This window comes from Patagioenas fasciata, chromosome 1 (genome assembly GCF_037038585.1).
Source record: "Patagioenas fasciata isolate bPatFas1 chromosome 1, bPatFas1.hap1, whole genome shotgun sequence".
NCBI classification, from domain to species: Eukaryota; Metazoa; Chordata; class Aves; order Columbiformes; family Columbidae; genus Patagioenas; species Patagioenas fasciata.
In genome coordinates this window covers 45,877,831-46,166,188 of record NC_092520.1, presented here as the reverse complement: position 1 = coordinate 46,166,188, position 288,358 = coordinate 45,877,831, and the positions used below count along the sequence as shown (strand labels likewise).

Here is a 288,358-nt window from a genome sequence, read left to right as displayed (position 1 = left end):
GTACACCCATCCAAGCCATGAGTTTCTCCAGGAGAATGCTGTAGGAAACGGTGTCAAAAGCTTTACTAAAATTCAGGTAGACAACATCCACAGCCTTTCCTTCAACCACTAAGTGGGTCATCTTTTCATAGAAGAAGGTTAGGTTGGTCAACTAGGACCTGACTTTCATAAACCTGTGCTGAATGGGCCTAATTGCTTGGTTTTCTTGTATGTGCTGTGTGATGGCACTCAGGATGATCTATTCCATAACTTTCTTTGGCACTGCGGTCAGACTGACAGGCCTGTAGTTCCCTGGATTCTCCTTCTGGCCCTTCTTGTGGATGGGTATCACATTTCCTAACCAACTAGTCAACATTTCCTAACCTCCAGACAATCTCACTTGTTAGCCAGGACTGCTGATAAATTATGGATAGTGGTTTGGTGAGCACTTCCACCAGCTCCCTCAGAAATCTTAGGTTGATTCCATTTGGCCACATATACCTGTGTGTGTCTAAGTGCTGTAACTGGTCACTAACCATTCCTCCTTGGATTACGGGGTCTTCATTCTGCTCCCTGTCCCTGTGTTCCAGCTGAGGGGTCTGGGTACCCAGAGAACAGCAGGTCTTACTATTAAAGACTGAAGCAAAGAAGACATTAAATACCTCAGCCTTTTTCTCATCCTTTGTCACCGTTTGCCTCCACATCCAATAAAGGATGGAGATTCTCCTTCGCCCTCCTTGTTACATTGTTAATGTACTTACAGAAACATTTTTTATTGTCTTTTATTACAATAGCCAGATGGAGTCAGGTGTTTCACAGCAATGTCTGGTGGGAAGATGAGAGGTAGCAGACAGAAATTGAAACAAGAGTCATTCAGGCAGGATATGAGGAAAACCTTTCCCCCTCAAGAGGGCAGTCAAGTAGTGGAGCAGGTGGTCCAGAGAGGTTGTGCTGTCTCCATTCATGAAGGAGATGACTGGATAAAGCCCTGAACATCCTGGTCTGACCTCAGAGCTGGCCATGCTTTGAGCAGAAGATTGGACTAGAGACCTCTGAGGTACTTCCCACCTGAATTATACTGTAATTGTATTGTTACAAAGATCATTCACAGAGTAGCATTAAATATCACATAATACCATTCCCACAGATCCTCTTATTAAAATTTTTCAGATTCACCATTAACCTGGTTAGCACAAAGATTAAATTTCATCTTTTGCAATAGTAGTAGTAATAGCTGATGATGAGATCTGTAGCTCTGGCTCATTTCATATACTCTTTGCTATTGTATAGAGACACTAGAGCACATTCATGCTCTTGTTCCTTGCCTTCTGTCTCCTAGCAACTCCATCTGCTGCCTTATTTTGTATGGTGGAAGTACAAGTCAGATTTTTATTTTTTTTTAGTTAAGGAAAAGCTGTTCCTTCCCTGCTTCCAATCAGCTTAACACACAGTTTTATATTTAAGATGCTGGAATCCCTTTTGCACAAGTAAAGTTCATTTCATCCTACATTTTGTCATGCCCAGACCCTCTTTTCCACAGATCTAGGCCAATCCTTTACCCATAGGTCCTTGGCCACACAGGAATTTCAGTGACTGTTAATATTGTCAATTCTCTCAAAGTCTCATTAATCCACCTTTGGTTTGAGGGAATGTTTTTGTTGATTTTTACCCCCATTGTTTGTTCTTTCATGAGCTATATTTGGGCATTCTCTGGCATCCATAATTCACACAAATCTCGATTACTCATTCCCTGGCACATGGCATATTTCCTTGCCAATATTTGTGGAGCACACTGTGAACTGAGTGGCACTGAGAAGTACGTAATAAAAAGTGCTTATCCTGTACATGCCTGTCAGTTACACACCCATAAAATTTAACTCATCCAGCTCCACGGTGATATTTGTATCCTTGACTATAAGCAATTAACCATCACAGCAACATAATTTCTTACCTATACAATATATAAAACATCATAGTATTGGGTGATGGATAGAAAAAAGGAGGGAAAAATCAGTCTGCACTCGGAGGATGTGAGAGTGCCTCAAGAGAGTACCAAAATACTATGAAACATTTCACCTTTCTTAAAACATTTGATTATTTATATACAGAAGGGTGACTTTTATCTACAAAGTAACAGACTGAAACCTAAGCCTTCTTTGTAGCCTACAGAAAAATCATGATGACTTTCATGTATTTTGGACAGAATTGGAACTGAACCTTTTTTTAAGAGGTCACTAGTTCCTTAGTCTGTGTATTTCACCCTTCAATATCATCAGTCCTTTTCACAGCATGTAATTTTTATATAATTTAGTCATCTATCCAAAGCTCCCTCGTTGATCTCTAACCACTTCAGGCATTGTCCTTTCTGACATCTGCAAAAAATTATTGCTGGACTGCTCATTTCTGGAGTGGAGATTGTGCCTAAAATTTGAAAAGATTAATTGAGAAGGAAAAATAGTCTGTCTTTATTGCATGCAGGTTAGATTGTACCCTAAAACAGAATCTGAAACAGGAAGGCAGCAAGTGCAACAGCTAGAAATAATTTTTTTCATGAACATTTCTGAATTTTCAGTTGTATAAATCATTATTCCTAGGGCTCTCTCTTTTGAGCTAGAGTACTGAGTTGTGACACTGAAGGTAAATTGATTTGTGGATTATAGAAGTTTTAGGAGAATAAATGAAAAGAAAATGTAAACATCAAAATGCATAAAAATATGGGAAGCTTCCCTTATACAACATACTGAGAGTTTAGCTCTAGCCCAGTCAAAATACTTATTTTGACTCTTTCATATATGACACCTTACAAGGAAGGGCGAGTTTCAAGGAAACCCACATCCTAGTGGTGTCCAGGAATTTTATTTTTAAAACATTCTTAAGCAATGTCTAATGGCAAATGGTTAACAGTACAGGTGATTACCAGATTCATATATAGGTGATGTAGTCAACTATAAAACCTCACCTCATTCCAAAATTCCACATGGAGTCAAGCTCTAATACAGCAAATTGGCCCAAATGTCTTCTTAGGGTCCATTGAGACTGTCACGAATAAAACAAATAATCCTCTAATTTAACAGAGCAAAATTATGACAATCAGTTAATCCTCCCAAGTGCTTTGCCCATGACACAGTAACAACTAGAAAACACGCGTGGAATACACTGGCTGTTTGTGTTTACTCCTTTTGTAGTTGCTACTGGCAACAAGAAAATTAACATGTAAAAAAAATTTACAAAAATATATATTGATTTTAATTGTCAATGAATATATCATTTTGAAAATAAAAAAACCTAGCAGGAAAAAAATGTAATGAAAAAGATTACCTTTTTAAGATTTTTTTTTTAATTTGCACAGCTGCAGTCCTCTATCATAGTGAACTAAAAGAACAGTAAATGCTAGGCAGCTGACACTTAAATCATTATATATCTTCTAGTTTCCAGCTCAGCATCTGCTGCATCATTTCTCAGACTTCAAAGTGTCTGGGAAGAGAGACCAAAGACACGAAAAATGGATCTTTTCAACTGAAAACATATATTTTTCAATGACAAAGGACTACAGGCCATATTCCATTACTATTATACAACAGAAAGGCACTTTGAAACTCCCATTTTAATTTAAAGAAAAAACTACCTTTACAACAGCAATTTGGAGGGAGGGGATGGTTACAGGAAAAAGAAACTTGACTAAGATGTGTCAAGTTTTCGTGTTCAGTGAAAATGAACATGTTCATTTTTCCAAAAGCGGTAACGTTGTAGTGCAGACAAGCTGTTCCTGAATGGGGTAACACTCTCAGATGCCTCCAGAAACCAGTTCAGGGAAGCGGTTCCCTCTCCTGTGCTGCACTGATTTTCAGTGCTAGAGGAGACTTCTGATCTCAAGAATTTCCACCTTAAAATGAAAGGGCCTTATTCTTCTCTTACATCTATGGAAATCAGGGGAGAAAGACAATAGAGTAATACCAGTATTAAAGCAAAGAGAGGATAAGACACAAGAGCTTGAATATTGCTTTATTTATCATCCCTTTCATTAAAAGGAATTAATTAGCCCAGCTTGTGGAGACATTAAGATATTCCATGTATATCCTATTTAATTTTTCCATTATCTTTTTTCTAGGTTTTCTCTGTGTTTGTCAGAGCTTCTATTAAGGAGCGTATGAGATTACTTTATCCCACATCATTAGAAAAATCAATACGTTTTAGTTCAGAATCAGATCAAAACACTGTAGCTTCAAAGAAATAGGAACTGTAAAGCCTTATTTAAAGCCTTCCCTCTGCTAGGAGAAGTTATGCAACTTCTGAAGCCCTTTAGAAGCCTGAGTACCATATTTTTAAAAGGATGAAAAATCCTATTGAAGACACATTGCTAACCATGGCTGTCTGCGCTGCCTAAGCAGTGCCCACTCCCTGCCTCTATTCTGAATGGTTTTCACCAAAAACATTTTGCCATAGAGAGCTAACGCAAAGCAGCATGGATTTCAGCCAATCTGAGCCATTTGGCCTCAAGGCCAGCAATAAATCCCCAAATTCCCAGTAAACATTTCTTCACAAAACAGACATATTAAAAGAGTCTAGAACTTAGAGAATGGGACTCAGTCCCCAAATGGGATGAAGTGTTGTGATCTGTTCCCTTCCTGCACAAGTCACCATTCCTGGAAGCGTTTAAAAGACATATAGATTAGGATCTTAGGGACATGGTTTAGTGCTAGAGTTATGGCTGGACTCCATGATCCTGAGGGTCTCTTTCGATCTAAATGATTCTATGATTCTAAGCGCTCACAAGCTAACCACGGGCATGCTGTCCTAACTAGTCCAACATGGTCAGAGTACCAGTTTTCATGTAGTTGTAGGAAAAACCGAGGAAGCTACTGAGGCAAAAGCATGGAGATGTTTTTCTTCCCCAAACTGCCCATCAAAGAAGGAGGGTGATCCTCTTGTTTGGTTTTCTTCCAGACAGACAAGGAGGGACCCAGTCACAGCTGGAGCAGGTCCCTCTCTCCAGTCAGAATTCATCACCAGGAAGCATTTACTAATTCCTACAAATTAAAAGCATGTCTCAAAAGTCATTCCTGTTTCTTAGACTATAGCTGGAGGGTAATGAAGACATATTAGGTGATTTTGGCTGCATTTTCCACATTCCTCAAAACCATTTCCATTTTTTAGACACTAAGAAGGCTGTCCTGGAAAGAAGGAACACCCTTAGTCCTTCCTGCTTATTTTTTCTTTTTTTTACCTTGAATAAAACAATTAAATTGTGACAGGGAGTGCTAGACAGCACAAGAATGATGTCTGGTCTCCAATTACACCAATTACTCTGGATCCTAGTTTAATGCAAGTACTTCATGCAAACAAGGGTTAAATTACTGTCTTTTTTTTTAAAGATACCTTTCCTCCCTTATTTCTTATTGACAAGCTGCAGTAGCTCTTTATGTGACTTGCTGGGGTTTTATGCTCCCCATTCATAAGCTCTAATTCTGCACAAAAATGCACAAAACACATACACACATAAATACCTCTGCTGCTGTGCATGATACTCTCATCCTGTGGTGCTACGGAGGGGTTTCATGAGGCAGCAAGGTCCTTGCAAGGCACATGTTGTAACAGCACATTTTTTCTGTGAACCTAGCCCTGGCGTAGGAAGCTAGTTTAGGTGTTTTCAAAATGTTAGCCATGTTGCTTGGTTACAACACACAATATTTAAGGACTTGGACACAATACACCTAAGTAACCTGGCGCAAGAAATAACCTAAAAAGGAAGTCCAGTCCAGTCTGCTACAGACACCCTGATCTGCACCAATACAGACTAAATTCTACAGATGATGGTATTTTTGCCATTGACTTCAATAAAACAAGGTTTTCATGTTATACCCTTGCTGACAATTCATCCAGTTTGAAAAGGAAACACGAAAGCACATTTCTGAAAATAGTTAATTTGCACGTCAATTTGAAAATTGTGAAGCATGAAGTCCTTTCCAAAAACATCTAAGGGTTTTTGCTCCCAGTGTGGCAGGACTTACTGCTCCTTTTCTCTTGACCTGTCTTCTGCCATTAAAAAGGATGCCTGGGAATCAGAATTGATTCTTGCAGTGCTGAATAAATACCAACAATAAGGAATCTAAGATCCCCAGTTTTGACAGCTGTCTTATATAGCATGAGTCTACTAGGTTTTCCTTGTGAAATATCGAAATACTATGCACTTAACAAGGATGTTCATAATCATTCAAATATTGATACAAACCTCTCTCTGTTGCTATGATACTGCACTCATTTTATATTCCCATTTAGGTTATAAAAACATTTGTTCTGTTGCTTGCTACAGAAAAGGCAAGACAAAAAAAGGCTAGTTTTATTTCCACTAGCATTTAAGGAGAACTTAAACTGACTCATTATAGCCCTCACCCTGCCTTTTGTTAGAATTGCAGGGCTGAGACACCATGTTGGAAATCATCATTGGGCATGCCAGGTTATTGTCTTTAATCTAGTTACTATAATATCGAAAATTAATGAAAAAAATTACATGTAGGCTCATATGATGACATATATATGTCTGATAGGGCAACAGTGCAGAAATGGTTAATGATGGTTCTAATTTCTTCCTCCACCAGTGCCTAACCTGACAATTTAAAGCAGCTGGTAGAGGAGAAAGTCATGTGGATGGCAAGTGTGTAGTTTGCCTTGGAGATATTTTGTTGGTCTTGTAGATTAAGAGGGAAAAATAATACGAAGAAAATGACCGAGCAGGGAAGCTAAATAAGGATCAGATAAAATATTGCTTTTTAATTTTTTTTTCTCCTTTTTTTTTGCATCTTATTTTGTTTTGAGTTCTTGCCCTCTGATTTTAAGTAGGTTCTGGCACTGGCTCTCCTATATTTTATCCTTTAGTTATTTTAAGGCAAGATGGACTGTTTCACCTGTTTCTGAGCTGGCGATGGAGCGGTTTTAGCCTGTAAAAAGTGTCTCTGCCCATACAATTTTCTGTTCCTCCTGAGGAAGAAATGTGTAGAGGACCATCTACAAGTATATGATGCATCTCTGGCTTTTCTGTGTTTTACCTCTTTTCCTTCTTCAGTAGGGTACCCTTGTCTCTTTTGCTCTCTTTTTTTGCAATTCAAAAAACTCTGAAGGGTAAAAAGTAATCAGCAAAATGGTTGTCCAGATTGCCACATGGATGAGAAAGTTCTGAAAGAGAGAGTTCTGCCTTTCCACAGCATCTCAAACCCCTTTTTTCTTGGTATCTATTGGCCCTATCTGTAGTTTCCTTAGAACCCTACAGATCTTCCCTCCACCCTCTCTTACCTCTGTGGGATCTCACCAGCTTCCTAAAAACCTGCTTCTCCACAAAAATTGTCTGCACTGCCAAAAAGTTTTGATTTAGTTCTGATCCTTAGTCAGAAGGGATGTGGTGGCTTTGGAGATAAGGGGACAAAGGGCTAACAAGCATCACAGTGGGGAGGTCAAGGCTGACCATATAATTGCCCAGATTTTATAGGGTGAGCATATGCAGCTCCAAATTCCCTGTTGGATGGGGATTAAGCCCTGAATTATATTGACAGGAGGCATTATGGGTGCCTGTGATAAACCTGTCTAGAGGAGATCTTGTGGAGGTTGTTGGATCTCTTTGTGTAAATATAAAATCATTTCTTCAAGGACAGCACCAATCAGTATGCAGGACGACATTTAAACTACACAGGAAATAATATTGAGCAGTGAGGACTCCTGGAGGTGTAGAAGTGGAGCCACCTGTCATATGATCATACTTTCGAAACAAAGGTACCATCTAAACTGGAAAAATTTGTGGTGTAAGTATTCTGGCACAACCGCATTAGTAATGGGTTGTTACATTGGTCTGATTATATGCTACTATAAATGCACTAGTGATTTTTCCTGTGCAAACAAGCCTTATAGAGGAAAGTGCACTTTTACTGTTCCCTGATGAAAGCCTTAAATGTGAAAAGAACAGCGTGTGTGATTTGTCCTTGGAAAGGAAAAATGGTAGTTCTGAGCGTCCTTCTTCCTCTCAGGCAGACAAAAAGGACTTGAAGGCAAGCCTGTTGTACAACTGCTCAGTGCTCTCTGCCCCTGATTTTAATTAATGCATAGCACTGAGCAGAAACCAAATCCTGCTTGTTTTACTCAAGCAAGTGATCCCATTGACTTGAATTAAGCTACCTGCAGGATTAAGAGTAGAAGGATTAAGACCTCAGTGTAGCAAATTCATTTCACTCTTTTTCAAATGCAAATAGTCATCTCTCAACTGTCAGCTTGATTCTTCTGTTGGTTGTTATGCACAATGGGGCCACCGATTGTGTCTCCAAGGCTGCTCTGTATCACAAACATACTCAGCCTTCACAGAATAATTGCGATAGAAGTGGAACAATAGGTGCTGTAACCTTTTTTAAAATATGTATATATATGACGTAAAAATGTATCTCAAAGAAGACAGAAAAAAATTCTCATAGGGAGTGTGTTACATTACTTAGTTCTATACATGATTTGCAATGTGGTTTTATACCTATTTTCCCTTTTATGTGGAAAAGCTTTTCTCACCTCTTTTCGACACTGTGTTGTTGAGAGAGAGATACTGATACTTGATACGAGGCATGAGAAGTCTCTCCTTATTTCACAACTGATACAACTATCTTGTGAAACCACTTTATAGCTGCTTTAATGAGAATATCTCCACATAAATAAATTACCCAATTTTACCTTGGCTATTTTGATCCATATTTTGATCTGAAATGTCATTTTAATCTGAAACCTATCATTTTAACATAGGTAATGGTTATTTTAGGTGAGGACAGCATTGCCAGTTGTTTTTATTTAAATTATTTGAAAAATTTAGTAAAAAATACAGTTACTGTTTATCAGAAGCCTCATAGTGTCTTGAAACTCTGCCAAATTATTCCTAATTGTATGATGTGTATCATTTCTTTACCTCTACAGCAAGTCTAAACCTTTCTGGAACTTCTCTTTGATCATTTATTTGCTCTGCTACTAAAGCTAAATTGTGCCTTCTTGCTGGGAAAAAAAAAATAAAGCAGTGTATTCAGACTTCTTACAAGGTTAATGTTATAACTTCTTTAATTGTGTAAAAAAATATTTTAAATTGACATTATGTGTCACCGAAAATTGCTATGAAAGGAAAACAGCGATATGTTGCAAGGTTATAGATCATACCAAGTGGTTGAGTTCCAAAGAAAAACTGAAAAAAAAAAAAGAGAAAAACAAGAAAAAAAAATCATAGAATAGTATGGGTTGGAAAGGACCTTCAAAGTTCATCAAGTCCAACCCCCTGCAATGAGCAGGGACATCTTCAACTAGTTCAGGTTGCTCAGAGCCCCGTCCAGCCTGGCCTGGAATGTCTCCAGGGATGGGGCATCTACCACCTCTCTGGGCAACCTGGGCCTGTGTTTCACCACTCTCACTGGAAAAAATTTTTTCCTCATGTCTAACCTGAATCTCCCCTCTTTTAATTTAAAACCATTACCCTTTGTCCTGTTGTAACAGGGCCTGCTAAAAGGTCTGTCCCCATCCTTTTCATAGGCTCCTTTTAAGTACTGACTAATGCAACACAGCAGATCACAAATAAGTATTGAAACTGTTCTTAAGAAAATTTAATCTGTTGATCATCATTTAGAGTGTCTCAAAATTACATTTTTAAGTAACATGCTCTATTTTGAGCATTTCTGGCTTTGTAGCTAGGATCACTGGATGAGTGTCTACTGCCTATATTAAAAGCCTTCTGAATCTATAAACAATTTGAAAAATTGAGCTCATTAGAAGAAGCATATTTTGTGTAACTCTCAGAAACTGTAGGTACTATACTGAGTGTCTGGATGGCAGGCTTACAGCTATGTTTGCCTACTGTGATACTCCAAAAGTCAGTACCCCTGCACAATTCTGATCAAAGAGTAAGAATTCAAAATTTGGCATGCTTGCCTGAATCAAGACTTCAGCTCTTCTTTCTTGAAGCTTCAATGTTGTTGGGTTTTTTAATGTCCTGCCAGTACAACTATCCTGGCTTTGGGATTCCCATTGTTTTGTCCTGATTTGGCAGCAAGAGTCCTTTGAGGGAACAGAGCCAGTGCAGCCCTTAGAAGAAAGGAATCTAGGAGCCCAAATCCTCATCAAGTTTAATGAAAGAATAGGAAAGAACAAATAAATTATCTGTCAACTCTAACTTTGCAGCAAGGAAGATCCTGGGAGAAAAAAAATGGGTCAAGTTTGAAACTGAAAATATGATCTAGTTTAAAAGAGTCAGAAGCTCCTGTAAGGACACATAACAAATACGATGAAATCTGGGACTGAATGGTGTATTTACCATATCAACCTTTAGAAAGATGTTTGACATAGTAATATAGCAGATTAATAAATAGTCAGGTACAAATTAGACACTTGATTTCATTCTTCAAAGAATTGCTTGGAGTGAGGACAGACAGCAGTTAACCATGGTTGTTACAAGGTCACGGTACAGAAAAAGACTTGCAAATGGAGTAATACAGTTAAATGAAAAATAAAATATTATCCTGTTGATATTTCACCAAGAACACCGCAATGTCACAAATTGATTGCTAAAACAATGACATCCTTCCTAGTAACTCTGTAAGATACTCAAGCAACTCTTTAGTGTATCGCAATGAACATTTTACAGGTAAAATGCACTGTAAATTAAACATTATATTAAATGCATTGGTTATATAATAATAGAATTGCTAGAGATCTGGCATGGGTCAGAGGATTAAAAAAGGTTCTGGGCTTAAACAATACTCAGTATTGGCTCAGCCAATTGCCTTTACAAATCTATCATCAACCGGCATTGCATTTGATAGTAACTAAAATTCTCTCCATTAGCTGAGTGGCCAACATAAAGCACATCTGACAGAGTTGTGGAGGACATGTTTGCCATGTTCTCATACTCTTAATGAGTATCATAAGCTCAGAAAACAAATATTTATGAATAATGGGGTAGAGCTTCCCCTGCTCATAAGTGTCTTTTCAGTAGAGATCAGAGCAGGAATAGGATTCATTACTGAATTCCTTCAATGATTTATCACCATGTCTGACAGTAGTGTGACTGCACCTCTGTTCAGCACAGGTTCTGTTGCCTTATAATGCAGCATACATGTACGTTTTCAGTAAGAGCTGGGTTTTTTTGCTTCAACTGCCTGTCAAATATAATGACAAACTTGAAATATAATGGCAAAAAGCAATATTGTTCCTTCAGAATGATGCTTAACTTTCATTTGGCATAAAATCATTTACATAAAAAAGTCAGAAAATATTAACTTAAGATTAATACAGAGAAAGGAGTTAGATGTCTAAGAGTTATGTAAATAATAGAACGTCTCCTAAGAGTGATCTGCATTGTCACTGTGCATGGAGATGCTTCAGGATGGAATTCAAAACAGCCAGCATGCTAAGCAGACAAATGTCTAGACTTAACCAAAAGATGTCTGAAGTCCCACAGCTCTCTAGAGCTCAGGGCCTTTCAATCTGCATAATGTGCTCTTGAAAATATAGGTTCACATTCATTCTTTCAAATAACTTTGTAGGACTGCAAGTGACTTTTAAAAAGCTAGTAGATTATGTCATTGCTCAAGAAGACTCATACTTATCTGACTACTAAAAGTAAAATCAAGTCAGTCTTAGAGCACAGTAGTCAAATTTTGCTTTTGGTGATTCTTCTGACCATTTCTATGTTGTAATGTGCCTTTCTCCGCTATCCTCTTGCATCCCAGTGCTTTGAACTGCTTTTGGGTTTGACATGGGGAGGGATAGAGCCTGCTGTTAAGACCTGGCCCTGAAAATCATAGATTTAAACTACTTCAGGGACAGCATTGAATCAGGACCACACAGGTTGGGTTGATGGTATCCCTTCTGGGTTATTGCAAAAAGGACCATTCCTTCTAACTCTCTTCTAGAGGAAGAGACATTTTCAGTTAAATTTTCCAAGAGCCTGATTCATTACATGTGTTGCAACTGCTCCAAAAGCTCCTTTGGGATTTGAGTTCCTCAAAAGACAAATCAACTAACAGGATTTCAGCTGTAGTTATTCCAGAACAAGGCATCATGAATGTGATGATACACAAGAAAATTTGATGTAAATGAAGAAAAAGGCAAGCAGACAAATGTGCTTATAATGTAAGGTTTATTCTGTGTAGGGCTTACTTGTAATTATGCTGCCCTTGTATTTGTTTAAATTAGTTACATTAAAAAAATATATAAACATAACATATTTGTACTTATATGTACTTTTTCAGTTCATACCAAGAAAATATTCAATACTCAATTTTGCTGCACTTCATGTTTTCTCATATTAGAGTATAAATACAAAGGAAGAGGAAATTAGAGTTTGATAGGAGACTATCAAGGTCAGATGGTTTAAAGTGTTCGTGTGGCTGATCATTATTTCCTTCCTTGTGTTCACAGTAGTACATGGACAATGTCATGGTTGTCAGCACTAACCAGCTGTGGGAAAAAATCATCAAATATCTAGATAATTATTTATTATAATTGTAATTTGTAATGATCTCTGGAATATTTGCATTTCAGAAATCTTACTCCAGATTTCTGGTTCTTGTGACATGAAATAAGCCTATCAATCATATTATTTATATACCACTTTTCTGGAAGAATGTCTTGGGAGTGTAATATTATTAACATTTATAAAAATTGCCATTCATAACAATTTCTGTGACAGATAAATATGAACACAACCTGAGAAAATGACTGAGGCTTTCATAGTTCAAGTCTAAAGTGTCTTTTCCTATCCTGCTAATGTCAATAACCATTGACATTTTTTTTTTGCATGGATTAGCATTTATAATATTTTATGGGTATTCTCGGTGGTTTTGTGCTCATTTTTGCTTGAAACTACACACTGGTACTTAATGTAGGCACCTGCTATGATTCATCATTTTACTCTATTAAGAAAAGAATAAAGGCTAAGTAATCTGTATTACTTTAAAAATATATATGCTATAACAAACAAAACATAGGCAAAAAGCTTCATGTGATACTCCCTAAGAAATTATCTGCATTTTAAAATAACTTCAAGACCTTCTAATTTAATTTCGCTGATTTGCAAACAGTCTTTCAGCACTGTGTTACATCCTACACATTAATTTGGTCTTTTAAAATATTCATAGGTCTAAATTAAGTATTTGAAATAATTTCCATTTTAAGTCTAAATATGAATATTAAAATCCCAAGGCAACTCAGAACCTGCATATTTAAAACATTTTTTAAATTTACTGATAACTTCTTAAAAGTATGGTAATCTGTTGAGTTAGAGCTTGGAACTTAAAACATAAACAAGCTGTTTAATAACATGACCTATATTTTAGTAGAAAAATTATGGATAGATGGCTGGTTGGCTTACAGATTAATCCTATGAAAGTCCTTCTCTCCCAGTTGCAAAGAAATTCTGCAACTGTCTTACCCACTGTCTGCATTTAATTTAAAAAAAAAATAAATAAAAGAAAAAAAAAGAAAAAAATTGGTTGTTTTTAACAGAAGTTTTAAATTCCTATTGAAAGCTGAAAACGAGGAGGAATCACGATGTGGGCTTCATGAAGGCCCACTGAAAACAGGAGAGGTCAAGCTCCATGGATCAGTTATGGGACCAAATGCAAGTACACAACAGACCACTTTTGTAAGAATGTCTACTTTAACTCCCTAGTTCCAAATGATCTCACAGCCCAAGCAGCATTTTAATTCTGTACAGAACACATTACCTTAGGTTCAAAACTAGTTTTGGCAATCTCAGCATGAAAATATTTCAAATGGGACATTCAAATGACTCTGTAGGACAGAATGCAGAGCACTGAGAGAAAGGTGGCTGCAAGTTTTGAAAAATATGCTGAAAATAATAAGTTATTATTTATGTGTACCTTACCCACACTCCAAGGTGATCTTGTTGGATACACATCATTTCAGAACTTCCCAGGAACATCTACTGTGCAGCATTAGTTTTGTTGCTATTGCTGGAAAACTTTGTAAAAAACCCACAGGGCAAATTCTGACAAACTACATGAGAAGAAGGTGACAATTCATTTCCCTGAGTGATGGGCAGATGAGTTTTTAGACTGCGATACCTTTCATGAACACGGATGAGAACAACATGTGGCAATTATCTACCTATTAAACCTAGCAAATATGCATATCCATGACTTCTGAAATTTATTTCAGCCTTTTCAGTTTGTTCCATATTTTTACAGCTATTTGTTGTGAGTCTAAAAGGTTAAAGTTGACTTCGGCCTAGAGAAATACATTATACTATAGTTTTGCTGACTTCCACCTACAGTTACAGAAATGCTGAGGACGAGACATATTTTTTTATGAGCATAACTGAGTGCTGTTCTAGACCTGAAATCCTGGGTGGAAAAATAGCATGCAGTATAGAGAGAGAGCTTCAAGTTTGGCACCTTTTGTCCTAACCATCCTCCAATGCTACTCAAGTAGGTTTTGAACCATTTTCTTCACCTTTGCTGACCTTCAGGACTCACAATGCCTACCTTAATGTCACTCCAATGTCCTTAATGACTCCAATGTCCAATCATGCTGTTGGGCATCACAGTCTTCCCATCTTCTCAGACACTTTCAATCAGAGTTGGATGCATTTGGCAGTACAGATGTGGTCATGAAGTCCAGCCTTGCAAATACAATGTGGCAATGGAGGTCAAGAAGAGGGAAAGCAACGGAATTATAACAAGTCCTACTTCACATCTCCTTTCTCTACAACAGTTGCAATGTGGTCATCCTCTGCCCCTCTCTCACCTGTCGTTTTCTGACCCCCTCCAGCAACACTGGGATAATTCAGTCTTCCCTGCAGATGAGGGTTTGGAAAAATGGAGAGTCTACCTCTTGCTTAATGCTGTAATTTTGTTCCTGCACGCAGGCAGCCTTCTGCTGTAGGAACAGACAGCTTTGAGGAACAACTCGCCTGCAAATCAATGTTTTCTTAGACCAAGTCAGAACTTCTTTTGGTCTTCCAGTAAAACAAATGTCTGGATATTTTGTCCTTCCAGAAGCTAGATATCCCAGGATGGATTCAACAAAAATATGTCCTTTGTTTTACTTTTTATCCAAAGATCTCATTCCTTTCATTCTGTTAAGTTTCTATTAGTCAGAATGAAAGGAGGGTTTTTTGAAACATCTTACAAATGTTTTGTAATAAATCTGAGTGTGATGCTTTGTGAGCATTTGCTTGTGAGCAAATCATGCAAGATGCTTTTTCATTATGTCAGAATTACAGACTTTGTTACCTTCACACTTTTTCTCTCAGCTCCATCTAAGGTAATTAACGGGGTGGCCTATAGTTGCAAGTTTGAATAAAGCACAGATATAGCATGTGCTTATTTACTTGTGTTCTAAACCTGAAAGGACTAGCAATGAAGTAATTGCTGACAAATTACCTCAGTCTATAGGGATGTGGCCATGCTCTTTCAGCTAATGTGGTCCACATTACGTGGTCTCAAATAGCAGGGATTAATCATGCTTGCAAATCACACTTCTCACTCTGGCTGGGACAAGGAATCTTGCAGCAATAGTGCCTTCCCAGAGAAAACCATTGATGCTGCAATTTGTATCTACTTGTTTCCAGGATCCTTTCAGTAAGCTCCAAGGGAATCATTAACAGACTGCAGAAATCAGCTGTCACTTTAAATGGTCCTTCCTCTTTTTCTCCTCCATAGGGACCAATACAGTGATTTCCATTAAAGAAGACCGGCTTTTAGCTTCACTTTATACAAAATTCTCACTAAAAATAAATGGACAGAAATAAAATTCATGAACATAAGTTACCATTTGTTTCCTTTCCATTTTTCCATTGGATCAGGGCATGCCAATGAAGCAAGTTTTATTTCAATAACATGATTCAGCTTCTCTATTGAAACTTGGCATCAGATTTTCAGAGATTTGAAACATAAAATCTAAAAAGGTACCATCATATGTATGTAATTTCTGCATATTCTGCATTATTAATTTGTTTCCTAGAGGAAGGTACAAGCTACCCTGCTGCTAAGTCATTAATGAAGTTCTGCTATCTAATTAATCAGAGGAAGTAGCTATGGGAATGGTGTCTTGTGAAGTTACAAGGGTATACTCTGAAACATGCTCTGTTCCTAAACTTTGGTGTTGGCATGAAACTCTTAATTCAAGTGCAAATCCTTATCCAGCAAGGCAATTTTGACCTAGTATCAGAGGTTAGATAGCTATGATGGGATACAGATCTGATCAGGTTCTTCTATACGGGTCTTATGAGTCTTATCATAAGAGGGGAGATGAGGGTTTGAGCTCCCTGAGAGACCCCACAAATCTCCTACCTCAGCACTTCAACACTTTCTCACTCCAGCTGGCTACCTAAGAGCTGCCTCCCACAGATTCTGTTTCTAAATGCTGATGCAGTGACTATACCAGGAGATTTATTTATGTTCTGTCTTAACTGCTGGTGTTCTTAGCTGAGCAAGAATATGCCTGTATGTGGAAGAAGGAAAAACACATACCTTGAGGAATTATATTGAGTAACTGTATTCACCTATTCAATCACAATATGTTATTGGATTCTAGTTTTCTTTAAAACCTCCTGGTAGCTAGGACTTCTAGAAATAAAAGGTGAAAGGGAATTATTTAACAATATTTAGTACAACAAATTGTTATGTATTTAGGACCAGTCCCATATCTAACATGAAAAGAGTAGAGAGAGAGCACACCTCCAGCTGATTAGACACACATTTTATAATTTGAGACTTTCACAGGTGAACAATAACTCATGGGAAAAATTGTATAGAACAAAAATTGACCCAAGTTCTGACTTCACTCAGATCCCCAAAGAGATAGGTCTGTCTAGTCAATTCACTTTAATTGACTACTGAAGAACTGTCTCCTTGTGAGCTTATTAAACTGTGACTTTATTTACATTTTACAAGATTTCTTGCAAATTAGATCTAGCAATGGGTACTTGGTTCAGTCAAACGTTCTTCGAGTACCTAGAAGGTGCTTGTCAACAGATGTTTTGCTCAGTCAAGCTTGCATCTCATGATTCAATGTTCATGATGTTTTCCATGAGAGATTACTTTTTAGAATGGATATTTGTATGTAAGACACGTTCTCTAATTACAAGTGCAGTAAAGCATGTGTGAGCAAACTAATTTGTGGGCAGCAACTACTTGTTACTTCTAATTTATAGATGTCTGAGATATTTAATTATGAAAGAAAAATGACATCTTATGATTTGAGTTGCCAATATAACAGACATGTATGAATAACAAGTCAGAAAATTTGGCAGTAGCTTGGGTAACCTTGACTGATACACATATGTAAATTACGATACTTATAAATAAGCAAAAGAAGAAATTATTCAGTTCATCCAAAATTTATTTGCTAAATGATGGTTTAGATAAATCTCATCCTAATCAATAAAAATCAAGTATATCTTAATAAAATAAAACAATCAGAAATAAAAATGTTCTTTTGTTATGCAACAAAAATATTTAACTGAACACACAAACCTTTATTTATAGCAAACAGAAATATCAACTAATTTCACAGTGCAATATTTGGATCATCGTCAGATGTTAATCTGATATCAACATGGCACCTTTCTCCTAACAAACTTTACAAAGCACATATCACACCAAGAATGTGTAAAACATTTTATGCCAAGAACACCCTAATCTGCCATGTCCCTTCTCACAAAACCTTTGTGGAAATTATTCTGTGAGTACTGTGTGAGAGGATTCAAAGGAACTCAGTCTCTACAGAGACAGAATTACTGTAAGTATCAGCATATTTCTATGCATACAATTTTACAGTCTTTTACTTGCCATAGTCTCCAAAGGATGTTAAAAAATTCCACCTGCTTTGATCAGATTACAAGAGCAAATCATGCCTCCTTTGCACTACATTCCAGTTAGAGTAATTCAATCTCTCATCAACAGAATGTTTCATTTAAACTGATTAAAACCCATAAGAAAACATGATTCATTTTAGAGGAAAGAAAACAATGCAACTTCTAGACCACATTAACCATGACTATTTGGTATTACTGAATGAATCCACAAAAAGTTACCTTATATTAACTAAAGATAAATTTCCTCTTTTGAAACTGCGGAGGGGAGAATCACAGGAAGACTTATAATGATAGAAGATGGCAACATGCCATTATTCTATTGTTGTCATTGGCAAGAAAACAATCATGTGCCCTTTAATCTTTGTTATTCAGCCTGCTGCTCATATGGATAACACAATCAACCACTTCTTCCAATCAAAGGAATAGGAACAGAATTGTCTGCACTGAGAGAGACGCCAGGACTACACTGGATTTATGAAATTCAACTACTATGTGTCCCAGACTAACACGCAGTTCTGAGCTGCAGAGATAAGAATATTCTCTACTTTGCTGTACACTTAATATCTTCTAGCACATCAAAATTTTTATGAATATGTTGAAAACAGTGAACCAATAGATTAACATTTAGAGAGAGAAAAGATTTCTTCATGTGACTGCTCAATTTAAAAGATATCTGTAGTGTGGCACAAATTAATTTCCTAAGCTACACCTTATTAAAATATTTTATTTCATACCTTGCAAACACAGTGCACACATACAGCATTATTAATAGTAACATTATTACTAGAAATAGCAATATACCTAAAAAATTCTATTTACTCAACTTGGAAGAATTTTTTTTCTTTGTATTTTTCCTAATACTCAGTCCCATTTATGCCTGATGTCTATTTCAAGAGAGCTAAAACCATTTTTACATGTAAATTCTAGTAAATGTTTTAAGATTCTTTGTTCCTTTTTTAACTCATCTGATATTTTTTTAAAACAGTAATATCTGAGCAGTTGATAATTGCCAATGTAAATTCTTGTCAACATTTAAAAGACAGAAATAGTTTCAGGCAGTGGAGTGGCCTTCCTGATTCTGCGTTTTTACTATTTCTTTTTAATGTATTAATATATCAGAAAAGGAGGATTAGGGCTAGGTGCAGAGAATGGACTTTGGTGCAGCAAGGCACCATTAAATAGAAAAGAGCCCCAGAGCTCCATGCAGAGTGCATTACAGGATCCCTGAATTTAGAGCAGTGAGTAGGCTATTCTGAAGTAAGTTGCATGTTTTGAACTCTATTTTTTTATGCATTAAATCCCGTGCACTTACATCGATTCACAATCCAGATCCTTACACTAACAATGTGTATCTCTATATATTAGCTTCACATATGGAGCCTTTGCCTGTCATACGGAAGACCCACGTTTCCTTCACTTCTGTGCCTGACATCACATATGCTTCGGCATGACAACATCTAATAATTAAGCACCTTGATCTGCTGGAGTTACTGGGGTGTCAGGGTGTGATGGGTGCTATGCAGCCAGTGAGGAGGTCTACGTGCTTCTGGAGAGCAACCTAAACACTGAATAAGTAACCATCCTGCAAGAAAAGTAAAAAGACACTCATATAAGGACACACAAAAAAGGACCTCTTTCACACTGCTCTTTACATAGCTGTAGCCACTAAGGACCTAGAACATCTGACTCTTCTTACAAAGTAGGCAACTAATTAGGTAGGTTTTACTCTTGAAGTATGCCAGTGCAACTCTTTTTCTTAAGAAGTGAACGAAAACATCTGATAAGCCAAATCATTGGTTTACTGAATTGTCAATTTCTATAACTCCATTTTGCTTTTTTGTCTCCAATGTACGCTGATTTCAAGAACAAGGATGGAGAGAGACACCACTCCCCAGACAAACTGAGATACATTTATAGTGATGAAGGTGTTCTTATGAAATGAGATCTGCATATGTGAATCACTTCAGGCTACAGAAGAAACGAACACAGGTTTCCCATGTTGCAGTAATGAGGTTATGGTGGGAAAAAAAAAAAAAAAGCCACTGTTTTGCCCATCCTGGTTTTTGGGAATGAAAATATGAGCTTCATGCACACCTCTGTGCAATTGTCATGGGTGATGTCTGACTAAAACGCTTGGATAATTAGGTCCCTCTAAAGGTCTTAGGTAGAGTTTAGCCACCTTACCATCTAGTATCTTGATTAAATAGTTAGAGAGCTTAAAGGCAGAGACATCTTTTAAATTCTAGATATCATGATCGTTAAAGAGCTCTTGGATCATCTCTTGATGTAAAGACCCTAATTTCACCTGATTCTTGTCGGGAGCTGGGCAAGTCATGGGACAACACACAGTCCTGACTGTTCCTGGTACTGGTTATTACTTGAAAGAATTATATCTATGTACATAATAGTTCTGTTTCTATTTAGAATGTTTTCCTTGTAAGGAAACCAAACTTATCTTCTCTTCAGGCCTTTCACAATATGCAGTGACAGAAAGTTAATAAACAACAAACAAAACAGTCAATGGATCATAATTTTCTGTACATGTCGTATTCTAAAAATCAGAAGAGTCACTGATCTGTCAAATGTAGAACTCATGCTTCAGAGACTTCACTAATGAAAGTAGTCTGTAGGTTATTTGTCAGTTTTCTTAATTTACCTTACTAACTTCAACTTTATAGGCAAGTATCAGGCAATGCAGAAAAAAATATTAGTAGATGTAGATAGATTTAGGTATAAAAAAAAGCAGAATTAAGAGATTACCATGTTGTGCATGTGACCCTACTTCACAGTATCACAGTATCACAGTATGTTTGGGATTGGAAGGGACCTCAAAAGATCATCTAGTCCAATCCCCCTGCTGGAGCAGGAACGCCTAGGTGAGGTCGCACAGGAATGTGTCCAGGCGGGCTTTGAATGTCTCCAGGGAAGGAGACTCCACAACCTCCCTGGGTAGCCTGTTCCAGTGCTCTGTTACCCTCACTGAGAAGAAGTTCTTTCTCAAATTTAAGTGGAACCTCTTGTGTTCCAGCTTGATCCCATTGCCCCTTGTCCTATCATTGTTTGCCACTGAGAAGACCCTGACTCCATCCTCGTGGCACTCACCCTTTATATATTTATAAACATTAATAAGGTCACCCCTCAGTCTCCTCTTCTCCAAACTAAAGAGCCCCAGCTCCCTCAGCCTTTCTTCATAAGGGAGATGCTCCACTCCCTTAATCATCTTTGTTGCCCTACGCTGGACCCTCTCCAGCAGTTCCCTGTCCTTCTTGAACTGAGGGGCCCAGAACTGGACACAATATTCCAGATGGGGTCTCACCAGGGTGGAGTAGAGGGGAAGGAGGACCTCTCTCGATCTACTGACCACCCCCCTTGTAATACACCCAAGGATGCCATTAGCCTTCCTGGCCACAAGGGCACAGTGCTGGCTCATGGTCATCCTGTTGTCCACCAGGACCCCCAGGTCCCTTTCCCCTACACTGCTCTCTAATAGGTCATTCCCCAACCTATACTGGAACTTGGGATTGTTCCTGCCTACTTATGATGCCATTATTTAGGCAAAGGTCATTTTAGTTTAAAAATCTGTCATTGGTAATTAAGCTAAGACAGGTTTTCAAAGAAAATCAATTGGACATGCCATTCAATCATAGTTACAAATGCAAATAGTTTACAAAATCACAATTCAGTATTGTTCCATTTGGATTAAATGCAGATATGAAATCAACAAATAGTTCATTATTTAGATAGGTCAGTGCAGTGATCTTCATAATCTAACAGACTCAATAAAAGCTAGAGCAAAATGTAGTGCATTTCACTAAATCCTTGTCTAGGTTATACTTTGTTTGGATATCTCCACATTGTCTACTATGTCTCTCAACACTAAGGCAATGCAACCGTTTCTGAAAAGTGTTCAGTAGAATTTCCCAGAGCTTTGTATGAACATTCTTCATCAAGACGAATTATGTAAATACAATCTTTACCCTAATTAAGAAAATGTGAATACCTCATACCTACCTAAACACAACTTGAATAATTTGTGTGCAGAACACCTTCATATTAATGTCATTGTATACTGAGCTAATCATTGTCATACTATGTATTTTACACTCCTCAGGCTCTTGTGTGACTCACAGGGGAGTAATCTAATTCTTCCAGAAAGAAATCCCACAAGAACATCAACTCAAGGAGTAAAAATGCTAGTAAAGACCTTACATTTAAATACATGGGTGCATTCATAAGGCCAGGCTTTTATTTTCAGAAATATATTAAAATATAGTTTAATTTTAAGTCCAGTCATCTGAGATCATAGGCACTCAGTCTTCTGTGAAAACTTGTCTATAGCACAAACTCACTTTAATTCCTTTCATGGCAGCTAGGTAACTTCACAGGTCCCTCGTACTGTCTCACTAAAGAGTTTTGCCTTACATCTTTATGTGTTACAGACTTAAAGCTGATACTTTCAGCACTTCATTAAAACGCGTTTATTAATACTCCATCTAGTCTAACTTAAGAATGTCCACAATCTCTACAGTGCAACAGATCTCAAACCCTAGGCATTTTTCTGGATAATCTTCTTGAATTTCATTAATTTACTTAGCATTGCTAAATAACTCTATAGATTTCAATCAGTTCAGATACTTAGATATGCCTAAATCCTCCATTTTGATCACTGCATATGCCACATAAATACTTGTATTCCAGAAAATGTACAAGTTTATAAAGCATATGAATAATTACTTTGATATACAGATATTTATATGTACAAAATTATTTTTAAGGGGGGTGATCTGGAACTTTATATAGGGCTGGGCCTTGGAGCCAACCTCAAGCAACTGCTTGATCCTTTCACGTATCCCAAAAAATGATCAGCTAAGCCTACTTTATTCCACTACATCTCTGACAAGGGAGTGGCCCTACTATCCTGGAGATAGAAAGTGGTAATAATCACAGCAGTGCTTCAGAATTATCATCAGTTAAGCAGCCTGAGGATCAGGTAAACATGGTAGCCATCAACAGGAATTAAAGAGGGAGTTTAAACATGCTGTTGTTCTTGGATGCTGAAGAAGGGCCACCCAAAACTAAAAGACTTCACCTCATAGCTTTGCAGGAAAGAGAGCTGAAGCTTAAGGTACCCATCAGATGATAAATGCACAGATGGACCATCCACTATTAAATGACAAAAACGGTGCAAAGAGATATCTCTGACTAAAACCTTGGGCACAGGAAGATACCTTCCTCCAACTATTAATATAATCCATCTAGCATGATAGCCTTAAAAATTAATGAACAGATAAAATATGATTTTAAGTCATGTTTGGTTCGTAATCAGGAAACCAGTTCGTTCATAGAAAACTTAAGGCTAAGCCAGCCTTCCCCATCTTCCACATTTTATTTTTTCTACTGATGTGTAAAACCTTCCGCATATTAGTAACAAAAGAAGTGCTGAGGAGAATCTCCATACTTTATTGGATGTGGAGGGAAACAGTGACAAAGGATGAGAAAAAGGTTGAGGTATTTAATGCCTTCTTTGCCTCAGCCTTTAACAGTAAGTTCAGCTGTTCTCCAGGTTCCCAGCCCCCTGAGTTGGAACAGAAGGACGGAGAACAGAAAGAAGACTCCATAATCCAAACGGAAATGGTTAGTAACCAGCTACAGTACTTAGACACACACAGGTCCATGGGGCTAGATGGGATCCATCCAAGGGTTCTGAGGAAGCTCTCAAAGTGCTCACCAAGCAACTTTCCGTCATTTATTGGCAGTTCTGGCTCATTGAGGAGATCCCAGTTGACTGGAGGTTAGCAAATGTGATGCCCATCTATAAGAAGGGCCAGAAGGAGGATCAAGGAACTGCAGGCCTATCAGTCTGACCTCAGTGTCAAAGAAAGTTAAGGAACAGATCATCCTGAGTGCCATCACACAGCACATACAAGAAAACCAAGCAATCAGGCCCAGTCAGCACAGGTTTATGAAAGTCAGGTCCTAGTTGACCAACCTGATCTTCTTCTATGACAAGGTGACCCACTTGGTGGATGAGGGAAAGGCTGTGCATGTTGTCTACCTGAGTTCAGTATTGGGGACAGTCCTGTTTAATATCTTTATTAATGATCTGAATGAGAGGATTGAGTGCACCCTCAGTAAGTCTGCAGATGACATCAAGGTGGGCGGGAGCATTGATCTGCTTGAGGGTAGGAGGGCTCTTCAAAGGGATCTGAACTGGTTGAGAACAATTGTATGAGGTTCAACAAGGTCAAGTGCCAGGTCCTGCACTTGGGTCACAACAATCACAGGCAGTGCTACAGGCTCGGGGAAGAGTGGCTGGAAAGTTGCTTGGCGGAAAAGGATCTGGGAGTGTTGATGGATAGCTGGCTGAACATGAGCCAGCAGTGTGCTCAGGTGGCCAAAAAGGCCAACAGCATCCTGGCTTGTATCAGGAATAGTGTGGCCAGCAGGACTAGGAAAGTGATTGTGCCACTGTACTCAGCACTGGTGAGGCCGCACCTCAAATACTGTGTACAGTTTGGGGCCACTCACTACAGGAAAGACCCTGAGGTGCTGGAGAGAGTTCAGAGAAGGGCAATGAAGCTGCTGAAGGGTCTGAAGCACAAGCCTAATGAGGAGCAGCTGAGGGAACTGGGACTGTTTAGCCTGGAGAAGAGGAGGCTGAGGTTATCCCTCTCTACGACTACCTGAAAGGAGATTGTAGCCAGGTGGGTGTTGGTCTCTTCTGCCAAGTAACAAGCAAAAGGACAAGAGGACATTACCTCAAGTAGCACCAGGGGAAGTTTAAATTGAATATTAGGAAAAATTTCTTCACTGAAAGGGCTGTGAAGCATTGGAACAGGCTTCCCAGGGAAGTGATTGAATCGCCATCCTGGAGGTGTTCGAAAGATGCACAAATGAGGTTCTTAGGGACACAGTTTAGTGGTGGACTTGGCAGTGTTAGGTTAATGGTTGGACTCAATGATCTTCAAGGTCTTTTCCAACCTAAACAATTCTATGATTCTATACAATTCAAACATAACTATTTCAGTCTGCCTGAATCCTATCAGTCAAGATCACTTTGAATTCGAATCCTTCCATCCTTAGTGCTTGTAGCCAGATTGATATTGCTTGCAAATGAAGTAAACATCCTTTCTGCTATTGATGCAAGACACTAATTGTAGCATTAAGTAGTGTCCAGCCTAAGATAGGCCCTTGTGCAACCCTTCTTGCTATATTCCTACAGTTTGACAGAAAGCCATTGAAAACATTCTTCTGAGCTTTATTTTTGCACCTAGCTGTGCAGCCACCTTACAGTGGGATCATCTAGATCTCTAGCTTCTGCGTGAAACTGTCATGTGAAATGGTGCCTGAAGCCTTTCAGTAGTCAAAATAAATCATATCTGCTGCTGCTTCTTTATCCATCAGCCTGTTGTCCTGTCATAAAGAGAAATAATTTGATTTGACAAGATCTGTAATGGGCAAATTGATGAAGGCTGCTATTTTTCATTTTGTTTTCAATGAGTTTATTTGTTACAGTACTTTTACAGGAATTTAGGTTAGGCTGAATTGTATATAGTTCCTGGTCTACTTCCTTCTCTCTTGTTTAGACATTAGTGCTATTTTTGCTCTTTTACAGTCTTTTGGAACTTCATCCATTCTGCATGAGGTCTCACATATAAATGTTAACAGCTTTGAGATGGTCTCATTCAGTTTGCTGAATCTCCTACTGTGAATTTTACTTGGCTGAGCAGATTTGAAAATGACTCATGAATGTCTTCCCTCTTCTTATACTACAATGATTCTTACCTCTGTTTCAATATGTGTTAATTGTGTTAACCAATTAGGCTTTTTAGTGAAGAATAAAAAATAAAAAAGACATTAAACAGTTCAGAGTTCTCAAGATATTCTGCTATTGGATATCCTTTCCTTTTCTGCAGAGATCTTTCTTTGCTCTTCTAAATATCACTATGCTTACAGAATATTTTATGCTTCCTGATTACTGTTTCTAATTTTATACTTTCATGATTTTGTCTCCACAATTTCATGCTATTCTTTTATATTAATTCTTAATAATTTCTGAGAAATTCCTTCTGTGTTTTTGAGCTTGTTGAAGTGTTTGTATCCCAGTTAAAGCCCTTGTTTAGCACACTTTCTAGCCTTTCTTTGTACTGAGTTTCACATTTGTGACCTGAATATGGCTTTTAAGAATGTATCAGACTTTGTGGTCTTCCTTTAAATCCACTTTCCGTGGGTTCTCAGCCCTCAGTTCTCTAAGTCCATTGAAGTTTGCTTTCCTTAAATAAATTTACATTAATTGTTTTCTCCATCTTAAGAGTAAAGAACTTTAAAACTCATTATTTCATATTAACCCATATCTATCTACTTTCACTTTCTCAGTAAGGTCTTCCCAACTGGCCATAACCAAATCCAAAATAGTCTTACACTCCATCATCTTACCTTAACCCATCTGCTCTATTTCTTTGCAAGATGCTGGATGAAGAGCTGCAGGTTTTCCACTGACTCAATCTCCTGTTTTAAATTTATATTTCCCCTTAAAAAGCCACAATATCTGACACAGTTTTATTTTCTGCAGAAGACCCTGACCACAACAGTAAATAATCTTTTGTCATTAGTCAAATAAGATCAATGTGTCCGTGTATGACCTTTTTGGGGGCTTGAATGCCTTTCTACATATAATTTTATATGACAGTCAACATCATCTTTCTTTTCTGCTAACAATTAAACTGTACTTTCCTATAGTAATATTCTAATCCTGTGAACTAAGTTTATGTAACACATTAAAGAATCATTTCACTTGTGTAGTAAGACATCAAGCCAAATCATTTGCACTACTCATCTAAATCTAATCTACTGTATTAGATTGTACACCTAAAATGTTTACTATACAGTTTTATTCTTTCTATCACCATTATGGCATAGAAACTTCCGTCTTTTTAGTCTTAGGCCTTTAGTGGTAACTTATGAACTTATGCTGCCATCATTTGCTAATCTAATCTACAAGTTTCCCTTCCAACAGTACAGAGAATGTTCTTTCATCTTTGATATTATCTGATTGAAAACCTCAGTGGAAGAAATGAACCCTATCTCTTCTCAGTTGTCCTACTTGGAACATCACCCATGGGCAATGAAACCACCTTGTTTACAAGTCTGCAGACATATGATTTTATTTAACTATACTCTTATCAATAGCTAGGGACACTGCAGGGAACATCAGCTTAGGTTTCACCTCCGCTCTAAGAGCTGTGTAGCCACTTACCTGCCTAAGATCACTCCTGGCAGCATACTTACAACCTATGACCCATGGTAATCACAGTCACACGGGTGTCATAACCTTTTTTTTAGCTTCACAGGTTCTGTCTCCTGGGAGGCAACAAACTTCACAGCTGTTAAGTCAACTGAGCAAATGGATAACATCAGTATCTTCAAAAGTGTGTCACTGAATATGCCCAATATTTTTCCTCTTGAAAGTGGTAATCGTTACCTTTTAAACCTTTTGGACATGCAGTTACTCAGCATTCATGACTGAGGATAGTTCCTCACTCCTTCACAGGGAAGCGGATCAGATTTTGATTTAGGAAAATGCCCAAGAGGTTGCAGGGCAATGCAGAGAAAACCAGCAGACAGCTTACATCCCACCGTCATCTCAGCTCACCTCTCTTTGTCCTTCTATTCCTCTCTGTATTCTCCGTGATTGGATGTTTCTATGTCTATTCCATTGATTAAGGCTTCACAATAGTAGATGCACCTTCATCTGCTTCCTAGAAGGGGCTGCAAGGAGATACATCCACCCTGGCTGCAAGTTTCACAAATCAAGGCCAGGGCCTCGGATAAATGAATTAACTTGCTTTCCCACCACTATTATTCTGTGGTTCCCGCACATTATCTTCTCCCTCCCCCCCTGCAAAAGCATTATTTCCTACTTAATTTTAAAAATTTTACCTACCTGACTACTCCATCCCACTCTTAATCACATTTAATTCTCTTCATTTTATCTGATATGCATAAATGTGCTCAACATCCCAAATGGGATCTAATTTCCCTGTTCTGTTATAATTGTAACCACTCATAGTGGTTACTTATTCAAGAACTCTTACCTCAAGATCTTGCCTCTTTTTCTCAGCTGGACAAAACTAGCCCTTTATTTTTTGTGACTTTTTTCCTCAGAATTACAGGAGTGACAGGTATGCTTGATCAGATTTTCAGCTGGTGTTAACTGCTCTGGTTTCTTTAAGATCTTTATTTTCAGAGTGCTGTCTTGTTAGTATCATTAGCAAAGCCACAAAAAGCTCTCAGGATGACCACATAAATACTCAGTCCAAAGACCGTCATGGTTGGATTTTTGCATTATATATGTCCACGGCATTTTCTTTTCCAAATGCAGTTCTACAGATTAAATGCATTCATACAATGGTGATAGAAATGAATGAAAAAAACATGCATTTAAAAAAATTGGTGTTTATTTCTTACCAGAATGGAAACATATTTTTATGGAGTCAGTTGTCCCAATCCTTTAAAAATATGTGTTTTTACAGAGTTTATTTGTCCAGTTCCTTTCATTAGCTTTCTCTGTTAGCAACCAAATTCAAAGCATGCTTTTTCCCTTAATGTATTTATTAAATAGCTTACTTCTCTTATGGTCACAGCCATCCATGATCTTTTCACAAATTCAAGTCACTCTTAGAAATTATTTGGTGCTATTCCATAATTATTTTACTTGGGTTTATACCTCTTCCTATGACATCCAGTTGCAGGTTCCCAAAGCTGTTGAGGTCAATATAGGTATCGAACATAAATTGCAGATCAGTGGCCTTATTATAATATTATTCTTGTCTCTCTACTGCTGCAAGATACTGTCATCTGTAAATGTTGTTGAGAAAGTGAGCAAAGAAGAATATACAAAATACAATGGTTCTAGGGGAGGCACAAAAAGAAAACTAGATAGAAAATGAAGGATGAATGTGTGAGAAATAAAAATGTTAAAGAAACAGGTTTCCTTTCTCACATGGCTCAAATCATATTGAGTACATTCACAGTAATATACCTATGCAGTCACAGCTTCTAAGCTGTAGGCACATGAGCAATATTGACACCAAAAAGCAATCAAATACTTCTTGATAGCATGTTAAGAATTATTAAGAAAAGGAAAATTAGAAAAAAAAAAAAATGAAGGGATAGAAACAAAGAAAGTGAATAATTTCAAAGCCAGTAACTTTTGTGTATTCATGTTTTATATAGTTCCCTGGGAGATAACAGTAAACCCTCCTAGAAGGTCATGCAAACTCAAAAGGTGCCTAAATAATTTTTTTGTGTTAAGGACAAATCCCACTAAGTGGTAACAAATTGAGTATATCTTCATTTGGGAGCATAATTAAGAAAAACAATTGAAATTGAAGAGTAGCAATGACAGTGAATGTCATTAAAAACTCCTTGTTAGCAAATACATGTTGTCCTGTTAGTTTCATATGGTATTGGATGTGTAAACAAAACGAGCAGTAGTAGGCCCAAGGAACTCTCTTAGACTATGAAATAATCTCCCAAGGGAGCCAGGTATAAGCTCCTTCACTTAACACACTAAAATCCTGCAACATAAAATACTAAAAAACTGTTCTCATGGACAGCAAATTATACTAGATGATTCACGATGAAAGGTCCTTTCCATCTCTAATTTCTATGAGTCAAGGATCTATAAAAATTATTAATTTCCAGGGGCTGTCACCCCCATTTCATTCACCAGTAACTTCTGTTAACACTGCAAAAACAAAGTGACTAATAAAGACACCAGTGACATTTTGCTAGCTATCTGTAACTATTTTTTTTTATTCTAATGCAGCTATGACACACAACATTTTCTGGAAAACACTGATTTGCATGTAATTTTGTCTAAGTAAAAATCTGTTGCAATCAACTTCTGTGTTTGTCTGTAGAAATAAAAATAGAATTGAAAGTTCATATACTTTTATTAGTTTATGTTCTCATCTTAATCTAGTATAAGAATACGGACCTCATGCAATTCTATCACATAATAAGATGATATAAGATCAAAAGTCTTCTGTTGTATTATTAAAAAACCCTAGGGAATAGGTTAACTATCAATGGTTTAATATGTCACATTCCTGTGAATGTGTGTATACAGTAATTCACAATTTGAAAGTAAAGAATTTGCAGTTGAAAAAAATGAAAACATTGAATGTAAGCATTTTTCAGGCACTTTAGGTTCTCACAATTTTATCTAGTCTATCATACTTATCTAATTTAGAGGGGTTTCTTTAGAGTTCACCTTGAATTCTGCACATCAACTTTCTTTTTCTATTATCCATGAAAACAACAAAAATACAATAGTATATCTGCTTCCCAGAAATTGTGAGGAAACAAAACTGTTAACTTTAAAATAAACCAAATCTTTAAAGTTGCAGGACCGAGATATTTAAGTCTTATATTATAACTTAGTTCCACTCAGAACACGGGTATTCAAATAAAAAATAAGTGGGAACATCTATTATATTCCATACACAAAATAACTATTTGTTTATTTGAATTTATCAACATGTTCACAAGATTCGGTGGGGCTTACTGGGAATGTGAGAAAATATAAAGAATAAGATGAAACTGATGAAAACAGAGGCAACGGAAATGAAAAACTAATTTCCATGTGAAAGTTCAAAAATATATGCTAATAATAAAACACTCATTTTAGGCAGCATTCCAATCAGAACTAACATGTTGTAGAATATCTGATATTAGAAATACACAATCGAAAAATACGTATTAAAGAGAGGGAAATATCCTTTGTTACATAACATTAAGGTTAGCTAAGGTTTCTCATAAGTCTCACAAATGGAAATTCTTTCAAGCAGGTGAATTTTTTATCCAACATGACAAACTTTCTAATTAACTTTATAGCTGTATATTAAAAGCATAAAATATTCAAGTCTCTAAGTATGTCTAGGAATTACAAAAATGTAACAATTTTTTTTAAGTACTGAACAATATTTCTTTTCTGTATTGAAATTGCTGTTCTCAAATTCTCACAGACACATTTTCTTCTAATTCTTTCTTCTGATTTTCCTTGATGCACTAAACACCTTTTTTTTTAATATATCCCACTGACTTAAAGAATGAGAAATGCATATTTCACCTTCTGTATTGTTTTGAACTTCTTTTTTTCCTTCCACCCTTTCTTACCAGTGCTCCTGACCACATTCATTCATTGCTGTTCTCAGCCAGAAGTTTTATTCTGTACTTTTGCAGTGTCCTAGCTTGCCTGTGCTATTGTTTATATTTTTAATTGTAGGAACTGACCTTGCACACACCAAGGTCATTGGGAGTTTGGAACTGAACTGAGTAAGAATTGAGTCAGGACTTAGAAAACTGGGCAACACTCTCACATTAAACAGTTGAAATTACACTAAAAGGTACAATCATAAATTCATTTGGAGTTGGGAAGCTGTCAGGAAGACATATATGGTCAAAAATAGACTCTGAATGGGGAAATGAGACAAGTCAGAAACAGTGATAATGAGAAAAAGAAAAAATCACAAAGGAAGGAAAGAAAAAAAAGTAAATAAAATTGCAGGAAGAAGCAGAAAAGGGGATATAAAATATTCTATTAAATAAGTTAAAGCTAAAATTAAGCAAGTTGTTTTATTTATAACCAATGTATTTTTAATCTTTACATAATTAGGCTTAATTAAAATGTAGGAATCTTAACCCAGCAGCCTTAATCTGTTCTGATCGAGGAAGGAATTATGAGAAAGAATTTTTTTGTTTCCTTTTTTTTTTTTTTAATCTGAAATACTGATATGGATTGTATAAAATATTCTGATTCAATAATGCTCAGAACCCAAAATTTAGTACCACTGAATTTAACACTGACCTTTAAACATATTTTATAATGAAGGCAAAGTTTCTTATCATAAGGAATCTATGATTTTTGGTATTTTTCTTTTGCTTTACCATGTGTATTATTTATCTCTTTGTGACCCACGAAGAACTTACTAAGAACTTGTTAATATTTTTATTCTGGAAAGTATACTGATATTATTACACAGTGTTGCCAAGGTAGCCAAGTTATCTGTAGTTAATTAATCAATCACATTAAACAAAAATTGATGAAGGTAATTTTTCCAAATGAAAAAACCATAATTTGCCCAGTACAGGGTGCAAGTCTATAACCAAAGAAAAAGATCACTTTCCAATATCTGGATTATGAGAGATGTTTTGAATAATTCTTTGATATTAACTGTCATAAATATTTCTTTGATAATAATGATGCAATAAAAGCTGACTGACTGTCAGATGGAATCCTACAGGAAAAAATCCAATGATTTAAGAAGTTACCACCTTCATTTGTTAGTTTAAGGCTATATGAACATACACTTGAATTATAGTTTCTTGATTACTTGACCTAGCCCACCTTAGTTCACTTCAAGAAATCTTAGAACATATTGCTGCTAACATGGCTCAATGTTAATTTTTTAAACTGCTTGAGTTCAATTCACCATAGGTTGTCTCTCCATAACTCTACCTTCCATCTGAAAAAGTGAATAAAACAATGCTTTCTTCTAAGACGTACCATTTCCCATCTCCCAAGACTATTGGTCATCCATAAACACCAAGGAACAGCCCATGCCTATTTAATACCCATAAGCAATTCAGTAACTGGAATACCAATCTCTGCCCACTGAGGTCCTGACCAGTCTACTATGTCTAAAATCCCTCTTTTATTTATTTACCAGCAGCATAATAAATTCTGAATTATTTTCTGTCAAGTAGCGCACCTTTGAAATAAATCTTTTTGCCACCATCCTCTTCAGACCCTGACAGTGAGGTCACCCTTCAGAAATAGGAGCTCTTGGTTTGAACCAGTGAGTCAGTGAACATGAAATCTGAGACACCAGTAGCAGCTAAGATGGTGAAATCTGATGATGATTCTTTACGACATACACGCCTATAACTTTTGCTCAGATGTGATAACATTAGCTTCTGAATGACTCACCTTCCTATCTGGTGGTAGATATATATATATATATATATAGTCTCCCATTATATAAACATATATTTACAATAGAATATATTTCAAGTATTTCTTGGTCAAGATATTTATTCTCGAAGTAGAAAACTGAAAAATATCAATGTAATGTACCATAAGCAAATATAATAATTTTCTCTTTATGACACTACATTAGATGTACAGTAGGGCCTTTTAGTAAGATTCAGTCCCATTTCAATTCCCACCTATCTTTAATTAAGGTAAATAAGTTGTCCATTCTCCACATAAAATTCATCTTGGCTTTCTTATCTCATCTAGCTTGGTTTCTAGCTTAAAATATAGATGGTTTTCCACAGATTCCTTAGCAGTTCACTTTCATATGACTGCAAAGAAGCTTTGTTTTGCTGTAAGGTCAGTCCTCGTTACCATTTCCACATAAGCCAGGAGATGATAGCTTCTGATGACTGCAACCATTCATAGTATTCAGTACCTTCTATTTCAAAATGAGTGACTAACGAACAGTTCCTTTAACATAATTATTTTTTCCCCCGAATGGTAAAGTATACTAGATAATGAGCTTTTGCAGCCGCACTGACAACAGGAGGAGCCTGCCACCCATCTCTTCTTTGCAACACCTAGTGGTTTATGTTTGCAAGTAGTTTATTTACCTTTCAGATTCCTGAACAGGTATTTTACTCTTGTTCATGTTCCGACAGCATCCTGAATTTGAAGATGACTGCAGATTCAGACAGCTCCCAGAAAAGCGTATCAGTAATTTGTCTTACTGACACTGGATTAACACTAGGGCCATCAGAAGCTGTACAAATTAGATGTATTCTACACTCATCTGAAATGGTATATTCACACTCCTTCTTTGATTAGCCTCTTAGACATGACATCTATGCTCAAAACTACAATGAAATAGTATAAATTTCAAACAAAAACAACAAAAAACCCAGCATCTTGTAAGCAAGAACACGAATGGCTATTCATGGATTATAGAAACTGTGCAACTGTGCCAGCAAAACTGGTACTGTCACATTGCGTTTTCATTTAGGTAGCCATTTCAAAAGCCATGTAGTTTTACCATATATTAAAAGGCATCTACTTAAACTGCAAAGGTAAATCCATCCAACTTAAATTTTTCTGTTTCAGCTGGCGTTGGATATCATCCCAAAACATAGTTTAAAAGACAATAGAGTGAAGTAAGTCAGTCTACGCCTCTCTTTTTAAATACGACATGACTTTTACTTGCATGTCAGAAAAAATTAAGATGTACATACAGACTTCTACACTGAATTCAAGCTTCTAGCATAAGAAGACATTTCTGTGCAGCCTGTGCAGGGCACCAAAGCTTCAGAGAGAAGCAGAATTCAGATAAGTTTCTGAATGGTAATTTCTAAATGCCTGCTACTCCTGTAGCTGCTTACTCCATGAAGTCAGATACACTGGCTCCCATTCTGAAGATCCAAATTATTTCCTTTCAAAGTACAAGTCACTAGCTCAGCTTTCTTGTACACCACTCATAGCTACAGACACCTAAAAGCATCTAAGGCCCCTAACTTTAAACAACTAAGTTGTTTATTGCCTACAGCCTTTGTCTATAACAGCATTTCCTTTCAAAGCCTGTAGAGCCTTAACATTGTAAACTGTTTTGTGGACTTCACGTACTGCAGTAATCCTGTTTTCCCATTTACTCCTTCAGGAACAGTGCCAAAACACATCCCTTTCTGGAAACCCACTTGTCTAAGGAAATGCGTGTTTTTATTTATATCTTATGTGTTGACACTGATAATTAATAGGCTAAGGCTGGTCCTTTCATGCTCTCAGGGATTACAGAAAGTACATTAAATCTTGGAAGCCTGTAGAAGTTAGCAGATCTGTCTCCTCTTACTGTCAGATCTGTTCATCCCAGAAATCAATAAAGGTTTGAAGAATGTGTTTACCCTGAACACACACGTGAAGGTTTATGAATGAGAAAACAGTTCTAATTTAAAACTGCGCCTGCAAACAGATGCCATGAATTATTTTTAGTAGTTACGATTACATCTTGGGCAGAGGCCCGAAAAGCACTTTCATATATATTCATATGTATAAGTCCAAAACTGAGATCCTCAAAATCTTCCCTCAGCTTCTGCAAAACTGTATAAACTCTGCAGGTTCCTCACATGTTTTGAGTTTATATATATGCCTAGAAGCCTTAAAGACCTAAGTGATTTGGCCCAAGCCAGACTGTGATCAGTGATTAAGTGCTCCTCTGCCCTCATCCATGACAGGCTCAGTCTCACAGGCAGTGAAAGCTGGGTGCAGGCACTGCACAAAATGCAAGGTGTGGCAATTCCTGTCTTTTGAAATAGGTCAGTAGAAGTGGCAGGCTATCAAATGTTACATCAGGGAATAGCTAATTGACAAAAATACCTGCCCAGTGATAAATGATGGGATCAGGTTCCTCACAAAATGGAATGACATTTCTTGTAAAACAATCTGATGGTCACATGGTTCTCTCAGGAAGAAACTCAATTACCTTTTTATGGTGCAATAAACTTTGAAGTTCTTGATGCAATAGCTGGCACCTCTTTGGGAAATGAGATGGAAAGCATCTGCTTTCAAAATAGACCATGCGCTGTTCAGGCTGACTCTCTAGAGATACAGATTTGAACCCCTCAAGGAAAGGATGACATAGAACTAAACCATCTATTTCTTTCACAAATTCTACAACACCTACAGCAGTGCGTGAAAGGGTAATTCCACGTGGCATGCTCTGCCAAAACAGTAAGGAGAGGCATCACTAACAACTATCTGTCTCATTAAGGTCCTTCCGTCACACTTTGAGAAGGGGTTGATTCTGCTCCTGTGTGTTAAGCTTGCTCAGGGCAATAGTAATTGATCAGGCCAATGGGGACATTTAACATAAACATGCCTGATATGCACAGGCATATGCCCAAGTCTACGTTTCTATAATGTAGATGGTCTACATGTAAGAGAAATTTGAGAGCTTCTGTTACTTTAGCAAAGAGATAATTGGTCCAGTTAACAAACTCTAGAATGTTATTAATGTCAACCTGGGATGGACACCTACATTTCATCATCTGAATATCTTTCCAGCTCTGGACAGCTATTATTACACATTATATCTAGCTCTAGATACAATGTAATGAGAATCAAGACACCTAGTTCACATACAAACAGCCTTAAGACTGGCTGTATCCTGCCCTATCTGCATAAAAAAAAAAAAAATTGGTGGAAAAGAGACAACCATATCCACGAGACTAGAGTCGCATGGCAGCAGGTTCAACATTTCCAGTTGAAAGATAGCCTTAGCAGGTGTATAGGTCTATAATGACAGAGGCAGAGTAAAGAAGTCAGGGGAAATATCGTACCTATTGAGCCGGCTCTCTACCTATAGATCCTAGAATGGAGAATCTTTCACTTCACAGAATTATACAAGTTATGAGTCTGGCCCTGTTACATCTGTTAAACAATTAGCTTTTTGGCTTGGAGAATGGCCCCAAATTAAAGACCAGTCTCTGATCCACCTCATACTGAATTTACTCTGGAGTCAGATAAACCCAGAGCTGTTCATTGGCTTTACATCAACACTTTCCAGTTCTCACTCTCTGTCTGTGAGAAAAAGGTTTTCAAGTTTTCCAGAAGAATGCTGACAACCCTTTTAAGACTTGACATACCAGTCAGTGAGTCAAGTTTGGTGTAATGCTAATTAGTAATGACAATTAGTGCTTTATATTGTCTTTTATCTTCAAAGTACTTAAGAAATGCTGACTTGGCATTAATTCTCACAATGTCTTCTCTAACTTTCCTGAGTATACTAACAATTGAGCAGCTAATTTAAATAAAAAAATAAAATAAAAAGTGAGAGAGAACACCTCAGTTTCCAGTTTCTACCTGTGCTCTGTAATATTTACATAGGCCCACAGCTCCTGGAACAGGTTTCTACAGGTTTCTACTATGAACAGAACTGTCCATATCAGAAGTTCAGACAAAGATGGATAAATTCCCTAAACTTAAATACTGATGTACCTGTCATGTACACATTTACGTTGTATATACATTTCATAGCATGCTTCCACACACTGATTTTTGTGACTCCCTTTCTTTGGTGCCTGAATATTCCAAAACTCCAGACAAAACATAGGTATTTTATTTACAGACGTAAATTCCAGTATTTTTCAAGGAACCCAACAGGTAGATGCTGTGAAATGCCATTTATTTTTTATAGATATAGCCTTAAAAGATTAATAGAAGTGAAGCTCTGGAAAGATCCTTGAAGAAGTCTATTGTGTTCCTAGGGAAGATCAGGTTTTATTTTTTAAACTAAAAATGTATTGACCAATTTGTCCTTCCAGAAGCTTTAACAGCAATGCAAATTTCAAAGGTAGATCAGTTTGGAGAAAATTCTAAGGATGGAAATTTCATTACCTCTCTAGGTAATCTGTTCCAGTGCTTAACAATTTTCACCCTGAAATTTTCTTCCTTAGATTCAATCACAATTTTCGTTATTGCAGCCTGTGCAATTACGCCAATGCCTCTTGTCCTTTTACTGTGCACCTCCTACAAGAGTCTGACTCTATAAGGCCTGTTTAGGTCACTGAAGACAGCAACTTGATCCTCTTTTAACGTTCTCTACTCCAGACTAAGCAAATCCAGTTTACTCAGCCTCATACATTATATGCTTCAGCAACTCAGTCCTCTTAATGATGCTTTGGTGAACTAACTTTCTCTAGTACTGGAATGCTGGACACAATACACCAGATGAGGCCTTCAGAGTGCCAAGTAAAGGGGAATAAAGACTTTCTTTGACCTGCTGGCTACACTCTTATTAAAGTACCTTGGTATGAGATGGGCCTTCATGACCACCAGGGCACACTGGTGTTTAGCATTCAGTTTGTTGTCCACCAGCACCGCAAGGTCCTTTTCTGCACTGCTGCTGTCTCAGCAGCCTGTATTGCAGCATGCGGTGGTTCAGCCTCAGATGCAGGACTTCCTATTTGCCTTTGCTAAAGTCTGTGAGGTTCCTGCCAGTCTATTTCTCCAGGATGTCAAGGCGGCTGCAAATGTAAAGCTTTTCCCCCCACAGTATTGACCAGTTTTGCCCCCCTCCCTCACTGCCCTTCCCACGCCCTGACATTTTGGTGTCATTCATAAACTTGTGCCATTAAAGGTTTCATCATCCAGGTCACCGATTAAAATATTAGGTAGAATCAACCCAAATACTGGCATCTGAGCAATATCACGGCTACTTAGACTTTGAGCTGTTGACCAGTGCCCATTAAGTCCATTAAGCCAGTTTTACATCCAGTTTGTAGTCTGCTTAGTCTGTATTTCCTCTTCTAGGCTACACCTGCTTGTTACTGGAGACTATGTCAAATGCCCTGCTTAATTCAAGGCAAATGAGACACAGCACTCCATCCACCCAATACGAAAAACCAGTAATATCATAGAAGGCAATAAGTCAAGCATACTTGCTGCCTGTTTCCAAACATACTCTTGCTCTTCACAGGCTTGAAAATGGCTTCCATGAGGTCTTTCTCTGTAATCTTCTGAGAGACTGGAACCTGACTGACCTACAGTTCACTGTATCATTCTTCCTGCCCTTTTTGAAATTGTTATAATATTTGCTTTTTCTCAGTCATGAGGGATCTCTTTCAGTCATCATGGCCATTCAATGATAGTGACCTCACACATTAAGTTCTTCAACCTTTCCTTATACATAAGCTTTTCTGACCCTCTTACCATTCATTTAATTTCCTCCAAATATTTTACAGTTCATCCAGAGCTTTAGAAAAACATAGTGACCAAAACAGCTCCTAGCGTTCCCACTATTGCATGCCAGTACACTCTAAAATGAAAAGCAACGTAGCATTGTTGACAAATGCTCCATCTTTGATTCATGATAGCTCCCACACTAGGTAATTGAAAACCGCACTGAAGTCTGGTAAGGCAAGACAAAGATGTTCCTGATTCATAATACAGCACTCAGATTACCAGGCAATGCCCTTCTCTCAGGAGAGATTCAGGTTTCTAAGATATTGAGGTCCGTGAGATTTTATGATTTATAACATCTATCATGATCAAAATGATAAGATTCCATGTCCTTGACCAAGAATTTTGTGACTCAGAATTACTACAGATAAGCTAATAAAAATAATTCACTTGTTATATTAGACTCATTATGTATGTCTGCCCTACCATAAAATGTGAAAATGTTCTATTTCTTCCTCAAATTAGGTCACAAAAGTTTTTTTAGCAGCTCTTAGTTAATTTTCCATCTAATGTTAAACACTTATTCTGAACTCCAGAGTCTCTCCGTTTAATAAATATAAGTTTTAAATGCTAAACACAAACCAAAACCCTACCAATTAATTAATAATAATGATCCTTGGACAATAAAACAGAGAACACCCCTAGCACTGACCATCATAACGGTTACTGAAACATGCATTTTTAAATCATTTATTTTGATTTGAAATGTTGTGGTGGGTTAAACTTAGCTAAGGGCCAAACATCCTCCCAGTTGCTTGTTCAGTCCTCATCCTCAGTGGGGCAAGGGGAGAAAGTGGGATGTGAGAACTTGTGGGTCAAGATAGAGACAGGGAGATCACTTACTGGTCACTGTCATGGGTAAACCAGACTCAACCTGGGAAAAATTACTTAAATTTATTGGTAAGTAAAATAGATTCAGATACAAAACAAGATGAACATTAAAGCTAAGCCTTTCCTCCTCCCTTTCTCAGGCCCAAATTCATTCCCAATACCTACACCTCATCCCACCCTGAGCAGTGCAGGGCACATGGTGGGATGGTCAGTACACGGTGGTTTCTTTCTGCTGCTCTTTCACCCTCTCACACATTTCTCCTAATCCATTGTGGACTCTCCAAGGGCTTCAGTCCCTCAGGAATATCCATCTGCTCCATCACAGCCCCCTCCATGGCTGAAGGGGAACTGTGCTCTGGTGCCTGGAGTACTTCTGACCATTCTCTGATCTTGGTGTTCCCTCTGTTGTTTCTCACTCTGTCTTGGGGTTTGTTGTTGTTGTTTTGGAGGTGTTTTGTTTGGTTGGTTTCCCATCACCTGCTTCATGTAGATTGCAATAATTGCTAGGAGGACTAATTCCATTATTTTCCTAGGGATGGAAGTAAGACTAATGGGCCTGTTGTTTTCTGGGTTTTCTCTTGACCTCTTCTTGTAAATGGGTATGACAATGCACTTTAAAATGCCTACACTAAAATCAAACTCATACTGACAAACTATAAAGTTTGATTTATCTTACACTTTATAATATTATTGATTCTTCCCTGATTATGGCTACTGATAAGTGCTTCTTCATTGAATTCTTCTCTTCTTGCCCACTTCAAAAGCTAAATTTGAGGAATTAGGTATTGACTGTATTTATTAGTTGGAAATTGGTTTGGGAGCATTTATGAAGAAATTTCAGTGTTTTGACAGTTATGTTTAGCATGATCTATGTTGTATTATAATGTATTTCATGCTAATGTCAGATGTTAATACTTCCATGAATTTGTAAATGTACTGCCAGCTGTAAACAAAAATGAAATTCAAACAGATCCTCATATTCAATAAAGAGATCCTTAGAAAACCTCACAATTTAAGACGTAGAAGCGAAGTCTACAATGGTTTATTCTTCCAACATTCTACTCTCATGCAGTTTCTAAGGGAATCATATCAGAAATAATCTGTATCATATTTTGTATGATATTGAAGGAGACTGATATTAGATCACCACTTTCAATCCATTCTCCCTCTTGCGGATGAGATAAACTGGATAAAGAGCTGCCCTCTGAATGGTTGTCTGCATATTTGGAATATCCTGCATCTATATCCTCCATAATAATATAAAAGCCCACCCAGAATTTCCAAAATGGTCTAAACAGTTAAAATGCTTTGAAAAATCTCAAACTTTAATTCTAATGCCATAAATTAGCAAGAACCGGAAGAGTTTTTTTCTCTCTCTATATTCAACAGCAAACTGGCAAATCCTTTCACATATCCACAACATAAGGTTGGAATCTCTACACTACAGGTAGATTAGTTTCTGAGGCAACTTAGTTCAATTAAAACCGGTAAGCTTTCAAAAACATAGCTTGCTTGTTTGCTTGCTTGTGTTTTTTTTGTAGGGCGCTCTTCATTTCTACTATACTATTTTTCAGCCACAGGCTTACGGTAGAAAGGTTCAGGAGCAGAAATCCCATCTCTATATCCACTGAGTTGACGAATTACACATTCCCTCTCCTGCAGAGCACTGAAGTGTCTCTCTGGATTCACCAAAGCTGAGAAATATTTAAAAAGATGTTGCCATGCAGCTGCCAAGAACAAATTTGATGCATACACACATACCTGTGTCTTCTCTGTATCGTAGGGTTGTTTCATTAGTTTGATACAACACAGAAACATGACTGATGAAGAAAGGGGAGAGTAGCAGAGTTCCCATTTATACAATGGACACCTCTGCCCAGCTACATTGGTCTTTTTTAAAGCCATTTTCTCCTGAGCTCCAAATGAACTATCTTTCTCAGTAAAACGATTTTTTTTTCTAATAAATGAGTCACAGTGGAGCCTGAAAAACTAAGTGATATTTTGTACTGCTTCATTATTCATGGCTATGCTTGGCCTTAATATTTAGAATAGTAATACTGTTTTGTTTCTAATGTAACTTCTACTATATTGAAAATAAATGTATTATTATTACTATTACTGAAAGCCTTTGCTGGCAGGGACTGATGACATCAGTCACAGGTAGATAACAAAAACCACATCTTTTTCAGACATAGGAAGGATTCCATTTCTTTGCTCTGTGAGAAAAAGTCAATACATTATCACCATGGCAATGCTCACTCTGAGCTTAACAGTTTCTGTGAGGAGAGGAAATATATGGAGTGGTTCATTATGGACAAAAAATTATTTCAAATGGGTCACCTAAGCAATAGAGCATCCTATGCTACATCTTTTCTTGTTTCCTACGATATTAACAAGACAATAGAAGATCTTTGAAATTGCCAGGGTGCTAAAATTCACTGAAGTATTGTGCATTATTTAAATAACTAAATAAAATAGTACAGATGACAACTTCTTTCTCTCTTCATATATTTAGTTTCTTCTTTAACATGGATAGAGAAAAAATATCCCCCAGACAATGAGTTCACTGAAGAACCTGTTCTTTCAGAATTTCTGTGTTCTTTTGTACTGAATGGGAATGAAATGGAGGTTATTTTAGCAAAGACAGCTATTTCCTTCTTTCCACTACTGTTCTCCAGTTCCAAAAGGGCAAAGACCTGATATTTTACCTAAGAAAAAGTTCGCATTTTGTTCTCTTGGAACTATGGAAAGAGAAACCCTTTCCAAAAGCAGCATCCCTTCATGAAATTTTATGAAAAACACTCAGTGCAATATTTAGATGTTCTGTTCAATTAAAACTCACTGGAATCTAGGGCATATAGTGCATGTGAATGAAACTGGACTGTAATTAAGCAATATTTGCAACAAACACTCCATTCCCATTGTTCAGGATTATATGGATCACAAAAATACTTTGAAAACATGTTCCTGTTAGCTGTTACCATTGTAGCATCGTCAGTATCATCTTTTCTAGTTATCAGACAATTTTCTTTATAACTATTTGTAAGTAGTACAGGATAGATATTACTCACTGATAAAGCCAGTCTCTTAGCTATTTTGGACCCAAGTTACTGAGTTCTGGACACAGTCTGCAGCTTCAGTGGTGAAAAGGTTACGATATTAGGTGACACTGTAATAGTGAATTTTAGGTGCAGAAAGACCAGATGATTTGGGTCTTTGAGGCTGTGGGTTGACTTCCCACAGGGACTGCAATACATCAAGGTCCTCATCATTTTCTACCCAAGTCATGAGACAAAGAGAAAAAAAAAAATCAAGAGATTATCATAGCAAGAGAAATTAAACATCATGGGATTTTGAGGCCTAGGCAATATGTGCAAAACTCAAAGACTAAATTTTTAGTTATCTAAACTCTTTCTATAGGTTCCATATCTTCTAGGAATAATTTAGAAAAAAAATCCACAAACTTCCCATTCTCTTAAAAGAGACATAGAATCAGCGAAATCCTCATTAAAGAAAGTACAGAGACTCACCTGTGACTTGGACTGTGGCATTCTGCCTTAGACCCTAGGCTTCAAAATTAAATATCTTTCTGCTATTTTTACATGGCCTTTAAGAAAGATAAAGCTTTTTCTCTGTAATTTTGCAGAGTATCCCCATATCCAGTCTTTTGATATATTCTCTGGAGAAGTTTTGGGTTACAGCCCTTTCAGCTAGAGCAGGCCATAGGATATAAGTCTTTCATTTCCTTGGCAACGGTGCTAACCATTACGTTATTCTATGAAAGAAAAGAGTGAGCCCAGCTGAGTTCTCTAAGGAAGAGACTGTTGGTGTTTACTGTCAGGTAAAAGCTTTCTCAGGCACTCTGCACTGCTCTGTAAGCTGTCAGTCTGCTAAATACCTTTTGATGCAAGTTGATGAAATGACAAGATAATGGAAACCATAAAAGAAGCCACAAAATATGTATAATGTCTTTGGCCTGGTCACTAGCAAAAGAGCATTTAACATTGCTGCTAATAGCATTTAAATAAATATATTTAAACAATAACTTGGCCTATACTGTTAACCTACATAAAGGGCCAGGAAGCCAAGAGCAAATGGCATTAACCACCTCGAAATCTGCACTGCTCAGGCCTGGCCCCTTGATGAGCAGAAGTGTCTCGGGTGGAGGTAATCCAATACAGATAGCAACTAAGCTGCTAAATAGCATACTCAACATCACTCTGTGGCCCTCTTTTATTCCAACACAGGTGTACAAGAACAGACACAAGTTAGTGCTTATGTTTTCTCAAAGTTTTCAAAATCTCAGAAAGGTTTCAAAAATAATTGGTTGAGAGTTAAAGCTTGAAATTTCTTGGATTTTACTTTAATGCTTGCAAGTCCATTAGATGTCTTTGTTTGTTTGTTTGGTTTGGTTTTTGATTTTTGTTTTTTGAAACCAACAGCCCTACCCGGAATAGACTCAGAGAATTCTAGTTCATAAAAGGGCTTCATAGTCAAAGGATGATCACCTAATTGAACACAGCTACACTGAGGACAGTATCAGTTCAAATGTTCCCACGATAAGCTACTGTACTAGAGATGTGCTGTTCAAGCTTTTCTACCTCTGGAACCTTAGCCATTTTTCAGGACTATATAGAACAATTTAAGCTCACTTAATCATCTTACCTTTGTTAATTATCTGGGGTACTTTATTCTTCAGAAGGGGTTTACAGTCCCCAGGCGTCTAAGTCAATCGCAGGTTACAACCCATTATGCTGGACAAACCTCTCTACATTTCATCCTGCAGTCCCTTCTCATGCACAATTTTCACTTGCCTTTCTTTTTGATTTAAATGAGACTTCTGCTTGGTGGGACTTCGGGTTCAACTGGCCTCCTGTTTCCTTTTTTTTAATGGAGAAGGTGTCTCCTCACAGCTTGTTTCCAGATGGTGGCTGGATTTGTCTCTTTTTTCCAAGGCAAAAACTTTGCTGAAATCCTTAGGAGGAAAGTCAACTGACAGATGTAAGATAAAAGCACCTTCTCTCACAAACATAACAAATTAGAATTATACAGGAACCTATATTTACCTAGGTTCACCCCACCTACAAAATACCCTATTTCACACTTGATTTGCTCTCATAGTAACATAAAATTGCATTTATGTTCAAAATAAACTGAATAAGTTAATGTGAACTACACTGAACTACCCCTTTATATTTATTCCATCATTTTTGCTAGTTTTAAATCTAATACAGTCTTCAGCATAGCAGTTTCTTCCCAGTCTCCTTTTAAGAACAAAAGCTGTGATTTTTCTATGGCTAAAGGGTGTCACTTTCATGGGAAAAAAAATGTAATAGGCATAATAGAATATGAAATCTACCTGACAGTGCTTTTCAGGAACAAAGCTGTAGAGAAATTTTATAAATATGATCTGTTCTTAAAAAAAAACAACCAAAAAAAAGTGACAGTGGTTGTTTATTTATCTTTCTGCGAGATATTACCAGGGAATCCAGTCATGAGGGAGATATGTTCAGCAGCAGTGAGTTAATGAATCCCAAAGGGAAACAGGGAAAGGGCAAACTCCAAAAAACTTACCACCCTGAGAAACTTGTCCTAAAGAAGTTTCTCTTCCAATGAACATGAGAAACTTTTTTTAGAGAATTTTTCTTAGCCTGTACATGTAGGACATTTTTGGTGTCCTTTTTGAGCATGCACAGACTTTTAAAAAATTTATTTATTACAAAGTATTGACTTGTAAAAGTCCTTGAAATGTTATTTGATTTCTGGAGTCTAGACCAAATAGGAAGCACAGAGTCAACATTTGACAACTACAAAAAGAAGAGCCACCTACTAGGCTTTGACCTATAGTGTATGCATATTGACTAAATTATATCTCCAAGTTTAGGATCTGAATAGAGCTGAAGCCAAGCTAGACTGACAAAGACTGAACTCAAAAGGTGCATGCTTTCACAGACATTGACATCAACCATGCTGGTGGTTCTTCTTATGAAGAAATTGCTATTTGCTCCCAGCTTGCTTCCAGCTATCTAGCATTAATTCTGCCTTCCAAGTTGGGCACAGAGCATAAGTGTATTGCACAGCAGTAGTTTTAGTAGTTGCCTGTAGTCTCTCTGCTCTTTAGGTTACTTGCAGAGCCCAAACCATTCCTTGCCCTCTTGTGTGAAATACCCACATAGTCTGACACCTGTCTCCAACTCTATGTGCAACTGTATGTCCAATACTTGGTATGCTTCCAGTCACAGTCCTAATGTCACCTAATAATCTGGTCATTAATGTCATTATTGCATTTGATCATTTCAGGAAAGGGAGAGGTTATTTTGGATGAGACTTCACATCTTGTTCAGTAAAAAAAAAATAAATCATTACCAATTTTGTTCCCATTTAATGGTGAAACAGTCCTTCAGCAAATATTCTCCCATGGGAACAGTCTCTGACTCACAAATAGGTCAGGTGTCCTCCATTGACCTTCTGGGATAACGTGCGCTGTTTCCTAATTCTGAAGTGACTGTGAGACAAATTAATTTGGAAAGCTATATACAGACGTGGCAGGACAGTGCTTCAAATGTTTTTAAGGCTTTGTGGTAGACCCCCTTCTGTATTACTTTACTGAAACCACCAAGGTCAGTCAAAGAAGCAACAAGGATATAAGTACAATCATTCACTTTATTAAGAGGTTAGTGATATACTTTTCAAGTCCTTCAGTGGGATCTCCCTTATGATCGGAGTAGAAATAAAAGTCCAGGGGAATTGTTTGAACTGCATCCCTGAGCTGAGTTCCATGGTGTTTGTCTGGGTTGGAGAGCAAAGCAGATGATTGCCAAGTCAGGAACAGTTGGATTGCAGCTATTGGAAGACGCATGACTTGCCACTGAGTGTCCTGTCACAGCAGGCAAAGTAGACGTGGAACATGCATCCACATGACCAAACTCAGCCTGGGGTTTTGTGGGGATGCGGAGTGAAAAGTCAGTGGTTCCCTTTCTTCTTTGCATTCCTGCACAGCTGTTGCACAAGTTGAGCTGTGGTGAAATTATCAGATTGACCTTTTCACCCTGCTAAGGTATTGCGTAAACTGTTTTCAGACAACTAAATCCCACCACTGAGCAGCCCTGAGACAACTAGTTTCAGAAGCTCCAAGCAGAGTTTCAGAAATTCTGTGTTAAACTTGCATGGGACTAGAGAGTTTCCCCACAAAGGACTGTCATGAGATCATTAGTATCCGACTACTCTAACCTTTCAATTTTTAACTGACCAAAATCCATTAAAGCCGTCCGCTCTGGGACTTCACAGGCAACTTGAGTTTTCCTCTTACCTGCGGAGGATATAGGTTCATAAGTCAAATTACATTATTAAAGCTTCTTGTCTCACAGTCTGCTCTCATCCTTGGGATGGCAGCTACAGAGAGAATCACCTGAAGCATAGTTATCCCAAGTTCACCCATTCAGCCAGATTTCAGGTTTTCCACCTCTGACATATGCTGAATGATCTGCTGGGTTAAGAAAGCATTTCAAGAGATTATTTCTGTTTATGACAGAAATCTGCTGTGTCAGCCCACTGATTTCAGATCCATCCTGAATGTGTACTTACATCCATGCTCACCATGGGTCTGATTCAGTTGCCTAAACAAAAGCACCGAGGATACCTCCATGTGTCTAAGCTGTCATTGAAGAAAGGTGCAGGTATCTCACAGGACTTGTGTCATACCTGCTGGTCCTCTGTATAGGATATCAAAGGCATCCTGAATTCTCTAGGGCATCTCAAATGACACTTATCAGTTGTATTTGGGCAACAACTCAGTGTTCCTGCTATGAAACCAGAACGAGATAATCTCAATCCTAGCAAAGGCTATCAGTTCTTTCACTACTTTTGCATCAGAAGGCCTGATCACCAGCCAGATCTTGATCGAGTAGCATCTCAGGTTGCAATTTTAAACATCTAAATTGATATTGAAGCTGAAACCATGACAAAATCCTGAAGAACATGTTATGAACAGAATTCAGGAAACTATGTGGAGCTAAACACATTAATTGTTTCATGATTCTGCTGTTTCCTCTGATGTTTATTACAGAGGTGACACAGATGAACTCATCCTCTCCAGATGGAGCATTAGGCACAAAAAAACAGTGCTGGGGAGAATCTGGTCTTTCCATCTCTCGACTACGAAGCCCAGATCACAGGACTCTTTAGTGATGTAGCTGAATCCACTTTACATAAGGTGTGAGGGGCTGTATCCAGTTGCAACAATTATTGTGCATTTCATCAAGAATTCTCCATGTGTAGAACCACTTTTGAAAAATAGATTCATCATGCAGATTTCTTCAACTCCGATTTGAAAGACAGGAAGAAAACTTCTTTCATGGGAAGATGATTTTTCTTGTGGTACTAATTGAAAAGCCTCTCTTACCAGACTAAGATTTTATCTTTCTACTGTTGAAATCTAAGAAACACTATAGTACTTTTAGAAGATCCTGTAGTCTGAGTGACACCAGAAAAAGTCCGTGGATTTACCTTATCTAATACCAGGCTTGTAATTAAGGTCATCATAGCCTCAATTTAAAAACATGAGAGAAGAGATAAAAGACTCATGCATGTGCTCATGTACTCTCAATAGCACCCCCAGATGGCAAACTAGCCCACCTGTCATCTGAGCCACCCACTGACTGTTGAAAGTCAAAGGCAATTACATTGCCAATATCGGACCTCTGGTTATTTGCCTAAAATTAGTTTGCAAAAATCTGGACTCTCAAATGTTTCAACATGCTGGCTGGTTAAGCTACTGTTGACTCTTACAGAATGAACTGCAATCTGTAGAGCAGAAAGCAGAATTGGAAAAAGCAGGAATATCTCTATTTCTCCTGTATAAGGAAACCAAATAGTCAGATGAAGGACTGTTTCAAGTTCAGCACTCCTAAAAGTTTCCCATTCCTGTCATCAGTCTTACAGTAGTATCTTAATTGGGATCTCTCTTTTTTTTTTTTTTTTTTTTAAAAAAATTGCCGTAAGTTTTGCTCAAAGCAGTTGAGTTAATCTAGTTTGCAACTATATTTCTTTGGTTAATTTTACCAGACTGGCTGATGTCTCTTTAATTTGCTAATATTCTTAACATTTTACTAATGTGTTTCTCTGTCTCTTCTTAATCATTGTTTCTTATTGAGTGTCCTTGTTTCTTATCATCTCCTGATAAATTATCTTGCAAGGCATGTTTTCACAGTGTCTAAAAAAAATTCCGACATCTCAGTATTTGTGAGCACTAGCAAATAAGTCATTTCCTGTTCCCTACGTTTTCACAAACAAACAAGAGGGGGAAGGGATGGTGATGAGGACTTTTTGTCCATCTGACATGAAGCTGGAACGCAGCTGGAGTTGGAGCTGAACCCAGACATTGGGACAGGCCCCCATGTTCTACGTGCCCCTACAGTTTAGATCTTCTTAAGTGCTATTACTACAGCAAAAAGGAAGTCAAGTAAGAAAATAAAGAGCAGAAATCTGTTTTTCTTATGATGCTTCCTGTGACCTACCTTTCCAGAGAGTAGTAATGGCTGATCCATCTCTTTCCCAGAACCGATGTTGAAAGCTCTAAAATTTGGCTGTAAGCTCAGATTTTGTCTACATGTATATGGCCTACAGCATCAGCACAAACATGTTAACTGAGGACCAGACAAGAAAAAATCAAATCCCAGTTTTCTCTTTTTCTCAGAACATAGCAGAAGTAAAATACTGGAAATTCATGAGGTGAAAAATATCTAGCAAAACCAAAATTATATTTAGAAGATAAGGGAACTTGTTGCAGAACCTGCAGGGTTAGGTTAAGAATATCAGCTGATCCAGCAACCTAAAGCAGCAACCAAAAGCAGTTCTTACATATGAAAAAAAATAAGATGAGCTGCAGCTAGGAGTTTTCTAATAATTAAGGTTTGAAAACTATATTGGGATATGCCTTCAGCTAAAGATGAACTGGTGTGGAAAAAACATGGCAGTAAGTAGCTGGTTAGCAAGATTCTTGAGCTTTGAAATACAACTTCTTCTATTGCAGGGGTCAAGGAATGAGGTTGGTAGGGCTTGCTGGAAGACTTGGAGTGAAAATGACTAAGAGTTTAAGGACTATGAAGAATGAATATATTTTGATTTTATGTGCTCTTAAAATAGAGGAGAGCTATAGCCGAAGGTACAATTGCATTCAGTGCACACCCATAATCAAAGTAAAACAGCCTTCTAACAGCAGAAGTCAAAAGCATGGTTTCATCACCACATTCTAGACAGACTTGCACCATGAGCCATATCTGCCTTCGTATTTTGCTACTTTGCATTGCATCAAGATGAGTTAAGAAACTGGAAAAGCATCATAACTGCCTGATTAAAACACATCTAACGCTTTTATGTACTATTTATCTGTTTCAAGCTCTAATTAAAATATGGTGGGCACCTCTGGAGGGCAATTTGTTCCACCATAAAAACAGATGCCTAAGGTGGGATGAATTGCTCTTTGGAGATATTTGCCTTTTTTTCATTTACTATGGAAAGAACTTTCTAGTGCAGGCAACACAGCTAATACATAAACAGGTGGTTAAAATGAGCGAGTTCTGCCTGGAGGATATTGATTATTAGCTGCTAGTGGTAGACTGAGGTATGTTATATACTTGGTTAAATTTCAAGCCAGATTGGTCTGAGATACTTAACCTTTAGATGACCAAAATTAGATAAAATTAGCCCTCTCTTTTTGTGACAAGAACAACTACCCTGGGGAAAGGTTTGTAAGTCAGCTTCCAGCTTATTCCCAGTGTGAACGTTTAGAGCAGGAAATACTTGAAAACTTCATCAAAATGTAGCCAAATAAATTTGTATTATGCTTCATTGCTTTAAAAATATTATTCCAATAATTCTTTTGAATGGAGGGAGGTGCTAAGAGGCGCTTCAGATTATTCTAAATGTAACAGTTACACATGGTGCTTCCAGGTTATCACTGAGCACTCTGTTGCAAACAGTCCCAGTCTCACATCACCCGCAAGTGGCTCTTGAACAAAGCAGTGGAGGAAGTCCATCTGTGTATCACTCATTATTTTGTGTGTTGCTCCAAATGCCTTTATATAGACATAAGGGTAAAACTTTACTAATATCATTCTTGCACTTTTGTTCTTTGAAGGTGTTATTTTTGGGGGTAGTTTTTTTGTTTGTTTTGGGAGGTTTTTTTGTTTGTTTGTTTTGTGGTTGGGTTTTTTTTTGTCTGTTTGTTTTTTAGATTTGGTTTGGTTTGGTTTGGTTAAGAAATGTGCTACATCAGTTTTTAAAAGGAGACCATTCAAAATCCAAAATTAAACTAATTGGCTAGTAATTCATCTGCTCTACAGCTACTCAGTAGTCAATAGATGATAAAATAAGAAGTTTGTTACAAAATATAGAAGAGAAATATATCAAGATTAAACTTCCTAAGTTAATTTTACTCTTTTCAGCTTATAAAAATACAGGGTGTGTAAACAGATACAGACATAACTCAAATAGATAAGTTTGTACTTAAAAAGCATGGCTGCTCCTTCATCTGATGTCTAATGATTTCTACAACATAGAATATTAACCTGACATTAAATTAATACAACAAGAATGCAATTTAGTTATCACTCCTTTTCATAGAATATCTGAGAAGTCATCATCTCTGATCACTAATCGTATTAATGCAACAAACATTATTACGTAGGTTACACAGTTGTTACTTTAAAAGTTGTTATTTTTAAAACCTTAAATTTTTTGACCAGAGCTAATAGTTGCTAATATTGCTGCTTGCTGTTGAATAATTTGTTTCCAAATACTCATTTAAGTAAGTAATATATACATGAATAATGGCTTTCATACACTGATAAATTATAAGATCGTGTAAGCCTTACATTGGGGGCACAGAAAAAGGATGGGATCACACATATTCCTTGTTCCAGTTCTGCACCTTTCTATTCCAACCTGAGGGATGTTTCTGTCTTGTTAGCAGGTGTCCAAGCTGTTTTCTGGCAATTTAAACTCAGTAAGGAGTCCTTCGATCAAGCACAGTGGCAGGAGGAACAGGTATAACTCAACAACCTGTTATACAGAGATAGAATCACTTCTCTTCCTCTTCACTCCACCATTCTATAATCAAAGATTACATTAAGTCCTTTTTGATACAACAGTGTGCTTAGAGGTTATAGTAACAAAGTATGGATACTTTAAGGACTTAAGAAAATATCCTGCCTCTCTTTGTGAAAGAATAGCACACAGCTGTGATTCAGCTAAGGTATATGATTCCTAGCTGATAACCTTAAAGGCAGTCCAAGCTCAGAGATAATAATGTTATTGGGGGTGAGAAGAGGAAGGAAGAGAAGGTGAGAGACAGTACATGAACTGAAGGCTAGCAGAAGGTTTTTATCTGCTTGATAAACTGAAAAACATTTTCTTTTTGAGTTTGTAAAATGAAACATGTCTGTTCAATTGCAGCAGTTGTACAGGGCTGGAAGCTATCACAACTCCACTAATTTTGTAGTCTTGTTTCTCTGTGGGCTTTTTTTGGTGATTTTTTTTTTGTAATTTGTGTGTGTTTGTTTGTTTTGTTGGAAGTTTTTTAGGAAAAAAACATAACAGAGGTTTGTTTGGGTTTTTTTTTGTGTGTGTGTGTGTTTGTGGGGTTTTTTTAATATTGGTATTAAAAAGCATAGTCTTTTGGGGAAAAGCCTAGTAAATAACTTGATTGCAAACTGAAATCATTACATGGCCTGTGGGAGTTTTTTGGGTGATTTCTGTGTGTGTGTGTACAGCATTAATTTTTCAGTTACTATCTAGTAGACGAGTGAAATTGGAATCTGGTCAATGGTAGAACCATTCTTTGCAGTAGAAGGAAATTCTATTCAAGGATAAAACACATATACTGATACGTCTTAAGAAGTACTTGTTAATAATTTATTTTATGGTCCGTATGATGTTAATGTCTGAGTTGGAATATTGTGTAGTACTAACCTGGAAACCTATACCTGTAGTTCTGTCAAAGAGAGAAAGATTTCTTTAATGAGGCCTACTTTTATATAACAGCATAACTAATGCTATTTCATCTTTGTTTGTCTAGCACTGCAGTTCCTTCTGTTACCTAAGAAATGACATTAAAACAATTGCAGAGTAATTAATGTTATCATTCTGTTTGTATTTCTGATGCTAGCACAAATTTAGTGTTCTGATTCTCTTCTGCTAAAAGAGATTTAAGTACCAGGCCAGTTCTAGGGGTGAGGGGCAGAAAATACTCTTTGAATCTTGAGCCAGGGCTTTTAGAGTTCTTCTTGTGGCTTGTCTCTATGATCAGGTAATTTTAAAAAGCTTAGTCCTGTAGATCTTTCTAACATCTGTCTTAAGTGTTAATGGAATGAAACGTCTGGTTGCTTCAAAGTAATGTAAGTACTCCAGTAAAATAACTTTATGTGGGTGGGCCAGTGGCATTTGAGGCATAAGTAAGAAATGTTGATAGATGCAGTCGTTTTTTGAGTGCATATACATGTATACCATCGTGCTCTGGTTCAACCTTATTTTTTTCTAGTTTGTCATAGTTCTGTCTACTATTATTTATTCCTTGTGATTTTTATCCATTTGTAGGAATTTTAGGTTTTCCTTTCCTATGTCATCTATCTCTTGGTAGTCTTGATTTTTCTACTTTCAGGTGTTTCTCCCTCTGAAACAGAAGCTATTTTAAAAGGGATAGCAAAACCAACGACAGTTTAATAGTTTGCAACTGGTGTTAGGGCACTTTGTCAAGAAGTTTTATTTAGTTCTTAGAAGTCCAAATTAGGATAATTCTTTCCAAAGACTGATCATGTCACCTCTTTGCTTTCATGATTATTCTTTATCTTAAAATGCTTCACGACATTTGAAATGAATGTTAAAATATCCATTGGAATTACACACGTGTTCCATTCACATTCAGAGTTGCATTTCAGTCACTGACTACAGCTTTTTCTTGAAAAAGCCACTTATTTTGTGCTATAGCTACAGCTCAGATCCAAAGAGGATCTTAATATGTTCTAAGAAGATACACGGTTTGGTTAGGGTATTGTCTAAATTTCTTCAATGTAGCTTTGGTTTTCCCAAGTACAGAAGTTATGTTCAAATGTAGAACAGTGTTTAGATCGGCTTCTTCTCACACTATATGCTCTACTGCTTGAAAGGTGTTTGTCTATGTATTTTTCACTCTTGGTTTATGAATTTCACTTAAACTCTGCTTATATCTTTGTAGTTTGCTAGCTCAATCTGCTGTGACATATCACTTTATTTTCTTGTCAAAGCTAGTAATGTAAGATATAGATGTGCTTGGATAACTGAAGTCAACTCTTTTCCTAAGCCTGATGGAGAATCCTGAGAGTTTTCTTCTCTGTTTTGTTGGCTTCTGAGGCATATTACAATTGGGTCCCAAATTAGAGATTTCGTGGTCCTCCAAAAGCATCTCCGACTGAACTCCTTATTTCTTTAATAAATGCTTAAAAAAAACCAACAACAACAAACTCGCTTAGGTTTCTCAGATGAATCTATTAACTTCCAAAAGCATTTTTGCTTAAAGCAGGACATTCTTCAAATAGATTATCCTGTTCTTCCTCATGAGAAACTGAAGTCGAATGCTTTGGATCATACAATTTTATATCAAAACCAAAAAAATCCAACTATTTGATTATTGGAGTTTGGGATATTTTTTTGTCTGGGTTGGGCGCTTTTAGTGCTTTTTCTTGTTATGTTATTAGCGTGATACCTGTATGAAGGTGAATGGAACTAGCTTTTTGTTTGAATCTATCCTATTGTAGCTAGACTGGAATCCTGAAATACTGTCTTCTCATCCCTCTTTGTTTTTATCCTCCTCATCATAATACACACCCTTTGCATTTTTGTGTTTCTTCCTCTTCTTATATTAGCATAGAGAACTTTCTTTGAAAGAACTGATGAGACAGATGTTTGGCAGGTTTTGGGGGTAGGGAGGGGAAAGTGGTTTCTTTGCTTGCTCATCTGTTGTTCTAAACTCCTGTGGGGTTAAAAGGAGAGAAACACATCTTGATCTGTTAACTCTACCCCTGATAATGACTTCACCAGTCACACTACAACATGCTGAAATATGGTCTGCCCCACACTAGCTCAGTGTAGATGTCACTTCAGTAGGGATCCTCTAGCTTGGTGATCATAGCATTCTTCCAAATATGAAACACTGAAGGACACTGAAATTCACTCTGATTCAAATCCTCAATTTTATATAAGTGCTTGTATTTCTTGTACTTCTTCATACAGATGAATAAAGACGCTCTGGAGGTTTGGGGGGTTTTTTGGTTGTTGTTGTTGTTGTTGTTGTTGTTGTTTTTTAATTATTATTTCTTTTAGTCTCCTGCCCTCTCACATCTCAAGCATTGCTATACATTTAAATAGTCCATGTTAAAAAATGGAACAAATTCAGCAGGAAATTAGAGGAAAAGGCAAACAAATAAACATGAAGATAGCCTTTCTTTTAAGGTGACAAGAACAGTTTCCTGGGAAGTGGAGAATGTGGTGGAGGATGCAGACGATCTGTTCCCAAGTTCATCACAGGCAGCATGAGCATTAAGCTAATCCTGTGAAGCTATGCCAGTTTCTTTGTATGCTGCTAGAAATAACTGGCTAACAAAACACTACTTTTGAGAACACAGGGGTTTTTTTCCCTGTAAAGGTGAGAGAACTTTTAAAATTATCTCCACCTAATGTGAGTGAACTTCATTCTTGCACAGTTTTTAAGCTACAGAGCCACATAGCTACAGAGCACTTTGACCCCTGTGCATTGAATGTGATGGAGGGAAGTAAGAGAAAAATCGTATCTATTTCACTCAGCCCCTTGATTGGGCCTAATAAGTCACAGAGGCCAATTTAGTTGTATTACCTAGGACTGGCTTCCCAGTGGAGAGAATTTTTTCTTCTCCAGCCTAAGCTGGCAGTAAAGAGAGAGAAGACACTTTCTTAGTGTGAACTCTAAAGTTAATGTGTTATTAAATGTGACAGCAGTTTTATCAGGGAGGATCTGTGCCCTGTTTGCTTTGTAAAAAGGTTAGCAACGAAGATGAATTAGGAATGGTAGAGTTATGCTCCATGTCAGAGACAAAGAAATACAAGAAAACTCTGATTCAATGAAACAAAGATGCAAGAAAGCAGCTATTCTGTTGCTGTGCACTCAGACTGCTGGCTTTGAAATGCACCTCTTGCAGAAGGAAGGTTACTTCGCAGAGGCTTTCCTAATAACCTTTGAGAGATCACGTACCACACTGTGAGAATACCCACATTTTTTCCCCCTAATTTTTTAACCAAAGGAAGAGATCTTGATAATCCACAGCAGATTTTACATGTTATAAACTGTTCACGGATCCTGTACCTGTAGAAGTCAAATTACATTAAACCATAATATCTGAGATTTCAGAGTCTCCAGAAGTCATGCCTCTATATAAATCATGCTAAAGCTTTATGAAGAAGCAAATAAAACGAAACAAGGTAAAATGTACAACAGCAACAGGACTTGGATTAATTTATAGCAGATGGTGATCTGAAGGAAATGCTTCAAAACAAAGCCTTCAAAACTGCTGTAGGCAAATCATCTGATGCAAAGCCACTTGGAGCAACAGTATTTTGGGGAGTAGTAGATGAGAATTAAATGGACTCCTAATTCTGAGGTAGAAGAATGGTAGCAGAAGGGAGAGTAAGGATTGAGGAAGCCAGTTGGGTAAGATCCATTCCCTGTTTTATCAGGTCAGTCAAAAGCTTCCAGACAAAGACCCAACTCCCAATGTACCATAAGCATGTTACTAAACTATATGAGAAACTGTAGTACCCCATAGCAAAACAGGCAAAATCGACACCTTCAGACGTAGAGTCTAGCATGGGAAGCAGTAGGGATAGAGAATGTCCCACAAATAATGGCCAAATAGGCTTTGTCCATATGCTTTGAGGGGTGTTAAAATCTAAGTAGAACAATAAATTGTGGGTTGCATGCTTGTCTCTTTGTTTATCTGTTTACTATATGCTTCTAGAAATATCAGAAATAGTGCATGTTCTCGGGAATAGTTGAAATGGGAAGTTCCTTACAGCTGCCCTACTGATACATGTCAGTAAGAACACCATGTCAAGTGATCAATGTAGTAGTCCTTAGTAATTATAAGCCTACAGGACAAAAAATAATCCCTCAAGGAATGACGTGGCTAGTGCAGCAACAGGTACATGCGTAGCCCTCAGAGTTGAGTAAATGCAATGTGATGATTCATGTGTAGAAAGTCTCTGTGTGTTTGAACTTAGAGCTGAGAAAGCTCACTGAGCTATTAGTTTAACTGAACCCTGTGACTCTGCGTTTTAAAAACAACACAAAGCCTGAAAGGACTTAATGCAATTCAGAGTTTCTCAAGAAAACTGTTTTAAGTAACTTACAGTTACTAAAAATATGTCCATGGATAACTGTGTGGGTTTGTAAGCAGTTGCACCTTAGACTGCTTTTTTTTTTCTCCTGTGATCACAGCACAATTCCTTCAGTTTTCTAGCTAGACTTCCAAAGCTTTCACTCACAATTCAGCCATCCTATATCCCTGGCATCCTGCTCTGACTCTGGAATTTGGATAAAACAGGTCAATTTTAAATTAATCGGAGAAGTCTCAATCATGTAATTTCAGTCTTGTGTGAAAACACAGTAGAAATGGAAATATAACCTCATCCCGTTTTTCTTTTTGGGATACACAAGATTATTGCTTGCAGATCAGCATGTCTGAACTGATAGGGGTTTGTTTGTTTGTTTGTTTGTTTGTTTGTTTGTTTGTGCCAAGTCAATTTAGTTTCCAATACAGATCAGGTTTTTCACATCCTGTAAAGGATGCAGGATTTACAGTTGTCATGTGTGTTGCATCATTTCTGGCAGAAGACTGGTCTTGATGGCCCAAGTGGATTTTTCCCATCCAATGTTTCTATAGCAGGACTCTTCAATGGGATTGCATCCTAATCTGCATTTTATTTCTTCATCCTGTGTGAACAATCCAATAAACATTATTCCACATGTTATATTGGAAAAGACTTGAGGTTTCCAAGTTTCAGTCCAGTTTCAGTCCAAGGTCTGATTTCAAGGCTTACTGGCATAGGTAGATTTCGATATCAAACTGCACTATATCTTTAAACTAATACAATCTTTTAAAAGTAATAGTATCTTATAAAACGTTGCTAATATGTTGTCTTTGTGGGTTTCTAATACTTCTTTTTTTGGTTCTTAGAACATTTTCCACTTTGTTTGCACACTACAGTGCTGTTGGTTAAAATGTTCTGATAATTCTTCTTGCTCTTTGAGGTGATTGCAGATTATGCCCCGGTAATATTTCTTCAGCTGTGTTTGTCTTCATGTAATGTATAGATGGTTTAGACAAATACATATAGAAAAAAGTCTAAATTTCTATGTAAGGGGAAAACTGTTGGAATACTGTTAAATAATTAATTGCTACAGTCTTGAAAGGAAAAAAGTTACTCATGAATACTACATTTCCTTGAACATCTACCAATTTTTATTTATTCTAATGCCAGTCACATCAACATGGCAGAAGTTGTTGGGGTTTTCTTGATTTCCCCAGCTAAAAGCAGCTCATTACCTTCAGAGCTGATACATGTGGTTCAGCATCGTGAAACGCTAGTGCTGTAAGCTTTTACTTCGCACACTTTTTGTGTGTGTACAAAGTGAGTTTTAAAGAAAGAAATTAAAAGAGAAGACAGCAGTTTGGTTGAGGTTGAATTAAAGCCTAAACATTAGCGCAACTGAAAGTATAAAGACACAAGTGGGTGAAGGGATGCACAGAGGGACCTTTTGGTTAGCAAGCTCTTTGGGATTTGTGACAGCTGGCATAAAAAATAAAATGGTTGGTTGGTTTTTTTTATTATTTTTTAAATTTATTTTCCTCTAGCATGTCTCTGCAATTAAGACTAGGAAAACCTGCCTTGCAAAAAGCACAACAAAGCAAATACATTTGGGGGTAAGTTGTTCCTTTTATTAAAAAATCATATACATTTTGTGAATATGTGAGCCTTGTTTTCCTTCATTTGTGCTGTGTATTGAAACTAAACATGAATAAGCGTAAGTTGTTGTCACTATTTCACCTGGAAAAAAACTGCATCGAGAGAAACAAGCGTCTCCATTGTAGGAATGGAGAACATGGCCTTGTCTCTAACATGGAGGCAGTACATGCCTGGCCTGTGCTTTTTGCCATTGAAAAACTCATTATTATATATAAGCACAGGGCAAGAATTATGTTACAAAGTTTTGTGGTTTTACTCCCTGCCCACCATAACAATGAAGTCCCAAAATAAATGTTGTCAACTTAAAATAAGGATAGATGCACATTATGGACTCAGAATGCCAAAACAGATTTTAGCTTTGTTGGAATTATGTGATGAAAAATGGTCCCTTTGATTAATCTATTAATAGCCTCACAACACATCTTGACAGTGACACAAGCTTAGTGACAAAGAGATTCAATTTTTTTCCCCCTCATTATTACTGGTTTAAGTCCTATTAGAAAATTGTGATGGTAAGAGCTAATTGCTTCAGGTGAACAAAGAACTCTAACATCACCTGATTGTAGTAAATGGCAAGTTTTATTGCAGAAATACTGAATTATGTAGTTCATAACTCCCTGGAAATATAATTGAGAAGTATGAAGGTTAGATTATGAAATCATGGAACTTTCTCCTTTACATCCAGTCATGCCGGACATGAGAGCTTTCAAATTACCTGGTGGAAATTCTTGTTCTGCTGTGTTGAAACTCACACTCAAACAGTGCTGATCCATGTGAGCAGTGACAGTGAGCAAGACAGACTGTCAGAGTCTAATTCTGGATGACTTCTGAACAATTTGTTCTACTAAAACTTATTTATAAAGGTGCCAAATGAATGAACGCAACTGCTGAAAACCCCACCTCATAGTAAAAGGGAGAGGCTGACTGTCAAAGTGGTTCATTCTGTAACAGCACGTAGATGTTAGCAAATGGGAAAAGGGTTGAGTATTGTCAGGAGTAAGACACATTCTGGTTGCAAAGCACTTAATGGTAGCTTTCAGTTGACTTTGTTTCGATGGTTTAATAAATTTGTCTTTCAAACATGTACTGGTAGACCAAAAGCTCTGCAGTTACACAAATCAAAGGGCTAATCTGGTGCAAACAGAGTCTCCAACAATATATAACTACTTTTTTTTTTTTTTTTAAATAAAACAAAATGTCAAATTTGAACCTGTAATACTTTTAATAATTTTTTGATAACTGAAGGAGTGTAGTCAATACGAGCTCTAGCATAAGGCTGGTTTGGTTGAAATTTGTATTCCTGAATGTTCTTACATGGCACAGTACTGGTATTTTTGCTCAGAACCACTCTCGGAGAAGGACTATGAAATACAGGTATCACGGTCATACTAAAGAAAAGAAAGAAAAAAAAGATGGCTTCTCCTGAGGAACAAACAAGATGTGAAAATATGCCTGTGAATGAGGAATGAACACCCAGATCCCAGTTAGTGCCATTAACAGCTTGGCAAGTAAAGAGAGCTTGGAGGTGGACTATAAGATGGTCCAGAGTTATTCTTGTTTGGCAAATCCTAATTATGTTGTGAAACTCTATTATTCACCCCAGGCTGAAGCTTATGGAAGGTGGACTCTCAGCAAGATTCCCTCTGAAAGTAAAAAGACTTGAGATAATAAGAGATGTGGAGTAGCAGTTGCAGCTTGCAAACAGTAATGCTCACCACACTGCGTGTGGCTCTGTGCAACACAAGCCCAGACAAATTCTCGAGTTTGGAGCAATATGCAAGAATTGCAATAAATTGCATCACTTTCATAAAAGTTTGCCAGCACTTAGCTTTTAGGGTATGCACGTTAAGATGGCTAAAACAGTATTAGCGAAGAAGAAGAATTTTGGGATGTGACAAGTGTTACACCAGAAGATAGTCCCTTTGTCAAGCATCTTGTGTTCGGTAAAAGAAAAATTACCCTTGGATATAAAGCAGCAGCTTACAACAAAACACAAAAATGAGCTAAAAGGTGTTGTGTGGTGTCTTTGGGTTTGTTTGTTGTTCCTCCTTGTAGGAATGATTTTAAGTAATCCCAAAAGAGGAGTTAGAAAGGCTTATTACTCTGATTCCCAGAGGGAATGCCATTTGGTGGTGCTTAGCACCATAAGACATGGTGCTTGTTTTACTGTAGCTCCTCTTACCACTGCTGGATTTTTTTTTCCCATATCCACTACATTGTAAGAATTATAATGGAAAGCTTTTTATATAGCTAGTATTTTAAGTACTTCTTGGATGGCCTCTGGTGCCTCTGTGTTCAGAAAGTTGCTTTTTCTTCAGTGATGGCACTAATCTGGCTGTCTTTCTGCTACCTGGACAGCTACGTTTGAGAAAAACAGTATTAACTTATTGGTTTTGACATACTCAGTTCTCTGTAAAAAAAAGTACTTGAAATCTGGCACGAATGCTCAAGTGTCAGTGGATGATAGGTTTAGGATGACAGTCGCATAGTTCTCTTATATGTGCTGTGACGCAGAAAATAATTGTTTGCAAAAAATACTTATCTGTATGCAGAATCAGAAAAATTCCAGCCTTTATTTAGGCCCTCTTTCAGTGGGGTGGAGAAAAAAAAATAAGGAAATATGACACCATGCACCATCCATTCTTTGGATGATGCTTTTCTGCAGACTGGGATCCAAGCCACATTTGGCTTGCAGGCTTGTTTTTGTTTGTTTTTTATATGTACTCTGGCCTGTACACTTGAAGTTATCATCTGCATAAAGTAGCAGAAAGTGTGGCAAAACTGTAGGCCTACAGTTCTAACAGATAAAGTAATAGTGTAAGAGACATGAAGATAAAAAAGTAATCTGTGTGACAGGAGGTAATACAAGATGCACTGTAGGAGTGTCTACTGCTATACCTCCTTTCTCTTCTGAAAGCAGGTACGGCATCCTGGAACCAGGGAAGAAAACTTACAATCCTGGCCTAATGTGATTGCATTTAGGAACTCCAGCATTAAGTAAGATGAAGAGAGGCTCTTGCTCCTATAAAAGCTCCTGCCTTGCTAGCGTTACAAACCAAATTAACAGGGTGCAAGGAACCGGTGCATCAGGGCTCAGATGCTGCATTGGTCACACCAGACTTCTTGCACCCAGGCCATAAGCTGATGCTCTGGTGCAGGGGCTCCTGGCGACGCAACATGGCTGCAAGGGCTGTCCCCACCGAAACCAGGAGTTCCTGAGCCTTACCTAACTACAGCTGGACACCTAAATACAACTGTCAGGCCGACAGACAGACAGACACCCTCAACAGGGCGAAGGATAAGCTCCCTGCGACGACCTACAGGCCCCAGGAGGCCCGAGCCCAAGCATGAATGACTTCAGGGCCCTCCACGGACGCCCGCGGGCTGCGGGACCCGTCCGGTGAGTCCCGGCCCCGCGCAGCAGGTGCGAGCTCCGGCCAGCCCCGGATTTCCCGGGGGCCGCGCAGGGGGCGGGGCGGCGCATGCGCCCGCCGGCCGGGCTGGCGGCGGGAGGGAGGTGGGGCCGGGGCGGCTGCGCGGAGAGGGCGGCGGCGCCGCCGAGGAGGAACTCCGGTGGAGAAGCGGCAGCCGCCGGCCTCCGCCCCCACCCCTGCCCCTGTAGCGGGAAGGGGGAAAAGAGTGGCTGGGCCCTCCTCCCCTCTCCCCGCTGTTCCGGAGGCACACGGTCTTGCCTAGAGCCCGGCGCGCCCGCCGGTGGGAGGGAGCGGCGGCCGGCGCTGCGCCCAGGGCGGAGGGCGAGTGGGCGGGCAGCCGGGATCCTGAGCCGCCGCTTGAGGGGAGGAGAGGGGTGTTCCCGCACCCCCGGCCCGGACCGAGTGGATGAGCAGCCTCCAGGGCGACGGCGGCGGCTTTTGCGGCCTCTCCATGGCTGGGCCCCGGCGGTGAAGGCAGCGAGAGCCGCCTGTGCCCGCCTCGCGCCGGGAGGCAGCGCAGCCACCAGGGGGCGGACGGGGAGGGGGATGAGCGCCGCAGCCGCCTCTGCGGGAGCCGCCGTCGCCGCCTGCACCGGGGCCGAGGGCGGCTTCTTCTTTTCTAGTGGCGCTGGTCCGGCGGGGCCCATGGGGCCCGAGGAGTGCTCAGCCGGCGGGCTGGGAGCCCTGCCAGGCGCCTTGGCGCCGCCGTCGCTGGGCTGCCGAAGCCGCTACCAGCTGCTGCTCTCTGGGAAGGCCCTGGCCGACAGATACCGGAAGATTTACACGGCGGCGCTGAGCGACCGGGAGCTGGGGAGCCACCCGGGCAGGTAACGCACGCCGAGTTCTCTCCCGGGCGCGACGGGCAGCCCCGGCGGCCGCCGCCACCCCCTCCCATCGTTGGCTGGGAGCGGCCCTCCCCGCGGCCCCGTGCATGCACGGCAGCGGCACGCTGCTCCGCTCCCGGCCGCCGCCCTCCTCATCCTCCTTCCTCGCCCCCTTATCAGACAGCGCGGTTGCCCCCGTTGCCTCTGATATGTGGCCCCCGCCGGGCCCCGGGAGACAGACGGGGGTGGTGATGTAACCCGGTGACTGCCCAGGTGCCACCCCCTGCCCGCCACCCGGGCCCTGCCGCTCGCTTGGCCGGCGTTACGGTGCAGATGGCGCTGCCACCCCCTTCCCGCGGCCCGGGCGGGGGGAGCAGTTACCTGTGCCCTCTCCCCTCCCCCAGCGCGGAGGCCAGGGGCTCCGTCACGCCCTTGCAGAGGATAGTGGTGTTAAGTCCCGCTCCGCCCGGCCTTCTGCGGCCGCCTGGGGGGATAGAGCGTTTCCTCACGGTGTCCATGTTGAGACCTCGGGCAGAGCTCGCTCCGGCCGGGGCCTGTCGTGTCACAGGGACGGGCTGAACCCTGTGGTCTCTACCGAGACGCGCCGCTGCCCTCGGGGCAGGGCACCGGCGGATCCCGCTAGCGGGACGTTGGTGGTTTGCCGTGTGTCGGAGCAGCCTTCAGGTGCCCTGCCTTATTTTACCTCCTTTTTCGGTGATCTCTCCCTCTGCCGCCTTGTCGGCGGCCCCGGTGTCTGGAGAGAGGCTGCGTCCAGGGGGAGCCGGGGGGGGGCTGGGGAGGAGTGCGCCGCACCCACCTCGTTCCCGAGTTCCTCCCGGAGGATCGCAGAATCACAGAATGTCAGGGATTGGAAGGGATCTCTAAAGATGATCTAGTCCATTCCCCTGGCCTGAGCAGGAACACCTAGATGAGGCTACCCAGGAAGGCGTCCAGGAGGGGATCGTGCCCCTCGGGGCTTCCATTCCGCCGGCAGCTGCTCGTCCTGCCAGCCAGCTCTCGGGCTCCGTCCCCGGGCCGCAGCAGGGTTGCCTGTTGCTCCTGCCGCGTTTCGCTCCCCTCGACCTGAGTGCTTGACAGAGGGACCGGGCCGGGAGGCGCCGTACGGTGCCGAGTGGCGGCGGGGAGGAGGCTGCGGGCTGGGGCGATGAGGGGCCGCGGCGGCAAAGCGCGACGCCCGTCGCCCCTCCCGCCGCGGACCCCAGCCCGGCCGGCCCCTCCCGGCGGCGGAGGAGAGGGTGGGGTGCCCGACCGGAGCCCCCTGCCTGGCGGCTGCTCGGTGTGAGCAGGGACGAGGGGCGGGTTTCCCCCCTTGGTGCCTGGGCGCTCCCCATTGTTTCTCTCCGGAGGTCGCTGAGGATGCGGATGACACGAAAACAGGCACCTTCCTGTGTTCTCAGCCTCTGCTGGCCTTAAGCTGTGGTGTGGGTGGCCCAATCGTAAGGAGAGCTTTGAGTCACCCTTGTTTTAAGTTTGTAAACGGTTGCAAAGCACTAGGTAGTTGGCCTTTTCGGTTTTGGGGTTGTATTTCTCAGTCTGACTGGAACAGCAGGGCTTATCTTCCCTGCACAGAAAGGCTGTGTCTGGGAGCAGGATGAACATAAGGAACTAAAAGAATAACATAACTTTCCCAATTTGCTTATGGCAAATCCTGGAAACATGGACTCTTAACATTGGCATTTGACATCTTTGCAATTACTGAGTTATTTTCACAGTGTATGACAGGGTAGCTATAGCTTTTTGTTGGTGTTTTGTTTGTTTGTTTTGTTTTTTCCTTATATAGACCTGTGTTTTCTTACCCCATATATTCCTTAGTTTAGAGCTCACGCTTCCCCCTTTAGATCTTCTCTTCCTACTTTTGAGCTTCATATCATATAATCCTGGGACTGCAAGTGCTAAGTGTAAGCAGATCAGCCATGCAGCTTCCCCATAGTGTTCAGATATTTGTCTGAGTTTTGCCTCAATGCGTCTGTATTTTTTTAAAGCTGTACTTTTGAATTTGTCGTGTTCTCCATGTTTTTTAATTTCAGAATAATTCAGCTGGCATCTCTAGTACTTAGAGTTGTATAAAATAATCGCTTTCGGTGGGTGTAAATATAAATGTTTGTTGTTCTTAATTACTGTTAACTACAAGGTACCATAGGTTGCATTATTTTGGGTTCTGTTTCTTATTACCAGGTTCTTATGAAAATACCAGTTAAAAGAACAGGTGGCATTTGTGGTTACGCTATGTTTTTATTCTTGAAAGCTACTTTTAGTCATATATCTGGGCTACCTTGTGTCATTTCACAGTAAATCAAAAGACCCAGATTCCTGGTGCAGAGGAAACAGGTTATATTAAGCTATTGGCAAGTAAATGGCAGTTAATACTGGTAGATACAGCGAACATGTATTGCAGGATGTTTGAGAGGAGTAATTTCAATAATCAGCTAGTTGCCTGCTCTGTCTCTTGGTACTCACTTTCAACATCTTTTGTATCAGGCTGATGGCAGCCAGTATACTGCTTGTGGTCTCCACACTTCAATTTGTGGTTTGAGGACTTCAGTCACCTGGTAGTCTTAAACAGAATGGTCAAAAATGCTTTTTACAAAAATGGTAAAAATCCCAAACATTTTCTGAAGAGATGCTGTGAAGTAATTTGTGACTGCATCTAGTTGCGGCAGTAGATAACAGTGCCAGATAAAGTTATTGGAGGTTACGATAATATAGTTGATAGTGGTTTTTATCTGTATGGAAAATCTGAAGCCTATTAATCTGCCACTAAGAGTGTGACTAGAAAAATATCTTGAAGTAGCTTAAAAAAACTAAATGAATTGGTTTATTAACATTAACAAAATTCTTCCTGTGCTCAGAGAAGACTCTCATTTGAAGAATGATGGCACAGCCTGCTTGTAATGTTTTGACACAGAATATTTGCTTCAATTCGTGCTTCCTGTGGTGTGACCAGCACCTGCCTCAGCAAGGGCTTTTATTCCAAACCTAACTTGATGAAGAACTAGAAAGCAGTATGAAAATGTAGGCAAGAAAATTAAACATTGTGGATATTATCTGAAAGTCACGAGTGAGATTAATTTCACATTTGCAAGGTGTTTGTGCTGGCTGTCATCTGAAAGTGATGAATATCATGTGTTGGGTAGGATGCGGTAATTGGCTTTGAAACAGAAGGAATGGTGCTTTGCATTCCCTTATGTGATACTGGCTACTGTGTTGCAAACACTTTGATCTCCGAAGGAGGTGGTTTGGCCGCTGCGCTTGTTCCCCCTGCCACGTTGACATAATTATTTATATAGTCTCTTACAGTCACAGATTAGAGACTCGCTCTGGGTTAAAATTAACTTGGCAAAAATGACTCGTGGTAATCCAGACTAATTCCCTGATCTGGCTCACCTTGTGATTTTGCTTGTGACACCACGAGGTGAAGGGCCACGCAAAGATCTGCGTGCAGAGAGATAGGAGCAGAGAAGCTGCTTTCTTGCTTTTGCCAGTCTAATGATTTCATGAAAGGAAGCAGAAAAAAATAGCTAATCCTGCAATGTAACATAAAACTGTCTTTGCTCAAATAACAGTGTTAAGAATCACACTACTGTTAGCAGTGGGAAATCGAGATTGGTTTGGAAGATGAATCTACTCTGAGTGTGTTTCATTTGTAGTCTCTGTTTTGTGGCTACTGAAAGATACAAAAATGACTAAGTAATGGCATAATGGCTAGTGTAGCCATGAAAATGTAAAACAGTACTAGGAAGTATGAGCCTCTTGAGAGGGCAGGTAAAAACTCTGTGCTGTTGGAGTGTGGTCTCATGTGCTGGGTTAACTGGAAGTCTGCTCTTTGTTACTAAAGTAATCTAAGTTGTTAACTCCTTTCAGTCCTGAAGCTTTGGATTTGCAAAGTAAGGCAGTAAACTGCTATTGCTGATTTTTCACATTTTTGCTGTCTTCAAATACACACTTTTTTTGCTATATTACTTAACTAACATCCTCACCTAGCTGAATTACTGCTGTTATCTATTATGCATCTCAGGGTTTTCCCTGAACTGTCAGTCCATTTATTCTTTTTCCTATGTATATACTACCAGAAGTACCAGTTAGTCTCTGTGTGTTCTTTGAGACTCTTTGTCAAGAATGGAGAATTACACAAATTTGTAATGGCTTTAGTGTAGCCTCTTTTGTAATGAAGATGTTCACTACATAACTTTGACTAACTTAAAATTTCAATATTACAATGACAATATACTCTAAAATGTTAGTAACATCATCACCAGGTCAAAGTGGCTTCATCTGTTTTACAACTTATCAAGTGATCTTTACCAAAAAGTTTTGTGTTTTTTTTTTTCCTTTTTTTTTTTTTTTTTTCTGTAGCACATCAATTCAGGTACTGTAAAAGTAACATCATGCAGATCCAAGAATTATTTCTGAATAGAATCTTCTTTGGTTCCATTTGCACTTTAAATTACTCGAGAGAACTGTGTCTGGATTTCTGTAGTAACATTAAGTATCAGAGATTCAGCAGTATTTATTGAATAATGTACAATATTGAAAATTTCTAATGCTCCTTTCTAGAGGGAGACATTATTTTTGAACTTGTCAGATGCTTAAATTTCGGTAGAAACATTCTATCATTCAAGTCAAAACCATCAGTCATTTGAAAATACAAATGCTTTTTGGAGGTTACTTTTTTGTCCATTACTTCATTGCTAAAGTTGCTTCATTTAACTTAGATCCTTCAGAGGAGAGAAGCTTCTATTTTTGTTGTGGGGATAAAACCCCCAAACAAATCTCATGTTGTGAAGTGGCTTGATTGAGATTAAGGAAAGTTTCAGTCATGACTGGAATGCAAGATTTCTGCTATTAACCAGAAATCGGATGGATGTTTTTCTACCCATTTTGGCTGAAGAAGAGGCAGACAACTTACTTTCATTTTGTGATAATTCTTTCTAGTAGATGATATACATCCTCTGCAGCAAATTGATCCATAGGTTAGTCTTCAGGCTTTTTGAAGTTAACACCAAGTCTTCCCATATGCCCCTTCTAATGCCCAGTAATGCAATTTTTATTTGGCCCTGTGAGATTTTAAGTATATATTTTTCCAATTTTATTGAAGAAATGCTACTGAAACACTTCATCTTTGCACTGCCAAGTTATTAAAGAATTTGCAGAAACCATGTTTAGAAAATTTAGATATGTGAGATTTGTGTTAATTTGATTGTTGGTGCACTAGAAAGCCTTGGTTTCTTCAGATCTAAAGCCTTTACAAAAGCTGGAAGCTGATTTTTGTTTGGAACTTTATAGTTTTTGTTTTTTTTAAAAAAGCATCATTGCAGAAAGTTTGGAAGCATTCATTTGATTGAAAAAATAAAGATTAAATACATAAACACTAACAAAATGGTAGAGATGTTCCTTGTGAAGTATTGTGCATTCCATATTCTGTTTTCCTGTTTATTCCTGTTTGCTGTGTAACTCCCTTCCAACTGGAATATTCTAGTCCATTCTATTCTTCTGGTTTGTTTTTTTTTTTCCAATTCTTATTTTTGTAAATGTCGTTTCTACCAAAAAAAAAAAAAGTTAAACAAGTTAAATAAGTCCTTATGTAAACTTAAAACTTCATTCAATTGGAAAATTTGTTGTGCTGTTGAGTCTTACGTTAAGCACACCTGTGTATTAGAAAAACTGATAAGAGTTGCTGTGTGCTGTAGGCTTTAGCTGCAGTATAGTGAAATATTGTGCTGTTGGTTAATAGGGATTAACTAGTGACTAAACTGTATTTTTAATTTATATTTTGATAAGGAAAACTGTTTTACATAGTAGTTCTAAAAATGTTGTAGTGATTGCTTTGTCTAACACTGTATTTGTGTTAGTGTAGAAAGCATAATAATGGAAGCTGGAAAGAAGCTAATAATGTTGAGAGGCTTAAGATGTTTATTTTATTAGTGTGTGTGTATATATATATACACACACATATATGTACATATATATACACCATAATTTATATACAATATTTGAAAAACTATAAAACCTGGAATCCAGGAGAATATTCAGGTTTTGTGGGTTGATAGAAATGTGTCCTTTTCACAAAAATAGAGACTGAGACAGCCTTAGAAGTCTACTGATGCTAGCAGACAACTTTGTCTTTTGTAGTTGTGCACCCTTTGGCTCCTTCCTTTGGAAGGAGAGTGCACAGTTTGCAAAGGAGTTGGTGCATGTGATTTAATCACTTTGTGTGATTTTGTGTGTGTGGTGTGTTTTGTGTTTTTTTTTTTTTTCCCTTTATTTGTTTTGGGTTACAAAATAACACTGTGTGGAACTTTTTGCTCTTCAGTCAAAAGTTCAGTTGTACGCCAAACTGGAATTGAACTGAAGCTATAAAAAACTGTTAAACTATTTTTTTACTTTTTTTTTTTTTTTAGCATTGGGAATGTGCTTGTGTGAGAGCGTGTCAGGTATTAATAGTAGAAGCTACAGTGCTTGTGCTGTTAAATAGTGACATTCTGAATGCTCACCTGTGGAGAGATTGATGTGTTCTCTTCCTAGTCAATTTGTTACTGAATCCTGTGTATTCGGTACCTAACTATTTAGCCGTAATATTTTGGTCATTATTGGTTGAGCGTTTTTAGTGTTCACATGCTAATTATCTCAGGAAGTGTTTTTTTTTTTTTTTTACTAAGGTAGTACTAATGACAGCAGGTCATTGGCTCTTTTTCAGTTTCCATTACCCGCTCTTAGGTTTTGGCATCCTTGTAGATGCTTTTCAAGTGTAGGGAAGGCCTTACATTGTTTTCCTTTATTGCTAGGTTAATTCTTGATGTTTGATGATCTCTTGATATTGTTACTGCTTTTGAGGATCTTGGCTGCTCAGGTGTGCTCCAAAATAACGTATTTCATGTGTTTAAAACTTTTAAAATAATTTATCCTTTCTGATTGTCGGATTTGGGATTACAGATTAGAATATTTGTGGGAATAAGGTTGTAGGTGTTGGTGTCTGTACAATGGCAAAATTCCTAAGAGTGGAAGCTCTTATGGCTGAAATATTAGCATTATAGTTTTGGTAATTAAATCCATGTGAGGTCATGGCATGTTTTTTTTTATTCCTGTGGACAATAAATTCTCTTCCACTTTAATCCAGCAAACATTGCTTGAACATTCTGCTGACATACGCAAGAATTAGGGATTTTATTATGCAAACATAAGTAAATGTAATTCCTAAGTGGAATCAGCATATTAGATTTTCAGTGATTGTGGTTTTTTCTGCTTAATATTTTAACCATCTACTGTTTATATTTTCTTTCTAATTTATTTCAAAATGGCTACAGCTGACAATTTAAGCAATAATGAAGGAATTATTTTTGCTTAAGTGAAATTGGACTTGGCTTCCATTTTTTCAAAGGCCTTCAAGTTCTCTTGGCCGTTTTCATATTAAATCTGATTTCCTGTGCTCAGCTATCTTCTGACTTTCTAATCTGTGTGTCCCTGGGATTCTTACACCTAGTTATTTGAAACCATTTGAATGTTCTATTTTTTATTTTTCCTTTTATGTTGTTGGTTTGTGATGGGTTTTTTGCATGTTCTCTTTATTTTGTTTTTAAACAGGGAGGAAATGCCAGTTCAAGTTTCAGTTTCAATTACGCTGTCTGCTTGGGCATGCTGGTGGTCTGGTTGGTGGCAAAGATAAGCAGTTAAAGTTAGGCTGGAGCTGGTGCAGTTTAAGAAGTGATTCCTGCATACTTAAAAGCTTAATGTTGATTTTGCGTTTCTGCTATGTTAACCACCAGTTGTAGGGGTTTGGTTTTGTTTTTCCTCTCGTGTTATGATCTTCCTCCTGGTCAAAATATTCTGAAGATGTTTCTTTAGTGAATTCTTTTCCTGCCATATGACTGTGTATGTTTCATCCAACCCACAATTTAAAGACTATTGATGTCTTTATAGAAGGCACATGTGACTTATCTGTAATACAGTCTTTGGTGCTGAAGTTCTTAGTGCAAACTCTTTTCCACGTCGTTTGTTTACTTTGGAAACTATCACTTGCAGCATTTCTTAAATACATGGTTGCATTTTTGTCTTTTTCTTTCTTACTTTGTTTGCCGTAAACACTGCTTCACACTGAGGTGTTGGTTGAAATAGTAGTATTATGATTAACTGAAGTTTTTATATTGTAAATATACTCTTCCACAGCTAATATTTCCCAGGGGTCTTTCACAGCCAATTCCTACCATTGTGCCCCTCCCAAGGATGAATACTAGAAATTTGCACAGGTGAATGGCCTCCCTGTGCTGTAAGTGACTGCATTAAGGTATATGGTTTCTGTACATTTAGATTTAATGTTTCATATGTTATGGAGCATATTACTATGCTTAACATGTTTTTTTCTTAGTAGCAAGTATATAATAGTAAATAGCATGTTATAGCCCACTGCCTCCATTCAGGCTGATGAATGTGTTGATGGACTTAATTAGTTTTTATTGTTGTAACTGATTTAAACTTCTTTGCATCTGGTATATCTATGACTACTTTGGTCTGAAAATACTGTGAGGATTTTTCTTTTGTTATTTATTTGATGAATCTAAATCTATACCACTTGTACACCATAGAAAAGAAACAAAACTTTAGCTTCCTTGTCCCTACATATCACTGGAGACCTGTAGTTAGTTTAGTGCTGTTCTCTATTTTCATTTTCTTACCTTAATTTTCCTTAACTTGTATTCCCACACATAGTTGTCTAAGGCAGTGGTTTTGAACTGAGGCTTTTGAACTCTTGGAGAATACTTTATAGATTCCATGAAAGGGCGTTGTGGTTTAACCCCAGTAGGCAGCTCAGCACCACAAGCTGCTTGGTCACTCTCCCTGCAGTGGGATGGGAGAGACAGTTGGAGGAATAAAAGTGCAAAAACTTGTGAGTGGAGATAAATATTAATAGGTAGAGCAAAAGCTGTGTGCAAAATAAGGAATTCATTCACATCAGCAGGCTGGTTTTTAGCCAGCTCCAGGAAAAGCAGGGTGCTATCATGCATTATGGTTACTTGGGAAGACAAGCCCCATAACTGTGAATATTCCCTCCTTCCTCTTCCTTCCCTCAGCTTTATATACTGAGCATGATGTCATATGGTATGGAATATGCCTTTGGTCAGTTGGGGTCAGCTGTCCCAGTTGTGTCCTCTCCCAACTTCTTGTGCTCCCGCCAGCCCACTTGCTGGTGGGGAGGTGTGAGAAGCAGAAAGAAAGGGCCTTGACTCTGTGTGAGCCCTGCTCAGCAACAGCTAAAGCACAGGTGTGTTATCAGCTCTGTTTCCATCACAAATCCAGAACACACAAGCACCATGCAAACTTCTCTGAAGAAAATTAACTCTCTCCTAGCCAAAGCCAATACAGAGAAAGAAAGATAAGGTCAGAAAGTATAAGACTGTTGTTTGTAGTTTAAATTCATGGGAATGATCCAAACCGCTTCTGAAAAATTCTGTAAGTTTGAAAATGAAAATAATTGGAAGTCTCTTCGCTAACTTGTGCTGCAGTGCCATAGTGTTTAGATGTTTTTGGTTGTGATCTCTATCAGTCTGGAAGAATGTCTAGCTAAGAGTTTTAGCCTTAACAAGGTCAAAGCCTGAATTCTTCCTTTTACTTCTGCAGTGTTGTCCATGTTGCAGTTGATAACATCACTCTTCTATTGCTGAGCCTTTAAGCCAACGAATGTCTTTATGCAAATCTGCAGCCAGTCATTTACATTACATTGAGATGAGCTTGTTCTTACAGAAATATCCTGTTTTTTATTATTTCAGCCTCTTATTTTGACTGTTTTATGAGTTAAGTGTGTAGTTATTTATGACTCACTTCTTATCTGGTTTTGCCTTTCCTTTCTCTTCTACTAGCCAATGCACTATGCTTTTTAACGAATGTGCTCATACGTCTTCATTATGCTAGTATGTTTTCAGACTAGTCATGTCTCTATTCCATTTCTCTTCAAACCAGTCAATTATCTATCCCATTTTATTTCTAGCATATAGTATTCTACAAGGTTGAACATTGACAGCTGTAAACTGTCATTAACTACTCGTAATGTGCTTTTTCTTAATAAGTACAATTCTTCCTAAACTTAATGGAGCATTTTCACTCAATTAAAATTTTGCTGACATAATTCTATGTAAGATAGCTCTGTATGCACTTTGGTTTTGGTAGTTGCATTTAGATAGGAAAGTGGCCAAAAGCGTGGACATTGTCATCTTTTTTATGGTTGAATGTCATTTTTATTAAAACAAAAAAAATTAGAGACCTAAAAATGTGAAGGTTAAGAGATCTAGAAATAGTTTACACTGAAAAAACTTGAGGTAGAATATTTTCCTTGCATGTGTTCTTACAGATCTAATTTCATAGATGATATTATAGTGAATAAAGAAAAATGAGATTATTACAGAAAAGAAATTACAACTGTCAGTGGTTGTACTGAGAGACCATTCTCTGTGTGGAGAACACTTTGTAGGGCTGCTTTCTTGTGTGTTTTCTTTGTTTAGGTGAGATAGATTTATGCTGTTTTGGAAACCTTTTCAGTTATAAAACATATCCAGATACTGTTTTGTACTTTTGTCATGGTTAAATGAAAATCAGATGCATTTTACCTGTCTAGTTGGCTTTTAATTTCATTTGTAGAGCCTGCTGTATTTATGTTCCAGATTGTATTGGAGAGACCTTAGAAAGAATATTCAAGAAGCTGGAATAATTCCTTTCTTTCTTAAGCCTTCAAAATTTCAGCTTTGAGGGGAAAAAAAAAAAAGCTAGTTGTTTTACAAAGTTAATGTGATAGTAAAGATGATACAGATTGATGTCATAGTCTTGAAAAATAGTTCCAAGTTACAAAACTAAACTCATTACCAAAAAGATATGCAATTTCAGCTCACAAGCGGTAGCACATTGAAATCCCGCCTGAATGATCGAGTAGCAAGATGGGCTTTTTCTTCTTGATCGGAGTGGGCAGGGGGAAGTTCCAGAACATGGTCATGGGGCTGTTGGTCTTACCCATCTTCCAGGTATTTATGTCTTAACTGTATGTAACTCTGTGTTCCACCCCAGGCAGTGTTCTCTCGAATCTGTCAGTTTCCTTCTGTTTTGAGTTTTCTTAACCTTTTCAGATGCCTTAGAAGCCCAGTATAGCCTGTCATACTATACTGTCTCTATTTTCCTCTAAGCGTGTCTTAATTGGATTGCAGTTGATGTTCCTTACCCTGATTTATGGTTTTAGGTGACAGGATTTTGATGATTTTTCCATTTGTAGATACACTGCTTAAGTCCTGACTTATCTTTATATTGCATGGGTGAAAAGTCAGGTCAGAATGCTTGATTAATAATGCAAAGAAGATAGTGCATGAGTTGGTAGTGGTTTGGAGTGTGTGCACATGGCTGTTGGAATGACAGTTGAGCTACTGCCCACTTTACTGAAAATCTGGGTTCCTCAAGTGTTAGATCTCGGGCTTACTAAATGAAGATGATATCAATAATTTTAAATATTTGAGGTCATCTGAGGATAATATTATTGTTATCAATCAAAAAATACCAAGCTTTTATTAATTGGGGAAAAAGTTGATTGTGTTCTCTCGTGTTTTGAGATCTGCCTTTCCAGATGAGCAGTTTTCCTCTTCAGTGATTCTCACTGCTGAGTTCCTTAAAAAAATCTGTAGCCCTTGATGAAAAATAATAGTACTCCCAGTAGTTTTCAGTAGCAGTAGGTAATCTACCTTAGGGGCAGGGAGAGCAGTGGATGTTCGCAACCTCAGCTTGATTAAGGATTTTGACACTGTCTAGAATAGAATAGAATCCCAGAGCTAATGAAGTACAGATTGGGTAAGTGGACAGTGAAGAAGATGGAGAACTGGCCAAATGAGTGGGCCTGGAGGTTTGTGATCAGTGACCTGAAGTCCAGCTGGAGGCAAGTCATAGGTAGTGAACCCTAGGAGCTGGTACTAGGACCAGTCTTTGTTTTATGACCTGGATGCTGGGACAGAGTGCACCCCTAGTGAGTTCATAGGTAGTACAAAACTGAGAAGAGTTGCTCCTTCATCCCGTGGTTGTGTTTCCATCCGCAGGGACAGGCTGGAGAATTGGGCTAAGAGGAGTTTCATTAAATGCAACAAGTAGAAATGCAGAATCCTGCACCAGAGGAGGAATAACCCCGGGGGGGCTGACCAGCTGGAAGGCAGCTCTGCAGAGAAGAGGCTTTGCATACTGGTGGACAACAAGTTGACCATGGGTCAGCAGGTTGGGCAAGGTGTTCTCTCCTCAGCACTAGTGAGGCTGCATCTAGAGTGTTGAGCTCTGGGCTTCCCAGTACAAGAGCAAGAGAGACATACTGGAGAGAGTGCAGTGCAGGGTCACAAAGGTAATTAAGGGTCTGGAATGTGTATCTTGTGAGGAAGGGCTGAGAGCTGGGACTGTTCAGCCTGGAAAAGAGAAGGATCAGACTGGATCTTATCAATGTAGGGAGAGAATGAAGAAGAGGGAGCCAGACTCTTCTCAGTAGTGCCATCAACAGGACAAAAGGCAATGGGCACAAATTACAAATAATGAATTTCTACCTGAACACATGAAAGCACTTTTTTACTGTAGGGGTGGTCAAGCACTGGAACAGCTTGTACAGGGGAAGTTGTGAGGTCTCTATCCTTGGACATCTTAAAATCCATCTTCACATGGTACTGGACAACCTACTGTGACTGGCCCTGCTTGAGCAGAGAGGTTCGTGGAATTGGCCACAGAATTACAAAATTGTTGAGGTTGGAAGGGACCTCTGGAAGCCATCTGGTCCACCCTCTTCTGCTCAAGCAGGCCCACCCAGCACCATGTCCAGGTGGCTTTTGAATATCATAAAGGATGGGAGGTCCACAACCACTCTGGGCAACCCTCACAGTGAAAAAAGTGTTATGCTAAGAGTTTCCTTTTAACCTGAATGATTCTGTGATTTTTGTAATTCCTAGGAAAACACACAACAAAGAGAAGGGATCTGTATGAAGTTTACTTGTCTGCCTTCTGACAGGAGGTGTCACAGGGAGCAAATACATGGAATGCTGAACAATTAGTTCTTGCAGCAGAGCTGTGTTGCAAGATGTGGTCATCATGTTACTGGAAACTTTTATTGGACCTCCATTGCTATAGCTCAGTGGAAGTGGATATGGGGGGAACTGAAAAGGTAGCAACAGCTGTACATTTAAATAAGTTAAATCTACGTGTTTGTGCTAACACTCTTGTAGGTAGAACTGCATGGTAACAAGATCCAAATGTAAGTAATTTATTACTTAGAGTATTTTTAAGCTATATTAAGGTCTTTTGTGTATCAGTCTTGCTGACGTTGGTGGGTATCTAGTGGCAATTTGTCACTTTTTTGGAGATATTACTCCATAAACCGTAGCTTTCCTCTTCTGCAACTTGTCTTCCACTTTTGTTTTGTTTTGTTTTGCTAGCAGATATCATATTCAAAATTCTAATGCATCACAGCAGGCAAAAATATGGTCTGTGAGCCAACTGCTGTACAAGTGAGCTACTTTGGCTGCGATTTTGGCAGCAGCAGTAACTTATTTTTCCTACCCTGCCCGCAGCTGTGCAAAGAGGAAGGGAAGGTCAAGCTACTGCTTCATGGAGGTATTTTTCATGAAGTACTTCACAGAGCAAGTGTTGCCTCGACAGAGATGTTCTAACACCCAGGGATACTAAGCAGTGGCTACAAAATTTTGTTTGCAAAAGGTGTTCCATCTGAAGAGTTCTGTAGATTTTTGTTGCCAAGTTACAGTGAAAGGATTTAGATGAGTTTATTTCTTCAGAAATGTACATTCTTGGATTTTTTTCTACTTGTGGTAAAGTAACATTTTGAATCAGTTTGTGATAGAACTATATGGTGTAATATATACTCTGTGTGCATGTATATTTCATAAAGCTTGTTAATACTTAGTTTTGCACTACACTGAGAGGCTTTATGTTTTTATGTATAACGCACATTTGTGTGCCAGGTTTCAGTTTGTATATGTGTATTTTGTTGCCTGTTAACTATATTATGGCAAGTCATTTTGGAAACTTGATAAGTATTATTGTAGGTGATATGAAAAATGAAGCATTAAAAAGCTTTTGGAACTATGGCTTGTAAGCAGACGTTTATCATAACAAGAGCAGATTGGGTTTTTTGGGTGGTATTTATTTCCCTCCTTCTTGCAGTCTATTGACACTGTCCCCTTGGTTGAAAGCGTGTTGGATATTTCAGTGACAGAAGGAATGATTAGTTGTGGCTACTTAGTCATAAGTATCTGCAAAGGCAAAAGTGAAGCAAGAAAAGCCTGAGGACAGTTCAGTAGGGTACTTTACAGAATCACAGAATGTTAGGGATTGGAAGGGACCTCAAAAGATCATCTAGTCCAATCCCCCTGCCAGAGCAGGAACACCTAGATGAGGTTGCAAAGGAAGGCGTCCAGATGGGTTTTGAATGTCTCCAGAGAAGGAGACTCCACAACCTCCATGGGCAGCCTCTTCCAGTGTTCTGTTGCCCTCACTGAGAAGAAGTTATTTCTCAAATTTAAATGGAACCTCCTGTGTTCCAGTTTATACTCATTGCCCCATCTCTTATCATTGGTTGTCACCGAGAAGAGCCTGGCTCCATCCTCATGACACTTTACATATTTATAAACATTAATGAGGCCACCCCTCAGTCTCCTCCAAGCTAAGGAGACCCAGCTCCCTCAGCCTTTCCTCATGCAGTAGATGCTCCGTTCTCTTAATCACCTTCGTGGCTCCATGCTGGACTCTCTCCAGCAGTTCCCTGTCCTTGCTGAACTGAAGGGCCCAGAACTGAACACAATATTCCAGGTGCGGTCTCACCAGGGCAGAGCAGAGGGGAAGGAGAACCTCTCTCAACCTACGAACCACCCCCTTCTAATACACCCCCGGATGCCATTGATCTTCTTGTCCACAAGGGCACAGTGCTGGCCCATGGTCATCCTGCTGTCTACCTGGACTGCCAGGTCCCTTTCCCCTACGCTGCTCTCTAATAGGTCATTCCTCCACTTATACTGGAACCTGGGGTTGTTCCTACCAAGATGCAAGACTCTACACTTGCCCTTGTTAAATTTTTCCCCGCTCAACTCTCCAGCCTGTCCAGGTCCCGCTGGATGGCAGCACAGCCTTCTGGTGTGTCAGCCACTCCTCCCAGCTTGGTGTCATCAGCAACCTGCTGACAGTGCACTCTATTCCCTCATCCAAGTCATTGATGAATATATTGAATGGTACTGGTTCCAGTACTGACCCTTGAGGCACTCCACTAGATACAGGCCTCCAACTGGACTCTGCCCCATTGACCATGACACTCTGGCTTTTTTTTTTTTCAACCAGTTCACAGTCCATCTCACTACTCAATAATCCAGTACACACTTCCTCAGTTTAACTGTGAGGATGCTGTGGAACACAGTGCGAAATGCTTTACTGAAATCAAGATAGACCACATCCACCGCTTTGCCATCATCTAGCCAACTGGTTATGTCCTCATAAAAGTCTGAGGTTGGTCAAGCATGACTTCCCCTTGGTTGAAGCCATGTTGACTGCCCCCTTTAGGGCAACATCTAAACATGGTGAACAGTTGCTGTGTCCAGTTGACTTGAACCCCTTTCACACTAATTGGTAGATTTGTGTTGGAGGGAGTTTAATGGAATAACCCAGAAGTGAACCAGGGACAGAAACTAGGAGTTAAGTAGTACAGATTTGACCTAGTACTTGAGCCATTTTCTGAGCATCTCTCATTTAACAGTTTTCAATGAAGTCTTATGGCACCTACTCTTAAGTGACACATTCTGTATGCCAGCTTTGTAGAAAGTATATAGCATTTTGATTATGCGAGTTGTTTACTTTGAGTTGCTCTTTGGTGCATGTTGTAAGGCAATTTCTTGTTGCAGATACTTAGGATTCTTGGCAGCTGAAGTAACAGTGGTGCAGAGATCGCATTGAGGTTGGGGAAATCAAAGGAGATTTTCATTGGAATGACACTTAATGCATAGCTGAATATCGGAGTTTTTATACAGGGAGGCTTGTAGGAGAAAATAATTGCTTTCAGGTGGAAGTAAGGCTGCTGAAGGTTGTAACTTCTGTAAATGTGGTGATGTACCAAAATGGGGAGTATGCGAAGACAAGCAGCAACTTCGTTTTACAACGATATTCAGTGTTTGCATTTTGTCACTGGTACATCTTCATCTCCTTGCCAACATCCAGAATCCACATATTTCCTTTGCTATTTAGTTCCTTGGTCATAAAACCTCTTCATCTATCGATTACGCCATTAAAGGTCTGCCCTCTTCCTTTGTTTTGTTTCTTATCGTTGTCAACTCCCTCATGTGAGCCATTGCTTATTTGTCCCAGACTGATGTTGAACCTTTTCTTTCCTTTGTTTTCCTTTGGCTTTATGTTTGCCAGGTGCTTTTCAGTTGTTAACAGCAAATCTGGATGCCAGTAAAATACAATTAAAAACCAATTTATTTATTGCAATAAGGGAGGGAATATGGTCCCACAATTTTGAGATCTCGCCAGATCTTCTGATCAGTGTTGATAACCATTTTTCTTTAGTATTCCCTTTCCTATATTTTGGAACCTGTATAGTTGAGCCTCTGTAGCAATGAAACAGTGAATAGTAAGTTTCTTGCTGACAAGTGTGCTGGTGTTTATCAGCTGCGGTTCTTCATTGTTTTATTTCGTATTAAGATGCCTTGAAGCTAGAATACAAATTAACAGCTGTTTGGGAGCACTTTGGAGGATGGAGTAAATGGCATGGGAGACAGGCAAGCCCAGCAGAGGCTGTGGATTGCTTTGATGTCTCTCAATGGCTCTGCCCTTTATTTGTGTGATCTCATGTCAGATTAACTGCTTACAGGAGGAAAAAAAAATCCTCAAAATATATGTTGTAGTTCATCAGAAGAGAACCTCCACAGTTGAAAACTCTGATGCAGATCTGATGGAAAAAATAGCTTTGCCTTATAGTGAGTTAAAACAGTTGCAATTGGTGATGAAGGCAACAGAAAGAAGAGGCTAGGAAGCAGTTGGCTATTTTCATAAGTATGATGAAATTCCCCCTTAGAGTGGCTGGAAAAACTGGCTGGGGCAATTTCAGAGCTATTAGGAATTACTTTGGAGAATTCACAGAGAATATATAGGGTTCTAGAAGACTAGTATAAAGCAAATTATTGAAGAGTGCCTCACTAAAAAAATGGGTAAAGAAGGACTCCAGGTACTCTAGAACAGTTTTTGTTGACTACGTTTCTAAAAGTACTGGAAAAATTTTGTTATATAAATGGTAGTGATAAATTAGGCACAAAATTGGTTTATGATGAGCCCTAGATTGGAAATTTAGTATTTAGCCACTATTAACAGTTGTTTAAAACTATGTTTTCAAAAAATATAGAAAATAATTAGCATTTCACTGAAAGAAATCTTAATTTTAAATGCTAAGCTTTTTCTAAAATAAGATGATTGAGTTTGGACCCAGTGCCATGTAGTCTATATTTCAATTCAGAGCTTGCTCTGAACTGAACCAGACCTTAGAATATCTTGTTACAGCAGATCAGCTGGGAGTATACCAGAGCTGTACTTCTAGCCTTCAGGAAGAAGCCTGTGCTCATCTTCAAGCCAATGTGAGAAAAGCTGCTGTTGCTCTTGTTGTCTCATTGGCCAGACTGTAGCTTTCCTCAAGAGGAATTTCTGGGTGTGTCTATTTGGCTGCTCCTCTTCTAGATGGAACTACTCTAAGGTGGGTTTAGAAGTACCCAGGAAACCACCGTGGAGAGCTGCTGTGGAACGCTGGACATTAGGAAAAGGTTCTTCACCCAGAGGGTGGTGGAGCACTGAAACAGGCTCCCCAGGGAGGTGTCACAGCCCCAAGTCTGAAAGTGTTCAAGAAGAAACTGGACAACACCCTCAGACACATGGTGTGAACTGTGGAGTTGTCACATGCAGGGACAGGAGTTGGACTTGATGATCCTTATGGGTCCCTCCCAACTGAGGACGTTCTATGATTCCAAGGGGTGGCTGTTGGGGGAAGCGTGTGAGAAGAGGTGGCAGCTCCTGTGCTGCCTCTGGATCTGTCCGAGGTCCTGAAATGTGCAGTCTCATCAGACACAATTTCAGTGTTGGAATTGAGATTGTCGATGAAAAAGTTCATTGAGGATGCAAAGATGGGAAAGGTTGCAGGTACTCTGAAGATAATAACCTCCACAAATGATTAGCGTTAAGAAAAAAATCAGTAAGCACAAATGTAAAATAAAAAGTGAATAAAATGTAAGGTAGAAGTTCCTCATGACGTTCTACACATCGTTTAGAATTATAAAGTGGATGTGAGTCAGTGGTGTCATGCTGTTGGAGTGTTTTGTTGTGTTGGGGTTTGTTTGTTTTTCAAAATGCATGAGAGACATGTTTTTGTGTAGGAAACCTGAAGTACTTCTTGAGCTTTGTTGCACTTCAAGATTGTGTGGCTTATTTTGTCTTTTTTTTGTGTGTGTTTTTTTTTGTTTGTTGTTTGTTTTCTTAACAAGAAGGACTAGTTATGAGTATGAGAGAACAGGGAAATTAGATGTCAGTGATGTAAATGATTTGTGGTTTATGCTGAAGGAACTGAGACTGCTTCATTGACTGAAGACTTAATTCTTGTCAGACTTGAAATCAATTCAAGTAAACTGTTGAAAAAGAGGAAAATTAACTGACTTTTCTACAATAAAGACATAAAAAATGGCTTTTATTTGCCATAAGGGTGATTTAGAAAAGATTTCACAAAGAGCTTTCTAGTAGGATTATTTAGGACATGGTGGAAGTGTGGTCATTGGCAGTGTTTAATATCTCCACAGGGAAAACACCTGTCAGGAATAAAGTAGAATTTGACTATTCCTGTGCTGGACCTCAGAATGGAATGACTGACCTTTTGAGGACCTTTCCAGACACTGTTCTTAGTGTTTCTAGAGTACCTTCCACTTGTCTAACTTCATTTTAGATTGCCTAGGGACATGCACCAGTTTTCTGTACCACTGAAGTTTAGAAAAGTCTTGTACACAGTATCCACATTGACCCATCTGCACAGATAAACTCTTGTTGCATGTAGGCGTGTTCTTTTTCACGCACTTCTTGGTATACCCTTCAGAATTGGTTATATCCAAGAAGGTGTTCATTGATTCACATGACTGGCTTGTCTTAAAGCAGCCATATATTTTAAGTGTGATAAAGTAGTTTTCATCCCTTGTTCTCTTGTTAGCTTTGCATAGTATGGTAGGCTTGATTATGCTGACTAATTCCCATAGAAGTCTGCTCTTATGCGTGAATTTGCTGTATGTTTGCTGGTCCAGACGGTGAAAAGATGAAAAGCTCAGTATATTCTTGGAAGCATAATCAGACATGTGGCATAGCACCAGGAAAAATGCTAAACTCAGAATAAGAAAAAAATATGTTCTCTTTCTACAATATATAAGCACATTTGTTGTGCAGTCACGTTTTACTTTAGTATGTGAGCAAACAATGAGGATCACAGAATAGTTGAGATTGGAAGGTATCTCTGGAGACTGTCTAGTTCAGCCTTCCTGCTTAAAGTAGAATCAATCGGAGCAGCTTGCTCTGGACATTGTCCAGTTGGATTTTGATATCTTCAGGGATGGAGAATCTTTAGCTTCTCAGGGCAACCTGTTCCAGTGTTTGACCATTCTAACAGTTCTTATGGTTAAATGGAACTTCCTGTATTTCACTTTTTTTCCCATTGTCTGTTGGCCTGTAACTAGATATTACTCAGAAGAGTCTGACTCCATTGTCTATACTCTTTCCCATCAGGTATTTATCAACACTGAGAAAATTCCACTCCCCTCCCCCAAGTTTTCTCTTTTCCTAGCTTCAGCTCTTCTTGCTGTGTTTCTTCTCATATGACAAGTGCTCCAGTGCCTTAGCTTTGTAATGACCGTTCTCAGGACTTGTTCTGGTAAGGAATTTTCCCTTGTACTGGGGACCCCAAAACTTGTCACGGTACCCCAGAGGTGGTGTTGCCAGTGCTGTGTAGAGCATGAAAGCTAAGTCCCTCAACCTGCCAGCTTTTCCTAACTCAGCCCTGAAGGCTGTGTGCTTTCTTTGCTTCAGGGATGGTATTAGTGGTTCATGTTCAATATACCCACTGTGAGGACTTGTAGGTCTTTTTCTCTAAAACTACTTTTCAGTCAGTTGGCTGTCAGTTTGTACAGGTGCCTGAGGTTACTCCTCCCCACATGCAGGACTTTGCATTTCATCATTTGTTAAACTCGATGAGCTTACTGGTAGCCCATTTCTTCAGTCTGTTGAGGTCCCTCTGTTTTATCAACCGCACCTCCAAGTTTTGTAATACCTGCAAACTGTTTTTAATCTGCATTCTGTCCCATCATTCACAGCTCTTTGACTCTAGCAATTTGGCCTGGTTTTAGTCCATGTTTATGTAGCTTGTACTTCACCAGTTTGTGTATGGGGATGTTGTGACTGATGGTGTCAAAAGTCTTACTGAAGTTGAAGTAAACAAAATCCTCTGTTCTCCAGTTACACACTAAGCCAGCCTTCTCATTGTAGAAGACTACCAGGTTTCCTTTTCATAAATCCAAGCTGACTATTCATTTTCACTTTCTTGTCCTTGTATGTTTGGATCCCCTGATCTTCCCTCTTGCCTTTCTTGAAAGTAGGAGTGACATTTGTTTTCTTCTAGTTCTCAGGAGCTGTGACCTTTCAAAGACTGAGGGTGGCCTTGAAGTTTCATCAGCCACCTCAGCACTTGTGGGTGCAATCTGTCATGTCCTGTTGACTTATTTAAATGTTCCCTGACCTGAACTTCCTTCATTGAGGGCAAGTCGTGATTACTGAGGGTGAGTAATGATTACTCAGACTTTCTCTCTGTTTTCAGGGACATAGCATTGCTGGAGACTAGTTTTACCAGTAAACATGTAGGTGACCAGTGTCCCTTGTGATCAGGATTTTACTCATTCAGCATTGGGCTCAACATTTTTTCTTAGTTTTCATTTTCCTATTGATATACCTGTAGAAGTCAGTCTTGTCCCTCAGGTCCCTTGCCAGATTGAACTGCAGGTGGGCTTTGGCTTTTCTGAACTGATCCCTGAAGACTCAGTTCTTTTCTTTCTCCTGGGTGACATGACCCTTCTTCTACCTCTTGTACGCTTCCTTTTTATGGTTGAGTTTTGTCAGGCATTCCTTTCTCATCTGTGCAGACCTGTCTCTTTTGCTTCACTTCCTGCATGTGTGAACACTTTTGAGCATGGAAGTGATCCTTAAAAATCAGCCCGCTCTCCTGCACTCCTTCAGGCGACTACATCCCATGAGACTCTTCAAAGTAGGTCACTGAACAGGCCAAATTCTGTTCATCTGAAGTCTAAGGTTGTGATCCTGCTTTTGCCTTGTTCCTTTCTTTCAGGTTCCTGAACTTCACGTACATTGTCATTGCATCCATGACTACTCCCAGCCTTCATGCACCTGACTGATTCTTCCTTGTTTAAGTGCCAAGGCCAGCAAAGTGCCTTCCTTCATTGACTCCTCAGTCACCCGTGTTATGGAATTATCATCCGTGTGCTCCAGAAACCTCTTGCATTGCTTGTGCCCTGCTGTGTTCCCTTCCAGCAGAAACTGAGATAGTTAACATCCCCCATAAGGAAAAGGGCCTGTGAATGTGAGGTTTCTTGCAGGCCTCATGTACTTTTTCCTGGTCAGGCTGTGTGTAGCAGACACCCAAAATGATATTGGTCATATTGGTCTGCTCTCTATTCCTAATACTTAAGATCTCAATTGGCTTATCATTAGTTGTTTCATGTTCTGTCTGGATCACAGACAGGACAATCCAGTTGGTGTTCTGCAACAACTGTGGTAAATGTTCTGGTGAAGCCTGGATGTGGGAAGGTAAAGGAAAACCATCAAACTAAATGATAGAAAGTGTTTGCTACTTTCTTTGAAGTATAATTTGTACCTCACAGAGAGTAATGAAATCATCGCATTTTCTCTGCAGTCATACTATGTTGATAGAGCTTTGTTTACTCAAAATAGTCTTTTCTTTCCCATTTCCCTTTGGTAAATAAGTCTGTAGTACTGTCCTTCTCCAGTGGTTACTTAGGAGTAATGGTGCTTCTTTGGGTGTGCCATTGGGTGACTGTAAAGAAAGGTCTTTGAAAAAGTTGTGGCAATCAGATATTATGTTGCACTTATTCAAAAAGAAAATCACAAAGGCATGTGGACTTTTCCAGACCAGATACTACTTTGACAGTTTTTTGGGCAGAACAGAAGATAGATAAGATGGTGCACTGTGGCTGATGTCTTAACTGCCATGGACCGATTATTCTTACTGTAGTCCCACTGCCTGTATGGCAAACATGGTATTCCATCATGTAGTCACAGCCTCTGGATAATGTGTTTCATAATTCCTAGGTCCATTATGGCATTAATATACCTGTATGAAGAAAGCTGACAAATAGCACTGAGTATTATGTGATTTCTGCACATAAAACACGTGTATTGCTGATCTTGCACTGTTAATCAGTATGAGGCAGCTGAGGAACACAGTGGAGGAAGGATCCATTCATTACTTTTTGATCAGTATGTACATTTCACTGCCCTTGAGTAAAGTGTGTTGATAGATTTAGAGCTTTTAAGGAACTCAATGCTGTGATGAAAGACCCAGAGACATGATGATGGCTGCAAGAGTGATAATAGCTTGCATTTGGTGGGCTATTTGACCATTTCATTTTGGGATTTCACTTTGGGCTGTTCAGAAGCAAATGCTTGCTCCTGCGTGTTCAACCAAATTGACCATCAGCAGCAACAGTAAGTAGAGGAAACAAAATAATTATTTGATATCACAAATATGACATTGCTTCATTTCAGTGTCACTGAGTGGTGATTGCCTTTTAAGAACATTTAGACTAGCCTTTGAATGCTTAAACTAACTGTGCAGAGTAAGCACCTATGGAAACAAATTGATGCAGCATATTTGTCATTTGTGTGGACACAGCATGACTTCGATACACCTCTCTTGTCAGCATTATATATCTTTCCAAAGATGCTTAGCCATCGATCAAACCAGAGCAAGCAAGTTCAGGCAGATACGCAGAGTCCAAATCAGTTGTGAGATTTAGAAGTTTTAGCATATGCCATCATGCAGCTTAACACACTCATTTTTAAGAAAATGTACTCAAAGATTTAATCAACAGTAGAATGACTGGGTCTCGTGCTGTACTAGGTACTGTGACCTTTGCTAACACATTTCAGATAGAAGTAAAGGTTTTAGGTCAGATAAAATGTGAGTAACACTTTTGTTCCTTCTATTCTGCTTCAGCAGAGGGGACAGAATATTATTTTTTTCTTTCACTCATCAGTGACACCTTCGGTGTCACATACAGCCTACGGGAGTTTATGCAGGTATGACTCTTAACATAAAGTTAACACAATGTTAAACCATCTTGAGTAATTCAGTAGCAACATTGAGTGGGGGGGACACTTGACACACAAAGCTTCCTTCTCAAATTTAAGCTTATGAATTGCAATTCGAACCTATTGTGACTTTGAAGGAAGGTTGTGCTGTTTGCATTTCCTCAGCTCTTTTGAACCAAGTAAGAGCAATGGTGTTGAGACAACTGAGGAGCATCCTCCTAGTAAAGCAGCACGTATTCTTAAGTTCTAGCTAATGCTGCCTCTGGTTTGAAAACAAATGAACTAAGCATGCTTTTATTTCCTTGCCAGGGAGCTGAGTAGAATTTGCAATCATGTCATGTAACAGCTATTTTATGTATTTTAAATTTTCTAGCAACTGGTTGTTTCCCACCCACCCTTTCCCCCTCTTGGTTTGAGACACTTGTTCTGTATTCCAGGGTTGAACATTTCAGGTCTTGGCTTTTATTCTCAACAGATCTTCCTGTGAAGGCAGTAATAGCACTGTTTGCTCTTTCTTTGGGTCCATCTGCCACAGGTATTTCCTTGTCAAGGTATCTTCGCTCATTTGGCTTGTACTTCCTTTGTGGTCCGATTCAAAACTGCTTACTTAGTCTCAAATGTTACAATGGTTTGAAGCGTTTTGCAGAAAACCTGCCCAAGTTTTGCTGATAATCAGTATTTGGTTTGTGTGAACTAAACAGAATCAACAGCTGAGTTAAAAGTTAAAGGCTAAAGGCTTTCTGCTACTGGGAGCAGTCAGCAGAGTTTCAGTACCTTTACAAATGACATCTTATAGCAATTTATGATTATTAACCAAAAGCATAATTAATAATTTCACTAACAAGTCCAACCGAGCTGTATCAGGTCTTGTTGATCTTCAGGCAGTAGAAGAATCAGGCTTATAATTAACACATGTGGTTTCCAACAGGAAATTACTCATCTGCTTAACGTTGTTTTTCATGAATATACTTGCCCATATTTTATCCTTTCTATCTGAATATTAAAACGTATTACTATAATGATCTATAACAGTAGAACTGTGGATAGTCTTATATATCTTTATATATTATAGGCAGATGCATTATAAATATATTAGTATTAGAATTATGCATAGCAATGATAGGTTGCTCAGAACTGTTTATAAAATTAGTTTGGTGTGGTTTTTTTTTTTTAATTTTAATCACTTAGTTCTGAAGTTTCTTATGGTTACAGATGGAAAGTATACCTCCCAACAAAAATGTTGGGATTTTGGTATCCTTGAGATTTTATTTTAAGAAAAAATAGGGAGATAAATGTGGATTCTCAGCATTGCATTTGTATATGCAAGTTGTTTCCATGTAAAAAATTGTTCATGCCTAAACTTGTTTTAGATAGTGACTGCTACAGCAGAGTGACTGGGAAAAGTTTATACTTGCAGCATCTTGAATGGTCGTTGCATGAATGAAGGAGATCATAGCACCACCACTTGGGAATCTGAAAGAGACCTTAAGCCCATTGCTGAGCTTTCCTGTTTGCTAATTAAAGAAAACATTATCTAGGTATCATTGACAAATGAAGTTAGTCTGTAAAATGTTGGGGGTTTTGTTGCTTTGGAAGTGAGTCCAATCTTAGCAGAGGGAGGGGAAAGGCTTAATTTGGGGAGTTTCTACATGTGTACCTACACATAGAAATACATACCAAAATATGGGGACTGATCCTCTGAAATATTTACAAGATGGAAAAGTGCTTATAGTGTGTGCAGACTGTAACAAATTTAGAGAGCTTCCAAGGGTTTTGGCAGGCAGGATTAAATTTGAAATGTCTTGGCAACTTGAGTGTCATTTTTTTTTTTTAAAGAAAAAAAAATAAAACAAAACAATGCTTATTGAGTTGTCTCTGGTAGGAGCAAATTGTCCTGTGTTTAAAAGGCATAATTACCAGCAAAACTAGATAAAGAGTATTGGAAACTCAGTTTGGAGGTTTGCAGGAAAATGATTTCAAGTTACTCTGGATTACACAGATGTGCTGTGCCATATTGCTGTGAAGTTGCCAAACAATACCTGGAATACAGTTAAAAGTCTGACCTTGGAGGCATATAAGGCAATTATTTTTACTCTTTTCAACAGCAAATAATGAATACTGTTTTCAGTTTTGGTCAATGCGGTTTACTTCTGGGCTCTCTCAGTCCATACCACAAGTCCAAAATAAATCAGGACTTTTACACTTAAAGTTCGAGCAAGAGTTTCATAAAAGGTTATTTGATCCGGAGAAGAAGATCGAATGGCTACAGAATGGAAAGGACTGTGCTGTTCTTGATGTTTGACAGCAGGATAAGAATTGATTGCATTAAATTCTTAATAACGAAGGAAAACTTGCCCAATGTAACAACAATTAAATAGTGAAATGGCCTCAGATGTTTGATTATAACAATTTGGACATTAAAGGTTGTATGAAATTTCTTCCCACCCCACTTTTTAAAGAGATTGTATACTGTTATATATTGAAACTTTATTGTTGAAGGAACCTTAGGCCATCTAGCTTCTCTTTATAAGCTTTAATTTATTAGGGAAGTTCCCCCTCACTGAGTCACTTCTCTTACCTCCAGGATAATGGTAGTGGTTCCTAATAAGAGAAGTGGTGAGCTGATTTGTTTCTGCAGGGCGTGTCTTGATGAAGAATGTGCCTTCTTTGTTAACAGGTGAAGATTGGAAGGGTGATGAAATTTCTAGCAGGAAGCTTTCTTGGGATACTTTGCGTGGGTTCTTTGTTTGAGCTTGTTTTTTGACTGGTGGCCAATGGTCAGATTTTAGTTTCCAGGTTTTGACTGCTGCACCATGAGATGTGCATACTATTGCAGTCTGAATGCTGTACAGGAGCTGTTTTCAGTCTCTCAAAAATTTTATTTATAACGAAGTTGTTTGAATAAAATACTAGGATTCTCCTGATTCTCAATGTGTTTCTAGTTTGGTACTTGGAAGCGCAACTTCTTACTGCCTGGGATTTTCAGATTTCATAGTTTTATTTTCCAACTAATCTGAACTGTAAAGTATTTGAGTAATGTTTAAGTGGCACAGAGGAATGTTAGTAGCTGTTGCTTGAAGTCCTGTGTAGGACAACCTGTATGCTGCACAGATAACATCAGCCTTTTGTTTTTGTGGAGGGCTTGTAATCTGAACAGACCAGAGAAACATAGAGTAGGTTAAAAGCATTCATCTCAGAGTAATCTCAGTGATGGTGAAAAAACAAACGTGTGTGTGTGTGTAGTGTCTTTTTTTCGTATGGTGTGTTACTTTTTTTAACTGGGTAGTAAAATGGAGAGAAAGAATGTGATAGGAATGAGGTGTGGGCAGAAGAGGGTTAGAGGAGGGTGTGTTTCCTAGAACTGTAATGTAGAAGGGTGGAAATTAGAAGTCTGTAAACTGAGGATGGCAAAAATCCAGGTGACAATTAAAAAGGCTGCGTGCAAAAGATGCAGTTTCTTCCACCAACTGAGTTTTCTGCCAAATGATACATTTTGAGAGCTTCTTTTTTGTCTTGGAAGGCTCTGAATATTTGTTTGGTAAAGACTTAACAAAATTTATGTGTTCTCCACTAACAGGTTATGTTACTGAGGATCATCAATAAGTTTTGCTTCTAACATTGATACGGCACTAACGGACTTGTAATAGGAACAATAGAGTAAAACATTATAAAATGTAGGGTTGTTTTTTTTTTTTTTGTCATGGCATATATTCTGCTTAAATTAATGAGAGTAGAGGCCCTTAATTCAGTGGAACATTAGGAAAATATCATTTTAAGTACTTTATATTCTGATTTATACTCTGAAATTCTGCCTGTGTTGGTTCCCTTTGCTTAGGAGAAAAAAATTGGGGACTTCTGCCATTTTTTCCTCTGCTTTTCCTGCTGCTTACCGCGGGATGTGGAAGGGAGTTTAATTCCTTTGTTCTCATGGCTTTTCTGGTCTTTTTCAGAAGTAAGAAACTTTTTAGCAAGAAAAAATTGAAAAGGAAACAGAAGACTAAATTGAAAGTAAAAACACGCAACAAGGTGAGTGGTAAAGTTTTGACTCAAAAATTAAATTACTTTCAATTGAGAGAAATCCAAGAAAAAAATAGTTTAACTAACAGTCTATTTCATAAGAAAAAATAATAATAGACCAGTATGGTTTGTCTGTTCATTGTATTCTGCATGACTGTGATACCAATGTTAACCTTATTCAACTGTGTTTGCTACTAACATTCGGCATGAAAAAAATATGAACAGCATTTTTGGTTCTCCAGTTTCTTACTGTAAATGTAGCTAAACATGTTGGTCCTATAGTTAAATTTTAAGAGATTAACGTCTAGCCAACAGTTAGAGATTACTGCTGCAAAGAGTTCTGTCCATATTGGCTAAAGGAGAAAGGGAACATTCAATGTCTAAGGATTCCAAAGTTATCTCTGAAAATGTATCCAAAATGGAATAGGTGATACTTATCTGTCTCTCTTAATATTTTCTCACTATGTAACCCCTACCCTCATTACTTGAAATGCATGGGAGCAGTACAGTGAACTTCATAAAAATGTTTACGTGTTTACTTGTTGCAGAGATGAAATGTAGGCAGAAGTAACAGTATTGTAAAATGCTACTCTGCTGCATTCTTTCTGTATTAGTGAGCTATTATTTCTCTGTTTAAAGTAGAGTCTTCGAGGGATTTTCATGAAGGCTCACTGCAAGCACAGATGCTTCTTCCCATGTTCCCTTTGTAGTCAGCAAAGTGAAAGTAGCTCGTTTCTGGAATGGCTTTGAAGGACAGAACCACTGAAATATATCCAGTGAAAACACTTTATAGTCAGTTAAATGCCCTTATAATACAAATGCACTGTAGATCAAATTGGCCATCTTATCCCAGTTTGCCAAAGCTCATGTAGTTACTCTATCTCAAGACAGATGACTTTGGGAGGGTGAAGCAAGCCCCGTATCTATTCACTTGGTGTTGCCTTTTTGGATACTTACCAGATTGTTCTGCTTATCTCAAGTAGTGCAGCTTCCCACTATGATATAGAAGGGACTTATCTTCCCTTCTGTTCTCAGTACTCTACAGTGAAATATTTCTGGTCCAAACTGAACTTTTCAGCTCTTTGTTTCAATTGCTGTGATATTTTAAGTTTTACCCCTGTTCCCTTCATGATTTTATCAGAGCCACTGTCAACACAGAAAACCAAGTTAGGAATTGGAAGAAACTTTGCAGAATGTAGTTAGTCTTTCTGTGTTCTGTCTGGCAACATAAACTTGTGCTTTTAAAATAAGATAACTCTTGTGCTTTGATCGTTGTTACTATATAAGAAGAACCTTTTATCTTTCCAGATAGTGGTGCCCTAGTTGAATTGCCAGGTAGGAAGCTAAATCCAGACCTGCTGTTCTTCACAGGGCTGACAATCAAATGTGCTGCTTTGGATAAATGGATTGGCAGGATCCCTTCTGAATGTCCAAAGGCAACATGAGCATATTAAAGGCTGGGTCTTGTCAGTAGTTGTAGATTTGTCATTAACTGATCATCCCTGCACCTCATGCCTACAAAGGCTTATTTTCAAGATTTTTCTTGAATTTAACATAAGTTCTACTTGAAGTGTTAAGTGATATTTATCTGCCTTTGAAAGACATAATGGGTTTTTGCCTGTCTTTTACTGATGCCTCTATCCTAGACAGTCTTTGAGGCAGACCAGGGCTAGCTAGGTGATCATTGGTGTTTGGCGCAAATGTAGCTGAAAAAGTAAAGATAAAATCAGCTTCATATCTTTAGGTTATCAAACTTTGTTTACTGACAAAGTGGAGTGGGCTTTTTGTTGTTGTTGCGGTGTTGCCTTTTTTCAGTTGTTTACTTTTTTTTTTTCCCCTGCCGTGTGATTTTTTCAATGCATCCCTGTGCTTAGTAGTGCAGAATAAACACAGTGATCATCTTTGCACTGGAGTGTCTGAAAACAAGGTGTGTGTATTGTTAGGAAAAATGTGAGTTTCCATTTGATGCTTTATAATGGGGCAGATTGAAAAGCCCATCACTACTGGGCATTCTGGGCTTATGTTCATCAATTTTTTAACTACTAGGGTCTTTTAGTCTGAACAGAGATGAGAGCTTTCTCTTAATATGCTTGGTAGAGGCAGGAAGGGCCTTAAATTAAGAATAAACTGATGGAACCTAAAAATTTGTTATTGATATGCTGCATTTCCTAGAAATGATAATTGAGTAATTGAAGAGGAGAGAACATTAGAAAAAAATCATTGAGCAGCTGGAGGAAAAATATTTCTACCATTTAAGGATTAAATATTAGAACATTTTAAGTATAAAACATTAATTGGTGTTTAGTGCAGCCCAGTAGTTTGAGCCTTATTCTGTTTCTAAGCTGGAGTCATGTTGTGATCACTTGTATGTAAACTACTTTTAACTTTTGGTTGTGTGGTTTAGTATCCTTATATGAAGTATAGACATTTTCTATGTGGGTGCAGTGTGTTTTGGATTTAGAAATAAATTGCTGAATGGAGTGACTTTTACATAGAAATGAAACGTGTAATTATTAGACGTGGCTCTAGCACCTTGGATTCCTGCTCCTGTCCCACCCCCTCCCTTTTATTTTTGACAACAATTATCACTAGATAATTGTAGACAGTTTAACTTAACCCTATGAATATTGCTGCTTCCCTCCCTCCTTTCCACCCCTTGGAGTTTTCCCACTTTACTGTTAACTCACAAGAGTGTTGCTTAGCACACTTAGCTGAGAGGCTGGGTGGAAAACCATCATTTACCATCTTCTGTGCTCATCAAGTTATTTGAAGAATACTGAAAAATTTGAGTCACTGGAGAATGTACTTCCAGTGATTGGCATCCCCCTGTTTAGTTTATCCAGAAACTTTAAACTACTACTTTTTTAGCTTTTTACAAATGGAAGGGAAGAGCTTTGGGAAAGGTCGTCTCGTGCAGTAGACAAATATATTGTAAGCCATTGATTAGATGTGTAAGGTGAATCAGCTGGAATAAATATTTGTCTCATCAAAACCACACGTAGCTTCTCAAATAGTTTGTCAGTGTTTTCAATGGCTTTTGTATTATTTGGTGTTTCAACCTCAAGAGGGCATCCCTTTCTAAGAGATATTTGAACTCTTCAAAGAAGAATTTGGTGAGGTTCTGTGCTCCATGTTACGCATGGGTTAGATCAGCATTACCTGTCCTTAACAACAGATTAATTTTATAAAGTTATAGTCTAGTTCCATCACATCTGAGAACAAACCATTACTGGAGTCATCTGGTTCAAGAGGAAGGAAGTAGATTGGTCAGAAAATAAGCTATGTATGGATTTAATCTTTTGGGAAAACAGATGGAAAAAAGCTTAAGTGTGAGACAAGTCTAAAGGAGAACAGAGGGTTTTGTTTTTCCCACTTCTTTCCTTGTGTGTACTGGAACATTACAAAAGGCTGACTGATAAGAGCAATTGTGAGTCTGGTTGCTATCTTTTATGAACCAAACCTCTGCCATTTAACCTCTCATACGTAATGCCTCCTTCCATAAAGCGGGGACAAGGGCGAGTCACGCATGAGGGTATGGGCATCTGCACTTCATTCTCTCTATTAAGATAGCATCTTATATTTAGAAAAAACACACATGAAATAAAACTTTACCTTATGTTAAAATTATGTTAATGATTCTTACATTGGCATTGCAATTTCTCAGACTTGCATTTCGATTTCATTACTCAGTAGTTCAGAATTGAATTATTGTTCTTCTTTTGTGAGGGATTTAATTAGGTTTATTGCCTTTACAGATTCTCAGGGTTTTTTCTTGAAATAATGTGTCCCATAATACAAGAGCAGTCTGATTGCCTTATTAATAATCCTAAATCTGTGCAAAATGAATAAGTTGCTTCACTGAGTTCTGAGAAGTTGATTAGAATTTTGACTTAATGTTTCACTGTTTTCCTTGGCAGTGTAGAAGTATTTTGTGTCAACATGAAATGCAGTATCATTAAGAGAATTATTGTGTCTTAAAGTAGACTCTATTAGTTTGATATAAGAGTTACTAAGTGGTGTTCTGTAGGCACAGTTAGTGGCTAGATTTTTCATAGGGATCTGGTTTACTTCAAAATCCTTGAGCCAGTAACAAGATTGTGCAGGTGGTAGCATGAATCTCAAACTATTGGAAGTTTGTGTGGCTGTGTAGAAGAGTGACTCATAGTTGCAGGAAAGGAAACTTCCAGTTGTTGATGGAATGAACTTAAATCCCAGTTTCCAAACTTGATCAGTGCATCTGACCTCAGTGAAGTTAGGAATCTGTTGTAATTGGGAAAGGTAAAAACTTGCCTCATATGGAAAAAGCTTCTGATACCTGTTTTGAATACTTTCCACTATCCCTGTTGAAGAAAAGAAAGGAGGAAAAAAAAAACAAAAACAACCTGCTCACTGAATGAACCATTTGCATTAGAAAGGCAGAAAGTCCTCCTCTGCCTTTTCCTCCTCTGCCTTTTCCTCCTCTGCCTTTTCCTCCTCTGCCTTTTCCTCCTCTGCCTTTTCCTCCTCTGCCTTTTCCTCCTCTGCCTTTTCCTCCTCTGCCTTTTCCTCCTCTGCCTTTTCCTCCTCTGCCTTTTCCTCCTCTGCCTTTTCCTCCTCTGCCACCAGAAATGTGTCTTGTCATTCAGCACCTTTCTTTTGCCTTGAGACGTGCTAAGTATTTGTGTATTTATACATTTAATGTTAACTCAATTGAGGTGGATTTTTTCCTTCAACAGAAAGACAGTAAACAGTGAAAGTCATAATTATCCTTAAGTTTTAACCTATTTTTACAACCCATCAACTTATTAGTCATAAATAGATTCATTTAGTAGTCATAAGGCCAGTGGTTTTAAACTGACAAAACCAGATAGTGAATTTCAAAATTATTCTCAAGGGACTCTATATGGATTGTTACTACATTTGTAAAGTGTTTAAAAGAATGGAGTATAAGATACTTTTAGTTTCAAAGAATTTACAGTTCTCAGAGACAAGGTGTTGTGAAGGGAAAGTAAAGGTATGAACTAAGAAATTTAAACAGTGGGTTAACATCACAGCTAGGAATTAAACTCTAGTTCTGAACTCTATAATAGATTCTAGTGCTATACTGTTCAGGTAAAGCAGAGATTCAGGAGAATGTTGTGCTATATTGAAGTCTGGTTAGGAGATTATTCTATATAACTTTAGTTTGTGCACTGTTGTAGACAATTGAGACACTAAACACAGAAAGACAGAATGGTTAAAGTACTTACTGTTTAAAAGCTAAAGGATTAGGTTAGGGACTCTTTCAATAGTTTTAAATTATTGAGAATGAGGAAGGAGTTTATTTCTGAAAATTAGTCAGCTTATTATTAATAGATAAGAAAGCATACTTTTATATTTTACCTAGCACAGTAATGTCTAAAATTATCTGTGCTGATAAAACTATTTGGCTAACCTCTTTCAAAAGAGGCTACATGAGCTACAGAACTTAGAATATTCTGGAACAAAGACTAAGCTGAACTCCTGACAAGAGAGAACTGGAATGGAAGCTCTTTACAGAAGTTATAGTTACAATACATTATTTTAATAACTGAACTTCAGATGGCAATATTTCAGACAATCCATATATTTTTCTTCTCCTGTAACTGTCAGTAAATTAGGAAACGCATAGTAAACTTACTACATTTTTTTTTAATGTGTGCGGTTCAACTGAGCTGGCTTTAAATCTGGAAACTGATATTGTGTGTTTGCCTTAACAGCAGCTGCAAAAACTCTTGGGGTATGTGTGTGGGTATTTGACATACAGATGAGTCATATGTTATAACCGTTTAGTTTTCTGGTGCCAAATAAATTTTGAAGTATGTAGTAGTTCATTATCACTAGTATGAGTCCAGATCTATCTTGATGCAATTTGATACTGGAGTAACATATGAAGTTGTATCTTGGGTTCTTGCACTGATTAACATTGTGAGTTTTTAACAGCAGCTCTGTTTTTTTGAAGATATTCGTGTTGAACAAGAACTAAACTTATGTTGTCTTTCAATCCCTAATGGCAGAAGTTCTGTTGTGCTAACAAAAAAAAAAAAACACTAAAAGGAAAAAGAAACAACCAAACTGACGTGGGTTAGAAAAATTAACACACTTTCTGTGGTGGATAAAATAGGCTACAGAATAAACCATTCCTTCTTAATGGTTTAGCCTGCAATAATTTTGTAGCAAGAATGGAAATGAAGGATATGCAAATATGTACCAGTACAGTTAGAATGATACTATAGTTAAAATTAAAAAGAGATGTGTAAATTATTAAATATTTTGAAGTTACTTTGAATTTTTTAAGTTTTGTAACATATGGTGTTAAATGGTCTAACTTAGCCCATGTTTTTTCTGGTAATAATAAAAAGATAAGTGCAGCTAAAAATGTGTTGTGAACCATTGCTGTGTTTTGATATACAAAGTTGTGGCTAACACATTGTAGAAGAATAGATCACCCCATTAAAACATTATCCAGTTCACTGGTTCTCAAATTAAACTAGCAGAAAAGAGGGGAAAAGTAAAGTCTTCTTTCCCATCGCTGCTCTCATATATGTGAGTACTTCCACTCTGGTCTGTTCCAGAACACTGTAATATAGTTCATTCCTGTCAAATGAACACGGTCATTCACAATATCTCTCTCCCTTAAATAAAAAGGAGGAAAAAAAAAAAAAGACCAAAAACCTCCCCCATCACTGCCCCCCAGGAATACAAGATGCAAACCAAAATAGCTTTGAAGTTGTTCATGTCCCTGACTCAGTCTAGTCTGCAAATTTTGCCTTGCATGTTCAAGCAAATTTGTCCTCCACTCTTCACCCACCTGGGCCTTCTCTGCTTATGTAGCCTCTGTGCCCTCTGTCTACACTGAGGTATTATAGGGAATTGTATAACCTTGGCCTGGGTTGTGATGTTTTGTGTGTGTTGGGTTTTTTTTTGTTGTTGTCCATTTTTTGGTTGGTGGGGTGGGGTTTCTTTGTTTATTTCTGTTGGGGGGTTGTTTGTTGGTTCGTGTTTTTAACTCAGTCATCCTCCTGTCCCATCTTATTGTTGCAGAAAGGGAAGAGAGTATGGGGCAGAATTGAAAATGTTTTTCCAAAAATTTTTTTCTTAATATTTTTTCGAGTCTAATAACAGCCTCCTGAAGGTTCTTCTGTGTCACAGCAGTGGCTGACACTAATATAGCAGTAGCAGATGCCAAGGAAAGGGTGGGGCAGGATAGCAGTGGGGTAAAGGCTTGGGTAGTGCTTGCTTCTCAGAACAACTCCCAACTTTGACATTGTGGCTCAGGGCTTCTGAAAACAGGATGGTGTCCTGTTATTTTGTAGGTCTTCATAGAAAGTGTGGTTTTTGTTGTTGTTGTGTGTGTTTTTTTTTATTCAGTAGTTTCTTCGTTAGGTTTTTATTACCCGCAAAATTATTATCCACAGCATCCTGCTGGGAGAGTTTTTTGAACTTGCCATCTGTTTTCATTTAATGAAAAAAAACCAACTAATGGTATTTTTAATTTCTCATATGCATTTAGCAAACAGCTTAAATTTTTATTATTTACCAATAGATTTAAATTAACAACTAGAATAATTAACGATGCATTTAAAAACTCAATAATAACAGTATAAAAAACCCACAATTGACCCCTATTAAGAAGATAAATCCTCAATTCTGCTAGTCTTCTGACTGTGGCTGGTTTGTACCATTCTGTAGCCTGAGCTGCTTTCATTTTCCGTCCCAGTGTCCTCATCAAGTTGTGAGAGGTAGAGACTGAAGACAGATGGAATATATTGAAATTTCTTCCTCCTCTTCCTTTCCTCACTGCCTGAAATATAACTAGTACTTCAACAAGAAAGTTCAGTCTCCAATTAGGGAATCATTTGGTTGGCCAAAACTACTGAGACTGTTGAATTGAGTTGTATTTAGCAAAGCTTGAAACTTCTGATAACCTTAAAACTAATCTTGTTTTTCAGACTGAAAACCTAGAGAGTACAATAACCATACCAGATATCAGATTACATAGCAACCCTTCAGCTTTTAATGTTTACTGCAATGTCCGCCACTGTGTGTTGGAGTGGCAGAAAAAGGAAGCATCTGTATCTTTGGCTTCAAAGAACAGTGTACAAAGTGGGGATTCGGACAGTGATGAAGAAGAGGAATCCAAAGAGCCACCTATTAAACTTCCAAAGGCAAGTAACTGGATACTGTTTAAAATGTTTCACATACGTGATCTGAAGTTGGTTTGTTCTTTCTGGGGAATAAAGAACAGCATTTTAAGCTGGTTGCTCAGAAAATAGCTACAGTTTTATATCTGTAGTTCATCTAGTCCAGAATCGTCTGATTTGACGAATTAGGAAGATCTATGTACCTGCCCAATAATTAATTTTGAAGTCAATGAAATGTCAGGTAAACATTCAGCTTGTGCTCCTTTATAAGTACTGGTACGTGAAAATAACCTACAGCCTCTTAATTATTTTAATTTGCTGATTCACTTGTTTTGTACTATGTAACTACTGTGCATTCAGTTTTGTTAATTGCTAGCTTATTAATGGTACTAATTCTCCTTCCTTTTGTTATTCTTTTGAGTCTAAAAAGCATATTCAGAGTAGCTTGTTTATATTTGGTCTAAAACCAGTACAAATACTGAATTTAAAAGGTTGTTGCAGCAGTGATTATGTAGAATGTTCTAGTTGCTGTGAAAATTAGAATTTTACAGATCATTGCATTTAGATAGCATTATCTGAAGGGCAAAGTTGTCACTCTGAAAATAATGGTGGAGAATTGCAGAGGAACATAACCAAGTCCAGTAACTGCAACTTGGTAACTGAAGTTTCATGGTTGATAGTTACAAAATATAGTGCAGTCAGTAGAAATAAAGTTAGCATTGTTCATGACCTGCATCTGACTCCTTGTGGATTATATTAAATGAATCAGCAAGTGCCTGTTAGGTGCTTAATTTGAAATTTTAAATAAAAGGAACTGTAGCTATTAGTATGTACAAAGAATAGAATGGTGCTTTAAATATATTTTGGAATTAAAAGAGGCTCAGAAAAGGATGAGATTTACTAGTGTTAGGGACAGAACACTTGCATGTAGAAACTAAAACACTGATATTATTAAAGGTGTTGGAGAGATTATCAAAAAGAGACTTGGAAAATGGTGCAGTTTTAAAAAGATGATGGCTTAGAAAAAATTGTATGGAAACCCCAGATAGGAAACTTCACTTTTCCTTTCTCAATTTAAAAAATGGGTGAGCTATTCTGTTAATACAGCAGATAGAAAATTGATGAAAATTAGTATGTTTTCAAACTATCCATTTTTAGCAAACAATCTAGAAAATATCAGAGAGTTCAAGATTTTTTTACTGATTCAACAATGGCTTAGATGCTTGGTGCAACCTCAGTATTTTTAATAACTATCTAGCTAATATTGGATTCTTAAGTCTCACTAAGATAAGAAACCTTTTATTATTAATTTTACTTGCATCCATACATTGAGAAAGGCATCCATCTGGAGCTGTCTCACAGGTAGTAAAAATTTTGGCAACAACTATGTAAACGTCTTCGTGTCCTGAATATCTGTGTCTGTCTCATGCTTTGTTTATATGGTGATCTGGTTCATATGTATGATGAGTTATGTTGGGTTGGGCTTAGTTTGTTAAATATAAAGTTATTGAAATTTCTAAGGCTTATAATATTTTCTAGACCAGTTTCTGAAAGTAGTCATTAGCTTATTAAAAAAATACTGATGTCTTTTGAGTTTGACAGTGAGGTGAAAGTCTGATCCATAAAAAGTTGTAATTGGGATTCGTGCTTTTCCAGATTCTCCAGAGTTAAAGTGGTGAAGTTAGTCCTTGATATGTTTTTTCTTGTTTGTGAAAATTCTTCATCTAATTGAGAATAAGGTGAAAACATTCTAATTTTTATGCAGTTTAAATGTCACATTGAAGTATTCTTGTTCAAAAAACTTAAAGTCGTCAGGTTTGTTAGAGCTTTTATTTAGAACACATTTCAGAAATAAAAGTTGTTCTGTGCAATTTCTGTATTAAGATTGAGAACAATTGTTTTTAGCAATTGGTAAAAGAGACACAAAGACAGAACTTCCTCATGTTCAGATATTAGCCCAATGAAGTTTGTATTTTGACTGCATCTAGACAGTTTAGTAACTTGCTGTGGGACAGAGACTGAGGCTACAGCAGGGCTTGTATTGGCTAAGAGACCCTTCAGAAAGCAGCTACAAGCTTAAGATGTCTTGAAAAGAACTGCTTGCTTATTCTGTTCTTCAGTGCACAGTCTGGAGCAGCTGAGAGACAGAGAGATACACGCTTCTATATTGACAGCTGGCTGAATGTGAGCCAGCGGTGTGCCCAGGTGGCCAAAAAGGCCAAGAGCATCCTCACTTGTATCAGAAATAGTGAGACCAGCAGGTCCAGGGAAGTGATTGTCCCCCTGTACTCAGCACTGGTGAGGCTGCACCTTGAATCCTGTGTTCAGTTTTGGGCCCCTCACTACAAGAAACACATTGAGGTGCTGGAGTGAGTTCAGAGAAGAGCAACATCTGGTGAAGGGTCTGGAGCACAAGTCTGATGAGGAGCAACTGAGGGAACTGGGGCTGTTTAGCCTGGAAAAAAGAAGGCTGAGGGGAGACCTTATCACTGTCTGCAACTACCTGAAAGGAAGTTGTAACATGGATGGTGTTGGTCTCTTCTGTCAAGTAATGAGCAATAGGACAAGAGGAAATGGCCTCAAGTTGAACCAGGGGAGCTTTAGATGGGCTATTAGGAAAAAATTTCCAATGGAAAAGGTTGTCGGGCATTGAACAGGCTGCCCAGGGCAGTGGTGGAGCCACCATCCCTGGAGGTGTTTGAAAGACATTTAGATTAAGTTCTTAGGGACGTGGTTTAGTGGTGGACTTGGCAGTGCTCGGTTAACAGTTGGACTTGAAAATCTTAAAGGTCTTTTCCAACTAAAATTCTTCTATGATTCTGTATATATGTGTATATATAATATACATACATAAACAGTAAGGCTTAAATTTCTTGTGTGATCTACTGTAGGTGAACCTGCCTTAGTAGGTGGGTTGGACTAGGTGTTCTCCAGAGGTCCCTTCCAACACCAACCATTCTGAGATTCTGTGAAGGTGAAGAGACCTGTTTTAAGAAGTTTACTCAGTCTGTTGATCTCAGATACTAAAAAGAAACCCAAACTAAAACCTGTGCAGAAAAATTCCTAGCAGAACTATCCATTGTTGATTCCTGCTGTAGCAGAAGTTCACCAAATTATTTTCTCCACTGTGTTAGGTCCTGTGCTTTCTCCAGATGCTTCTGTCAACTCCTAGATTTTTTGTCTCAAGATTGGGAAAAATTACCTTCTCAGTTTCTGTCAGGAATACCATCACTGAAAATAAAGAGTATTTCTAAAAATGTACTGCAGTGTATTTTGTTCTTTAAGCCTACAAGATGATGTTGAGTTATGGATCCTGGAAAAATTATCTGTACTGTTATTTTGTTGATGGGTTTTTTCCCCTGTAGAATGCATGAATGCGATCCCCTGCATTCCACTGAAGGTATGAAATGGAACGTGCAATTTGCAGGAAAGTTGCTGTTGCACTTCGAAGATTTTATTTGATTATGTATCTATGCTTCCTCCAAAGATCAAACTGGCAGCAGAATAACTTCTGAAAGACAGGAATCAAAATAATTGAATGACAGCAAAGACAGTTACAAAGCATCCAGTAGAACTTATAGCTGACTGTCAAAATAGATCTGTTCTAAGCATGAGCAGTTCCATTAACAATTCTATTTATTTTCACATTTTAGTCTTTTTCGTTATGTTTTACTCAGGGGTGAATCTATATTAAACAAAGTAAACTTTGGGACTCTGCTTCTGACAGAAACACATAGTAAAGTTTTTAAAGATATGATTACCTATTTGTAATGAGTTAACTCTATTCATTTTTCTTTCATCCTCATCATTATTACATTCTGAGTTTGAGAAGGATGCGAAAGGAACAGTCAGTGTAGAGAAGCATAATTACCATCTCAGAATATTCAGGAATGCTAAAAGTTAGGAGTGGCTGTGGCTCTTACAGTTGTTGTATTAGTTGGCATAATGCATGTCTGATGAGCATGTATGCAGTTTTAGTAACAAGTAATTAATTTTATTTTTTTTAATACAATCTTTGAGACTTTGGAGGGGAAAGTACTAGTGCTGCCAGTATCAGCTGTCATATGCATCATTAATCCAGTTGGAAAGTCATGTTGCAAGCCAATTCTAGCTTGCTGGTTTGCATTGATGAGCAAGGAAAAAGAGGTCTGAACTTGATAGAAATTACAAGGGCTGAGCAGTAGTTTGTCTTACACTGTCCAAAAATTTTTAAGTTTCTTTATTTGTTTCAGGGACCTATTACTCTGCGTAAATATAGTCTTTCGTATAATGACATTACTTCTGTGCAATATTTGCTGGTACAGTTGTGTAGGTGGGTTCTTGATTTTGATTCTTTTTTGAATTAATATTCTGTATAATGTTTCTGTTATTCAAATAACTGTCTTGTTTTGTGAACACTGGCGTATACCTTTGATGAAGATCCCGAAGTGTTATATTAACAGTTTTTCTTAAATGTCTGTACTTCTTTAGATCATTGAAGTTGGATTATGTGAAGTCTTTGAACTGATTAAGGAGACAAGATTTTCCCATCCATCCTTGTGCCTCAGGAGCCTACAAGCCCTTCTTAATGTGCTCCAGGGCCAGCAACCAGAAGGCCTGCAGTCGGAGCCTCCTGAAGTCCTAGGTAATCTCCCATCTGTTACTATATTTGTATTAATATACATCTGTTATTGTATTGAACAGAAGAAAATGGTTCCTAGCAGGTATTTGCAAGATAGTGTGAAATGCTTGTTCTCAACAGACTGACTTTATTCTGGAATGTAAACTCTGTATGGTATATGTTATCAGTACTTTCTCAGCATTAATCTTTTGTAGAACAAGAATGTTGTCATGGAAAGGTGTGTTTATATATATAGAAAAGTAATTTTTTTGTTGCTGTGTAATGCAGCGTTTCACTGAAACAGAGTACACCTTTCAAATTGTGATTCATTTGCCTCACTGAAACTATCAAATACTTGTTCTTATTGGAAAAGTGAAATTTTCTTGTGATCTGCTGTTGTAATCTACAGCTTAGATATTTAATGTTATAATTTATATAAAGCTGCTAAATGAATTGTCAGAATTCTTGCTTTTACTTCTTCTAGGGATCCAAAAGTTTGCCTGAAAACTCATTTTGCTTGTAGTGATACTGAAAATAAAATCCTGATGTCTTAGAGTGTATGATGACTTACATCCTTTAATTTAAAATACAGTTATCTTTCATTAATTCATGTTTTTTAGTGATTCATAGAGCTGCAAGGAAGGCTAAACTGCAGCATCTGTTGCTTAAGATATATCTTAAGACTTTCTATGTATGTTTTCCTATGTTATGGCTTAACAGGATTCTATTTCCAAATATGATAGTAATTAGCTACAGAAAGCTTTTATTTTGTATTGATGCATAGAGTATTAAAAAGCTACAAAAGTGGCTTTGTTGTGGTTTAGTGCCTCAGTGATTCTTTATATATATATCAGGAGTAGTGACATTTATACAGTCCTAAAATTACATTTGGCCGTTTGAAGGCAACAGTGAGGCTGATGTGACTCTGGTGAAAATGAGTTTGACACCCCGGTATATACTATTAAAAAAAAAAAAAAAAGGAGGTGGATTTTTGTTCACATTGTGGATGCTACAGATGTTCAGCTGTAAACAGTGCTTGAAAAGGGGCATACGATCAAAATAATTTTCAAGCTTTTTTTTTTTTTTTTTTTTTTTTTTTTTTTGGTGAGAGGTGCTTCGGCATGGGTAATGGTCACAAAGATTAGGCAAGGTTGATTAAGACCTACACATCATCTCAGTGATGAGGCAAACTGAATAGGCAGATCAAGTAACTCCTGGCCCATTTCTTATTAATGTGTTCCACTGTAACAGAAGGACTTAGTTTTTCTTGTTCTCTGACCATTGTGATACTCAAGACTCGATGTTTTCTGGCTGAAAAAGAATGAGAAGTTAAGGATGTCGTAGGCCTATTTAAATGGGATGCTTTTCTGTCTGGAAATAGGGCTAAACTTCCTGGCTGAAAAAAGATATGTCATTTTTTTTTTTGTGAGTTTAATTTTGCATTGACTGGCAAATTGCTTGCTATGATTTTGTGACTTTTCCGTGTGATTGCTGTGTTTTATCTGCAGAATCCCTCTTCCAGCTTCTTCTGGAAATAACTGTCCGTAGCACGGGAATGAACGACAGTACTGGACAGTCCTTGACAGCACTTTCCTGCGCTTGCCTCTTCAGTTTGGTAGCTGCATGGGGAGAGACGGGAAGAACGTTGCAAGCGGTCTCTGCAATCCTCACCAATAACGGCAGCCATGCTTGTCAGACTATTCAGGTCTCGCACTAAAACTTCTCTCTATCTGGGAATTTGTCTAAATGATGTGTACATGAGTTCTGAGATCTGTTATATAAATTCAGTTAGCTGTATTCCCCTCACTATTTTTGACGTAAGGGCAGGTATTTTTTTGTCGCTCTTGAAGAAAGAACAGAAAATACAGCATTTAAAAAATAATCATGTTTTTCACTCTCTATTTTACTGTTTAGGTGCCAACCATTTTAAACTCTCTTCAGCGGAGTGTACAGGCAGTTCTGGTGGGCAAAATCCAAATCCAGGACTGGTTCAGTAATGGGATAAAGAAGGCAGCCTTGATGCACAAATGGCCATTGAAAGAAATATCTGTAGATGAAGATGACCAGTGCCTACTTCAGAGTGATGGTTTTTTCCTCTATCTCTTATGTAAAGATGGACTTTACAAAATCGGCTCTGGATATAGTGGGACAGTGAGGGTAAGGTGATTTCTTGTCTGATGAATGACAGTTAAAATTTTAACTTTTACAAAGTCCTGTTTCAACTGAGAATCTTTTGTAGCTTACTAATGATCAGCTCTTTTGCACTTTGTCTAAATTTTTCTGATTATTTCTGTGAGAATTTTACAGCATTTTTTCACAATTTTCTCAATATGACTGAAGATGTCATTTAGCTGGTAAATGATTATGTGTAAAATGGGTATTTGTTAAATGATTGGAGCTTTTTGCTTTTCAGGGCCATATATATAATTCTACATCCCGCATCAAAAACAGAAAGGAAAAGAAGTCTTGGTTAGGCTATGCTCAGGTAAGTGAATAATTAAAATATAAAATGTGCACCCTACACAGCATATCTTGTGATTAATTTAAGTAGGCCTTGTCTTAGAGCAAGCTTACACAGATACTGTTTTGTTCCTTTGGCTTTAGTTATAAAATCAGTTTTTTGGTACTGACTTTTAAATTCTGGAAGATGAGGAACAGATGATGGTACTGGCATATGGAAAGGAGTAATGAAAAGTGTCAATGATTGGTGTTGTCGCTGTAAGACTTTTTCAATATGATGGTTTAACATGTAAATTTATGAATTGTACAGTCAATTGATGTGTGCTTCTTAATGAAGCTGGTGAATATAAAAATGTGCTGTTGCAACAAAATAGTGTAAAAAACACTTGAAATATTTATTTATGAAAATGATTTTGAATCACTTGCAATAAAATAAGGAAGTACTGGTTTGGTTGTGGTAGGATTGAGAATGTGTAAACCATAAGTAAAGAGAATTGTTCATGTTTCTACTGCAGAGAGAACTATATTTGGATGTTTTCTTGTTTTCTTAGGGTTAGTCAGTTTCTGGGATATCAACCCCCTTTTCGTATACCTTTGCTGTTATAAAAATAGTGTGTTTTTGAGAATCCTGTTATTACTCCTGAGTGCTCTCTCTCAAAAAAACAAACAAACAAACAAGAACAAAACAAAACAAAAACCAAAACAAAAAAACCAAAGACCAAACAAACAAACAAAAACAGCAAAAAAACCCCACCAAAACAAAACGAACCTCTGAAAGTTAAATTTCGGAGAAGAATGAATTTGCTTCACTTTTTAACTACTGAGCAATTTTTATATTATATTTCCAGTTATTAATAATTAAGTGATCTTATTCTCTGTGTGACATTAAGTGTAATATGTATTCTGTTATTACAGTTATCATATATATACACAAAATCTACACTAAAAGCTGTACTGGCACAATACAAATGTATGCAGATGCATTCATTCAGGAGCCTGTTTTATCAGTTTGGAAAGGAACAGGATCCATACAGTTTACTGTACAGAGTTACACGTTTGCATGTTCTGTACATAGATATAGATATAAATATATTTGATGTTCTTTGAGGCTTGTACAGGTGTATGTAATCACACAGTGCCTGTATCCAAAGGTACTGCTAGTTGGAAAAATGTCACTCTGGGGCTATATTTATAGGGAGATGTTTAAGTTGCGTTTATTGCTAAGTGTATGTCTGTAAAAGAGGTAAGATATGCCCTCAGTCTCATTTCATTTCAAGTGCTTGCTTAAGTCAGCTCAAAATCAGATAATTTTTCTTCATTATGCAAGTTATTTTAGATTGAAGCTTTTCTGTGTACTTTAGTGGTCTTTACTTATTCTTCCAAGTTTACATGGGTTTGTTTTTCCTGATTTCATAGAGGTTGATTTATCCAGGTAAATGTAGATAGTTTAGATGGAAGGCAAAGGCTTGATTGGATTTGTCTGTTATTGTTAAATGATTGTAATTAGGGTTTCTGACTCTTGGACAAATGACAGTATTCTGAGGTTAAGTCTTAGTGACCTCCCCATGAAATGCAGCCGTCCTTAGACGTGTAGAATCTCCACCTGAGGCCAATTGTGCTTCAAGCAATTAGAAACTATTGTTGTATCTCCTGCGATGGCACTGCTCTTGTCAGAAACGTTACTGAGCCATTATTCATATTGACCTCTGCAACCTCCCGTAGGTGAATACTACTTTGCTTGGCCTCAGTCACCTTGAATGAGTATGTTAACAAGGGCCCTTAAGGAATCTTTCCTTTCCTGTACCTTTGAAGCAGACATGCTTTCTAAATGTAAATCCCCCAACTGAGTTTCTACCCTGCTCCCTCAAAACCTGTGAAGGGTTCACAATTATTGTAGGATTGAAAAAGAGACAAGAGCGAAGTTGGCATATTGCATCTATTCTGGATCTGTGCACATTATGCAAACATGGGGCCTTATGCAACCTATCTAGTTTAAGGTAAAGCAAAACTTGATTCACCGTGTTTGTTTAAAAGTACACTCAGTTATAGAATAAACCTCAAATGTGAGTTTCAGGTAGGTAAATCTTTTTACTGAGAAACATTCTAAACTAGGGGCTGAATCACACCTTTCAAAAATACATATGTATGAACAGAGAGAAGAGACTATTTTGGTATACCAAAGGTGACTTCTTGAATGTGGGCTTCTGATCAAAATAGATGATTTTGAGGATATGAAGATATTCTGCATGTGGAGAAACAGAAAGAAGAAATAATTAGTCCTGAGTATCAGCCTTTCCCCTATATCTGGTGAGGGGTTAGGAGGTGAGCAGTGTAAGGACTCATTGTATGTAGCATTGTGTCATGGCTGCTCTCACCAAAATCACCATGTACTTTGCAAGAATTTCTTTGATGAAGAGCTCAGAAAGAATAAATACATGGAATTTTGTTAGTGTGGGAGTCAAAGTAGTTAATTAACATTTTTAAAAAAACTTCTCTAGTTTTTAATGCCCGTATTAGTGTTCATTAATGATCACTCTTTTATATGGGGCAATATATCTATCTCCTTTCTGGATCTTTTGTTGATTTGGAAAGTGGGGACAGAAACATGGTTTTTGCTGTGGCTTTTAACTGTAATGGTATATGCATATGAAGAACAGAATTACTATGTGTGGCTTCAAAAGCTGTATATGAGCATCAGCATGCTGATCTGCAACGTGTATAAAGTGTGGAGGAAGGGGCTCAAATTTTGAGTTTTTATTGCAGAATTTGAGTAGTGAAAGAAAAGGTGATTATCAAAATGAGGCAAATTTGATGTAAAAGGTTTCCAGAACTTCTAAACAATAACTAAAAAAATGATTGCATATTTTTCACTTTTAACAATAACCTTTGATGTATTTCAGAGTATTTTCATACAAATATGTATTCTTATTCTTACCAGGGTTATTTATTATATAGAGATGCGAATAGTCACAGTATGACAGCCATAAGAATAAACCCTGAAACTTTGGAACAAGACGGTACAGTTGCTTTGCCAGGTATGAACCTCCAGATATGAGAAGATGGTTATAGTTTACTGTTTACATGCTATGTATTTTCAGGTAAGGAGAAGAGAAACTGAGAGAGATTTTTGAGATCACAAAGAGACTTTTTTTTTTTATGAGTTTGGTCTGCCGCATTAGATCAGCTGCAGTATTTCATTCAGAGGTCTTGCATCTTACTCCAAGTGTTAGAAGAGGAAGAGTATTGCAACATTTTAGAATGTAGAATCATCTTAATTTAAATACTCCCAAGAGCTTAACTTCCTTCTTAAACAATCTTTTTCATTTGAACTTTGAGCATTTGGCTCAGATATGACTTTCCTTTCAGTATGTTTTACGTGTAGATAGTTACAAACTGTGACTAAAACCACTTGGTTTTTAATATAGATTGATGAACCATGGTTCTGATGTTTAAATTTGTGGGGGCTGTTGTTAATTTGTTTTGCTATTTATTTGTAGATTTGTTTGTATTGGGGAGGTTGGGAGTGTGTGTGTTTCTGTGTTTGTGGCTTTTTTTTTTTGTTTGGCAGAAGTGCATTATAACTTGCCTGTCTCTTTAGAAAATGAGGGTATTCCTGGAACACGCTTTAATGGCCTCCTGGTGAAACACATCTATGCTTAGCCAGTCACATAAACAAATGAAGGGCACAGAATATCTTTTGACTAAACAATGATGGGCTTATTCTATATATCAAAAGAAAGATTTTGTGTTGCATCCTGACATAAATAAGGCGGCACTGACTTGAAACATCAGAAGAATTCTCTAGGCTTTCTGTATTTCAAACATAAAGAGGAGATTTTAAACAAACTACGAATGTAGAATTTAGTCTATGCAACTGTCTGCAAGTCCTTAAAATGTGGATGTCTGTTCAAGGTGTTTGATCTTTGTGGGGCTGTATGAGAAATTTGAGTGAGAGCCCATTCAAGGACCTGACAAATTGCCCTGTAGGATTGGTTTTTTCTACTTCTTTCACCTCAAGGCAGCTTCTTCAACCAGTAGGGTCCTTTGAGATCCTTAATTATGTTACCATTACTAAACAAATCAGTGTTCTTCCTGCAAATCCTGAGAGACACTTGAGCAGTTTGAAGCCTACACTTCTGAGCTGCTGTGGCTTTCTTTTGAAAATCTCAGTGACGAATGTGATTCTCCAAGACAGCCTTATGTTTATACTATAAAAAGACACAAATTAAACAAGAGCATGCCTTTTAATCAAAAACGTATTAAGCGTTCCATGCAAAAGCAAATATTTTTCACTGTGGGAATACCCATTCAGAAACCCCTCAAACTGTTTCACACTATTGCGTTTCATATGGTTTGTGATGGTGTCAAAGCAGATGCTAGGTTTATTATCTTCTGTATTTGGATCCCTGTTTTATTTTCTGCACTCCTACACATTTATCTCTATTATATTGTGAGCAAATAAGGTTTTAGTCAAAGGGGTCCACTTCTGGTTATTTCTCTTTCTCATTAGAAGGAAAGAAATGAAGGTGAGGGGAGGGTATGTGACTTATCCTGAGGAAACCTGAGTAGGTACATAACTGTAAATAGTAGTGGCTTCATCACTGTAATTTTAATAATAACTTGCAGCATGTTGTAGGTCTGAAAAACCACACCGGATAGAACTAGAGGGCAGTAACCTTGCTAACAGCTGAACACCATGACTCCAACTGTTTCTTCCTAGTTGGTGTGGTTTTCAGACAGACCTCTGTCTGGAGTTAACATCTTCCAAATGCTTGGCTTGGTGATATGTTTAAATAAGATATTTGTATTTATTCATAGAGGGATGCATACGAGTTTAGGAGTTGATCCTAGCCAGAAGTCATGCGACCTTAGAAAACTCGGTGAACTATGGAATATTATCTTCTCCTTTCTCAGACAGTAGGATCCCCCACTTTCTTGAAACCATAAACTTCTATTGCAAAGGGCAGTCTTTCTGTTCTGGCAGATAATGTAGCAAATCTGACAGTGTATCTGCAACTACCAGACTGTGTCAGCATTCTGGTATCTCATGTCTTTGCCAAGCTTCATACACTGTCCTTGAGCTGTAGATCTGTCTTCTCAGTCCAAGTATCATAAAGGAATCCCTGAATTCTATGAGGTTTTCTAGGTGATTTGATCTGAGTTCACAGAAGTGGTTTTCATCTTGACTGTTTCTTTAAAAGTAATGCTGGCTACATGTTATACCTTAAAAAAGGTTGCTGTGTTCAGCTGAAGAGGTTGAAGTCACATGGTATATGGTTTCATTGCCCTTCGAAATTATATGTGAATATCTTGGAGCTCAGGACTGTTTGTTTAATCTGAAAAGTACTGTTGAGGATACCTAGATGAGCTCAAGTAGTCACCAGCAAGCAGAGGATGCACTATATTAAAACAGATGGTGTTTAAAGTCATCATCTCTTGAAGCCTCTAAGGCGGTAGTAATTAACAGGTGTCTGTAGTTTGTAAGCTCTTTCTGCTACAGTAATCTCCAGACATAAACCTTGGATACCTTTGTCCCCAGAACAATTTGCAAAATCAGATTGAGTAAGACTGTAGTTGATCCCAAGAGCTCCTTGCTAGCTGAGACACTAAAATCCTGCTTTTTGCAGGTGTTCCATTTGCCTTCCATTTTCTACACTCGCCATTAATTTGATATTTCATGCTGGGCCTGAATGTTATATAATCAAGTGTTAATTTTTAGGAATTTTTCTGAAGAATGAATATTGAAAAGAAAGGCATCCCTGTTTGAGATTTCCTCTATGAACACACCTAGCAAACATAAAACCAACCCCCAAAAATGTTACTGAGAGACTTACCTCTTCTTGAAATGACTGAAGAAATAGGCCAAAAAGCATAATATGGACCCAATGGTGGCAAGAATATCCTGTTTCCTTGATAGCTATGCTCATGTGAACATGTAATTTTCAGCTGTTCAAGGGATCTCAAGTTCCTGTAACCTTTCAGAAATGTCATTTAGATGATTTTTGTGACTGTTCTTCAAGTTATTGACAACTCTCGTTTTGATCGCTAATATAACTTTGCAGCATAGAGAATTAGTAAGGTGAACTGACTTTGGTCATTAAATCCAAGGTTATTTTTGAGAGAACAATATTTCAAACTTCAGTTTGTCTGCCATTCTCCACCCTGCTTGCTGCTCACCCTCTTTGTGATTTATACCTGTATGTGCTCAAAGTGGGAGGTTGTCAACTTCAGGTCTGTTGATTCAAGATCTGAGAACTGAAGAAGACCACCTAATGCATATTCTGTTCCTCGTAAGATACCTCATTGGACTGGGCAGTATAGTCGGAAAAAGTAAACAAGTTTATGGGTTTGTGAATAATGTGTGTTTTTATCAGCTGCATTATTTTTTTAACAAAACACTCCACCTAGCTAGCAAAAAATAACAAACTTGCTGGTTATTCTGGAAGGATATTATATGTGCTTCATTTAGCATTAAAATTCTTAGATAAAATGACTGATACTGGATCTTTGTTCAGGTTATGAAGCAGATATTGAGAGTGTAAAGTAGCTGTCCTGTAGTATTTTTGGAAAGGTCTCTTTCCTGTGTGTAATCAATGAAACAAGCACCTTTCAAACCATATAATATCAGTTTCTGTGTTAGTAGCTCCATCAGCAGAGCAGGAAGAGAAGAAGAAATGGTGTAGGGACATACTTGTAAAGTGATATTTTTTTTTTTTCCCCTAAAATGGGCAGAATTCTTTCCCTAACTTTTTTTTGCTTGGAAAAAGCTGACCTGTTTTCAATAAATGTGTGATGCAATGTAGTATATGCTTTATACTTTCCCCAAAACCTGGATTTTCAGGCAATAGTTTGGCAAAATTTATAAACAATGAAAAAAATGAGATGAACAATGAAAAGTGTGTTTCTGTTTCATTCATTTCTGTATGTTTATATGCTGGACTGAGAAAAATTTTCTTTAAAGATAGTGGCCTTTTTTTTCTTATTAAAGTCTTTGGGAAAGGAGAAAGACTGACACTCTCAGAAAATTAAAGTTTAGTTGTGTGGTAATAGTTTAAAATACTCCTCACAGGTGAATACTAAATGCTTTTGTAGTTAAATATTGGAGTAACCCCTTACATTTCATTCAGTGGAAAGGGCTGTAATAACTCTTAAAGGGACAGAGGAGTATCATATGCTTTTGGAGAGAGAAGGACCTAACATAATGTGTTATCAGAACAGTGTGACCTATCTTTAGATAGACTACAATTCTCATAGTGTGATTGTAGTGAGAACGAATTAGATAGAAACAGCGAATAGTGTATGTATGTTAATATAAACTGATGCAGTGCACTTCATCTTTCACAGATTGTCATACTGAAGGGCAAAATATCCTCTTCACTGATGGAGAATATATTAATCAAATAGCAGCATCTAGAGATGTAAGTGTTACATGTGATAGCTAAAATATTTTTCTCTCAACTAAATTGTTTTATTTTACAGTGTTTATAGGTTCCTTTTTGCTTCATGTTTGGCTTTTTCTTCAGTAACACAACTAAGGAAGAAATTAATATAACTAGAGATAATGAGAAACTGCAACCTTTGTGCATAAAGCAGCAATATTTTGGTATTTATTCACACAATTTTGATTTGTGATGGGGTTTGATTTTTTTTTTTTTGAGTCAAGTTTTAAGACAAACTTATTCTGAGGAAAATAAATCTTATGCATGGAATAATGGCTTTTTAACATGTTATTTTACAGGATCTCTGGGGGATAAGATTCTTAGAGCTTGATTATAATTTATTTTTTCTAATTTAATTTCATGTAATTGCTTTAGTACTTGGGGAATTTCAAGCAGATTTAATAGAAGAGGTGTGAAAGGTACTACATTCCAATAGATTTATATAGGAAAATGGCCTATTGGCCAAAGCTGTGTAAACTTTTACGAGGGGCAAAACAGTTCTAGCTCTTCTGTGTTTTGTTCAACAGGCAGTTATTAAATTCTTAGTTCTGGGCCGGTCGCTGTTTTTTGACAGTGAGAAAGCTGTAAAACAAGGATGGTGCAGGAGTGGGGGTGAGACGGGGTTGACAAGAGATGCCAGATCCATTTTCCTGATAATGGAACAGCTTTTTTTTTTTAATGTGGCCAGATGAAGATACTTCATCTATGCTTGTAAACAGAAACTGATTTTAGCTGCTCTTCAAAGCAGTCACTCTTAAACTGCGTGCAGAATTTTAGGGTTTCAATCAGAAGTTGTTGAGGGCTTAAAAAATAGATGTAAATAGTTAAAAAAAGCAAGATTTCTATAGTGAATTTCAGAATTAATTATTTCTATGGCAATGAACTATTTTCATAGTGTTTTCATAGAATTTATTGAATATTTAAGGTCTATCAGATGCTTATCTTTAGCTCATCCTGTTTGGCACTTTCGTCTTTCTTCCTCTGTAAAAAATGTTAATTTATTAATGTGTCTTCTGATACTTTACTCCAAAATAGTGTTACATGAATGCACACAGACTATGAAAAGAAAATTATTGCATTTATTATACAGTGTAAAGATTTTTTTAAAATTTATTTCAGGATGGCTTTGTAGTACGAATATTTGCAACAAGTACTGAACCAGTACTGCAACAAGAGCTGCAGCTTAAACTTGCAAGAAAATGCTTACATGCCTGTGGCATCTCATTGTTTGATCTGGAGAAAGACTTGCACATTATCAGTAAGTCCTCTTCTTTGAAGGTTAATAACAAGCTAGTAATTCAAATAGTAATACTGAAACACTACCCTTCCCTTTGTTTGTCTTTATTATGTGCAGGAATGTATAGCTTCAGTATTAACACATGGAGAAGTACAAGGGTTTTGAACTGCTTAAGCATAATCCATACACTAATTTTGAACCATCTTGCTGTCTGTAGCACTGTCCATGGTTTTCCATTATTTTCCTCTAGGTATATAATAAATATATAATTGTTTGAAGCTTTAACTTCATAATAGTGATTGTGTTACATGTAGTTAAGTTATAGAATTCCTTGCTATGAGTGAAAGTTAAAAGAACTGCTGGCTGGATTAATGGAAAATAAATATATTGAAAAATACAAAATACTTGACAAGGACCTTTGCATCAGAATTTGAGATGCAAAATTGTTGGTGTCTGCAAAGGCATTTTGGAGAAATTTGACATTTGCTTTGGGGTGTTTTTTGCATGTTTAGATGTCTGCTTTTGGCACTATCAGAACAAAAGCATATTTGACTACATGTACCTTTTGTCTGACCAAGTGCAGTTGTTCTTATCCTAGTGCCTTTTTCTTCTTTGAACAACTCTGCCAGGTGTAGCCCACTAATCCTCGTTAGGACATCAAAACTGTGTTGCAGTTTTAACTTTCTAAGAACCTTTGATATGACAAACTCTCCCTGGCAGAGTTGGGTCTGTAAACTGGTCTGTGAAACTGCCTGGTTAAACTGTCCAGTTAACACAGTCTTGCTCACACAGGTACAGGGTTTGATGAGGAATCGGCTGTGCTTGGTGCTGGAAGAGAGTTTGCACTAATGAAAACTGCTAGTGGAAAGGTACTGAAAGTGTTCTGTAATAAATAGCAAATTGCATCAATATATTTCTGCGTGTTTTTAAATTTAATTATTATTTTCCACAGTTGTTTTTTGTCTTTTTATTATGAATGAATTTAGATGACAGTATTTAGATACATTTTCAGAGCCCGCTTTCAAGGGAAAAAAGGAAATGGTTATTTGAAAACATAAGCAGATGGTGTTGGAACCATTGAGAAATCTGTGACTTGAGGTTATAGGCATTTCTGGTCTCATTCTTACTTAGAGACCGCGTGGGTCTTCATTTTAGATTTGAGGGACAAAATTACCTTTTGTTTACAAATGATGCGTTAGCACACTTATGAAATTTTTTGCCTCGTAACTTTCCGTAACAGTCTGACCATAGTAATTTATTTCAATCCCTACTTGATTTTTCTGATCCTTCAGAGAACTATTGACTTCCCCTATGCAAAGTTTTCAACTGATTTCTTCAAACCTATTCTTAATTTTTTGGTATGTTGTTTCTGCTCAGTGGAGACTTTTTCAGAGGCATTGACATCCTCACTGAAATTAAGAAGTATTTTTTCTTAGTATCACTCTGACTTTTTTACATTATTTATCGTGCTTCTATTTCAACCTGTGAAACTAATGTTACTTTATTTGTATAAGCATAGATTTTGTTTTCATGTGTTCAGAATTATATTGCTTTCTTGGAATGAAGGCCTTGCTTTGCTTCTAACAAAACAGTGAGATTGGTCAAAATGTTAATAAGCTTAACTTTTTTCTTAATAAAATCTAATAGTGTGAAACAGAATTTAGAGGTTAATTTGACCTTCAGATTAAATGCCTCTTCAATATAAAATTCACAAATTTCCCAGTTTTGATATCTCAACTTGTGGTTTTAGGTTGAAATACACCTTATAAGATGGTGAAAGATGGCTTTAGTGGCCCATATAGGTTAACACACCCAATTCATAGTACTGTCGAGTTGCTACTCAACAGTAGTATGGTTCTAGAGGAGACTTCTTAGTCTGTATCAGTAGTTTTGTGTTTGTTCATGTGCAGCATATTTATCTGTTACTGTTTACCTGTTATGTGGCCATTGTACATTTACTGAAAATAAGTTTTTAAAATGTGTCAAAGCATATTAAAATTTGCAGTAATTTGGTATTTTTAGTTTTTTTTATTGCTATAATACAATCGTGTTTTTACATAGACCAGACATTTCTCTTAAGTGTTTTAAATGCTTAGTTTCATCTGAATAGTTTCTTCTGAAGAGTTCTTTCTTGTGTGTTCAATTCATCTAGCCAAACAATTATATATGAAAACTGGTGGCACAGTAGAAATCATATTTCAAAACAAGCAGAATCTAATCAGAATGTTTCCCCCATTAAGTGAAAGCTAATGGGTTTAGGACAGAGATACAGAAACGGTGTAAAGAGTGTCAGGAAAATTTCTATGTGGTTTGAAATTACAGGATTTAAAAACAATGCAGCTGTAAAAATTAAGCAAGTTTAAAGTGTCGTGGCATAACTGAAAATGATAAACTGCTTTATTCTAGATTTATTACACTGGCAAATATCAGAGCCTTGGAATCAAACAAGGTGGTCCTTCAGCAGGAAAATGGGTTGAACTCCCAATCACAAAATCTCCAAAGATTATTCAGTTCTCTGTTGGACATGATGGCTCACATGCCTTACTTGTTGCTGAGGATGGAAGCATATTCTTCACAGGCTCTGCGAGTAAAGGAGAGGATGGTGAATCAAGTATGTATTATGCTTGTTTGATCAGTGATTGATAAAAGCCTAGTAACTATTTTAATTTGAAAAGTAGAGTTTTAACATTTTCCAAGAACACGTAAGCATGGCATTGGGTTTAAATATTATGCCAGCCACGGGTCCTGATAACCAGTCAGTTGTCAGCCTCGTGATGTGTACATTTTAATAGGATAATGTATATTTCACAGATAAAATTTTCATACAGTGTTGAAGCATAACTCAGATTCAAATTAATCTCTCAATAATGTTCTAATATTGTCGTTTAATGTTACCATTAAAATTAATATATTTTTCACAAAGCAGGTTTGTGGAAAAGCTCGGTCTGCTAGCTATAGAATTTGAAGACATTTAATTAGACTGACATTTTTGTGCCTCAGTGCAGTTAGAAATATGATAAATACCATAGATAAATACCAGTTAGAAATATGATATGTAACACTCAACTGTTTGTATGAAAATCAAGTCTATCGGTAGTAGTAGATGATTAGAATTTCAAAATTTATTTAAAATAGAATTTCAAAATCCATTTAAAATCTCGATAGCAGCCGTAGAGGCCAGATTTGTCTTGATCAACTGCTTAGGAATTTCACCTCTCAAGAGAGTTGTTAACAAAAACTCAGTAGGCTGCTTATGTGAGGCATAGCATAGCTCAAGCAGAAACAAAGCATATTTAACTTATTGTTCCTGTGAAAGATCAACTACACTGACAGTATTCCTCAAGAATCTGTGGATTTTCCCATGTAATATAACTAAAATACAAGCAAGAATTTATTTTAAGGTTTGCTAATGCAAACAGAGTGGATTCTTGAATGTGTTCAGGGGAGAAGTTAATAGTAGTACTCCTGTATAAAAGTCTGGATGACGAACTTGGTATGTGCTATAGTAACTTTGTAGAGTTTTCATAAATTCAAATCTGCTGAAAACTCTTTAGGACAAAATCATACTAGTCCAGTAAATGTAGAGTAAATTTAAGAGATTAAATCAAAAATATTTCGGGCAATAGTTTTAAAAGCACAAATTTCAAGATTTGTTTGCCCAGTTGTTGGGAAATTATCCAAAATACGATTAAACTGATTCTTTTTGTTGTATATTCGTCAGGGAATCCACGGACCCACCATAGTCCCCCACAATATATTCATTATCTACACCGTAGTCCCCCACATATATTCAATTAATCTACAATTTCAGGTGAAACAGAAGTTTAGCATTTTGAAGTAAATCGCTGTTGCTTCTGTAGTTTAAACAAGCAAAATTTAGGTGAGAAAATTCAGTGCTTATGGGATCTTCTTTCTGAAGAATTTGCTGACTGGGGTCTTTCTGAGTTTTTATAAGTTCACCCTCTTCTGACTCATGTGGTTCTTTGACATTGCTTAATTTGGCTCAGAGTGGATGTGCATGGGTTGTGGGGTTTGTGGGGTTTTTTGTGTGTTTTTTTGTTTGGTTGGTTGTTTTTTTTGTTGTTGTTGGTTTGGTTTGGTTTGGTTTTTTTTTTTGCTTGATCTCTTTTTAAACCTGGGCAGAGAGACTGGGTTTCTGTCAACAGGGTATATGTGTGTGTTCTGTGTAGAAAGATGGTAATTGTCAACAAATCAAAGTACCTGGAAGTTCTCTGACTTGGATGAAAATTCACAGACAGTAATAGTAGCTGTTAGTTGTTTTATCCAGTCTTTAGCTAGGTTGTTACTGTTTTGTTTGAGGACAGACTGCAAACAATGGTTTTGGTTTTGTTTTGGTTTGGTTTTGGTTTTGGTTTTGTTTGGTTTTTAAGTATTTTTTCTGCCCTTTTTCCCCCTTTGGGAATTTGTTGCGACTTAAAGGCTTTCTAAACATGGTTTTAATAAATAGAGAATTTAGTAGTTTTCTCTGTGAACTTATTTTGCATGCATATGTATTCTTCTCAGATAACAATGAGGACTTTTTTTACCATGTCCTTCTTTGTAAAGTTCATAAAGTTAGTTCAACATATATGTAGAAGAAAAACTTGAAGAATCATTACTGAAAGATACATACCTAATCATGACTTTGTTTACTGCTGAATTTTTGAAAGAATCCAGTGTAATCCAATTAAAATTAGACCAGATCATACAGATTATTTTTTTCAGTAGGGGTCTGAAAACTAACCCCTTATTATAAAACAAATGTTATTGTGCCTTTGAACGTTTTTTGATAGAATGGCTTACAATTTATTTATTTATTTACAGCTAAAAGCAGACGGCAATCAAAACCGTATAAGCCTAAAAAAATTATAAAAATGGAAGGAAAGATCATCATATCTACAGCGTGCAATAATGGAAGCAGCTCCGTAATTTCAAAAGATGGAGAACTCTACATGTTTGGAAAAGATGCCATTTACTCTGATAGTACAAGTAAGTTAATGTTTGTCTTTTAAGTGATTTCTCAACCAGGCTAATTGTAATTAGTCTGTAAGTATTTTAGCCTGTGGAAGTAATGTTTGTGTTTTTTCTTACTCTTCTAATAGCTTTCTGAATTTCTGCTAATTCAGACAAATATGACAGAAGGATAGAGAAGACAAATTTCCTTAAATTCTGTAAAAGTGTATTGCAGCACTGGTAACAAGTACCTGAATGAATGCTTTCACTTAGAAAAAGAAAAACAAAATCATTTGTTATATTAATCTGACACTAGAAGGCCAAGCAGGGAATAGTCACAGAAATTAGACAAGTTTTTTTATGAACAAAGGCTGCAGGAAACCAGACCTTATATGTTTCTTTGCTCACAAGACAGCCTGTTTTGAGTTTGCATGTGATTCAGTACATCTCAATTTCAATAAAATATGAAAGAAATAAACCCCAGTGTCATTATGACTCCTTTAGAATTGTTTTTCAGGACAAGTGATTTGCAGCAGTGTTTGACTTGGTTTTGGGTTTCCTTTCTTTACAGGATGAACAGCCTTGGCCTAATTCTTCTTTCACTTCTTATTCTAACACTTCTTTTAATATCTGCTGTTTTTCTCACTTGCCATTAACCTAAAAATTGTCACTCTTCAGTAGCAGTTCTGTTATATTGCTGTCAGGTAGAAGGTGCAATTTACCACTCAACTGTTTTATGTTTTATAGGTTTAGTAACAGATTTGAAGGGCCATTTTGTGACTCAAGTAGCCATGGGCAAAGCTCACACCTGTGTGTTGATGAAAAATGGAGAAGTTTGGACGTTTGGTGTAAATAATAAAGGACAGTGTGGACGAGACACAGGCTCCATGAGCCAGGGAGGAAAAGGTGAGTGACCTACATTTTTTTTCCTTTTGTGTGCTGGGAAATATCACAAGCGAAAGCATAACTAAGCATTTTATCGTAAAATATAATTACAATACTAAAACTTGTGTGCATAAAACACGCTTTAAAAGAACAACAAAGTACGGATACTTTCATTTTCTTCAAAATGAATAAAACTCTGATCTGTGAGTATTCTTCAGAGCTTCCTCAGTAGCCACTGTTGGCCTCAGAAAACAGCTGTTTCTTGTTTCAATATCCTGATTAGGTTTTGGAGTTGAGAACATGGCAACAGCAATGGATGAAGACCTGGAAGAGGAACTGGATGAAAAAGATGAGAAGTCCATGATGTGTCCTCCAGGCATGCATAAATGGAAGCTGGAGCAGTGTATGGTGTGCACCGTATGCGGAGATTGCACAGGCTATGGAGCGAGCTGTGTCAGCAGTGGGCGTCCTGACAGAGTACCTGGGGGGTAAGGAAACATCTGGAAATGCACTTGCTACAGGGTGGTGAATGGCTAAAGCATACGTTGAATGTAAACTGGTTTTGATACGTTCTTAAACTTCAGTCTAAGATAATATTCCATCTAAAAAGAGTCTGTGCTTATAAAATTGAAGTAGGTTAAAATTTTTGTAAATAGCTTGTGGTGGTTGCAGATGATTTAGTTATAAATGCCTTTTTTTTTTTTCCATTTCTTTAGCGTATAGTTCTTTATTAGATAGAAACTGTTGAATATGAACACTAATCTGTCTCCTGAGAGAGCTGCTGGCTCTGGGAAAACCTTTCTTCTTACTGTGATGGAAGTTTTTTATCTTGCTGTTCCAGTTGCTTTTATCTAATACTTCACGGTTCAGCTGCACAAAGGGCCACCGCTTTCTTTACATATTGCTGTTACTATTTCTCCAGCGTTGCACGTGCTCATCGTTCTCTTGTTCATGTTTTCATGTGGTTTATGTTCAATTAAATGAAGAAAAGTTAATGCTTAGAAGTCAGTTCAGATACGTATGGTCAGCGTATGCTCCCTGGCACCACACAACAGCAGCTAGGATTTAAACTAGCTATACTTTTTCTTAGGAAAAAATTACGTCTGTAGACAGAAAAAGCTAACAGTGTATATTTTAATTACCAAGGCATTGGTAACACATGAAAATAAAAGGTAGTGATAAAGCAACTCTGTTTGCTGCAGAATCTGTGGCTGTGGCTCAGGTGAGTCGGGCTGCGCTGTATGTGGCTGCTGCAAGGCGTGTGCTAGAGAACTGGATGGCCAGGAGGCAAGGCAAAGAGGAATCCTCGATGCTGTAAAAGAGATGATACCTTTAGATCTCTTGCTGGGTAAGTGGTATCCAATTAGCAGGTTGGCTTGTAATTTTCTTGTTTACTGCACTTTTTTGTTTTCCTCAGTACATCTATTTATACTCTTGAATAAACTCAATCCTGCAGTTGACTTTTGAAACTTGAATTGACATAACATATTAGTTTAGAAATAGGTTTGTTCTTTTCAGTTAATATTTCAGTTAGTATTTGGATTCTTCTGTGTGGTAAAACTTTGTATCTTAAGTAATGCAGTTTTTTCTTTCTAATCAAATTACTGAACTTTTAGACTTAAAGGACAATTTTAGTATACTACTGTTAAAATTGATAAAATGTTGCATAGCAGGCACATTTGTGTATTGGTGATATAGCAAAGTGAAATTCATTCTGGTAAGTGAAATATTTTAAACTTGCCTTTACTGTGGACATGTGTGCCATTTTGACCTATATTGTTACTACACTAATGCTGATACTACAAAATTGATCTTGTCCTTTTTTGATAGCCTGAATATTTTTCTATAATCTTTTTATCAGCAGGGATTTTGCAGTCACATAAAAGACATGGAATACTGTTTCTTGAAAACTTTTTTTTCTTCTCAGAAATCATCAGAAAGAAAGAGCTGCCAGGAATGTGGAAATTATTTATTAAAAAAAAAAACCAAACAAAAAAACCACCTTCCACCCCTACACCCCATGAAAAATACCCACTTTAGGGGAAACATACCAACTGGTGTGTTTATTGGAAAATATGTTTTGGGATCTTGCCTTGTAAGATCTTTTATCACAGCATTTTTAATATTGTATTCTCTGTTCTTAGAGCTGGGAAATTACAGGTTTTGGGGGATCAGACTTGCATTTTTTTCAATATTTAGGTTTACATAGAGAACTTAACCCTGCGTGTATAAAGTATCTGATATAGAAAAGTACCATAAAATAATCAGATGCATGACTTTGAAATATTTATACATCTCACCATTTGGGAGAGAGGTAATAATAATAATAATAAAATATATTCTATATATGTGTGTGTGGCATTTTTTTCCACCAACCAAAAGTTAAATAAAAGCTAGTAGGTTCTCTTGATAAATTAACACTAAGGACTCCAAATAATTTCACTGTGCAGTCCTGATACTTCCATATAGATATTTCTAAATGTAATTTGCTTATATATGGCTATCACAGAAGTAGGTTTATACTGATGGTAACCATGGCATTAGCAGCTCAGCCTCATAGCTCTATTCTTATGAGTGACCAGGGAGGAGTTCTGGTTTTTGTGCTAACATCTGCTTTGCTAACTCCTCTCCTAGCAGGACAGACAACAGCTCTTGGCCCTGTGTTGGGCTTGGCAGTGTGAGGTGAGGGCATTGCCTACATTTGTCTACATAAAAGTGACAGTGCCTCCAGGTGGAGTTTTTATTTTATACTGGAGGCGAGGTATATTTTTTTGATGTTGTTGCCATTTGCTGAAAAAAATATTGAAAAAAGGTAGTGCTTGCAGTAGTTTTATCACTGTTTGTTTCAATTTCCTATTACATTAGCTAGTTTGAAAGTCAGATTTGTGTACATTAAAGTAATTGCATGCTCCTTAGTAAGCACGGAACACATAGTGGTAAAGCATTCTTAAAATAAAAAAATATCTAATCTATTCAAAATGTTTTAAAAATACAAGTAATTTTATGCTTGTTTTAATAATAATCCTTTCTGAAACTTTTTGGGACAAAATTTAAATAAACATGACCACGCATAACTGAATATAAATATATATATGCCTAATAGAAAGAAAGTACTGCATATCATTCAGTGATGTTCAAATGGTGGCAGATCAATGAAAACTAGGAAATTCAGATATAAGGCCAAAAACTCTTCTCCAGATTTGCTCAATGCCCTTCATTATTTCCAAATACTGTGTAGGATTCATGTAAAGAGCAGGCAGTAGGTATGCTTCAGTTTTTATGTACTTAACTTCTAGAGTTTATTACCATCATAACAATTTTTAAATACAATTTTATGTATTTTATTTTCTCAATCTATGTAGCTGTCCCTGTTCCTGGTGTTAATATTGAAGAACACCTTCAGTTACGTCAAGAAGAAAAACGGCAACGTGTGAATAGGAGACATAGATTGGAAGAAGGAAGGGGTAAGTGAGTTTCTTATTGATGAGAGGCTTGAATAGTTTAAGCAAACTTCTTAGTCTGTTTTCTAAGAATGGAAATCAGTGAGTTTTGCTCCAGTGAGCTAATACAGTAACCAAACAAAATTCAGAACCTGAATAGCCAGCTTATGCTGTTGAGGCTACTTTTGGGTATTTGTGAAAAATGTGCTTGTTTAACAAAGTCTGCTCATAATCAGGATTTTAATGGTGGACAGTAGCAATCTATATCACTTTGATATAGTCAACTCTCATATTTTGCTGTTTCCTAGTTGAATAATAGTTTTAAAAAACGTAAAAGCTAAAACATTGTTTATATGAAGAGTTTATATGCCTTTTTGTATGAAGACTTGAAATGACAGAAGGCTGGTTCAGTGCTAGTTACCTATAACATGGATAATTTTATTACTATTAAAGTATTGAGTTCCTCTTGTATACTATTAAGGGAATGTATTGTTTTATAAAATGAACTTTTGTATAGTTAAATAGCATGAAAAAAATTATACATTGAATTAAAAACCAAACCAAAACACTGCATCATTTAAAAGTTTTCTTGCCTTGTCTGTTATCTACCTTGGGAATTATTGTTGATTTTCCACACAAACAATATGTACTTTAACAGGTTTTTGGTATTCTTGTTTTTTTAATACCTCTGTGTCTTAAACCTTTAAATAATGAAAGTTGAGAGATTTGGAGTGATATGAATCATATTTTAGTGAAGTATTACAATTTGCTTGGTAAGATTATTTTGTGTTGAGAAACAACTATTGGAATTTTATGCTTTTCAGTTTCCTGCTCTCTTCCTTTTAGGAGCTAGACACTTTTTTGCTCAGATGCAAAAGATGCATTGTGATCATACTTAGTTCCTAGACTCCATGCCAGTGAATCTTGTGGGGAAAATTGTGGCTTTATTTCACTTGCTTGTAAGAAATTACTGGTCTCACCACAAATAAGGAACAACAAGGGAGAGAAAGCTGATGGTTTCATATGCATGCGGAAAAGGATGGTTTATTTTTCTTTGAGGCTTTGTGGTTAATTTTAGTTGTGAGGTGGAGAGGGGAAGCCTTTTATTTTTTGTTTTGTCTAGGTCGTGTTGGAGCTGCATTGCATACTGCTCACAAATATTAGTTACAGTTAACAATGATTTTTTCTTAAATATGCAATGAATACCTGGATATTACTGAAAGCTGCAGCTGTTCAGCCCAGAAAGGTAATGATGACATTAGTCAGTTAAAGACCAGACTGACTGTTGGGGTCTTTCAGGTACACAGTGTTTTGTTTGTTAAGGTTACGATATTTGGGTTGTAGTGTCCTAATCTGTGGCTTTTATTTTTCATGCCAGATAAGTGTGAAACAAATCATGTGTAGTTTTTGATAGTCAGGAACAGGATCCATTACTGAATGTTGCCGATCACTCTTTAGTTACAAGGTGACCTTTATTTAATACACCTGTTTTCAGTAGATCTGGAATGTCTTATAAACAAGAAGACTATGAAAGATTTTGAAGGAAACATGGAAATATTTTGTGCCTAAAACAAGCAAGCAAACAAACAGAAAATCACAAATCTTTCACTCTGTTTCCTGCTGAATGTTTTTAAACAGGAATAAAGTTTAGGACAAAAGTGTAAGAGCACAAGTGCCAGAAGTACACTGATTTCCACAGTGCAGGTTTTTAAGTGGTCTAATAGTTTGTGCTTCTTTACCAAACCTCCAAATTTAGTCCTGTTACAGTGACATCTGATTTAAAATATGTTCTCGTGATCCACTTGAATTAAGGGAGAAAATGATGGTTATGTCTACAGGTTTGACAATCATTTTAACTCCTTCATGAGGTCAGTTGTGGTTTCTTCTGTGGAAGATGAGTACGCTCATCTTTATATGCATTTTTTCTGCAAATATGAAGTAAAGAATTTCAGTATTCTGGGAAGGAGAAGTAGTTGTCATGGAAGGCTACAATATCAGTGGCCTTGTTAAATGTTATATTTTCAATCAAGAGCAGTTAACTAATCTCAAATATCTTCCAAGCCAAAGTAACCTACTAGTGTTGTGAGGGACCTGTGTATATGCTGTTCAGTAGCTCTAAGCTGAGTGGTAAGTAACTTCAGAAATTTTAGGCACTTATGATGATTTCTGTTTTTTATCTTGAAATGGCAGTCACAACAGATTAAATTATACTTGCTATGACAGAATTGTAACCAGTAAATATGTTTAGAATCAGTTATTCATGTTACTTCGCTCAAGAAATAACTTTTATTTTAATGACAAATTAGATCCTTAAAATTAACAGTAGAAAAAAAGTCAGTTTGGGATTATAGATATATTATTTACAAAAATACATGAGTTTCTTAGTATTGGTTGTATTTCTTTGCTCTTTTCAGTGCAACAAGTATATACAGTATGTTCAGGTGACTAGTTTTTCTCCTTTTCTGTGATGGCGGTAGAGCTACTTCACTCAGCTGCTTCTTTCTGCTTCTGGCTTAATGGCCGTTGTAAGAGCAGTGAAGAGGGCTCAAAATCAATTCAACATCTTTGATTCTGGTGTATGACTTCTTGAGAAATAAAGCCAGCTGCATTCATCACAGCCTCTATGCTAAATCATAATTTCCCAACGTAATTATTGATTGATCTTTCACTGTTTTTCAAGTCCTGGTGAGAAGTGAAGGAGCTGATGTACCATAGAAAGAAATGTTTGTTGTTTTTCGAGCTGGTTTAGAGCTTGATGTGAGTGGTGGGAGGCGAGGATAGGACTAGCTGCACTTCATTATTTTTTGTAGTAATGAGGAAGTTTTGTATGTTAAAATGTTCAGAACATAGATTATTTTTCCTTTCCTATCAAACTCCAATTATTTGTTAGTCTTCGAGGCATTAAATTATGCCTTGATGGAATACGGAAATTCCTGGGCCACATTGTACAATTAAAACAGTAAAGCTAGATTATAATTTACTGGGGTGAACCAATCTTGAAAGCTGTTCCTACAACTTTTTCAGATCGATATTTGAAGTAATAGAATTTAGAAACAGTCTAAGATTTCAGTTTGTTGCTTAAAGATAATTATTTTTTTTTTTCAGAAGGCTGTGAGAATGTGGAAATAGCTTTTAAAACAAGTTATATTTAACTAATACACTGAAAATACAGAAATAACTCTTAACATGGAGATAATAAATGGTCTCTTTCTTCACTGGTATTTCACTACTTCTGTTTCTCAGCCGATGATATAAAAACCTTTAGATGTTGATAGCTGAGCTGCAGATTTGCTGTGTAATTAACCAAGGTTTAGCTTTTGATAGCCTTTTAAAAAGGGAAGATTATTTTCCTTCAATCTTACTGTACTTGGAACAACAAAAAAACCCACAGGAAGTTGATTAATTGTAGTTAAAGCTCCTGTCTGTTGGGGGAATGTTATCTGAGGCTGCCTTTTTTTGGGCAATTCTTTTTTTTTTTTTAAGTGGAACTGATTCAGTTAATACTGTAGTAGGCTGAGTATCATATAAATCTGTTTAACATCTGCCCAAGCCACTATGAGCTTGAATTCAGTTTGTCAGTAACACTATTCTTTGTTCATTGCTGAACATGTGCCTAGATGCACAGCAGAGCTATCTATTCAAATCCAATATTTTTAATTATTAGTGCAGCTTTTTTCTATGGTTTTATTTAAATATTTATTTTGATCCTTTCAGGATCTAGGGATTATATGTGTTTCAAAGTTTCTTTAAACAAACCAAAAGCAAACAAGCAAAAATACCTTTTTACTTGACAGAATATCAGACTGTTGCCTGACTTTGTTTAAGAATGCTTTCAAGAGAAAGCTGTAAGCTTTTGTCCTTAATGACCAGCAGGTATGGTTCTGTGAAATTATATGGTTATGCTTGAGTTTGTGATTTCTGCCAGAAAGAGGTGTTTATTGTTAATAAAATTATTTTTAAAGTAGAAATATTTGTTTCTACTATAGCTTTAGATTTGCAGTAGACTCAATGAGAACATTTCTAGTTTATACTTAGTGTTTTAATTTACCTCGTGTTTATATACAGAAACGCATCTTTGACATTTATTTAACAGTATATACAAAGTCAGCTGTTTAGAAGAAAGTGACAAAATTACGATTATCGTAAATCTTACTTCCATCTTATTGTCTGTCTCACCCAAATTGCCCTATGTGCTTGTATCTGCTAGCCTGCATCTCCTTCCCTTATAAAAAAACCCTAATAATTTTTCTTACGTCTGATTTGTATGATGTGTCAGTAGAAAAGAACTTTAAGAACATGCGAAGAGGCATGTAGCCTGTTTTTACTTTTACTACTTTGAACAAAAGAAGCAAACTGCAATTAATTTTAGTTGCCTGCATGGCACAGTGACATTTTCCATTAATATTTCTAGCATAATAATAAATGGCTATTCATGGTATGAAAAATAAGATTTTTAAAGTACATGCACCTTAACTATTATTCTTGCCTCACAGGAATGTTAAATTTTGTTTCCCTTAAGGCTATAGAGATGGGGTGTTATCTCGGTATGTTTTCTACTTTTAGTGGAATGAAACTAAGCATTTGTCCCCAGTTTCATTTTCTGAAATACTTTTTTTTTTTAAATTTACCTCCTGTTGACCTATTAGCTAACTATTTTTCTATATTAGAGTCTTGTCTCTCTATTTTATTATTTTAAACAAACAAAAGAAAACAAACACAAAACAAAACAAAAAACAAAACCACAAAAAAACCCACCTGTCTTTTCTCTTACAAGAAGCCAAAAATAGGGTTTTACAACATGAAGTCCCATACAACGTAGGTCTTGCTTTTGCAACCTTAATTTATACTATTTTTGTATGTTTTCCATGATGTAATTTTCAGTTGTCTGGTCATGTACTATTTTTTCAGATAGCCTCCTACATTCTGGTATAGGAGTCACCGCTTGAGACCATTGATTTCAGTCTTCTGTAATCATGGCTTGCCAAATAGGAGTATTTGAAAGAAAGGTACTAGAAGAAATCAAAATATGTGTAATATAAATTCAAATCAAACAGTAAACTCTTTGATAGCTCTGCCTAACAGCATAGATGACCAAGATTGCAAAAGCACGTAAGTGCATGTGGAATAATGTTAATTGTGTAAGTTTTCCTGTAGTGCATTGCCTTATTTAATCAAAGCATTCTATTTTGCTAGAAAATGAAATTATTTCTGTGGATAAATGTTTTTCTCCTTTACACTCTTAATTCACTACCAGACAAAGTCCACATTGAAAGGCCTGGATCCTGCAGGATTAAGAAAGAAAAGCTAATCTTTACATTTCCTAGGCTAGGGATATTTAATCTTGCACTTTAGCTAGGGAAAAGCATTCTGTAAAAAATAAAGGGAAAGAGTGAATGTCATTTTGCACCATATAGCAACTGATTTAAAATAGCAGCATTACAGTCTACCAGTGACTCTGTTTACCTCTGTAACCTGAGCCACTAAAATAATTGAGAATAGTAGTAGGTTGTTATTCCCCATGTAGATCTGTTAGAGGACTTTTTCACACAATACTCTGCAGGCATTTATTTAACAAAATAGAGGAAGCGTCTAATGCATGGCTGAATTGTTGTACCGCTAAATTTCTATAGTACTTAAACACTGCTCCTTTTATACAGGCAAACTCAGATGTAAGCAGAGAGCAGATATGGCCTGTATGAATTATTCTAGTGTTTTATTTACTGTGGCTTTATTTTAGAGGGAGAGGAGGTACTTTAGGTACTTTACATCGTGCCAGCACACGACTGAACATTCAGGCATCGTAATGTAATCAAAATGTAGATATTTCCTTACACATTATGATAATGTTAGACATTTTGCATGCATAAAAAGCCAAAGAGGATGACAGGCTTGCACACCCTGTTACATGGATTGCATACAAATTATTATGAAATGGAGGTATATTGCATTTAACTTATGTTGGATTCACATTCTTCACACAATGGGTGGGAATGTAGAGCAAAGATAAATCCTGCTTTGGTCAGAAGGTTTTAAATACTCATGGCCTGGATGGGTGTACTGTTCAATGGATCAAGAACTGACTGGAGGGCCATGCCCAAAGAGTTGTGGTGAACGGAGCCAAATCCAGTTGGTGGCCGATCACAAGTGGTGTTCCCCACGGCTCAGTATTCGGACCAGTTCGGTTTAATCCCTTAGTCAGTTATCTGGGTGAAGGGATCAAGTGCACCCTTAGTAAGTTTGCAGATGACACCAAATTGGGTGGGAGTGTTGATCTGCTAGAGCGTAGGAAGACCATACAGAGGGATATGGACCGGCTGGATCGTTGAGCTGAGGCCAGTTGTATGAGGTTTAACAAGGCCGAGTGACTGGTCCTGCACTTGGGTCACAAAAACCCCATGCAGCGCTACAGACTTGGGGAAGAGTGGCTGGAAAGCTGCCTGGCAGAAAAGGACCTGAGTGTGTTGGTCAACAGCCGACGGAACATGGGCCAGCAGTATGCCCAGGTGGCCAAAAAGGTTGAGACCATCCTGGCTTGTATCAGGAATAGTGTGGGCAGCAGGACTAGGGAAGTGATTGTGCCACTGGTGAGGCCCCACCTTGAATCCTGTGTTCAGTTTTAGGCCCTTCACTACAAGAAGGATGTTGAAATACTAGAGAGAGTGCAGAGGAGGCAATGAAGCTGGTGAGGGGCCTGGAGCACAAGTCTCATGAGGAGCAGCTGAGGGAACTGGGGCTCTTTATCCTGGAGAAAAGGAGGCTGAGGCGAGACCTTATCACTGTCTACAACTACCTGAAAGGAGGTTGTAGCATGGAGGGTGTTGGTCTCTTCTTTGGGGGAGTGTAATTCAGATAAGTGGCCTGGCTACTGTAGGCATCTGTGTGCTGACACCATGCTGGAACTGATGGCTGTTTATGCTTTGTAAACGTTCTCTATCTCCCAAATCTCCTGTAGTTCTGTTACTCAGCCTAATGTACCTCACTTCCTTCTGTCCTCCTGAAATTTTTTTTTTTTTTTTTTTTGTGTGTGTGTGTGCTATCTTTGTTCTTAACATAAAATGCTGTGTCTTGTCCATTGGTCTGTTTGTTGTATGGACATTTTCTGGAACTTCAGAATTTTTTGCCTGAGCTATTTAGAGACACATCTTCACATGTTCTGTTTGATCATCCACAAATATCTTAGATCCACACACTTCAAGCCAGAATTTGCAGTCTTTGTATCTCTTTTTGTATCTCTGAGTTTAACTTCTGTCATATTGTCATGTCCATTTCCTATTTGTTGGGCTTTTCATTTCATTAGAAACTTCTCAATAAGGAAGTCCAATTACTTTTTTCCTTTTTTTTTTTCCTTTGTTTCTTGTCTTATTTTCTCCTGTTCTTCATCCAGCTTTCCTCTTTATCTTTTGTCCTTCAGATGATTTTAGCTCTCATACTCTGCTTGTCACTTGTCTCTCCCCTTTCTTGCTTCTTCCTGGTCTGCCTCAGTAGACTCCTCAGTATCTCCCCTCCAATTTGGAAAAAAGGAAAGCATAGTATAATTTTTTCTTTAAGTCTAAACACTGGGAAGTAGTATATTAAACACAGTAAGTGGCCTGGCAGAAAGTAGTCTTTACCAAAAATTTATCTATTAAATGGAAGCTCCAGCTGAAGGAAGACTGAAAAGTAGGAGCAATGGCAAGATAACTAAAGGAAGAGTCTCCGAGATGAAGGTAAAGCAAAACCAAAGTCTGATCGTTGATCATCAGGAGTTCTTAATTAACAAAGGGACTTATTCTGTAATAAGGAGAGTCCAGATAAATACAGTAGAACCAAAACAAAAAAATCTGTGCTGTGTGTAGAAACATACATGATTAATGAGATTTTTGGCCTTTATATTAGTTAAGACATGTGTGAATATCAAAACTAGAGGTAAAGGCAGTAATGGATATTTAAAACTTTTAATTTTCTTTTTTTAACTTAATACTAAAATTTGGAAGTTTCTTTGTATGAAGTCAAGTTTCTTCATCTGGAAGTTCTAAAGCTAGAAAGATTTGGCCCAACTTCTACTGAAGTTGCTTTCTGTACTATTAGCAAAGGAACTAACTGATGGACTAAAGCTGATGGTAGGAAATGTGAGACAATGGGCATTTATGAAAAGTTAGCCTACACTAACTTGTCAATAAAGTTCAGCTACAGAAGTAGAGTATCAGTGATTTTGGGGAAGGAATACTTGTTTTCAAAGTAAGCTGTGACACAAAGCCTAATTTTAGGGGGTTTTCATTTTGGGGTGGTTTGTTTGTTTGGGTGTTTGGTGGTGTGTGCTTTTTTTTTTTTTGTTCTGTTCTGAAAGTCAATGTAGGGACTGGGACCTTGCCATTAGCAGGATTAACTGCTTCTGATTCATTATTTCCATTGAATGTGAGACTTCTGGAAGAAGGAGATACCTCCAAAGAAATTCTTGATGGCATATTTAACCTTTAAAATAGAGGAAAAAATAGAGTTGTGAGGAACAAATTACTGGTCCATGATCTACATATAATCAGCCTCAATTAATACAGCACTGCTTGGGTCTAGACTTTAGGAAGAAAAAGTAGCGTGGCAAAAGTTTTAAGTGCAGGCATCATTGCTTTCTTCAAATACAAATCTTCTCTTGAAGACCTTTATGTAGATGGGAAATATTTTAAAATAAGTAACTTCATTAGATTTCAAAATTAGGAAGTAGATAGGAAAAAAATCATAGAATTTGAATAATTTTCTTCATGGAACAGGTGTTTTTGGATAGCTATTTTCTTTATAACTGACAACTCTTCATTTTAAATATGACAATAACAGTTGTATGGTTGTGTTTTCTAAATTTAGCATTGGTATGATGATATTGTTCCAAGTTAGGATTTTGAATGTAATATTGTAGCATGCAAGAGATGATAATTAATCTTTTTAACTATTAAAGACAGTGATGGATATTTGCTATCAAATTTTACTCCAGTGTTGATCTGTATTTCCATTGGCTTGGAGTACATTGCATACTTACAAGTTCAGGTAAAACTGTCATTGTGGGATATTTGTTGTTCCTTTGCATAACGTTTTGGTCTTATTATCAAGAAATGGCAACTTTATTTTTTTCATTTAGGGCATTTGAATTTAGGATAACAGGATTATTAAATAAGTATTATTCTTTTTTTTTCGTTGTTTTTAATTTGGATTTTGTTTTAACACACTGTTTCCATTTTGTGAGTTTTCCTATGCATGTGCAAAATGTTTCTCCTCAGGCCCCCTTGTATTTCCTGGTCCTATTTTTATGAACCATCGAGAACAGGCTCTAGCCAGAATCAGACCCCATCCAGCACAGCTAAAGCATAAACGGGACAAGCACAAAGGTATTTAGTCTTCCTTATTGGCTGGGGTGGAAATAAGCACATCCTCCCAGTCACTTCTTCTGTGCACTCAATCTGTCTTTCCAAAGAACTGCACAAAATGGGTTCTACCTTTCTTCTTGTTAGTATCTTGTTACCTGAGGAGAAAAAAAATGCAATTAAATGTTGACCTTTTTAAGAGTGTAAATGTTTGGTAGTCTGCATCAACTTTCTTTTCTTTTATTTCCTTTTTTTTTTTTTTTTTTTATGAAATATGCATTGTCTATGTGTCTTTTGTGTCTTTTCTAATTTCTAATGCTATCTCACTCCTAAGGTTCTTTAATTTTACTGTAGGAAACTTAACTCCTTCCAGTGATTCAGACTACTACATTGCATTTTTTTTTTTTTTCAACCTCTTTGTTCTTTATCTGGGGTCATCCCTTTAACATATCAATTCCAGTCTTCTTAATTCTAGCATATAATTTTTCACAGGTATGTTATCTTTTAACAAGCTGTTTTTAGAAATGAAATATGTAAAGTAATATAATTTTTTTTTACTAGTTTTGAATGAGGAGAAGACAAATCAAAGCACAGGGTTTGTGCTGCAATATTTGTGAGTGAAATGTTCATTTGCAGAATGTAAGTAAGGAGGTATCTTTAATATTTTAGATGGTTTTGTATGTCTGGAAGACTACTTCACTATGCCTTGAATTTCTGAATGTGTAATTTGTTCAGATACAAGTGTTTTGTTTTGTTTTTAGGAAGAGGTAGTGTGTTGCTAAAAATTTCAGCTGAATTAATTTAAGTTGACCTGTGTCAAATCTGATCACAGTTTGTATATATCTGTATATAGATACATCTGTACAAATGTATTTACATATGAAGGATAAATAAGTAAAGTGTAGATTAGAGACCTGATCAAAGTAAGTAGAAAGCTGCTGCTCCTCCTGGTAAGGGCCCAGAACAATTCAGCTATTTTTTAAAGAATATCTAAATATGGGAAGAATTGTTAGAATGGCATTTCAGGTGAATTAATGGAAGTTAGTGAGAGAATTTGGCATGTATGCAAACAAAATGTATGACAGTTTGAAGCTTTTTAGGATATGATTTTGGTCTATATGGGTGATAGACCGTACCCCGTTATGAACATAATGGATCATGAACTCATCTTAAGTTTATTTTATGGAAATGGAGGCAAAATCTGGTCCTTGGTATTTGCATAACATATATTCCATGTATTTGGAAAACATATCATCTGAGCTTTAAGTTGTGATGGATTAAATAGAATAACCTGTCATTATTTCCCTGGGAGAGATGGGATGCTAGAAGACAAAACATACAGAACATAAGTGCTATCATTTGAGTGACAGTTTGCTGCTGAGCAGTATTTTTGGACTGGATACTACTGCTAGTGTTGTACTACCTGCAAACCCTTGACCTCACAGGCATGTGCATAGAGGAGTATGTTCATCCTACCTACATCTGTACTTTTAGGGCATGTTTTTGTAGTTGGAGCTTGCTTCAGCTCAAGTATCTCCTTACAAGAGGTATATTCATTAGTGTCATTTTTAGGTCTGCATTGGTTCTTGGAGTTGTAAGGACTATGCAAACATCTGTATTGTGCTGAAAGATGTTGTCAGGTATGCTCTGTAGAACCAAACATTTTTCCTTGAGGAGGGCTATATGCAAAGAAACATTCAGTTTCTTTTAGTTCTTTGTCCCTTATGCAAAACAGATAAGGAAGATTGTGACATCTTTACAAGTAAACTTTTGAGAGCCTTCACCGCCTCAGAAGATTGCTTCTCAACAAATGATTATAAATTCCACTAGAAATGCCCCATAACTTCTGGAAGAGCTTCCAAAGGAAAAAGGAATACCAGTGGATTGTTATAAAAATAATGGGGAAGGTGGGAATCATGAATAAGATAAGTATAATCTCATCTTCAAAGGCGTGCCTCTTTTACTACACATAGAATGTAAAAAAAAAAAAAAATCAAATAATCTGAGGTAAGAATGTTGGCTTCAGCAAAAGGACACTGTAACACTGAAATCATCATGTTGTTTTCTTTTACTTTTGAATGTGATGCTTTCCAAACCAGCATTCTTACTTCGAGGTATCTGAACTCCTCACGCCAACCACTCCTTGAGGATTTTCAGGCAAGGAGAACTTATTTTAACTGGTAGTACTGATGAGGCCAGTACTAAACTTGCTGGTACCTTTTACTGTTTCTCTGCTTGTTTAAAGTTAAATGTGAAAAAGCTGCTTCAGGACTGACAGTTACGGCCTAATTTTTAAAAAGTATATTTGATACGTACTTGTATGTATTATCAAATCTACATGTTTTTCACTTCTTGTGGAATTCTGTTGAATTTCCAAGTTGAAGACACCTTTAATTTCATCAAAATACCCATTTTCTGGAAAGCTTGTCATTTGCTCATTTCACCTTTTTATGGTCTGTGTATCACAATCCTTGTTACTACAAAAAATGCATGCTAGGCATAATCATAATCTTTCTGATCTATGTCTGTGTCTCCATCACAGTTATAGATAGAAAAGAGTAGGTATCACCTTCTTGGTATTCATGGAGTGTTTTGACACTAAGAAGAAATATGAGCTTGTGCTTCATCCACAGTCTTTAATGAGGCAGTCAATTCCCAATCTGAGCCTGCAGTCCCCACGGACTTCATCACTGGAGATCTGAGTAAAAAAGATTAACGAAAGTCTGTAGAATTTTCTCAGTTGTAGAAATGAATGGAATAACAATTAGAAACAGAGGAAGCTCCTGGAGTCAATTAAAGTTCTGCAAGGAAATGCCACCTTTCTCCTGTATTTGGGAGCAGTGTAAATGAAAAAATATTCTAAACAGTATGAAACCAAATACCCTCGGACAAAAGGCAGTATAAAGCTGAACCTGCTTGGATGGGACAAGCTATATCTCAGCCATTTTGCAAATGCTAATACCAAATTATCAGATGTTCAAGAAAATTTACTTGTTAACTGTAAAATACAGAGTCTACAGGGTAATTGAAAGCACTCACTGGAAAAAGGTGACTATGAAAACCTATATGTAAGACTCAATAGAAGTAAATTAATAGTTATCTTTGTATGTTCCCTATTGACATTCCTGTATTCTCATAGTCTTGTTTTCATGTGCTAAGTGTTCCTGAAGAAGTTCAAAACACAACTGAAGACATGTTGCCTAAGACTTTTGCACTTTAAGAAGTTAAAAGTTACACCGAAAATGTTTCAGAGCTGCTTTTTCTTTAGTAGGTTTTTACACGCTGCTGTTAATAAGGAGACACTGTAGACAGGGTCTTGCTTGGAATTTGAGACTTGAAGAACGCAAGAGTATGTCAGACCTCACAGGCATATATAGTCAGCAGCAGTTGTCATGTGTTATTATGACAACAAATGTTAATTTGTTAATAACAGTTATTAATAACAAAGTTCACTTACTCTGTAACAGATTTTTTTCTGCTATTATGAGTCTCTCTCTCTAGTCAGACATCCTTATCATCTTTCATACCAGTCCATCTTTTCCCCACGATTCAGTAATTCTTACTGGAGAGTTAAATTTTATTAGATGAAGTTACCTGGAATTTTGAAGAGCTTATGGATAACTCATCATGTCATGTACTGCAAATGGAGACTTATGTCTATGAACCATTGCGTAGTGGCTGACAGAGGAAGAAACTGCTGAAGAAATTCCCTCTACTGAATCAGTGGATAAAGTATAGCATTGCTATGAACTTTGATTCATTCTCTAGAGTTCAGAAGTTGTTGCTGTTTCCTTCTGTCTCAAAGAAACCCAGTGCTTAAATGACCTACTCTAGAAGTTACACCTGTTAAATTATTTGAAAAGTTATTCTTGTCATTTTCTAAGGTCATTTGGTATCTGTGGAGAACAAGATAACTCGTATATGTGTGCTTTTTTTGTTCACCTGTACATTTAAACTGAATAACCAATTCAAGAAGACAGCATCAAAAACAGCTTTACTGATTTCTGTCCTCTGTTGGAAAGAGGCTAGAGGTGGATCTCCACTCCTCCAAAACATACTACATTTCTATTTGTCAGGCTATCCAGGTCACAGAAATTATCTAAGAATTCATACTATCGATCAAATACACTTCATTTTGTTTATGTATAGCATAGAAAAATAGTATAATGGGTGTACCTTGCCACTGCTCAGTATTAAAATTTTACTTACGTCCAAGTCACATAATGGAATAAGTGATTTGGGCAGCAGTTAATGTTTGTGTTTACTTTTTGGCTGAACTGAACAGGTAAGCAATACTGATACAAAAATTCAGGACACAGTTATTGCTGAGTTTTTAATTTTAATGTAAATGTATTATCACATTATTGTAAGTATTAAGCACTTGTGGTTCTGCTTATCAAATTTCACCTATGAGCTCAAGCAAGCTCTGTAGTAACCTTTCAAGCATCCAATGGATTTAGTTTTCCTCTGCCCTCATAGGATGGATGATTTTCAAAACCAGAGGTAGATTTCTTTTCCCCCTGCACTGTAGCTATAATATTGGTTACAGGTAATTCACCTGAAGCCTGTGGTGGACAGACAAGAAGAGGCTGATCTGTTTAAGTAATGTTGTTGTATATAAAGCCTATAGATGATAATAGGGTATTCAGAACACCCTGTGAGAGTTGAACATCACAGATACTGACCAGTAACTTGAATGATATGTTTTATTTGGGTAAACACTGCTGAACTGAACAAATACATGTTGGCAAATGTTGTGGTATAAAGAGACAGTTATTCTAAGAATTCTTTGTGTATGATTATATTGCATTCAAGCTTTTAATCTGTGGGAAGAAACGCATTTAGCATCTTTAAAAGTACTTTTTCCCTCCTCTGAAAATGGTCAGTGAGAAAAGAAGTAACATCACCCTTACTGCAGCTGAGGAACACTAATAATGCTTTTTCCTCGGGTCTGGACCAAGGGTCCAAGATGCCATTCTGTACCAATGTGTTGGGGTGGGGTTTTTTTGCCAACAAAACTCTCCTTTATTTCTTATAAATTGCTTGACTTATTGCAAGTCTTCCCTTGCTGTTGAGACAATGAACTTTTTCTTTGTTCCTGGAAAGCAGGGGTTTTTGGTAGTAGTGGTATCAGCTAAGAGAACTTTTGAGCATGTTTCACAGAGGGAAAAATTGTCTTCAGAAGTTAAAAATTTTCTAAGGAAAATGGAGTGGTGGAGGGGGGTGAGGGAAGTTGATTCCTTGTGTTTCTGGTTATTTTGCTTTCCTTCCCCAACTGTATGAGATCACAATGACGTGTTTTCATCTTGGTTAAGTTGTTCATGTAGCCCATCCCTCAGTGTTGACTGCAGGAAGAACTTGGAGCTTTTCCTTAGTGCTTTTCTTCTCAGAGACATGAAAGAGTCAAAGTTTCTGTTCAGTGGTAGCCCAGTTGGATAGCACTGGAAGGACTAACTTGCTCTGCTTACAAGGTTCCATTCATTTGACCAGAAGAGTCTCTGCTTTAGTAGTTTTTCTATACTTCCCTTTCAGGAACAGTTGTTTTGATCCTGCTTCTAATGAAATGAATATGTGCACAATTGTTTGAAGAAAAGCAAGTGTGTATCTCCACAGTTAAAATTATTCCTTGAGACATGTAAAGCTTTCTGCATCCACCTTTCACTTAGAGATGTAAAAAAAAAAAATAAATTGGACTGAAAGGGGATGATCCAATTTATTTGCAACCTTATCTCTAAGTGTAAGAGCTTGTAGAACTTGGTTCTCCTGGCCAGTGCTGCTAGAAAAATATATGCATTGGCCATGTAATAGAATGCTCAGATGAACAATATAGAACAAAAGTTTTCCTCTGAAAGTAGGTGGTGGTGCTTTATTTAGTTTTGTATATTTTAGTCAAAAGACATCTTTTTCCTTAAACAAGACTAGCTGAATGTTAATTTTTTTTAGTTACAAATGTTTTATACTTCACATAAATTATTTTAGGGTGCTTATCAAGTTCTGAAGATCCAGCCAATTCAAAACACAAGACAGTTACTAACCACTCAAAGAAGGGAGATAGGAACTCCATTTTCAGTTTGCAAATTTCATACTTTATGTATGGAAGTCAGTTGCCTCTATTCTTGCATTTTTAAATGCTTTAAGAATTTAGCTTTGGAATTTGAAAATGTCAACTCTATAAAACTGCTTTGTTTAAAATCAATTATTTCTTGGATAAGGAATTATAAAATTTGTTTCCTGTGAATGTACTTCTCTCTGCATCTTGCATAATAGTATTTAGTGTTTCATTGAGGGTAATAAGGTGTTATGTTTTCATTTGCAACTTTGGAAAAAATGGGAAAGTATCTAGAATCATCTTATATTTAAAGGCACGATCACATATCTATCATCTGAGAAAATAGCAATCCTAAACTATTTATTAGTAGTTGTTGAAACACTTCAGAGCAGTATGTTTTTCTTACAATGAGGCAGGAAATGCACATACACCTGTTCAGGTGTCTGCAGATCACTCGATACGTCACTGTTACATGACCAGAATACATGTTCTGCTAAATTCTGTTAATATGACCATGCACAGGTGACATGGTTGCTGTGCGTCAAGTTTGTTTGATCATAGGAAGTGCGTGTAGCCATGACACGTACGTACGGATAAGTGTGTTCCTGGCTGGTGACTGTGCATTTACACAGTGGGAGAGCTTTCATCTTTCATTACAGCCATCAGTGATTGAGGGAGAAGGGGGGACAGGGGCCACAGGTAAACTTTCAGAAAAATGAGCATTTATTTTTTCTGCTCCTGTCTGAAAAGCTTGTGTGAAAGAGGGAAGCAGTAAGTAGGCTGCTTGCTGAATAAATAATTCTGGTGACACTATTAGCCCGTAGAACCCTCTCTTGATTGCTTTGGCATGTAGACTTTAATGCAAAAGTAGCCATAAAAAGTTCAAAGGCACTGTATTTGAGAAATAGTTACATTATTACATAAAATACTAGAAGACTTTTAAGGCAGAATTACATGACTGTGAGGAAAAATTCTATATTTTCAAGGGTTTTTTGTTGTTGTTAATAATTTGTCTCTTCATATATGCTTTTGTTCATAACAAGCTGTAGACAGATCTTCAGAAACATTCTACACAATAGATGCTGTTAAAAGAACCTCAAAAATCCAATGGCAGTTGAGAGCCTGACAATTCCTTTACTATGTCTCCATTTCATACATATCCAACATGTAGTCCAAGTATAACTCTTTTGGATGAAGGGCATCCATATTTTCAAATAAGTACTTAATACTTTTAAACCCAATTATTCAAAAGCATTATTTAATACCTGTACACACTGTTCCTTTACAGATGTAAACTACATGGAGGTTCATGTAATTTCTGTACTCAGTAATCACTAGAAAATGGCTTTATTTCCAGACCAGTAAGATTTGTTAAAACTGGTTTGTGATAAAAGTGCCGAAATTACTGTATCAGCAGTTTCCATACAATAAAAAGGAAAGAAAGCTTGAGCAACATATATAAAACCAGAATTATATTTGAAGTCTAGAAGATTTGTAAGTCTGTAAGGGCTATGCTGCACACAATGAATAATGAAGTCTCAGAGTTCGGGCCTTAGCTAATGATGATTCAGGAAAACGTGTAGAAAAAATAAATGTAGACCTAATTTAATAACACCTTGAATGCTTTGGGCAGCAATTGTTTCCTCGTATCAATTTTTGTTAACAAAACAGTAATCGGTTAGAATTTTCACAGAAGCATGGAATTTCCTGTATGTAGTTATTTTTCACTTCATGTGTTTTCTTTCATTTCTCTATGCTAGAGATAGTGTGACTGAAGTCAGATTAAATTATTCATTGTGAAAATGAACTTTCTGTAGATCTTGCTTGGCCAGCTTTCTACACAGATGAAGGTGTTTTAATGGTGACGAGTATGACTGTTTCTCTGTCACATTGGTTTCCTGCTAGTTTTATGAAACCACCTGCCTTTGTGACCCTGTGACCATGTAGTTTAATTATAGTCTAGTTGTTAGATGACTTAAACATTTTGATTTCTTGAGAAGACAGTAGCTTTAAGGAAGTTCATAAATAATACACTTTATTAGTTACTTCAGTGGCTTTATCTGATGCAAGGGCAGTGTGAACTTAGGAACTAACAAGGCACTTCAGACTAAAAGAAATCACGGAAACAAGGTCTAAAAATGCATCTTAAATGGGCAGGAAATGTACTAGTAGCGAGTATGTCAGCATTGTTGAAAATCAGCTGCATAAGCAATTGTTAGTTATGTAAAACAATGACTATGTGGCCAAGTTGGAATTAAAAAAAAAAATCCGTAACAAGTAGTAAATGGGAAAAAAATTAGACCAGGCTATTCCTGTTCAGTCTAACTATGGTGCTTTCTGTCTACTTTGTAGTGCTATGCTATTGAAGAATTAAAGTGATGGTTATGAAGCAAAACTTCTGAAGTGCTTTGAATTTCCTGTTTTGCTGGGCGTTTTTGTCTACTCTTCAGAAGTGTCTGCTTTAGAGGATGTGATGTTTTCCAGTATGTGACTTTGTAGTAGGCTTTTTAGACGCAGAGTTTCTGTCATTTTTCATATCTACTTTGATGCCCCATTTTGAGCTGTCCCTCTTACTATTCTGTGAGTTCTTTCTCCTACCTTACAAATGGTGGGGTGGGGAGTTATTTACTATTCTTGTTCTATTCATTCTTCTAATATAACTCTTTAGAAGACATGGGATATAATTTTAAGGTTTGTTTATAGATGGAAGTGGAGAAAGAGGTGAGAAGGATGCCAGCAAAATCACAACCTACCCACCCGGGGCTGTCCGCTTTGACTGTGAACTGCGAGCTGTGCAAGTCAGCTGTGGATTTCACCATTCAGGTAAAAACAAATAAATAAGTGTTAATTATAGTATAGCTTTTTTTTTTTTTTTTGTTTTGTCATATGTGTTTTCACTGCTTTGCGTTTAATTTTCAATAAAGATGTATACGGGAGCCTTAAAGGTTGAAAAGGTTGCATTATCATGTGGTAGCCTACTATACTGGCCATCAACAATTAAAAGGACTTAAAGTATTGTATATTGAATTACACCAGAGCTTTTAAGCAATTTTTGTAACCATTTGGCAACATCTGCATGGCATAGCTCTAGCCCTCCATGGAGATACCAGCTGGGATGGGTTGTGGAATCTCATATAGTCTTTTAGTGTTTGAGTAGACACTGTTGATTGTGCTGCTCAGAAATACTAAGCAGCACTAGTGCTGTACCATGTTCACATGTGTGCATGTCAGAAAAATGTTCTTTTTGTTTTTCAGTGGTTTTGATGGAGAATGGTGATGTTTACACCTTTGGATATGGGCAGCATGGGCAACTTGGACACGGTGATGTTAATTCCAGGTAAGCTGGTAATCAAAGGACGTGATTTTTGATTGCTATACTGCTGGATAAAAAGTAACTAAGTTTTTTTTTTCTTTTCTGTAGCCAGCAAGTGAAAAAACTCAAATATTGTCCAAATTAAGTTGATACATTCTCATTCTGCACTTATTCCATATAAACCCGCTGCATAGATGCACTTTTAACAGTAACCATACTCATACTCTATAGTTATTTTGTCTATTATATGAAGGCTTCTGTGCATAGTTATTAGCATAGCTTTGATAATTGAGTAGAAAATGTTTCTGTCTGTTCTCTTTGCATATGTGAGAGAATGACATTGAAATCTCATTAGGATTTCTTTTTTTCTACAAAATACTACATATGCAATAATTCAAATATTATGAGATTATAAACTTAGATTAACCTGCTTTTGTTACATTACTGGCAGCAGTTCAGCTATGAAAAAATCTCTTTTGTTTATTGTTCATCTCCCAAATTAAATCACTAAGCTTGAGTCTCAGTTGCATTTTGCGTACACGTACATTAGATGTCAACATGAGAGTGACCTGTTTGTTTTCTTTCTGGTGAAAGATAATAGTGAAGTCAACAGATTCCAGAGAGCTATTTGACTAGCCAGCTACTATTTATCTCCTTAAGTGTGCTCAGTAGCTCTGTAAACTATTTTCTTGGTCTCCATTGACTACAATGAGAACATAGACAACTGAATGTAGGTGTCTTTAATGTGAAGCTCAGTCTCACCCTTGGTATCTCATTTGTTCACTCAAGTAGACAATCAGTGTCCTGCCATAAAAGCAAATGTAATAATGTTATTCTTTGAGCATGCACATATTTTATTTACATGTAAGATGTGGAATTTTGAGTAGTAGGAATCAGTGGGGCTTTGAGTGTGTCCAGTAATTCCCAGTATCCTTATGTAAAAGGCATATAGAGTGGAACATCCATGACGTGTCTTCAGTTCTGCCATTTGTCTTGTAGCAGTGAGATCAAAATTACTTAACGTCTGTCCTTTGGAGACTTCCAAATCATTTCTTTCATCAAGTTTCTGAAGAAATCTTCGTCATCTTAACACTTTTGTTGGATTCACTAAACAAAAGGGGTGGAGTGAAAGAAGAAAGTTAGTTTACTGGAAATGTTACTTTGCATTGACTGCTGTGCCTGATGGTAGTCTCTAAACTGTTTGCATTGGACTGGTGAATGCAGTCAGTGTTTCTGCCTGTGACAGAGCTGTATCAGACAAGTACTTCGTTTTTCAGTCCTAGAAATTCTTGGTTACTTGCTCTAAGCCTCAACTGCATCAGCTGGCAATTCAAATCACTAGCAGAATAAAACTAGTTTCTGTCTTAAAGACTGAAGAGGTACAAACAGCAGTGACATTTGTACTGGTAACTTACTGTCTCCTGTTCCCAACTTTTATGAAATCTCTTGGCTTTTTTGAAGGCATCGGGGCTATCTGCTGTATCTGTCAGAATTTCAGACAGTAAACCCCACATCTGTTGCTTATGTAGGCAGAAACTGGATGGAGACCATATGTGGTTCCAAGTGAAATCCTAGAAGAGAACATGAAACATCCTGTGCCAAAGGATAGTGCTTGACCAGGCCTACAAGCTGAGGAGGTACAAGCAACTTGGCACTGACCTTGAAATTGTTCTATAGCAGACCCTAGACAGTGTCTGAAAAAAAAAAAACCTTGAAGAAATTTGGAGTATGTCCTGTGCATGAGAACTGGCTGTAGTACTATATTGCTGTTTAGCACCGTCATTCAAATGGTAATTTCCTCATTGATGTACTTCTTTTTCCAGCTTTAAGTAGAGATCTCTCCTCTGTCCTCACAGTAAGGGACTCAGAGAAGGAAACAGGGAATCCTAATGCAGAGTTTCCACCTCATTTGGGATGCAGTGGTGCTCAGATGGCCAGCTCCAGCCAGGTCAGTGGTATGTCAGTCATGCAGTGTGTCACATTGCCTGTATTGACCCCAGGAAGACCATCATCTTCTGAATCCAGAAACTAATAATCTACTGTGTTTCCAGGAGAGAGAGAGAGAGAGGAGGAAAAAAAAAAAAAAAGGAAGCACGATTTAGGCAGCATAGCTAGTATAACTAAATATGGGGGCCCCTGAAAGCAAGAACTGTCAGGGAAAATGTAGCAATTCTTGGTTTCATCTGAGGGAGCCATCTTCATTGCCAGATGAAGCAATGATGGAAGTTCCTGGGCGGCAACTGATGACTTATCCTTTCAGAGATTTCTGTCTTACAGTGTAGTGACAGATTTAGTAGTGAGACTGTATTTTAAAATAAGTCTTGAAAATGCTTACCTATTTTGAATTCCACGTGCTTGGTTAGACTTCTCTTTCTCCTTAATAAAGGGGATTCTGGACTCCTCTGTGAGAGTATGGTGAACACCACAAATTCTGCCTGTCTACTTCAGTAGGAATGAGGCAGGTTACATGCCCTAAAAAGGACTTTAGGACTATCTTTTATACACGCAAGCAAACAAAACAGCAGATGAACAGGACAATGTGCTTCTCAGTAAACCATGAATAGAACTGAAATATTGTGGAGGAACAAGGAATATGGACAAGGTGGTGGTATTTTTTACTCCAGCAGAGACTTCAGCCATTCACAGATGGACCACGTAAAAATGCAAGTGATCTTTTTCCTCAGAGGCTATTTTTTCATACCAGTATGCTGGAGCCATTAGACTAGTCTGCATAGGCCTTCTGTAGAAAAATCCAAAGTGACGGATGTTGATGAGCTATTCACCACATGAAGGATTTATCACTCTCTGCTTATTTTCTTCTCAAATTAGATGCTGATGACTAGAAACTCAATGGAAGCAAGAAGTGCTTTGCAGTATCTAGTCTTGATGAAAAATAGTATGTGTTGTATTTGGGTAAGCAAAGGCCTGTTAGCTGATGCTTCTCTTCATAAGCTGGGGCTTGTAACAGAAAGATCCTGGAGTTTTAATTCAAAATTTGCCTCCGTTTCTTGTACAAACTGTTGACGTCAGCACTACATTAGCAAGCACGTGATCTGGTGGTCAAGCTCCAGAAATGGGACAACTGAAGTAAGACAATCCTGATGAAGTCTTGCTTTTGAACGTTCAAGGATAATGTGGAAGAAAACGAACAGACCTACTACAGACAGTCAACTGTGTTCTATTTGAAGACAAAGTGTAGAAACTGTGTCCTACTAATATCTCTAGGAAAAAAAAGTGTTCCATTGTGTTTGACAGGACCATGCTTCCAGGTGTGTTGTGTGATTATCTTACTTCAGCAGTGTTGTGTAGGTCTTATTTACATCTTTTCACCAACTTTCCAGTTACTCAAAAATGTAAAATACTTGGTTGTTGGTTTTTTTGTCTTTTTTGCAGGGGTTGGGGGGGACACACTTTTTTTGTGTGGGGGTTTTTTGTTGTTGATTTTTGTTTGGTTGCTTTTTTGTTTTTTGGTGTGTGTGGTTTGGTGGTGTGTGTTTTTTTTTTTTTTTTGTTCACCGACTCTGCAGTGTACAGGAGTTACTGCTTGTTTCCTTTTACACACTGCGCCCTACCAGCCCATAGTGAACCTGAATTTACAGCACCAGGGTCAGCTGCCCCAAGTGACATCGTTGTACTGTGGGCAGTTCTTGCCTGGATCAGTACCATGGACAGCGATCGCCCCACCAGTTACTGCAGGATGCATTTTCCAAGAGCGCATCTGCTCCCGGAAACGCTGACCCCTCAGGATGGAAGAAGGGTTGAGTGTGGGCTGCCAAAATGCATTTGGACCTTCTGCAGGATCCTGAGTTAGCTGCTGTATGTTTATCTGCTGCTTTTCATTCAGCAATTTTACATTTTCCCAAAGGGTCTCAGGTTACTTTCTGTATAGTTGTGGGTTTGTCTTTTGTGATTGTCTTAAGTACTGGTGTCATATGCAGAAGCCAGAGAATCTGTGAGTGTTTGTCTGTGTGACATTCAACTCCATCACAGAAGAACACTTCTTGCTTTCTCCCATTCAGATTGAAAAACTCTGCTTGTCAAAACTTTGTCCAAAAAGTCTCTCAGACTCTTAAGTGTCTATGCTGAGCTTTCCTGTGTTGAGTTCCAGAGGGACAGGGAAGTGCTCCATAGCATCACAGGTTTTAAATTCCATATACATCAGCCAAACCGACTTATTGTATTTTTCCTAATCCCTCCTCATTTTATGAAGTGAAAATTATTTTTCTGTAATTTTACTTAATTTTGTGATGTACTTAAGTTTCTCACTGTTCACTTCTTTAGTTGATACACTGTAGTTGGCCATTTTAAAAGCTGAGTGACCTTAATAAAAGAGCTAATTAAGAATAGAGCATACTACATCTTTCTACATTCGTTGTTTGTCTGGTTTTGCTCTGCTGCTACCAAGGGAATATCATATGCATCATTCAGATAACATTGTTAGATAGATTCTGTTGACAAACAGAAAGATAAATAGTTTTGGTGTTAATAGCTTGACTTTTATGTAACAAATAGATGAAATATGAACTTTTTTTTTCTTTAAAGCATGATGTTGATAATTCCAAGCCTGCAGCTACCATAGTTTTGAGGCAGAGGAAAAAAAAAAATAATCAAAATATTTCCCTTCAACGGTAATGCTTTTGGATTAGTTCTTAATTATGTTTTGTTTCTGCTTCAGTGCGTTTTCAGGCTTCCTTAAGTTAATGGAGGGCAAATGTAAAGTTTCTTCTGTTTTTTAAAATGTTTCATCATTGGTGCTGCTAAACTTTGATCTCTGTGTCTGTGATCTTACTGGTGCCCAAACCCATGTGCCTCTAAGCCAACAAAGGTTTCTGAAGTTATGGATGTCATGTTGTGCATCCTCTACCAAATTTTATACTGTCCTTCAGTCTCTCCATTTCCACTAGCTTCAGCCACTGGAAGCTGCATTCACCGCAAAGGAATAATTTATTTCTGTGTAACTGTGTTCCCTCTCCTTTATGTCATCAACCTATCTTCATTTTGCATTCCTCTGTTCCACATTTCCATATGTTCACATCTTCCCATCTACCCTTTCCTCTTCCCTACTGAACACATAATGCATCTCCTTCCTCCTACTTTCTTGACTTCTGATTTACCTGCGTTTTAGCCAAAACCAGAACAGACAGATAAGCTGTCTTTATACACATCAGCTGCTAAACAATGACTAGGTAACTGTGGACTGAAAGTTTTCATTCCAATGTAAGACAACCTGTTCTTATTTTAGATTAACCTACTTTTGAAAGTGCGTGCTTAAAAGTAAGTTAGATAGTGCTGCTGTTCTCTGGGGTCAGAGTTTCCAAACATAAGAATTTTTTGGGAATAACTTGTTCTTCAAACTCGCAATCTTTCTAAGTCCACAATAAATTTGAAGTCTTGGTAGACATTCATTATGGGATTCACAGTCTGGTACAAGTTCTTGTAGGCTCCTGTTCACTTTTTTGAGATTGAGATAAAAATTAATTTTTAATATCTCATACTTTAATCTTCTTTCTTGTTTTTATTCTAAGTCATCACTTCAGGTTTTCTTTCTTTCCTTCTTGATCATTCTATTGTGGTTTTTTTCTTCATTTTTACTGTAATGACAAATGTGTTTTCTTATACCTATTTGGGAGACACACAGATTAGAATTTTTCAGATCTTTCTGGAAAACAGTTTGGAGAGGTTTGTTCTTTCCTGAGTCTGAGTTTGATGGAAAGCGGTTTTATATTTCTTAATCTCCATTAAAGTTGGTGGAGGTGGGTAGACCTTCTCTTTATTTTATGATTCCCTAGACAGTGGTTTCAAGAGGGCCATATCAATTTTGCCTTCAGTAATTGTACTAGGGTACCTATCACATAAGACTTGGATTGCTTCATAATGCAAAAAAAAAAAAAAAAATTAATTGGTGCTTAACCAGGATCCTCAATACAGAGGTTTTTTTACTGCTATAGTCCATTGTAATATATTTAATGTAAATACATATACATGCAGACATATTAGTGTAACTACAGTAACTTTAATCCTACAATTATATACTATGCTAATTTTTGAGTTAAATGGAAGAGAGGGTACTTGATCTGGTTCTCTGTAACAAAGAAGGCATAATCTTAAATATTCAGTACAGTCAAACGTTTCTTCATTTAATATGTAATATGTTGCTTGACTCTGGTTCCATATGGTATGTGAACATAGTGAATGTATTTCATGGTGACTGAAAGCCTTATAATACTAATGTATGTGTTAAATGTTGCATAAGCATATATTGATACAAAATTATTTTTTTTTTATATATAGGGGATGTCCAACTTTGGTGCAAGCATTACCAGGTCCCAGTACACAAGTTACTGCTGGAAGCAACCATACAGCTATTCTCTTAATGGATGGCCAAGTTTTCACATTTGGAAGTTTCTCAGTAAGAAAATAATATTTACTTACAGAAATAAGCTAGTAGTTAGTGTATTGTTCAAAGACCTTTTCAAAACTGTTGCTTTTATGGAACTACTCATGACTTCTGCATGTCTTTTTGTGTCTGTTATGTTTAAAAATGTGGCTTCTAATATTATTGTGGTTAGAAAAGCATGATGCCAGAAATTTTTGGTGTTTTTTTACATTTTAGTGAAGATGATGACTTAAAACTGGGTTACTTTATAAGGTGCATGAGTTTTTTCAGACTCTTATTGCAAGTTCCATTGCATATAAATATCTGTTACATATTCTATTATCTGTCTGTTGGCATGTGTTTAAAAAAAAGGCTATTTGCTGTGTGGGCATGCTTCTTCTCCCTTACAACTTTAAATAAAAAATTACCTTGACTTCATCAGCCTACAATGAATTTCCTTTTTGTGAGTGAGGTAGATGGAGTCTGAACAGGTTTATTGCAGCAGTTCTTACTACGTACTTAGATACAGCATAAGAGGTGTTGGTCTATCTCTCAGTAACTAGCTGTAGATAAGAAGTAAGACCCTGGATCTCCAGGTGAGGATGTTAATAAGCATGCTCTTTTTAGCTCAAGTTTGAAATGCTAAGTGATTTTTTGGTATTTTTGAGACGTACGTGGACTGTAAGTCTTACAGTCCAGGTAAGTTTGGAATTGAGTGGCATTTAGACTGAATCTGCATGGTTTTGGGGTTTTTTTTTGTGGGGCGTTTTTGTTGGTTTTGTTTTTTTGTTTTTTTTTCTGTCCTATTAATTGGTTATTTGTTTAGCACTGAAGTTACTCAACTTGAGTATTGAAGGCAAATAAATGCTTCTCTATTTGATTAAGAAGATGGAAAGGAGTGTTATCCATCATGGAGAGTTTCAGTTGCCTTTAAAAAAAGTTACCTCAAATACCTAACTGAATAGTGAAGAGCTTATCTGTCCATAACTTGTTTCTTGTATTTAAACATGTAATACTTCACTAGCCATTGCTTTTTGAAGTAATTTTGTGATAAACTATTTCTTCCAGTTCACTAACTTTGTATGTTGAAACTATTGAAGTAACTTGTTCATCTTTGAGGTTTATTGTTACTGTTACTTATTAATTCTTGCATTCTCCCTGTAGAAAGGTCAGCTTGGTAGACCAATTCTGGATATGCCCTACTGGAATGCAAAGCCAGCACCTATGCCTAATATAGGCTCTAAATACGGACGCAAAGCAACATGGATTGGAGCTAGTGGAGACCAGACTTTTCTCCGGATCGATGAAGCTCTCATTAATTCTCATGTGCTTGCTACATCGGAGATATTTGCCAGCAGGCATATAATAGGCAAGAACTCTTCTCAAATATTTTAAATGCTTATAGAAGTATGAGAGAAAAAATACCTTTGGTCATGGGAACAATAGAGGAGCAACAAGTCAAAAATATGAATGGAATGAATTAAAAATATTTGGCTTTCTAGTTCTACTGCACATAGTGATCCTAGCTCCTTTTGAAATGAATTCTATTAATAAGAATGTAAAAGTGTAAACTTTTGCACTTAAATCTTACTATGGTTTACTTCTTGCTCTAGCAGTATATCTGTTCTTCCCTACTACATTAATGCTTCATGCATAGAAAATGCCATGTAATGAGAGGAGTCTTCATTTTTTTCTGCTCTGTTTGCTCCCTAATCTAGGTTTGGTACCAGCTTCAATATCAGAACCTCCTCCTTTTAAATGTCTTCTGATAAACAAAGTAGATGGCAGTTGCAAAACATTCAATGATTCTGAACAGGAAGATCTTCAAGGTTCTGGTGTGTGTCTGGATCCTGTCTATGATGTTATTTGGAGGCAAGTGTGGATTATAGCTATTAAAGTCATAGTGTAGAAATCCTTTTAAAAATATTTTTGGAAGCTGGAGATTTTATTATGCTCCTTTCCCTAGTAAATGATTTAGTTTTTTGTTTTCCGTGTATCTTTTTTCACAGTTTTGTGACAATTTCTTCAAATAAGCCCAAAACAAGCACCTTCTTTTGCCTAATTTTTTTTTTTTTTTAAATTTTATTTTGTTTTCATCATTCTCATTCCTGGTCAGGTGACCCAAAACTTCTCCACTTATTTAATCTTTCTTTTCTTCTCTTACTTCCATTCATCTCCTAATCACTTAACTGAATATTTTTATTTTCTTGCCATACCAAGCTTCCACAATGTTGTGTCTTAAATCCTTATCTTTCTCTCAGGCATTAGTGGTTAAGACTTTAATAGGAGGAGTGGAGTCATTGTATTCTTTTCAGTTCTGACATTCTGAGAGGTCAAAATAAAATACTTATTTCGATGGCATAGACGTTCAAATTATGGTTGTATTTGTTTTGCTGTCTGGGGGGTGGTTGCTTTCAGTGGTGTATTTGAGCAGGCATAGATCATAAGACCTTGTTTCAAAACAGAATCATAACATCCAGTTCTTTTACAGTGATTTAAAAGCTGTCATCTGACTGCAAGTGATGGATGATTTTTAAACTGTTTGAAGATTTAGAAAAACAGAAGTAATCACAGAATAAATCAGGGAATCAGCTAGTCTGCATTCACCTGGAAAAGATAGTGTCATGTAGAATCATATTTTTAAAAGATCATTGTGTTTATAGGCTACTTACATCCTACTTTAAATGTTTTCATCCCAAACTGAGATTCAAGAACTTAATAGCCACTTAACATCGAAGCATGCATGTTTGCTAGGCATATTTCCTTATCATGACTGTAGTTGTGTATAATGCACACCCCCAAAATTGTTTGGATCTCATTAGCTAAGTACCAGTTCTTAATTAAATTATACTGGGATTTGAAATAAGGAAGAGTAGCACCCACATCCCTTAAAGGTCTTGGTCATATTATCCACGTGATTAAAACATGCTGAACAACTCAGTTTATGAAAAATGTAGTTTATCGATGGCTATGGTAAAGCAGCGAGTTTCAGGGGAGGAAAGGTGATGCCTCTCAATTTGATGTAGCACAATAAAGTGGTTATTCGGCTTGAAGAAGTTCAAATTCACATGGTAAAAATATTACTGTAGATGAGCATGGGTTGAGGCATTTTATTGTCTTGCAGAATTTCAGGGGCTGTAGAACTAAAGCAAGAGGTTAAATGCTTAACTGAAGAGTAGATTCTTGGAGTCTGTGCAGATTTATATCTGTGTGCTATCCCATTCTTGTTTAATAGAAAATATTAGAAGTCTAAAGAAGGGACACGTGAACGAATATGCCTGTTAGCAGTGAAATATTTGGTGTATTAGTTGTTATTCCTGGGCATTTAAAAGAAGGGGGCATTTGAAAGAAGGGGACAGTTTCTCTTTAGAGAGAGACAGCATTCTTGCTTACATAGATTTTAAAGATTTTTCTTCACAGCTTTGTGACTTTTTCAGTTAGTAGTGAAATTCAAGTAGTTAAATAATTTCATATGTATATACATGTGTGCATAAGCTTACACATTGTTCATTAAATTTCTGAATACATATGGTGTCTTATAATATTTTTAGTTTAAGCTATTTCTTTCTGTTAGTTAGACCATCTTAGACCCATTTGGATTTTTAGAACAGCATACCAAGTGAAAATTCCTTTTTTAACTGTTTCTTCCTTTTACATAGTGATGTCAAAGACCTTATTTTATGAGTTTTATTTTTCTCTATGTTAATCTGTAGTATAGAAAGTCTTTGTATTCTTTTGTTTATTTTGCCCTTTCCTATAATCCCGTAAAAAGTCATAAGATGATGTTATCCATTAAAAAAAGCCCAAACAAAATATGTTGGATTTCTCAAGATCTTTTTACTCTTATTTGAAGGTGAGTAACCCTTTCACTTTTGCTTGGCATCTTTATAATTTTTGAGCACATCTGCCATTATATCTAGTACTTTGTTAATTATTTCATGCTTCTTAATAGATTGTGCCATTTTAATATTCATTAGTTCTGAAAAGTGTCTTAACATCATCTGAAATGTGTAAATCCATAATATGACTTTGAAGTACAATAGAATGCCTTTTTTTGTCTATTTGCTAGTGTGTTAAGCTAATAAAGTGTATATGTATTTGGTGTAATGGTTTTCAGTTTTAAGAGTTTGTACTAGCAGATCTACATTTTACATTCAATAGCTTATAAAATTTAATTATAACTTTGGGGGTTGTATTCTTTTAGTTGGTGAAAGGGGTTTTTTTTACTCTGTTTTGTCTCGCTCTAGGTTTCGACCAAATGCTAGGGAGCTGTGGAGTTACAATGCAGTAGTTGCCGACTCCAGACTTCCCTCAGCTCCTGATATGCAGTCCCGGTGTAGTATTTTGAGTCCAGAACTTGCTCTGCCAACAGGTTCCAAAGCTCTAACCACCAGATCTCATGCAGCTTTGCACATTCTAGGTATACATTTGTAGTTGATGAGTCAGAAACTTGGATGAACTAAAGAGGCATTACCTAATGTATAAATGAATTTTAATCTAACAGCTTTCTTACTTTTGTGAGTTAAAATTTCACTGTGTAATCTTTCACCATAAATCTTAGCACTTACGATCTGGCTGATATGCATTATTTTAATCATAATAGTTATCTTCTGCTATCTTAATGATGCTAGAGGATTTTAGACTTCTGATGGAACCTGCTACTAGAGGTCAGCAGACTAAATTAAGAAACCTTCATAGATGATCTTTTGGACATTCTACAGGATAAAGTCAGTACTGTTAAATTAACCTGGAGTCTCTAAAAGACAGGAACAAAGTACTCTTAAATAATCTAAATCTAAATAATCTATTTTTGTTTTAAAGTAAATGAAATATGTAAAATTAGAATTTAGTCTTTGCAGTTTTGTATCATGGGGCACTAGGAGTAATATGATTTTATTTTGTAGTCTAAAAAATAATCATGTATCTTTTAATGTATAAACAAGCCACATTGCAAGATACCCAGTGTTTCAAAGCACAGCTTTGTGATTTATTTTTTAGCTCACTTGCTGGTTGTGATGAGTGATCAGTTCCTCCTTCTGCTCCGTTGTGCGTTAGAGAAGTGCGAAACTTTAAATTCAACGATACTTTCTTGTGTCTGAGTCGGAGTAAGGCACATTAGGTACCCATGTATGTGAAACAAAACGAATTATCTGACAGCTCTCAAATCTGCCCATAATTCTGGTACTTCAACTATTTTTTGGTAATATGGGAAATGTATAAAAGAAAAAAAAATGTGTTGCTGACAATTTCTTTACCATTAGAGAAACTGCAAAGTAGATTTAGTCACATTTCTTGGTTATTCTGGAAAATGAATAAATTAAATGAAATTGATCTTCAGTAACAACGTTGAGGTTCTACAGCAGTTATCCCTGATCTAGTCAAAAAACTATAATGATATTCAGTAGCATATGTATGGTTTAGGGAGAAAGTAGTTAGGTTGCTTTGATCTTTTAACTAATATTCATTTCCATTTTACTGATTATAATCAAAAGTAAGAAATTTTTATTTCTTGATTTTTCTTTCTTTTAGGTTGTCTTGATACTTTGGCTGCTATGCAGGACTTAAAAATGGGTGTAGCAAATACAGAGGAAGAGACTCAAGCAGTAATGAAAGTTTATTCTAAAGAAGACTACAGTGTTGTGAACAGATTTGAAAGTATGTGCACAGTAAAATTTTATACCACAGACTTATTCAGGCTTCTAGAATAAAAGACTAAAATAGATTAAATATTTTTTTGTTGTGTTTTTTTTTTCTGCAGGTCATGGAGGAGGCTGGGGTTATTCAGCCCACTCAGTAGAAGCCATCCGTTTCTGTGCAGATACGGATATTTTGTTAGGTGGTCTTGGTCTTTTTGGAGGTAGAGGTGAATACACTGCTAAAATAAAGGTAAGTTTTTGTGTTTTGTTTTAAACAATAGTATGTTTTAAAATCACAACTTTGGAAATGCTACCTAAAACTGTAATTTTATTTTTGATGAATGAGTGGCTTACTGTATATTAAAAGCATTAGTAATAGAACTAGAGAAGGCTTCTCAGTGAGGAGTAATGAACCTTATGCAGCTAAGGCAGGTGAAGTAGAGAGCTGAGAATTACTATTCTTAGTTGTCAAGAACTAACCCATTCTGGCCTTCACTAAATGCCATCATACAGATGTCTTGAGCAGATGTGGCAGTGGGTAGATTGGTTCTGTGATCTATTTACACAATGCTCAGAGGTCCACCTGCAGAAAATCGGTGTTACGGACTTCAGGTTAGAATCATGTTCTATGTCAAAATACACGAGGGACGGCTTCTCAACAACAGAAAAACAGCGTTTATCAGTAGCTGGAATTCGTTTGGTACCAGTTGAGTCATTGCTTCCCGCTGTCCCTGCCACCTCTTTCTCAGATTTTTCTCTGGATAACTTCTCAGCTGGGATTCTTCAGCAGAGAGTGAATGTCACCAAACATATTTAAGTCTGCTCTGTGCCAAGTAAAAGAATGATTAGGGCTGGAGCATGTGTGCTGATTTAAAAATAAATAAATAAAGCTGGCTTTGGCTAAAAAAAACTCACATAGACAGACAATGTGATGACAGAGTGCTGGTTTCTGACAATTAGCTTCTGTTCCTGCATTTAATGGAGTTTTCAGCAACTCCCCAAAAAAATTTTCAAGGGAGGATCTAGTATTTGTCTGAGATTTTTATTATATGTTTATATTCAGAATATGTTCTTCCTTGTTGTTTAGTGAGTTATTGATTTTCTGTTTTCAGGTGAATAGGTATTGAAGTTTATTTTAGGGAAATGGATGGTATGTGCTTAGTAGTAACATTTGCATAAGACAACAGGAGATCCAAAATAAGTAGTTGTACTTCATTCTAGTCAAGAAACTTAAAAAAAAAAAGGCATGACTAATGTTCATACTATAAGTAGTAAACCTGTGAAAGCACTCTAGTATTATTTTTCAATTTGTTTCTGGTTGTCTGGGATTAGCTTATAGCCAAGATAAGGTTTGCCAGTCCTACCACAGACAAACTCTCTCTCAAACAGGCATTTGCAAGAGATGTCATAGACATTTATTGAGGTCCTTTTTCAAACTAATCAAACTCTAGAAGTGGTTTTTGACTGAGTAAGAAAAACGTTATTTTCAAAACGGTATCATCTTTTGTCCTAGTCACCAACTGTTTGTAACACTGTTGACCAGCTCTGCTAACAGTTAATCTGCCACTTACCGGAGAAGTTGAGTTGTATCTTCAGTGCATTTCAATCTATGGCCGAAGGCCTGCACCTTCCGCCCAACTTTGCCTCTTTCAGATGCTCTGCATTTGACTTGCCTGCAAGATTCAGGGAGTTTCTCCACTTAGGAATATTGCTGGACATAGGACTGTGAAATCAGTGTGAATTGCTGTTTTTTTAAAAGTTAATGATATTACGAAATTCTGAGTTCCAGATAGGAATTTTCCTGTTACTGGTAGTAACTAGGGGTTACTTTTGCGAAAGGGAAAGAGTAGTTGTAAAGGATTTCCAGAATTCTAGACAGGAAAAGAGTTATTATAAGGTTTCTAACAGCTAAGACATATTTTTACCTTTTTTCTTATTCCACCAGTTGTTTGAATTGGGTCCAGATGGGGGAGATCATGAGACTGATGGAGACCTTCTTGCTGAAACAGATGTCTTAGCATATGATTGTGCTGCTAGGTAAGATGTTTTCCTTACCTACTTCTTGATCTTTGTTCTTAATTTCTTCATATACATATTAAAATAATATTAAATATCAGCAGAGGTGATTCATAAAAGATTAATCTAAAAACTAATTCACTTATATCTTTTTCAAAATTTACTTTTCCCAGAGAGAAGTATGCAATGATGTTTGATGAACCAGTACTCCTGCAAGCTGGCTGGTGGTATGTGGCCTGGGCAAGAGTATCAGGACCGAGCAGTGATTGTGGATCTCATGGACAGGCTTCTATTACTACAGATGATGGGTATATTTTTTTCCTATATATTTTAATACAAAATAAGAGATCTAATATTGCTTGAATAATAATTGGGTTCTTCTCTTTCAGTGTTGTATTTCAGTTTAAAAGTTCCAAGAAATCAAATAATGGTACAGATGTTAATGCTGGGCAGATCCCGCAGTTACTATACAGGTAATATTTTGACCTCTATTTAGAACAACTTATTGCCATGTTTTTCAACAGAGGCCCTGTTAAAGTAAGTGTAGGCTTCATGAAATTATTAAACTAAGGATATCAATATCTGAAAAATTTGAGGAAAAGTTGATGTCTTTGAGAAAAATAAAAAATCCATTATACCACTGTTTATTTCTTTGCAGTTTTTCTTTAAGAGGTTATTCCTCACACATTATGTTCTGAGACTTCAGTTTAGGTCAGTAGAGTCTCATGATTTCATCTAACATGCTTCAGTTTTTTTCTAGCTGGGAAGTATTCTGTTAAGTAGACCTCAGTTTAGGAGTAGTATACTATCAAACAGATAGTAGTAGCTCTACAAAATCAGTTTTCTTCAAGGAATAACATTTCTAGTCTTAATGTCATCTGAAGAAATACAGTAAATACTTCTACTAATTCAATACATAATAAGATCTCAACTTTACCAATTGCCACAATTCTGCCAGTTGAACAGAATTAAAGATATTTGATTGCTGGTTTTAGAAGGATTGGGGAGGGAATTATGCTGAAATTGAACTTTTTTTTTTTATAATTACATTAATTTTTTCTTCCCTCTTCGTTCCACTTGAACAATACAAACAGGAAAAACTTGGTGCAGATTTCAAGTTAGTTCTTAAATTGTTCTTCCAGGTTACCAACAAGTGATGGCAGTGCATCCAAAGGAAAACAGCAGACCAGTGAACCTGTGCATATTTTAAAGAGATCTTTTGCCAGAACTGTCTCAGTGGTGAGTATTATCGAGGGTCTTCTGTATTTCCTGCAAGTTCATTCATATTTAGAAAACTGAAAGACATACATGTGGAAATAACTAATGATTTTTTTCTGTCTGCTTTATCAAGCAAGAGTTACGTACACTGATATGTAGAACACTGTGGGGTTTTTTTTACTTTTTTTCCTCAAGATTTCAGATATAAACGTAAGTCTAAGCTAAGCTTGGTATTGACCTGAGAATGAGAGCTTAGAAATGTATTTGGTTACAAGGTATAGTTTACTTTCATATGTGAGCTACTTATTTTGGGTTTTTTTGAGGAGGTGTGGGGTGGGTTGAATTCATACTTACTGGTTGTATTCAGTGTACAAGCCTTACTCCCTGCCTAGACATTAATATTATTAATAGCAGGCTTTTGAGAGTTTGAGCTTAACTATATGCTTTCTTACATGGCTTTTAAATTACTGGCATTTATTAGCCGTTGGTGAGATTTGTCTTCCTGTTGGATGCATTCTGATGCACACTGAGATAACTTTGATAGGCTGAGGAAAGGGGTGTTAATAGGCGCAGTGAACTGCAGCCATCAATAGAAGATACTCTGCAGTTCTTCACATACAAGGAGGTTAGTCAAATTTTGAGGAATAGTGCATGAAGTTGAAATGCAGTATTATGCAAGATAAGGCGAATTCAGTCTTTGTTTTTGAAGTACAGTCTCTTCCTTAGCTGTTACAAGCAATGATTATTTTCAGTTCCATCCTGGTTTATATTTTATACTGCATTACAGATACTGTCAATATTCTCAACTGATAGTTACACTGAAGTTATTGCCTCCATATGGACACTTGCAGTTCAGTTTTCTTAACCAGCTTGCTTTCTCTTGTTTATGTATTCTGTTTCTTCAGTATTCTCTAATGATCAGGATGATCTTATCTAGTTTTCTTCTAGAAATGTATTGTCTACAAAATTTGCATTTTTAGTAATCGTATTATTGACCTATTAATAGCTACTCTTAATATATGTTTGCTTAAAAATAGTTGCTTTAAGCTATGAACTCCTATGGCTTTTAATACTTTGTGCTGTATCCTTCCTCTTCATTATCTTGCTGCTGTTATCCCTCACCACAGATGTGAACTGAGATAAGAGGAAAGTTTTGGATTTCTGCAGCATTAGGCATTTTATAACTAACTTTGAATAAACAGCTTGATTGTTGCAGTTAGAAGGTATACCTGCAGCTTGAAGTTATGCAATACCAAATACTTGTAGTTTGCCTTCTGAGATACAACTTTATGAAGCTATCAACTTCTTACATCCTCAAATTTCTTGTGGATTATCATGCGCTTCTGTTAAATTTTCAAGTAGTGTAAATGTGATATAGTTCCCATGGTCCTGCAGATCATAACTGTTTAAAGCAGAGCAAAGACAGTCCTGTTAAGTCTTTACTGTTATGACAAGAATGTATTCTATTAAAAGCGTGTATTACACTATTCATATGCAGATGAAGTAAAATTTACTGAAAAATCTGTATTACAAGTGAATACAAACAATTGTTAGTTCTTAAATAACTGTGAGAATTCCACACACAATAGTATTATAACATATGCTATAAATTGTTTTTAACATGGTATTGTCTCTCTGTCCTCAGTGCTCTTTTGTATTCTCAAGCAAATAGGATTTATGTGTTGTATGGTAGGTGTGTTTAGACCTAAACACATTTTCATAACAAACATGGATATAGATGCTCTTTGCTTTTTGTCTTCTTCTGACGCTGAAAGATCACCTCTTGTTTTTAACACAAAACCTGCCTTCTGTGTCCTTCATACCCTGAAATAGGAATGCTTTGAATCTTTACTGAGCATTCTTCACTGGAGCTGGACAACACTGGTACTGGGAGTTGAAGAACTTCGTGGACTTAAAGGTTTCCAATACACTGCTACACTTCTGGACTTGGAAAGGTTGCGTTTTGTGGGCACTTGCTGCCTGAGGTTGCTGAGGGTCTACACCTGTGAAATTTATCCAATATCAGGTATTTTGCTTAATTCACTTGTTTCATATTTATCAGCAAATAACATTCTACAGGAATTTCAAAATTTTATCTAAGTATTCCTTTAGTATATGCTGTAAGATGAAATTGCTTGTACAGTTGGTTCTATTGGAACAATTAAGAGACTTTCTGTCAGTAATAGGATATTTGCAATTATCTGCATAACCAAGCATCCAACACCACACGTTTTTACTGTAATTTGTGTGTATTTTAAAGTTAATTTCTTGTTTCATTTCACAGTTGAGTCCTTTTGAACTATTTGTATCTTCTCTTTTTCCTGGTTCTGTGCATAGTAGCTGCTTTGGTAGTAAGCAGAATTTAAATTTGAAAGACAGTGTCTGTTTTTTATGCCTGTATTTTAACCCCACTCACGTTTAAACGCAGCATATGGAAGTTTCTGATGTTCAGGTTTCTTTGATGTATTATATTATTATATATGTGTAAAACACCCTCCACTGTTTTCCTTTTGAAATTAACTTCTCCGAATGTAGATTCATCAGTGTTGCTAAATTCTAGTTGTTTTATTTGCATGTAAAATGTACATTTGAATATGAAAATGTTTCATTTATTGGACATTTAATGCTCCTTTTTATATGATGTTCTAGCTACGGCTAAGGCGGTTGTAGAAGAAACCAGCAAACTGGCAGATTGCATTGGAAAAACAAGGACCTTGCTGAGAAAAATTTTATCTGAAGGAGTTGATCATTGCATGGTGAAGTTGGACAACGATCCACAAGGATATCTCAGTCAGCCCCTCAGTCTTTTAGAAGCTGTTCTTCAAGAATGTCATAATACATTCACAGCTTGCTTTCATTCCTTTTATCCAACTCCGGCTCTCCAGTGGGCATGTCTCTGTGACTTGCTGAATTGTTTAGACCAGGTACAGTAAAGTGGCACAAGTAAATATTGCAACATAGTTGGCCCTTTTGCTAAGGACCTAACCTTTATTCCTTGTTAGTGTTTATCCTGGTTTGCAACTTGAATTCTGCTCTGGTTTGTTTTTGGTTTTTTTTTAAATAAATTGTTAATTTTGATTTGGATTAGCTTTATTTTTTTTTTTTTTCTTTTTTTTTGTTTGGGTGTTTTGTTTTGTTTTTAAAATGTGTCCAAGTTCAACAAGGGCCCAGGTACTTCTGGCTGCCTTAGCAGTAAGATTCTCTTTGAGACAGTGAAAAAAATTGTGGTGCTGGTAACTGTCAGCACCTGCTTTTTCAGCATTGAGACCATGTCTCATCTGTGATTAGTCTTGCAGCATGTTGCTTAGGAGCGTACATGTGGCATTTTTTATGCTCATCAGTAATACTCAAGTAACTTCTCATTATTAAATGTTAAAATAGTGCTCTGATCCAGCGAAGTACACAAGAAGCTGACAATATTATCTTGTAATCAACAGCTTTTTTTCTAAGTATCCTGCTTATTGTGAATGAGCGTCCCACATATAAATGTTGTAGTTGCTTGCTTGCATTGGTGACAGTGAGATTATAAGCTTCTTTGCATGAAAATTCATTTAACATAGAAAAATAAAAGAAGAATCAGTTCTTTAATATATTATTGTAATTAAATTGATTAATTGTAGTAAATTATTTGTCTTCAATAGGTGCCATAATTTCAAAAGTAATTTTAAATAGGTTGTTTGTTTTGAAATGTTTCAACCAACAAATTTTAATTACTCTAATTTGAGCTAAACAGAAGCTTATCAGAGCAGATGAATTCACAGGAAAGCTAGCAGAACATGATATTCTTCATTTAGATTATTTTTATAATTACTAAAAAACTGGAAAGTTTCTTTCAGAAGTAGATTCTCTGTCATTTACTTTGAATGCAATGGTGCCACTGTATTCATTTTTTAAAATGTTTTTAGGACATCCAAGAAGCAAACTTCAAAACCTCCAGTAGCCGACTCCTTGCTGCTGTTATGTCTGCTCTCTGCCACACGTCAGTAAAACTGACCTCGATCTTTCCGATTGCTTATGATGGAGAGGCCTTGCTGCGATCAATGGTCAAACAAGTCAGCACTGAGAATGACTCTGCTCTGGCCCATCGTTTTCCTCTTTTGGTTTCACATATGGAAAAACTTAGTCAGGTTAGGATATATTCTAAAAATTTAACTACTTGTTGTATCTTACCTGGTTGCACAGAAGAGTCTCTTTGCCAACACCAAACCAAAAAGCTTCTCAGTTTCCTTTAGACAATGGGGAAGACAATGATATGAAAAGTTCCATAGGTGGTAATATATCTGTTGTTTTCTAATGTATGGTTATAGATAGTATGGCAAGGAGGGTTATAAGGACCTCTCCTGAGAAAGACACTTATGTATCTTTCCAATGCAATAAGCAAAGTCAACACCACTTCATTCTGGAAATTAAGACTATTCATCAGGAGTTTTTACAAAGGAATACATACTATGGTAGCTTTGGGAATTTTTTTTTTACCCTAGACATTTCTTATTTTTAAGTAGTCATGATTTTTTCTATTACCTAATGCTTATAGTATGTGAAAATAAATGTGTGTTGTGTTTTTTTTTTTTTTTTTTTAAGTAAGAACAATTTAATTTGTCATTTTTCTTTTCGTAATGCAGAGTGAAGAAAACGTTTCAGGAATGACAAGCTTTCGGGAAGTACTCGAAAAGATGTTGGTCATTGTTGTTTTGCCAGTACGGAACAGCCTTAGAAGAGAAAATGAACTTTTCTCTTCACATCTGGTTTCTAATACCTGTGGGTTGCTTGCTAGTATTGTGAGTGAGCTTACAGCATCGGCGTTAGGATCTGAGGTAAAGCTGCTGTAAAATCATGACTAGAAGTCTTTCAGAACTAGCATATTATGAATGTGATATAGGTTGTGACAGCAGTTATATAGGTATGCAGATCTTTTGTAGATGCTGGAATTCTCAGTTCTTGTAGCTTCAGATGTTTAATATAGTTTTAAAAGCACACGTACACTGTATTAGGGAAGTACTGTTCTTAATTAGCTATTTCATTATGGCTGAAGAATACTGTGAATTGTTTAAAAAAATAGCAATTTTGTTTGAAGTACCTCGCTTTTTGCATGCATGTCTCTGTATGTATACACTCAATATGTATTTGTTCAGTGCTTGCTGGTGGCAGTGCCACATCCCTGAACATCTCTGTGCCTCTGCTATCCTGGGTCCCTCATGAGTACCAAGCCTATCTGCTTTTGATTATCTGTCAGAATTTGTAAGGTTTTATGTTTATGCATTGCATCTTCCTCCCTTATATGTAAGGTGTTCCTTACACATCTCTTCCTTTATATATTAAATGTTATGTAATGTATGTATTATATTTTTACAAGGCTTCATTAGAGTTTTTCCAGTTTATTTGCTTTTTGTTCAAAAGTTGAGAGTGGTACTGAGTTCAACATTTTAAAATCCAGAGATTCATAATCACAGACGTTCCATTTTATGACACTTTAAACAAATTTCTATCATTTAACAACATCGATTTTATTAAAAGGCATGTCACAACCTGCATCCTATCAGCAGAACCCAACTTTTGATAACACCTTGATTAAAGATGTTTTTCCTGTTATGTAAGATCTGTATCTTTCCTCTGATCATGGCTTTACCCAAGATAAAAATATGTAAGTCATCTTCTTGAAGTATGGTACAGTTAAGCTATCTTTCCTGCCAAGTCATCCTATGAAATCTATATTTAAATACTTGAAAAAACTAGGAATCAGATTCCTAATTGTTCCTGGTTGTTTACTAATTACCAGAAGTTATGTTTTCTTTTTAGTCTATATTGACTGGAAGCCCCAACAGTGACATCTTTTATGTTTTATCAAGTCACTGTTAAAATTTACCCAGTTGAAAATGTAGTGATTTAATTCACTTAACTTTGCTTTATTAAAGTTATCTAGTCCTCAGCCATTACCTTTTTCTGTTTCTTGCATGTGACTTTTACAGGTTGATGGGCTGAACTCTCTCCATTCTGTCAAATCCACTCCAAACCGATTCACTAAAACAAGCCAGGGAAGAAGCTGGAATACTGGGAATGGATCCCCTGATGCAATATGTTTCTCTGTTGACAAACCTGGTGTAGTTGTTGTAGGATTTTCTGTTTATGGTGGAGGGGGAATTCATGAGTATGAGTTGGAAGTACTAGCTGATGATGTAAGTACTGCATTTGAAAAACCAGACAAAAGTAATGTCGTAGCTTTTCATAATGTTTTACAGTGTAATATTGTTGCATTCTTATACAGTCTAGGCTGCCAGTGTAACAGTACAGTAGTGGGTTTTTTTATTTCCTTGTAGTGGTGGTTTTTGTGGTATGGCAAGCTACATGCCATATCTAGTAGGGTCCTTTTCTTGCTTATTGTTTTGAAATCTTACTTCAAATTTTATTTGCAATAAAGTATACTGGGCTTGTCACTTCCTAGAGCTAAATGTGTATTAGCACCAGTTATCTCTCAGCAAGCTACTAAGGAAAATACAAAATAAAGCAGACGAAGATCAAACATTTTGAACCGAAATTTCAAGAAAGGGGTAGCTTACCATCATGGTTGGACTATAGCTACAGTTTTGTGTGATGTCAAAGTACTCTCTTAAAAGAAGCATGAAACTTCACTGTGTGTTCTTGTAATGAAGACACACCTCTGTTCTTTTACACCCAGTTCTTCACTTTAATGACTGTTCTAATCTCTTCCGAAGGGCAAGTGTAGGTTGCTATGGAAAACTTCAATAATTTCCTTTCTAGCGGAAAGGCTTTATTGTTGACTCTGAACAGGTTTTCCAGGTTTGTTCTATTTTGTAATGCTGTGTGTAACAATTTATACTTGAGAGCACGACTTGCGCAATTGCGTGAATGTGTCATTTTATAATATTTACATTAAAAATGTATTGAAGTGGCTTTGTTTCTTTGAATCAGAGCGATCATACTGGAGATTCAACTCATTCTCATAGATGGACATCTTTAGAGTTGGTTAAAGGGACTTACACCACAGATGATTCTCCCAGTGATATTGCTGAAATCAGACTTGACAAAGTTGTGCCACTGAAGGTAAATAAAAGAAGTGCACGTCTGCAGTTTCCATGTTACTTCTTTAGGCAACAAAAATCAAAATATTCAATGTAAATTGTTTTTTTGTGTACACATTTCCAAATTAATCTTTATAAATTTGCTTTATAAATCCTCAGTTTCTCCCTGTAACTGAAAGGTTCAAATCCAGGCATCTGAAAGAAATTAAATCTTAATTTTTATAATAGTATAAAATTGAGTGTAATTTGTTAGTAACTTAGAATATTCCTGAATGGACGACTTTTTTGTGTGCAATTTGGTAGCTAATTTTCATGGTGCTTGGTCACTCTTCAAGTAATTAGAAGTAATATTTTACTTATGGTCCATAGTTTGGGAACACAGAACAGCTCTGGCTTTTGTTAAATGCTGAATCATTTTCAGTTAACTTCATTTGCACAGTGATTTGAAGGAATTTTCAGACCCTTCAGTATTAATGTAAAATAACAGATTTCATAATACCATGAAGCCTAACTTATATACTTGGTTTATATTGCTTACTGGCTCTCTTTCCTAAGGAGAATGTGAAGTACGCCGTTCGTTTGCGGAACTATGGAAGCCGAACTGCCAACGGAGATGGAGGAATGACGACAGTTCAGTGTCCAGATGGTGTCACATTTACATTTAGTACATGTAGTCTGAGCAGTAATGGCACAAACCAAACGCGAGGACAAATTCCACAGATCCTTTATTACAGGTTTGTGTGTTGTCATGATCCATTTCTAAGAACAGTTAATAAAACCATTGTAGTGCTATTATACCATATCTGGTTTTGAGAAGTAACAGGAATAAATACATCTGGAGCGTGTTGGAGTAAAGAGCTTCTTTAGCAGCAATATTGTGTTCATCCAGTGTGGTTTGAGGCTTAAGTTATTTAGTGAAGACAGTTTTTGGGACACAAGTTGTACTGTTGCTTCTTCCAGTTGTGTTAGATTCTCTTTTTTATTTTTTTGACTAGTCAAATAATTTGATGGTTGGCCTCTCTTACAAGGTCTATTGCCTACTGCTTTAAAGCTGTGATATGGGAGACTGGTATGATGCACTACTTCAGTCTCTGTGGTTTTTTATACCCTAAGAGATTTTTGAGAGTCTACTCACTAGCATTATAATCTGTCTGATTTCATTCGGTTCTTTCCTCTGTTGTGAGAAAGGATTGCATCATGTAATGAAGCAAAGTCTGTTCATATAGGAACTGTCTCCTTTCTTACTGTAGAGTTCAAAGTTATAAAAAGATAAATTCCAACTGCCCAAAGAAACCTGAAACACCTAACTGTCCTGCAGGGAAGCTTTGATTTAGCCTTTCGAGGTGATAGTAGGAATTCACTTAAGGTAATGCTTTTACAGAAAGCGTTTCTTTCATTTTTGAGGAGCTTATCGTGACATCTGTGAAAACGTGATTTTAAAAATGTGACAGCACCTGAATATATGCATCACTACCATTATCTATACAGCCAAAAAATGTTTTGCACCTTTTACTCATGGTGACAAAAAAAAATCTTTTTGTAAGAATGGCTAATTTAAGTCAGATAGAAGGATAGGTGTCTTTGTTTTGCACTGAACTGCTCCAAGTAAAGTTTTTGAGTATTCTGAGGTGTCCGTCCTGGAATCAATGTTCTTGGAATGATGTTTTGAAAGATCAGATCTTTCTGAACAACAAAGAAATCCGAAAGATAATGGGAAATTTTACTTTGCATGTTAGGTAACTGATTTTGGTTGTCTAGGCCAAGACTGAATCACTATCATATTGAGGGCTTGAATTAGTTTGTAATTATCATTCAACTGCTTTGAAAAGGCAAATCAAACCAGATCCTTCATCTGCCTTATTGAGATAGTTTTGTACGTAATGTTGTTTAGGAAAATCTGATTTGACATACAGAGTGGATTTCAAAGAAAAAAATAATTGTTAAGGTTAAGTCTAAGATAATATTTCAAAACCAAAATTAATCTTTAAAACAGGGAGGGAAGAACTTTCTCCCTGTGATGATACTGCAGAAATATCCATTGAAATTGTTACTTATTCCTCTGATGAATTTAGTATTATTCTTTTTTATCAAGATAGGTGGTTGTGCTTGGATGAGCATAGAAATTAATACATTTCTGTGGTTTGAAAGGCATCTAGTCAAAAGAAACATAACATTTCAGAAACATGCTTTCCTTATTGTCTGCCAAATAAAATCAAAATTATTGCAAGGGGCTAACGCTGAGGCATTACCTCCAAAACATCCTCTGTGGTTTCTTTGATTGTTTCCTTTATTACTTTATCATAAATTATTTGTTTTATTTAGTCTTAGTCAGAGATAAGTCACTCATGATTTTTAAATATAATTTTATATTTTGTGAACTCACTTTACTTAATCCACCATGCAGGAGTGAGTATGATGGAGATCTGCAGTCACAGCTTTTGAACAAAGCTAATGAAGAAGATAAGAATTGTAGCAGGGCTCTTTCTGTTGTGAGCGCTGTTGTACGAGCAGCCAAGGACCTGTTGCACAGGGCTCTTGCTGTAGATGGTAAGGCTTTTGAAGATTGACTTTCAAAATTTACTTTTCAAAATTTCTCTGGTAGCAAGAGATAATAGTACAATATTAGTGATACAAAAATAGTGATATTTCTCTTTTGCTTTCCAAAGAATATTTTGCTTACCTGTCATTACTGTAGGTATCAAACTGTGAGTAACTTTCTAAGTCATTGAGTTGGGCTTGAGATATCATAGGCAGATACCTCATGTAATTTTGCTCATCGATTTAGCAAGTATCATATTAAAGCTGGTAGATTTCTTTGTTACCAAGAGGTGTGCTGGGATGGGTCAGTTCCAAATGTTACTGCATGCTTTGCACAGTGGTGGTCATCAGGAAGACTGAAGGTAGTGTGTTTATAAGCACTTAAACATCAATTTTTGAGAAATGTAGACATTAGCCTTAAAACTGAATGGTTTAAAGCTGCTGCCTTCAGCCATTCTAGTCAAAGTGTCCAGAATATTACGTACTGCTATAGAAAATTGATTTAGAGGGCTGGGAGGAGCTTATTGTGCTAGCTTTTATACCACAGAAAGTATGAACACAGTTTCACAGAATGGTGAAGAATGCAGTAAAATTATGCTCTAAGAGGAGGAAATTTTTTAACAGAGAACTGTATATAATGACATGTTTATCTCAGGGGAGCTTTGCAGTTTTAGAATTTGACAGTGCTTGGATAACGAAAATAAGAGTTTCTACAATAGTTTTTACTTAAGTTTAACTCATAAGAAGTAAAGCAAAAACCTGCGATCTGTTTTGAACCATGGTATGTTTATTAATAATACCTGTATTGGAATTATTTTTATTTAGCTGAAGACATTCCAGAACTACTCAGCTCTTCCAGTCTGTTTTCAATGCTGCTTCCCCTCATAATAGCCTACATAGGACCAGTAGCAGCAGCTATTCCCAAGGTATGGTCCTCAATAGAAATTACTTAAGAAATTTAAGAATATTATACAAGGAAAAGGTTTACAGTGAAAATCTGAGCACCTTGATGTCTTATGATTTTAAGAATTAGTACTTTATATTTGACCATGTGAATCATTATGAATTTTCCAGGAGTTAACAATTTTAAAAACAGGTCATGTTTTAAAAATGACCTTCTTTTTTAACTTAAATTGAAGACATGATGGAAAAAATACCTTAAGGAAGCAGAGGAAAAGATGACAGGTTTTAACTGTGAGGAAAGACAAGAAGTTAGAAGGATCTGTGTTCATGACTCATTGCTGAATATTGGTGGGATTAAATGTTTTTTATATTATCAATTTATTTTTACATTAAAAATCCAAAGCAGTGATAGCTGCTCATTAAATCAAGATTATCAAATTTAGAGATGGGAAGATGTCCGCTACAAATGAAAGCAACCTTCCTTTTCTGTGGCGTAGCATTCTTCCATGTGCCTGGTCCCAAACAGTCTTGAAATCTGTTATTAGGTTTAAAAATGCCATTAATCCTCAGCTGGCAGGCACTATTGCCTTTCATTACTTTTTCATGAACTGTAAGCTCTGTTCTGACTTCTCTTAAAAGGGGGAAGAGAGAGGACTGGCTGCTTAAAATCCGGCAGATTCACTTCAATTAAAATAGTTTCAAATTTCAGTTACCTTGTTACTGCAATGAACTGGTGTTTAGAACCAACCGTTTTGCTTTAGGAGTATTGTCTTACTTGAAAATGTCATCAAGATTACAGAGAACCATGTGTCGCTTGACACTATGTGCATTAAAATGCATTGAATGTTTGACAAGAACAATATTAATATTGTTATAAAACAAAGTATAACTGGATTATGACTTCAGTGTGGTATTTGATTTGTCAGCTCATGCTTATTGTTTGCTAATGTTATGGGTTTTTAGTAGAAAATGTTTTAGTGAAGGTATTTCGCAGTTGCGTACAGATTTTTGTTTCAACTTAGGCAAGCAGCTGAGAGGAGTATTTGAGATTAATGGAGTGATGCTTTTTCTGTCAGGATTCTGTAGACACAGAATTGGAAAATGAATGAATTGTAGAATCATAGAGTCATAGAATAGTTTGGGCTGGAAGGGACCTTCAAAACCCATCTAGTCCAACTGCCCTGCAATGAGCAGGGACATCTTCAACTAGATCGGGTTGCTCAGAGCCCCGTGGTAGTGACGTGGTGAGAATATCCAGAAGCACCATTGTAGAGAGATGCTGAGTTTGTGGCTGTTGTTTTTACGCAGTCATAAATAATACTTTATTGTGTGTGATGTTACGTTACAGGTTGCTGTTGAGATCTTTGGCCTTGTACAACAGTTACTGCCTTCTGTGGCAGTTCTGAATCAGAAATACGCCCCTCCAGCTTTTAACCCAAATCAGTCTACAGACAGCACAACCGGGAACCAGCCGGAGCAAGGGCTTTCAGCTTGTACTACCTCCAGTCACTACGCTGTTGTGGAAAGTGAGCATCCCTATAAACCTGCCTGCGTTACGCACTATAAGGTAAGCACAGTTGCTAAGTGCGCATGCCGTTTCTTCAAAGCTTTTTGCCCGTGAGTTTAGTTTTGTCCACGTTTACGGTCTGAAAAATTGTTGCCGTGGGTGATAATTGATATGGTCTAATATAGGAGACAGTTTATTGTTATTGTTCAGCTTTCTGGAGAAACCTCTGTTTTTCCAGTATGTATAGTAGAAATTGTAGTGGAAACTAGTGTAGCTTTAATGTCCTAATGCAGGGATCTGCTCTTAAGTCCTCAAAACTTGGTCTTAGATTTTCCTGCTGTCATGGACAGTTTCTTTGCTCTAACTGTACAAATTGTAGAAGTTGCAAGTCTAATCATGTCTCAAACTTTGTTACCTAAAACAATGCTTTGTAAAAATACCTAACATCAATTCTAGTCATATTAATACGTGCTACAGTTTAGGGATCCCTATGCTGACTATTGCTGCTCTGCTAGTTTAAATTCTTCATTAGTCCTCTTAAGCGTGTTAAGTCACTCTGAGTAGGATTCATTCCACCCTAATGGATGACTACTGCAATAAAACTTAAACTTTCCTCAATGTAAATAGAGAAAGGATGTTTTTTTTCTAGCTAAGTAAAGGGCTGAGGCATAAATTACAAGCCTGAGAAATAAATCCCATATTTCAGTTCTTGAAGTAGTGAGTTCTGCAGTCACATTGATTCCATGACTGTAACTCCAGAGGCAGCAAACCCGGAATCAAGTAAGAGCTGGAGGAGGTAATTAATTACTGTTCTTCTTGCTTGTCCTGTGATACAGCAAGACATCCACTGCAGAAAATGCGTTTATCATATGATCTTTCTGAAGCAGTGATGCTTGTTACTGTTCTAAAAAATTATGGAGCTCATCTGAAGCCTCAGACTTAGTTGTTGTGCTTTTGGATTTCTGTGTAACTGTATGCTATTGTACTGCAAACCATATTCACAAGTGTGATTCAACTGCTGTGTGCTTTTCTAGGATTGCACAAAACAGATATTGAATGTGTTTGTTAAAGTTTGTATTTTAAAAGGTATTTGAGAGTTAAATGTTTGTAGTGGTAGTCTGTGGTTATTTTGTTTAAAGATCCTGTGCAGAGTTCTTAAAAACAATCATAAATGGTATCATAAGTGGAAATATTTAATCTGAACTTAAATTATAATACTCTATTATAATTCAACAAGGTACAAAGCATTTCAGGTATATCTGAATTGCAAAGAATACATTAGGTTAATATTAATCTAAAGCATATTAAAAAAAAACTGTACAGAATTACATAATTGAATCACTTTCATAGCCTAAAGAGTTGAAAGCGAATGGAAATGAAGAAATAAATGTAAAACAAAAACAAAACAAACAAAAATCATAACTTGCATATAATTGGACTAATTTTTTTTAGGTGACTTTTCCTGAATGTGTCAGGTGGATAACAATAGAATTTGACACTCAGTGTGGCACTGCTCAATCAGAGGATGTCCTTCGTTTACTAATTCCTGTCAGAATTGCACAGAGTCTGGGCTTTGGACCAAAGCATGCTTCTGTTCATGAAAACCTTAATTCATGGATAGAACTGAAAAAATTCTCTGGATCTTCAGGATGGCCTACCATGGTACTAGTATTGCCAGGTAATGAATAGATACTGCAATAACTTATAGTAATGTGAATTATTAAAATAATGAAAGAAATAATTTTTCTGCAAAATTATCTTAGAAAACAAAGTTGAGAAAGTGTCTTCATCCAAGCTGGGAAGAGTTCGTTATGAGCCATTGGTTTCATATCAGTTGAATATGTTTGTATTAGATTTCTTGTTTGAAGTGTTGATCTGAGTGTTATACAGGGTTTTACTTCACATGTTACATATAAAGACTAGGTTTCATATATGTTCATGTAAAAGAAACATCCAAGAAGATGAGAGATTTTTTTTTTTCCTAATTTATTTTATGTATCCATTTGCTTCCTCTAAGGAAATGAAGCTCTGTTTTCTCTGGAGACTGCGTCAGACTATGTAAAAGATGAAAAGGCCTGTTTTTATGGTTTCAAATGTTACGCAATTGGATATGAATTCAGTCCAGGATCTGATGAGGTAAGGAAAAAGTGGCTACAGTTGCGTCAACTATTAATTTTCTCATATAAGGCCCTTTTTTTTTTTTTTTTTTGGTAACAATATCTGTATCTCCATTTCTGACTCAATAACATGTGCAAAATATTTTAGAATTAATTTCACGTAAGTTTTTAACATTTCCTGTTACAGACATTATTTGTTTGGAATTCCTAAATCTGAATATTATTGGAATGTCTTTTTTTAATAACTGAGACAACCTGAAAAATACCTAGCAAGACTAGTATATTAGTGGGATATTAAATTTCCTAGAATTCTGACCTAGTCTTCCACCATAAATCCAAACATTTGGGGCTTTCAGCTACACAGTGATTAGTATTTTACTGCCAGTTACGGGATGATAAACTTGCATTTTTTTCCAGCGTTCACTCCTATCAGAACTCTCAGACTCCCTGAAAAGGTGGTGCTCATTTATGCTGCCTGAGATTTTGCACAGTGGTCACTTCATCTTGCGTTTAAGGTCTTCAGTCATTTCCTTGGCTGTTTGCAAGGACAAAATAAAACTTCTTCATGTCCTTGGGCCAGTGTTTTAGTTTGGCTTATTTTAGGAGATTGCTGAAAATACTTAATATGCTTTATAACAATTCCGGAAAAATAGCCCTTCCCTTATCTTGGGAGTCTTTGGGCCGATTGCTTCACATGAACTTCACAAAGTCTGCATCTTGCCTACACTACAGCCCTCACAAAATATTTACTTCATCTTATTCCTGGATTCTGCTCAGGCTAAATCGTGTCTTGAAGTTTTCAAAAAGCGAGATTCTTTGGAATTCTGTAACAAATCAGATAAGGAAACATACCGTAAGATTATTAACTGTGGTGGTCTCATCGACTTGCAGCAAACCGGATTTATAAATCCTATAATCTAACTAGTCTGTTTGAGTAATAATAATTTTTGGTTTTGCAGAAAAAAATGATGCAGATTGGTATACGTCAATTTTTAAAAAGCATTTACAAACAAAACTGCTGGCAAGTTTTAGCACTCAGGGCTTAAATATGTGAACTATATAATCTAAAGAAAAGTTGCAAGTAATTGTTTTCAAACATACCTTTTTATAGTCCAAACGCTCTAATTTAAAGTTCTGGAAACAGAAAAGCAAGTTTTACAGTGTTTGAGGTACCGTGCATCTCAGGACTAAAGCCGCCATAAGTAACTGAAATTAATTGATTTGGCACACAATGCAAGTTCTTTTTCTTTTGAGAACTTCAAGATAAAAACTGCCACTGGTAGAAAAAGAAACTTGTGTTCTGGTGACCACTGTGTTTTCTGTAGCGTAAAGGAACAAAGTATCATGGAATCATTTTGGTTGGAAGAGATACTTAAGATCAGGTCCAACTATAACTTAACTCTAGCACTAAGCCATGTCCCTAAGAACCTCATCTATACATATTTTAGTATCAGACCTAATCCAAGTCAGTGGTGATAATTTTTGTACATCTGATTATCTTTCCTTCCAAAGGAAAAGTTTCTGGTACAGTTATTTCGCTATAGTATATTGAATGACATTCATGGTTAGGAAAATCTGCAAGCACTGAAAGATGTCATTGTGTATGAGCAAGTACCTCAAGGAATCAGGTGTATTTGAACTTTTAAATTTCGTTGAAAACTAGGATTTTTGCAAATATTGTCTGTTTATGCTTTCATGAATGAAAAGGAAGGCTTTTGTTGGTCATTATTATATCCACAAAGTACTTACAAAAACTACCTTCTGCAGCAAAGGGTGTTCACACAGCAGGGAACTATCTGGTGATTTCATCCACATTTCACATCTTTACTTATTAGCTAGGGCAGAACCTGCTGGTCTGAGTCCTAAAGATGCAGTTTATGAAGAGTTTAGTTTAAAATGCATTTTGGAGATTTTTCAGTCTGGTTGGGAGTCTCTGGGAATACAAGCCATGTCTAGGGTTTCTGATTTTGGAGACCTTCCAAATCAAGGTTTGGGGTTTCTTTTACCTATTTTATATATTGCTAGTCTGCCTAGAAAATCTGTCAGGTGGAGGTTTTCCATCTCACCTGTTCTTCGGTGTGTGGTTTTTTTCCTCCATGAGAGGCACCTGTCAGAGGTGTGCTGAGCCACACATGGATTTCTTTAAGATTGTTGTTACTGTCAACACCTTTTTGTAAGCAAAGTTAGAGGCTGCGTTTGCATGTAGCTGGGACAAGTCGAAGGGAAAATATCAAGTACTTTTCTTTATGGTTTAAAAAGCAGCTACAGCCTTCATAGCTATACTGCTCTCCCCTCATTCCCTGCACCCAGCTTCCTTCCCTCCAGGTATTTGAAAAATGTGTGCATGGTATGTTCTTTTTTTTGTTGTTGTTTCCTTGCAAACACAGTTGAAAGATACTGATGGAGAGAGACTTGCATTTCCAGTGACAAGTCTGGGAGTGGGGAAATCTTCTTATACCCTACAACAGCAGTGTCCATGGGAAGAAATAACTTTCCAGGGCAACTAGAAGGCAGAAAGTGTCAAGGCATTGCTCGGGATTTATAATAAAGGGAAATTAGGGAAACTTTTTCCCATCCTTTCCTTTACAACTAGAGAAAGGAAAGAGGGGAAAAGAAGTACTGCCTTTAAAGCAGATGGAAATGTGAGCTTGTGAGATATGTATATACGTACAGCTTAGAAGAGGTGTTGCTTTGCAATCCGAATATGTATTGGTGTTTTTTTTGTATCAGGAAGTTCCATTTCTCCTTCAGACAAAAGACAACTATCATCTTCAGATGTTCTGACTACATAACCAGAAGCATGGTAGCCCATTTATTAAGACTCTTACCTAATTGAAATTGTTCTAAAAATTTGGTACTCTGGCCCATGTCACAGCAAAACTTAACAGTCAAGCTGTTTGGTAGGAAGAATATCACTGAGAAACGTCAAACTGGAACGCACAGTTGTTATCTCTTAGGATAAAGCAGTGTTAGGCAAATGCATTCATTACCCTAATTTCTGAAACACTAATTTTGTTTTAAAATTTGTTTCAATTTGAAGGGTATTATTCAGCTGGAGAAAGAATTGGCCAATTTAGGAGGATCATGTGCAGCAGCTTTGATGAAGAAAGATCTAGCGCTTCCTATTGGTAAGTCCTGCTCGAAGAACATGCTTTGTTATTTCAGTATTTTTTTAGGTTTTCTGAATGAATACTACCTCATGTTGCTTTTAGTTAGAGATGGTCATACAAAAATTATTCTTAAAACTGAATTAATCAAACAAGATAATAAAGTGGTCTTGTTTTCTGCTTACACTGTTCCCTTCGTATGTGTATGGGGAGGAGGGAAACCTGGTCATTTAAATCTGAACCAACTCACCCCATCCACAGGTAGTGTATCAGTGTACGAGCTATGTCCTACAGTTTCCTCGTGATACTTCACAAATGTGCAGGTATCTTATTTATATTTCTCTTTCACCGCTTTTTTTTCCCTCCCTGCACTCTACACCTCTCTGAATGAAAAATATTACAAAATTTAAAATTACCTGTTTAAAATTGAAAGTGACCATTGCGTCTGTAGACCTTATAACCTAAAATATTTCTGCTATATTTTTTTATGTTTACAGTTATTACTAAAAAAAATCCCACGTACTTTTATAGCAAATGCAGCAAATAAAAGTTTACAGTAACCCAGATGTAATTTAAAATGTAAGGTAAAATATTAGTTTATGGAAATTAATGGATATGGAGATTGAACTAGGGCTTTCTAAGGATGCAGCCATATTCTGTGTATTAGCACTTTTCTTAATTAATATTAGTGTATAGGAAAAATAAGCTTGTGATCTATAAGATATCTTATTTGATCATTTTAACTTAGGACTGCAAACAAGAGCTCAAATATTGTTAATGAGACTGGAAGTGTGGAATAATGAGCAGAAGGGTGCTGATCAGTGTGCCGTTATAATCACAAAACCTAATTTGAATTTTTTAACCTAGTATTTTGCTTTCGTATTTGAATGTGCAAATTTCTTACTTTGTGTTGTAAATAGGCACCACAATTGCACTGGTAGATGTGTGTTTCTCTCTCAAAAGTACAGGCAATTCTACAGTTTAAACAGAGCCGTCTTATCCTCCAAACAGCTGCATTAACTCATTAGTTTTGTTGCCTTTCCTAGCACCCATTTATCCTGCTGTTCTCTTTGCAAAAAAGAAGCTGAAATTTAAATGCTTCTAACTTAATTTCCCAGGTTTTCTAGTACTTTATACTTTTCCCTACTGAGGTGTGTTGTTGTTTTTTCTAATTTTCAGTGTCTAAAACAAAAAGGGAAAGTAGGTGGTACATAAATTGGCTTTGTATGCTTTCAGAAGGAATTTGAAATAAAACATGCAGTTAAATTAACTATGCAGTGTTAGCCACCTATGAAAGTTGTTTTGTGTGATCCGTAAGAGAGGAGAGATGGATGCATTGCCTATAAAGATCCTGATTTCTGATGTAATTACAATGGATTCATCTGACAGTTTACCTCACACCAACTCAAGGACTTCAGCCAAATCTGTTAGTGGTGCTGATGATATTACAAAGCTAATGACAAACAGACATCGTACGTGCGTATTATTTCTCTACAAGACCGCTGGACCCTGTGACTATACAAAGCTGATGAGTTATAGACAGCAGTGGTAGCATTTGCTGATGTAAACCACTGTGTAGCCTTTTTAAGATGAGTTTTTGTTGTCTGTTGTTTTGCTTTGTTAAAGTGTTTTGCTTCGTGTCACAGGAAAACACTGTGGCTGGAAAAGAGGTAAAATGTGGTTTTCTAGAGCAACATTTAAATTACTTAGTATCAGACTAATTTTCCTTTTTCTGTATTGTAGATTACTTATCTTCTACCTTTTGCTACAAGTGAATGGTGTCTTAAAAAACACCATATTACTACCATTGCTTATCTGCAGAGCAATATCATCGTATTGGTTGAATGGAGTGTCCTTTAGGAAAAACCTGTAAATTCATATAAAAGACTGTCTCATAATGCATATACATAATAAGGCCCTTTGTATGAGACTTCTCGTGCTTTATTTTATAATTTCTACAGTTTTACCCTTGATCCATGTGTTTATGTACACAGGGAAAAGAAAGTAACATAAGAAAAAGGTTTAATCTAGAAAAGGATTGGCAACTTCACTTCTAGTGCCTGAATTTTGGTATTTAGAAATTAAGCATCTAGATCTAAGCTAGTAACTCTGCCTTCTTTTAGCATTAATGTAGACATCTTCAGAGGATTGTTCATGTCATTCTATGATGTAAGAAAAATGAAATTAATCAGGCAAAGGAGGAGCCTGTTTGTCCTCCGTTTGCTATAAAGTTATCTAGTCATTCCTAAGTCTGAGCTCATTATCTCCATGCTTCACTGACCCTAAGTGGGAGAAGTAAATCCTGTTCCGTTTCTTAGCTGCTCTTTAGATCTCTGGATCCAAATAAGTTCTTGTAAAACCTGGTGATTTTAATGAAGACAATAAAATTCTGCCATGTTCACAAAGTTTCTTAAAAAAAGGGAACAGGAAACACATGCTTGAAAATTATCTTCAGCAGGTACATTTGTGGAAGGTTGTAAAAAGGGCATCACAAGAGTAAAGAGGAAAAAAAATATAAACAACAACAATGCTTGTCTGGAAACTTTATCTCAGGGAAAACAGAATGATTGAACTGACTTCAGTACACAGTTAATAGTTGTTACTTACATACTCCTAGGACCCTTCTGTTTTTAGCTTTATTTGCATGTTTTCATTTTGGTCTTTTGACTTTAAGGAGGTTGTTCTTCATGAGGATCTTTTAATAATTGTTATAATGGGTATGTTCTGTATACTAGTACCCAAATACTTGTGTATATATTCCTCTAGAACCATTAGGAAAGAGTGTTTTGAAAGGACATCAAGAAGGCTTTAGCTGTTTTTGCTCGGAAGGAAGATGGACCAGGCAGTGATTCTTTCATGTATTATGAAATCTTTATCTTTGAAAGTACACCCAAATACTATTTGAGTTACGATGTTCGAAAGATCACAGCTTCCTCCTTGTCAGTTCTCCAAGACTCCAGTTAAGTTACTTCTTCCCAAGAGGAAGATCTAGTCAGTAACCAAGTGGTATTGATTCATATATTTAATGTTACTTACCTAATTGTTTCAAATTTGGTAGAAGTTATTTCTGAGAGCAGAGGTTTTACATATCTTTATTTCTTCGAATTTTAAAAATGTCTCAAATTTTTTCTCATTTCTCTTTCTCTCTTCTTACAAGTAGAATTGCCTGATATGTTTTTGAGAGAGTAGAAATATGGTAATAGTATTATCTGCTTAAGTTTTCTGTTAAAAGACTGTGTTTGGCAATTCTACTCACTCTGGAATCGGACTTCTGAGTTGCATTTTTGAGAAAGAAATATTGTAGAGTAGAATGTATTTGAATTTTATGTTTTGCGAAGAATCATCATTTACGAAAATTGTGCAGGTTTTCCAATATTATTAATAGGGTAAGTTCTTAAAAGGGAGCAGCTGGTGTGTACTTGTCTGTACTGCTTCCCAGAAACCATCATGACTTTCCAAAATCTTTTTCTGAAAGTACCTAGTCACTCCAAAGATTTGCCATACATACTCTCTTGGAGATAAGACAAGTACCAGATTTTTGTTTTGTATAACATATATTGTTTATTTGCTTGTGCACTGAACTACACAGTACTGCATGTTTACTATGTTACTTGAAAGTATTAATTTTTCAACTGCTGGTTAAAAAATGCTACACATCATCTTGCAAACTTATATTTTGTAATATAAAAGGCTTCACTAAACAGAGTTGAATTTCACATTCCATCCTGTGTAGATAAATGTCAATATTATTGATATGAAAAATAAGTTTATTTGTTTTTATGAAAATAAGTTATATTTTTACAGCAGGTAATGAATTTGAAGAAGACCTTGAGATTCTTGAAGAGGCTGCTTTACAGGTATACCACAGCTTTTTATTCCCATTACATACTTCAGCACATAATTACATTGCAACCTTTTGACTGCTATGGAAGAAAATCACTTGTAACGGTTTTACAATAGGAGAGAAACTGGGTTGTTATAAAACAGCTTAAGAAAATCTTACAGAAGTTTAGTATTTGCATTAAATATTTTTTTTAATAAATCTACTTAGAAAAAAAGTTACATAAAATATCAGAGGACCTTAGATGACCAAATACATTTCAAAATATCAGGTGTCTGGCTTAGGTTGCATAATTTAACAAATTTTTAGATGTTACCAAAATTAATCCTCCACATTTCTTTGTAATTGCAGAAATAAAATCACATTTTTCAGTTGAACAGCAACATTTATCAAGTCTCATTATTGTCCGAAATAATATAATTGTAGTTGTTCTATATTAATGATATATTTTATTTGTTGTGCTGGGAGCTAGTGCTGGTTGGTAGCTCCCTAACTATAGCCCCTAATTGATGATACACAGCAAAACAGGAGTTTTCACACTTTGTCTGACTCTGTAATTATTTTCAGAGCAACTGTTTTGAAATTTAGTGGTCACAGTGGCCTTAGATGACAAAATAGGCAACAGACACTGTCTAGGAGGAATAAGATGTTCCTTGTAAGAAATACTTTTTCAGTAATGTGTTCTTGGAACCAGTGTGTTCTGAACCAAAAAGTGAGCTAGGAGTGTGCATGCAAGTAATTGATTCATGGTGTATTTTAGTCTTGTCTGTTAAATATTTTATGCATCTTTCCACCTTCCCTTCTTGCAAAGAAGAGATTTCTTTTGCTTTGTCTCAACCAAAAGTATCTTTTTTGAGAGATCTGTCCTTCTCTGTGTTACATCTCTAGCCTTTTACTTTCTTTTGGAATATACTCATTGGTCACATTTTCAGAACGACTTTATTCATTATTCTTCTGCTCACAGTTAGCAGTTTAAGATACTCTTAACATGGAAGTTCATGTTGCCTGATTCCTTCTTCCAGACATTCTCTCTCAACTCAAGATCATTTAATCTTATTTGACATAAATTACTGTTTTATGGACTGAACTGACTTCTTTTAACTTTCATCTCAGTACTAAGTTTATCCACTCGGCTCCTACTTCAATAGTTTCCAATCCCTAGATGTCTGTGCCAGTTGTGTCGTATTATGGGTAAGTGTCTGCATATAAGATACTGAAAATCTATTTTGTCTGCATTCTTTCATCCCCAACAAAAAACAGGTGTGCAAATCTCACTCTGGCATTCTGGGAAAAGGCTTGGCACTATCTCACTCACCAACCATTTTGGAAGCTCTTGAAGGAAATCTTCCACTGCAGGTACAAAGCAATGAGCAGTCATTTCTGGAGGATTTCATTGCTTGTGTACCAGGATCAAGTGGTGGTCGACTTGCAAGGTAAAAAGTTGGTGTGCTTCATGAATAAATCCTTTAATTTATAGCTGAAATTTTTAAATTTTGCAACAAAATAGAAAATGTTTGGTTATCTGTTAAATTTCAAAACCTGTGTGCTGTTGCTTTTCTGTACAATTACCTGTAGAACTTTGATAGCTGCATCAAATATTAGTTAAGTAAAACTGTTGGACCATATTGTTTCTATTAATATATTAGGTAAAAGCATTTAAGTGTTCAGACCTTCTGCATGCTTTCTTATCTGGAAGTCATGTCTGTACAGAGTAAGAATTTATCTTCTGGAGGCCTGTAAGAGATTCTAAGATTGCTTGTCTTTGTTGTAGGTGGCTTCAGCCAGATTCATATGCTGATCCTCAAAAAACATCACTGCTTTTGAATAAGGATGACATTCGATGTGGTTGGCCAACTGTTATTACAGTACAAACAAAAGACCAGTATGGGGATGTTGTTCATGTTCCTAATATGAAGGTAATTATTGTCATCTTGGCTGTTTTTCATGGTGACTTCTTTTAGTATTTGTTGTAGATGTTCCACAGAATACTCCTGTATAGGGCAGGAAGTGGCATTTTTAAGTTCAGTCTAGTCAGTCTGTCTTACCTCTAAATCCACAAAATTATCAAATTCTACGTTATGCCAACAACATTTCATGTAATTTGTAGCTTGTCTGTAATGATCTACCCGTGTGTAGTTGTGAAAATGATCAGTTGTAGGCGATGTTTGATGATGATTTGTAAGGTGACAAGAATCTATTTTAAAAATTTTAAGCCAGGAAGGAGTATTATACATTTTAAACTGAATAAATGTGATGGGAAAAAAGAATCATAAGCACATTGACGGACCATTTTATGGTCGCTTTTATATTAGCTGAGAACAGCACTAGTCTCTTTTCTTTCTTTTGACAGCTTCAGGTAGGATTAGAAAACCCTTTAAAGCTTTAGACTAAAATCTAAAGGATATGTATAAAAGTTGGCTGCTTGGTTTGAAGTAGCAAAACACTCAAACAAAACAAACTGAACACAATTTTTTTGACGTTGTTTTAATTAGTTAAGTTGTGTCTGCATAAGTCCACTTACTCTGGAGTAGTACAGATATTTTCAAGACTTGCTTTTATTCAAGCCCAGAAGCAAGTAAAGTACCTTATACAAAAGCATAATTTCTGTGGTAGGAACTCTCAAATCTATTCTTTGTATAGATTGTAATAATTGAGAGTTATCTTACAGTGAGCTGTAAACGCATTCATGGCCTGTGAGTCTACAACAGTAACACAGAAACAGTCACAAACACAGCATGAGTGAAATTTAAGTGTGTAATTACCAACTTAACTGTATGACAAAGAAAGTAAAAAAACCTTTTTGAATAGTGATTTTTTTTTTCTCTATCAATCAGGAAAAGGGTATGTCAAAATATACACATCAGAATTGTTGCTGGATTTCTTGTTCGATTACTGGTTTTTGTCATTAATGTATTAAAGTAATAGAAGTCTTAATTCAGTTTAATCATTCTGTTGGACTCAATCAGTGTGAAATGTGCTGATATAACTTACAGTAAATTAAAACAGCACTTGAAATCTGCAGCAATTCAGTGCACTTTATGGCAATTTTAGGAGGACTAGCGAGTAAATTTATTTTCCAGATAGTCTGTTCTTCCTCACAAAACTAAGTACAGCTGACTTGCACTGTGCTGATACAGCAGGGTAGCAGAGCCAGCCAAGATCCAACCTGACCACTGCTGATCCAGATCTAGCAGGCCCTGATGACTTACTCTGGAACTTGTGCACTCAGTTGTAAGGCTCTCTTCTCTACTTTGTGGCATTTTCTGTTATCGAAAACCTTAACCGGGCGTACTGGACTACAGGCTGCTTCCCAGGGATTGCTCTGGGACCATCAGAACTGACACTGGCCCTTCGGATTGTGTACTGAGGCACTTGACTACTTCTGTCCTCTGTTTTTACGTTTTTCAGAGATTCTGTGCGTTGCTTTGCAAAGTGTTAAACATGGACGTGTGAGTTTTTGACACAGCTGAATTTGTAGTCAGTACTCTAGGAGGAAAGGCTGAGAGTTGGATCTGTTCAGCCTGGAGAAGAGAAGGCTGAGAGGGGATCTTATCAATGCTTATAAATAACTCAAGCATGGGTGCCAAGAGTATGGGACCAGACTCTTTTCAGTGGTGCATATTGACAGGATGAGGGACAATAGGCACAGACTGAAGCACAGGAGGTTCTTTCTAAATATGAGGAGAAACTTCTTTACTTCAGTGGTGCCAGAGCACTGGAACAGGCTGCCCAGAGAGGTTGTGGAGTCTCCTTCTCTGGAGACATTCAAATGTCCCTGGACATATCCCTGTGTGATCTGCTCTGGGTGACCCTGCTTTAGCAGGTGGGTTGGACTAGATGATCTCCAGAGGTCTTTTTCAATCCCAGCCACTCTCTGATCTTGATACTCTTTGTCACTGTACCTTATCAGTTCTAAAATAATACGTATGTGTGTGTGTTCTCCTTAAATCATCTTTTGTATTCCATGTCTTATTGCAGGTAGAAGTCAAAGCTATTCCTGTTTCTCAGAAAAAAACATCTTTGCAACAAGAACAAGTAAAAAAAGTGCAACGGATACCTGGGAGTCCCACAACAGCTGCTTCCCCTAGCGGTGATATGACCTTTGGAGGACTTCCTTCACCCAAGCTTGATTCATCTTACGAGCCAATGATAGTAAAAGAAGCTCGATATATTGCTATTACAATGATGAAGGTAAATTACTATCATTTTAGCAATGTAACTGTGAAAATCAGCATCCAAAGTGTGCAAAGGAGAAGGAAAAAAGTGTATTTCAGTATGATCACAAGCTAAAAATGAGTTACTTACAAATGACTTTGATTATATTCAAGTTCAGCAGAAAACTAGGTACATCAAAAGGAGCGATTACCTGAACTGTAAAGCAGTTATGAACTGGATTAGAGTTTAAAAAGTTGTCTTGATTTTGATTACACTGTTTAACAAACTAGTCTGAGGAGAAATGAAAACAGCTCTGTGTATCCAGATAGGGTTGGAGTGTTGCAGGGAATCTATATTAAAAACTATAACTGAAGAACGTAGGAAAAAAATCAGTGCACAGAATAGTAAAAAGGTCATAAAATGATTTGTGTATCAATGAATAAATATTAAGCATCACCTATTGAAATTAGCCATTGTAAAATGGATCAACTTAAGAGACTTTCCCAGAACTGAACAGTTAATATTGATTTGAGTTTATTTTAGCACCTGCAACAAATTTACATATCTGTAGCATATTGACTCAGTTAAGAGATGTAACGTCTATAACTAGCAGTTGGACAACTTAATAAGATGTCATTAATTAGGAGTTAGAGAGGGACAACACTTAGTATAATCAGTAAGGATTTATGGACGTGGAAAATCAGCACACTAGTATCTTTTAGATGGAAAAATTATCAAACTAACATCTTTTAGAGGGTATAAGGTTATTTTCTGTAGGGGATAGTGCTGCAGTAGCTGGATACTGGATATCTGGATACTAGATATTCTGGAGTAATTGATGGTGGAGCATGTTGTATCAGTACTTGATAGAAACATCCGAATATGATTAGAAAGTCCAGCTGCTCACTTCATGATAATTATGACATGTTTGGGGGACTGATACCCAAAACTGTGTGTTGACCTGCAACATATTTACTTTCTTATCCTCACATGGTCTGCAATGAACTACCAGTATTCAAAGGCTTTTGTACAGGCTAAATTACAAGAGATTCAAAGACTAGATTGTGAACAAAGATTTTTGTTAGCAGTAGCTACCTTTATTATCTAAATAACAGCAATTTAAAGAGAAAGCAAAGACACTTTTTTAATGCATGTATATGTGTCTGTGTTTCTCATTCTGTGTCTTGGAATTGGTTTCTGGTTCCCTGATCAGTGCCTCTGGTGAAAGTCAAGTCAGACTAGTGTGTTCTTTGAGAAAATACTCTGCTTTTTTTAATTTGTGACTGTAGTATAATTGATAACTGTTGATTTTTCTGTTTGTTGAATTTAATCTGTTTATAGGCATATGAAAATTATTCTTTTGAAGAACTGCGCTTTGCTTCACCAACACCTAAGAGGTAAACATTAAAAGTTACTTATTAACAGGGCCTGAAATTACCATGTTCCTTTCACTTTTGCTGATACCCAGACTCACAGCCTAGACTGCCAGGTAGTCTTAAGGGTAGAAATGCTACAAGAATCATGTATTATAATTTTTTTTTTAAGTTTAGAGATTCTGTTTAAAATTCTTCATTCTTAATTGTTTTAATAGTGATTCTTTATCTGTATTAGCTTTCCTCTGAACGTCTTCTTTCATCATTTGCTATAAATAAATGTATCACTGGGGGCTATGAGTTCATGATAAGTATGTGTTCAGTACACTGGACAGGGAAAAACGGTATTTAGAGGATCTGACAGAAAAAAAATAAAAGTTTCCAGACTAAGTATTACAGATTATTTTCAATAAGACAATAAGTGTTTAATGATTTCCATTGTTTTCTTTATCCCTAGACCCAGTGAAAATATGTTGATCAGAGTCAATAATGATGGTACATACTGTGCAAACTGGACTCCTGGAGCTGTTGGTCTCTATACCATTCATGTTACTATAGATGGCATTGAAATAGGTAATTAATTTTCACTATACTTAAGCAGAAATCTATAGTATATCCACTTTGTATACTGATAAATATGTCCTGGTGCTCATAAGATTTATTATTAGCAAAACATGTTACCCAAGTTTTAGTTCAGAAGCCTTCTGTCTAATTCCCTCTTATTTTTCAAAAGAAAAGAAGACAACAGCTGTTCTCTCATGGGAATAGAGAAATATGTGGCAAATCATGTATTTAATGTGGTCAGACTACCAGATCAATAGAGTATCTGATTATCTATTCTCAATGTTGGAAGAAGAATCTGTTGTTTCAGCTGAGAGAAAGATAAATGTAGTTAAAGGAGCAGGGCGGGGCGGGGGGAGTGTTGTGGAAAGCAACATACACACAAAATAAAAACCACACTGAAGAACATAAGAGAAGGGGAAGTTGTTCCTGACTGTGCAGAAGTAAATAATGTCTTCTGTGGAGTGTCCTTCTCTGGAGGCATTCAAAACCCCCCTGGATGCCTTCCTTTGTAACCTCATCTGGGTGTTCCTGCTCCGACAGGGGGATTGGACTGGATGATCTTTCGAGGTCCCTTCCGATCTCTAACATTCTGTGATTTTGTGAAAAATTGAGAAAGTGTGGTCTTAAGTGAGACTCTTCCCCAAGTCTCAATTATTTGGACTAATTTTTAAAAGCTTTGAGTTTCTTCCTTGTTGAAAATTTTTTAGTTGTCTTGCTGGTCCTAGGGGCTATACTAGGAGATGATGTAGCACACAATGGTAAGATCCCCCTCTGAAAAAGAGTCTCTGTCTCAAATAGTCTCTTGTTAGTCTTACTGGCGGTATGGTGGAGATGGTAGTGGAGGTTCTGAAGATGTTGCTGTTAACCCCAGATCTCGTAGGAGAGTTGAAGTGAGGTCACCAGCACCAGCAGTTCCTCTTTCCCAATACCAAACAGCAGCTTTTGTAAATAAAAATACACATAATTCATGTGGGATTGGAATGGGTTGCTCAGTTTTGTGTGTTACCAACAGAAGATAAGATTTATAAAAGATTGTTATTAATGTTTATCTTTGTTCCTCAAACAGTGACATTTTCCTTCATAGGAGGTGGCAGTTCACTCAATTTATATTTTTTCCAGTCTGCCATCCCTGGAAATAAACTTTACACTGTAGTTCAGATACAACTGCTGTTATATTTTTACATGGATTCTACCATCCTCATTTATTGTGTAGGGTTAACTTTTAGAAATGCCAGAATACAGTTGTTAACCTTGGTTATTAAACAGATGTGAGTATACTCTATACTTATCTATGCCATTTTTCTTCAATGTAACTCCTGTTCTGGTTCAATCATAGTATCTTACTATCCCCTCTCAAGCTTTCACGTACCCATGCTTGACCCATAATTCTCTAAACTTTTAACTGCCTAAGTACTGATAGCACTTCGTTTCTTCTCTGCTTCAAACCTTTTATGTTCTTGATACTTCTAGATTCCTTCTATTATTTCCACCCTTGTTTAAAAGAAAGTTACCAAAACCAATGGTTTTATTACTAGGTCTGGCTGGTTCTTTTCAAGTTGTTGCTCTTCAAAGGGTCACCCTGTAAAATGAAACAAGAAACCTGAAAAGATCTGCTGAGGCCATTAGCTTCTAGTTTGGCTTTAACACTGATTTTGAGACGATTTCTTTTAAGATTATTACTCAAAGTTATATCCATCTATTACTTAAGTTTGAATTGTTTTTTCACATGTATCTTTCTTCACAGAGAATGTTACTGTGTTGAGGTATTTTTCCAGTACCTTCTCTTTTTATAATAGTCTTGGTAATGAAAGATGCTGCCTGTTTACATTGTAGACGTGTTTTGGTTCTGTAATTTGACTTTTAAGGCTCTTACCTATTTCTCACATTTTGCAATTAGCATCTGCAACAGTATAGCATGCATAGGCTATTTCCTCTCTGGGAGCTTTTACTTGCACCCCTCAAACATTAAACCCTTCTGTATTCACCATTCCTGGAAACGTACCCCTACAGACACTACTAGGATACAAAATTACAGAATTGTGCTCTAAACACAAGGTGTGATCAGATAACAGTGTGAAATTATGTGCCTGAAAATTTCCACATATAGAATCATAGAATCATTTAGATTGTAAAAGACCTCTAAGATCATCAAGTCTAACTGTAATGTATAAGAAGATACAAATGTTGAGAAAGTAAAAATTTGCGCCATGAAGCAACTGCAAGTGTTGTTTATTGCAGAGATAAACTGTAGTTACTTTTTGACTGATATATCCCCTTGTATGTTTTTTTTTAAACTTAGTCTTTGTTTGCTTGTAGATGCTGGACTGGAAGTGAAAGTAAAAGATCCTCCAAAGGGAATGATACCTCCTGGAACTCAACTTATTAAACCAAAAGCAGAACCTCAGCCAAACAAGGTTTGCAGAACTAAAACAAACAAACAAACAAAAAAAACCCACCAACAACAAAATAGTTATATTTGGGTGGGATTTTGTTGTTGTTTAATACATACTTTATCATGTTATAGTGGTGTGGGAATTAGGGATATTTTCTAATTGCTCTGAGGTGCTGAATGAAATTAATATACTGGATAAAATGAAAGGTACTAACACTTTTTTTTTTTTTCTGTCATTAATAAAACTGTTAGCCACTTTACAGGAGCTGCCTTAGTCTTGCCTTGTCACACAAACATTGTGCAACTATTATGAAAGCCACAGACTGCATTCTGCACTTTTATTAGTTCTTTTACTTTGATACTATACTACAAAATAATTTGTACAAAGGGCTTTACAAAGATTTCATTTGTTTTATGATAAGGATGTTCAGTCAATACAAAATCCCAAATTAATTTCTTTAGTGATATGTTCTTTTCTTAGAATATCATGATTTTATTTTAAAAATCATTTTAAAAATCCTTTCTGAAGCTTTTGATTTCCCCATTTCACCTTATCATTCTATCCTGAAGGACTAAAGTAGACAAAAATCGTAGAGGAAAGCTGAAAGATGGTGTCACAGTGCTGTAAGGAAAATGCCCAGATGAGGGAACCATCTTCCAATTTCCCTTACATGAGCAGGAAGGGATATTAAACAAGGCACTGAACCTTTTTTTTTTGTGGAATAAACCTATATTAGACGATGTGGAATCCTGAAATAACACAAAGTTGTTATGCTTCCCTCTCTCATTACAACTGCAAAGGCAGCTAAGAAATACATGGTTACAAAATGGATCAGGTGTTTTCTGACTTATTACCTAGGCAGTGCATCCTGATTTGTTTTCCACCTTTCTGAATAATCTCAAGACAGTAACCTCATTGTACGTTTCCCCAGTCTGTAATAAATGCATCCAGTGCCTGCTTCTTCTACTAACAAGATTCTTTTCCCTTACATCCACACCTCAAAATAACAAAAATAAATTTACCTTTAGTTTCCACAGAATCTTTTATCCCTCATTGCCTTTTTTTTCCCCCAAAAAAAAAATACTTGTAGGCTTCCTCCCTTCTCTTGGAAGGACTTCCTGGCTACTCCATTATCTTAGTTAAAACTCCTAGATCCTACCGGACGAGATTGATCTCACAGAACTTAATGACATCTCTGGCCAAGCTGATCATCATATGTTTTGTTTGCTGTCACCAAAGTGAGACACACATCCCCATCTAAATTGAGATAAATTGCTGGATAAATGTGCTGTCTTTCTTTTCAGTTATTAAAATGGGAATTGAGGTGACTGGTTCATACATAATTGCTACATTTTGTCAAGTAACAATCTTCATGACAGCTAAAAGTACTTGACAAAAGTTAGACCACTGGTGTTCTGAGGCATTAGCTAGTATTTAATCATCTCCCTGTGTTGTGCTGCTTGCATGTCTTGCTTCTTGCTCCAAGTTGTAGTCTCTGTGAAAGAGGAGCCATTTTTCTGTAGAGCCTGTTGCAAAAATAAACTAGACCTTTCATGATAGATAATTTTTTTTTAGTCTTCTTTCTTCTGTGCCATAAGAAATCCCATAACAAGACAGTTTAGAGTAATTCTTTGTGTATGAACAACAGTATTATAAATAATACAGAAAGGTAATTATTGCACTGTGCTCAATGCTTCTGAAACCAAGAAAGCCAATTAGACATGTATCAGTCAGAGACAGTCCAATACACCAAATCATGTCTAGCTGAGAAAAAGGGATTAGTTGAGCTCTAAGCACTGCTTTCTCTTCTTTGGCAGCCCTGAATTTCAGATAGTTATAGCCAAAGGATACTAAGGGTGCATACTCAGTGGTGATCTGTTCTCAAGTAGAAACACCAAAGTATTTTCACTGAGACAGTGGAACATCTCAATTTTGTAGTCAAACCTTACTTGAATCACAAGGTGAAAATGGATATTATATTATGATTTTTGTATTGGATACTATATATTGATTTATATATTATTGTTTTGTTCTCTGTTATTTGAAGTCAGATGAAAATCTGATTTTTCCCATCCATCCAAGTTGATAAAGGAGATTATTGATAGTGATCTGTATTCAGCCTCATTGGCTGTGAAACTCTGATTAATGTGCAGGAAATACTATTCCACATCCTGTTGAGGGACACATTATCTTTCAAGCTAGATAATGTAATTCAAGGTAGTTGAAACCAACTAGAAGAAAGCAATCCTAATTTAGCTGCATTAGAAGGGGCAAGACTGGTTCTAGAATGACTGGTCACTAACATGTTTTGACTGTTTCTACTGTCCTCATGTGACTGAACAAGTAGCTAGTAGCAATTGCAAAAAAAAACCAAACCAAACAAAAAAAAATAAAACACACCACCAAACCCAAGAGCTCTGGACAGGGGGTGGTTTTTTGCATCCCCTTATGTGTTAACCTTCTTGTCAAGGTTGCTTTATCCTGTACAACGCACTTTTCTGTGCTGAGAGGTGTACCTATTTTCAGATTCACTGAATAAGAAGGCACAACAGCAAAGCTCTTGAGAACTGCTGTGCACTGTAAGGGAGATGTACAGGCTGGTGAGGCTGCATCTGGAGTACTGTGCCTGGTTCTGGGCTCCCCAGTTTAAGGAGGACAAGGAACTACTCAAGGGAGTCCAGTGGAGAGCTTACAAAGATGATTAGGGATCTGGAGCATCTTTCTTATGAGGAGAGACTGAGAGAGCTGGGTCTGTTCAGCCTGGAGAAGAGAAGGCTGAGAGGGGATCTTATCAAGTCTTATAAATATCTCAAGGGTGGGTGCCAAGAAGATGGGACCAGACTCTTTTCTGTGGTGTCCATTGACAGGATGAGGGACAACAGGCACAGACTGAAGCACAGGAAGTTCCATCTAAACATGAGGAGAAACATCTGTACTATGAGGGTTCGGCAGCACTGGAACAGACTGCCCAGAGAGGTTGTGGAGTCTCCTTCTCTGGAGGCATTCAAAACTTGCCTGGAGACATTTCTGTGTGATCTGCTCTCGGTGAACCTGCTTTAGCAGATGGGTTGGACTAGGTGATCTCCAGAGGTCCCTTCCAACCCCAACCATTCTGTGATTTTTATTGTTATTAATTGCTGTGCATTTCTGCACTAGTCACTTCTGGTCGGGGTCCAGTTTGTGTATGCTCCATGGAAGAACTGACTCTGGGGGTGTTACAAGACAGTTACTGAACCATTGTGCCATCAAGAAATATTCCAAACAAAGAGGTGCTGTATCAGAAAGAAGACTCAGACAATTAAGCTTTTTGTGATGATCAGAAATGAGCATAAGATAATTTTTCATCTCTTTTTTTAGTGTATTGTCTGGCAGTGGATCTGATTCCTAAACAGTTTGTGGTTACAGCTTGAAGTTTTCTATTAACTAGTTAGCTGCTGCAAAGGGGAAGAATGCTTTTTCCAGGCCTGTGTGTATTCACATCTTGAGTGTGAGTTCTTCCTCCTGTAAATTCAAGTTGTTAATCCAAGTTCTAGCAAACTGATCTGAAATAACATTTTGAGGGTTACGGTGCAGGGATCCCTAATTTGCAAGGCTTTGTTTATAGACCTGTCTATGTTGGGAATGCTGTCAGCAGTCATTCAGCCATATATATTTACAAGGACCTTGGAAGTTTTAGTTTTGCCTGTTGAGGAAAATCTCAATCCTAGGAGTAACAGGATTGCTAGTAAGCAAAACCTTGCACATTTTGGAGTAAGTTGCATTTGATTCTTTACATGGTTCCATGGTGATTTTTTTGGTTGTTTGCCTTTTTAGTAGCCCTAAAATAAATAATTTTTTGGGAAAAAAAAAAAATCATGCACTTTGCTGTCACCTTTCGTTACTTTTTCTTTTTTTTTTTTTCCATATCATTCTGTGCTTTATGTTAAGTCCATACTTCAGTTGGTACTTTTTTCAGTGTTACGTGTGGAGTTTGAAAATATGCTTCCAAGAAAAATATTTTATACCGTATGCATAGAATATATGCACTTCTTAAAATCTGAAACCAAATGGATGGCATAAGTTTGTTCACTATGGGACAGGTGCCTGATAATGTGTTTGAACAGTGAAAAAAAATGATACTGAGTAAAAACTGTGAGATCTTGGGGGCTGTGGTGAATTAAACTAGTAACAAGGAGCATCTGATCTAACATTCCTGTGAAAAAGGGAGAAACTATTGAAATAGCTAGTTGAAAAAATAAAATGAAGAAGTAGAAAGATCTGTTCTTTTTCTATTTTGAAATGGCTATTTAAACTCTTTAGCTAAAGAAAATACCCAAATTTTGGGCAAAAAGCTGACTAAACAGAATGGTATGGTAGTGCAAATGAGAACTGGTAATCCCAGGTTGATTAGTTCCTGGAAATACTGACTTTGAAAAGGCAAAACCCCTGAAACTTGCAAGAATGAATAAAATGGGGTGGGGGGGGGGTTGCAGTTAAAAGAATCCGAAGTTTCTACTGAATATCATGTGGTATAACAGTTGTTTCCAAGACTGAATCAATGCACTTTTTTGAACCTTAATATTTTATTGGTTATAGTAAAAAAGTGGAATTATACACAGCAGCCATGGGAAACTAGCAACAAACTGTAACTCTGAGACTGCCATCTTGTCACTAGCATTTCAAAATCTGTTAAACCTATTTCTTTTTACTCTTTGAGAGCTCTGTTCCAATTTTTTCTTCCTTACTGTCTTCCTTTGCTTCTCTTAGGTTCGCAAATTTGTGGCCAAGGACAGTGCAGGGCTTCGTATCCGTAGCCACCCTTCCCTTCAAAGTGAGCAAATAGGCATAGTGAAAGTCAATGGATCCATCACTTTCATTGACGAGGTAATTAATTAGACATTTCTGTTGAAAATTGGGCTAAGATGTAAAGTTAATTAATGCAAATAATGTTTTTTTATGTTTAGGTGTTGACATACACAACTTAAGAACATAAGAGTTTAAGTAGCAAAAATCTAAATGTTTACTAACTTAGCTTTTCAAGCTGTCATTTCCTTTTAATTTACTTACTTGAAAACCTGTGTAACAAACTTTTTGAGACTGATAATGAGGAAATGAAATTCCTAGAATTGATCTCACAGTAGTGTCTCTGAGGATTTAGCTGTTCATGACTTACTAGTTCAACACTACACAAATTCAGATGTAGGTGTCGTTTTCATTACATTTTACACTTTTGAAAGATCACTAGTGTGATAGACTGCTATGCATGTATTTTTCTTAGAATATAACTTCATACACAAGGAATATCTTTGCAATCTAAGTTATATCAGCAGTGGAAAAATGGCAAGTGGGGAATTTATGAAGGCTTGGCTTGCTTTCCTCTTCTCTCTCAAAGCTACTCTTATTACCACATGATCTGATTTAAATTTATCTTTGTACTTTGCCCTCTAAAAAGATATGCCTCCCATTGCTTTGAAATTCTGATTTTGTCGATATTCCTCTTTGCCTCTTCTTACATTCTGTCAGTGTAGTGAAGATGATGACTTCCTTGCTACTGTTTGAACACTGTTAATCCTTACTAGCTACGGAACAGTTACAGGAGGGCATGGCTCGTTTTTGTTGCTTGTTTCCCATAGATCCATAATGATGATGGTGTTTGGCTGAGGCTGAATGATGAGACAATAAAGAAGTATGTTCCTAACATGAATGGTTACACCGAAGCCTGGTGTCTCTCTTTTAACCAACATCTTGGCAAGAGCCTTCTGGTACCTGTTGACGTAAGTAAAAGGTGCCTTTGAAAAATATCCAAAAGTACACTCTATCCTCATTACAAGACTTTCTTTAATTAAGGCTGCAAATGAGTACTGAGGTAAACAATGTTGTAATTACTAAATATTATATGTGTTTGCATTTTTGAGGGCTATTGTGTAATGAGGGTGGAGTGTAGAAAGGTGTGAGGCTTTTTATGTTGAAGCCTCCTCTCCTAGAAAAGAAAAAAAAGTGCAAGGACTGCTATAACAGAAGTATAATCATCTAAGATTGTTGTCTGCACCAGGTGTTTCTGATGCAAAATGTCATTGTCTGTAAACCGATCCACTGATGCTATGATTTCAGAAGAGGCTTACACCCTGCAGTGAATCAATGTAATTGAAGGATTTTTAAAAACTCAAAGTTCTTCAGGCTCTATTGGGTTTTGTGTATAATTTTGCGAGCTTTACACCTGAGTCCTTCGTATCTATTTGTTTGCTAATCAAAGAATACCAGAGCATCAAGACTGAGTAAAAAATGGAATTTCTAATAAGAGTAAGCATAATTTATCTGGATAAGTTTAATGGTGATCAGCATCAGTACAATTCAAATGTTATAGTTTTTCTGGAAACAAGATACAGTTTGATTTTTAGTTTTGTTTGTTTAAAGAAAAAAAAAAGGAGAGAAAAAATATATTAGTCAAACCAATGTTTCTCAAAAATGTTATGAAAATGCAGGCCTTTCTGGCTCGTCTGTTTTTCTGCATTCCTCAGCATGGACAGTACCTTGATTTCTTCAGGGCAAAATGTGAGAACCAGATCTGATTGCAGAAACAGCTGTTTAGATTGGATTTGTCTTCTTACATGAGTGACCTGTTGCTGCAGTTGGAGACAGCTCACAAATATTTGGCCAAATTAAACACCTGCAGCCAGCAATGTCATCTTGTTTATTTTTCAAGTCATAAAAGAACTGAGATATTCCCAGTTCCAGTGAAACTGGGTTGTTTGGTAGGAGGCAAATCTGGCAGTTCAGAAATCCCCTGTTCTGACAAACTGCACTGTATGATGTGACCAAACCTCCTTCCTGTTCAGCTTCTTGTCTGCAAATTATTTGTTGACATAATTCTATTTGGTGATTTCTTTCAGTAAAATTCTTATTTTTGGAATTACTTCAATATCTCATTTGGGAAGCAAATTATTTTTGTACTCAGCCATCGGTCACTCAAACACTGTGATGACAAGCATATTTGTCTATTTTGTTGTAGAATATATGAAAAAGTGGAAAAAAGATTTGCTTAAAATCTTGCTTGTATTTTTTGCCTTAGAAATTAATATTCAGTAGAACATGACTATATTATATTTTCACAAGACATAACACTTGTATGCAGCAGTTGAATTTTACCTGTTCACCCATGGTAAAAGTAAATTCACCTTGACTAAGTAGTTAACTTCAGGAAATAGTATTAAGTCTGGATGGGTATTATGTTAGATTTTTGTTTTGCTTCTTAGTTTAACTGGTTTTAATACTTTTTTGCTTGCCGAAAGGAACAGTTTTAATCTCAGCTGTCATGTACGTCAAGAACTTACTGGTTGGTTTATCTCAAATGGCTCTAGTACACACTTAGTTCTAGAGAATAACACACACTCTGCTCCCTGGGAGAAACCTGAAAGGAAATGGTTGTCATAAATAAGTAAACACTCAGTCTTGATAATGTAATCTTGATAATTAAAATTTGAATACATAGGCTGGGTACAATGGAACGTGAAAAACCACATATAATTATCATACATTTCTCTCTCTGCTTCTGTGAAGTTCAGATAAAATATTATCTTTTTCTTTTCATAAATAGTGCTGTGAATTAGTTTTGATCACATTTAGACTATTTGGAGCTGGTAGATATGCCTAGTTTTCTTTTAACTAACCAGTTACATTACGTCTTCAATGACACAAGGTAAAAGTCACATGCTTTCTTAGCTTTGAATTAGTAAGCAGCCAACATAGCAAAAGTCTTACAAAAGCAACTATTATAACCATATAGCTCTGTATAATAAGATAAGTGTTGTGAGTGAGTTTCAAGTTGAAGGTTTCTTTGTGTCTCTCTTGCATTTTCAAATTTTTGAAAGGACTTAGCATGTCCTGAAAATATTTAATTTCATTATAGCCTTATTTAAGCATTAAGATTTGTTGGTTAGATTCATAATAAAAAGAGGAAAAAAAAATGTTCGCTAACATTTTCTTCCTTAAAGGCCACAAAACAAAAGTCGAGGTTCACTGGCTTACTTTTGAATGCCTTGGTCTTTACTGCATGCTATTTTAGTGTTACACATTACACAACTTGATTAAATTTTACAAACTCTATTGTAAGCTCCTGAATTTTGTAGCTTGTCTTAATTTTTTTTCCTGCTAAAGCCTGATGACATAAAGTGATACTGCTTTCTTGATAGAAAGTTTTGAAATAAAATCTCTTTTAAGGTGATAACTAAGTTGAGAATATGCACGAATACACCTTGTATCTGAATTGTCCAAGAACTGTATTTGTAAGTTGTGAGACTTGATCACTGCAGTCCTCTAGAGGTGAATAACTCATGTGGCAAAAGATGTTCCATTAAGTAATAAATGCCAAAGGTTCTGTAGATTAAATCGTGAAATACTCCACATCTGCTCATCCTTTTGTATTGATTTGGATAACTGAATGACACGATAAGCAGAATATAGTAAAATAATCTGTTTATACACAAGATTTTTAGAATCCAAAGCTATTCTACCAGTGCTGGTTTCAGAAGAATAGAGCAGACTGGAAAAAGTCTCTTATGTGACTGAAAACACAAATGGAAAACCAAATGGCTGAAAGAGTCATTGTATTCCCTGTTCAAATGAATGTCACATTACTTTTATTTGAATCGATTTTTTTTTCAACTCATGAGTATGCAGGCTTGGCAACTCTAACATTACCCTGTCACATTTAAACATACAAGCTTTTTCTAGTCATCCTTGAAGTCAATAAAATCTCTCGGTACATTTTGTAAAATATACTTTGGAGATGATTTTTATAAAGAGAGGTTGAATTTTCTATGTTATCACTGTATTAATAGAACAGTGAACAAAGAAAAATCAGAATATTTCAGCAGTGTTAATTTCAGCCTCTTACCCTCCTTGCGTATATACCGTATTTACATTTTATGTTTCTTTGTAGCCATTACTATATATTTTAAGATAAAGCAAATATTGAGTATCTTAGATCTCCTAAATATACTGTTTCTGTATATTTTGATCAAAGCTTTTATATTTGAAGAGAAATGATCATAGGAAAGCAGAGATTCATTGTAGTTGCAAAACTAGTTGTTTGAGCTGTGATCATTTATCTTCTTAAGAAAAGCTGTATAGTGAAATCCTTTCATGAGGAGCTGCTATGTAGCCATTGATCTGAAATTGAGCATCCGATCCATTGTAGGTAGTATGATCATGGGACTATCAGTTTAATAGATGGTGATTTTGGAGAACAGTATAAGTCTTAATAGGTTATGATTTTGGATAAGCTGCTTCCTTCCTGGTTGTTACTTTTCTTTCTGTCTTGTGACATGAGGAGCAGCTGAGGGAACTGGGGCTGTTTAACCTGGAGAAAAGGAGGCTGAGGGGAGACCTGGTCGTTGTCTACAACTGCCTGAAAGGAGGTTGTAGCATGGAGGGTGTTGGTCTCCTCTCCCAAGTAACAAGTGATAGGATGTAAGGAAATGGCCTCAAGTTGCACCAGGGAAGGTTTAGATTGGATATTAGGAAAAAATTATTCACGGAAAGGGTTGTCAGGCATTGGAACAGGCTGCCCAGGGAAGTGGTGGAGTCACCATCCCTGGAGGTGTTTAAAAGATGTGTAGATGAGGTTCTTAGGGCAGTGATCTATTAATCTAAACTGACATATAGTGTGGTAACAGCCAGGAATCTCTGAAGCTCCCAGAGCAAAGGAGAGCTTCTAGTTTGGTCTTCTCAGTGTTGCTAAGCCAGTATGATCCCACTTCACTGCTGTTGGTTTCTCTTGCATGTTTTATACATACAGCTTTATAAGATACAAAAATAATCTTTGAGATATACTTGAGTATTTTAGATATGGATACTCCATGTTTCTCTGTACAATAGATGTCCATCACAAAATATGAGATATGCTGCAAAGTCATATAATTAGTCTGTTTAACTACACTGGATGCCAATGAAATACACCCTTATTAAGCAAATGTAGGCTTTTTGTAGTTGTCATAGTTTTATGTTGGATTGTAAAGCCTTTACTCTGCCAGTCTGCCTATCTAACACCCTCCTCACCTTCCTCAAGGCCCCAAAACATATATCACTAGTTCATTGGTACCTCTTTTAATTTTGGGTAGAGGTACTAAATTCTGAAGAAATGCTGATGTTTGTCAATGTCTCTGTTTTTTGTCAAAATTGCAAATTGTTTGTATTGCTGAAGCTTGATGTAAGCCAAAGGTTTGCGAACTGTGTGTATTTGCTTCTATCATGAGATAAACCGTGGGTTTACTTACTTTTACCATGTAAATGTTTTTTCGAAGAATACAGAGGAGTCATGCCAAGGATGTTATATGCTTGTTTCTGCTTGAAGAGCTTAATTCTCTTTTCTTTAATATGACTGCTGTCCAGGGACTTCATTTTGTTCCCTTATCAGGACAGGGTAGGAAATAAGATTTTGATACCTCTGTTCATATAGATAAAACGGTGGCTCTGCCGAAGGGATTCTGTCATAAATACTGATTATTAATGCTACTACCTATGTACTATTAATTCTTTCATTTGACAGGAACAGTAAAAATTTCTTTTAAATGAGTAGAAACCAGTTAATGGAGAAAAGATGGCATTTTTTTCTATGTTTTGCAGTGTTTAAAAAATGTTATCCCTAGCTGTTTTGTGGGAGGGAAAAATACACAGAACAGCAGCACTGATTTCTGGAGTACAGGCAATTGCTTATAAAATTAGTGAACTCTCTCTGGCAGCTCTGTTTGGTTTATGATGATTCATAATAAACAAGAAATGCGTTGTATATTTTATAAAACTGATGAAATCTTAGCACTCCTTCTCCTTACAGCACTTTGAAATTTTTGGCTCTGGCAAAGGGTGCGATTTTGCTGTGCAAACTGGTGAAATGATTCTGTGCAAGTGAATTGCTTTCAACAATAGCGAGCTTAGCCCTTCTCAGTCTTTTCAGTTCTGACTTGGTGACTAAAAGTCCATGTGCAGTTTTCCTGCAATAACTGAAATTATCTTTCAGAACAGCAGACTCCCTTGCTATAAAGCTGTGGTTTGTGGTGGGACCAACTACTGTTTCATTGTAACAGAAATGTGGGATTTTTCTCTGCAGGAAGTCTCAAGATTTATAAGAAATGTCTGGCTCTAAATTTCAGTAAATGGCATGACACACTACATCCATTTTGAGCTTTTGACATACTAAACTGTTTTTGTTTCATGGATGATTTGCCATGGTGAGCAATGCACTCAGGTGGCTTGATCAGGAAAACAAAACTTTCCCATTTTGTAAAACATTCTACCAATCAATTTACTTGTGGAGAAAGTTTGCATTATAGTACCTTGAGCTTCTTCCTCCAATGTTTCTTTGTTCCCATTTCCTTGTTGATATGTCTTTTTTTTTTTTTTTTTAAACTTTGTTGCTCAGAATGTCTTTAATGCTAGCCAAGGAGTAAGGGATTTGGACTTTTTTTCATGGACTTCCAAAGCTTTACCCCCTAAGGTGAGTTAAATGACAGGAACAGTCACACTGTATCTCATGTTTTCAGATTGTACCTTATGACTCAACTTCACATTAAGTATGCTTTGGCGTCTGTTTTACTTTGAATTATTTTTACAGATTTGCATACAATGCTGTATCTGTGTCTCTTTCTTTAGGAAGAGAGGAAAAAAAAGCAACAAACAGACCAGATAATTACATTTTCATTAACTCATAAATAGCACTCTTCTTTTTAACGAACCAAATTAGAATTTCAGAGATGTGACCTAGTGACATAATAAAGGCCTTTCACTCTCTTTTTGATGAAGAATGTACTCGTAAATTTTCTGTTACTAGAGGGTACACAGTAAATTGCAACATCTAATAAGATGATAGTTGCGTAGGTAAAGCCAAAATATATAATTAATACTCAGCCTATTCTTAATCTTTTTTTAAAAAAAAAATATAAAATTATAGGAACAGGTTATGTACGATCAAGCAGTTAAAATTATCTACAAAAGTACCTGTCTAAATCTCTTTGCAGCCCTGTATTGATTTTGTGATTATTTTTTTATGAACTTTGTAATGAGGATGTCTTAGAAATTTTAAAACTTGGTTTTCAGTGAATCTTTTTCCCCAAAATAGCAAACTTTGTTATTGTAATATGAAGACCTAGATAGTATTTAAACTGTTTTTAAATCCTACAGATTTCTCTTTCCCTTGAACCAGTTTACCTCAGCTTCTGTTAACTTGCTGTGGAAGGTACCTATTTGCAGAACAAATTCATTTTTGTATAAAGGCTTCTCAAAAAGACTGCTGTATTATTCTGGACATAGTGCACAGATTTCAATAAGAAAAAGCTGAAAATATGATAATTCAAGAGATCAGAGGAAACTGCATTAATTAAAAGGGAATTAACACAGTAGAAGAAGTTTGGTTTAAAAATGATAAAAGAAGGCATTCTTTTACACAGCAGGAAGTGAACTCTTTGAAGGTGTTGTTACAGGAGATGGTGGAGGCAAAAAGCATCAGCATATTCAGAAGAAGTTAAACAAATGTATAGAAATCAGATTCATAAATTAAACAAAATAGGATACACTCTTTAACATCCATAATAAAAAGATTTTAAATGCTGTTTGTATATGAGGGACAGACCACTAGTAAAGACTTGTATGTATGTTACTTCTAAATGGCATCTCCTGCTGCCATTTTGCTGAAGACAATATATTGGACCAAGTGAACCACTGGCTTCATCCCACAAGATATTACTTAGTTCTTAAATTTCAGGTCCTCTTTTAAAAGCACCTGTGACTTGCATTATAAACCTCATAAAGCTCGCTCCTCCTTCTCACTTGCTTTTTTCTGATATGAATGTGCACTGCGTTACTTCTCGCCCTCATATTTTCTGTACAGTAGCCTTTCTATTAAGTTATGGCTGGCTGAAAATTCTATACTAATATTTTTCCTTTAGAAACTACCAATTTTTCTTGGTAGGAAACTCAAAAAGTTTTTTCTCATTTCAGATTTGGGTATATATTTCATCTGTAACTGGAACCAGGTGAAATAAATTTGCAGGCTGTTCATATTGTCATAATGGAAGTAATAAATATGCACTAATATTTATATGTGCGTTTATGAATCTATGGTGTTGCTGTTACTCTTTGTCATAATTTTACCTCTAAACTAACAACATATTCTAAATGTGAAATGAAAAAAGAAAGACATCATTTGGAAAGAGATCATATTCAAATTCCCTTTTACATAGCCCCAGGCTTTTTCACAATTTCAGCAGGAGGAATGAGTGTTTATCTTGATAAATGTCAGTATGAAACAAAGTTTAGTGACAGTGGTTACAGTAAATAATACGTCTCCAGTTGTAGATATGAGATATCCCTTTTATATAAATGGTTTCTGTTTATACTACTTTTGTTTCAAGACTGTTACGGTGCAATTTAGTAGTAGTTAGTTGTTTATTCTTACCAATGTAACTAGTATCTCTTTTAGCTCTGAAATGTAGCTATTATAGCCTTGAAATAAGTATTTATTCTCTGAAGAGTTCAAAGGTATTATTAATAGGTTTTATTCTGTTCTGTTTTGCCTTTTTCTTAAATTTCTCAGGAATCTAGGTCTAATACTGATGAGTTTTTCAAAGACCTAAATTCACACTGCCCGCAGGAAGCAGTGATGCAAGAACACGATGCCCCGTTCCTTCGAGGTGGACCTGGAGTGTACAAGGTAGTGAAGACTGGCCCATCAGGTCACAACATCAGAAGCTGCCCAAACCTTAGAGGTATCCCAATTGGAATGTTAGTTCTGGGAAACAAAGTCAAGGCAGTGGGCGAGGTATGGATCCTTGTAGCTTTGGTTCATGTCTTCATAGATACCGGTATATAACAGTAGTAAACTCAACAAAAGAATCTGCCCCTGTACAGGTTTGCTTTTCCAACCCTCATGATGAACACTAACCTTTGAACTTGATTTATATTATAAATACTAATTCAATTGTATCTTTTGCCTTTTAGATGTGTGCATTGATTGCAATAATGTTAAAATTGTACTGCAGTTACCTGTGCTTGCTTATATATTTCTGTTACAGTATACCTTATAAAATGATGTTTCTTGTTTTACTTTTTTGTCATATTCTTTGGAAGAATTTGGTTTCATTGAAAAGGACCCAACGAATTAACAAATTATTCTCTTTCTCTGTATTGAGTGTATTCGTTTGTTCAGTTGCTAAACTGTTGTTACTGTTTACAGTTGTCCAGCTGTGGTATTTGATGGTTAAGAAGGGCTTAAGGATGAAGTGTGTCATGCTATTTCCTAAATATATTGTCAAGAACAAAATTAGTACTTGTACAAACTTTTCATATAGAACTTGGTATTCTAATTCTACTGTTGCAGCCAACAATAGCAAGGCGTATTTTGGTGAATACCTCCTTCAGGTTTTTATTTAGGTTTGTTTGGATGTTCTAAAGTTGTGGTGTTGGTGTTTTGCTTCTTCTGAACTTAAATGGGTCTAATATTTTTTAAATACTTCTAACCATGAGTGTGCCATAAATAGATTTGGTCCTTCAATCTGCCTCAGCCTGTGGCCTTAATTTAAGAAACTTTTTTTTCAACATTTGCTTTGCAATATAAAGATTGAAATCAGTGTGTTTTAAAATGAGTGTGTTTTTCAGATGCTGTAATGAGTTGCTGAAGCAAGCTACTGAATAATCTGAAAAGTCAATATATTGTGCTTTCTTATGTGTGTGCATCAGGTGACTAATTCAGAAGGTACGTGGGTGCAGATGGATAAGAACAGCATGGTAGAGTTCTGTGAAAGTGATGAAGGCGAGGCGTGGTCATTAGCTAGAGACAGAGGTGGAAACCAGTACCTGCGACACGAAGATGGCAAGTGGTTGTTTTGTTTTGGTTTTTAAATTAACTTAGAAAAAAATAAGCAATCTAAAGAAGGAACTGAGTTTTAAATAGGTATACCATTAATTTACTTTTTCGTTTGAGTTACTTTATGCAGTTGGACTTCGAAGTTGTTTACAGACATTCTTTAAATGTTTTTTAAAAGAACAGTTAAAATATTTCCCCATGTTTTCTTCTCTATCAGTTTGATAATTTTAACTGGTCTTCTTTTAGCTGTGGGGTTCATTTTTGCATAAGTATTTGTGCATTTTTGTTGGCTTTCTTTGATCTATTTTGTGTCTCTCTGAAAAGCCAAGCAGAATGAGTTATTTATGTCCCTTTTGATTTCGTTAAGGTTGTTAGTTCTGTCACAGAGCGTCCTGATAAAAGCCTGTTAACATGGTTTTTAACACTGTATTTAAAATTAACGTCAAATTAGCTAATTACCCTAGTTAGCAAACTATGATTGCATTCTCTTGAAATGCAGAATTTCTATCCTGATAATTCATGTTCAGATTGGCTAAGACCTAGAAATAATAGAAGAAAACATAAGTAAAATGTTAGAACACAAAGTTTTTTATTGCTTCCACCCCACTGTCAGTCATCCTTTCTGTTGACCTCCATCCAAACAGACTATCATGACTGATCTAAAATATCTTAATTTTACCCTGAATGCTTCATATGTGTACCTTGAGGTATTCTGAAACTGTTATTTCCTTCACAGATAGTCCCAGCTCACCTGAAGGAGCTCTCCTGTGCCTCAACATGCCTGGTTTTATTATTTTCTAGAAAAAGTCTGTAATTTTATATGTAGAGTGAAGATAGAGGTCTCTTGTCCATCTAGCTAAAGCCGTTCAAATAGTTATCAGTGCAATTACTGAGCTATTTCAAGGTATTCTGTGTCCCTAGTCCATCTCAGCACCAAGTAAAACTAATGCACTTAAACCGCATCTGATTTATTTAAACCAATTACTTTTATTTGCCATGAAATGAATTAGGCATACTCTTTGTCATCAGTTTCAATGCTTTTGCTAGAGGGAAACAATTAGGATTTGGAGGAGCTCCAACTAGATCTGCATCTGTCTACATTTTTATCCATAAATAATACAGTCTTTCAGAATGCTTTTGTATTTTCATTATTTAATAAAATGATACTGAAATTCTCAGAAACAAGTAGGTTTTCTGTCAGAGACAAGTCAGACTGAATGCCCAAGTCTGTAGGCAGGTATGCAGATACTTTAGCTGAAACACTACGGCAAGATCTAGAGTTACTTCAAATTGAGAAAATTATAGATCTTTTATTTGTTAAACAGTTTCCATTTCCAACCTTCTCCCTGATAATTATTTTTATTATATTTCTTATTATTATTTGAGTGTGTTATGTAAAGGTTTAACATTTAAAAAAAAAATCTAAAAGTTTTAACAATTGCTGTCCAAAGAATAAACAGTGAATGCTGTGATGTTACTGAAAAACAAAGTGTCAGGTCTGTTCCTAAGTGGCAGATGATGGCAAAGCTGGCAGCAGCTCACTCAAACATAAAACAGTTAGTGTGCTATGAAGTCTTCCTTCTGTCTTTTTACTTGTAGAGCTCTAAAGAAGAGAGATATACTTCTCTTTCTGGAGAGAATTGAGTGGCAGAGTGCTATCTGTGGAAAAAAAATATTGCTCCTTTGTCTTGCGACTCATCTTTCCGATGTAAATCAGTTGCTAAGAAGGTCTAATTCTGAAGTGATGTGTTTTTTTACAGAGCAAGTCCTTCTAGATCAAAATGTTCAGACTCCTCCCCCAAGTCCTTTTTCAATACAAGCTTTCAGTAAGGGGACAAGCTGTAGTAACGGACAAGGGTTTGATTACGGCCTTGGAAATAACAAAGGTATGTTTTTACACTCATGTTTTAAATAATGATGTTTTTCTTAACTTTGCTTATCGTTTTGTTAGTCATTTCCTACTCTTTTAGGCACTATCTGATGTTCTTCAAAAGGTGTAAGCAGTAATGCAATAAACTGCAAGATGTTTTACAAAATATGTAGTAAATTTTGTAACTGCTTTTTTCTCTGCTTCACTTTCATTCAAAGTGCTCCATATAAAAAGGATTATCAAAGGTTTTTTAATTATAATTGAGGCGTTCTGTAGTGGTAGGCAAAAAACTGTAATGCATAATGCAGAAATAAAAACCAGATACTTGTAAAACAGGGTATGAAAATTATACGATTTAGAAAGCATGGGTTTTAAAATGATCAGAAACATTTGTAAACACTTCTCACCTGTCTTGACATTAAGTGCCGAGGTAAAAGGATGCCATTTGAGATTTAAGTTGTAAAACTGAAGTTACCATTGGATCACATATATGCCAGTTACAAATCCATGGAAATAAATAAAACCCTGATAATTTTGCTGACAATAAAATATTTGTTTCTTTTAACTGGGGTTTATTTTGTAGGCAAGATACAAATATATATAAGCCATCACAATGAACTCAAACTGCGTGCCTTCTGTTCATTCATTAATTAGATCTAGAAGACTGAATAGTATCAGTGACTTTTGCTGAGGCAGATATTTTTGCAAAATATTATTTGAAACACAGAGTTTGGTTATTCTGCGCTTGCATCGCTGTGCTATGTCCATGTCACTATGAACATGGGCGTAAGCTGTGCTATATGTTCTTAACACCAGCATGTAGTCTTAGTGGTCTCCTAAATAAAATAATTTGATTTAAGATTTGTTTTGAAGTGGAGAGATGAGGGAAAAAATTATTCCTAAATGTTCCAGTCTGTTATTTTCATAACATAAAATAGTTTTATAGCATTTCACGGTGTTTTAATGAGTAAAGAAGCAGTTAATACTTCTCCACGCATTGTTATAGGAAACCCTTTTTTTTTTTTGAACAAAGACTGGAAAAGTCGAAGTGTTTTCTTTTTCTTTTTTTTTTCTTTTGTTTTATAGGGTTTTATACAGAACTGCTTTTCCCAGTTCAGCCATACTCATTTCAAAGTAATAGCTGCATTGCAAAAGTAGAAGTGTTTGAGACATTCAGCGTGTAAGGCAGCATTACAGCTTGGCTCTCATTGTCATCTGTGTAATAGTGCAACAGTATTATCTCTTGTTTTTCTGCAGAAGCATATTAGGAAAATATCTTTTTTCCTATGTTGTCCAAAGATACTTGGAGATGAATATGCTACATTAACAGGCACCCTAGTTTCTGAATACACTGTGATTCTTTTTACTATATCCTGTCTTAAACAGTTTCTAAAATGTTTATTTGGGATACAACAGTTGCAGAAAATTTGGAAGCTACTCCTGACATTTAATTCCATATCGTTTTATATGCATTATTCTCTTGACATACCCTCAAGCTCTGATGTTTAGTGCGAGTGAGCAATTCAGCAAGATGAGTGTTCATTCCATGTCCTGTAATTCCCAAGAGTGAAAAGTTGTTGGCAACTATATTGAAAAAATAATCATAATTACTTTCCCAGAAATAGAATTCTTCAACTGTACAATTGTTTTATATACAGTCTTTTTGCATTCTGAGGCCTAAAAAGCTTTGAATTTTGTGGAAAATAAAAAACTGAAAGCACAAGCACGATCTGTTAGGGGAATTTCTGAATGAGGCAGATCTTTTCGAGGTGCTTGTTTCTTGAAAGAACATCTGTAGGGGTGTACTAGTTTCCATGAAAGTTCAGTCACCATCTATGAGCATTTCCAACTCTTGGTCAAATGTAAAGATCCTCATTTAATGAGTCTGTGTTTACAGTATAACCTCTGAGGCAGAAGACATAGCTTCCACAATCATTCAGTTTGATTTAGCTATGACTTCCCTGTTCCAGCCCTTTTACATTGCAGGCAAGTCTTTATCATTCCTCATGAATGGCCCTACCCATCTCCATAGTTAATTATTGTGGGCAGATGACTTTCAGCCTCTTCTTAGGTGTTCTTCCCTTTAGAATAATCACGCATTTTAGGAAATAGGCATTTGTATTTAAGAATAATAGTGCTTTGTCAAACATGTTAATCACTTCTGGGTTATTCAGGTAGGAATGATTGCTGCCCAACTGCTGATTCCAATATTTTTTAGGTATACTATTTCCAAAGCAGTGGAATAAAATTGATTTATTGATAGCTTCAGATGATTATTTAGAAAGGCATTCCAGCTATATTTTGGTATTGCTGAAACCAAAATATCAAGAAAATAAGCGCGAAATTTAATTTTGAAGTTCTTAGGCAATACAGGATTTGATACACCTGATACACCTACCTACCAGTCTTTCTCTCCATGAAATGACATTTGGTCATTGCCCAAAAATGTTGTAAAAACAGTGAGTTGTAAAGTTTGTTTTAGCTGCTAATTTTTCTACTAGGTTTTCTAGAATGCTGTCCAAATGATATGAATTCGCAGAACAAAGTGATGCTCTTAGGATTTGCTTGGTGATGGTCCAAATCAGAGATGCTCTCAAACTGTTGGTGTCTCCCCGTTAATATTATTCAGTATACTTCAAGTTATAACATGGTGCGATAAACTCTCCTTTTTTACTGTATAGGCTTCATGTATTTCTAATGCTCACATAGTTTTTTTGAGAATGGGCATTCAGAAATGGAAACTGTTTGTAACAAGCTAATTTTTGAAGGCTTTTATTTGCCTCACAACAAACATATGTAGTTCTTCAGAAAACCAGTTCCAGTTCCTAAGTGGTACTTGTTTTTTAAAAATTATCTTCAATCTGATCTTGAAAAACAGCATGACAGAATGCTTTTAAAGATATTTGCAAAAACAAGCAAATATTTATCAAAGCCTTGGCACAGAAATATACTTGCCAAAGCCTAATTCCATGTTACCTCTCCCTTCTCATCATTTTTCCTAATCTTTTTCTGCATGTTCTGTTGCATGTTTGTATTATTGTGAATGCTAGGGATTTCTGTGTTTTTTCTATGGCTGCTCTTCATTTTTTCAGCAAGGCAAATATAAATCTCTGTTTTGAAATGTTTTAAATAATTGCAGTAAATTATCCATGATCCTTAAAAACCATGCTTTTACTTTGCAGTAATATTATTGCCATGCATGGGGTGAGACTTTTACCTTTAGCCACAACCAGAGTTGTTTGTGGCTAAATAAGATTTATGAGCTTTCTCTGTTATCATCATTTAAACTTTAATCGCGCACCATTTTACTCTGCCTTTCTGGACAATGACAAGTAACAGGTTGTAGTTTTGACTGTTTTACCCACTACAGGTGACCAACTGAGTGCCATACTGAATTCCATTCAGTCACGGCCAAACCTCCCAGCTCCTTCCATCTTTGATCAAGCTGCAAAACCTCCCTCTTCCCTAGTCCACAGTCCATTTGTGTTCGGACAGCCCCTTTCCTTCCAGCAGCCTCAGCCACAGCTTCAGAGTAAGTTTGTCAGCCTTACCTGCCTCATCAGTCCATTTCTGCAGCTTCAACATTGCCGTTCTCAGTTGCTTTACCAGCTACTAATCATTCCTCCGTGCACCTCTCTGTTTTTGTTTCGTTAAGTTTTTCATGATTCAGAAGCATGTGAGGTAACGCTCCTAAAGAAATATGCTTGTTCACCTTTTAATTTCACTACTGACAGTATTTTGCTTCTGTATGTGTTCCGTAGTGTAGGTAAGTCATGAAAGTGCATTTCCAATATTGTATGCAACTCTGCATTTTTTAATTAAGGTAAATATTTTATATGGTACAAAATGTTGGTAGTTTTTTAACATCAAAAACAGACTGCAGGAAATTTATAGTTATTAAATTTTCTTGCCTTCTAAATTCCTGTTTTTGTCATCGCTTTTAACTTCAGGGATGTAGCTGGAAAGTTAGAACAGCTTGGAGCTTCTCGTAAGGGAGGCTTTGGTGTCTCCTGTTGGGTGCTCATAAGATTGGCATGGACATGAAAGTTTGCACCTAGAGGTGAATAGCAGTTAACCTGGTTACTGATGGGAGGACAGGGAACCGTTTAGCTTTTGATTAATGAAAAATAAAAGCTTGACATTCATGATGGATAGCAGATATTGCAGTAAATACACAGAATGGGTATAGCACAGGTCACAGGAATACTTGTATTCTCCTGTCTCCCATAAAGTGTCCTTCAGAAGTGCCCTCAGTTCCTTCATGTGGGACCCTGTCAGTCAGTTTAGTCTCTGTGTGCAGTCCTGGATCTGTCCCACTCAGCGTATTGAAGTGACAGTGAAGGGCTTCATGTGAGAACTAGATTAAATCTCTAATTCACTTTTATAAAGGCTATCAGAAATATTCTGATAGTGATCTTCTGTACTTCTGCTGGACTTAAACCCACACGTGAAAGCAGAATATTCTAAAACATACTCAGATAAAGCTGCTGATTGCCAGTCATATCAGAGCATCATCATTTAGAATTTGTCAACTGTATATTCTTTCTTAATTTTCTTCTCTTGTTCAGAGTAGTAAACTCAGAGTTTCTTATTCAACTTTGCATCAAAAATAACCCTTTTTGTCTTATTTTAAACTTGAGATGATTGTCCTTTAGTGTTGACATCTGTCTTGGATGAAAAAAGCAGCTATCAACATTTTTAATTGGCTGCCCAACAAGGCCTTGCTCAATGGATTTACCTGTACAACAGATGTACGTAAACTGCATCAGTAAGCTACATCCATGGTTTGTGTTTTAATAAGGATCCCTGTTTCAAAAGGAAGCGTTTTTTGTTGGATAAAGGGGGGCACTGATATTCTGCCAAATAAAATAATGACAAAACTGGAAAAATTTTTCAAGTTTGTGTCTGATTTGGGATTGTAGCATAATAGAAGATTACAACCACTATGGTTATTTGCCCTATCAACAGGGCAAACATAATCAACCAGAACTGGTATAGTGTTGCACTAACTGTGATTTGACATAAGGACTTTCTTCCAAACAGTTTATTATCTCATTTAAGATTTTATGCAAATAATGTAAATTTATGCATAAGGGAGAAAAATATTAACATTTTTCACTATCAAAATTCAAGAATTGTAGGGGGAAAAATTTCCTGTTTGAACTTCCTTCTGCAATTTTGTTAATCCTCCATTACAAGGACATTCAAATTCAAAGTATTGCCAGGGAGCCCTGTAAGACTGTATTCATGTAGTTGTTCATTCAGTAGTCAAGGAAATCATCAGAGGTATTTGAAACTTAAATAAGACTCCCTAGATTAAACATTTTATTTTAAGCAATTATTCTGTTACTACTATATTTCTTGAATCTTTACATATTAGGAAGTAATGGATCAATTTGCAATATTCGATTAATTAGAATAACAGCGCACATATATGAAACGAAAATTTTTAGACAGAAAAGTTCTGTTCGGGTTGAATTCCACTCTGTGGTTTCTAATGTGTTCTGTAATAGAACTGCAACAAACTCTTTTTAAGTGTGCACATTTGATTCATTATTTCCATACCACTTTATAACCTCCTGTTATCAAACACATAACTAGAAGTCCATTAAACAACATGTCCCAGGGCTCCATATCAAGTCAGTTGGATTTTTGCCCTCGACAGTCTTGGTTTTAGTTTCAAATTATGTGCTCTGTCCTTAAGTTGTAAAAATTCAAATAAACGTTTACAGTCAATAACTGCTATATTAAAGGGACTAATAATAGTCTAATAGTTGAAAGAAGTTGTGCCAGCCTATATTTCCATGGCTATGGAGGTTACATACTAAATACCAGTTTAGGCTGAAAGCCTGCCTAAATAGTTTAGCCTGCCACTTACATTTTCTGTTCTTCCTCAGATATCTGTCTTCCTGTGGAGAAGCTTTATTGGAAGCATGATTCTGAGGAAAGTTAAGATCATGCTGAATACCTTTGAGAATTATTTCCTTAATTTAAGTTTTTATAACGGGAAGAAAATTTTTGATCTGATTATAAACATACTCTGCGCCAGTGACAGGTTGTAGCTTTTCTTTAGAAGAGTTTTCGTTGCTGGCTGTTCTTTCTGAGGAATGGTTTCTGTGCTGTGCTTGGTTTTGGTTTGCTTTCCAAATTCATTTAAGGAAGAGGGAAAGGACTTATCTCACCCAGCATCTGTGTATATTTTTGTGGAAATACTACAGTTTTGGACAACCACTTCCTCAGATATAATGCTTGAACAAATGAGAAGTGTCTCTGGTATTCTTTTTGCCTCATAAATAGGTAAACTCATAAAGAGTCCTGTGTGCTTTGTCAAGGAATTTGTTACAGAAGGGATATTGTACAACAGAAGGGGGAACTGTGTCACTAAGTTTTGTGTTATTTGCTAGAACTCTCTGAAGGGCTGATAGTTCTGTCACTACTTAGTTCTTTTGCTAATTTTCACACCTGACACAAGGGGAAAAAGCGGAGAGATTCTTTTTCTTTTTCATGGGGACAGACAAAATTAAGATGCTCTTCTCATGTATTTTAGTTCCTTGTCAGTCTTTTACGCAGCTGAAAGTCAAAAAAAGCTAGAAGAGATGGCATAACCTAGCTGGATTTCAGGAACAGCTATATTGACTTGGAATCTTAATAAAGTGTGGTTTTTTTCCTTTCCAGAAAGATCACTAGTTTGTCTATGTTGCTTCCTTGACTTTTTTCAACAAAATAGTCAGTAATTACTCCAGCCTGACTATGCTTGCTTCTGAGAAGTTGAAGATTGTCAGTAACTGATTTGCTCAGGACTGCAGTGTGTGCTGGGTCATAAAACTCCTTAGACATGACAAGTCAGGGAGACAGGACCTTGCCATGCTGTCCAGCATCAGTCATCAAAATTTCACAATTGGCTGTTGGACCCTAAACTTAGGGAGGGGAACGTGAGTACTTGTAGTCACCAATGTTAGACCTTTATGCCATGTTTCCTCACATCCAAGTTGCTGTTGCAAATGAAGAATGGATTTATAGGCTGAAGAGGTCTTGGGACCCTCTTCTGTCATAGAATCACAAAATGGTTGGGGTTGGAAGGAACCTCTGGCGACCATCTAGTCCATTCCACCTGCTAAAGCAGGTTCACCCAGAGCAGATCTTGAATGTGCCCAGGGGAGACTCCACAGCCTCTCTGGGCAGCCTGTTCCAGGGCCCTGACACCCTCAAAGAAGTTTCTCCTCAAATTCAGATGGAACCTCCTGTGCTTCAGTCTGTGCCTGTTGCTCCTCATCCTATCGTTGGGCACCACTGAAAGGAGTCTGGACCCGTCCTCCTGACACCCACCCTTCAAATGTTTATCAACATTCCTGAGATCCCCTCTCAACCTTCTCTTCTCCAGGCTGAACAGACCCAGCTCTCTCAGTCTCTCCTTATAAGAAAGATGCTCCAGATCCCTATTCATCTTTGTAGCCCTCCACTGAACCCCCTCCAGTAATTCCTTGTCTGTCTTAAACTGGGGAGCCCAGAACTGGATGCAGTGCTCTAGATGTGGCCTCACCAGGGCAGAGTAGAAGGTGAAGAGAACCTCTCTTGACCTGCTGGTCAGAGTTTTCTTAATGCACCCCAGGATCCCATTGGCTTTCTTGGCCACAAGAGCACATTGTTGACTCATGGTCAACCTGTTGTCAATCAGAACTCCCAAGTCCTTCTCTGCAAAGCTGCTTTTCAGCAGGTCCACCTGAACTGGTGCCTGGGGTTGTTCCTCCCGAAGTGCAGGGCCCTCCACTTGCCCTTCTTGAATTTCATCAGGTTCTTAACATGTTCTTGTCACATTGTCCTTCTTCCACTGCAGCTCCAGCAGCTCATGGGGCAACTGCACAGCTGTTGCTCCTGACTCTTCTCAGTCCAGGCAGAAGTTGCAGTGCTGAGCTGCTGCTCAGTATGTTCCTTCCCAATCCATACTGTGAAGCTGCAATCCAGCGTATAGTCCCACCATATACAATCAGCCCCTACTATTTGTGTCAGGAGTTCCTTGATACATCCCTTCAGTATTGCTCTACCACTTTCCTTTTGGTTTTGTTCATTTCTAAGTGCTAGTTGCAGAGCATTTTGAACCACTGGCTTTGCCTGCCGTGCTTCTATTCACATTCCCTAAAATGCAGAGAGAGGACAAAAGATCAGCACACATACGGAGCACATAACTCTTCTTGACAGTGTTTCAGGAAAATGAAGGGAGAGAATATTCTTAACCAAGCAGGCTGATCTATATCCATATCATGTGAAGCAGCTAGACGACAGATGCTGTGTGTTGCTGAAGCATCATTCCTGAAGAACTGAGCTACTAAGTTAAAAGGTTGCATACCCTAGGCTTTACAGATTTTGTAATCAAAGGTATGTATGAAACATACATTTGTTCAGGTCAATCCAAAACCATCCCTGGGGGACTGGTACGGTGAAGTTCAGAGGAAGAGCACAAATTGTCAAGCTTTATTTTAGAAATAAATTTGACTTGTCGTATCTTCAAAAAATGTAGTTAGAAACTATAGAATTATAAAATAATTTTTATTTTTTCTTCTAGCACAGGAATGCTTCTTTCAATTAATAAACTTAAGTGGCAGTGCTCCAAACCCTAACTTTGGGTAAAGAACATTGCTAATATTTTTCTAATGATACTGTGTTTCAGCTTTTTCTTTCATTCACTCACTCATTCCCCTACTATAACAGTATCTAATACTTTTCTCCCTTTTTAATATTTAATATTCAAACATTTGTTGACTTCAGTATATTCTTTTAGTTGTTGGAAAAAAAGAGACCTTGTCCGACTTCCACTATGGCATTTGGCATTTTCAGGATACGAAAAAAGATACATAGCAGTGCTTGAGGAAATTCAGCCATGTTGTAGGTTCCGTGTCAGTAACAGCGAGCGAAAGAGGATTGCGTTCTTTTTGAAGAGGCATCCATTGCTAGGCGAAAAGGCAAGAGCAGGTCAGTGCTTTCGTTCATCGTCATGCAGAAAAGCAATGGCATTTCAGAAGAAACTTTAACTTATTTCCATTCTACAGAGGCATTTTACCAGTTAAAAAGTTTGACATGGACCGCTTGATGGTACATCATGCCTCCTGGATTGGTTTACCAGCATTTCCTCAGAGGAAACAGGCCTGACTGTTACAAGACTTCATCCTGCCATAGGAAGACTGCCATCCTGCCCCCTATGTCTCTATGTCATGTAGCTTTTCAAGGTGGAGCTATTTCCACGTTGAAGAGAAGAGCGTGACTAAAGATATGCTGCCACATTCAAATTTGACATGAGACAGCCCTTGCCTACCTTGTATTTCAAGTCTTTGTAGTCTTTGAGGATGATTCAAAGAGAAGGAATCCTGACCAAAAAGCTGGTCCTTGTGGCTGACCAGTTATTCAGAATAGATATATGTTATTTGCAAAAGCAGCAAGGAGATTATGGGGGAAACTCATTCTCTTTACCTCACAGTCTGCTTGCAATGATTGCATCACATTGTTCAACATAAACTAGATTACAATAATATGAAATATAAGTATTCTCAGACATAGAGTGAGTGTAAATGTGCATTCATGAAAGTGGATTTGGTAAAATTTTCATTTAAGTATTTGTAGAGTGGATTGCTAGTGTATCAAATTGACATTTTTAGCATTACTTCTACTGCTACTTTGTGTTCCTAATGTGTGTTTCTGCATTTTTCCTTTACAAATTGGTGGAGTGACGTGCTGTTACTCAGAAGCTACATAGTTAGTATTGGATCTCTCTAAATCATTCGTAGGCATCAAAGTAGATAATACTGTTCTTAAATCTATGCTAATACTGGATTGAGAAAATAATAAATATTGTTTTAAAGAATGAAATTGTTACTTCTAAACATATGAACACCTTCTCATTGTAGAGTCTATAGAACTGTAGCCCATCACATAAGATAGGGGTTTAGTATATTTATGTGTACAAGTTAGTAAATGCAGTACCAGACAAAAAAATATGTTAAGTAGTGCAGGAACTGAAATAACTTATTTTTGATATACTTGTCATATTCCATTTGTACAAAAAGGTCTCTCTAAAACAGTGTATCTTCTAACATACAAATTCTCTTGAAAATTATTAATGCGGTAAGAATTTGACTTTTTTTCTGAAAGGAAGGAATAAGAATTGGAATTAGAATTAAAAAAAAAAAAAATAGGAAAGTAAAATGATAGATTTGAAATTAGAATGTCCTATTGTTACCACCTTCCAAGATTAATTTGGAGCTTCATCTCCAACAGATTTGGTGTCACTAGACTCCTGAAATTATCTTGGTTTACATCAGAATTTCACTTTGGTTTAGTTTGGGTTTGTTTTGTTCTTTTTTTTTTTTTTTTGAGGCAAAATTAAGGGTTGATACAAATTTGGTTCCGTATCTATACTGTTGCATAGAAACTCTTACTGCTAGTTGTGTCTCTTGTCTCTTAATAGTATTGAGAAACTATAGTTCATGTTACATATGTGAAGTTTTTCGAAGTATTACGTTATTGAGGTGCATTCAGATTTGAAAACAGATAGTTTTGATGGGTTTAATGTAATTTTTCTTCATTCTTTCCAGTGGTTAGTGAGACATCTAGGTACTTGTGTTGGAAAGTTCACTAATTTTCTCAAAAGAATGTGAAAATTGGTCATCTAGAAGGAAGTTTTAAATAATTCATCTCTGAATTTACGGATTACAAGTTCACATTTCAAACCAAAGGTCAATTTAAATCTAGATGCTGCTGGTTTTTATAATCAACCGTAAATCTCATTGGCTAGTCTACACATATTACATTTTTAGATCCTAGAAAGTAATATTGAAATCACAGGAGATCTTTTATTCTTTTAAAATTTAGTTCAGGGAAAGCATTTTGAAGTAACTGTTTCTTATTCAAAACTAAGGTAGGAATCTAAACGAGGAATTCAGAACATGTGACAGAGGAGATGCGTATCATTTGAAATGCTTGTTTTTATCTTTACTGCTTTTTCCATTGAATCTGTGCTGCTTCTGTGCAATGTTTTCCACTGTAGAAACTCCATCCTGCTGCCTCGCTTCTCGTGAGCGTATTTACAAAACTAGCGATGTAGCTGGGCCTGCCTCTGCTCTTTCATCTCTCTCTCACAAACTGAAGGGTGGGTATGCATGCCAACATAGCAAGGTTATTCAGATTTTTGCATTTGATTTTTTTTCTTTTTTGCTCCTTCCATTCATTTCCATTTCATTCGTTTCATAAAATAATGTTTTGAAAGTAAACGTTTTAAGTTTGGTATTTGTTGGGAGCTCATTCAATGTAACCGGGCAGTGTTGCCTTCCTGAGCTGTAGCAGTTTCATGATACACGACGTAGCTCTTTCTACTTTGTGAACAGAAAGGCGACTGTTAATCTAATAACATCATTTTCAAACAGTAGGCAAATGAAATACTGAAGAAGATAAATATATGGAGAGGTTTGAGGGTTTTTTTTGTTTACAGATTAAACAGTTTGCCACATGATTAGGCAGTTTTTCATTCTGGGGATTCTTTTTTTGTGTGCTAATAGTCTAGGATACTAATTAGGATTATTTACCTGTAGATGTGCAAATCCAGACCATTGTTTTAAAAAAACATAAGATTTTTTTTTATTGCTGGATGCTACTGCTAAGCTAAGCCTTCCATAAGCAGTTTTGCTCTAGAATGTTTTCCTGCTTGATATTCTCTGGTCATGCATATACTTTGAATGTGATACATTGCTGAATGGCTTGCAGTATTTTATGTCCTCTGAGATGGCTATTGTCGTGTTTTCACTGCTTTTTCGTTTATGAGGAATTCTGTAAGAGGATCTATCTGAAGTATTTTCTCATCTGGCAGACCTTAACATTCATCTTTTTTTTGTGTCTGGGAAAAGTGTGCTTAAAGTAATGATAATTTAAATTTATGAATTCGTATATCACAAAGTAGACAAAATAGCTCATCAGTAGAACTGATGAATAACTGAGCTGGCATGAGCAAAATGCTTGGACTGATATTGAAGAAATTTTGTAGACTTTTTCTTTTATCACAAACAATCATTTTATAAACCGTGATTCCCCTCCTCTTCACCCCCCTACCTCCCCCCCGCCCCCCCAAAAAAAATTATAGAACACATAAGAAAAAATAATAAAGACAGGTTAGACTATCAAAATTTATTCTGATAATGTTTGAACTGTTCTCGTTATATTCTACTGTTTATATTTGGTACATTATTCCTGAAGATAGACAAAATATTTCTTCTCTGCCTGGAGAAGTATGAACTCCTACCATGTCGTATGTCCTAGAAAGCCAGGAGAGTACCCTAAATTTCAAGCTTGTTGAATATTCCGTTATAGATATCCTTCACTTTTTCCTGTTGCTGTTTGTTTTATTGTAAGCTACTTAAATATGGAGGTAGCAAAATAAGAATTCTTTTGTAACCTGAGGCGAGATCCAGGTTCCTAGACTTTACTCAAGAAATTGCATTTGGTTTTGTATTGTGAGAGGTAACAATAGGAAGAAATGAGATCACTCCATGCTCCTGTGTTTTCTAGCATAGGGATAAGGCTTCGTGATTGAGAACTGGAAGAAGTTGGTTCAGGTCCCATAATGCAGAAGGAAATAAACACTCACATTCTAGGTAAATACTGAAGGTACTAGATAAAAGAGGGGCTGTGTTCCCATTAGTAGTCAACGTCCACAATTGCAAATATTCTTTCATTAATTGAAACTTTATTTTTTAACAGATAGTTGTTTCCCCACAAATGGCACCAGATGAGTGGAAATAACCTTTCAGTGTCTAGAAAAGTAAAATAATCTGAAGTGCTGCGACCTAATTCTACAAACTTTAGTAGACAAACTTCTTCATATTTAACTAATGAAAACCCATTCAAATCATAAGCACTTAACTATACATTCAAGACTTTGCAGTGTAATGCTTTGTGGACAGACACATTTAATTCACAACTACTCCGTTGCTTGCCAGGGATTTCAGCATTGTTTGTCCTAATTTTCAAAATGCAATTCTACAAGAGAAAACTGAGTGTCTTCACAGCATTATTAGTAGCAGATTGCTTTAATGAGCTACTTATTTGCATATACTTGTTTTGTATGTATTTATATTAAGCTACCTATAGTTCTGTAGATTAATATATGTACAAAGTCAGTGTGCACAGGAACAGTAAATTAATGCATGAAGATAAGAGAACATCATAGGCAAGTTGATGATTTATCTTAGTGGTTGAAAAAGGTGGGGTTTGTTAGTAGGTTGTCCTGAGGTAGCAGAACATTGATAGTTTGTAATATTAAAAAGGTGGATACCTCAGATTATCAATGTGAATCATTTTAAGCATGTTTGTAAGCCTCTTACCCAATTTACCTTATAGCTGCATTGACTTCCTATGTTTCCTGACTTTTGAGAATTAAAGAGATCTGGTAATACATTTGATCTTTCTGCACGTCTCATGTTGCAGTCTGATATGCATAGAGATAATAAATAATCCCTGGTTTCTGTTGCAGCTGTAGTAAATTTAGTTAACTCCTGGCATTTTCTTCCTTTACTCGTATTTTGTGGAAATAGTGACCTGTGCCTTTTGATACCTCCATAGTAGCATTTTTCTCTGTAAATATTTCCTAACATTTGTTTGTGTGTATCTTTGGGAAAAGAAATGTGTTGGAAACGTTTTAGGGGGAAAAATGCTCTTTATATTTCCTTTCATTATGATGTGAACAGAAGCATGTGTTTGATTTTCATCTTGTGTTCAGGTCTTTGCTTTGTATTATTATAGGTATTGTTGTCAAAATATAATAATTTAATTATAAAATATACTAAACAGGTGACCGAATGAATTTCACGGGAGCTGCTAGACCGATTTCTCCAGCAGGAAAATCAGATATGTCATCAAAACACAGAGCTGACAGCAGGTCACCTAAACTTGATGTGCGAATGAATAGAGTTGCTGCTGACCAGAAGAAATCTAGGAGTACGGAAGGATTATCTGCCAGTGAGTCTCTTATGCTGAAATCAGATGCCGCAAAATTGCGGTCAGACTCTCACAGCAGATCTTTGTCTCCAAATCATAACACTTTGCAAACACTCAAAACCGATGGAAGAACAACTACTGGTCTGAGAGCCGAATCTCCAGGGCCAGGAACCCGGTCGTCTTCTCCGAAGACAAAGACACTTACAGCTGTTAGATCTGGTGCTAGTTCTCCACGATCCTCATCACCCCACGACAAAACTCTACCTCAGAAAGCTTCATCCCCTGTAAAAACAAAGCTTGATCCTCCTCGAGAACGCTCCAAATCAGATTCTTACACATTAGATCCAGACACCCTTCGCAAAAAGAAAGTACCCCTAACAGAACCCTTAAGGGGGAGGTCCACTTCACCCAAACCAAAAATTATTGCAAAAGAGGGAAAACCTGTTACAGAAACTGAAAATAGAGCTCCTTCCCCTCATGTCGTACAAGAAAATCTTCACAGTGAGGTAGTTGAAGTATGTACGTCGAGTACTCTAAAGACTAACAGCATTACAGATACCACCTGTGAAGACAACACAGAATTCAGAAGTCTGGACGATGGTTCTAATAAAGTTCATTTCAGCATAGGAAAAGCACCGCTGAAAGATGAACAAGACATGAGAGCATCTCCAAAAGTGAGCCGTAAATGTGCTGGTAGGCACATAAGACCAAAGAAGGAAAAATCCAGCTTTCTTTTCAAAGGAGATGGCTCCAAGCCTGTAGAGCCTGCCAAGCAAGCAATGTCGCCTTCTGTTGCAGAATGCGCTAGAGCTGTGTTTGCCGCGTTTCTTTGGCATGAAGGAATAGTTCATGATGCTATGGCTTGTTCGTCTTTTTTGAAGTTTAATCCAGAACTGTCCAAAGAGCATGCACCAATACGAAGCAGTCTTACTCAACAACCTGCAGAGGAAAAAGAAACCAAGTTGAAAAATAGACATTCATTGGAAATATCATCTGCCCTTAATATGTTCAACATCTCACCTCATGGACCAGATATATCTAAAATGGGTAGCATCAATAAAAACAAGGTCCTCTCAATGTTAAAAGAACCTCCTCTGCATGAAAAGTGTGAGGATGGCAAAACTGAAACTACCTCCTTTGAAACATCCAGTCATCACACAATGAAATCCAAGTCTCCTCTGCCATTAACACTGCAGCACTTGGTAGCTTTCTGGGAAGATATTTCCTTAGCAACTATTAAAGCAGCTTCCCAAAACATGATTTTTCCAAGTCCTGGCTCTTGTGCAGTATTGAAAAAGAAGGAAAGTGACAAAGATAACAAGAAAACCAAAAAAGAGAAAAAGAAAAAAGAAAAGGTTGAGACAAGACCAAGGGGAAATCTTTTTGGCGAAATGGCCCAGCTTGCAGTGGGCGGACCTGAAAAAGACACCATCTGCGAGTTGTGTGGAGAATCCCACCCATATCCAGTGACTTACCACATGAGACAAGCTCATCCAGGTAAGACTGCGTGGTTTTGAATTCCTGCGTACATCTGTAAAATATATTGCACACACACATTTTGGTATTAGTTATGGAAATATATCAGGCAGTTCTGTCTAGCATTTTAACACAGTTCACTATATAACTTAAATTACTAATACACTTACTTACAGATTATTTACATATCTGTGTACATAATTCTAAATAGTTATGGGTCTAGGCTTTCGAAGATGCTGAAGTAAGTTGTTTGAAACAAGGCCAAAATTATGAGATGACTTTACAGTAGCTCTTCAGAAACATGCCATTTGTTACACTTTAGGACTTGAAGCTGTGTTGAGAAAATTGGAAGTAAAATTTAAAATATTATATGGTTTAACTAGAGTTTCTGTGTTGCCAGAAGTTTATTGCTATTGTACTATGAATAATAGAAGACTTTTATTTATCTGGTGTGTCAGCAATGTGTATCAATAACTTTTTGGTTTAAAATGTATCTTAAAAAAATCCAATTCAACTCTCTAGACAATTGGTATTGTCCGGTACAAACCATGTCTGGCATTTTGTGTTTTTATGTGGGTCACTGAAGTTTTTTCAGGAGTTTGTTTAATTTTAGGAAAATTAGGTATATCAGTGATAGCTTGCCATTGTTTTGGCTAGTCAGCCGAATTCAAAAGATATATAGATTGTGTTTTCTTTATAAAAGAGGTCACTAATAGAAGGGATTAGCTACAATATAGCTAGTAATACGTAGCCATGTTAAAGATAAAATGATTTATATGTTTTCTAGGTTGTCAACATAAGTGTTTATTTTCCTAGTTAGTGAAGTTCAGGCTGATGTTGTATCCCCTCATTTTAGCACTGCATGGGAAGTTAAAGCAAAATTAAGGACCTTTATTATACAGCAATTATCAATGCCATTATAGTGCTAGAGTTAGGTTAGGTTATGGTGGGACTCGATGATCCTGAGGGTCTGTTCCAACTGAAATGATTCTATTCTATTCTTTCCAAGAAACAGTAACCAACAAAGGAATGCACTTCTTTCCCTTTTAAGCTTTGTTAGATAGGGGTAGCTTTTTTACGTTTGTTAAACTATAATGTTGACTAATGTGTAATACTGACTGTACTATTACTTAGCTGTCTGAATCAAAGCTGTTGATTCTTTGGACAAGTTCATAATAAAAACTTGAAAACTACAGTGCATTTATATTCTTTGGAATATGTGGGCACACATGGACAGGCACTTTGTTATTTAGACAGTTCAGAGATACAGAAAAAGAGAAAATCAGACCAGGAAAAATAAGCATCTTCCTTCCCCCTCTCCATACCTCTTCTACAGTAATAAATAACATAATAAGGATCCTTCTTTGACATAACTTGTTTTCTTCATCTTTCCCCCCAATGCAGGTTGTGGCCGTTATGCAGGTGGTCAAGGTTATAACAGCATCGGGCACTTTTGTGGAGGATGGGCTGGTAATTGTGGCGATGGTGGTATTGGAGGAAGCACTTGGTATTTGGTTTGCGATCGATGCAGAGAAAAATATCTCCGTGAAAAGCAAGCAGCAGCAAGAGAGAAGGTATTTTCATCTGTTTCTCATATTTTTAGCTGTCTGTCTGCCTAATAGCACTGTGTTCACAACTTGAAAATAAGGTAGGACCAGTTTAAAGAATGTGGAATTTCAGACTGGAAGGCTTTGGAATATCCACTTATGTCATCGATAGGGTTAAACTAATAAGAGAGCAATATTGCTCATTACCTCTGACCCAATATCTTCCCTACAGACAGCAGTGTTTTCAAATCTGTGAAGTAATTTTATTTGTATCGTGATAGAACTGCAGCATTGAACGTAGTACCTGTTCTTTTCAAAAGCACATCTCAGTTTATTTACCTTTGAATTCTGTTTTATTTGTTTACTGAAATATGACTACTGTTTTATACTTTATAAGTTTATAGTTTCTTTAATGATCTTAATCATCCAGATCATTGGATAGAGATACCAGACACTGGGCAATCTAGAGCCGTTTTCAATGGGAATAGCACGAAAGGTATTCATATATTGGTCTTCCATGAGCCTTTTAAAATTCTTGCTTAAAGTATCCAAATATGTTGAAGTTTTAAGATAAGCAGAAAAATGCTAGTTTAAACAAAATTTGTTGAATTTGATGAATTTTGTGTGCAAAACTTGCCGCTGTTCATTAAAAGTTTGCAAAAGTTAAGAAGTACCATTTAGTAATAGAAAACATTTCATAAGAGGATGAATCAAGCAACTTTAGTGTCACTGTTAGCTTTTCCTGTGATGAAGTATAATTTAGATACAGCTTTTTTTAAATTTTTCTAGATTAAACAATCCAGGAGAAAACCAATGCAAGTTAAGACTCCTCGTGCCTTGCCAACTATGGAAGCTCATCAAGTGATTAAAGCCAATGCACTGTATTTACTGTCGCTGAGTAGTGCGGCTGAGCCCAGTATCCTTTGCTACCACCCTGCAAAAGCATTCCAATCCCAGCTTCCCAGTGTCAAGGAAGGAATTTCTGAAGACTTTCCCATTAAAATGCCTTGTCTCTATCTGCAGACTTTAGCAAGGTAATTAAAGGAAGTTTATGAACGTTGATTTTAATACTCATATATTTACGCTATTGGTTAAAAATATGTGTGTATAAACTAAACTGAAACTTAGGAAAATGTGTTTTTCTGTGTAATTCTTTATGATCTTTGTTGTTCTTTCTTTTCCATTTCCATGATCTTGTTCAATTTCTCAGATTGTATTTGTTCCAAAGGTCAATTATACCCAGGGTAGCTTTTGGACGCTAAATATTTATTAGCAGAATTTTAGTTTCTGTCCAAAGAATTTAGAATTTCCTGAAGAGTTTAACTTAATGTGTTAGTAGCAGACATATGTGCTACTTTTCTCTCATCATGGTTAAAAAAAAAACAGTAAGAAGGAAACCAGAAGTCTTGTGCTTACTTGTTGTTTCTAGGTAGATTTCTCTGTAGTGTCTCATGTTTATGACAGATAGACATTTCTGTCTAAAATACATAATGGGAATACCTAATGAAAATACAGAAAGATAGTGATCCTCACTCCCTGTTCCTTGAAAATGCCATTATATTTTCCACTAACACTTGTAAGTCACAACCAGCTTAAATGTACTTGGTGAAAAATAAATGAATAGCGTTGGCTGGCTAGATGTGTTGGTGAAGGACTTCGGTGCATGTGTGTCTTTCGGGAGCTTGTAATTCTAAATCCTAATTTAAAAACCTGATTTGCTGTAGGCATCATCATGAAAATTTTGTGGGGTACCAGGATGACAACCTTTTCCAGGATGAGATGAGGTACCTGCGCTCAACTTCAGTACCTGCACCGTACATCTCAGTCACTCCTGATGCAAGCCCTAATGTCTTCGAAGAGCCGGAGAGTAACATGAAATCTATGCCCCCAAGGTACTTCCTTGCAATTCTAGGTACTACATACAGATGCTAAAGCATTAGCATAACACCAATTTAAAAAAAAAAAATACTATAGTTAAAGTAGCTGAGTTATCAGATTAGCCCAGATTAATCTCTGATATGGCAGCAAAAAAGCTAAAATCATGTGAAGCTAGGGATAGAAAAGTATCTCCAGTAAATCATAGCATATCAGGTAGATTTTCAACCACTGGCAATGCAAGTTTGCAAATAGAATTTGAAACTTTTAACAGTAATGCGAACTAATTGCTTTTCTCTAGAACGGTCTTGCGTTTACAAACTAAATATGAAAAAAGTTTGTTCAGAAATTGATAAGGAAAATGTATCAATAGTCCTTACTCCAGGCCTGATTATTTCCCTGTAGAGAGTTTTTCCAGAATCTCCAGAACTGTAGAAGTGATTTAAAGAGCAATGGTCGAAGGACCATAGCTGCTGCAAACTCTTTGAAAATGTAGCGATTTTTTTCCCTATATTTCTTTTCTTTAACACAATGACTATAGTGCAGGTTAATGGCCTTTTGGGAAAAAAAAAAAGTAGCTGTTATCCTTCTTTCGGGATTTCATTCTGAAGGGAAGTTTGAACAGGAGGGAATTTCATTACCTTACAGTTTTTGAAGCAAATGTTGTTGCTTCTTTCTGTGGGGAGCAAAAATGTCACTGAAGAAACGACAACTTAATGCTGTGTGGGACTAAGAGCACTAGATGGCTTCTTTCAGGTTAAGCCAGTTTCTTATCTCATTAAGTTTACTATGATAGAATTCAAGCAAATACAGAATTTTTTGTTTTGCCAGGGTAAAAAAAGGCTTTTACTGGTACTTAATAATAGTCCAAAATCAACTTAGATGATTGGTGTTCTCAGGTGTCAAGCAGTGATTCCTCATATTATAACGAGGATGTAATGAAGAGAAAACTTGCCTTTAATCTTTTTATTTCAATCTGTTATATTTTATACTGACTGCGAAAACGGTTTATTGGAATACTACAATCTACAATTGTAGTCTTTTCAGAGATAGAACTTTTCTAACAAAACTCCTTAAGAGTGCATCGTTCGTATTGGTATATTCCTTTATTAAAACTGTGGACACCATGGTCTCCTGAGGCCTATAGGGGCAGCATAAGCTGGGAGTTCTGCAGACTGTAAGAAGTCCACTGAAGGTAAGGCGGAAAACACGTCAGAGGCGTAGCCATAGCAGCTGAAAATTGGCTTTAAGGCTAATGATATTAGAAACTTTTACTTCACATAAAGTTCTAAATTTCAGTTGACTTGCATATGAAAAATTCACTCCATAGATGTTTTCACGTGCATTCTCAGGGCAGATTTGGTCTGAAACTTCAATTCAGGCATGATCTGAATGTTTGTATTCTCTCTAAAAAATACCAGAATTCTTTGAACTTACCATGTGCATCATTACATTTGTTTATAAAGCACTTGCATGCTTTTTCAGCATGTGTAATTCTAATATGTGTTCCTTCTTTTCCAGCATTTAAACAGTTATTAGGTACATAAGACAAACTTTCATACAGTATAGTAGCATTGTCATTATGAAATGCATGTGTCTTTACTTAATATTTATGTGTAATTCAAGTATACTCTATATATTCATTAACGAGTCTATAACTTCACTGATTTCTTTGTAGTTTGGAAACCAGTCCAATAACAGATACAGATCTTGCAAAGCGTACAGTCTTTCAAAGATCATATTCAGTTGTTGCATCAGAATATGACAAGCAGCACTCAATTTTGCCGGCACGAGTAAAGGCAATCCCTAGGAGACGAGTCAACAGTGGAGATGCAGGTAAGAGCATCGTCAAAAGCAGTGAAAAAATATTCAAGGATACGGCATTGGATTTGCAGTTCTTCATGGAAACTGTAGGCAAATATAATTTTTTATAAAACCATGTAATGGTTTTTATTTCTATTTATTAATAAACATTAGCTGTTTGTTAATTCACACAGGATTAGTCTAAGAACAGTTTAGGAGTTACTATGGTTCTGAAATTTGTGTTGCATCTTCTGTGCTTGATTTAAAAGTCCAAGTGGTATTTTCTTAGTTAAAGCATTGTTTTTCCACATTGCTTTTTAAAACGCGTTTTTCTCACAAAAAAAACCCAAAGATATCAACTCTCAAATTGCTCCGTTGCTTTCTGTTTTTACTGTTGCTGTAAAATTGAAATGTGCAAAGAATCTAATGTCTACATATTTTTATGCTTTTGAATAGAAGTGGGGTCCTCTCTCCTGAGACATCCATCTCCTGAACTTTCTCGGTTAATCTCCGCCCACAGCTCTCTTTCCAAAGGAGAGAGAAATTTCCAGTGGCCAGTATTGGCTTTTGTAATCCAGCATCATGATCTGGAAGGACTTGAAATAGCAATGAAACAAGCCTTACGGAAATCTGCTTGCCGAGTCTATGCCATGGAGGTATTAATTTGCTAATGGATTAAAATAAGACATTTGTAAATTCTGTCTCAGCATTTTTTAAAGAATTTTTATATATATTAAAAATAATTATTTTGTGATGTGCAGTAAACCTATTCTAAAAGTTCACTTGTATCATTAACTCTAAGTTATGAATACAAAAATACAGCCTGTAAGCCTTCTTCAATAGCATATCTGTTGTGTAGAAAATGTCTGATTAAAGAATTTTGTTAAGACTGCAAAAGTAAATTATAAAAATACTCTCTTCTCATTTGCTCAGCGTCTTCCTGGTCTTGCCGTTCCTTTTTCAAATCTTGGACTGAGTATTCTTTCTTTAGAATTGTTTCAGTGCTGGTAATATCTATTAATAGATATTTCACAATGGATGAATGCTACCCACGTTATGTAGATTGTGAATGAGTGACCAAAAGATTCATTAAAGATCAATTGCTTCAATAAAAACTTCACGTTGCATCCACATTTTCAACTAAGCTTTAGTGAAGTTTCTTCTGAACTTGTATGCCGCATGGGTATTTTTCAAACATTTGTAACGTGAAAGTGCAGGTGGATTTTCTCAGATAAAGTAAAAAACACACCTCTGCTGTTAATTACCACACGTCAAATTTCCAAACATCAGTGTGCAGAAGGATTGCAGATTTTAGAAAAAATATAAGAATGTTAAATTTTTTAAAAAGCTTTTTTCCCTACACTATGTTGATTTTTTTTCTGGAAGTGGCTGAATTGTTTTGATTAATTCAGTCAATGGCAGAGACCAAATAAAGAAACCAAACCTCAGCCTGCAGAGTTCTAAATGAAAAAGGATCTTTGCTTTGTTAACCTATTTGAATAATAAGTGCTACCACCTCATCCTATAGTAGTCTGTGAAAATACATATGAAATTTGCTTTTTCATCCTTAAAGCTTTTTCCAAATAACTTATTTTTCTCTATGGTGCTTGTGAATTACTTTGCTGTGTCCCCTTTAATGTAGTTGTCATTTTAATGAGCCGTTTTAGCTGCTTAGCGATGTGTCTTACTTGGAGACCTCTACGTTACTATTTTCCTTGTCCAAAAGCATCAGTGTGCCTCCATGCATAAATGGTTTTACTGCAGGTTTGTTTAACCAATTTGTAACTACTAGTGTGTATTTTATTTTAGGCTTTCAACTGGCTTCTTTGTAATGTCATTCAGACAACTTCTCTTCATGATATTTTATGGCATTTTGTGGCTTCCCTGACTCCTGCACCTGTAGAGCCGGAAGAAGAGGAGGATGAAGAAAATAAATCAAATAAAGAAAATGCAGAACAGGTAAGTGAGGTTTAGCATTCCTTTCGTAACTACAGTATTTCTGTTGATTTTTGCAGTCCATTTAGAACTATTCTTATTATGCGTAACAAAAAAAACGTAATCCTCTCTCTGTGAAACAGAATCTTAATTATAGAATGTAAATTCTTAGTCTTAAATTGTAGTTAAACTCTTTTGACAGTCATAGATAAATCAGTTTTTCTTTCAAAATTGCTGAATTTTGAGTGCTGATGGATTATAGTCTTTTAATGCATTATTTTTTGAGTGTTCATGGACCAGAAAAAAAAGGCAAAACCAAACAAAACACAAACAAAGCGAAACAAAAACAAACAAAAAACAAACCTTGCTTTTTTTTTCTTTTTACTGTTCGCTTTTTATTCTTCTTTACCCCCCTACAAAAAAAAAAAAAGAGAGAAAAGAGAAAATATTTTTCAGAGGAGTTTTGTTGTTGTCTGCTCTGTCTGTCAGTGCTTTAAGAGAAGTCTATAGGTAATTCTGAAGTTAATTATAGTAATTCTATATGTAGATATATAAAAATAATATAAGTAATTATATATGTACAAGATATAGTTAATTCAGTGATTTAAGAGAAATCTACAGTTAGTTCTGAAAATGTAGCATGTAAAATGATGTAGTCTAACGGATCACTCTTCCAAAAGGTGTCTTCATACAATCTCTTCTAGATTTAGCTCTGATTGAAAACAATTATCATGTCCACAATGTATAACTCAAGAAATCAGGTTAATTTTATCGCTTCCAATCTAATCCAGCTTTGAAATGACAAGTCCTGAAATGAGTCTTCTCAGTATTGCAGCCCTGATACATTGCTACAGTTGTTTACAAAGCAACTGTAATCTTGTCCTAAATTTTATGTGGGATATCAACTTTACCATGTTACTGTATCAACATGCAGATTTATAATTCTACCTACTGAACTGTATACACTAATGTATACATTAAAGCTGATTTCCAGTAGGTCTGTGTATTTTATTCTTAATATTGTTTCTGTGTTTGGCTCCAACAATTTTCTGCCTTGTAATAATTTCAACTGCTACATCAAAAGCACCATGTGAGTGAGGGAAATGTGTTCCCGATGGTCCTTATGCTGGTCAGCCTCCAAAATGAGAACCTTTGCTATATAAAAGCATAAACAAATATTACCTTAGCTGTAGTTTGGATAATTACTAACTGAAAGATACAGGACATTAAAAGGGAATGTTAAAATATGCCACTTCTGCTCTGGTGGCAATGTTGCTTCTCTTTTGATATACTAAAAGAGGTACTTAAAAAATTCACCTTGGTCACTTGTGCAGGATTTTATTGCATACAAGAAGCTGGCAGCAGTTCTCAGCTGGTTCTTCAATATCACTCAGGCGATGTACATTCAAATCACATCTTTCTTCAGTAGTCTGATCACATGCTAAAAATACCCATGTAAATACATGTACACAATGTAATAACTGCAAGGCAGTTTGGTGCTTTTCCACAAATGGGATTCATTTCCTTATGTGAAATATTTTTACGTATTCTTTTAATATACTGGGAGAAATCCCAGTGATGAATTCTGTAAAAACAGGGGATGAAGATCTAGACCCATAAGTGGTTTAATGCGTAAGATGCAGGCTCAAGGGCAATGTCCTTGCTAAAACAAAACAAAATGCAAGAATTCCTAAGCTGTAGAGGAGATTGGGAGAGCAGGATGGTGTCTGTGTAGATAGGATCCATGTGGGGAAGGAAGATACCTAGGCCTTGAACATTTTCTGATTATGTTTAGTGTAGAAATCAGTCTCATGCTTCCTACTTCATATGCTGTGTACCCTTTACCACATTACACCCTCCAGGAAAATACACAGAGATATGTGATTTGATGCTTCTTGTCTAAATAAACACATGCCTGAAATTCATATAGCATTTCTAGGCATTTAGGCAGTGAAGATCCGTGGGAAACCTACATGCAGAAATATATGTACACAATGGGTTTAAAATAAGTTTGAATCTGGCTTTGGATGTCAGTATGTTTGGGGCACGCAGCTGTGTTCCATGCTTCAAGCAGGATGGGATTTTCTTTTAAAAGGGGGAAACTGTTTGTGTCCTTCACGGATGAGTCTTCCCCTGCCTTCTGAAACAGGAAATGGTGACCAGAACCTCCTTATCTTTCTTCTGTTACTCTTCCCCATCACACACCTCATTGGCCCCCACCCTCTTTGGTCCTCTGCCACTGCCCAGTTGGAACATGGCTCCCAGTGTGCAGCTGTTCTGGTACTTACACACCTGAACAAGAATCATGATTTTCACAGCTCTAATGAAATTAAGCAGCTGATAACCATACCTCAATTAGCAAGCTTGTTGTGGCTGGTTTTTGCTGCTCAAAAAAGTTATTAACAGCTGGAATATGTTATTTTTTTCTTGTTTGTTTCCAAGTTAATGCAATGTCGCATTTTTAAATCATGAAAAATACGTGGTAGTATACAGTATACTTCCCAAATTCCTTGTTTAGTGTTCATGTATATCTTGTTCTTTGACAGGAACTGCTTTGAAGGATTGTTGCGGTTACCCTTACAATTATCATAAATGCTCTAATTTCTATTTATTTAACCTCTGTTAACAACATACAAATTGTTTTGCATCTTAGGAAAAAGACACCAGAGTATGTGAACATCCTCTGTCAGATATAGTAATTGCTGGTGAAGCAGCTCACCCATTACCCCACACTTTTCATCGCCTTCTCCAGACAATCTCTGATCTTATGATGTCTCTCCCCAGCGGTAGTGCTTTACAGCAAATGGCCTTAAGGTAAGCGCAAATGAAGAATGTTCTTAAAAGGCTGGAAGTGTTGTAACATTATAGATGAAAAGATTTTGCAATGTACACAGGAAGTATTGAACGACTTTATGTGCCTGTGTGAAAAGGAGCATGTCTGTCCTTATGCATAGGAAAGATATATGTAGAAGACACATGTATAAATATATAAATAATACTATAACAGACTTTGAAGAGAAAGATGTATTTGCTTATAAATCCTGTACTGCATCCACTATGAAAAAAACATATTATTGAATAATATGGTGGTATCTGTGTGTGCACGCATGGCAGTGTAGTACCTTTTGCTCAGAAATCTGTCATCTGAATAGTATCCTTGAACTGTTTGATGTTTTTCCTGTGTATCTGTCTCAAAGATACAAATAGAATAATAATGTTTCTATTCACTGTTGAAATTTTAAGAAAAGTTTACTCCTGCCTTCCTCAGAATGGTGCGTAGAAACATTTAAAATCCTGCAAAAAGTTGAAGGTTTATAGAAAATATTTTGAGAAGCAAAAATGTAATTAGTAGTTTCACTGGTAGGTTATGTCCTTTATACAATATTCAAAGTTTCGGAGTCCATTAAATGTGTTTTCAGGTGCTGGAGCCTCAAATTCAAACAATCTGATCACCAGTTCCTGCACCAGAGCAATGTTTTTCATCATATCAACAATATTTTGTCCAAATCTGATGATGGAGATAGTGAAGAGAGTTTTAGTATCAGTATCCAGTCTGGATTTGAAGTCATGAATCAGGCAAGTATTACCCCCCTCTCTCAGAAGCAGAGATCAGTTGTGAACAGCCTGTGCTTCCTATGATGGTTCTGCTTGAATTAAAACATTATTGTAATGTCCTATTCCTTGAGTGTTTCTCGATTTGGCATCTTGTTGCTGGAATTCAGATTCTCATATTTACCTTTAGAGGTTCAAATGTTGACCCTTAGCCTGTATATCACTCAAACCTAAATTTTGAATCAGTGTTTGTAAGTGCTTGTTTGCAAGTACATTGTTTGGGAGTCTCTTACAGCTCGTTCAGTTAATTAATTGGGTTCATTGAGTGGGTCCTTCCAGTTCTTGCTTGTATCTGGTTTGGTTTTTTTTCTTCTGTTATTCTGAGCACCACAAGTTAATACTCCTGCTGAATACCTTGTTTTCATCCATTTGTTAATACATTTAGGCATTTACCAATATATTCAGCTGTTAAATATTAACATTTCCTTTGGTTTAAAGGGATTAATAATTTGAAAACAAATTAATTACAAATTCCTTCAGAGTGCATATTCCTCAGAACAGAAATACTTGTATGGTTTTAAAAATTGTAAATAATGTCTGTATTTGGGCTTACTTTCAGATATTTTAAATATTTTCATTTCTTTTCACAGGAACTGTGTATAGTGGTTTGTCTAAAAGACCTAACCAGCATTGTTGACATTAAAACATCAAGTCGACCTGCCATGATTGGCAGTTTAACAGATGGGTCTACAGAAACGTTCTGGGAGTCAGGAGACGAAGATAAAAACAAAACTAAAAATATCACGATTAACTGTGTTAAAGGAATCAATGCACGTTATGTGTGTGTTCATGTAGACAATTCCAGAGATCTTGGGGTAAGAACAAAATGTAATAAAAGATCTCTCACTGAAGGTGCATAGTCAAAGTTGTATATTTTTATCAGTCGCGAACCACCGTTTTCTTTGTGCGGTTCAGTTTGAATTCTAATTCAGAAGCTCACGTTTCAAAGTGAAGTTTCCAGTTCCTGTTGTTTTAAAAGCAGTACCTGATATGATGAGGCAAATACAACTGAACTTGCAGTTCACATGAACTCAAGACTGGGGAACTTAATTCTCAGTGGCATGTTCAATTTCAGATGCATTTTCAAGCTTTTAATTATTTCATAAGTTACTTTTCCTCCTCACAGTTTCTGTAGAAGCGTTCAAATTAGTTTTCATAAAATCCAAACTATTTCCTAGACTTGCTCCATTCGTGTTTATTGATCTCTACAGTAATATTACAAATATATTTCAGCTACAGCTTTTAATACAAGGAGCAAGTTACGTATTTTGAGAACTGTGCTTTGGAATTCTCTGTCCTTAGTTTTGATCACTTTATAAATTTTCATAATGAAACAACTTCTCTCTTTTATGTGTCTACTCTCTTAATAAAAAAGAAATAGTCAGAATGGTCCTCAGTTCAAGTGTTTTGTTCTTATTTTGTCTATTGCAGAACAAAGTGACTTCAATGACCTTCCTAACTGGCAAGGTAGTGGAAGATCTCTGCAGAATAAAGCAGGTAAACATTATAGCAGTTGACACTGAAAAATTGCCATCATTTTTTGGCTGCATATAGCAGAGATTTTCTAAGCAAATAGTTTCCATTTCTTATGGCAGATAAATTATTTTAGAAATGACAGGCTTTATAATATTCTTGGAAGTATTGTATTATTAATGGCAGAATTCATTCATATATATACTAAGTATTGATCGAGCTTTTACTCTTTTATTAAAACAGAACAGGGTAATATAAAGAGTTCCTTAGATTTATTTTATTTTTCTTCTTAATTACTGCAGCTGAAAGGATAAGTGATCATGCCAAACGTTTCCAAAAAAGACTGTTTAGGCCGTCTCTTATAAGGTCCAACAAGCTCTTTGATTTCTTTTATGCTGGAATATACCTGAAATTAAGTAGTATTGCACATTGTTAGATATTCTGCTGCCTGGCTGCTTAGTGTTGCACTGCCATTACCTTTTATCTGCTTCATGGAATAATTTTTCATTAGGGAAATGCTGCTTAAGACTTGGCAGAAGTAGAACACTGTGAGAAAGGAGAAAATAAATCATTTACCCTCAACACAAGTTGTTCTAGTTATGTCATCTAATGCACACATCTATAGCACAGATTTTACCCTGCCATTTTAGTTCTCAGCTTCAGGTAGCTGAAGACTTCTGCCCAGAGACTCAAGTTTGGAACTGTTTCAGTCTTTGTACTTCTGTTGCAAAGCCAAATCACAGAATCACGGAATGTTAGGGATTGGAAGGGATCAATGCACATTTTTTACACAGAGAACAATGTTTTGTATTGCAATACTGATGTGACCCATTAAAGTTATTTAAGGTTTCAAGCAGGCAGTTACCATTTTGGGCTCCAAACTTTATGATTCTGATTATTGGCAGTCAGTGGTCAAATTCTTTAAGCAGCAGCATTGTCTTATTACAGAGAGAAGGTTTGCTTTGTTCTACCTCTTATCCTCAGAGAGCATTTAAAGCAAAGATACAGCTCCCAAAAATGTTACAAATGTGAAGAAACAACACTGGTACAGTGGGCTGATACTGAACAGTGAAGTGTGAATGTGTACATAGACAGGTAAAAGTGTGTGTGTATTTCTCTGTGAATCTATACGCGTAGACACAAAATATAGATGGGCACACATCCCCCCCTTCTTTTTTTTTGTGAGAAGACTGACTTGCTATGCCTGGCTACCCAGCTAAATAAAAGGTGGCCACAGCAGAGCTCAGGAGCTGGAGCTTTGATCATTCACACAGCTCGTGGGCTTGGTCCCTGGCCTTGGGTCTGTCTGCGCAAACACAGTGCCCAGGCACTTCTCCAGGGATGTTTCATTCCCAGGAGACAGCTGTATCACAGTTCAATGCAGACACTGAGAATTAACATAGGAATGGGAAAGAAGAATAATTAGCTTGATTTTAAGTGAGCCTGAGGATATGAGAGAGAATCATAGAATGTCCTGAGTTGGAAGGGACCCACAAGGATCATCGAGTCCAACATCTGTCCCTGTATATGACAACCCCACAGTTCACACCATGTGTCTGAGGGTGTTGTCCAGTCTCTTTTTGAACACTGTCAGGCTTGGGGCTGTGACACCTCCCTGGGGAGCCTGTTCCAGTGCTCCACCACCCTCTGGGTGAAGAACCTTTTCCTCATGTCCAACCTAAACCTCCCCTGGCACATCTTCCTGACATTCCCTTGGGTTCTGTCATTGAGGGGGGCTGACTTCATTCAGGTCCAAGTATCACTTTGGCCCACTCGGGTTCCTCTGAGCGATGATGTCAGGCACTGTGCACCTTTGTGGGTTTTGGTTTCCACTAGTGACATCACAGTTTAAATCATAACATAATTTACATTCCTTAAAAAGATATTTATTCTAAAATAAATTTATTTGTTGCAGTTCTTTGTAGTTCTGTCTTTTTTACAATGAAGTCCTACATCTCTTGATAATGATACCAGATGTTGACTTCCACAGTTAAAATTTCTTTGGCAAGGGTTTATGTGAATAGGGATGAATAACTTAACTACTGATAATTCTGTGTTCTATTTTTAGTTAAATTATGGTGGCACTTTTTTTTAATTAAAATAGTGAGTAAATATTAGTGCCAAGTGTTTTTTGAATATGTGAACCATTGCTTAGAGGACAAACGGGATCAATAGGGCACTATTTCTAATAGGCTTTAAAGACAAATAATAAATGGCTTTATGTAATTTTTTGCATTTGAGACTTTTTAAATCTGAATTCATTAGGTGGAATATTTTATAATTAAACATGATGGTCTTACTGCTCAGGATGAAAATATCATAGCACTGTATTGGTTCTAGTGATGTATGATTGAGTTGTTTTTAGAGGTGGGTGACTTTTTGTTTGATGTAATGTCAGTTCCCATTGTTATATTTCTGTTTAATAGGTAGACTTGGATTCAAGACATATTGGCTGGGTGACAAGTGAACTTCCTGGAGGTGATAATCACATCATCAAAATTGAATTGAAGGGTCCAGAGAATACACTAAGAGTTCGACAAGTGAAAATTCTTGGATGGAAAGATGGCGAAAGCATTAAGATAGCAGGGCAGATTTCTGCAAGTGTAGCTCAGCAAAGAAACTGTGAATCTGAGACACTGCGAGTATTCCGACTAATTACATCCCAGGTGGGATTTTAATGATGTGTTATATGGTGAAAGTTACTATGAATCGTAGACTTTCAGTGCTTTATGTTCTAATGTAAAATGTCACATCTGCACAAGTTTGGCTTTAAGATAAGCGAATTGTCACTGTCTTTCCTCCAGGTATTTGGAAAACTCATCTCTGGAGATGCTGAGCCAACCCCAGAACAAGAAGAAAAAGCACTGTTGTCTTCCCCGGAAGGAGAAGAAAAAGTACACAATGTATTTATTTGTATTCTATCAATAATACTTTGCTGAAAATATGATCCAGGATGATTTTCAGTATTTTTCGTGTGTCTTACACAAACTAATTTTCAGATCGCCACAGAAGTAATATGGCATAATTGCGTATTTTTAAAAAAATATTGATTTTTTTTATTAGTAAATTATAATTGTAGCATATGCATTTAATGGTGACATTGTAGCAATGATGATGCAAATCATGCCTACAATTACAGAGGTACTTAACACCTGCAGTAATGGTCACCCTGAAAGTCCTCCTTACCTGTTACCTTGTGCCTTAAGAGGGGCTCTGTGATGTATTAAGAAACCGCAATCGTGTCCTTTTACTTCATATACGCTCCTGTGTTCTAGCAAGGATTAGTTCAAGGAGTGTTCCTGAAAAGTTCACTGTGTCTGGACTGTCATGTTTAATAGCCAAAATTGGACTGTCCTGGGTGAAAGTAATTTCGTTTTTCAGATGATCTATGGATTTGCTCTACCCAGTACCTTGAATCCATAACTGAATTATTCATTTTGTAAAAGTGAATTTCTCTCACACCTGCTGTGTGATAACTTAATTGCGTGTTCCCTGTTTTATTGTGAAATATATAAACTGAAAAGTACATTCTGTGCACTGCTTTACAAAGACTTCATCAGTGATTCTGTTAAGCTATATGAAGAGGCTGAATCTCGGATAATTATACTTCACTTGTTTTACTTATTGATTATTTTATTTTCTTTCATGCTCGAATTTCCTCTTATTAAGAAAAAGAAACTAAATACATCTAAGGGGTATTTATTACCCATCGTTAAATTGATCTTGCCTATTTCTATTACTCCTCTGTAACAAAAAGCTACAAACTTTTAGAACAAAATTTGTTGATATTTCTTGTTAGTCGCTACTGTAATTGGGAAATGTTGTTTAAACTCTTGATCTAATACTCAATATGCTTTGTATGAAGGCAACATCAGATGCAGACCTGAAGGAGCACATGGTAGGGATCATATTCAGCCGGAGCAAACTGACAAATTTGCAGAAGCAGGTTTGTTCATTCTGAAATGCTTTGAGGATTAAATGTTTGTGTGTTGTAATAAAAATGCTCATTTTCAGTAAATATAGTACCTTTTACTGGACACATTCAGTCCCTCAGTTGTTCTTTATAATCAAATTTTAGTTTACATTTTAAATTGTGTGTATTTAATAAGAAAAATCTGCTGAAATTGACACAAAATTATCCATTTTAATATGGTAAAAGAACCTTAAACTATTAGCCTCGATTTAAAAAGGAAAGTTTTAGAATTGAGTTATAAATGATGCTTAATCAAGTTTACTGATAATAATAGCATAACAGGACAACTTCTCAGATTTCCAGGAGAGATTCACTGACATGGTTTATACATTTTTAGTTTTGCACATTTTCTCCCAATTTGTGTCATCAAAAAGTTTGATAAAATTGAATACTAAAAAGGTAATAAGTGCATAAATTTTTAAATTATTCTCTCCTGCAGTCAATGAAAGTTTGAGTTTGTGGTTTTCTTAATTATCTTCGTTTTTCTTAACATAAAACAGTAGTTAGAATATTATTTTTCTTTTGGATACTTGACTTTTAAAAATATACCACCAGAAGCATCTTTTATATTATATTTATATTATATTATCTGTGAGCACAAATCTTGCTGTAAAGATATTTGTAACACGGTTGTGAAGATACATAAACACGATCTCTTTCCCTTTCTAAACGTTTTTAAGTGTTCCTGTGTGCTTGGGCTCTGCTTGGACAGGTATGCGCTCACATCGTCCAGGCCATACGGATGGAAGCGACGCGGGTGCGCGAGGAGTGGGAACACGCCATCTCCAGCAAGGAGAACGCCAACTCCCAGCCCAGCGACGAAGACGCAGCGTCTGACGCTTATTGCTTCGAGCTGCTCTCCATGGTTCTGGCGCTCAGCGGCTCCAACGTTGGGCGGCAGTACCTGGCTCAGCAGCTCACCCTGCTCCAGGATCTCTTCTCGTTACTACACACGGCTTCTCCCAGGGTGCAGAGACAGGTGAGTGCTAACGCTTCCTTCTCTACCTTGGTGATCCTAGAAAAGAAGTCCTTAAAGTCCTATAACTGTGTGAGTGACAGTATAATGCGTATTAGAACTTACTGGTTTTGTGAAATGTAATTTTATGGTTTCGCTTCAAAAATGTTTTCCCAGTCATAGTCGGATCATTCCTATATTCCAAGTAGGGAAGAACTGTAAATAAAACAACCCGTTTTCTTATTGCAATCATGAGGAGAGTGCAAACAGAAATTTGAGCCATTTAAAAGCAAGTTATAGAGTCTCTTTTTGCAATTTAAATGTCAGATGTGGGGTTTTTTCTCTATTTTTGAATGGAGTTACAATGATAAAGTTTTAAGCGTTTGATACATCAATACGTATATACTGCAGCACCACCACACTTTGATGGTAGACAACTATTAGCACGAAGTACAGTGTTGAAGTCAGTGACAGCTGAAGTTATGAAATTAAAATACACTTTTGAGTAAGTTTTTAATGCTTTTTTCTAAGAGGTACAACTGAGGTGTACGAACCCAAAATTGCTTAATTAACACTTATGTCATCCTGAACCTAAATCAGCAAACTCTTCTGAAATGCCTTTGAGTGTTATTACTCTTTGCCTTTCTTGTCTTTATTCTGAAGGATTTTGAGTAGAGCAGAATAAGTTGCTTTCTCCAGCCACACACCAGAGGGTCACACGGTTTGCTTGGCAGGGATTGTTGCTGAAATGAAGGTGGATGGACAAGAGCAATTAGTCATTTTGTGGGTCCTAATGGAGGTCTTGTACATAAGCACACGGCCTTCATTTTGGAGCGATATCACAAAGGATTCTTCAGTGAATCTGAACTTGATAGCATTCAGTGGATCTTACTTCTTCACAGTAGTTCATGTTTTCAACAGATTCATCCATGTCCTGTTATGTATGTTCAGTTTGTCAGGTATTTCTGCAATGACTAAGAATTCTCTTTTTTAAGATGAAAGTTCAGATTCTGAAGTTGGCACTACCTTGTGACTAGCAAGACTTAAATTTAGACCGGCATTATGTATTGAATTCCAAAAAAGAGACTTCTTAAAGTTCACATATTGCATTTGTCTACTTTCTTTAGAAAGGACAGCATCGTCCAGAATTCTTACATATAACTTTAAGAATTGGTAATGCTCTTTTTAAATATCAGAGCTGTTAATTCCCGTTTCTCAAATGCATGAATTTTAAAAGATGGTTTATTCGTTTATTGCAAATGGATTCTGTATAAAATGCAGTTAAGTTTTCAGGTGTGGAAGGAAGTTAGTGAGGTGAAAGCTTATTTTTTAGTAAGATCCCATGCCACATCATTGTGGGGAAAGGGTCTGAGAGAGCTACGTTACCCCCGTTTATATGTGCTGCATATGCTCCAAATGTTGGCAAATATTTGCAGGATTTGAGGAGGCCATGGTGTCACGGAGGCACCCCGAGGCTGATTTAAGGGACAACAGGGTCCAAAACAACTTTTATTAAACCAGTGAGAAACAGGGTTTTAACACTCCAAAAGTGACTTAAATATAGGTTCGGGTATCAGTTGAGGAAAATTATTAAGGGGTAACAACTAGTACAACAGGTGGTCCACAGAGTACATACACGTGGCTTCACCCAAAACTATGCTGGAACCACCCTCGAGTCCCAGAGGAGTACACACTTGCCTGAATCCGGTTTCTGGATTATTCTTAGAGAGATAAAGGTAAAGCGTACACTCGCGATTCCGCGAGTGTAAATTTATAATACACTCGCAATTGTGCGAGTGTTTTACTTACGCACGTGGCGGCAAGGCAAGCGGGGTCTCCATCCCGGGGAGGCGGGGTCTCAGCAGCAGAATCTTGCTCGTGGCTCCGAGAGACCGGCAACAACTGGCTCAGTCTCGACGAGAGTCCCGTTTTTATTGGCTGATCAGACCTGACTGTAGGCATTCTAGAAGCTTCTCTGCACCCCCACAGCGTGTGTGTGGGGCGCCCCTGAAGCCTCCAAACACCCCCCACACTGGTCACAGGCGCCCAGCGGCTCACTGGCGCCTCGGCACTCCCTTCTCCTAATGGCCCTAGCCAGGGTGCTCTGGGCCAAACAAAAGAAGCTGTCAGCCTCAAGTAGCAGAGACAGGGAGATGTGCCTACTCCCTCCATATTGAAGGAGGTGGGGGGAGAGAGGGGGGTTTGCATGCTGCCACAATCCACCCCGTGACTACAGTCATGGTCTGATACTTTGGAGTGGTGGTGCAGTCACCTCTTGCCTCCAAAGTAAAAAGGGGACACTTCTGCCGGTGAGCCTTAATGTCCACTGTGGATCACCGTATCTCATGGGTTGACTTACCCCTGCAACGCAGTTATTAATAACAATCAACAATAGAATTGAAATAATTAGAACAATCAACAATTGCCCAAGGTAATTATTGAGTCCCAAACATCAGTCACAGTTCGTTAGTGTTTCCATTCCTGTGACTGCCTTCCTTCTGAATGGCTTGCATCTGGATTCTCTTCCATCTCTTGCTGGTGATAGCTGGATCCCTTTCCACCCCGTCATTGCTGGTGTCGTTTCGTTTCCAAGGCATCTGGATCCTCTTCCACCCCGTCATTGTCCTTTGCCCTGCAAGAAAACACAAGAACAGACCTCGGTCCTCGAGGAGGAACCGGGCTTTCAGGGTTAGTAGTCTGGAACTATCCACCGAGCACTAATACGGTGGGTTTTCCCATTCTCATCAAGGGCTTCCCAGGCATATAACCCTCTGGGTTTTGCTAGAGTCATGGGTACAATACCAATAGATGGTAATTTCACCATGACAGGCTGGCCCACTTGTATTTTTGAGGAATGCTCTTCCTCTGTGTTGGTTGTCAAGTTGCTGTCTGTCAATGGCTTTTCAGGACAGAACGCCCTGATTTTGGGGCTCCCATAACTTCCCCAGCGGTTATTGACAAGGAAGACAGCTTGTTGATTCCATTTGGCAGCGAGGGTTCCATCCTTTGCATGTCCTTTTACCCAACCCACACTCAAAGGTCGTGACCTGCCAATTTCTAATAGTCTTTGCCAATCTTCAGCTCTCCACACTTTGGTGCGATTTACTTCCCATTGGTTAGATTCCCATTGGCATATCCATTCAGTGGCACCCTTATAGGTTGCATAGGAATCAGTGTAAATCACGGAGGCTCCTCCTTCTGCTGCTAATAAAAGAGCACGCAGTTCTCCTACTTGAGCACTACCTTCCCCCTCCTCTGTTATTCTTTTTCCAGTAGCAATCTCCAATGCTGCTGCCTTGTACTGCCAGTTTGTCCCTACCCGATGGGCTGATGCATCAGTGAACCAGACTCCTTGTGTGTCTGAGTCCTGAGTTAGCTTACGTGCTTCTTTAATAGGAGAAGGTTTATAAGGCAGGCTCAACAGGACCGGATCAGCGTTCACAGGTTGTTGAAGTTTTGAAACTTTTACAGAACCCTCCTTTAGTAGTAACAATTGGCTAACTCCCTCTAAATAGGCGTACCATTTTCGTACTGTTGCTTTCTGTGCCACCCCCTCAGGGGGCGGTAACCCTTTAAGGATTGAATTCAACAGAGGGAAAGGGCCTTGTACAATAACTTCCTGTGACGTACACAGTTTCTCTGCCTCCTTAACTGCTCGGGTAAGTGAGAGAAGCCCCTTCTCCCACTCCGAATATCGTTGTTCAGCTCCCTTAAATGCGGTGGAAGAGAACAACAAAGGTCTAGCTGGCCCTGTTGGACCCCTTTGGAATATGGCACAATAGGAGGCATGTTCTGCAAACCCCCATTCCACTCTCAATGGGTCTTGTGGATGTAGTGGGCCCAATTTCTGATAGGTTTTAAGTTCATCTTTTAGAACATTAAGGGCCTCTGTATGTTGTAGAGTCCAATTCCATTTCTTGTTTTTTCGGAGTAGGTCATATAGGGGACGGGCAATCACTGAGAATCCTGGGATATGTTTTCTCCAGTACCCTAATGTACCCAACAGGCATTGTAGGTCCGCTTTGCTGTTTGGGGTGTGTCCCTTGTCTATAGTAGCCAGAACATCATCAGGCACTGCTATGGCTCCTCCTATCCACCAAGCCCCTAGGAATTTAACTTCCTGGCTGGGACCCTGGCACTTGGACGGTGGAATATCTAATCCGTTCTGTGTTAATAAATTCCAAAGAGTTTCTGCTACTTGCCCCACCTGTTCCTTATTGTTTCCACCCACTAAGATGTCATCTATATATTGATATATGCAAATGCCTGAGGGTACCTGTACAGTGTCAATGAGTGCAGCAAGGGCATTGTGGGCAATAGTAGGAGAGTGTTTGTACCCCTGAGGAAGCCGATTAAAAGTGTATTGCTTCCCTTCCCAGGTAAAAGCAAATTGTGGCTTGTCTTCTTCCCTTAGGGGAATCATGAAGAACATATCTTTAACATCTAAAGCAGCCATCCATGGGTGGGCTGCTGCTTGTATTACAGTCACCACTGAGGCTATGTTTGGGACGGCAGCTGTTAGTGGTGCAGTGTTACTATTCAGTTTTCGATAATCAATAGTTAGGCGCCATCGCCCATCAGGCTTGCGAACGGGCCAAACTGGAGAATTATAGGGAGAATGGGTGCGGCTAATTATTTGTCTTTTTTCAAGGTCATTAATAACCTCCGTAATGCCCCGTTTTGCTGCATTTGGCAGGGGGTACTGTGGAGTACAGGTTATTGTAGATGTGGGTAGAGCAGGAGCAAGTTGCAAAATCCTAACGTCAGTAGTTCTTTCGAACTGCAAGGGTGCAGAGGTAAGTGGCAATATTCTAATACGGGCTACCTCTGCTCTGTGGTTTCCAAAGCTCCAAATCTCCCCATTAGGTAAGCACCACCGTCTACCTGCCAAAATATCAAATCCCAATATGTTTGCCTTATAAGGACTCAGGGCAACTTCCACAGCTGTTGTCCGTTTTTCCCCAGGTAGTAAAAGGTGGGTTCGAGCTAAAGGACATCTCTCTGCTACACCTGTTACCCCTACTATATTGATGGCTTTCCTTGATGGTTTAATCCCAAGTTTGTCAGCTTGCCGCCTGTTCAAAACACTGATTTGTGCGCCTGTGTCAATTAGAAATTTCACACTTATTCGCCTTGGACCAACGGGGATATGTATGTATGGTTCTTTATCACTGGACCATTGGCAAGAAAATACAAAGCGGGTGGGGCGGTCCTGCTTCCCATCCGCTTCTACTAGTTTTTTTGGCTCCCTTTGTGAGGATACGAAAGGGTTAATGTTTCGCTTGTCCTCAGGGAGGGGGACGGTTACCGGTGCCTCCTCTTTGTTCTCTGATCTTCCCTCTAAGTATTCCACCAGCTCCTGTAGGTGCTCGGTGGAAAGCTTATATAGCAGTGTTCGGGGCACACCCAGAGCAGCCGCGCGGCGCCAGAGGCTGCTCTGCTGCAAGCTGCTGCTCTGATCTGACCGGCAGCCAAAACGCTTCGGTTTCTGGGACGGGGGGGGCGGCCTCTGAAGAGGCTCGGCTCGGCTCGTCTTCCGGACCGTCCGGCTTCTGCACGGGCCGCCGCTCGGGTCTACCCACCCCATCTCGCGCCCATGTGTAACCACATTGTGTAAAATTTCCGCCCAGGTTAATACATGTTCAGGAGGACTTCGGGGATTTTGCTTATTACGATCAATAGTCCCCTGAATTTTCTCCTTAAGGGACTGGACATATATTTTTAAGGCATCCGGTAATCCTTTAATAAGCAGCCGAAGGTGGACCGGATCCACCGGCGCCGCCATAGGGGGGGACTGCCGGCCCTTTTCATACATTGCTTGTATACAAGCCGCCTTTTGAACTCCCTCAGCAAGATCTGATAAGCCTTTTACAACAATTGCAACTGGCTCCCCACGTTCCCTGGGATCTATACCGCCAGCCCAGTAAGCTACACGAGATGTGATGGACTGATTACCATCCGGACCACCACTTAAAAATACCCCTGGGCCCCAGAAGCCTGTGGCCTCGTCCTTACTCAATAATATCCTATCACCCCCGGTAAGTGAAACGCGCCAAAGATATTCAGTCTCTGTCTCGCCCGGCTTGCGTGAGAATCTAGTTTGTAACTCTCCTAGCTCCAGTCCTGAATATGGCGTGCTATGGGTAGCCGTGCGTGGATTTTTGCCTCGTCCATCCGTATGTGTTTCAGTTCTAATAAGAGGACGCACGTCCTTTGTTTCTACCCCCCCTTCATCAACACTGTTTTCAGAATCAGTATCTTTGTCGAGAACCGGGGGGGCCGAGGGGCACACCTGAACTGGGGAGACGCTAGAGGAAGTTCTCATATTAATTAACAAAAACTCAAGTTTTTGTTCCGAAAAAACAACTTTCTGTTCTAACAAGCCAAATCTCTGTTCTAACAAATCCGACCGTATGCTTTGCCGCGAAAAGTCCTGCATCAGAGAGTCAAACTTTTCACTTTGTCGCGAAAGGTCCTGCCTAAAAAAGTCAGACTGCTCACTTGGCCGCGAAAGGTCCTGCTTTAAAGAGTCAAACTTTTCGCTTTGCCGCGAAAGGTTTTGTTTTAAAGAATCAAGCTGTTCACTTTGCCGCGAAAGGTTTTGTTTTAAAGAATCAAGCTGTTCACTTTGCCGCGAAAGGTTTTGTTTTAAAGAATCAAGCTGTTCACTTTGCCGCGAAAGGTCCTGCTCTAAAGAGTCAAATTGTTCACTTTCCCGCGAAAGGTTTTCCTCCATTCGTTGCTTAATTTTACACAAATCCTGTGCTACCTTTAAGCAAACACCCAAACTGAAACACACCGCGATCCACATTACGGCAAGACCCCAGGTTACTGCAGAGACATTAAACAACCCTCTAAATAATTCCTCCATATCTGATACCCTGCTCGCTGCGCCAAAATTGTCACGGAGGCACCCCGAGGCTGATTTAAGGGACAACAGGGTCCAAAACAACTTTTATTAAACCAGTGAGAAACAGGGTTTTAACACTCCAAAAGTGACTTAAATATAGGTTCGGGTATCAGTTGAGGAAAATTATTAAGGGGTAACAACTAGTACAACAGGTGGTCCACAGAGTACATACACGTGGCTTCACCCAAAACTATGCTGGAACCACCCTCGAGTCCCAGAGGAGTACACACTTGCCTGAATCCGGTTTCTGGATTATTCTTAGAGAGATAAAGGTAAAGCGTACACTCGCGATTCCGCGAGTGTAAATTTATAATACACTCGCAATTGTGCGAGTGTTTTACTTACGCACGTGGCGGCAAGGCAAGCGGGGTCTCCATCCCGGGGAGGCGGGGTCTCAGCAGCAGAATCTTGCTCGTAGCTCCGAGAGACCGGCAACAACTGGCTCAGTCTCGACGAGAGTCCCGTTTTTATTGGCTGATCAGACCTGACTGTAGGCATTCTAGAAGCTTCTCTGCACCCCCACACCGTGTGTGTGGGGCGCCCCTGAAGCCTCCAAACACCCCCCACACTGGTCACAGGCGCCCAGCGGCTCACTGGCGCCTCGGCACTCCCTTCTCCTAATGGCCCTAGCCAGGGTGCTCTGGGCCAAACAAAAGAAGCCGTCAGCCTCAAGTAGCAGAGACAGGGAGATGTGCCTACTCCCTCCATATTGAAGGAGGTGGGGGGAGAGAGGGGGGTTTGCTCAAATGCATGAATTTTAAAAGATGGTTTATTCGTTTATTGCAAATGGATTCTGTATAAAATGCAGTTAAGTTTTCAGGTGTGGAAGGAAGTTAGTGAGGTGAAAGCTTATTTTTTAGTAAGATCCCATGCCACATCATTGTGGGGAAAGGGTCTGAGAGAGCTACGTTACCCCCGTTTATATGTGCTGCATATGCTCCAAATGTTGGCAAATATTTGCAGGATTTGAGGAGGCCATGGTTAATTCTTGCTCTTTTAATATTGTGTTTGACTTTGAAGCACGGTGACAACTGGAATTATGGGATAAGTAATGACTGCCTTGCTAAAACATCATAGCAGCTGAAGCAGAAGCTTCCATGGTTGAGATTAGACCTTGAGTGAGCAGAGCACGGTTGAAATGTCTGTCAAATGGACGGGACCTAAAAATCTGGTGTTGTTTGGGTATTTCATATTATGCATATATAATGCCCATATGGCCTGTATAGGTAAGATGAGAAATTTATAGTTAGCAGTGTCTCTTATTGATCTGGCACAATTCCTCAGCATCTTTGTCTTAAACTCAGGCTCCAAGTGTAGTAGTGTGGAACTAGACAACTCCTTTCTACATTTGGTATCCTCAGGTAGAGCTTTAATATCTGTTTCTGAACATGACTGTTGTTTATGTGTATTTATATGCACTAATATAACAAATACATTAAAAATGTTTGTTTTAGTACAGTTAATGTACGAGGTTGTTGCTAGCTGGGATGCCTTCTCCAGGTGGATTTTTAGTTCCTGTTCCAGAAGTTTTGGCTCCTGTTCTCTACTTTTTCCAATTTTCTGAACTGTTACCATGTCACATCTCAACGTGTCTGGAGGCAGATACTGCCGTGCTTAGTAATTCTGTTATATTTCAGACATACAAAAGACTGGATTTTTTTCTTCAAATGTAAACAGTTTTCAAGACAACATTGAAGGCTTGAGAAATCAGAAATGAAAAGTTAACTCCTTAAGCTTTCATACAGCCTGATTTGGACCAAATTTTGCACCCCGTTGCCAATTTCAGTCCCAGTTCTAACAGTTGGTAAGGTTGGAACATACCATTTCAAGATCAAGAGCAATTGGCACAGACGTCCTTTTCAAAATATTCCAGTTAGGATATCACAAGAAAAACTAAAGGAGGGGAAAATAGTATCATGATTCTCAGTAGCTGAGGCAAGTATTTGTTTTCAGAAGTCCAAAGTTGTTTCTGATGGTTCTACCATGGAGTTTCTGACATATAAAATTTATGTAAAGTGGGTAACATGTCTGCAACCTGCGAGCAAATTAGAGTTGTACAACCATCTGTATCACTGTTATGATAAGTCCTGTATCAATATATTTTTATTATTATATGAAGACTAAGTAATGTTTGAGTGAGATTGGTTCTGGGGTCTTCAGTCTTGTCTCACTGGGTGTATTAATAAACACTTCAAAGCAAGATCAAAACCTTACAGAATTTCTTACGGGTGTGATTTAAGTACAAAAAGTAGATTCAGTCCTTCTTACTGAAATAAACTGTCCAGAAGAGGAAAGACTTTATTTGATTTTCCTTGAAAACTCCAGCTGTCTTGGTAAGAATTGTGATCTGATTTTTTTTTCTCCAGGTAACGTCGTTACTAAGACGTGTTTTGCCTGAGGTAACCCCAAGTCGCCTGGCTAGTATTATAGGAGTGAAGTCTCTTCCACCAGCAGATATAAGTGATATCATTCACTCCACAGAAAAAGGAGATTGGAATAAACTAGGTATCTTAGACATGTTTTTGGGCTGCATTGCCAAAGCTCTCACTGTACAGCTGAAAGCCAAAGGAACTACTATAACAGGGACAGCTGGCACTACTGCAGGCAAAGGAGTTACTACAGTCACACTTCCAATGATCTTCAATTCCAGGTTCGTTTAAAAATATGTATATAATCTCAAGCTAAAGGCACAAAATAATTACATTATTTGAAGTTGGTATGTTGTCTTTAATAAACTCTGATTTAGAAATGGGAAAAATTGTATAACACTTTGACAGCATGAGTTATGTCATGAGTTTAATTTTAAAACAATGATAATAATAAAAAAACCCACAACGTACTATATGCTGAATTTTTGCACTGTTTCTTCGTGGTGGATTTTGACAAATAGTAACTAATTACTTAGGTTAATTTCATGTATTACCATATGTCTTTTGCAGCTACATTCGGCGAGGTGAAAGCCACTGGTGGATGAAGGGTTCAACACCTACACAGATTTCAGAGATCATTATTAAACTCATTAAAGACATGGCAGCAGTAAGTTTCTATCCTTTAAATGTGTGAAGGATATTCAAATATTTCTGTTAATGAAGAGTAGACTTTTTCATTACTTTCTATTAGAGTTGTTATTGGGTTGAGCTGTTAAATGTGAGTTGGTCTCAAGAAGAAAAAGCTGTAGTCTTCTGGGTAGAGTCTTGGCCTAGGAGCAGTAAGAACAGAGTTCTGATTCTGCTAAACAGAAATCCAATATTGAATTGAGCTTTTAAATAAGCCACTTGTACCAGAAGTTTAAGAAGTAAACAGTAATTGTGCGTAATTTTCTACCTAATTAACTTAGCCTAATTTTTTAAGTCTTGAGCACTCAGTACTCCAACTGAAAAGTAAAAAGTGTAACAGTGTTGTTTTCACATAGCTGTATGTAGATTTTACATGTGGAGTTTCTAGTTAGGACTGTGTGTTAAGATTGACCTCTTTCAGTCTAGCTGAAATCTACATTTGTAGCTGTCTATTACTTTAACTGTCTGGGCTGAAATTTTCCCTAGTTGTATCTGCTTCAGGCAAAGTTTTTTGATGAAAAAGTGATTAATTTATTTCCCAGAAGCAATACTTGAAAAAAAAAAAATAGGTTTTGTATATGTGTAGGGGAAAGGAGTTTAGCTGGGAGGTTGTTTTTGTTTACCTTAATTCTGTACCTATTTCAGTGTGATGTTCTAAATGACCCAGATTTTCCTCTGTGATTACCGTTTGAAAGCTGTTTCTGTATGTTCAGCTTTGGAGTCCTGCCTTCTAAATCGTTCCCTGTGCTTAGATTAAGGAGAACCCTTCTCCAAGTTGCTGGATGGGAATTCTCTGCAATTGCTACTGTTGATTTTTACCACGAGAGTTCAGAATCTCACAACCTATCTTTAGTTAAGAGTTATAATAAAAGTGTTTCTCGTCCCTCAGCAGTGCTGGTCTGTGCCCTTTCATTCTTCAAATCATATGCCCTTCTACCTATTCCAAGTTAGTTATTCCAATAGTTGCTCAGAGACTGCCTCAGTCAGTCACCTGGGTATTTAAGGGCTAATAGCTACCAGATCTGTCTGATTTGAAAACACTTGATTTGTCAAAGTCATTGCTGACTTCCTCTTCCCCTGTTCTAACTTGAGATCCTAACCTGATGCTGCATGTAGTAGCTCTAATAATAGTTTTCGTTGTTCTTAGTAAAAGCTGTAATAAGTTGTTTCCCCTTTAACAGGGTCATCTGTCAGAAGCTTGGTCCCGTGTGACAAAGAATGCTATTGCTGAAACCATCATAGCCCTGACTAAAATGGAGGAAGAATACCGATCGCCAGTGAGGTGCATAGCAACAACCAGAGTAAGAACTTTACTAAACTTAGCATCAGTTCATTGTAACCATGTAGTAGGAGCATATCCAAGAGCCTTTCTATATTTTAGAAAAAACTTCTTTTTACAGGTTATTTCAGGAAACAATGCATACACTATACAGTTTATATTCTCCAAATCTAGCTGTGTCTGCATAATGGACAGGTATCCTGACTAAAGCAATGACTGTTCATGCAAATAAATTGAGTTTTCTTCTTTGTGGCAGAAATACACCAATAAAAACTGAATTTTGATTCAGTATGTGTCTTGGGTACGTCCCAAGTAATGAAAAGTAAGTGTTATGCATTTGAGCTTCTATTCTTGAGGTAATTCTGTTTGTGATACTGGTATTTTACTAAATTTATGAGATCATCTGCATGGAAAATTGCACAATAGGTATCGGCTATCTTTTTCCAGTTTCCCGTGTGATTATTTTAAGTGGTTTGACTTGTAGGTCATCAGCTGCCACATCTCAAGGCTATCATGAAAATACTCAATAGCAAACGTTCTCTATGACAATTAAATTAACCCTCACCTGTGTTTTAGTCTCAAAATGGAAAATCATTTGCTGAGCCCTTTATTATTTGCCTTGGGTGGTTTTTTTATCTTTGTCTTTGCCTTGACTCTCTTATAGAAACTTGGGCTAACTTAACATGAATAGATCTCTTGAAATACCATGAAAAGCATCCTTGTAAATTACGACATTACTTCTGTCTTAGGGAGTACAGATTTTGCCTTCTCAAGCATTACAACTACATGTGAAAGAAAAGGTTTTAGAAGGATTTGGCACTCATGTTGTTTTCCATCCTAAAAGGCTGTGCCAGTTGTCATTTCATCCCCCTTACTCACATATTCTCTGCTCTTTGGAAGACGCTGTCTCAGAGCACCACCAGCTCCTGCTGTCGCTGTGTTAGTAGTCCAATAGAATTTTGTTCAAATCAAACTTTTGATCAAAAACTGTTGCAAAATGCAGTTGTCAAATGCATTTCAGCTTGGGTTGCAGGCCAACAAATTACCTTTATGTATCTTATCTCTTTGGGATTTCACTGTAGTCAATAGAGAGGAAGAGAGAAAAGCTTCCTCAGAAGACAGTCAGCTCAGAACCCTTTTCTGGGTAATCTCAAATGTCCCATGCAGTGAGGAGAGAACACAGGGAAACCAATCTCATTGAGCTAAAGCTCTGTTGGTTTGGGTCTTTTTTTGTGTCTGTTCTGTAATTTCTTCTTCTCCTACAAATCCTCTAGTGTTTGGTAGTGATACGCAAGTCTGTATTTGCCGTATTTCTCTGTAATACACTCTGGTTGATCTTTTTTCACTGTTTCTCTCTCGTATGCTAACTACTGTATTTATGACCCTGAAGTGACATACCTGAAAGAAAGAGGATAGTTCCCAAAAGTTCAATAAATTTTATTGTGTGCTTTATTTCTTTTTGGCAAAGAAAAAACTTGTGTTGTATGGGCAGGCTTCAGCTAACAATGATGCAGTTTGCAGATAACAGTGACATTCTTGCCTGCCAACGTGTATAATTTTAGTATTTAGGATTTTTTTTTTTCCGAAAATATTTAATCCTACCTTGTCTTTCAATAGCTATGGCTGGCCTTAGCATCCCTCTGTGTGCTTGATCAGGATCATGTTGATAGACTATCCTCAGGAAGATGGATGGGAAAGGATGGACAACAAAAACAGATGGTGAGATAGCAAATAATCTATTTTTGTGCTTATTTTGATATGTTAAGTAGTCAAAGAATTTATAGTAATGATAGGGAAAGGCAGACTTAGCCTAACCTTATTCATACTTTTCTGTTGTCCCCAATGGAGATTGTGTATACATGGTTGAAATGTTTGTGTTCTAGACAAGCACTACTCAGAAAACAAAAATTCCATCTTAAAACAATAAGGTGGCAATTCTGGCATTCAGGATGGAGCAAGGCCTTCCTCGCACCTATAGGATGGATTTTTGAGAGTCCATTGGCTCAGTTAATACCACACTCTCTTTCAGAGCTGTTTTGTTTCTATCTGGATCCATGTCTCACAGTCAAGTCAATTCTTTCATGTTCCTCAAAAATAACTTCTCCATAATACAGCTTCCTCTTCCCCATCTCAGTAGAGAGAGATTACCCCAAAGAGAAAGAAACTATTTCTAACTGGATTTAGTATAGCTACAGTTTACCCAGAGGATTTACAAATTTAATATAGAATATGATGAATCAACCGAGTTTGCATCTCTATTTTTCAGTTTCACAAAAAGCTTATGGGTTTTTTTTAAATACAAATCTGCAAAGAGCAAAATAATGAAACTGTTGTCTTTATAACTTGGTTAGGGGAGCCCCTGTGGGAGACAAGGGAATATTGTGTGGATGCTTTGTGCAAAGGAGCCTCCAAAGCAGTTTAGTGTAGGCAGAAAGAGAATGCAGGAGAAAAAAGGATTTCAGCAGCAGCAAGGACTAAAACTCTGCTGAGAGGAGGAAGCAGACACAAAGGCCTCTGAGGTGATTAAAAAAGACAAGGGGCTTCTGCAGAGCTTTGGAAATGTCAGGAGAGTAGCCAAGACATCATCAAACAGGGATGCAAGCTACTGAACCCTGCCTGAAATTCCCCCAATTCTGCTTTATACTGGGATATTCAAATTTTGGGGTGGACTGTCCCCCTGCCAACCAAGAGTGCTGTTGAAAGGGTTCTGTTTGAGGTTGCATGAGCAATGTCGTGGAAACCACATGTTCGGGGAGTACAATAAAAACTTGTTCTCAGACATATCCATATGAATAATCAAAATCAGTCACTGAACTCTATTTGTACAGATATTTTGAACCACAAAACAGAACTGTGTTGATTTCTAAAAAATTTTTATCAGTAGAGGAACTTAATTTCTTGGTGGATTTTGATTGTTACTCCAACTGTATTCTCTCAAAGTTATAGATGACCTACAGCTTTGACTACATGTTTGAGCAGAGTAAACACACCATATAAAAGTAATTAAGAGTAAATATCATGCATGTTGACTGACTTGAGTCCTCGTATCTCTGAACTTTTCTGTTAACGTTCTCATAACTCATTGTTACCACACAAATCTTTTCTCACACTAGTTGAAAATGATGTCTTAACTATATTGTTCAAAAAATGCATTTTTGCTGCATCACACAAAATATAAGACGAAGAATATCAGAAGAAATGATTGAGTTAATTGAGGCTTTTTCTGTCCAGGCATAATTGTTTATGTACTGATTATTCTAAAGATACAACTAATATAGTCTAAACAAGCTCTTTTTCCCCCCTTATTAATTTGGGGGAGATGACTGGAGAATAAAAACAAATGCTGAAAGCATACGAGGGATTTAATAAATAATTATTTCATATTTTTTCTTAATTTTTTCAGCCGATGTGTGATAACCATGATGATGGTGAAACTGCCGCGATCATTTTATGTAATGTCTGTGGGAATTTGTGTACAGATTGTGACCGATTCCTTCATCTCCATCGGCGAACAAAAACTCACCAGCGACAGGTAGAGTATACGTGACATCATGTTGTTTGCAGCTGCATATGTGGTGTGCATTTCCTCAATTAATACATAAGCTAAAGGCTGTAGCAAGAGCCAAATCTGAAAAAGTATTTTCTTCTATGTTTGAGATGGTATAGGTTAGTTTCCATTTAATTCTTTTTAGCTGTTTTTAGTTAAATTCTCTTGTCCTTTGTCTTGAAGGAAATTGGAAAGTCATGTAGCAGTCCCTAATTCTTACTCTTATGCTACATCAGCTTTCTTCTCTCTTTTTCTGACATTGCTTAGGAACATTTTTTAGGAAAATCTAGGAACTGTATAGACTTTCTTAAGTATATGTTCGTTCTTTATTCCTGTTAAATTATATGTCCTTTGCTACTTCTATTATATACGTCAGTGCTTGTGAACCCCTTCATTTTTAATGTATATGCATTTTTTAATATCCGGGAAGACCACTTGATAGCAAATATTCCTACTGGTTACCGAATCATAGAACGGTTTGGGTTGGAAGGGACCTTAAAGATTATCTAGTTCTAACCCTCCTGCCATGGGCACCGGCACCATCCACTGGACCAGGCTGCTGCAAACCCCATCCAGCCTGGCCTTGAACACTGCCAGGGATGTCAGCCTTCTCTTACTTCTCAATATTCTTCCAGCTCTCACTGTCTTTTCACAGAGAAATACGTTGTCATATCCATAAGCTTGAATATTTTCTGATTTCTTTTGGTTTTGTTTTTAGGACTGAAATGGCTTTCCCCTTTGACTTACCTCTTCATCTCTAAACCTGAAACTGCATTATTCTTGAAGTATTTGTTTCTCTCATTGAAGTTAATGTTGAGGACGCCTTTACTTCTGAAACTACTGAATATTTCCTCTTTCTTGACACTGTTTTTCTTTTGTGTTTTTTGTGGTCTTTTATTTTTCCTCTTTCTCTCTGACCACTTATATTTGTACAAAGGCTAAAATAATAAACCTCATTAATGAAGTTAATTCAAAGGGAATCGTTCCTCTTCTCCCTCTCATAGAGTGCATCTACATTTTGCTTTTTAGTAAGCATCAGGAATGGGCTTTTTGAAGCAGATCTCCTTCTCTCCTTATTGTGCTTTGTTTTGTGTCATAGAGCAGCCTTGGAGTGCATGAACCAGATTCCTTTCAGGTTTAAAATAAAACAATAAAAAGCGATAGATGCAGGGGCATGCTGGTAATGGTCAGTCAGTGCAGGGGATCAGCTGGTCTAGAGCACGTGTGGTGGAAACTCTAGATCACTGGCACCGAGTTCCACTCTGCAGATCTCCTTCTTGGTCCCTCAGCTTTTGCAGTGTCAGCCTGGAAGTTCCACGTGGATCTGTTATCTTCTATTTCTTACCCAGGATCTTTGCAATTCCCTTTGACATTGTCCTGTTTTCTCATCCTAAGATGATGATTTTCTATGTCTGCTCTTCTTTTGTGGCAGAGCACAGTTTAGTCTCATTTGTTTTTCTGATTTCTCCTATATAGCCTGTTCAGATTACAGTTGATAAAAAGTAAGTTCTTATCAAAATCCTCATATCTCTCCTTAATCTGTCCAAAATAGCTACTTATCAGATTTTCCTATTTACTTCTGAAAGCATGTTTAAACTTCTGCTCTTTATTCACCACCTTTACCTTTACATCTCTAATGTTAATCCCTCAATTTAAATTTTAAATTGTCACATTCCCTGGCTCCTGTTTTCTGTTAGCTTCCTGGTTTTTATCCAACTTCTGTCATACACAGCTCTTTAATGTGTTTTCTTTCCCTCTAAGAAAGGACAGCCTGTAAGTTACTATGACCTGCTTATGCAACTCCTTTGTGAAGCAATTAAGGCTTTTTTTCCTGATTCTAATATGAATTAAAACAAACTTTCAATTGAGTGTATATATCCATACCAAGGCAAATTCTAACTTTGATTGCATTGCAGGTGAAATGAATGAAAACAGAACTGCCTTCAAAACTTAGGAAAGGAGAAAAAAGAGAGACTGTATAAAGTCCCCTAAGCATTTCATGCTGGTTTTTTTATTTTGCAAGAATTTTCTATTTTCCTTATTGTAGCTGAAAGTATCCCCTGTGTATTTATATGAAAGTTGAAAATATTAATATTACACACTTACGTAATTATTATATAGTGCATATTATTAAGACCATAATTATCAATGTTGCTTTGATAAACTACTACCATAGAATCACAGACTAGTTTGGGTTGGAAGGGACCTTCAAAGCTCATCTAGTCCAACCTCCTGCAATGAGCAGGGACATCTTCAACTAGATCAGGTTGCTCAGAGCCCCATCCAGCCTGGCCTGGAATGTTTAGGTGAAGATATTTCTAATGACTTATGCTTTTAATATGCTGTGGCCTAATGGATGAGTTGAATAGTAGTAATGAAGTCCAAGCTCTGTATATTTTTAAATTAGAAAAAATGCTGAGTGGCTTTCTTCTCATCATTGTTGCCCGGTTGTTCCCCAGAACTGTTAGCTCAAGTGTTACTGTTGTATATTTTTGCTTTTAAAAACACAGAGCCTTTTATCCATTCTGCAATATGTACAAATTACAGAATGCATAAAAAACATAGCTTGCAGTAGGCAAATTCTGCAGAATCTACAAAACATCTGATGAAAATCCAGAGAAACAGTGACTAAAATAACATAAAGATATTCTATTTCTTATCTGTTTGGTTAACCCGACAGGTATTTAAAGAAGAAGAAGAAGCTATCAAAGTTGATCTCCACGAGGGCTGTGGTAGGACCAAACTTTTCTGGCTGATGGCATTAGCAGATTCTAAGACTATGAAAGCTATGGTGGAGTTTAGAGAACAGACAGGTAAAACACAGCTGTTAGTACTTGCTCTTTATCCTTATTATTTTTACCTTTTACCATGAGCATTTGTCATAAATAAGTAAATAAGTAAGTTGGGGTTTTCACCTGCTTTAGGGCAATGCTTTTAAGTATTAATAAAATAATTTGTCTATGTAACAACTGCTGGTTTCTTTGGTTGTTTTCTGTGATTGCTGTTGGGACATCAGTCGCTTCTGTTTCATTGCAACAATCTCCCTTTTTGTTTACTTTTGCGGACTTAGGCAAACCGACCACCAGCAGTTCTGAAGCGTGTCGCTTCTGTGGCTGTAGGAGCGGAACAGAATTATCAGCAGTGGGAAGCGTTTGTTCTGACACAGATTGCCAGGTATGTGTTAACAAGTATCAATCATCAATTACAAAAATAGGAGAGACTGCAGGATCAAACTGATTCCTTATTTTGAGTGAAGCTTGTTCATCCCTGTGGTCCATTTTAAATCAGACCTCTCAAACACAAATAGTCAACCAAAAAAACTGGGTGGTTTCATTATTATCTTCAAAAGCATCCTAAGTTTTCACAATAGTGTTCCAAGTATAAAGTAAAATATACACTGCCGACATAAAGTCTGGTTTACTAGAAAGCCTGAAGAAAGAAGTTTGCGTAACAGCCTGTTTATTATGTAAGCATGGAACATTTAAGGCTTGGCAGGTTTATTCAACTGTATCCATGTGTCCTGAGTGTTTTTGTGGCCCACACTACTGGTACAATTGGCAGAGTGACCAGTTTCATATCCCACCCTGTTTATTTCTGTTTATGTGTCACTAATTTGTCATCTTTTTTTTTTTTTTTTTTGGTCTCTCAACCTTTATTGTGTTATTAATTTGCTTAAATTTATTGTTAGCTTCTGGGCAACTTTTATAAGTTTTCTACTTACAAGGGATAGGAATTAGAAGTGGTTAAAATATCATTTCTAAAAGTGCCTATGCCAGTTAATGATCAGCTCATAATGTGTTAAGAATGGGTTACTTCATACCTTTCCTGAAGGGTGGAAATCTGCAGATATCTAAAAGGCTGTTAATACAGGGCAAGCAGTGTTTACACGGGAGGCGCTTAATACACGAAGTACACGTGGAGGATTAAAGAATATTTCTCTTTATATCAAAATTCAATATTAAAATTTTAAAGTAATGGTTTCATTATGCCATTGCTAGTCAGGAGTAACCTAAGTAATGAAAGCGTGTTTTACTTCAAGTACACAAAATGTGCTGTTTTGCCCAAGTCCCTGCTGTAACAGCAGACAACACAAATCGTGATTCTTTCATCTTAGCTTATTGCACAAACCAGCAAGCCTTCCAAAAGTGACACTATATCAAACCATTGAGTGCAGGGGCACAAAAGAATGATTAATTATTTACTTTTAATAGGAGTACGCTAAAATTGCCTGCAGCAAGACACAGCCCTGTGGTCATCCCTGTGGAGGCGTTAAGAACGAAGAGCACTGTCTGCCGTGCTTGCACGGCTGCGATAAGAACGCTACGACTCTTAAACAAGATGCCGATGACATGTGCATGATCTGCTTTACTGAAGCACTTTCAGCGGCACCAGCTATCCAGGTTTATTTTTTGTTTCCTCCCTTCTAAGAAGAATAATATTATGGTTGTAATGTTAATTGTGCTAGAAGTTAAAATATGAAGTCCCTCAAATTATGCTCTTAGAAATTTTAACACAGACACCATACCGGTACTTAAGTTCCTTAAAATGCTTTCTTTTTCCTGGTATTACTGCTATTTCAAGAAAGCAGACTATGTCAATTTAGTTTACTTTATTTAAAATATATCTGGTATTTTACGAAGGAGAAAAAAAATGAGGTAATTAATGGATATACCTCATAAATATTTCATGTATCCACTAGTGGTTTTGGAGTAGAAAGGTTATGATTTTAATGACCATTTCATAATCTTCCTCTTTTATTAAGAATAAAATAGGAGTCTTCTAGGATTTTAAGTAATTTAATTTTGGAATTGGTATATGTTGCCACTTAAAAGCAAATAACTGCTTCTGTTCTAGTGGTTAATATGAGTTCAGTGTTTCCTGACGTGTATTCTTTTCTAAAGCTGGACTGCAGCCACGTTTTCCATTTGCAATGCTGTCAGCGCGTCCTAGAAAACAGATGGCTTGGGCCAAGGATAACTTTTGGGTTTATGTCCTGTCCTATTTGCAAGGTAAATGAGCAATGTGTTTACTTACCTAGGTCAAACAAGTTACCTAATGCTGTCTTTGTTTTTCCTTTTTTAAAATTTTATATTGCTTGTTACAATATAAACTAGGTGTACATCACTTGTTTCCTTAATTTCTCCTGTCACTGAAGAAACGGTATCGTTGACGTGTCTTTTTACTTTCCCCTACTGTTTCCTGAAGTAAGGATCCTCTTAAAAAGAAAGTATTATGCAGACATTATCCTAATGATGTTTTATTCTTAGCACCATCAGCTTGTAATTTCCCAGTATTTGAGTACAGCTGACAGGGAAGAAATAATCTTAATGCACATTATTTAAAGCAGAAAACTTGGCTGGTCTGTTTTTCCTAACCCCTTTTAAAGCTGCTTGGGTTTTCAGTATGAGGACAGAGCTGAAGAATATAGGTACTTAGTTCAGCTTAAATTACTAAAAATCCTTCTTGCACTCTACAAAATCATAATTGCTGTAAGCAAAAGCATATGGTGGCTGCTGAGGAGGAGAGAACCTTAGAACCCCAGGAATATGAAATGCGTGAATGGTCAGCCATTTCTGCATGTTGTCCTTCTTCCTTCATGCTACGTTTTGATAACTTATGGCAATAGCTTGTGACTATAAAATGATAAAGACCTGCCATTGAGGGCTGACAGTCATTATTCTTAATTGCTAAGCAATAAGTCAAAAAGGACCAAAATCAGAGAAAGCATACAGTCAGAACATTCCTGTGCTGTGGCGAATATTTTGTGTGTACCCTTTATCATCCCTCTGTGGTTGTTACAGTCTGTTGTAAGGGCTGACGATTGCACGCAATAAAAGGCCATATAAAAAGCACTCCTGGTTACTGTTTTTGCAGCAAATAAAGTATGTACTATATCAGCCATTTTTGTCAAATGTACGTTGCCTGAGCTCTTAGGTTTTTATGACATCCATTACACTGTGTTTGACCATAATACAGATTATCACAGCTGTTGTATTAAAGATGCGAGATATTTTAATCAGTTGTTTTTATTTCAGAACAAAATCAATCATACAGTATTAAAGGATTTACTTGATCCAATCAAAGAACTCTATGAAGATGTGAGGAGAAAAGCACTAATGAGATTGGAGTATGAAGGGCTGCACAAGAGTGAGGCCATCACAACACCAGGCGTTAGATTTTATAATGACCCAGCTGGCTACGCTATGAACAGATACGCTTATTATGTTTGCTACAAGTGCAAAAAGGTATGACAATTAGTACTTTGTGAAATAAATGAATGCTTTTGTTTCAAAAGTAATTTCTTAGAGAGTGGGGCGTATATTAAATATGTTGTGTATGGACCAGGAAAAGAAATTGTTGTTAAATTGTAATTACAAAAAAGTGTTGAGCAAATTAGATGTACATAGTGTCTTATCTTGTAAAGCTCAAAAGTATCTACAGTGCAGCTCAGAAACCAAAAGCATATTGAGGTGCTGGCCACCTTAAAAGAATGTGCAGATGATACTGCATTAGAACACCAAGCATCCTTTTGTCCCACTTCCAACTCATACTTTACATGAACATTAAAACAGTATAACCGTAGGTTTCATTCTGACTCTTTGACATGGAGGGTTCCTCACTATGATTCCACCTAAATATTACTTTTACCCAAGTTGGAGTTGGTGGAAAATGCAGTAAACTGACTCTGGGGCAGAAGAATCCCCACTACTGCAAGCCTTTCACTGTGGTTTTCCCCAGTGATAGTCTCAAAAGATGGGAACAGCCTTCTCTAATTTTGATTCGTGATAGCGCAGTTGTTCAGGATGGGGATAAGGACACTCTGTCTTCTGTAACCAATCATGCCTAAGTTCAGATGTCAGCATCTTGAGTGCCTTTGAAGTGCAGCAACTATGGAGATGATGGCCAGGTGTGTTAGAAGAATGAAAAAAGAAGAAAGAGGAAATGTGTGGTCCAGCCTGCTGGACTCTAGGTCATATATGCAGTTTTCTTCAGGTAGAGAATATGAAACTTAACCAGAAAACAAAAATCCCTGATTTTCCCCATCATCAGAGAAGTAACACACATTCTTTATCTATGGTTAGAGACTATGGTTAGAGAAATTTTGGATACAGATTAAACCCATCCTGTTGCTGCTTTCATCTGAAGCTGATTTTTAGTGTCCATCTTGATCACATCTTTTTCCTTTAGGAATGAAAGGAATAAGGCAATCTCATGATAGCTTTCAAGGGCAACCCCAATAATTTCAACATTCAATGCACATGTTTTATCATAATTTGAAAATAAGAGGAGAAAGATTGATTTCCATATGCTAGAGGAGTAATGAATCATATTAATACACAGTTACTCAGTTCACTTTTGTTCCTGCCTCCCACAGTCAACCATTTTTCACTCTTCATCCTTTAGCAACTTGCCTGGTGCCTTTTTTGCCTCCCTTATAAAAATACTTTTTTATTACTTTTTCCAGTTTTTATTCCTGTCCCTGTTTTTCATTACACTTTCTTTCCAATATTTAATACTCAGTTATTTCAGCATCTTTATTTCCCTCTTTTTATTCCTTCCCTTGTATATCATTATTCCCTTTCGTACTGTCTCTATGTGTCTGAATAGCAGCATTCAACTAGCTGATGTCTAACTTCTTTCCTTCCTCCAGCACCTGTTCACCTCAAACTGCTACCTAATGCCCTGACTTAGATTCTTTAGGGCTTTCCCTTTTGTTTTACTCTGCAGAGTTTGGGGAAAAGTGGGCTGCTTAAATTTTTCCTTGCTCATAGTTGCCTTGAGACCACTTTCCCTGTCACTGCAAAAAAAGGTGAGAATTGCTGTCACGGGGACACCCCGAGGTTAGTTTTAGGCAGACAACAAGGTCCAAAACAAACTTTTATTCTGGTTACGAAGGTGCAGCAAATTAACCGGTAAGGAACAGGGTTTATGCAATCAGTTAGCACTCCAGTAACATAAATACAGCTTCAAATATCAGCTGAGGAAATTACTGCGGTGCAGCAAATAATAATGGAGATCCACAGTGTGCATACATGTGGCTCATGAAAAACGACGTCAGAGCTGTCCCCGACTTACATGTGCTTATATTTAAGCATGGAATATCCTCATTTTGTCTAGTGAGGAAAAAACACTGCAAATCCAGCGAGGAAATCGGCAAGGAAAATACACTCGCTTATGCAGTGAGGAACTATTAAGTAGGTTATCACTCACTCACTCAGATGTTGCGGTGAGGCAGTCCTAGTCCCAGCAGATTACCTTAAGCGGTGATCCTGCCTAAGGGGAGGACGGCAGTGTTCTTGGTCCGCTGCTCCGAGAGGACACACAAAGAGATGCCTCAGCAGTTAGTCCTGTTTTTATAATCGTGTCAGATCTGGCTGTGGGGATTCTAGAAGCTTCTCTGCTCCCCCACTCTGGCTGTGGGCGCCCAGAAACTTCCCAACTGCCTGGCGCCTCTTGCCCTCTCCTAGCTAACCGACAGACGGTTAAACAAAAGGAGCTGTTAACTTGCCCCATAGCAGGAGAGGCGGGATGTGTTGGGGAAGAGGGTGGGGTGTGCATGCACCTTCCACACCGAAAAGGGGGTGGGGAAGCTAGAGAGGGGGGCGTGCAACTGCCACAATTGCCAAGAGCAAGAATTCTGTGTGTTGTCTGATTAGTTAATAAGATGGTAACAAAGGAAGGAAGGGACTCATTGCCTCGTCTCACCACTCCGTGTGAAAACACTTCGGTATATGAGGAAATGCTCAGAGTTGTCAGTCTTTCTTGATGCATTTTTGTGCCCAGTGTGTCCTGGTAGAATAAGATGAGAAAGTGGCATGAATTTGTAGAAAACAGTAACATTCTAATCATAAGGGATTCCACATGAGCATAAAAATGATGCTCTTTCAGCTAGTAAAAATCCCTCCTGGTAGAACGTTTCTCTGCTGCCCTCAGTGTTGTCTTTCTTACATGCAGTTCATAGAGCATTCAGATAATGTTTCAAAAGCCTTACAGGCACTTGCGTAAACCCCAGCATCTTGCACAATTTTTGGTGATGTTTGTTCTGAGATTGAGACATGTTGTCTTTGTGCCTCAAAAACGTGTATCTAGAGTCAGAGTGGAGACTACTGTAACAGCTGTTATTCATTATTTTCCCCTTACAAATTGACATTGTTAAAATAATAGTTGTCTCTGGCTTAATGTCCTATCATTTCTATATAAAATTAAGGCATATTTTGGTGGCGAAGCTCGTTGTGATGCTGAAGCTGGACAAGGAGATGACTATGATCCAAGAGAGCTTATTTGTGGTGCATGCTCTGATGTTTCAAGGGCTCAGGTAAGCAAAGAACTTTGTATTCAAGTTTTTATTTCATTCTGAAGCTCTGAGTACCTGAGCTGTACAATAATTCAAACTCATTTATAATTATATGTATTGTATAAAATTAAAATGTATTACAGAGTGTAGAAGTGTGTTGTTCAGATTGTTACAATGTGGCTACTTTGTTTATCAACGTTTGTTTCTTTCTGTTTAGATGTGTCCCAAACACGGTACAGATTTCTTAGAGTACAAATGTCGCTACTGCTGTTCCGTTGCTGTGTTTTTCTGTTTTGGGACAACGCATTTTTGCAATGCTTGCCATGATGATTTCCAAAGAATGACAAGCATCCCTAAAGAAGAACTCCCACACTGTCCTGCAGGTAGTGTTTTTGTAAAGCAAATTTACCACACTGAATTCTGAGATTAGTAATCAGTTCTAATTTATATTCTTATATATTCTTGCTGATGATTTTTTTTTTTTTTAGCAAAACCACAGGGCTAGTCATGCAAATTTTAAATTCATTATATTGTATAATATTTGAATGGGTTTGTTCTGTGCATGCTTTTGATTTTTTGCTTTTCTGGGAATACTACAGGCAGTGTTATCACATTGATCCTTTAAACATTAGCTACTTTGATACAAAAAGACATTTTAATTACCTACACCAATTCAGATTCCAGATCTGTAATGATGTGTTAAAACTATACTGAAAAAAATAACACATTACTATTAAATGATGTATCTGTACTTAGGTACCTGTCATGGACAAACTGTTGCCTCAGTGCCTTACTTTCCATCTTCATATGCCATTGATTTGATCTCAGTCAATCATATTATTTACCTTGCTATAACCTTAGAATTATTGTTGTTTACTGCAAAGTGTAACTCTCATTCCTATTTATTGATTTCACTTTTAGATTGTGTGAATTTCTTCCACAGTATTATCGAGATGAAACTTATTTTAGTTACTCTCCTTGTAAGCTTTTTGCCTTTTTTAGTTTGAATATGATTTATTTTAAATTACATGGGGTTCGATCATTTGGATTTTTTTCTTCAAATACCATGTCAACGTTTGACGTAACTGTTTGAAGGAAGCTAACAGGTTTTGATCGCGTTTTGTCAGATCTAATTGATTTTTTTTTCTCTTGGCCTTTAGATGGTTTGCTTGAATTTAACTAAGTGGAAGCACCTTTCTGTCTGCTGTTTCTTAAACCTCTTATTCCTTATAAATTAATTTTATATGTTAATATATTCCTTATAAATTCATATAATATCATATTCATTTAACATGGGTTTTGAGGAAATGTAACACATGTTTCTTTACATCAAGTCTGCAAGCATTAATCTCTTTTCTTTTTTTCCCCCTCACCCTTAAATTCACTGTAGGTCCCAAAGGTAAACAACTTGAAGGAACAGAATGTCCACTTCATGTTGTCCATCCACCCACTGGTGAAGAATTTGCTCTGGGTTGTGGGGTTTGCAGAAATGCTCACACTTTTTAGATGAGCATTTTTTTTTTTTTTACCAGAGCAAAACAGGTGCCCTCATCCCTTAAGTGTCCTGAAAATAAAGTCCAGCTGGGATGAGGATGGGACCATTTCATAACCCAGGTAAAAGGAACAATTTACAGTGCAAGAAGGATGCCAAATACCATGTACATAATTCTTGCTATGAGATATTGACATTTTTTGAACTGAGACATCAAAACTTGTGAGGTGTTTGCATGTGGCCATTACAGTCATCGGCTAGGAAACATTGGACATTTACAAATAAATAATTGCTATTAAAGGATCTGTGTGTCTGTGGACTATGAATAATGCCGGCTTTCAGGAGAAAGAAAAAAATATTGATTATTGTATACTGACTTTTTGTAATCTTGTACAATTGTAACGCATCACAAGTGGGGATGGGAAAGAGGAATATTCTGGTTTATTTCCTAGACTGTTATTAAAAAAATTGTGTTAGGAAGGCATAAATGTAACAAGTATCACGCTGTATATAAAGGTATCAATGTTTGTCCTGTATAAGAATTATTAAATTACAACAGCAGTTTCATTTAAACTTCTGGGTTATGTTTGAGCCTGAAATTTTAATGAAGTGCAATACTGAGTGTGCCTCATATCTTGCAGCTGTAAACATAATGGAATGTACATGTCAATAAAGCCACTGTACATTTTTATACAGTGAAAGTCTAATGAATGTACAAGCCTCTGTTTTCAGAAGTGTTTTTTAAAATGGGGGTGGTGTCATAATTATTTCACCAAGTTCTTTTACAAAATAGGAGAGTCTATTAGCTAAACTGTTGGTTATGCAAGTACTTAAGACATTAAAAATGCTGCTTAAATCATCTTCTAAAGAAAAGCTGGATAAACATACTAACATTAATATTCCATTTCAGTTTCTGACAATGTTTTAAGACACAACAGAAGACTTCATTTTAAATTATTTTGATGAGTTATGAAGAATCCTCAGCAATATATCATCCCCACCTTTAGGACAAATAGTCTTTTCCCATTAATTCCATTTAATAAGAGTCCCAAGTCCTTTGCTCCTCTATAGTGAAAGCAAAATATAACTTTAAGAAAGAACTTTTTCCTATAAGATTCTCCCTTCAGATGTCAATGATCCTTATGGGTCCTCTCCACCCTAAGTTGTTCTGTGATTCTATGAGAACTTTTTCCTCTAGTATTTCTGTCTTGATGAAATGTGCTTTACTGGCAGACATGAACAACTGCTCTCACAGTTAAGATACTGGTAGATGGCATGCAGACATGTCAGAGGACTTTTACCAGACTGGGAACTGTGGGATCCATCTCACCTTATTTCAGACATCCATAAGGTATGTGTCTGTCTGCAGGTTAGAATAGCTGGGGAAGAACACTCACCTTGGGAGTACAATTTCTCTTAGTCACAGTGACAGGGTATTGTGGTTCAGTCTCAGTTATGTGAATAGTGCAAGTAGTATCAGTAAATAGAAGCTGGAATTTTTTAAGTCTACAGTCAAGTATATTTTATATTATTGGTATAATGGACATTTAATGAAAGAATTCCTGTGACCCTCATTGAGACAAGGTATAGAGCGCCTGGTAATGACCAGGGGGTGGGAGAGGTTGCTGGCATACAGACAAAGGTTGTCAAATGTAGGGCTTGCACTAGACATGCAAATAAATATGTAGCATCATTGTTAATTGTTTAAAAAAAAAATCTTCCAAACAACTGAATCTGTGATAGTTGAAGTATTTCAAGTAGTGGGTATCTATTTGGAAAGAGATACATCAGGAGATTGGCTGCTTGGTAACTTCTTGGAGTGTATTTGAAATAATACAGTATATGAAGTAGAGAAAGCAACTGAAAGGTGCCTTTGCTAGATTTTATTCTGACTGAAAGGTAGTTTAGATGAAAACAAGTACAAAGTGACAACATTCATTATTCTGAAAGGAAAAGAGAAAATAAGGTAAAGAAAATTATGTACAGCAAATTGGCAGAAGTCTTAGGTAAGATCCTGTGGGAATCAAGTGTAAAGAAAGAAAAAACTTGTTTAAGGGGAGTTGACATTTTCTTTGGAACAACCGACTAGACTAACATCAAGGTCTGCAGCTATCCTAGTGCAAACAAAGGATATGACTTGTATTAAGCAGTCAGTTTGGCAAAGTTAGGAATTATATATTGCAAAAAGGGAGAGAAAATAAAAATGGAAACCAAATCAAATTACTACAGATGAACAGCAGGGGGGAAAGGTACAGGAAAAAACTTAATTTGCAATGGACATACAGAATAACAAGTAGGCAAGAGAAAGATTGGTCATCTACCTGCACTGATGAGGCACTTTGTTCCACAAAAAAATGCATCAACAGCTTCAAACCACATTAAACCCTCTATTTGAATATCAGGAGGAAGCCAATGTGGTGGTTGTGTTCAGCATCTTGAAGAATCAAGGTTCTTCCAACATTGTACTTCAGTTATAGAAACAGAGCATGATTTCACTTGTCCAAATTATGTCCATATTATAGATGTTTACCTCAGCTGTAGTCATCTTCAGTGGAGAGGAACAGGAACTTCTGGGATGTGGTTCGTTTCATCTCTTTATAAAATAGGAGCCACCTGTATAGCTTAGATGTAGATGCCTACTACAACATGCATTTTTAAAGTTAGTTAAAGTCATCATCACCTACTTTGCAGTCTGAAGTTACAAGCAATGTTATGGACCCATCACATCACAACCTTCAGCACCAAGGCAGATTTTTTTTTTTTGAGAGAGAGAGGATGTCAAGACATGAAGAGTTGAAAGGTGAATGTTTGAAGTGTTATTCCAGGTTTGTGGCTTCATGTTCCATAGTTAAGATGGGTTTTTGTAAACAGATCTTAGGCCCTTCCACTGGCCTAGCACTCCACGTTCTGATGGGTGAAGGGTAGTTTGTGTTTTAGTATTGCCAGGTATTTCCTGGAGACCTACTATAGACCTTAAAAAGATTTAAGTGTCTGTATTTGAAAATGTTGGTTCCTTACTCAATACTTGACAATCCAGTATCTCCAACCCATTAACTCGTATTGGACGCACCCTGAGTACATGTAGAGTAAAAGACACAGAATGATGTTCTAAGGACTCTGCTCATTACACAAGAAATGTGCTATAGGGTTATCAGAATGAATATAGCCGTTAGTTGGGAGGTACTGCAGTAAACTTGGATTATATCAGTGGTATTAAAGCAGTGGTTAGAGTATGAGAGGGTGTTGACAGGCCAGAAGCAGGCTGAAAGCAGAGCATCAGTGTATTTATTAAGGATCTCCCTATTGTAGTATTCAGACACGCTTCTCCTTCACCACCCAGCACCCTCCTCACTCCCTACTCCTTATCTACACTCAAAGCCTCATGTCACTGCCCCGCTGCTTTTCACCAGGACTCTCAGGTTCTGATTTCTGTCCTAATCCGCCACAGACAAGCCCCTTATCTCCTTCCATTGCTTCCTGGCTACTGTTTCTCCATTTTAGGAGCTTCTTGCTGCACCCTAGTGTACAGGGGCAGCAGGAGGAGCAGTGCCGGAGTCAGGCAAATTAGCTACAGTGGAAGACTAATGCACATAATACGAAGTGGTTTACATAGGTTCTTGACATAGGTTGCTGTGGGTCTTAAATTCTGGAAAAATTACTTACAGCAGGCAAATTTGTGGTGTGTGATCCACTATCCTTTTTAGAAAATTTCAGTGTGTAGCACCATAATTACAAGTTAATTCTATTTTTTTAAATTTTCCAGCTCTTTCACTTTAGGTTAATGTGAGAACTAGTTTAGGAAAGTATGATTAGAGTGAGGAAAGGACATGATGCTGCTACATTCAGTTTATGAAGTGGGCTAAGTGAGGGACAAGCAATGTCAGGGAAATGTTTCTCTTGCGCACGACTCGCTGTCCCCAACTGCTACTTCAGGAAGATGGCACAGCGGAGCATGAGCATCAGGCTCTTTGGGTAGAGCACAGTTTCCCCCCTAGTGGCTGCACCTCAGACACTCTGCTCCTACGCTGTGTCAGACGTTCAAGTCGCCATATCCCCCTGCACCAATCTCTGTGGCTGATTACAGCCAGATGCCAGCACAGGTCACTAATCAGATCAGTCCACAAGAAGATTGCTCTGTGCCTCTCCAGCAGTCTCACATGCTTGTTCCGTCAGCTGTTGAGCCACAGCCCACGCAATGGAAACACTCAGTTCTTGCTTGCACTGCCCTGTTTGCCACAGCTCACCATGCTCAGCTAGTTCATACCAAATTCAGCTCCTGGCGAGGGAGAGGGCCACACTACTCCTACTCAGCTCATAAATCATTAGTTTAAAAATGGCTTAAACTGTCATGGGTGTATCCACCCACTGAGCACAAAGTGAACAGTAAAAGTTAATAAGGCACAGGCAATTAACCAGTTACCATCAGGGCCTGATAATCTTGGTCCTTACGAAACAGTTTTCCTTAATCACATCGTACTAAGTTATTTCATTGTTTCATCTAAGCAGAGGCCAGCTAGGGAGCTCCAGGACCACCCAGTCATTCAAGATATAACTCAGACTTCCTAGGATTTTGCCACAGGCCCCTGTTTGACATTGCAGGTGACCATGCAGTAGTAGTACTGCAGATGCCCAGCATCCTTCAGTGCAAGACATACTGGAAAGGCTGTGCTGTCACACCCTGTGTTCTCACTGCTGGCATCTAGCAGCGATGAACTTGTGTTACCAAGTGTTCCAGGTGGCAGGATCTCCACTGGGTGCACATACATAGACGCACCCAATAACAGGACAACAAAGTTATTACAATCAATAGCACAGCAATCAGCTGTAATGGGGCATGGCAAGTCATCAATAATCACCCAAATATGTCTCCCACCAGCTAGTCAGTGAGTTTTCTCAGGTAATGGCCACCTCCACAGTCCGTTGGGATTGAGGGGGCTCCTGAGATGGTGCTCTGTGCTCTTGCCACAAAGTTTTGTTTGAGTTGTCTGCTGCTAGTTGAAATTCAGTCACTTTTGATATAACATTTATTTCCAGATGAATGGCTCAAGTGGTTTCTTCATTTGTAAAAACTATCATATCATTCTGCTATATTTTGTAAAATAACACAATAAAAATTGTGTTTTATTGGAGCATCTCTGATAGAGTATCATGGCCTGGCTTTGGCTAGGAGTTCCATACAAACAGGCTGAATGTACTGAGCTATGCAAACAGCAGTGCAGACAAGAACTGAGCATTTCCATGGCATGGACCATGGATAACCAGCTGTCAGAAGAACAACGCTGCTTGAAAGGGGTAGCACCACCTCATTGGTAGGTTGACCTGACAACATGTCAGTAGAGGAACTTTTGGGTTTATAAGAATTTTCTCTGTGTTCTGTATGTCTCTGCAAATCTCTTCAGCTGTGTCTGCCAGCGGGTAAGGAGTTAACATGATTAGTAAGCAAGCAGTGATAAAGTTAAAACCCCAAACAGACTTATTGCTGAGAAGGGGCTGGCATTTGTATTAGGATTGGCCTTGGTACCAAGGCACTGAAGGAGAACTGTCACGCATTCAGAAGACCTAGCAATACCAACACGCTATGTTCAACATACCAAGGATATTCGAAATTCTCAAAACTATCTGTAATTTGCCCAACAAAAAGGGGAAGGTGTACTTAGCTCTTCTACAGGTTGGCTCTTCCAATTGGAAAAAAAAAAAAGGTGCAATTTTCTTTAGTTTCCACTGGAGGGCTCCCTAGGCATAGCAATGTCGAAACAGGTACCCCCCCCCCCCCCCCCCCCGCAATCAGCTTTAATATAACTATGTAAGGAGTGCTATGCAGCACAACAAAGCAATTACTTTAAATCAACATCTAGAGGTGATGAACTGTATATAAATACTGGTAAAATGTGCCCACAAGAAAAAAAAAAGGTATCACAGAACATAAGAACACAATTTTGAGAGTAAATAAAGGTGACATTGTGAACAGCATCTATTAAACCAATAATAGTTAAACCAAATAATGACTCCAATCTGCTTTAACACTGCTGGATGGCTCCTGAGGTACTGACCTGTCATTATTGCACCCGTTTGAGGTGGCACACTGCCTGGGAAAACAAACTTGGGTCACTATGTGGTGATGAAACCGATCAATCTTACCCCTTCTTGCCCCACGTTGGACACCACATAAAGGACTATGGTGGTTTAACCCCAGCTGGCAAACAAGCACCAGATAGCTGCTCACTCACTCCACACACACCCCCTCCAAGTGGGATGGGAGAGAGAATTGGAAGGGAGAAACTCATGGGTTGAGACAAGAGCGGTTTAATATTAAAGACAGCAAGAAAAAAAAATACTACTATTACTAAATATACATGTGTGTATATGTATATACATATATATATATAAAAATAAGTGATGCACAAGGCAATTGGTCACAAACACCAGTCTTGTAAAGCTAGTCCTAGAAAAGGCCGTACCCCATCCTCAAACAGCCAATCCCAAAGAGATAAAAAAGGCAAAAGGCCAAAACAACAGAAGGCCCAAAACTAACGAGCCAGAGAAGGCAGCTCCAGTTATATACTGAGCATGACACTAACAGTAGAGAATGGTAGGGAATATCTCACTGGCCAGCCTGGTTGTCAATCCAGGTGCTGTCCTGTCTGTGCCCCCTCCCAGCTGCCATGTGCACCTGCAGCTGGAAAGTTTAAAAAGGCCTTGATCTCCTTGGAAACAGCCAAAACATCAGTGAATTCTCACACTGTTTTCAAACCAACTCCAAAACACAGATTAGCTACTGGAACAAAAACATTTACTCTGTCCCAGGGAAGTTGAGCGTGCTATCATGTTATTCTCACACTAAATCCAAAACAAAAGCCCAAAACAAAAGAAAATATTCTAACTACTATGAAGAAAATTAACGATCCCAACAAAACCAGCACAGTCTCCAACCAGAAAGACTGGAAATTCAGAGAGCTTCTCCTTCTTTTCTAGAAAAATAAAAAATTTCCTATTGAGGAAGTTACAGTTTCCTCAATGGACTTGTTTCTGCATACCAGGACTTTTTCTCATACTATTAAAACTGTACACAAATAAAAATAACTTCACCTCTATTATTTAAAATACTGCTCTCTCAAAAATTCATCTGTTTTTAGTTAAGTGACAAGGCAGAAAAAACACCTAATGAAAACACACCTGTTAAAGATTTTCACATTACTAACTAAAGCTTCAAGGTGCCCTGCCACAGCTGGCAACAACACAGCTCTTACACAGAGCAGGCCAGACCTCTGAATGTTGTCTTTGGACCTTTGCTACTTGGACCTTTCTTAACCTGCTGCCACCTCTCTCAGCTCCAGCTACCTCAGAGTCCAAGACCTCTACAAACAGCATGGCTTTGCCCACCAGCTAAGCAAAAACGAGCCACAAGGAGCTCACCAGCTGCCAAAAGAGGGTGCCCACAGGTTTTCTTTTATTAAATTCTGGTAAACTCCCCAGTTATCGTGCTTTGCCACCAGACACCACAGACACTGCTGGGAGTGCTCTGCACCATATCCAGGGCCTGATTTGGCTGCAGGTGCATTTCTTGCTAATTTGGGTGCTCCACCCTACCTGGTGTGATGCAAAGAGCTCTTTCTGCACTTGTCCTCTTCTCCCACACTTAGCGTGCCTAAATACACAAGCAATTACAACAATGCAAATAAAGGCACAAGCATTGAAGCAAGCTTTCTTTACTCCAAATATCAGGCAGCAAAACAGAACTGCAAGGCACTGCAATAAGTCTCCACCAGTAAGTCAACCCATCTAAACTCGGACAATGCATTAGGAGTTTTCAAATAACATTACCTCAAAATGATGAAATTGCAGCCCTGTTACATTTCCCGAGACTTCTAGATGGACCTAGATTTTTTTTTTTTTCCCCACAAGATGTTTTGGTTTGTTTTTTTTTCAGCAGACACCAGAATTTTATCAGACCACTAATCTTGGTGAAAAGATAGAAGAGATATCTCAACTGACCACACATGACATGGATCAGCCACATGAGGTCATCAGCATAATGTTGCCAGAAAAAGATAACGGAAATGACCAGAAGAAGCCTCTGCTGCTCACTCTGCATCACTGATAAGCAATAGATCCTTCTCCCCTGGTCTGGGCCAACCCCTTGCAGTCGCAGTCCACTTTCTTCTCCTGCATCTTCTGCAGCTTACAAGTTAGATCCTTGCAAATATGACTTGTAATTACCAGAAATTATTATCAGGGGCTTTTTTCTTCCCACCTTTAGCAAACCAGCCATTATGAACAGAACATGTGGCTGAAAAGAGACTTCTTCAACAGTGAGAATGGAAAGCACAAGACATTTATAGGTGGGGACAGCAAAACAGTTTCTTCAGTTTTCTTTCCAGTATTGGCTTCAGCCATAAGTACACCTCATTATCTACCAAGGTTCTGTACAACTGAACAAGTCACACAGTCACATATTTGTTATAACATGCTATTACAAGCATGTCTGAGATGCTCATTAATCTGCTCAAGGTGAGGTGATAACTCACCTTTTATTTCCAGATTTTTGTTGCATTTCCTCAAAAGCTGAAGGCTGGATGTAGATTTATAAATACACACAGAACCATAATGGCTGAGCTGTAGCAAATGTCTCGAGACATTCTGAATTCCAGCAAAGAGATTATTCTCTCACAGAAATTCAAAATAAAAAATGAAAATTTCTCACAGAAAATCATTGCTGTTACTATGCGTCTTTTTTTTTTCTTCCCACCAATAATCTCAAAGAACTGGGTGGGGGCGCGGCGAAATTTCATTTTTAAAAGACTTTAAGTATGTAGGAAAATGCTTTTGAAGATATTTTTTTTAAATATATAAAGTGCTTCTCAAAGAACTCTGGGATGGTGGCATTTGAGATAGCACTAAAGAACTGTTATTTTGTTTCAAAGCCATTTCAAGACTAGGGAGAACACTGGATCACATCTGGATGGGAAGTGGAATCGTAACCTACTAGCCTGAAACTAAAAATTCAAGGAGTAATTTACTCAAGCTTGCAAAAAATAAAGTTTTGGGAATCCTAATAACTTTTAAAAATTCAGTCACGTACAGGACTGAAATACGAACTATATGTGAGGCACCACATCTATGGGGACAACGCATCTATGGGGACAAGGCATCTGCAACCCACGGGAATTGTCTCTCATCACTTCGTCTCCTTTGCCTGGCAACATATCAAACACTTCATTCCCAGTGCCTGCTTGACCCACTAAGCATTTGCTGTCCCCAAGACAGGGTTCTATACCCGGTGTGCATACAAATGAGCCAAATTTAGCACACAGAGATGAGATATTTATTATAGAGATGTGCAAATCTGGATGCTGGAATAAAGCCAGCATGCCAGCAAGAAAAGTAAAAGGCATTATAAAGAAAATCTTATCACTGCGCTCACACCCTAAAGAGCCAATTGGTGACACATTTGCATATTGCTTTACACAATCCTTTTAGCATATAACGAGCAACAGTCAGCTAAACGACACTTTATCCAACAGTCTTGAGATATGTCTTAAAGCAAGACTCAACTAATTGTGTGGGCTTCAAAATGTTTGGAGCTCCAACATCAGTAGTGTCTGCAGTTCATGATTAGGTGTTTCACAAGTCACTCTTTGTTATATTAGCAGACTGATCTAAAACTTAAAAGATTTATATATCTTTAGGCTAGCAATTGCAGACAGGATTTATTCTTTGAAGTGATGATGACACATTGACTGTTTGCTTTCTCCATTACATTTAGAATCATTTAAGTTGGAAGAGACCCTCAGGATCATCGAGTTCAACCATAACCTAACCTAACTCTAGCACTAAGAACCTAAGAACGTCATCTAAATGCCTTTTGAACACCTCCAGGGATGGTGACTCCACCACTGCCCTGGGCAGCCTGTTTAATGCCTCATAACCCCTTCCGTGAAGAAATTTTTCCTAATATCCAATCTAAACCTCCCCTGGTGCAACTGGAGGCCATTTCCTCTTGTCCTATCACTTCATACTTGGAAGAAGAGACCAACACCCTCCATGCTACAACCTCCTTTCAGGTAGTTGTAGACAGTGATAAGGTCTCTCCTCAGCCTCCTTTTCTCCAGGCTAGACAGACCCAGTTCCCTCAGCCTCCTCATCACACTTGTGCTTCTAAAACACATGCTCTTATTCCAAAGGCTAGCCTGACATGGGGCTTTCAAATTACTGAGACAATTGGCCCTGTCAGTAATGAAGATCCAGCACCTCTGCCAGTATTACACTCCGTGTTTTTTTCTAGATTTCACTCCTCCCTTTCCTGGCCAGCGAGCACCTGACTAGGATGCCTCCAGGCAGCCCGGGCCTTGCCACCCTACAGTGCAGTAGTTGGGAAAAGCAGTCTGGTGATAGGATGTACACTGAGGCAGGAGGCGGTTAGTGGTTAGTCTTGGCTGAGCCAGGGCGGCAGGAAGAGGACGGGAGAACAAGCCCTTTCCCCCGGCAGCCGCTGCACTCAGCAGGAGTGGGCACCACAGTTCCACATTAACAAAAAGATGCTCCAGATCAGGGGACTGAGAGAGCTGGGTCTGTTCAGCTTGGAGAAGGCTGAGAGGGGATCTCATCAATGCTTATAAATATTTCAAAGGTGGGTGTCAAGAGGATGGGACCAGACTCCTTTCAGTGGTGCTCAGCGACAGGATGAGGGGCAATGGGCACAGACTGAAGCACAGGAGGTTCCATCTAAACATGAGGAGAAACTTCTTTGCTCTGAGGGTGCCAGAGCACTGGAACAGGCTGCCCACAGAGGCTGTGGAGTCTCCTTCTCTGGAGACATTCAAACCCACCTGGACGCATTCCTGTGTGATCTGCTCTGGGTGAACCTGCTTTAGCAAGTGGGTTGGACTAGATGATCTTCAGAGGTCCCTTCCAACGCCAACCGCTCTGTGACTGCGACTCTGTAACGGCGGCAGAGCGGCCGTTGGCACAGGCAGCCCCGCCCCCGAGGCGCGCGCACCCCCCTCCCGCCTTGCTCGTGCCGCCTCCCGCTCGGGCCTGCAGCGCGAGAGCGCGCGAGGGAGGGGGCTCGCCGCCATCTTGGCCGCTTTGCGTCGCTTCCGCTGCTGGAAGTAAACAGAGAGAGGGGGAGGGAGGGAAGGAAGGGAGCATCGACACGGGTGGGACGGGACGGACGGACGGCCGGGCGAAGGAGGCGCTGGGGTCGGCTTCGGCGGAGGGAGCTGATGTGGCCGGAGCGGAAGCGCCAGCGCGGCCCGAGTCCCGGTTAATGCGAAGCGCAGCAGGGGAGCTGCCAGGTGAAGGGACTGGCCGGGGGCGGGCGGCGCGGCGGGACTTTCCTTCGGACCCCGGCTGAGCTGCCGATGCAGGGAGAAGGAGGTCGGAGCGGTGGGAGCGCAGGGCTTGGGGCTGTCAGAGCCCCGCGGCGCCGCGCTGGGGCTGGGCCGGGAGGAGCCGCACCCGGGGTGAAGCCTCTCCGGGAGGAGTGGGGCTTAAAACTCGCCCTCGGCATCCATACAGTATCGCTGGTTCGCAGCTGTCTCGTAACAACAGTAATAAATTGTAAACTTTGCATTGTTTTTAGCAGAGCTGGCTGTTCTTGGCGATTGGGGATTAGGATTGTGGCGGGGATCACCCCCTCGTTCGGAGTGTTCCTCCCATCAGTGCATACACTCCTTTTATTTCAAGAACAGCCTTACTTAAGGTGTAAGCAACGCAGCGAGCACAGTTACACTTGCTCGTGAACAGGCGTTATCAGTAGGGTATATATAAACAGCCGTGAGCGGTTGTTCTTAGTTGTTGGTTGGTTGGGGTTTTTAACTGCTGTTGTGTTCTGAATAAGGTCTGCACCTTCTTCAGCAATAAAAACGGTGTTAAGCGTGTGCTTGGCTCCTCCTCCTACTTGGTGACTGAACTATGTGGTTATGGTTGAACGTGACTGTATTGCAAACAAGGGGGCGTGGGTTGTGCCCAGATGGGGAGTTCAGAAAGAAGCTATTATAATAGATTGAGAAATTTACTTGGAAAATCTTAAGGAGTCAGGCATCCTGATTTCGCACAGCTTTCTGTCCTAGTAGAGCTGTGGGCTGTTTTGGGGGTTGTTTTTGATTTTCTATTTTTTTTGTTTTGGGGATGGAGAGGGGAGTGTTGTTTGGGGTTTTTTTGTTTGTTTGGTTTTATTTTGGAGGTTGTTGGTTGGTTGGTTGGTTGGTTAGTTTGTTTATTTCTCCTTTCTGTCAAGATCTTAGATTTCAAAGCAAAGTTGCAGCGATTTTGAAAAACCGATCAACAATAAGTGTGTCCTGAGTATGGTGGAGGGAGTTAAAAGCAAGATTGAAGGTTCAAGTGTTGAAGTGATAAACAATCATTGTTTGAAAAATAGGTTGTACCTGTACACTAATACGTAAACATGGAATTTCACATCAGTGTCTTCCTCATTGAAAAGTTATTTCTGTGGGCCTTGGATTTAAAATGGTTAGAGCTTTAGACTATCAGATACGTAAAACAAAGTGAACTGAACTGCCTAATTGCATTTGTCTGTGCCTATATTAAATTTGCAGAAAGGTTTACTCTCTTAAGTGGCATTTTTTATATACATAATTTTTAGATTATTCTGCAGACCTTTGTAGATAAATATGCATTATTTATTTTTTAATTTGTTTTATCGTTAGGCATGTTAAGAAGTTGAAACCAGTTATGTTTTTAAAAAGCTATTCAAATAAATGCTGAAGCAAGATAACAAAAATTAGTTGAACAAATTAATTAGAAATTAGATGACAAAACCGTAATGTAATTGTTAAAATCAGGTTTTAGTTTTGAGCTTAGGCTTTTCTTTTTCTGTTTTGCAAAAGTTCTGCACAGCAGTATTTTTGAAAACTTATTATTATTCTCTCTTTTCAGTTACAGGAACATCCAAGATGTCAGTAACAAAAAAAAGTTAACTGAATTTGTCTTTTCGCATCCCCTACCTTTCAAGCCTTAGAATATATGACGTCTTGTTTTCTTGGAAGACTTTACCTGAAATTCGTCATCACTATAGCTCTAGTGATGGCCGTGTTGTCTCTTTTCTTCACTGGCTGTCTATAAAACCCTCAGATAGTACCCACAACTTCAGGGTTGATCTGTAACTGGCATATATTAACTATTTAGAAATTATCGAAGTTAGCTCAGACATGCAACTTGTAAGTTGGCTGTTGATCTGGTCCACTTCTACCAGCCACATCTCAGAGGTTATTTTTCCAGCTGAAAAAATCATATAGTTTTGTCAGTGGCAGCTCACTCCTGTTTTTTGGTGGTTTTTTTTTTTTTGTCCCCCCTAAAACAGGAAAAAAAAAAAATAAAGTGTCAGATCTAGTGCTTGTGTTTCTAGAAAGATCAGTTATAATACATGTGCTGTATGTGTGAATCAACTCTACTGTACCTGCACAATAGCCCCTGTAATGTGATAAGGGAGAAAATCCAGAACTTGACCCCCTAATGCAGTAATAAAAGTAGCCTACCTATACTGGAAAACTTAGGCACATACATTACCTTATTAGCAAAAGATGAGGAAGGATCTCTGTAGAGGAAGACTTGGAGAGTGCAGTCTAAAAGTTGCCTTGTGTAGTTTTTTACAGATGAGCAAAAGATGGCTTTGGAAATACTTAAAGATATCAAACATGTAATCCCAAATTTTGCAAGAGAATAGCTTGCGTATGGTAATTGCTCATTATGACCTAGTTGTTCGAACTATCTGTTTAGCCTGAAGTTTGAATTAAGCTAGTCTGAAATGCAATATTGTGACAAATAATATTCGTGAACTATGCTTAGCAGTTATCTGAAACACAAACATTATAGGTTTGCAGTGGATTTGCTAATCTAATTCTTGATTTGTTTTTTTAATTATTCAGTTTTCACAGTTGCAAAATCCAGTTCCTTCATGTTTTTGTTAGTTGCAGATGGTTCTAAGTCACTATGCAGTTTTCTTGCTTCTCTACCAGTGAAGTTAGTGGCTCAGCAACAGATCACTGTCTCTGGTGTAAAGCTTGTTTCAGCACAGGAGTCGTGTTTTGCTTAGTCTCATAGTCACGATCTCTGAGTCGCAGTAAATAGTTCTCAGGAAGCAATTAGAGATTTTTGCCCAGTAGTGTTTTCACCTTTTGCTTGCCCTAAGGTGCTACTGGGATTAAAAAATGAAGTTGAAAAAAATCAAAAGACAAATTCTGTTCTTCAGTCTTTCATGTTGAAGTTTGTTTACATCATTTGATGAATGGCTTCAGACCTTAAGTGATACTTTGCTTTTGTCATGTGAGTAGGTAGGATTAAAGTGTTTTAAAGATAGCTAAGGAGGTGCTGGTTTTGAGAAAATAACATATGATGCATTGGATGATAAACAGTATATTTTTTCACTTGAATATCTAGCGTATTACACTTTATTTTAAAAAGGACTTACACACTTTTACTTAGTTGCAGTACGTAGCAGGGAAACCTAATTGTCTGGGTCCCAAATTAACTGGGCATAGGATAATCTTATATGTGTAATTGTACTTGAGTGGTAAACCAGAATTATTTTGCTGTGTATGAAGCCCATATTTATCTTATAGCGATCACTGGAGCTGGGAGGTGCTTAGACATATAAAGCCCAGCCCACCTCCAGATTCTCTTAGCTTTTTAGAGACTAGAGTGAGTGTTTTGTTGTCTAGTGTGAGGTCTTGTGGATCCTTTAGAACATGATGTGCATCGTATTGAGGTGTTTAAAAATAAATGATGGGATGCTAAATTCAATTGTAAGATGGCATGTACAAAAGAACGCATTTTGATCAAAACTCAGTGCTGGATTTATTTTGGCTGTATGTAGTGGTGAGGTTTTTTTCCTCTTTAATGTAATATAAGGTAGAATGTGTGTGTGACTGCTGTCGCAGAAGTATATGCTACTGCTAATGAGATGACCTTTTGCCTCAGACTTGCTGAATTTAGTATTATTTTGAAGAAGGTTCGCTAACTCTTCTGTAAACTTTTCTTTTTTTGAAACTTGCAGACTCTTACTGGAAATCTTTCATAATGCCTGTCTGCTAGTTAGTTGGAAAAATGAGAGCACACGAACATTCTTGATGAAATATGTTTTTAAGGATACTAATTTAAAATAGGTGCATGTTGAAGTAATCTTTTAAAAATAAATTTTAAAAAATAAAGGTTCTTGTTGTCTGGGAATAAAAATAAATTGGACAAACACAACATCTGCAAGATGCAATGCCTACAGACATGCATACACTTATTATTTACTTTCTTTTACCTTCCACAGTTTCAAATGTTGTTTCTGGTAAATAGGACCAGGGCAGCAATATCAGTGTCAGTCTTCACAAAATTGTTTAGAAAAATATCTTTCCATTAGTAGGAAAGTAGTGTGATAATCAACAAAATGGTAAAATAAATTAGGTCCAAAGTCTTCTCAAACACAAAAGTGAAGCACTGGAAGGAGAGTGACTCATAAATGGATTGGCACTGTTAATGATTAAATAAGTAATATTAAAGATATTTGTTCAGATTGTTATGTTATTTTTAGATTACCATTTCAAATTTGTTGTTACTTGGGGTTTTGTCCTTCATGTAGGGGAGAAGAAAAACTGCAAAAGTATGGTTACAGGAAAACATGCTTTTTCACCTGTGCAGTTTTCTATTAATATTATTGTTCTCAGCTCTTCTACATTTACAAAATATATACAATTTTTTTATTATTATTTTTGTAGAATGAAACGAGGAAGGAAAACTGATGAGGCCAACAGCAGTTCATCTGAAGAGACAACTGAGAAAGAATCCAAGAGACACAAGGTCATAGATGAGAAAACTGTAGTTGCACAGAGTCCTGACTGGGCAAACCTGCTTCAAGATATTATCCTGCAGGTATTTCAGTACTTGCCCCTTTTGGATCGTGCTCATGCATCTCAGGTCTGTCGAAGCTGGAACCAGGTGTTTCATATGCCTGATCTCTGGAGGTGTTTTGAGTTTGAACTGAATCAGCCAGCTACCTCTTATTTGAGGGCTACACATCCTGAACTCATCAAGCAAATAATAAAGAGGCATTCCAATCACCTGCAGTATGTAAGCTTCAAGGTAGTGTATTTTGAAGGCTTTTTAAAAGTAATCCTATAAAAATAAAAGCATTTGTTAAACTTGGCTCTTTTTTTTTTTTCCTGCATTTTATTTAGAATGTTTTAAGGAAATATCTCTAATACTTTTGAGGCAGTTTTGATGGTTCATCTGTATAAATATCAAAGCATGAGAACTGTGGTTTAATTAATGTCAGTAATTGAAATATTTATAAGTGGTGGTTGACAATTGTGATCAAAAGATTTTAACATGCTGAAAAATGTTAGGAAAGGTTTACGGTGTTATTTCTGTGGTTAGGATTGCTAGTTATTTAAAAAGAAATATGACAGCTCTTAGCGGGGTACGCCTTGTTCTCAGGCCTAGCATACTGAAGAAATGGATTTTCTAAATGGGCTTAAAAACATAGAGGTTATCTGCCAAGTAATTTATTTATTTGGATATATTTTCAGGACCAAAACTTGGAATAACAGTTCTGAACATATATTATAGTTGCCTTAATTCCATTAGCTTGGGATTTTTTTTTTTTATTTGGTGCTTCTTTTTTTTTTTTTCTCTGTTCTTGAAGGATCTTAGCTGCTTAGAATTCTGCCTCAGGGGGTGGGCAAATGTACTCCAGTTCCAATACTAGTGTACTTGCGAGTCCCCGCCTCAGAATTAAGTTTGATTAGGATACATAAATTGGGCATTTCCCTGTTTCACATCCTGTAGGGACTTTTATCTAATATTCATGGTTAGAAAACCTCTAGTGCACTAAGGGTGACTTCTGGTCCTACTAGTAAGCAGCTAGCCGTTTTAGTACTGAATTGTATGCAATATTCCAGGCATGGCATGTACTCAACACAGTTATATTTCAGTTAACTGAAAAAGTACATGGTATTTGCACAGGATGTGATATCTACTGATTGTACTTGGCTGAGAAATACTGTTTGGTCATAAATGGCTTAGTTAATGTCATGGAGTTATGTTCAGCAGATGAAAACCTTTAATATTGGCGTGCATATCACTGTTTTGGAAGAGTGCTGTGAAACAGTCATGACTATGTATGCATCAGCTATGTGACAAATTTGGAAAGGGAATGACTTTGCAGCAAGGTGGATGTATGAGTTGTTCTGAGATCTGTCTGTTTTAGTGTAGGAATCATCTGCATGTGGGTAGCTAGGGCAGCTCTGCCTGATCACGTGGATCACTACGGCTTGATGCGATATGGGATGTAAAGTGGTTATCGCAAGGTTTGCAGGGTTTTATCAGTGTCTGAAAAAAGAAAATTTATAGTGGTATTGGAATTGCCTTCCAGTGTCTGTCTCCAGCCTATGTTGCTTTGCACCAAATGTTTCTGAAGGATTTCAGATGCCTTTCACTGGTAGGGTGATATCCGTGTCATTTCTTGCACATGCCCCTTCACAGTGTTGCAGAATGTTGCAGGGATAATCACAAGAAAGTGGCTGAAAACTTGGGATTTTTTTATGTAGGCAAGGAAAGATTTGGTTGTTGAAAATGTAAGTTTTTCAGCTTGTTTTCAAGCAGAAAATTAAGATTCATTGGACTTAGATCAGTTGCTGACAAGGTGGCACGGGTTATGGTAGACTTAAAATTGATCTTGTGATCAAACTTTTCACCATTCCATAGGTTTGCAAAGTTGTCACACCTAATGTATGTAAGAGGTTGGTTGTTGAGTGTTGAGGGAAATCCACTGGAGGCATATTAAATGATTCAATTGTGTAATAAGCTGACTAGTGAAGATTTTTTTTTAGGGTATCCATTGCATATCTGTTGTGTTGTTAATGATGAAGGCTCCGTCCTTTAGGTTCATCTGATAATGCACTTAATTCTTCAGCAGCTCTATGTTATGAGCTGAGTCATCGTAAAAGGAATCAGCTTTTTCACAGTAAAGGATTTATACAATTCCCACATTTTTATAAGGAAGAAGGTAAAGAGGAAGTAGAGTAGGCTCTGGACCCAGATGAACCTCCACTTGCTTATTATTTGATGTGGATAAAATGTCTTGGAAGAAACTGTTTAGTTGCCTTCTCACCATTCTGAATTTTACCAAAGTATTTAGGAGAGTGATAAATCTGTAGCAAATTATCTTGGACTTTTGGTATGTACTATTTTGGGAAAAAAAAAATTACATTGGTGCATTCCCAATGAAGTGTTTTGTGGGTTTTTATGACATCACATTTCAGAAGGTAAAGTGGAAAAAAAGTAATGGTACATCTACCTTACTCTGCTTTTTCATAAAGACTGTGTTTTATGCAGTGTTTTCTGAACCAATAAATCTGGTTTGTTTTAAGGTGGACAGTAGCAAGGAGTCTGCAGAAGCAGCTTGTGATATTTTATCGCAGCTTGTGAATTGCTCTCTGAAAACACTTGGGCTGATTTCAACTGCCCGGCCAAGCTTCATGGATTTACCAAAGGTAATTGAGTATGTAAATTTTTCTATAGCAAAGTATGGCAGTTGTTTGTACAGTATTTCTAAGACTTTATGAAAAGTTTTATTGTAAGAATATGAACCTTTGGTAAGGAGAACTTTATTACTGAACTCTATTAAAGGGAGGAACTGAGATGATGTGCTAAGATTGCTGACTAAGGTTTCACTCATTTTCTGCATCATGTGAGAATGTAGTCCTGACCTTGTTCTTCTAAATCCTCCTGTCTATTGACCTCAATGTAATAGTGAGCAAAATGATGCAAGTCAGGAGGCCAGACGATTCATGTCTGTGTAGTTGTGTTGTGGGACTGTGGGGACTCTTTAGGAGGCAATTATAATTGAAAGAGTGGTAAGAGTTTTATCCATGGGACTTGCTGTAGGGATTATGTCAACATGAGCTGTCTTTAGAAAGCAATAAGATCATGATTTTCAATACTTTGTCAGATAGTCATATATCAGATCATTAGGCAAAGTGCGCTGTATTTCTGAAATTTTCTGTCAGATTTTTACCTTGCATGTTTACCAAAAATTAGATTTTGTTAGAAGGCATCTAGTCTAGAAGACAACAAATCTTTTACATGTGCTTCTAAACAATAATTCCTGCTAGTGAGGTAGAAGTTCACTGTTGCTGAGGAGCAGAAGAGTGGCTGGGGTAACCTGGGCTGCTTGTTCTATGGCAGTGACATCTGGGATGACTCACAGCCCTAATTCTTGAATCCAGTCCACTCGTTTGAGAAGGGCCAGATACAACTAGACTATTAGCTAGATCTGAGTGATGTCATTGCTGATGGTGGTGACATAGACAACACAGAACTAGGGACAGCTTCAGGAAAGGAAGTAGGCTGTAGGATTTACACAAGGTTAGCTACAGAAGGATTATCAGTTATCCTTGGCAGTGATCACAGCCACGTCATGTAGTTCCCTTGAATATGTATTTTTAATCCTTAATTTTCAAAGAGGCTTTCCACATCTTTAAGTAGTCTTTGTATGTCTTTTTTTCTTTCTTTGATGTGCTTTGGGATGTGACTGTAAACAAACCTGAGCATAGTGAAAACAATCCACAGTCTAAGTGTGCTAGAAATATTTTGTCCTTTCAGCTCTTGCATATTGTTTTATTTCTTAATCTAAATCCTGTTTTAGCTCTCTTGGTTTTCACTGGAGGGATATGTTATGGTCCTGTTCAGTTTGCTGAATAATTATTTATGGTCATGCGTGCTATTGTGTTATTTAGTCTCAAAGCTTCTAAAATACAGGCTTCCTTTTATTGTTCCTAATAGATTCACATGTAGCCTTTAAAACATATATTCAAAATGAACCAAAATCAACTCTAGGCATAATTTGACTTTTGACCTTTACCACTCCAGTAATCTTGTCACTGGTATACAGGACCAGCAGTGATTTAGTTAGTTATTTTGATTTTCTAAGACCACTTATGAAACTGTTGTGTAAAGTGTAAAACCATTGAGATTGTTATTTCAGATACTACTGTTTCATTTAAACTTTTTTTTTTTTTCCAGTCTCACTTTATTTCTGCACTGACAGTGGTGTTTGTAAACTCCAAATCCCTCTCTTCACTGAAGATTGACGATACACCAGTAGATGATCCATCTCTCAAAGTGCTGGTGGCTAACAACAGTGACACACTCAAACTGTTGAAAATGAGCAGTTGTCCTCATGTTTCTCCAGCTGGTAAGCCACTGTGTTTTCTTTGGTTGTTTTTGTTTGTTTGTTTGTGGTGTGTGTGTTTTGGTTTTTTGTTTTAATTTATGCCTTAAATTCTGTCTGAAACCATTAAAGCTCTGAAAAAACAGGGGTGAGATAAGAGTGAGCATGAATGTGATATCTACAGCAACTGCCACTGAACAAAATACTAATTCAGCTGTTCATCAGTCCATCCATCTCACCACTTGCCTTGTGACTACTGACCTAACAGTAAAATAGCATGTTTCCATTCTGAACAAAAAACGAACCTCTTGTGGAACTTAAAAGTGTATGTATTGACTTGATAGTGCACTACTTCTGCAGTGACTCTTTAAGAATTCCAGTATAATTAAGCCATTTGGAACTAGAGTTCCTCTTCTGCAGTTCATTATGTATGGGTTTTGAGTGTTGCATGTCCTGGATTATGGTTTAGTCTTTCTGAAAGAAAGCAGTTTAATTTTTTGCTGGAGGGGAAGTGCAGATTAGACTGAGTTGTGCAGAACTTTTGCCGTTACCAAATATACTTCATTAACACTCTAAGTGTGTTTGTAGCAAGAATGAAGTCAGCTCGTATCAGAAGGAAGGCACTCAGATTGTTGAAGTTCATAGAATTAACATTTCTGGAAGGTTCATGCAGTGCACAGCAAGTTGAAGATTAATTCACAGCCCATCAACTTAGTACTTAACAGTTTTTCACTGAGAAGTGGAAGAGGAATGAGCTGCTGGCAACTTTGTAGAATTCCTGTTCTGAGGATAAGTAGAAAGGTATGTAAAAGTCACCAGCAGGACTCCTAATATCCCTGGAAGATGATACTGTAGCAGAGACCATGTTCCTGTAGTGATAGCAAACAAAGTACGAATTTAAAACCTTTTGCAGTTGTAGCTCTTGAACAAAACGTTGTGTTTGCTTTTGTATAGAGAAGTCCTAAAAATGCTGGTTTGTTTTACAGCAGATCTGTCCAGCAGTGTGTTCACCAGTGTGTTAACTGGAATGTTACTTCTTTCAAAGCTTTGTAATCATAGATAGGGGGTTGTTAGCTTGAGAGACTGTTTTTCTAATTTAAATTTTGCGAATTCTTGTGTCTGAGAAGTACAGGAGCCATACTATGTCCTTCAGGAGGAACAGGCTGCTTCAGCAGTAATTTTTAGCTAGGAAAATAAAGTAGTTCCCGAGAATGCTCAGCAAAAGGCAGGAGAACTTGATTGCTTAATTTGGGTATGGGCATGCCCCGTGATGGAGAAAAAAGTGGAACAAACTAAATGGGCCATTATGTGGATAGTTGGCTGCAGAGCATGCAGGCTGCAAAAAAAACGGTACTCTTGACGGAAAATGAGAAACTGTGAGCCCTGAGACTGACTTGGATTTTTTTCTGATGGGAATATTATAATTAGCAGGCTGCTATAAATGTGGAAGAACTTCAACTGAATGAAAAGGGCCATGAGTTACGCAACACAATTACTTATCGATACACTTAAAACAGTAAAACAGGCCTTCAAATTGCAGTTGGGTGGTTGGAAATGCTTGTTACTAGTTTAGTGCTTAAGAAATTTGTTAGCGAATGACAGGGAAGACTAATGCGAGTAGTGCAAGAGAGACTCCAATACTGTAGGAATAAAGAAAAAGGATTCATATTAAACTGAATTGCTTACAAAGGATGCTCTAAATAATCCCTAAATTACTGTACAAAGATAAAGAGGCACGTTTGGGTTTGGGCTGGAGAAACGAAGGCAGTTATATATTTCTGATCTTTGTGAGCATATGGGTAGTTTCTTCAGCTTGCTGTTAACCATATGAACTGTAGCTTGCATTAGAACTGCAACAGTACTGTGTAAAACAAAACAATGGTTATTTTTAAAATCCGCATTGATGTGCTGTTGTTTATTATCTGAAGTGTTAGCTATTGGAACAGAGGGAACTGAAAGTGTTTCCGTAGGGCCTGTGTTTCTGCTCTGCTTTGAGGGTAGGGTTGTTTCCCTTTGAATGGGGAGGTAGGAGAGAATGGTGGATGTGGGGTGTGTCTGCATCAGCAGTTTAGTCGAGGGATTTTTATTTTTTTTAATGCAAATCTGTGCTGTATGATAGCAGACCGATGTACCTCTCAGTGTCACAGAGGTTTAGGCAGTGCCTGGGGATGTTCTGTGAACAGCACAGGCTCCAGGCAGGCTCTCCAGTAACCGTTTACACTGTATTCATTGTTATATGCAGGATACATTATTTCACTGACAGTATGCAATATGGATATCCAGTCTTAGACCTATGAAAAAACACAGCAAGTTGAACCTCCGTTCTTCCCTTGTTGTGTTGCACTAGTCAATAATGTACCCTGACAGTTAACAAGGATTATTTGTTGAAGGATGGCAGTCTGGACAACAAGCTGGTTTGGATGATAAATTTGTAGCAAGTTGTTTTCTGAAACTGTATAGTGATGAAACAAAAATACCAATCTGGAAACTCTCTTTAAAGTATTTAATGTGTCAACAGACCTGGCTGTTATGAAGCAGTGTGCCTGAGTTTGCTTAAAGGGAGTGGTCATAGCATGTGTTGCAGGAATGGAGTATTGCTGTAAGAATAACTGCTGTGATTTAAGGACTGGAAATGATCTCTGGAATGTGTAGAAGGTACACAACAACTGTATTTTCACTTCATCTTGGATGCCATCCCCTGCCCCCTGAATGAAACAAGGAGAATGCTTATATATTTAAACTGTTTTTACAGGAAATAGTTGCAATAGGAGTTGGGTTAAAATTCTGTTTACCTAAATACTGTTTTTTTTAATTCATCTAACATATTTTTTATATTTGAAATGACAGTATTTGATATTGTTAGAAGGGCACGTGTTCTTGAAGATCCTTGGGTGGAAAATACATACTTTTTTGGTGCATATGATCATGCAATATTTTTACAGGGTTGTGTGTGGGTTTTTTTTTGAGAAGGTGTTTTTAGGCTCTGGATAGGCTTCTCTTTTCAAGTTTAATAACTGCATCTTAATATCACTGCTGTCTTTCTGTATTTATTCCCACTGCATCAAAGCTGTAGTGTATTGAGCTCAGGTTTTTCAGTTTTATATTAAGTGCTACATTCTCATCTCCTTTATTAATGGAAAGCCCATATCCTGAATTTCACACAGTTTTCTGGGTCACATGAAAATGCAGAGGCCTGTGTGCTTTTTTATTTTTAGGGTGTTTTTTGTTTGTTGTGGTTGGGTTTTGTTGTGTGTGTGTTTTGTCTTTTTTTTTTTTTTTAAAGTACTGTTAGCAGTATGGTACCATGGCTTGTAGCTGCAAATATGATGGTGGAAACCTTATAGACTGAACTGAATTCTTTTTGTTAATGTCTTTGTCTTCTGTGAGCAGCAGGTTATATTGATTCATTAAAGGGAGAGTCTGAAACTGGCTGTTCTAGGAATTACTACTTCCAGTTTTTACTGTTTTCACTCTGTTTTGCTGTTGCTTTTCCAAATTTCAGTATTTATACTTCACTAGAAGGAACAAATACTGACAGCAGCAACTTTTGTATTTAATTAAAATCTAGCATTCATTTGATGTTTGCCTTCCTCAGATGACAGAGGACAGCAGTTCTTCTAGACCAACCTAGGGAAATACTTTTTTTATGAGTAAGCCTGTTTTAGAAACATGAAGTTGAGTATATATGCTCTTACAACAGGGCAGAGCAGTCAGAGTATGCTATTTATGTATTTGTCACATGAGAATCAACTTCCACAGGAAAGTATACAATGCAGTGTGTTAACTTCTTTATGTTTCTCTAGCAAAATAGCGATGTCGTTGCATAGTGTACCTACGGGGTAAGATACATGTACAAAGAAGTCACAAGACCATGCTTATGTGAAAAAGATTCATGTTCTGGTTTCCCAGTACAATTTTGTTTTGAAGTTAGGTCTTGATTGCATGTTGAAATACGTGGTCTTTGCACCCTCTTGACACACAAAACAAACTCACTCTTAACATTTTTGTGCAGTTACTAGTATATGTATCTGTGTAACCCTTTATGTACTTATCTCTTTTCCCAGGTATCCTTTGCGTGGCTGACCAGTGTCATGGTTTACGTGAACTGGCGCTGAACTACCACCTGCTGAGCGATGAGCTTCTGCTTGCTTTGTCTTCTGAAAAACATGTCAGGTTAGAACACTTGCGCATCGATGTTGTCAGTGAAAATCCTGGACAGACTCAGTTCCACACAATTCAGAAGAGCAGCTGGGACGCTTTCATCAAGCACTCTCCTAAAGTAAATTTAGTAATGTATTTTTTCTTGTACGAAGAAGAGTTTGACCCATTCTTTCGTTACGAAATACCTGTCACTCACCTATACTTTGGAAGGTCAGTAAGCAAAGACGTACTTGGCCGCGTTGGGATGACTTGTCCTCGGCTAGTTGAACTGGTGGTGTGCGCTAACGGATTGCGGCCGCTGGATGAGGAGCTGATCCGTATTGCGGAACGTTGCAAGTATCTGTCAGCCGTTGGCCTAGGAGAGTGTGAAGTCTCTTGCAGTGCCTTTGTTGAGTTTGTGAAGATGTGTGGCGGTCGTCTCTCTCAGCTTTCTATTATGGAGGAAGTTTTGATTCCTGATCAGAAATACAGCTTAGAACAGATTCATTGGGAAGTTTCAAAGCATCTTGGTAGAGTCTGGTTCCCAGACATGATGCCCACGTGGTAAAGTCCTTAAAAGACTTCCGGGTGGATGGAATAGCACCTTAAACCCAAGCTGACCATATTGCAATTTACTGTATACACTTATTTAATACTGCAGTTTTTACTGTAATTTACTTCATTGTTTGATTAGAAAATTAATTTTTCATTCCAAAACGATTTATGAACTCCAGAGTCAAAAATAGAAATAGCTCCAAAATCCATTTTCATCCATGCACAAATCTGTTTGTTATTCTAGATTTGTTCTTTTTTCATTAACCATGACCTCAGACTTGTATGGAAATAAAAAATTTATTTAAAATATTGAAATGTACCTGCAAAATATCAGTTTTCATATGCTGTCCTTCTTTAACTTAGATACTGGTATTGAACACAATCAGATTTGGTCTTTAAAAACAAAACCCCACTGAAATGGCATGCTTCTGTTGCAGACTGTAGCATTTCTAAATCCAGCCACTTAGAAGGCCAGATTAAAAGGAGTATTTAGTAGGCTGAGAAATATACACATTCTTGTATATAAAAGGCAAGAGCAATATGCAACAATAGTAATATTTTAATTGTGTAAACTATAAGTTTACTACCTTATTGAACAGACTATTAGATCCATCTAAAATGTATTATAGTGCAAAGAAACAGTAGTGCAAGCTACCAAAAGTGGTGTGGGGTTTTTTTGTTTTGTTTTGGGTTTTTTTTTTGTCCCCTCTATGCGTTTTAATGTAGTTTGCTTACAGGGTTTCAGATTTGCATCTAAACCTGTTTTAAGGTATTTTATGTCTAGCTCAGGAAGCGAAAGCATTCTGGGGAAAAATGTAGATACATTGTATTTAAAAACACATTGGAGCTAATGAGCTTTTCTTGCACGTTAACCAGTTTTGCAGCATACTGTTAGATGGAATAATGTATAGGTAATTAAATGAACCCTGCAGTGCTAAATGTGATGACATGCATGTGAGCAGTGTGAGGCAAGAAAGTTAAAATTGGAATGGTGAGCAAGAACCTTTTAACAAAAATCTTAGGCCTTTTGGCTGCTTTCAATTTGAGAGAAATGACATTGTAACAGTTGCTTAAGCTGTGTAAACTAATTGTATAGTGTAAATCTGTTTCAGAAATGTTTATGTATAAAGTGAATGTTTGATAGATGATCATTTTGTATACCTTTACTTCAGCTAGTTGAATAATTTCATAATATTTAAAAATCTAAAAGAAGTAAACTTGTGTGAAGTAGAGCAATAGACAAAAATTTGTTTTGAATATTTGGTAAATCAGTTTTATTAAAGAAAGTTTTTTGTCCGTAGGTGGTGTAGGCAACGTTTTGCCTGTGATCTGGATGTGGCTTGTGACTTCATTTTTTTTACCGCCAACAGTTACGTTATTTTCTTTTACATTATTCATCAGTAACACTAAAGTATTCATGCGACTGCTGAATGTGTTGGAAGGGTGCAGTTGGCCACCAGCAAGGCAGAGCTGTGCCAGCTGTGGGCTGTGCTGCACTTACCTGGTGGCTGCTTCTCACCTGAGCTGTTCAACTAGTGCTGGTAATATAAGTAGATTTTCTTCATTTCTGATTTCAGTAATGTTTCTCCAAATGTATAGTTCAAGTGTAATACATTTATGAGCGTATTTAAGTTCATAACTTTATTTTGAGCAAACATTGCTCGACAGACTGGACATCATTATTGGGGAGCTGTATGTTTCTGTAGAGCTTTAAAATTGAAATATGCATTTTTTTGTATTAGAATTTGTTAAATTAATGTAATACTATCATTTGCTTTTATTTGTATAAAAGGTGTCAATATACTTAG

General features: G+C 37.4%; 2 protein-coding genes across 22 annotated transcripts; both read left to right on the top strand.

The window, feature by feature from the left end:
- The first annotated feature begins 61,955 nt into the window (after nucleotides 1–61,955).
- Nucleotides 61,956–262,386, top strand: MYCBP2 (MYC binding protein 2). Of its 21 annotated transcripts, none has more exons than XM_071806388.1 (87): nucleotides 61,956–62,712; nucleotides 90,081–90,156; nucleotides 98,097–98,312; nucleotides 102,759–102,912; nucleotides 104,397–104,593; nucleotides 104,803–105,045; nucleotides 105,302–105,373; nucleotides 108,287–108,383; nucleotides 112,693–112,766; nucleotides 113,907–114,045; nucleotides 114,817–114,893; nucleotides 116,431–116,635; nucleotides 118,849–119,013; nucleotides 119,725–119,883; nucleotides 120,146–120,350; nucleotides 121,065–121,210; nucleotides 123,225–123,326; nucleotides 132,548–132,655; nucleotides 141,384–141,503; nucleotides 141,936–142,017; nucleotides 148,285–148,402; nucleotides 149,534–149,738; nucleotides 150,088–150,241; nucleotides 152,617–152,789; nucleotides 153,899–154,024; nucleotides 154,128–154,255; nucleotides 155,951–156,042; nucleotides 156,195–156,329; nucleotides 156,411–156,494; nucleotides 157,164–157,260; nucleotides 159,073–159,265; nucleotides 159,889–160,163; nucleotides 161,145–161,366; nucleotides 161,862–162,053; nucleotides 163,206–163,412; nucleotides 164,167–164,298; nucleotides 164,832–165,010; nucleotides 166,681–166,823; nucleotides 167,640–167,740; nucleotides 169,066–169,284; nucleotides 170,677–170,902; nucleotides 171,242–171,360; nucleotides 174,382–174,469; nucleotides 178,256–178,305; nucleotides 179,550–179,722; nucleotides 180,061–180,205; nucleotides 182,268–182,480; nucleotides 183,786–183,841; nucleotides 184,275–184,390; nucleotides 186,698–186,795; nucleotides 191,521–191,637; nucleotides 192,387–192,527; nucleotides 198,170–198,244; nucleotides 200,339–200,563; nucleotides 201,481–201,613; nucleotides 203,368–203,493; nucleotides 206,848–207,009; nucleotides 212,310–212,444; nucleotides 214,513–214,614; nucleotides 217,305–218,948; nucleotides 220,332–220,501; nucleotides 221,264–221,508; nucleotides 222,199–222,366; nucleotides 224,028–224,185; nucleotides 224,609–224,808; nucleotides 225,962–226,111; nucleotides 228,741–228,901; nucleotides 229,507–229,663; nucleotides 230,290–230,514; nucleotides 231,131–231,196; nucleotides 233,599–233,838; nucleotides 233,977–234,075; nucleotides 235,038–235,118; nucleotides 235,858–236,124; nucleotides 245,377–245,660; nucleotides 245,950–246,046; nucleotides 247,248–247,367; nucleotides 248,963–249,064; nucleotides 250,749–250,877; nucleotides 253,573–253,705; nucleotides 253,963–254,066; nucleotides 255,104–255,292; nucleotides 255,794–255,901; nucleotides 256,928–257,137; nucleotides 260,101–260,208; nucleotides 260,405–260,570; nucleotides 261,578–262,386. In XM_071806388.1, exons 1-87 carry the CDS (start codon nucleotides 62,432–62,434, stop codon nucleotides 261,691–261,693), a joined length of 14,490 nt encoding a protein of 4,829 aa, XP_071662489.1. In that variant the 5' UTR covers nucleotides 61,956–62,431; the 3' UTR covers nucleotides 261,694–262,386. The 21 variants fall into 21 exon arrangements, with proteins under 21 accessions (XP_071662489.1, XP_071662479.1, XP_071662480.1 ...); XM_071806378.1 differs by having other exon boundaries at nucleotides 206,824–207,009; XM_071806379.1 differs by having other exon boundaries at nucleotides 178,253–178,305; nucleotides 206,824–207,009; nucleotides 233,977–234,066.
- Nucleotides 262,387–272,795: 10,409 nt separating this feature from the next.
- Nucleotides 272,796–287,884, top strand: FBXL3 (F-box and leucine rich repeat protein 3). The gene is made up of 5 exons (XM_065829823.2): nucleotides 272,796–272,973; nucleotides 277,402–277,765; nucleotides 280,054–280,176; nucleotides 281,708–281,879; nucleotides 285,920–287,884. Exons 2-5 carry the CDS (start codon nucleotides 277,403–277,405, stop codon nucleotides 286,561–286,563), a joined length of 1,302 nt encoding a protein of 433 aa, XP_065685895.2. The 5' UTR covers nucleotides 272,796–272,973; nucleotide 277,402; the 3' UTR covers nucleotides 286,564–287,884.
- The last annotated feature ends 474 nt before the right edge of the window (nucleotides 287,885–288,358 follow it).

What these genes read in the sequence shown, in the direction of transcription:
- MYCBP2 (XM_071806376.1), top strand. Translation starts at nt 62,432, where the DNA reads ATGAGCGCCGCAGCCGCCTCTGCGGGAGCCGCCGTCGCCGCCTGCACC. An exon ending in CTGTGGATTTCACCATTCAG is followed by an intron (nt 141,504 to 141,935) that starts GTAAAAACAAAT and finishes TTTGTTTTTCAG; the next exon opens with TGGTTTTGATGGAGAATGGT. An exon ending in ACTCCCACACTGTCCTGCAG is followed by an intron (nt 260,571 to 261,577) that starts GTAGTGTTTTTG and finishes AATTCACTGTAG; the next exon opens with GTCCCAAAGGTAAACAACTT.
- FBXL3 (XM_065829823.2), top strand. Translation starts at nt 277,403, where the DNA reads ATGAAACGAGGAAGGAAAACTGATGAGGCCAACAGCAGTTCATCTGAA. An exon ending in TGCAGTATGTAAGCTTCAAG is followed by an intron (nt 277,766 to 280,053) that starts GTAGTGTATTTT and finishes GTTTGTTTTAAG; the next exon opens with GTGGACAGTAGCAAGGAGTC. An exon ending in TCCTCATGTTTCTCCAGCTG is followed by an intron (nt 281,880 to 285,919) that starts GTAAGCCACTGT and finishes CTCTTTTCCCAG; the next exon opens with GTATCCTTTGCGTGGCTGAC.